Source organism: Mesoplodon densirostris, chromosome 1 (assembly GCF_025265405.1).
Source record: "Mesoplodon densirostris isolate mMesDen1 chromosome 1, mMesDen1 primary haplotype, whole genome shotgun sequence".
Classification (NCBI taxonomy): Eukaryota; Metazoa; Chordata; class Mammalia; order Artiodactyla; family Ziphiidae; genus Mesoplodon; species Mesoplodon densirostris.
The window spans coordinates 157,305,727-157,594,084 of NC_082661.1; the positions used below are offsets into that span (position 1 = coordinate 157,305,727).

The 288,358-nt window shown below is 39.6% G+C and overlaps 1 protein-coding gene across 1 annotated transcript; it reads right to left on the reverse strand.

Annotated features, from left to right (window-relative positions):
• Window positions 1-4,498: 4,498 nt before the first annotated feature.
• On the reverse strand, window positions 4,499-223,829 carry NWD2 (NACHT and WD repeat domain containing 2). Its single transcript, XM_060091553.1, has 7 exons — window positions 223,679-223,829; window positions 145,408-145,496; window positions 108,800-108,916; window positions 19,618-19,821; window positions 17,246-17,390; window positions 11,288-11,877; window positions 4,499-8,431 (listed from the first exon to the last, which is right to left on the reverse strand). The coding sequence occupies exons 1-7, from the start codon at window positions 223,827-223,829 to the stop codon at window positions 4,499-4,501; spliced, it is 5,229 nt and encodes a 1,742-aa protein (XP_059947536.1).
• Window positions 223,830-288,358: the final 64,529 nt, after the last annotated feature.

The window sequence follows — 288,358 nt, forward strand, 5'->3', positions numbered from 1 at the left end:
GCCACGGCCACTGAGCCTGCATGTCCGGGGCCTGTGCTCCGCAACGGGGGAGGCCACAACAGTGAGAGGCCCGCATACCACAAAAAAAAAAAAAAAAAAAAAAAAAAGGAAGAAAAACCTATGGTTTCTTCATGCGTGTGGGAATGAAACACCATGATTCACTTAGTTTTTTAGGTGTGTTTATGTTTTCATTGGCATATAAATTGTTCTCCGCTGATGAGTTACGGAAGCTAAGAAAGCTAATTTGTTTGAGTGGATTTGTCAGTATAGTTCTAAATTTGTCAATATAGTTCTAAAGAAAAGAAGAGACAAACTTTTTTTTTTTTTTTTTGTGGTACGCGGGCCTCTCACTGTTGTGGCTTCTCCCGTGGCCTCTCCCGTTGCGGAGCACAGGCTCCGGACGCGCAGGCTCAGCGGCCATGGCTCACGGGCCTAGCCGCTCCGCGACATGTGGGATTTTCTCGGCCTGGGGCACGAACCCGTGTTCCCTGCATCGGCAGGCGGACTCTCAACCACTGCGCCACCAGGGAAGCCCGAGACAAACTTTTTAAAAGGTTATGGTATTGGCTTACATTATAACCAAACGAGTGCCATATTAGGCATTTTAGACTTTTGAGAAAGAGATTACTGGTGGGATTCTTTATCTTTAGCTCAGGTTTCTCCATTGGATAGATCGCGTATTACCAATTGCCTGCGTGGATGTCTTAACCTTTAAACTCTCTGGGTCCAACGTTATTATTTCCCTCGTTTTCATCTCCTGACCTATTCCTTTTACATTTGTAACTCTACTCTCCACTCAATTTCAGTTGGAACTGGAAATAGAGTTTTCCTTCTCTTTCATCACCCACCTCAATCAGGGACGTCCTGAAGTCACTCTTCTTAGCAATTTCACTGCCACTGCCCTAAGATCAAGTTCTTATACTTTCTATCTCGGGTCTTTGCAACAGTCTCTTTACTGGTCTCCCAACTTATGGTCTCTTTCATCTCGAATCCATCTGACATATTACTGCCCCAGTCATTTTAACATAGCATTTCAACTAGGCCATTCCCCTTCTCAGAAAGTTTTTCATGATTCCCTATTGGCTACCGAATAAAGTTTAAAATCCCCACATAGCATTTGAAGTCATCTAAGTATACTTTGACGCTCCCTGTATACTTTGAAGCTCATGCAGCTTCCTCCACCTGAACTGTCTTTCTGACATTCTGACAGCTAAGTCCTGCTTATCCTTCAAGCCACTGCTCTCTGTCACCTCCTCTTGGCCATCCTGTTTGATTCCCAGTTAGAGTTAATTGCTCCTCTGCAGCGTATCTTCAGTACCTGGCTTTCACTTTTCACTTTTTTTTGTTTTGGCTAACAACTTTTTTTAAAATCACAGTCTGTCTTACATCCAATTTAGTTGCGCCTCCCTTAGATTATAGGATTCTGGAGGGCAGGGGTTGTGCGTGACTAATTTTTAAATCATCCTAGGCATAGCATAATGACTTAGACATAGCAAGCACAGTGTTTGTTATGTTCTTGACCCTAGGAAGGAAGATATTTATTTAAACAGCAAACTCCATGTATATGAAATGCTTTTATGCAAATAATAATGATCCTCTCCTCTACATTTTCTCTGAGAACCAAACTTCATGTACTACACATAGAACTTGTTTCCTGTTTTCCTATTAAGACTGAAGTCCTAGAAGGTATAAACTATTTATTAATCTTTGTATTCCTGGCAAAATGTATGCCGAAGTAAATATTTGTTGGATGAATACTGCAACTATTGCAGTTACGGTTATACCTGAAAATCCTGGGAGTTTGCAAAGACCTCCAGTGATTTTCAGAGCCTAGCCTGGCCTCTAATCTTCAAATTAGAAAATATCTTCTAGGTCGTTAGCAGTAAGTTCCTGCTGGATACTCAATGCTTTGTTTTTACGTGCTTTGAGAAGTTAACAACAAAAAAAATTGATGGTGTATTGAAATCCTGTTCAGCGATTCCCTCTGGACCTCTGTTTTTAGGTTTCTTCATCTGTACATTTGGAATATTAAGAGTACCTACCTCACATGGCTGTTGTGAAGATTACATGGCTTAGCACATGCAAAGCTCGTGTACAGTAAGCACTCAGTAAGCATGAACAATTATTATTATTATTACTATTATTACTGAAGATCTCTAACTACATCTGCCAAAGTTGGGGGAGAAAAACAAACACCACACAAATCTAAGTAGTTTATCTTTTATTCATACAAACAATACATACACAAGACTGTACATTTTTTGAAGACTGCAATAATTTTCTAGTGTAACAACTGTGTAATAAAATTTAACTAAATGTAACATTTATGAAAATATAGATCTCTGATTGGGTAATTCTTCCCAACAATACAAAGTTTACGTAAAAACATTCAATATGAGCTATCAGTTGCAAACAAGTTAGGAAAAATCATTCAAGTCACTTGTTAAACTCTGTTGGCTGTTACACAGAACATTCACACACTACATTTAATCCATCTAGACATTTATTTCTTAGAAATGTGTAGCATGGAGGTCCAACTGATAATGACAGGAATAAGAATGTGTTGCCTCCGAAGAGCTAAAAAAAAAAAAAGCATTGACTCAAACAGTCAACTCCACGTGGTCTGTACGTGGGCTGAGCCTTCTCTGGGCTACCACCTCCCTGGCTGGTAGCTAGACCAGGAGGAGTATACTGAAAAAAAAGTCTATCACTAGGGAGTGGGTGTTTATATTGGAATCACATCTCTGTATGCTTACCTGTCAAGCCGCTTTCCAAATGGACATACAGTTGGCTTGGATTCCCGGTGGGTTAAATCACTTTGTTTCTTGCATTAGCATTAACAATTAAGATGTCACTCTCTTTTTTTCTCACATTTCTCCCCCACATCCCTATGAGAGCAATAGCAGGAGCTATCACTACCCTCATTCTGCAGTTTACAAAAACAATACTTTTGGGCGGTTAAAAGATCTGTCTACGAATACTGGATGAGTTCATGGCAGAGCTGGACTGAAAGCAAGTCAGTTCCTTGTTCATTATTCTGTCTTCTCAAGTCACCACTGTCCCTTTCAAACCAAACCAAACTAAACCAAACCACCACTACTGATGCCCTTTGGAAAGGCATCCAAGGACATGCCATGAGGAGGATAGGGAAGGAAGAAAATCACTTTCCCCTTTTGAGATGTAATATTTTCTTTTAAATAGGAGGAGTAGTTTTTAAAAACATTAAATACCAATTTCACAGCTTCTGCTTTGAAACAGATAAGACTATAAAAGGCTCTAGAGAGTCCTCAGGCAGAAAGGGTGACAGATAAAGAAGGATACATACAGTGTGTAGAAGTAAGAAAGTGATTATAAACAGGGACAGTAAAGAGCCTTTGGACACCCTTAAGATTTACAGAATATTTTAGCACAAAGACAGGCATATTCAGTTTGTCCCAGAGTATTTGGTCAGCTATCTGCGTTTTACACAGGAAAGAGGAGGAATGAGAGTAAGGCAGATGTCATCAGTATTCCATAGATGGCATGTCGAGAAAGCTTTCCTTCTATTAAGATTTACTGCAGGGATTTAGGAAATAATTTATGCTTCGGTACAACTGACTTCCATAGCACAGCCTTTTGTTAGTACAATGATAGAAATGAACAGGTGTTTTGGCCAAATTTGTAATGCCCTTTCTGTAACTCTTTTTACACCCAGCACAAATAGACTTTTCAAAATGACATGAAAAGATTGTGGTTTCTTATTAAATGTGTTCTTCTGTAGCCCAGAAAATAGTTTAAAAATCATGTGTTCCATTATACAGAAACCCTTGCATGCAGTTGTCACAAATGTATTTTAATGAAGACCGACTCTGTGTGTTCTGTAGCCCTATGATAGCAGTAGGTAGCTCTTGCCCCAGTCAGTCTGTGGCCTCACACTTCACATCCTTTCTCCTGGGAAACTGGGAGTGCATCTGGGCATTTTTGTTACATTATTTTGCACCTTTAGACCTTCCATCTGCAGACTGGATTGACACAGTTGTCAGGATCATAAAATGTAAGGAGAGATTAAGGCTGTGTTTACTTATCCACACAATCACTTGAAGTCCAACAGCAATTTGTGTTTACAATTTCAACCAGTTGCTATAGAACTAACTTCAGTCCAAATGGTCTCTATGTAGCTCTAGCCTTTCTCATCTGGACAATGGGATGAGTTAAGCTGCTTCTTCCCATCCAGTTAATTTAAAAACTACCCTCTAACTTCCAGTTGATATAGCCATGTAAATAGGATTTGTAGAAATTCTCTGTTAAGACATCATTCCTGGATACACTTTGTCAAGAAGACCAACCTCACAACCAATTTCACATTTCTGTACATTTCATGAGCATGGCAATAATTAGCATTGGGACTCCAGCATCTTTCCTGTCCTTTAAGAATGAGTGTTTATCATCTGGGATACAGAAGATGCTTTTTTTTTCTTTTACATATTATGCATTTCTGCTGAGCAGGAAAAACATTTTGTCAGTTGTCAGGGGCATAGCTGTGGCCCCTGGATTCCAGGGCAGAGCACACCCGGTCATAGCAAGAGTTGTGTTTCTTGGAGGGCGTCGCCTCGTTGGGTTCCATGGAGTCACTCACTGTGATGGGACTGTCTCTTGCAAAGACCTCAGTGGACTCTCTCCATAAGCAATCCACAGACATTTTAAAACAGTAACTATTACACTTTGGCCTGGATGTCTGTGTCGCATTATTGAAAATTTGTCTGCTATTTGAAGTGGCTATTTTAATTTTCAGTGCAGCATCTACACGGTCCACCACTGTGTATATCCCTATACTGCCGTCATCAAAACCCACAATGATGTTCAGGTGACGCTGGGAGAGGGCAAGAAAAGTTGGAGTTTTGTAAAGGGAGCAAGCACCGATATTTTTGCCATCGGCCAGTCTCATGACAATCAAACTGGATATCGCACCGTTTTCATCCTCTTCCTCCCCATTTCGGAAACAAATATATACCAGGTAGCGACCGTCTCGAGACAACCTGTGCCTCCAGATGACCCCAGAGGCATGAACCACCCGTAACTTACCGCTGTGTAAATCCAGCACGTTGATATTTTCATCTCCCCTGGAAATAATGCCTAGCTTTCCATTGGGGGAAATTTCAAAATCCTCTAGATTTTTCAGGAAGTTGTTTGGAAGTTGCACACGGCGACAGATCACTTCATCTGTCAGACTCCAGATATTCACCGTCTCGGCTGACGTGATAAACACAATGATGTCCGGACAATCGGGGATCAATTTAAAATTCACAATGGTGGTGCCGTCTTCACAGCAGACCTTCTTGGTGATGCTTCCTGTCCAAAGACTGACTGCCAGCACCTTGCTTTTGGTCATGCCCACCACGAAGGTATTTGCAGAGGTTATGAAGGCATTCTGCAGAGTGGTCAGGATGTTGCATACCCTGTGGCCTGTGGCCAGTCTCCAAACCCTGGAGGCATTTTCCTCACAGAGAGAGACCACGAACTGGTCATTGTGCGTAATCAGCAGCTGAGATATTCTCTGCCCATTAATTCGGAAGAGGTTTTCACCGCTGCTGGTATGCCAGACGTATTGGCTGCTCTTGTCATCTGATGTCACCATGACGTCTCCAGAGGATGTCAACACACAGTGTTCAACTATTCCTTCATGCTTAAATACTGCTTCAAGGAACCCACTGCTGAAGTTCCACTTGTGAACACAATCGGAGCCATCGAGGGAGTAAATGATTTCCCCCCTAGCGGGTAACACCAGACTTTGAATGGGTTTTCCAGTCTTATCTATGTTGGACATAGCTGTGATTATATCTATGTCCCAGATAGAAAGAACACCACTGGTGGATAAAGATAGCAGCATGTTGTGATGACTGGATTTCACCAACTTGACTATGGTACCTGAGATTTCCTGTAAGCTCGCCATACACTGTCCCGTGTCCCGCCTCCAGAAAAACACGGCTGAGGTGTTTTCCATGGTCGCAATGATGCAGTCTCCATTCTTGGACAGCACAGCCGATATAAAGCGTTCGTTGTGCTTCGCTCTGAACTTTTCAGCCACCTTCCACATACCGGTATCTAAGAGCTCAATACTGAGGGCTTTACAGATCAGAACTGCACTTTGGTCCTCTGAAAGTTCAATGCTGACCACTTCACTATCTTCTCTTCGGCAGTCAAAGTCATCGGTCAGCTGGGGGTTGGAGATGTCCTCAATGTTCCAAACAGAAAGGCTTCCCTCACTATCTACCATTACCATTTCCTGAGCTGTGTCCAAGATAAGAAGGAACTTCACAAACCCACCTGAAAATTCAGATGTCACTGTACATAACTTTTCTCCACTCCCTAAATGGAAGATGGTAGTGGTGTTCAGGTACTGTCCACAGAAGGCATACACGCCGTCCAGAGAGCACTGGACACAGGTCACTTCGTACCAGCAGTGGAACTGGTAAAGGGGCCATCCGTAGAGCAGATCGATGACAGTGACATCTTTGCTGGCTTCGAGCCAGGCCAGAGCGTGTTTGACGGACAGTGTAAATCCATTGATGTAGGTGGAGCCGCTTCCATGCTTGGTCCCTTTGATTTCCACTTCAGACAGGAGGCAAGAATTTACATTGTCGTAAACCAACAAGGTGTTATTTGTCGTTGCCACCACAAGATACTTTTCGTCACTGGTGAGTTTCATGCCCAGGATGACAGACTGGGCTGTCGTGATTTGCCTGAGTAGTTGACGCGTTTCCACATCCCACGTGCTGATGGAACCGTTTTCTAAAGCTGTGAGCACCGTACTGGGGTTACAGGTGGGCAGAATCTCGGTGACGTGCAGGTGACTAGATGACAAGGGAAGACGCTCCGGGCTATAGGTCACATCCATGGATGAGTGTAATGGCACGATGGAGCAGTATTTGGGCCCATCTTTGTCGCATTCTAAAAGAAGGTGTCTAAGTTTGGGCAGGGAACTCACGACGGGCAGCAGTCTTTGCTGAAGCTCTGCAGAAAGGGAGCCGGGGAACGCAACGACCTTGGTTTTGATGCTGCGGAGGGTGCTCGCCAGGAACTTCAGCTCCTTCTCCTGCGAGCAGTTGTAAGCCAGCTCGATGTCCAAGAGCACTTTGTCAAACTGGCCAATTTTGATCATGGTGTAAAGCCAGCTGAAGTTCATTATGATGCCGTAGAGCAGGTCATCGGTTTTCCCACACCTTGTCAGGTGGTGCAGGAGCTCACACATTTTCCGATGGTTGACGAAAAAGATGTCAGGCTCCAGTGGGTTGCACTGAAAGACCCAGGGCTGGTCCGGGGCCTGCCTGTCAAAGGAAGCCTGCTCTGTGAAGTGCTTTTCCTCCTCAAGCAGGCTTCTGCTCTCCAAGTCAAGGCAGCCATTCAGGTAGGGGTCTTCAAGGCAGAAAGCTTTCCTTCTGCCCCCTGACCAGACCCCCAGGAAATAGTCTGCCAGGATGGTATGCATTTCATGCAGGTCACTGTTATCCTGCAGATATAGCTTCTGGGCTATGAGCTGCAGGTGTCTGTTGGCCCAGACCAGGAGGGTGATGTTCTTCACGTGTCTCTCGATTAAGTATCCACTGAGCCCCTCCTTGAGCCTCGCGATGTACAGGTAAGGTACCCTCAGTGGATTGCTGGGCCTGGCGCTCTCATTGAGCTCATTCATCACGCTATTGTCAAGGGCCAGCACGTCTTCCAGCTCCATTTCACTCAAACCCATTTTGGCCATGGTGATGTAACCTAGAGCCCGGGAGACGAGTTGCTGCCCACACTTCCTCTCCAGGGAGCAGAAGAGCTGCTCTATGCTTTCGTGCACGGTGACACAGAGGGAGGATTCATCGACGTCTCTGTGAGATCGCCAATTTCTCACCTCCCTAAAGGTCAGGTTCACAAACATGGGCAACGTGCACTTGGAGAAGGCGTTGTTCACGTAAATCTGCTGGCCCGATGTGACCTTCCTTTTGACCCGCAGCAGCTGGTGTTTGAGCACCTGGCTGCACATCTTCCTGTCCCGGGGAATCAGCTCGATGTAGTTGTCTTCTTCGTGGATAAGGCACCTTAGTTTCTGTAGGATCCCATGTTTGTTGGGCAGCGTGGAGAGGACAATCCGGACGAATCGGGGAAGGTGAACCGGGAGCCACCAGAGCTTCCTGGCCTCGTGACTCTCTGAGAGCTGCTCCAGGGCATCGAATATGACCACGAGGGGTCTCTGCAATGAAGACTCATTCAAGAGGTTTATAAATAAGTCACGGAGGTCATGGATCTTCTTAGGGTAGCTCTGAACCAGGCACCGGTAGTTCACGGCCAACTGTTCACAAACACTTAGAAGGAGAGTCCTAAGATCAGTACTCATGTCTGTGGTTCCTAGAAACCTCACGACTATGACTGGGTCAGATTCTGGTCCTGTGTCTTCATGTAGCCAGCCATAAGCCTAAAACATAAAGGTGGTGTTTAGAATGGAGACATATATTCACATGGTCACATGCAGCAACACTTCCCCTCTGCAGAGATCAGCCTTCTGGTAACCCTGACCAGGCAGAAAGTACCTTAGAACCAGGAAGTGGAAAAACCTGAGATGGTCAGAGAGCTCTCAGAAAGCTCATGCACTAAAGTCTGTAGGTGAGACCCTCAGGATCCCTCTACTAAGGGTAATAAAATGGTGATCACAGTGTTGGTCAATCACAAGGCAGAATTTAGCTTGTATTCTAAAAGTTACAAAGCATTTCACAAACTGTAAACCTGAATATCTAGTATGCTTAGTTTCTCATCACTGAATTTCCATTTCTTGGCATGGTTGTTGGCACCTGGTTGGTGCTTGGTGAATATTTGTTTAATGAATAGATTAAGTAATGACCTACATATTATACTGAGTCAAATATTTTCCTTAATTGAGATCACGTAAGGCTATATATGTGGCTGACCACATTTCCAGTTAATTAGAATGCAATAAAAATACTCAGCACTAAAATGATACTGAATATAATCTTGTATGATTCAGAGACATTTTACTCTATTGTGATGCTATAGGGTCATCATTATGATTATTTTTTATCATTACCATAAAAATCTATATAATGCTGGTTAAACAAGTTTTGCTGAATTTGTGCTTTATAACAGACAGTTTACTATATAAACAGGCAGTCATCAGGCCTCATATTGTCTCTCTGTAGGGCACATGGGATTACAGTATCATGTAACAGAAGAGGAAACCAAGGCCAAAAATAGCTTGCTTGGAGTTAAATGATTACCAAGAGATGAAAATGGAGTAGAAGTCATATCTGACTTTCATTCTAGTGTTCTCTCTCTCCCACTCTCCCTTTTTAAATTGTATAGTTAAAGAGATAAAGTATATGGAGATAAAGTATATGAGGGGGTGCTAGGTTTAATATTTTTCTGTCTGGAAAGGTAAAGACAAAAAAGGATATGATCAAAGTATAAAACACTCCAAAGTATATTTTTAGGGAGAAAATACTTTTCAGTAATCCTTGGAATTCACCGAGGATACTTCTTAGAAAAGGACATATTATTTAATACATTAAGAAGTAAGTTTAGGGCCTCCCTGGTGGCGCAAGTGGTTGAGAGTCCGCCTGCCGATGCAGGGGATACGGGTTCGTGCCCTGGTCTGGGAGGATCCCATATGCCGCGGAGCGGCTGGGCCCGTGAGCCATGGCCGCTGAGCCTGCGCGTCCGGAGCCTGCGCGTCCGGAGCCTGTGCTCCGCAACGGGGGAGGCCACAACAGTGAGAGGCCCGCATACCGCAAAAAAAAAAAAAAAAAAAGAAGTAAGTTTATGAAACTTGGTTCCCCAATTGGTAGTTCAGGTTAAAGTATGAGTAAGTTTAGAAAAGATTCATGGATGTCAGTTTCAGAATGAACTGTAACAGGAAGTTAAAACTGGTACTAGTGTCACCCAGTTTAGACAATAGATACCGCATTCAGATAGAAGCTCCAGCCCGTCTTGCAAGACTTGAAAGGGAGTTTTGAAAATTAGTTTTGCTACCTTTGATGGACTACCCACCTCCAGCCTGAAAAAGAGATTCAAGAGGCCAAGGAAAAAGTGGGAGATGAGGATGCTGTGGGTTGTATCTCTCACCACCCCACTCCCAAAGGGAAGGGCTGAGAGATGCCCACCCCTCACTTCTAGCCTAGGGAAAGGGGCTGCAATGGACCACTTTCAGGATGTCCCCTAGGGCTTGGGAGACATGGCCATCTGTATCTGATGACATCTGAGGAATATGGAGGTTGAGTGAGTGAGGCCGGCTAGCTGCTCTGACAGAGGAGTGATAGAGAGCTGCCGTATTGGAGCTGGAGTTTCTCAGGGCAAAACAATACCTGAGTGTTTCCCATGTATCATATGTGGGCCACTGGCAAGCGTGAGCTGACGAGAGTTTCTGTCATTTCTGTTTTCCCAGGTCTAAGGGGGTTTGCTGGGTTGTGGAGAGGCTCTTGGGAGAAAGATACTAGAAATGTGTGCTGCTGGACGCATAGGAGCTATGGAGGTGACCAGCTAGATAGAAAACCAATGCAGTTCCCTGTGTCACCCTAGGGAACTGTAGGTGAGAGATGCTCAGTGAGGACAAGGTAGGGGATGGGGGAGGGAAAGGACCTTTGGGAAACCATGAAAAGGCCTCAGAAGAAATGGGAGGAAGTGTAAAACGCCAGGACCAGAGTGCCGAACCCAGGTCAGAACAGTACTGGTCATATAAGAATGTTCTGGCTACCTTACCTTTCCTACATCCCCTAAACCACAACCCCACAGGGGTCAGAAGTGCAGTTGGGGTTAGGGACAGAGGGGAAGAAGTGCTGTGTGCTGAAAGAAAAGAGAAAATGGCCATGTCCCTATTTCCCACTGGAGGTGCCTTGTGTATGGTCGACCACAGCTCGGGCAGGGAGATGAAGTTTTAATTATCATCTTTGACTGGACATAGTAATTGCTGAACTGAGATGGAGTTAATATCCAGAAGCGATTGGAGTGCTTGTCTTTGCTGAGAGTGATGAGAAGAGTTGTGAGATCTGCCCTAGTTTCTGTCTAGGTGAGAACTAGCCCCATAACATGAGTTTGAACAGTAAGAGCCAAAACAAAGCTATTCTAGAATTGGACCCCGTGAGTCTTATTCTTTCAGTATAACTGTTATACCAGCAAAAGAGAAACACTGAAGTATCCATTCCTAAAGGACCGATTATAATTCGGATAGTAAACACAGAAAATGGAAGTGAATTTGATCAGTTGATCTTTTCCCCGAAGTAAAAGTTTTTACAAATATACATGTAAAAGAATAGGCTTTTACCTTCTTTGCTACTTCAGCTAGCAGAAGGGTCTTCCCAGTGCATGGTCCACCGTATATAATAAGAGGGTTGAAGTGCCCGGTTTTGCTTGGAAGAATGTATTTATGCACGATGTTTAGAGATTCACATTTGTACTCGTAGAAGGAGGCATACGTTTTACATAGTGATGAATGCTGAAGGATTTCGTCGTAGAGTGTATCAGTTTCTGTGTCAAAATTCTGTTGTACCGTGGCCTGAATTATGTCAATCATGTCCTCATAAAATTGTTTACCGAGTCCTTCTATGTAATGGTTTTCTATTTCTTGGGAATAGCCTAGTTTCATGTCACAATGAGTAACAGATGTGTACACTCTCAGATTAGATGACGCAACAATGGTAGGAATAAATTCATCCCGGAGTTTTATCAGCTTCTCTTGGGCTTCTGGGTCCCGAATAATCCTTGGTTCTGCTCCAGTTATATCCATGTATTTTCCCATCTCTGGGATTTTCACGAAACGCTCAATGTTAGCAATTTTCCTAATATAGCAAACACATTTCTTCAGGAATGCTGGAGTTTGCTTCCCTAGAGCGAAGTCAAACTCATCCTCTATAGCTGAAAGAAAATACAACAAGGAGTTTATTGTCTAGAACAAAGATGCAACGCACCCACGCTCCGAGCGCATAACTCTCAAGTCACTAGTGGTAGTTTATTTTGCTTACAGTGTGTAGCAGAGTCGTCTCTAGAATAATTTCTCAATTCCTTAATTTCCTATTTGTCTTTTCCTAAACAGCCTGGAGCCCAGAACAATGGGTTCTAAATAAAATGATTTTATTTCCTCCGCAACCTGAGGGAGAGGTTGAACATAAGCATAAGGAAGAAAGCATACCAAGCTTATGGTTGACTCTTTTAAGTTCCTGCTTGGCTTCCCTCCCAGACTTCAGGAGTTCTAAGGGTGGAGAGCAGGCACCGACTGGGGCCAGGAGAGAATGAGGAAGAGGCCAAGTGATGTATCTAGTCTATTTCTTCCTTCTCAGTCTCTCCTTACAACGTGGTTTCACCATTTTGTTTGAGATGCATTGCACCCCAGACAGATACGTGGAAATAAAAATATAAAAACGGGTTCAAAATATAATTATGTGCTGATTTTATTTATCCATTATCCATGTCACTGTTAAATACTGTTATATCCATCAGAGCAGGTACAGAAAAATGACTTAGCATTTAGCTTTATTTCTTGTGAGAGAAACCATGTTAGGGCTTATAATACATATGTTTACATAAAAGTAAATAAGCATTCTAAATCATTTGAGGCCCCATAAGAACATTTAAAATTGGATCAGTAGTAATAAAAATATCATTTACACATGGTTTTAGGGAAGTCAAATAAAAAATAAATAAAATAATTAAACCAATGGAAATGAATTTTAAGGCAAGCAGGCTTTTAAAACGGGCTGCCCTCCCTTCCTCCCCTGCCTTTCTACTTTTCTTCATCCAGTTGGTCTTAATCGAGCATCTACTATGTTCCAGGTACACTGCTAGTTTCTTAGGATACAATGGTAAGAGAAAACTGAGAATGTTAAAAAAAAAACCAAAACGCTTATGAAGCCTACAGTCCAGTGGAGGATGGCAGACATGAATCACAGAGTCCCACAAATAAATGTATTATGATTATTTTTAGGCCCGTGAAGGTGAATAACATGGTGCCATGAGAGCAAACCCACCTGGAGGTCTAACCCACTTGGAGAAGTCAGGGAAGGCTCTCTTAAGGGGGTGACTACTGGGCTGGGATCTGGTGGAAGCATGGGGGGAGGGGTGGGTCTGGCCGTAACTGAGGACATCTCAATGTGCTGGCCACAACGCCGACATTGAGCAAAACCTAGAGCATAGATGTATTCTCTAGAGTAACTATTAAGTAAGGTGGGAATTTTATTTTCAAATGGTGCCTTTTAGCAGAACTTCTGTGATACTGTTTTTTTCCAGTAATGATAGCAATTGATAAAAATTTGTGACTTAAGTAAAAAAAAAACATGTGTATAGCCACCAGTGTTGAATGAGCTGTGCCATTCATATCAGTATGTTTTACAAAGGGTTTTATTCAGGCAAGTTGGTTCAGGAGGTCAGTTAAAGGAGCTTTTATAACATATGTCTGCTCTTCTTTTTATAGAAGATTAAGAACTTGTTATAATGTAGACAGGGGAAGATGTAAGAAATCTGGACATCATGAGCTCCTGCAGAAAGCAGCCTTTGGCCCATCTCTTTTCCAGCCATCCGGGTACAATGCTAGGGGCACACTAGGTTAGCCAGTGCTGTGTACCGAGTAACATGAAGAGAAAGGAGGTGATCCACCTGCAGTATCTATATGTAATGGATGATAATTAGAGAGATGCACTGTCACCCCTGACTCCCAGAAAACAGACCAACTGTAACCTGACTTTGTTATCACCTCCATGGAAACAGAGTTCCAATCAGGCGTGTTGATCATAAATGCAACATGAAAAGAGATACAGACAAATCAAGCTGGTAGAACCCATCCAAGCTTGGCTCAGGGGGATAAAAAGAGGCTGTATGCAAGAATGTCTGGTTGATAAATACACCTGAATAAATGAGTCATGTGAGACAAAATCAACTCTGTAGAGTTATTTTTAGAAGCAAAGTGCATCCTCAACATTTTGGGGGACTTTTATTAATAATTCCTGATATTTATTTGTCAATGAATATTATAAGCTTCCCCCTTACTAGAATAATGTATTTGTTTTCTGTCTTTGCATTTTCCTTAATATCCTAAAGTTTAACCATCACAGAACCTGATGAAGGTAACACTAGGGGGAGATTCCCAGCCCTGGCAACTATCATTCATGAGACATTCAGCTCTCTACTATTCCCAAGACCACTCAGTTGCGGCATTCACAATAGGGCACTGTTTTGGAATCTAATTTACTTCTCTTCCTTTCCTGTTATTTAAAAAGGTTAAACTGGAAGTGTTGTGAAAAAATACATTCAAATATAAATAGTACACATTTCCAGGTTCTATCTGGTATGCTTAAAAATATTAAAGTGATATTGTAGCATAAACCCTGACGTTTTGGGGGGGGTTTGTTTGTTTGTAATATAAGTGTCTGACTTGAGCTTTGATTGCTGATGCATCCACTTCAATGATGGCTATCTTGAATAAACTCATTACCAACCACACATACAGAGCCAGGCCACCTCCATTCACTGAGGTTCCTTTGTTTTAGAGATCTTGGTTTATTTCAGTAATCACTGAAATTTTGGGCCACTTGTTTTTTCTCTTCCTGTGCTTTAAATTCCCGCTCTTATGTTTTAAATTCACCAATAAAGAGTGAACCCAGGAAAAGCAAAACCCGATGTCTGCGCTCTCTCTCTCTCCTTGTGACCTTGCTGTGTGACCCCAGGTGTGCTGTGTAATTGCCAGCTCCTGTAAGTAATAAGGCTTTATTTTTTCAAAGTTTCCTGATGGTGATTGCCGAAGGGTATCTTGCAATCATAGTAAGAAGCACAAGGGTTGGTCTAACCACAACATTGGTTATTGATAGGCTGGAGAGACAGGCACAAAACAAATACACTCTATTCATTTCAAAGAGTTGGCCCTTCTTCAGCAATTTTCATTGTGCAGACATTGTCTTAAAATGAGTTTGGAATGTAAAGTGAATAAAAATTTCATGATTATGCATATCTTTAAGATGTAACCCCAAGTAGAAAATAGTCCTCGTGTAGTAGTTCATATTACGTAGTATGAGATTATTAATCTTCATATGGCTATCCATGTGGACCATGTTCTTTAGTGTGGAGAAAATTAAGAGAATGTGTTTGCCAATGAATATTTGAACACTTGAGCTGTCTGACTCTAAGCGAGAGGATACCCTCCCCTAACTGGTGTCTCTTACATCAAGAATAGGAAAGTTTTTGCTCTTGGTATTTTTTTCCTAATACAGCATATTTTTAAAAACTGGGTAGTTCTGCCCTTGATAAAGGTGAAGAACCAGGGCTTCTAAATGGGTCAAAAAGATCCCAAAGGAATCGGGATATATGTTAACCTGTATATTCTAAAGATAGTACTTATTCCTGCCAATTTTAGTACTTTTAGGGAGAACTAAAATAAGACCTAATTTTTTGACAGCTTCAGGAGAATGAATTTGTCAAAATTATATATAATTTCTCTGAGCCTGAAATACATGTATATCCAAGGAGAATGATATCAAGTGCTTCTTCAGTTTTCACAAACGTTTTGCTACATCATTCACAAAACCAGTCTGAAAATGCAACTACTGTTGCTTTTTCTTCAATAATTCTTTACTATCAACTCTCAAAATAAATGCTACTTAACTGATTCCTTTTACCCAGGTGTGTTTGTCCCCGGAAACTATGACTGACATATTTCTTCAGATATGTGGTTTCCTGGGCAATTCCTCAAAATAAAGCCTCTTTTCCATGGCTGAGAAAGGCCCACAAGTGAGTCTCTGCTCGGTAGCTGGGGAGACATTTACTTTAAGGTTAAATTAGATCCTGCCACTCCCTTACTTCCCAGCCTCCGATGGCTTCCCATCTTACCCAGTGTTGGAAGAAATTGTCACAGGTATGGGAAGTCATTCTGGCTTACACATGGTTTGGCTTGACGTTTATGCTAACTACAACAGCCTGTCTTCTGGCCTGTCAAACATGCATTGTACATCTGATTTAACCACTAAAATCTGATTTAAGCATTTAAAAATCAAGACGGAATAACTGTGGTTCAGGCATTCAAAATGGAGCCGGCTGGCCATCGTGGATGTGCTTTCAGACATGTTCCTGTATCACTGAGAACTTGAATTCTCTGAGCTGTATCAGACTCAAGGATACAAGGATATTGTCCTTCTTAAAACAATATCTGCTAGCATCTGCCTAGGTCTCAAGGTCTCGCCTTGTACCTGTGCAACCACTTCAGACCCCGACCACTCCTTATTTGACAAGCATCCTGACTTCTTGCCAGCTCCAATTATGATTCTTGATAAATGACTCATGTGACTAACTGTAACTTTGTGATTTTTGCCTATATAAGCCTCCCCCATTTTGCAGTCAGGTGGAACACAGTTTAAGTACTTCTTAAATCTGTCTCTTGGGGTATAGTCCTCAGGCTCAGATAAAATTCTTTTCTATTCCTATTATAGATTGTTTATTGATTATTTCTGTTGACAGCAGAATAAAACACAAGGTCCTTATTATGGCCTGTGCCCACCTTCTGACCTCGTCTCTCCTTCTCCAAGCCTGGCTACCTTTACCTTCTTCCTGCTCCTAGAATTTGCTAAGCACATTCCTGTCTCAGGGACCCTGAACCTGGTCATCCCTCTGCCTGGAATTCTCTATTTTAGATATGGCATTGCCGGCTCTGATTCGTTCTGTCATTTGGCTCGAAAGTCATTTCCTTACCGCCTGCCCCATCTAAATCTGGACCCCCGCAGCCTTCATCAGTCCCTATTATCCTGTTACTGTGTTTTGTTTTATTCGTAGCACTTATCCTTTCTGAAATGATATTGTTCATTTATCTGATTACTTGCCCATCACTTATCCCCGCTGCCCCCACTAAAAAAGTAAGTTCCAGGAGAGGAGAGACCTTGCCTTCTTTGTCACTGTTGTAGCCCCAGTGCCTGGCATATAGTATGCACTCAATAAGTGTTTGCTGAGTGAGCCAAGTAAGTGAATGAATGAGCAGCTCAACTGAGAAACACTGGCAGAGTCTGGTCTATTATATCCAGCCTCCTCTGTGCTCTTTTAAAGTCACATTTTTGGAGAATGCCTCAAGTTAAGTAAAGGCTTATCTTTGAATAAAAAGAATACTTGCCTCTCCAGGAGATGGAAACATGTAGAAAAATTAAACTTCATCGGGCAGTAAATGCAACTAAATTTGCAGAACCATAAAAGGGAAGCAGCGAATATATCTATTATTTATCTATTCCTCAGTTTACTGAAGATGCATAAAAATTACCTGAGAACAGGTACCTCTTGGCTTGGCTGTGTTTCATTTTCCTCTTTTCATGTAACAGTTTTACAGCAACCTTAAATACCCTCTTGATCTCATCTGATATCTCTTGCCAGGTCTTCTCATTCTCAGCATTGGCAGAGGGCTGCATCTATGGAAGTGTAAAAGTGAGATACTGGTCTTAAAATCATCATAGAAAACCCAGTATTTAAGAGCAAGAGAACTATTGTTATTTGAAAGTCTACTATATGCCTTATCATGATAGGTGTCTAACAGACAGTATCTCATTTCCTCTCCCCAGTACCCTGAAAGTGATGTGAACTTGCCCAGGTGACACAATGGTGTGAATCCAAACAGGATTTGTTTGTCGGGATTTCTTAATATACCATGTATTTCCTGCTTGAGTTTTGATACAAATGTCATAACAAAATCATATCTTCACTACCCTCTAAAGAGGAGAGACAGTTAAAGGGAAGGTACTCGTGTTACTATTTAATTGTCTTTAGTTGTTTCTTTCTTGTTTATTTTTATAATCCTTTAGGAAATAAAATAGGAGTACCTACCAAGAAAGTAACATTTATAGAGTCTTGCTGATAATCTTATTGAAGCATTCATTTACTTAACAACAATTTATGCAGATATATCATGTGGGGTTTAGAGAAAAATTGAAGTTTCCCTAGACGATCATGGAATCAAATGAAGAAGGAACAACTAAAGCCAATTAAATAGTAATATATGTGTAAGTTTTACAACTTTGTAAAACTGATTTCTTGAGGTACCATGTTTTCTGATATCTACTTTACCAGCTACTACCTTTACTTCTGGCATATTTACCTAAGGGAATGGTTTGGGGTTTACCCCAATATTCATCTCCATAGTCTTGCAGATAATTACTTTGAAAAATGCATGTGAGGAAGAAGAAAAATCGAGGAATCTGACATGATTTCATTTTGCATGGAGAACATGCTGTATGTTAAACGTCAGAATGACAAAGACGCAGGGTTCTTTTTTTTTTTAACTTTTAATTTTATATTGGAGTATGGACACAGGGTCCTTAAATGAAGAGATGTTGCTAACCCAGGGCTCTTCTCCTCTCAGAGCTGCCTGGGTGCTGAATGTATCAAGGATGTTCTCTTTGGAAGAGGGATGATAGCTATGCCTTCTTTTCATCTCTAAAATGTCTGTGCAATGAATAGTCCCACCCATTTTCTCTACCTCCTTCATTCAGTTTCGGGGGACACATGATTGATACATTTGGGAACCAAGTTGGAGAAGAGACAATGCTAATGTTTCCATCATATTCACGCAGACTCAACCTCACTGCAAGATTCGCACAAGAATATAAATTAACAATGTACGAAATGTTAAAGGAACTTACTGAATTAAAACACTAGAGACTATAAAAAACAGCTAGGCAGATTTTTAAAAGACCCCCCCCCCAAAAAAAATCTTTCACAAGTTAAAAATATAACTCTTGAACTTGAAAACTCAAGCATGAACAGAGTGGACACAGCTGAAGAAGAAAATTGATGAACTGGAAGAAAGATCTAAAATAATTTTCTGGACAGCAGCACAGAAAGATAAGGAAATTGACAATGTAAAAGACAATTAAGAGACATGGAGGATACAGGTACAAATTATTATATATAGAATGGATAAACAACAAGGTCCTACTATAAAGCACAGGGAACTATATTCAATATCTTGTGATGAACCATAATGGAAAAGAAAATGAAAAAGAATGTATGTATATGTATAACTGAATCACTTTGCTGTCCAGCAGAAATTAACACATTGTAAATCAGCTATACTTCAATAACATTAAAAAAAATAAAAAGTAAAAAGTAAACAAATTTTAAAAAGAGACGTGAAGAATAGACTGAAGCAATCTATTGTACATCTAATTAAAGAGCACAAAGGAAAGAACAGAAGGAATAGAGGAGGGACATTATTTGATGAGATGATGGCTGAGAAATTTCCAAAACTGATAGAATGCATGAATTCGCAAATGTAGGAAGCACAACACACACCAATCAGAATATATATAGACACGTTATAGTGAAATGAGAAAAATACAAATATTTTCAGATAAACAGAATTTATCACTAATAGACCTCCATTAATGGAACTTCTAAGAGATATACTTCAAGAAGAAGGAAAAGACCCAAGCAGGAAAGTCTGAGATGCCAAAAAAGAAAGGTGGATTAAAAATTAGAAGATTTCTTAGCTTTGGATTTAGTTGTTAAAAGGAAATTTAGGGTCCAGGGTAGAATAATTTTCTGTCTACTGTGCCTTTTCTGTGGCGAAAACCACCCCTGGGTGACGTAAACTGTTTAAGTCATGGAGAGAAACATACTTTGGAGAGAAAGATAACTTACTGCATTTTTATTGCTTTTCAGCATTTCCGATTTGGGTTTGAGGTAATAAGCTGCTGGCACCGAGTTCTCGTCCCGACAGTACCACTCTTCCAGTAACTTGGTCTCCAGCTTCGCCTCTATGGCAGCATCCAAAATCATTTCAAACTCTGACGCTTCAACTTCTCCAGGGATTCGGATGTTCCCATATTTTTCACCTAATAGTCCCTGTGTATCACCGAGAAAGTTCAGTTTAGTGTATCACCAAGAAAGTCCATTTCAGTATTCATAGCATATGGCCACTCAATAAATATTAATAAATAGATAACAAGTTACTTTGTTCTATCCATTGTCTCTTTTAATCACAGTGGATACGTTTTCACATGGATTATTTCATAAGTAAAATTAGACCATTTATATTGTAGTATAATAAATTCACATACTGAGATTGCATATCATATTAGACAAACCAAAAATACAGAATTTTGTCGCAAAGAAATTTTCCCAAAGTTTATGTAACCTAACAAAGGTTGTCTATTTTGAAATTTTGTTTGTTTGTTTGTAACAAAGAAAAATGACATGCTGGACTCTATGAAATATCAAACATGTAAACTCACACACAAAAAAATTGCTTTGTATAGAGTTTATAGTCTAATTCTAAGCCCCAGATTTACACAGCTACAAATGAAAGAAGTATGAGATTGCTGAATGTGATGTCACTATAAATCACATAAAGTTTCCACTGGTAACTGGAAAAAACTTCAAAATATAAACAAGGTATCATTTTCTTCCTATTGAACTAGCAAAGGAAAACACATGCTCAGTGTCATGTGGACATGTGAGAAAATACCTCTATACAGCTGATGGTTGTATAAATCGATCCAATATTTCTCTGAAGGGCAGTCTGGCTATATGTACTAAAAGACTTAACATACATGAGTTTTGGCAATTTTTCTTCTGGAAATCTGTCCTTAGAAAATAATTAAGGATGTACAAAATGACTTAGCATATTTATGCTGAACCTGTTTGAACAGAAAAGGGTTAAACCTAAGTGTCCAGCAAGGGGGAACATTTAAATACATTTATATATATTTCGGTACCTCTATTCAAAGGATATGCCTAATTATGTTTTAGAACTGTATGGATGTAGAAGGATGTTTATAATATACTGTTAAGTGAAAAGGTAAGTTACAAAACAGTACATATAAGATGAATTCAATGTTGTATATATATCTTATATACATATGAGAGAGATCGTATATATTTGTAGACATAAACATAACACATACACATAGAGATTTTATAAGAATACACAGCAAGGTTACTCATGGCTATCTTTCGGTGGATGGTTTTGAATTTACTTTGGTTGTTTTATGAATTTATTGCTTTTTTATTAAAACTGTTTTTTGCCATACATATATATTATTTTGTAATGAGATAAACAACAGGTATTAAAATTTTTTAAAACCGATGATGCTGTCTATCCTCGTTTGTGGAGCAACATTTTCAAGGCTCCTCTAAGTGTTTGCTTAAGCCCATGTTCTAAAAATGTGGTCCTCAGACCAGCAGCATCTGTGTTACCTGGGAATTTGTTAGGCTTGCAAGTTCTCAGGCCCATCCGCAGACCTTCTGAATCAGAAACTCTGGTCATAGGGCTGAGGAATCTGTGTTTTAGTAAGCCCTCCTGGTGCCTGAACCACTGACTTAAGCTAACAAAAATATTAGCTTATATAGCACCTGGTATTTCAATTAATCTTCCATGTCTTATCTAGTAGAAACAAGGAGGGAGCATACAGAACTCTAACAAAGATCTATACTATCCAAGGCAAGTTGGTCTGCTTTATAGTATCAATGGGAAGATTTCTATTTAACTTGTGGGCATCTTCATCCTTTCCTCCTGTTGACTAGCACCTTTACCATAAACTTCCAGCCTTGTGTATCCGTTGGAAGGAGAATTGTGGTTTGGCTTCCTTGTGGGCATGTCTTACTACCTCTGCAACCCACAGTGTTCTTTTCATCTCACATAGTCAGGTGAGGGAATAAAAGTCCTGGGTAGACCCTTTTCCAAAATAAATTCGTGACCTAAACTCTACTACAAGATAGTAAGCCCCGTGAGGGCAGAGGGCAGAACTGTTTATTCCTAGCACATAGAAAATATTAAAAAACATATTTGTTGAATAAATGAATGAACCAAGACAGAGAAAGAAATCCTTAGTATTTGTACTATTCTTATTTGAAACTTCTTCTTTTATTCAAAGATAATATTTCAGATCTCAGCAGATAGAGTAACAATTTGGGAAAGTACCAGTTTTGTCAGCAACCTTCACTTCAGCTCTAAACGCCAATTAAGAGCACTTTTATTTTATTTTTATTTTTTTTTAAACATTTATTTATTTAGTTATTGGCCGCATTGGGTCTTCGTTGCTGTGCGTGGGCTTTCTCTCTAGTTGCGGCGAGCGGGGCCTACTCTTCGTTGCAGTGCACAGGCTTCTCATTGCAGTGGCTTCTCTTGTTGTGGAGCACGGGCTCTAGGCGCACAGGCTTCAGTAGTTGTGGCACATGGGCTCAGTAGTTGTGGCTCGCAGGTTCTAGAGCGCAGGCTCAGTAGTTGTGGCTCACGAGCTTAGTTGCTCCGCGGCATGTGGGATCTTCCCGGACCAGGGCTCAAAGCTGTGCCCCCTGCGTTGGCATGTGGATTCTCAACCACTGCACCACCACGGCAGTCCTAGAGCACTTTTATTTTAATCTGCATTTGTTTTGGGCTATTCTTGACAACAGGCTGTATGCAACAAAAATAATATTATTTAGAGTTGTTTTTCACTTAACAATTCCTTTTCTAAAATCTTTCATGTTAAACTTGGGTAAATGAGCAGACATGCCCTCTTACTCTACTACAGATACAGAGGGAGATGATCTTTTTAAGGGTAGCCAGCTTGGTGACTATCCTATTCATCTTGGCTAATTCTGGATAAGGATAGTCAGCACCCTCAGTCAGAAATATCTCTCATGGGGACTTCCCTGGTGGCACAGTGGTTAAGAATCTGCCTGCCAGTGCAGGGGACTCGGGTTCGATCCCTGGTCCAGGAAGACCCCACATGCCACGGAGCAACTAAGCCCATGTGCCACAACTACTGAGCCTGCACTCTGGAGCCCAAGAGCCACAACTACTGAGCCTGTGTGCCACAACTACTGAAGCCTGCACACTCTAGGGCCCATGCTCCACAACAAGAGAAGCCACCGCAATGAGAAGCCCGCGCACCTCAGCGAAGAGTAGCCCATGCTCACCGCAACTAGAGAGAGCCCGCGTGCAGCAATGAAGACCCAACACAGTCTAAAAATAAAATTAAAAAATAAAATAAAATTAAAATTAAAAAGAAAAATCTGTCAGGAAGAGTGAGGTTTTAGTACTGGGAAGAATTATCCAGCAAACCTACCTGGGCAGGGAAGGGACTAAGTGGACTTCTAAGCAGTAGAAGTTGGACTTTTTGGAGGAATCCCCAAAGGCAAACAGTGGAGTTTGGCCACTGGGTGAAGGACTTGGTGAACAGGCAAAACATTAAATATGGGATTTAGTAATTGACAATTCTTCATCGATAGCCAATGAAGCCCAGGAATATGATGGACCCAGCAACCAAGATCCAGGGCAACACCAGCTGGATTTCAGGGATGAAGTGGGAAAGAGGACAAAATAGTGACTAGTGAAACAAGGTCATGTCCCAGGGAAGGACCATCATCTCTGTATTAGCAATTTACTGTTGGTTCTTCATCTTTGCTCTGCTCTAAATAAGGCTGGTCTCAGAGTCTAGGGCAGGATCAAATTTATGGATCAATTTCTGAAATGTGCTTCATGATGACATGCACCTGGATCAACCAGGGTGTTTGTTAAAATATAAGCTACAAGATCCCTTCTCTGACGGAAGGACTACAGTGCTTGGGGAGCCCAGGAATCTGGGTTTTAAAATGCGGTTACAAATGAATCTAGAATTTGAGGTCCACTTGCTATGGGCAATGCAAATGTGGTCTCATGAGTAATGGTTAGCAAGCACCAAAGGGACAGGACAGAGAACACAGCAGATCATTACAAAAAATCGAAGGCTATTTAAAAATAATTATTTGAGGGGCCTCCCTGGTGGCGCAGTGGTTAAGAGTCCGCCTGCCGATGCAGGGGATACGGGTTCGTGCCCCGGTCTGGGAGGATCCCATATGCCGCGGAGCGGCTGGGCCCGTGAGCCATGGCCGCTGGGCCTGCGCGTCCGGAGCCTGTGCTCCGCAACGGGAGAGGCCACAACAGTGAGAGGCCCACATACCGCAAAAAGAAAAAAAAATAAATAAATAAATAAAATAATTATTTGAGTTGACAGCTGGCACCAAATACTAGAATTATTTGATCAGTATAGTAAGGCAAAATGTTCCTTAGAGTAGAGAGTATTAAAGAAGAAAACATTTCCTCATCCAATTCAAATAACAAATTATATTGAGTGCCTACTGTATAAAAAGTAATACAGAACTTCAGAAAAATAATAATGTGAGATAGGCTTAAAGTTACTTATTGGATTGTTCTCCCCAAGTCTTCTCCTTCTCTCTGTTGATTCTTCCTTTGGGTGGAATGCTCATAAATCACGAAGCAGTTACTTTTCAGGAGTCCAAAATAGGATTCTGTCTCAATCTTACCTCGCTCTTTGAGAAATAACAGAAAGAGTAACAGCAAAAGGGAAATTTGCTACCACATTTTTCAGGAAGACATTTTGGGGTTCTATGTGTCTACAGTTATAAGGTAACACACAAGGCATGGCTGTATCTGCCAGGGCTGGCAACAGTCAATTTAGAGGAAGATACAGTCCAACTCAGTTGCAAAGTCCACCTCCTATGGTCAGTGGCTCAGAGCAGGGGTAGAGATGCAGGACCAAGTCTAAAATGCTAGCAGTAAAAATGGAGGTGGCAAGATGGAAGTCCAGTCTTGGTTTTCTAATCAGACTATTCCTTAGCCCTGTAGCCATGGGGAATATAGGAGCCTAGGGCAGCTACAGAAGCTTTGCATAAGAAAGCATTCTTTTCTGTTCACTGTCGTAGAATATTCACTCCCATAACTGAAGAAGAATCAGATTTTCTACATCCTTCTGACCCCAGTGTTCAAGAAGATCATTTTTTTTTTTTTTTTGCTTGGTTAAAACAGCTTTACCAGTTTCTGGAGAAATTTGATGGAGAGTTGAGGGACTATATTTGGTTTTGCATTGAGGTCCATGTTTATTAGTTATACCATTGATCAGTCTGCTTGTGTGACCCTGTATGGAAGAAATGCGTGTGGCTGAAATAATTTTCAACTTTTCAATGAATTGTTTAAACATGCTGTCAATACACGTATGAACATAAACATATGGGATTTCTCTTGTCTGTAGAAATCTATCATCGGCTCTCCCACCCACCTAAGTAAAAACATATTTAATTTGGCCCATCCTGAAACACTGAAGATATACAATAGTAGTTAGGCAAGAAGCAACAATCCAACTGAGTACTCAAATACAATCTTGGAGTTAAGCCCAAATGGTTGAAAAGTCTAAGAAAAATTTCTACTGTTTTTAACAGTACTGTTCGTGTATAAAATTCTGGCATACGAAATACTTCCAGATGCTTTGGAACTAGGTAGAGGTGGTGGTTGCATAGCATTGTTAATGTACTAATGTCACTGAATTGTTCACTTTATAGAGGTTAATTTTATGCCATATGAATTTCACCTCAATTTTTTAAAAAAGAAATACTTTCTGAACTATTGATTTTCTTATAACTGAGAACTTAAATGTAAAAGGTCTCTGTACTCTTTGTATCACCCTTTCCTTCTTTATAGATACATCTGAGCCACTGATGCAGATACATCTAAGCCACTGCTTTCAAAGGCTTAGAGATAACATTCTGTTTCCCCTCAATTGATTTTTCTTTCTCATTGCACAAACATTGATTCTTTCCCCTGCCCTCCACTGCCCCCACCCCCCAGCTCTTTATGTGCAATTAGTTCTGCCTGGGCTTGCAATTGAGAATCTTTGGGGTCTGAGTCTAATCCTAATGCAGTTTTTCTTGGAGCAAACAGAGCAGAGGGGTTGATGTATTCTCGATGGTGTTGGTGATCTCAGTATGTCTTTGCTTTTACCCTGTTGTGGGATATCAGGAAAGATAGGTGAGGGCAGCCTTTTTGGGGTTATGGAGGCTAGGCTTCATCGGCAGGTGGGCAAGTGCTCCCTGGACTGCTGTTGATGAGCCATCACTCATGGGGAAGCTGGAAGGGAAAGGAGAGATTCTATCACCCTCCCCCACCCACCACTGGTGCTATAAAAAGCTGAAGCACATACTCTGTAAAGGCCCTGTTCCCTCCCACCCAGTCACTAATACAAGGCAGGTGGAACAATTCCTTCCTTTCTATAAGCTTCTCTTTTATTTATTAAAATAATATCCACATTCATATATACAATTTTCTCTTGTACATGATCTCATTTAACGTTCACGAGTCTGTGAAATAGGGAGAGTTGCAGAAGAGAACACCAAAGCTCACAGACCTCACCTGGCTTGCCAAGACCACTTCTCTAAGAAGACATGGAATACTAGCACTTGAATATGGGCCTTTCAAAAACCTCATTCTTTCTACTTCATCAAGTTATTGTGCTGTGCTCCCTCCTGAGGTGCCTGCAGATGGTTTACTTCCTTGTGATGGCTCTGCTAGCCAGTGCCCCTGGCCAGGCCACCATGCATGTCTGTGCAAGCTGTGTGCTGCATGCTTCCGGAAGGCACTGTTCACAAGGACTGTTCAGTGTTATGGCCCTGGGTGTTGGCATTCTTCTTATCTGACATTGGGTGGAGAGACAAAGATGGTTATGATGTATTTATTCCCTGGAGCTCACAGCCAACCTTTACAGTCAGTGCTCTGTTGCAGCGTAGGACCAACTAAACCATTCTGAGAGTCAGCTGAACCTGCTTCACATACTTAGTGTTATTTTCTCAATGTTTTTCCAAAGTCAAGAAACATCTTCACAACTGATTTAAAAATTTGTTAAGTATAAAATATCAGCTTTCACATCTGTAAACGGAGATAATATTTTACCCTTGTGTACTTATCTGGTCACACATCTACTCTGGTTTCTTGTGAGGATCAAATAGTTACTCTAGGTGAAAACACTCTGTGAAATGTAAAGCACTTGGCAATAAAAGCGGTGTAAGGCACCACTACTTTACTTAAACATAGTTTATAGAGAAACATACATACTCGGCACACTCAAGCATACATATAAGTAATAGAAATAAATACTGAGAAGTACAGCTGGATAGATAGACAAAGGGAACATCTCTTGACTGAAGAAAGAGAAACAAGATAGAAAGGAGGAAAGAAAGGGTAAATGGTTGTTTACAGGTGGTAGGAAGGTGAGACTATGTGGTGAGATAAGAACAAACTCCACCACTTTGCAGGGTGGAGAAAAACAGGCTTAAACGAATTAACCTGGGTTCAATGAGTTAGCAGCCTAGCAGAGCAACAGAGGTGTGGAGTTAACCTTTACAGGGAACACAGGCAACGCTTCAGGGGGAGCTGACAACACACACATAAAATAGAAATGTTAAAAAATGAAGCAATTTGTATTCTTATTGGTGTGTTAATAACCAGGTTTGAGTTGTTTAAATTCAACTCTTCTGAAAAAGAAGATCAGCATTTCTATGGACTACAAGTGTCCTCCCAAATTCATATGTTGAAGACCTAATCCCCCATGTGAATGAGATAGGGCCTTTAAGGAGGTGATTAAGGTTAAGTGAAGTCATAAGGGTGGAGCCTTAATCCAGTAGAACTGGTGCCCTTATAAGAGGAGGAAGGGAGAGTAGAGCCCCTTTCACCAAACAAGAACACGGAGAGAAGGTAGCTGTCTTCAAGCCAAGAAGAGTGTTCTCACCACAACCAGACCATGCTGGCACCTTGATCTCGGACTTCCAAACTCCATAACTGTGAGAAAATAAGTTTATGTTGTTTAAGCCACCCATTCTATGGTATTTTGTTATGGCAGCCTGAGCTGACTAGTACAAGCAAAGATGAACAAAATGAAGCGGTTTTTGTTAACATAAGATCTGGCATCTTTGGCAATTCATCCTAAAGTATACTGAGGGGGTGAAGTCATAGATTAAGTGACTTACCAGTTTCGTTTACTGTACAACAGAATAAGTTAATGTTTCTATCTAGCTTCTTTGAGAGTCTCAGCTCATATAAATTATATTTTTACCTTTTTTCTTAAAACTGATATTCATGGTTTAACTGTGGTTGTTAAATTTGCATGCTAAAACCCACTGCTGAATTTAGCTGATATCAATAATATTATATTAATATTTACTTATATCAATAGTAATTCTGCTACCTTTCACTTACTGCAATGTGCTTTTCTCTGTAACAAAGTTTCATTACCTGGAAAATACTAAACAGAATTATTATTCTGTGAAAGAATTTCAATCTCAAATGGAACCAGAGAGTATAAAATGGAAAATCTCACACATGTGCCCTTAGGAAAACAAAACTTAAGGACTGAGAAACTGTTTTCTTGTAAAAGCCTGATTTACAGAAAACTGATAATATTGGAATTTTCTTAAATGATGGGGAATTGGTCAGGGATTGCCTCATATCAACCCTGGGAAATTAGGCTTATGGTTTCCAGAGGCATGAACAAGAAATGACCCACGTGGGGTTGGTCTCGCAAAATAAGCTGAATTGAGCTTTGTTTTTATGACTGGACTGGTTTTTGTTTGCTTAGGGAATTTTCAAAGGCGGTCTCCGTTTGTTTTTTGACTTTAACAGCCTCTCACTGAACTCTGCCCTCTTTATTCCCTGCCCATAAAGACAGCCTCCCTCAAACCCTCAGTGGACTCACCTGTAGCTTGTTACAGTTTGTGTGTCTTGAATTGCAGTTCTGCTATTTTTGAATAAACTCACCTTATTACAATTTTGAGCTTGCCTCATTTTACCCTTTTATTTAGGTTGACAATTCTCTAGAAACACTGGAGCAAAGGAAGCGAGCAAAAGGGTGAAAAGGATTGGGTAACAGAACTGCAGGGAATGGAACCGTACCGGGATTTGCAGTTCATTTAATCAGTTCCAAAGTATCAGTAAAAGTTGCAACCCTAACCTCAAACAGTTGCCTTATGAAACTGAGAACTGAGAAATGTGCAAGGATTCCTTTTAAAGAGCATCTGACTCGCAGGGTGACTGACCATTTCGGTTTGCTCAGGACTGTCCCAGTCTGAGCACTGAAAGCCCCAGGGGCCCCCTCATTCCCAGGCAAGGTAGGACAGTTGGTGATGCTAACAAGACAGTCATGGTCCCTACTCCTCTTGAGATTTCATTCTGGAAGAGTGGTCAGAGTTCTGTATGGATTAGATAGTTCAAGAGGAATAAGAGTGGAAAGAGCACAGGGCTGAGGACCACCAACCTTTGTGTGGGCACAGAAGCAGGAGGAGGAAGTGTGGAATGGTGTCATAGAAGACCAGAAAGGTGAGAATGGTAATATTCCAAACATTTGTACAGAGCTCTGTAAAGCAATGGAAAATGGACAAAGCACATGGACAGATAATTCATAGAAGCAGAAGAACTAATGCCAGTAAGCATGAAAGATAATAATAATGCTCAACTCTATTAATACTCATAGAACTGCAAATGTAAACACATGTGATCAGATATTTTTTGCTTATCAAACTGATAGAGAAAAATAATAACACTTAGTGGTGTCTAGGCAGTAATGAAATGGGCACTCAGACACAGGGTGCCAGTAAAAATGAGTAGAACCTTGCTGAGTATGTAATTTGGCAGGAGGTATAAAATTCCACTTTTAGAAATCCATCCTACTACTTATATAAAGATTTGTGTACAAAGAAGTTCAGCAATTTTTAGCTTATATCTTGGCCTTATTCCATAAGTGACTTTTATCAGTGTTAATATAAACAAAACTGAGAGTAAAATTGCCCACCATAATCACTAATTCACATAATGGGACAGAATTCTGCTCAATTTCTATTTTTCTAATTCTGAGAAATTAAAAAATAGAGAAACATACAAAGTATAAAATAACTGTCCCCACAGCTCAGCTTGAAAACTCAACATTTGGTTATATTTTCAAGTGATTTAAAAAAAATTAACAGATTATTTTTTAGAACATTTTTAGACCTATAGACAAATCGAGCAGAGTACTGGAAGTTCCCATATACCACCACTCTCCCTCAGTTTTCCCTGATTTTAACATCTTCCATTAGTATGGTACATTTGTTACAATTATTGGACTAATATTGGTACATTTTATGAGCTAAAACACATAGTTTATTCAGATTTCCTTAGTTTTTACTTAATGCAATGTTTCTCCTGTTCCAGGATGCCGTATTAAATTTAGTTGTCATTTCTCCTTAGGCTCCTCTTGGGTGTGTAACATTTTCTAAGGTTTTCTTCGTTTTTGATGACCCTGCTCATTTTGAGGAGTATTAGTCACATATTTTGTAGGATGTGCCCTATTGGAATTTGTTTGATATTTTTCTCATTATTAGAGTGGAGTTAGGGGTTTGGGGGAGGAAGATCACAGAAGTGCTATTTTCCTCATATTAATGGTATTTACTCTTAACATAATTTGAATGTTGATATTGACCTCATCACCTGGCTGAAGTAGTATTTGTTGGGTTTCTCTACTGTAAGGTTACCTCCCAAACCCCATTTTCATAGTGTACTCTTTAGAAGGAAGTCACCATGTGTAGCCCACTCTTAAGGGGTGAGAGTTATGCTCCCCTCCTTTAGGGTGGAGTGTCTACAAAATTTACATAATCTACCTCATTTGGTATTGTGCACAGAATTTATTAATTTATCCAATTACATTTTTATATCAGTAGGGAGTCATGTCTATTTTATACTTCGGGTTATATTCCAATGGTATTTTATTTTGTTGCTCAAATTTTCCAGCTTTGGCCTTTTGGAAGCTCTTTCACTTCACTCCTGGGTTCCTTTAACATGCCTCCATCATTGTGGCAATTTTTAGTTTTTAAGAACGACTAACTTTCTGGCATAAGATGCTCGAGGGTTAGCTTGTGTATATTCTGTTCCTCTCTCAGAATCACCCATTTCTCCAAGGAGCCCCTGTTCCTTTTATTGGAGAATGGAATTAGAAACCAAGATCTGGGTGCTCGATGTGCTTGCTGCTACTGTAGTTCATTTCTCTTACGCTCTCTCAGAATTATATGTGTGTGCGCTAACCTGTGTACATACGCATATCAATAAATATTCCCATAGGTAACCATCTGTGCTCCATATCAAGTTGTTAATCATACACTTAAATCTATTTTAAAATTAAATGTGAGTTCTCCATACACTTCATAACTAACATCTCCAACTCTAACCCCTTACCACGTGGATTATTCTAGCCACCTCCCCTTGCTGATCTGTACATTTTGAATCCAGCTGTGAGAAACCTGGATCCCACCATCTGCCATTCATTTACTTTGTTGTTCAATTCCAGTATACCTGATAGCAGTACCAGAATTTTGAGCCTCCATCCCTGTAGGAAATGGTCTTATTGACAAGAGTTCAGTACTTAAGCGTAGTTCCTTTTACCTTTAGTCTTACTGACTCCATTTATTTCCAACAGACATTTTCTAAATAAAAGAAATAAAACATAGCAGATAAAGTTGAATTCCCCTTTGACGTGCAAATCCAGGCTGATTCTCCTCTTCTTTCCCAAGATGCACAAATTATAAGTTTGCACATATTATATACTCTTTCAGTCTATTTTTATATTTTATACATACAAATATATATTTATGGGCGTTCTATTTTAACATTTACATAAATTATACAGGGGGCATATTCAATCCTTCTTTCATTCTTATATTATTTTGTGATTAGTCTATGTTGATAATTTGGATCTAGTCCATTCTTTGTATAACCAAAATATTCCATTGTAAGAATATTCCACATTTTCTTCACTACTTTTTTTTTTACTGACAAGTAATTCGATTCTTCCAGTTTCTTTTTTGCTTTATTAAATAATACCATACTAAATATCCCATCAAGTTAGCAAATAGTGAGGGAATTATGTCAGTAGAAATGGCATTAATTTATGTTAACATATAAAAAGTCCCATGCTCAGACTTGATATGTAGCTCCATACTGAAAAATCCGAATTCCAGTCATGTTTTAGTGCCTATGAAGCCTGGTTCTTTTATTTTTTAAAAATACATCCTTACTCTATCTACAATTTCCCCTCTCTTCTTTGCCTTACTTATTTGTTTGTTTGTTTGTTTATTTATTTATTTATGGCTGTGTTGGGTCTTCGTTTCTGTGCGAGAGCTTTCTCTAGTTGTGGCAAGCAGGGTCCTCTCACTGTCACGGTCTCTCTTGTTGCGGAGCACAAGCTCCAGATGTGCAGGCTCAGCAGTTGTGGATCATGGGCCTAGTTGCTCTGCGGCAAGTGGGATCTTGCCAGACCAGGGCTCGAACCCGTGTTCCCTGCATCGGCAGGCAGATTCTCAACCACTGCACCATCAGGGAAGCCCCTGAAGCCTGGTTCTTTTTTTTTTTTTTTTTTTGCAGTACGCGGGCCTCTCACTGTTGTGGCCTCTCCCGTTGCGGAGCACAGGCTCCGCACGCGCAGGTTCAGCGGCCATGGCTCACGGGCCTAGCCGCTCCGCGGCACATGGGATCTTCCCGGACCGGGGCATGAACCCTGTCCCCTGCATCGGCAGGCGGACTCGCAATATATAAATTATATTTTGAGCCTTCATCACTGTAGGAAATGGTCTTATTGACAAGAGTTCAGTACTTAAGCGTAGTTCCTTTTACCTTTAGTCTTACTGACTCCATTTATTTCCAACAGACATTTTCTCAATATATAATAACTCTCAATATATAATATAAATATATAAATTATAATTTTACCTTTTTTTTAAGCTGATATTCATGGTTTAACTGTGGCTGTTAAATTTGCATGCTAAAACCCACTGCTGAATTTAGCTGATATCAATAATATTGTATCAATATTTACTTATATCAATAGTAATTCTGCTACCTTTCACTTACTGCAATGTGCTTTTCTCTGTAACAAAGTTTCATTACCTGGAAAATACTGAACACAACTATTATTCTGTGAAAGAATTTCAATCTCAAATGGAACCAGAGGATATAAAATGTAAAAGCTCACATATGTGCCCTTAGGGAAACAAATCTTAAGGACTGAGAAACTGTTTTCTTGTAAAAGCCTGATTTACAGAAAACTGATAATATTGGAATTTCCTTAAATGATAGAGAGATGGTCAGGGATTGCCTCATATCAACCCTGGGAAATTAGGCTTATGGTTTCCAGAGGCATGAACAAGAAATGACCCACGTGGGGTTGGTCTCGCAAAATAAGCTGAATTGAGCTTTGTTTATATGACTGGACTGGTTTTTGTCTGCTTAGGGAATTTTCAAAGGTGGTCTCCGTTTGTTTTTGACTTTAACAGCCTCTCACTGAACTCTGCCCTCTTTATTCCCTGCCCATAAAGACAGCCTCCCTCAAACCCTCAGCGGACTCACCTGTAGTTTGTTACACTGTGTGTCTCCAATTGCAGTTCTTCTGCTATTCTCCAATAAACTCACCTTTTTACAATTTTGAGCTTGCCTCATTTTACCCTTTTATTGAGGTCGACAATTCTCTTGAAACACTAGAGCAAAGGAAGCGAGCAAAAGGGTGAAAAGGGTTGGGTAACAGAACTGCAGGGAATGGAACCGTACCGGGATTTGCAGTTCATTTAATCAGTTCCAAAGTATCAGTAAAAGTTGCAACCCTAACCTCAAACAGTTGCCTTATGAAACTGAGAACTGAGAAATGTGCAAGGATTCCTTTTAAAGAGCATCTGACTCGCAGGGTGACTGACCATTTCGGTTTGCTCAGGACTGTCCCAGTCTGAGCACTGAAAGCCCCAGGGGCCCCCTCATTCCCAGGCAAGGTAGGACAGTTGGTGATGCTAACAAGACAGTCATGGTCCCTACTCCTCTTGAGATTTCATTCTGGAAGAGTGGTCAGAGTTCTGTATGGATTAGATAGTTCAAGAGGAATAAGAGTGGAAAGAGCACAGGGCTGAGGACCACCAACCTTTGTGTGGGCACAGAAGCAGGAGGAGGAAGTGTGGAATGGTGTCATAGAAGACCAGAAAGGTGAGAATGGTAATATTCCAAACATTTGTACAGAGCTCTGTAAAGCAATGGAAAATGGACAAAGCACATGGACAGATAATTCATAGAAGCAGAAGAACTAATGCCAGTAAGCATGAAAGATAATAATAATGCTCAACTCTATTAATACTCATAGAACTGCAAATGTAAACACATGTGATCAGATATTTTTTGCTTATCAAACTGATAGAGAAAAATAATAACACTTAGTGGTGTCTAGGCAGTAATGAAATGGGCACTCAGACACAGGGTGCCAGTAAAAATGAGTAGAACCTTGCTGAGTATGTAATTTGGCAGGAGGTATAAAATTCCACTTTTAGAAATCCATCCTACTACTTATATAAAGATTTGTGTACAAAGAAGTTCAGCAATTTTTAGCTTATATCTTGGCCTTATTCCATAAGTGACTTTTATCAGTGTTAATATAAACAAAACTGAGAGTAAAATTGCCCACCATAATCACTAATTCACATAATGGGACAGAATTCTGCTCAATTTCTATTTTTCTAATTCTGAGAAATTAAAAAATAGAGAAACATACAAAGTATAAAATAACTGTCCCCACAGCTCAGCTTGAAAACTCAACATTTGGTTATATTTTCAAGTGATTTAAAAAAAATTAACAGATTATTTTTTAGAACATTTTTAGACCTATAGACAAATCGAGCAGAGTACTGGAAGTTCCCATATACCACCACTCTCCCTCAGTTTTCCCTGATTTTAACATCTTCCATTAGTATGGTACATTTGTTACAATTATTGGACTAATATTGGTACATTTTATGAGCTAAAACACATAGTTTATTCAGATTTCCTTAGTTTTTACTTAATGCAATGTTTCTCCTGTTCCAGGATGCCGTATTAAATTTAGTTGTCATTTCTCCTTAGGCTCCTCTTGGGTGTGTAACATTTTCTAAGGTTTTCTTCGTTTTTGATGACCCTGCTCATTTTGAGGAGTATTAGTCACATATTTTGTAGGATGTGCCCTATTGGAATTTGTTTGATATTTTTCTCATTATTAGAGTGGAGTTAGGGGTTTGGGGGAGGAAGATCACAGAAGTGCTATTTTCCTCATATTAATGGTATTTACTCTTAACATAATTTGAATGTTGATATTGACCTCATCACCTGGCTGAAGTAGTATTTGTTGGGTTTCTCTACTGTAAGGTTACCTCCCAAACCCCATTTTCATAGTGTACTCTTTAGAAGGAAGTCACCATGTGTAGCCCACTCTTAAGGGGTGAGAGTTATGCTCCCCTCCTTTAGGGTGGAGTGTCTACAAAATTTACATAATCTACCTCATTTGGTATTGTGCACAGAATTTATTAATTTATCCAATTACATTTTTATATCAGTAGGGAGTCATGTCTATTTTATACTTCGGGTTATATTCCAATGGTATTTTATTTTGTTGCTCAAATTTTCCAGCTTTGGCCTTTTGGAAGCTCTTTCACTTCACTCCTGGGTTCCTTTAACATGCCTCCATCATTGTGGCAATTTTTAGTTTTTAAGAACGACTAACTTTCTGGCATAAGATGCTCGAGGGTTAGCTTGTGTATATTCTGTTCCTCTCTCAGAATCACCCATTTCTCCAAGGAGCCCCTGTTCCTTTTATTGGAGAATGGAATTAGAAACCAAGATCTGGGTGCTCGATGTGCTTGCTGCTACTGTAGTTCATTTCTCTTACGCTCTCTCAGAATTATATGTGTGTGCGCTAACCTGTGTACATACGCATATCAATAAATATTCCCATAGGTAACCATCTGTGCTCCATATCAAGTTGTTAATCATACACTTAAATCTATTTTAAAATTAAATGTGAGTTCTCCATACACTTCATAACTAACATCTCCAACTCTAACCCCTTACCACGTGGATTATTCTAGCCACCTCCCCTTGCTGATCTGTACATTTTGAATCCAGCTGTGAAAAACCTGGATCCCACCATCTGCCATTCATTTACTTTGTTGTTCAATTCCAGTATACCTGATAGCAGTACCAGAATTTTGAGCCTCCATCCCTGTAGGAAATGGTCTTATTGACAAGAGTTCAGTAGTTAAGCGTAGTTCCTTTTACCTTTAGTCTTACTGACTCCATTTATTTCCAACAGACATTTTCTAAATAAAAGAAATAAAACATAGCAGATAAAGTTGAATTCCCCTTTGACGTGCAAATCCAGGCTGATTCTCCTCTTCTTTCCCAAGATGCACAAATTATAAGTTTGCACATATTATATACTCTTTCAGTCTATTTTTATATTTTATACATACAAATATATATTTATGGGCGTTCTATTTTAACATTTACATAAATTATACAGGGGGCATATTCTACCCTTATTTCATTCTTATAGTTTTTGTGATTAGTCTATGTTGATAAATTTAGATCTAGTCCATTCTTTGTATAACCAAAATATTCCATCGTAAGAATATTCCACATTTTCTTCACTACTTTTTTTTACTGACGAGTATTTAGATTCTTCCAATTTCTTTCTTGCTTTTATAAATAATACCATACTAAATATCCCATCAAGTTAGCAAATATTGAGGGCATTAAGTCAGTAGAAATGGCATTAATTTATGTTAACATATAAAAAATCCCATGCTCAGACTTGATATGTAGCTCCATACTGAAAAATACGAATGCCAGTCATGTTTCAGTGCCTATGAAGCCTGGTTCATTTTTTTTCTTTACTTACTCTATCTACAATTTCCCCTTTCTTCTTTGCCTTTAATATTTATTTATTTACATTTGGCTTTTTTGGGTCTTCGTTTCTGTGTGAGGGCTTTCTCTAGTTGTGGCAAGTGGGGGCCACTCTTCATCGCGGTGCACGGCCCTCTCACTGTCGCGGCCTCTCCTGTTGTGGAGCACAAGCTCCAGACGCGCAGGCTCAGCAGTTGTGGCTCACGGGCCTAGTTGCTCTGCAGCACGTGGGATCTTCCCAGACCAGGGCTCGAACCCGTGTTCCCTGCATCGGCAGGCAGATTCTCAACCACTGCGCCATCAGGGAAGCCCCTGAAGCCTGGTTCTTTCTTTCTTTCTTTCTTTTTTTTTGTGCGGTATGCAGGCTTCTCACTGTTGTGGCCTCTCCCGTTGCGGAGCACAGGCTCCGGATGCGCAGGCTCAGCGGCCATGGCTCACGGGCCCAGCCGCTCCGTGGCACGTGGGATCTTCCCAGACCAGGGCTCGAACCTGTGTCCCCTGCATCGGCAGGCAGACTCTCAACCACTGCGCCATCAGGGAAGCCCATGAAGCCTTGTTCTTACAGCCACTGTCCAGCTGGCTGGGTCCTTATCCTGGCTTGGGCACATCGTCCAGTGCCTGGCCCAGAGCAGGCTCTCACTGCTCCTCCTGCTGCCTTGCAGGGCTCAGCCCTGGTCATAGTGTCTAAGGGATCTTTCAGAACTGCCCGTGTGCGTGTGCAGATACTCCTGAGGCCTTTTAGAGCTGCTTTGAAAGCCTTACCAAAGAAGCTGAATTGCCCATGAATATACTGCTGGTCCATAGTTCCAAGAAAAGTTTCTTTTTTTGAACTGGGGACAGAGCAGACAGGCCTAGGAGGAAGCCTGATATGTGCACCATGGGCCTGAGAACTGGACAGAAGAAAGCTGGGTCATTGAGTGTTAGCTGTCTTAATGCCAAGAGCAGTGTTATTAATGGGTACCCATTACTAAGGCCTGGGCTTATGAAGACCTGCTGCAACTTGCAAGTGTCCCCTTCAGTGTATGCCTAATCTGTAATTGGAATTCCACAACCGAGTCCTTCTAAAAACTGTAATTTGAAAAGATACATGCAACCCAAAGTTCATAGCAACACTATTTACAATAGCCAAGACAAGGAAACAACCTAAGTGCCCATCAACAGATGATTGGCTTAAGAAGCTGTTGTGTGTGTGTATATATATATATATATATATATATATATATATACACTACAATGGAATATTACTTAGTCATAAAAGAGAATGAAATACTTGGTGCAATAAGTCAGAAAGACATATACTATGTGATATCACTTGTATGTGTAATTTAAAAAATTATACAGATACATCTATACACAAAGCTGAAACAGACTCACAGGTATAGAAAAGAAACTTATAGTTACCAAAGGGGAGAGGGACAAATTAGGAGTACAGAATTAATAGATACAAAATATTATACATAAAATAAGCAACAAAGATGTACTGTATAGCCCAGGGGGATTATATCCAATATCTTGTATTAACCTAAAATGGGATATAATCTGCAAAAAACCCTGAATTACTATGCTATACACCTGAAACTAATGCAGTATTGTAAATCACCTATACTTCAATTTAAAAATCCTAATATCTTGTATAATATTCTCTTGTTGTGAGTCCCTCCCCTTCCCACTTCCCAATCTCAGCACACAGGCTCTGCTCGGACCCACCCCTCCCTTCCATGTTGGCTCATTTCCTTGGGACCAAACTCATATGTCTTGATTTTCCTTTCCTGGAGATAAGCCATTATTGTAGGCTTTCATGTAACCTTCTTTTGAAGGGGCCCTCCACCAGTCCTCTCATTTCTGCTAACTTGTCTGAATTCTGGTATAAGGACAGTTTATTTAAGATCATTCTAGGATGCATCTTCTAGTAATTTCAGTGATTGTGCCTATTATAAAGTAACAACTCATTTATCCAGCACCACTAGTTTTTTCATAAGGGGAGAATATGAACTTATACATTGAAATTATAAGCCATTAACTCATTTGATTCCTATGACAATGTGCATTACTGCTTCCACCTTAACACTGAGCAATCTAAGGAGCAGAGAGGTCAAGTAACTTGCTTAAGATCTCACAGCTGATTAAAGATGGAACCCAACTCTGAGCCCAGGTGTCTAACTCCAGAGTCCATGATCTTTCTACCAAATCATACTTTCTTCAGAAAGACTTCCAAATAGACAGTTTATCCATTTAGACATCTTAAAACCTCTTTAAACAAATTTCAATGGAAAAAAATGTCTAAGCTGTCTTTCATACTTTCATTTCACCTACATATGTGTTAAGCTTCACCCATTGTCTTCTGTTTAACTTTCATTGATGAGCAGGCCCTGAAAGTGGTTAAGAGCACAGGCCCTCTGCTGTGTGATCTTAGGCAAGTTACCTAACTTCTCTGTGCTCCAGCTTCTTCATCTGTCAACTGCAGATGACAACAGTGCCAATTTCTGTGTGTTGTCATGTGGATTAACAGCATTAAAATAAGTAAGGGAATTAGAATGGTAACTGATAAATGCTCACACTTTTATTATTGATGAATTAGTCAATGATCTGTCACTGTTGAGGTGTTGATCCAACTCATTTATACATTTCTCTTTGGTCCTATAAATGTCAGGCTGTGAGCTGTGACTTTTCCTGCTGTCTCTATAACTATTTTTGGGAGTCTGCCTTTACTAGACCTAATGTGGAATCAGAAACTAGACCAACCGATTCTTATAGAACTGTATGTTAAATCTGAATGTCATCTGAAGAAGACTTTTCATGGCTTTAGTATAGTTTCCTTACAGCTACCTCTGGAGCAGAAAAGGTAATTTATCTTTATTTCTTAGTGTTAGATTTTTATTTTTGAGGGCACTGGAAGGCTGATCTCCAGATGAGGAAAATGTAATTCTCTATAATGTGGAGAAGTCTAGTGTAGGCAATGGTCATAAAAAAAAAACAACAACTCATGAAAACCTCCAAACAATACCCAAAGTAGAGAGTCTAATATAACAAGTCCCCAGATACCTATTAAGTTCCAACAATTATCAATATTTTGGTAATCTTTTTTCATCTGTCCTTAGGAATCCTATTATTTTATCAAAGAACAAATCACAAACATTTCAGCATGTATCTTTAAAAACTTCAAAAAAGTTTTTAATGTAATCATCGTGGTATTATGCTCAAAATAATTAAGTGTAATTTATTAACTTAATCCCATCTTCAGTCCATATTTAGATTTCGCCAGTTGTTTCAAAATTTCTTTTTGTAGTTACAGCTTTTTTAAAATCAAGGTCCAGATAAAGTCCATGTGTTGCGTTGGATTTGTAGGCCTTTTAAATTTATATTATTCTGTAACATCCCCACACTCTCATGTCACTGGTTAATAGTCGGTTCTTTGTACTGTAGGCCAGTAGTTTTCAAAGTGTGGACCAGCAGCTTTAGCATCTCCTGGGAACGTGTGAGAAATGTAAATTTCTTCTCAGGCCCCATCCAGTCCTACTGAAACAGACTTTGGGAATGCAGCCCAGTAATTTGTGTTTTAATAAGCCGTCCCAGGATCTCACCTGGGTACCACTGTTGTTGACTAGCCCACATCATAGATTTGACTGATGGCTGCCTCCTGTTGCCATTTATCTTCTCTAATTACCTCTATATTTCCTATAAATTGGCAATCAGATTTAGAGCCTTGATTACGTTCAGGTTCACCACTTTTTTTTTTTTTTTTTTTTTTTGCGGTGCGCGGGCCTCTCACTGTTGTGGCCTCTCCCGTTGCGGAGCATAGGCTCCGGACGCGCAGGCTCAGCGGCCATGGCTCACGGGCCCAGCCGCTCCACAGCATGTGGGATCCTCCCAGACCGGGGTGCGAACCCGTGTCCCCTGCATCGGCAGGCGGACTCTCAACCACTGCACCACCAGGGAAGCCCCTACCACTTTTTTTTTTTTAAGGCAAGAATACTTCACAGACGATGCTATGATCTACTACTGCATCAGTCATGAGGTACATAAGCTCTGTCTGACCCAATGTTAGTGATGCTGAGACTGCCAGTGCTTGGGTGGCATCCACCTGATGCCTGCTCTACTGAATGGTTTCATCAACCACTGATTGTTGTTCAGACTTATTTTCTTTGGGATTATGAGATGAAGATTTCTAATATCATCCATTCTGTCGTTATTAATCATTTGCAGCCTTTTATCCTTGTTGCTTATTTGGGAACACGACAACTTCCATGGCATATTTACAGTTTAAAAGCAGTATGAACGTGATTCTTTGTTGACAAAAACAACTTTATAGCATTTTTTCATAACCCTTATGATAAGCACAGACCCTTGTTTTGCATGATTTGCATTTGCTTAGAAAGCACTCATTTAATTAGTGAAGGAATTACAATTTAACTGTTTTGTATCTGGGTTCTGATTTTGAATCAATTACTATCTACCTGGATGCCTGTGTTAAGCCAAATAGGCTGCTCAACCAGGATTTGTTCCTTACATCTCTGTTTAAATGCCTTGGCCCCTTTTACTCTATGATGACAGTAGTTTCATATATTCTTATCTGCCTGATAAGGATTTTAAAATATTCTGAGATAATATATGTAGTAGAATATTTTGGGTGAAATTATGAAGAGGTGTCGCTTAGACCTGACTCTTCTATCTATGAGATAGAGCAATGTTTCTCAAACTTTGACAGTGACCTACAGTAAAAACACATTTTATTACTGTGATCCTGTTCTCTCTCTCTCACACACACATACACACACACTTCTTAGAAATGGAAAATCTCGGTCTCTACCCCAGACCTATAGAATCAGACATTCTGGGAGTGGGTCCGTAAGGTGTTTCACCAATAATTGTTAATTATATTATCTGCAGTCCACCTTGATGCTTTCCATTTTGTTCTCTACAGTTCTACTCCAATAAAAATTGCTGGTGGTAATCTGCTGGGTTAGAAAGATTTCCTGATACACTGTTAGACTGTAACCCACATTTTCAAAAAAACCATCTCCTCCTCCGTGGTTCTAAACTCACTCTCCACAAGATTGCTTCATTCTTTTTCATATTCTTTTCCATTATGGTTTATTACAGGATATTGAATATAGTTCCTTGTACTATGCAATAGGACCTTGTTTATCCATTTTATATATAATAGTTTGCATCTGCTAATCCCAAACTCCCCATCCAACTCTCCCCCACCCCCTCCCCCTTGACAACCACAAGTCTGTTACCTATGTCTGTGAGTCTGTTTCGTAGATAAGTTCGTTTGTGTCCTCTTTTAGATTCCACATATAAGTGATACCATACGGTATTTGTCTTTCTCTGGTCTGACTTCGTTTAGTATGATAATCTCTAGGTCCATCCATGTTGCTGGAAATGGCATTATTTCATTCTTTTTATGGCTGAATAGTATTCCATTGTATATATATACCACATCTTCTTTATTCATTCATCTGTTGATGGACATTTAGGTTGTTTCCATGTCTTGGCTATTGTAAATAGTGCTGCTATGAATATAAGGGGGGAATGTATTTTTTCAAATTATAGTTTTGTCTGGATACATACCCAGGAGTGGAATTGCTGGATCATATGGCAACTCTAGTTTTAGTTTTTTGAAGAACCTCCATACTGTTCTCCATACTGGCTGCACCAATTTACATTCCCACCAGCACTGCAACAGGGTTCCCTTTTCTCCACACCCTCTCCAGCATTTGTTATTTGTAGGCTTTTTAATGATGGCCATTCTGACTGGTGTGAGTTGATACCTCATTGTACTTTTGATTTGCATTTCTCTAATAATTAGCGATGTTGAGCATCTTTCCATGTGCCTCTTGGCCATCTGTATGTCTTCTTTGGAGAAATGTCTATTTAGGTCTTCTGCCCATTTTTGGATTGGGTTGTTTGTTTTTTGTTGTTAAGTTGTATGAGTGATTGCTTCATTCTTATATTTTGGTTGCCTGAATACAAGTGCCCCTGTTCTCACGCACATACAACCAACTGTAATGCAAGGTGGTGCTGTTAAAAAAGTATGAAACGGGTACTCCCCTCGCCCGCGGGGTAGGAGACGCAGCGCTCGCACCACCAGCCATTTGGCATCGGGGACAGGCAGCACAGCCACCACACCGGCACTGCCTACAGCCTGTCCCGTCTCCTAGGAGGGGTTTCTTTCGGACCGCAGATCAGCTTGCCCACAGTGAGTGGGAGGAAGCAAATCGGAGCTGCTTAAACACAGGACACGGTGGAGGTTTCCGTCTGGCTTGGGGACATTTGGTGCTTCTCTCTTCTTACAAGATCCTGTCTTGATTCTTTGAAAAGCCGAAGATAACTCATTTAGCTTGAGTTGCTGTGAAAGAACCTTCTATCCATCTCAGAGCTGCAGGGCTCCAAGCGTCCTGTTGCCGTCTCCCATTACTGGGACAGAGCCAGTGCCAGGGCAGTGATTGTCAGCTTGCTGAGGTGTGCATTTTAGGCCAGATCACTTCAAGGGACCCGCCCTCTTTGCCAATCTCCCAGCTTTCAAAGGCCTCTGTCCAGCAGTGGATCAAACACCTAGTAACTCACCCAGGGGCAGAGGTATTACATGGAGGATCTCGAGACAGGCATGGGAGTGGATGATAAGAACCAATGAGGCGCATTTTCCATCGTGAGGATGTTACATACACATCACCAGTATATGCTTCAGCCACGAATGTATATCCTTTCTACAGGAAAAAAGAATTACACAGAAAGCTTATGGCCACCACCAAGAACCATCTAGAGCCACCACCTTGAGGACTGGATGGACAGAATTAACTTCAGGACCAATCAGACTAGTTAAAGAGGGGCACCATGGTGCAGTCATTGCTTCACGGTTCCCTGCAGAAATTTTGAGGAATGGCCCAGCAGGAATGGCATGAAAATGGGGTGAGAAACTGTTGAAAACAGATGAAACTGACTTGCCACCTTAACACATTTACTTCTTGCTGACCTTCTCCCAACCTTCCCGAAGCCTAGGGAAAGTCTCTTCTTAATGGTGTTTCTACCTGAGATAAAACCATGACAAGAAAACTTGTCTGGTTAAATGGCAGTCTTGAGAATGATCATGTATGGCTCTGAGGATCTTGAGTCTCTCTGTTCTTGGACCAGTCTATATCCCCTTTTGCTTCTTCATTAGAACTGAAGAATACTGGGGACTGGATGTAAGCCCCAGTAATTTTTATAAGATGGAGGAGTTGGTAACGCCAGGGAAATATGCGTTCACAGACTAAAATAACTAAACACCTAGGGAGTTAAATCACCTAAAGAAAGAAACAAACTGCTTCCATGTCTTGGCTGTTGTGAGTGGTGTTGCTATGAACATTGGGGTGCACGTGTCTTTTCACGCCTTTTTGAATAAATGTCCAGGATGTATGTCCAGGGGTGGGATTGCTGGATCATATGGTAGCTCTACTTTTGGTTTTTTGTGGAACCTCTGTACTGTTCTCCGTGGTGGCTGCGCCGGTTTGCGTTCCCACCGACAGTGTAGGAGGGTTCCCTTTTCTCCACACCCTCTCCAGCATTTATTATTTGTAAGCTTTTTGATGATGGCCATTCTGACTGGGGTGAGGTGATGCCTCGTTGTGGTTTTGCCTTCCATTTCTCTAATGATTAGCAGTGTTGAGCATCTTTTTATGTGCCTGTTGGCCGTCTGTGTGTCTTCTTTGGAGAGGTGTCTGTTTGGGTCTTCTGCCCATTTTTTGATTGGGTTGTTTGTTTTTTTGACATTGAGTTGTATGAGCTGGTTGTATATTTTGGAGATTGACCCCTTGGCAGTTGCATCATTTTCAGATATTATCTCCCATTCCATAGGTTGTCTTTTCATTTTGTTGATGGTTTCCTTTGCTGTGCAAAAGCATTTAAGTTTGGTACGTGCACCCCAAGGTTCATAGCAGCACTATTTACCATAGCCAAGACATGGAAGCAACCTAAGTGTCCATCAGCAGATGAATGGATAAAGAAGGTGTGATATAGCTAGTGGGAAGCAGCCACATAGCACAGGGAGATCAACTCAGTGCTTTGTGACCACCTAGATGGGTGAGTTAGGGAGGGTGGGAGGGAGGGAGATGCAAGAGGGAAGAGATATGGGGACATATGTATATGTATAACTGATTCACTTTGTTATAAAGCAGAAACTAACACACCATTGTAAAGCAATTATACTCCAATAAAGATGTAAAAAAAAGTAAAAAAAAAAAAAAAAAGTATGAAACGTGTTCATAGAGGTGGGTGCCATTGATTTGAACTAGAGGCACAAGGGAAGGCTTCACACCGAGGGTAAGAATTCATTTATTCATTCATCACTTAAGTGAAGAGGAAGGCACAAAAAATGAAGAGCAAGATTCTTGCCCTTCCTGAGGTTATAGGCTGGATGGGAAAGAAAACGGGACATGCGACAGGCAAGTAGACATGAAGGGACAAAGAGCCTGGTAGTATCAGTTGGGGCTCATGGATCTCAGAAGATGGAACTAATCAGAAGTTTGACTGTGGATGGGGATGGAAGCAAAACTTGAACTGGCCCTCGATGGTTAAAAAGGATTTAAATGGACAGATTGGGGCGAGGGTGGGAAAGGACCTTCCAGATGGAGTTAGCAGCCTCCTTCTATTGATATAATGCTTGCAGTTATAAATTAGAGGATGCTTTTAAGAGGTAACTAGAAGCCTGGCAATAACAACAAAACTTTTATTTTTATCAATAATAATAGCACTTGCTATGAAGTTATGAGTTAGGTACTATTGTTCCCAAGGTTGAGAATGCAAGTTTATGGCAGAACGAGGATCTGAGCTCAGGTAAACAGAACTTCAAGGTCATAGTCCTATCCATTAAGCTCTGGAGCATGACTGGGACAGAGCTTCCATTAAGAGCCCGCAGGCAATGGTATATAATGGCATTGAAGGATGGGTGGCTCAAATGTGGACTGACTGGGGAACACGGACCTAATTCTTTGGTCTCTGATTACTATGACTCCATCTGCCACTAGATGTCAAATGTTACTGAAAAGGAATCACTACGGTTTGTGAATGGAAAATTATTAGGGCTATTAGCAGTGACATTCTCTGTTTAATTGAAATCAGTTGACTTAAATATTAGTTTCAGGTGTACAACATAGTGATTCTATATATATATATATATATATACTTTTTTTTTTTTTTTTTTTTTTTTGCGGTACGTGGGCCTCTCAGTGTTGTGGCCTCTCCCGTTGCGGAGCACAGGCTCTGGATGTGCAGGCTCAGCGGCCATGGCTCACGGGCCCAGTCGCTCTGCGGCATGTGGGATCTTCCCGGACCGGGGCACGAGCCCGTGTCCCCTGCATCGGCAGGTGGACTCTCAACCACTGCGCCACCAGGGAAGCCCAGTGATTCAATATTTCTGTACCTTATGCAAATCCAAAGTTATTACAGTAATATTTGACTATATTCCTCTTAATCCCCTTCGCCTATTTTGCCCATCCCCCCATCTGTTTCACCTCTAGCAACCACTAGGTCTAACAGTGACATTCTTACTAACTTTCCTTTTGTTATACATTTCTGAATGGGACTAAAAGGGGCAGAGTTCCACAAGTTGCTCATGACCCAAAGCCTATCCCTGTTGCGTCACAGGCCATAAAAAAACTGGGTCTGCCCATAGGCGTGTTTTACAAATGTGAATCCCATCTTGTGTGTGTATTGGAAAAACAAGTGAAAGTAGCTGCTATAGGATATCAAAGATGATCTATGGATTGTAGCTTTGCCTTAGAGAGATTTTGAAGTTTGAATTGGGTCTAAAGTTCCCTCAGCTTTGGAGAAGTCATAGCCACTGGGGAGAATGGCGAAATAACTCCTAGGAGTTATTTCCCCTTGAAATAGTCCCACTAAAATCCTGACTTACATTTGGGTTGCTTTCTTGATGTTCCTAGATTTTGCATGCATGATTCATTCTGTCATTCTAATTTCAGCCATCAGCTCAGATGTCACCTCCTCAGCTAGACCTTCCAGCTAAATTAACCATTGAAGTACCTACTACAACACCTTGTCATATTGTTTCTAATTGTACCTTATCACCAGCTAAAAGGACCTTTTAAAAATTCCTTTATTTTCTTGTTAATTATCTGTTCTCTCCTCTACTATAAGCTCCAAGAAAGCAGGGTCTTTATCTGTCTTGTTCATCACCGTATTCTCATGCCTAGAATAGTGCCTGGCACATAATAAGTGTTCAGTAGATATTGTTGGATAAATAGGTGGCAGCTGGTAAGAGTGGTGTGCTGTGGGTTTAGCAATCTTCCCAGTGCTTTTTCATCCAGTAAACTTTGTTCTTTGTGATTGCATGGAAAGACTAGGAAGAAGTGAACAGCTTAATCTCTCTCAGGGGGTTAATTACTTGGGTTAAGACCTTTCAGCCATCAAGAAATCCTCATAACATTCAACATATAGTTACCTATGCTAGGGAAAATTGTTCATCAAACTGAACTAGTAGACGTTATGTAACAAAAGGTGGTAAAAAGATAATGGTGTTGGCTAAAAATGATAAGATCTTAGACATGATAGACACCTTAGGGAGAATATAGTACCAACTTTTCATTTTAAAGATGAGGAAATTGTCTTCCCCAAAGATTAAGTGACATGCCTGAACCCAGGCAACTAGGTTAGTGGAGAAGGCCAGGGCTAGGAGTTTGAATTTTTTTTTTTTAAGGAATTAAAAAAAATAAATTTATTTATTTTATTTTTGGCTGTGTTGGGTCTTTGTTGCTGTGAGCAGGCTTTCTCTATTTGCGGTGAGCGGGGGCTAATCTTTGTTGCAGTGCACGGGCTTCTCACTGCGGTGGCTTCTCATATTGCGGAGCACGGGCTCCAGGTGCGCGGGCTTTAGTAGTTGAGGTGCATGGGCTCAGTAGTTGTGGCTCACAGGTTCTAGAGTACAGGCTCAGTAGTTGTGGCACACCAGCTCAGTTGCTCTACAGCATGTGGGATCTTCCCGGACCAGGGCTCAAACCCATGTCCCCTGCATTGGGAGGCGGATTCTTAACCACTGCACCACCAGGGAAGCCCAGGACTTTGAATTTCTAATCCCAGCCTTATCTTTCTACTTTACACAAGGGCTTCAGTTATGCTTTCTTCAAATGAGAATTTAATTGGTCAGTAGACACATATTCTAGACATGGGTGAAGGACATTGCATTTAAGTAATACTGCAGAAGAAGGAAATGTCTGATAAAAACGAGTTAACATTCTTTGCTTCCCTGTAATACCTCTGTGATTATCCACTTGGTTAACAGCACACAATCTACAATAACTCAGTGCCTAAACATCTAATTTTGGTAAATTACTGAATTTGTCACTGAGAAAGATAAGCAAATGAAAAGGACATTGTCTCTGATCTCAGGCACGAACAACTGGCCACAATGGAAGGCAGTGTTGTAATAAAAGTGTTAAATGGGTACACAGAGGTGGATAACATTGATTGGAACTGGAAGCGCACTTAGGACAAGCATTTCAACAAGCAGAGAAGAGACATTGCAGATGGGGAAATGGCAAGAGGCCTGAAGCTGGGCAGTGATGCTCAAAGAACAGTAGGCAGCCTTTTGAGCTGCAAAGAGAAGTGTAAAGAAGACAGTCATTCTGAAAAGGAAGGCAGAGGGTCTTGAGGTGGATTGTGGAGGACCTTGAGATTCCTATTAATATTTTTTCAAATTCTTTTTGGATATCACTGAGTTTTTGAGTAGGGGACCAACATAATCACGTATGTCTTTTAACAAGGTAATTCAGTTACTTTGTAAACAGGTGTAAAATGCCAAGAAGAAAAATGCTGCAATTGGAGGGACTAGTTAAGAGTCCAGGCAAGAGAAAGTGAGGGTCTGAAGCTGCTTGGCATCCAAACAGATGTGAGAGACTCTGAGTTAGAACCACGTAGAAATACCATTAGACTGAGAGGGATTGAAGATATGAGAGAGAACTGGCAGAGAAGATCCTGAGGCAGCTGAGGCCGAGGTGGTATCTTTGGACAGCAGCCTTTCTTGTTGAGATACTCTACAGACTGGGCCAAATGGAGGTGAGATTGGAGGAGGAGATGAACAGGGGAGGTCAGGGGGTTTATGGTGGATGTCTTCTGTCCCTCAGTAAAGAGAGAAAGGAGATCTCTTGCCAAGGAAGAGAGAGAGAGCAGATAGGTTTTGTGATTGGCTAAGTGAAAAAGAGCTATTCCACAAAATATACATCATGGACTTTTCCAGAAGATGTGGTCCCTAATTTAATGAGTGATTTATTGATACTTATCTATATATATTTTAAAAATGAGTGTTATTCTCACTTGCTCTGCTTGGCAAATATCAGTGCCTTGAACAAAGTGACTACAACATCAATGAATGATAGCACAGGTCACTGAATCCTTAATGTTCCTTCTTCCCAACTTAATCCTCTTTAAGTCCACTTCTAAGCATAGCTGTAGGAACCATAACAAAACTATATATAACCATTGTTCTTCAGGAAGAGGTTATCTGGCTTTTCCAAGTCTCATTTCAAGAAATGCAAGTTCATTGAGATTAAAACATACGCACTTTACATTTTGTTTATAATGCACTAATAGTCACAATAAAACAAAACTCTCCATCATGGCTTCCATAAAATGCCCATTTGTTAGCCACTTGTCAAGAACAGTACACAAGGCAATTAGTCACAAAGTTGAAATGAAGTCTCTGAGAACTTTTAGTCGGCTTTCTAAAACTTGGCAAGGCTCAAGACTATTTTTATGTTGAAAATGGCCCTTCTAAGCGCAATGATGATGACTAGGAACTCTGTCCCATGAGAAGGGAAATTCACGCCATCACCCCAATTTTCTGATTAAGGCTGGGCAACTCCTCTTTACTGCAGTTTGGTTAACAGCCAGAAGCAAATGGAAAAATATGTGCTGAACAGCAAGCCTGACTCCCCAAAACACAATTGAGGAAGGTAATTTCTCTTTATTTTCCCACTGGAAGGATTGCCAAGGGAAACTAAGCTGTTAGCTCTGTGCTTCTTCATTACTTAAGATCTATAAGACAGATCAGAACATTTGGAGACTAACACGAGGAATATTAGAGTAGATGGAAAACCAAACTAATGAGAAGGGATTTTAAAAGAAGCAATTTACCTACGTGTATCTGTTTAGAGTCGGTTGATTTCTAAGGTTGTTGAAGCTCCCAAGTTTTAAGATGGGGATACAGTCTACAATCAGGCTTAGCTCCAGTTACCTGCTACTTACTGATTTAGAAAACATGGGCGATAGCAAAAAAAAAAAAAAAGCTTGAGAAAGGAAAGCTTGGTGTAGTGGTGCTGAATTTAAGCATGCATCAGAATCACCTGGAGGCTTGTTCAAACAGTAAAGTTGAGCCCCACCCAGAGTTTCTGATTCTGTAGGTCTGGGGTGGGACCAGAGAATCTGTTTCCAAGCCGCTCCCAGGTAATACAGTTGCTGCTGGTATGGGACTGTACTTGAAGGAGAAGTAAAGTTACAATCCTGAGTAAAAGCATGGAGACTGCCCTTTAGTGAAAGGATCAAGGAATTGACTTTATTCTGGAGAAAGAGGATGAAGATGCAAATTACCTTACCCACATGAAGGACTGGATCAGAAATTCACTTCAAATCAACAATTGGCAGAATTTGGAGAAAGTGGTCTTAAGTGGCAAGGAGTTCTATTGTAAGGTTAGGTATAAGGGAAATATTTAGCCACCAAAGTTAAATGATGGATTCTTCAAATGAGTGATCTAAAAGGGAAATCTTTCATCATTTTAGTTCAGAAGAACTAACTTTAAGACTTATAGCTCATAAAATAAGTAAAATTGAAATAAGCAAAAAATAGAAATTGATTTAAAAGCACTTATGTTAACCATGACTTCTGGAATTAAAAAAAAAAAGAATCTGGCATAAGGAGTTCATGTTGGCTGAATTTAGGTCTCTACCTGCTGTATTCCTGGAGCCAGATGACAGCCAGAGAGGCTTAAATAAGTGAGTCCTGGGACCTGAGCCACTCATTTAATGAAAATATGATTGGCCCTGCCTGTGAGAAAAACTTTATCTGAATTTTTCTTGAGGGGGTCAGGTGGGAAAATTACTAAGACATAAACTTCTCATTGACCTTCATACATGGACATCTGCTTTGTCTTGAAAATGCAGTTGAAGACACAAGCTGTCATCACAACAAAATAAAAACATAGGATAGGTTCCTCTCACAATTCAGTATTATAAAGTTTGTACCTTTCTCCATGAACTGCCTTGATTCCTTTTTATCACATGATGAAAGATGTGAAATTTACTATGTTCCTCTTTTGGTCACGGCTGCCAGGAACCCCAGAGCTAAGCTTTCTGTTCAAGTCTGGTAGCTTCCTTTGAAATGATTTTCTGGTATAGTTGTCTCTCCCTAGCCTCTTATTTCTTAGCCAGTAATTTTTTTTGGTGTCATTTAAAATATTCTTTCATGTAATATAAATTCCTGTCAAAAGCTTTTTTGGTGTAGACATTGTTACATATAATGAAATTTAAAAACTATATACAGAATCCTATTTAGCCACAAATAAATATATAAAAGTGTCTCTCTTTATAAAGATAAGGCTGACCCTCAGGCAGGATATTCTTTCTGGGGGCTGGCCATAGCATTGTAGTAAAGAACATGGGCTTTGAACCTGTTCCTGCCCCACTGGCTGTGTGACCCTAGATACATTATTTAACCTCTGTGCACCTCAGGTCTCCCATCTGTAAAATGGCCTAATTACAGTGCCAAACTCCAAAGATTCTTGGGAGGACTAATTAGTGCTTTGAACAGTGCCTGGACCACAGGAAGTATTTAGTAAATGTTAGCTCTGTCAATTAGAAACAGTAGTGATGGAATTTTGTGACCCACTCAATCGTAGAGTTAAGTGGTACCATTTCAACCACAGGTTCACATTTCTGGGCAATGGGAGCTCTGGTTTTAATTTGGACTTAACTGGAAAGATACGCTTCCAACAAATGAGTGTTCATGATGAGAACCTTCTATGGTCACAGTGTGGCCAATGCAGAACCCAGGGGCAGCAGACAGAGAGCAACAGAAAGATGTAGCACCGCAGAGAGAGGGAGAGACCGTTCCCAAGGAAACAGGTTGCCAGGGGCAGGCATTTGGTAAAGTGTGCTGGAGAAATACAATTTCCTTGAACTACATCTAATGAAAATACTGTGTACTGACAGTGAACTTTAAAGCAAGTGTGATGTGAAGCTGAGAATGTTGATGAATTTGAAATAAGGCTTCTGAAATCACCCTTACTCCATCATGGGCTATTTTACGGCAAGAACAATATGGTCACACAAGACTAGACAGGAAGAGCGTGGGTGACACAAGAGGAAATCTGGAGTTGAGCATGATAGGTTTGATTCATATTTTTGGGAAAACAATTTGGAAGCCCAAATTGGATGGGCTTGTATCCATGTATTTCTACATGGTTCTAAGTCATGGATAGTGTATGTGGCTGTATAAAATTATATGCCAGACAATTATAAACTGTTCTCATTTCATCATATGTATTGGATTTTTTGGTGATGATTTCTTCTTAAAGTTCTGAGTTGAAGAACTGTTCCAGGTACTGATAAACAGATGTTTACAGTGGATAGAATCCACTGACTACTGGTGATGAGATCATGGTGTCCAGAGGGAGCAAAACAAGTTATGATTCTTTGTAGAACTGATGTAAAATGTTAAATAGGGTTGTGTTACTCAGGGTTCTCCAGGGAAACTTCTAGAACCAACAGAGTGTGTGTGTGTGTGTGTGTGTGTATCTATCTATCTATATTTTTTGCGGTACGTGGGCCTCTCACTCTTGTGGCCTCTCCCGTTGCGGAGCATAGGCTCCAGACGCGCAGGCTCAGCAGCCATGGCTCACGGGCCCAGCCGCTCCGCAGCACGTGGGATCCTCCCGGACCGGGGCACGAACCCGTGTCCCCTGTGTCGGCAGGCGGACTCTCAACCACTGCGCCACCAGGGAAGCCCCCTATCTCTATATTTTTAAGAGTTGGCTTACATGATTGTGGTGGGGAGCAAGTCTGAAATTGGCAGGGTAGGCTAGTAGGCTGGAGACCCAGGGAAGAGTTGATATTACAGCTTGAGCCTGAAGGCGTCTGTAGTCAGAATTCCTCCTTCCTTGGAGGACCAATCTTTTTTTAAAAAGCTTTCAACTGGTTGAAGCCCACCCACATTATGGAGAGTAATCTGCTTTACTCAGTCTGCTGATTTAAGTGTTAATCTCATCTACAAAAACCCTCACCATATCTTGATTGGTGTTTGGCCAAATATCTGGGTATTGTAGTCTAGTCAGTTTGACACATAAAATTAGCCATCACTGGGACCCTTCCTGAAATCTCAGAATTTTCACTGGAACCAAGCAATAGGCTATTGCAACACCGTAAAGAGGAGTTGCTAGACACGCCTGCTGGGCTGACTAAAAAGTGGTCACCTTGTTCCTGTGACCCTCATCCCCACCACCCTCCTCCAGTCTATGTGACAGAAGACTGAAGACTAGAAAGATTCCCTGGAGAAAACTGGAGGAGCGTCTGCTTCGTTTTTGCCACCTCAGGATGAGCGATGTTTCCCCCAGCCTCACCTCCATGAAAGGAGGGAAGTAGGATGTACTATCCATGGGGACTGAGAGACCACGTTTTACTCCCTGACTACAACCTGCTGAGCTAGAGAAGCCCCCATAGATTCCTGTCCAGTGAACACTGGGGGTGGAACACACTCAGAGATTTCTTGAGAGAACCCAAGATGTGGCCCCAGAAGCTTTGGAAGATTTTTAAATATGGAGACTGGTTCCCACTTCCCTCATAGAGAACTGTGGAAGGAATAACCTGATGAGAGCTGCCCACGAAGGCAGAGTGGGCACAGGGAGGCCTGTGCCTTCAGAGACTGGCAAAGTAAGGGGTAAGGATGTGTGAGTTTCTCAGGGACTCATGGAATCATGACAAATAGCCAGGCTCGAGCCATCTTGATGAGGCTTCACCCGCGAGGGTTACATGCCAATGTGGGGACACCACCAGTAAGAGAAAATGAGGGGGGCTGCAGGGGCAGGAATCAGATAATATTGCTCGTGTCAGGGTGGATGGAGGTCCCACTGAAGTTCTCCTCACAATGAGCTCCATGAGAGAGCCAGCATTTGGACACAGATGTGGAAATGCAAGATGGCAGACAGGGTTGGATAAGTTTGTTAGTTTCTGCTCTTTTCTTCTATCCTCCCTCCCCTTTATTGACTTGAAGGCAGAAGCAGCATTTTGAGGGTCACAAGGCTGGGTATGGGATGAAGGAAGAACAAGGAAACGTGGTGCAGACCTGCCCAGGCCTCTCTACCTCTATTCTGGACCCGAGAACATGGACCAAGGAGAAGCAGGCACTTTAGACTGGGTGTGAAGTGGACACTTTGATTTAGACTCACCTGGACTTTTTAATACTTGAAAGTGAGTCTTGAAAGCATCTGGATGAGAGGGCTTCCAGGGTGGGGAAGGAATCCAGCAAAGCATGTTTGAAGGCAGTGATGCAAGAAAAATAAATTCTCTTTCCTTGTGTCCTCAATTGACTTCAGCTCTCTCAGTACACTGGTCACACAAATTTAAAAAGGCTCAGTCCTGTCTGAGTGAGTTAGTATGTGTCACCACTGCCCTGATTATCATGCTGCCCTGATTTGGAATGCTTTGTGACCCTTCACATGTCTGGGCACTGTATCTCTGTCAATCGAGGGCCAGGAGGAGGATGAGGTCGGGAATTGAGGCAAAGCCTCCCAGGAGAGTAACAGGGGCCAAGGTGTACAGTGTGCCAACTAAAGCAGCCAATCAGGGGCAAAGTTCTCACGTGCATGGTTGTGTCTCCACTGCAAACACTAATTTATAATCTTCCTGTTCCTCTAGAGTGAGATTAGCTTGCAGATAATTAAAATAGAAAAAGGAGTTAGTGATGACTGAAGGACATTAGTGCTATGGCTTATGTGTAGCCCCTATTTGAATTAAATGGAGAGAGTCTGCCCCTGTTTTGTGAGTATTTAAATGCCTATTTCTGGAGACCACTCTCACTTGCTGTGCTAGACATTATACAAGGCAACGGGTTGATTTTTCAGCCTTATGAATCAATAATTCTGTTGTTCATGTTCAGCTTCTGTTCTGGGTCATTCTGGTGTTAACTAATTTTACTGTCTCCCTTGAAAAGTCTTGGTCTCCTTTTCCCACCCGTATTGAGACTTCTTTAATCATGTGAAAATAATACAGACCAATACATAAGGAAAAGACAAACAATGAAAGATCTCAGAATGAAAACTGATGCTATACATTAACAGTGAGGTGAAATTATATATTTATTTCAGTGCTTAGTGCGGTTATGTTGAGGGACGGAAAATATTAGGCAGATGAGAGCTGCAAGGCCTTCCATATTCACCTCAAATGTTTCTCCTCCCCCGCTTCATTTTTCTTCATTCTTAGAAGATATCTGAAAATAATAATACTCATGTTTGGGGGGACATCCTTTGCAATCGGAGGACCATTCTTTTTGCAATTCTTTACCAAAGTGAAGAATTCTCTTTCAAAGGTTAACCTTGTACTCCCAGCCTGGGGACTAAGGGAACCAGACTAACTTATGTGGCCAACGCATGGCTTTGAGCCTTAAGGAGAAGAAAGGTCTGACAGGAGAGAGGGATGTTGGCTAAGAGGAAAACCACAGAAGGAACAGGAACTGATAAAGTCCATGTTACATCAGGAGCTGTGAAGACAGTAGGCAGAAGGGAAGTTAGGAAGCCAGTAGCCCCAAATTCAAGCCAGCAGAGTGCTAGCTGCTGTGCAGAACTCAGTTTTCTAAGCATTTTGGAAAAAAAAGACTAAAATAGTATGCCCTACTAAGAGTCACTAGGATCCATTAAGGTGTCTGTGGTGGTATTTGTGTCCATTTTGCATCTTTAAAAATATGCCTGGACTATTTTCTCTGGAAATTTTCAAGTTGTATTGGATAATGATGAATTTTTTTCACTCTTTATGATGCTCAGGCATTTCTTATGACAACATAGAGACCAGGAAATAATGAAGGGTCTTAATTTAAAAAATCAAAACTACTGAAATTCTTGTAGAACCTCTTCTAAAAACTTGCTTTGAGGATCAATTGCTTCTTTTATGAATTAGGTAATGTACATGGTTCTGACAGAAACGATATGATAAAAAGTCCAACAACACGATGATAATTCATAGCATGAAAGACAGTTTTCTCTGAATCTCATCTTTTATTTGATTAGAATCAAGGTCAGAGTTTTTTCCGGATGTTTCTTGCTAGCCTAAAGTGGATCCTTTGTTTTCTAAGAAAAAGGCCCAACATTCACGGCCGGGCCGCACTGCCCTCTGCTTCTCACTTCCTGAGGCTCAGTGGGTCAGAGCCAATGCATTCCGACAGGAGAACCGAAAGACAGCCTGATCCGGGTCAGCTGCCCACTGGGGTGTTTTGGGGTCAGAATTCTGAAGCAGCCACGACATTCACAGACATCTCAGTGTGAATGAGAATTCCTCCATACTTAGCAATTCTCCGAGAGGGAGACAGTTCCTGTCTTAAGTTTTAAGGAGACTCTAAAAGGGTCAGACAACTCTGGTTGGCGGAGGTGATGTTGAGGGGCGTAAACTGCCAACTGCTGAGTCCGAATTTGCTCCCAGAGGCGTTTATTGAGTACCCCTCTGAGTGCAGAGCTCTGCGGGAGCAATCAGCCAGAGCTGAGCTCGAGCTGTACAAACGGAGATAGCACAGTTCAGGGCAGTACACTGCTGGCGACTCCCTGCCCACTTCTCACCTCGAATCCTAGATCAGCGAACTGAAATCCCAAGACATTCTTACATCATTTCCATCCGTGGTTCTCAATGCGGAGGGGGGCGGTGGTTCAGGGAGGGAAAGGAATTCAGCCTCCAGGAGACATTTTCAGTCATCATAACCTGGGGGTGGTGGAAGGGTCGCTACTGGTATTTGATGGGTAGAGACCAGGAATGCTGCCAAACGTCCTACAATGCACACGATAGACCCTCCACCTAAAATGTCCACAGAGCTGAGGTTCACAAACCCTGATCTAAATGTATGGTTTCAGCTGTTTAATGATAGTGGTTAATTATCTATGCTCTCATCTTTAAGGTTTTTTTAAAAAAATTATTTATTTAATTGGTTGTGCTGGGTCTTAGTTGCGGCAGGTGGGCTCCTTAGTTGCAGCCCCGGGGCTCCTTAGTTGCTGCTCACCAGCTCTTAGTTGCAGCATGTGAACTCTTAGTTGTAGTATGCATGTGGGATACAGTTCCCCAACCAGGCATCAAACCTGGGCCCCCTGCACTGGGAGTGTGGAGTCTTATCCACTGCGCCACCAGGGAAGTCCCTAGCCCCATGTCACCAAACCTAGACTTAACTGTATAATAGTTTTGGCTCTCCTAGAAATGGAATCTTAAACCAGTCAATCAGGAATTGCCTGGTAGGCACTAGTTAGGTAATCTGCCTGATACACACCTGCCTTCCTCTAAAGGAAAGTGACCTTGAAATAACCAAGCTGTTTTTTTGCCTAGTATAACTTCCTTGTTCCTGTTCCCTTCTGCCTATGAATGTCTTTCATTTTGTACAGCTCCTTTATATCTGCTAGATTAGATGCTCCCTGATTCAAATCGTTTTTTGCTCAAATTCTTAAAAATTTTAATATGCCTCAGTTTCTTTTAACCCGTACAGGCATACGGGTTTAAGAGGTTGTTTTTACCTTTGTATGTTCATACTTTAATTCATCAAATGAATATTTTTAAGCTGATGAAGAGTTAAGATATTCTTAATTCTCCTCAAATTCAGTGAGGTGAGGCCACGTGCTACAGCCAAGGAAAACACTGGAGCAGGAGGGAGAACTTGGGGGGATGGTGCCACTGTGTTGGAGTCTCCATGTCTCAGCTCCTTCCTCTGGATGGTGAGGAAGATGGGCTTTATCTGAGTTCTTTTGGGGGCTCTAATTTTCTACCATTCAAAACTCCTTATAATGGAAACCCTACATCCATTTCACCTTTTCGTATGTCTTCACCAGATATTTCTCTTTCTTCCTCTCCTAGCTACCAAAACACCTTCCCTAATTTCTCCTTTTCTATACAAAAAGTTTTTTACTCTAAGCTAAACAAAACGGTTAAATTTACTTCAAGCTTTTATTTAAGTCTAAACCCCTCTTTCTCCCCACTCAAAAATCACCTTCTCAAAGCTTTCCTTGCCTCCCATACTTCCACTGTTCTGGTACATACATATTATCCTGTCAGCTGACTGTGGGCACTTTGACATATAACGAATATGCGTGTGTTATATTCTAATGTTCTGTTTTATATCTCTTTAATCCTAAAATCCATGTGTGTGCCTTCTGTCTCTGTAGACCACAGATTTCTAGAATACGAGCACCTCTGCATTTAATCATACTTTTTAGGGTGTGTCATTTTTGATGGATGGTCACACATGCTTTCCTAGTTCTTAGTAGGAGATGAGACATCACAACACAGAAACAGTTTCTGAGAAAATAACAAGATGGTGAAATTATGTTATATTCAGGGATGTAGGTGCAAAATGCCCTCAAACTGGATGTTGTGAAAACAAAAAAAAATCAGTGATGTAGATTACATTGACACATAGAATCTAATTTGAATTAACTCTGTAAATGAAAATTTAACAGATAAACTCCACAAATTTATTGAAATATAAAAATCAATCTATAACTTGGAAAACAGATTAGAGGTAGACATTGTATATTCTCCAGTTTATCTCCCTCTCCCTTTTAAAAGCATTCCAAAAAATGAAATGAAACATTTCATGAATTTCTGACAGGTTCAAAATAGCCATCAAGGTCCTTCATGAAACTTTTTAACTAATTACCAGTGTGACTTCTGGCAAGTTATTTAAATACTCTGGATCACAGTTCTCTCACATACAAAACTAATTTTTGATGGACCTAAGATGGTAAGTCCCAATCTTGGGAATCACCCGAGTAGCCTTTAAAAAATCCTGATGCCCAGGTAACACCCCAGACCAAATAAATCAGAATCTCAGGAGTTGGGACAAAGCAACAGTATTTTTTAAGCTCCCCTAATAATTCCAATATTCAGCCCAAGTTAAGCCCAATGTTCACTCCTAACTTAAAATAAACCAAGTTCCCTAAACCAGTGACTTGCTGAATGTTTTAAAAATGGCCACTGTCAGAAAAAGCTGTTCATATTGTGGCTAAGTACACACACGGATATGCTTTTACTATTTCAATAAAATAATTTCATGGAATGTATCTGTTAGATTTTATAAAGCATTTCTCATCACTCTGATACTTTATATTCCATTTTACTCCATTAAAAAACATTTTTTTCAAGACCTACAGATTGAAAAATGCAATATCCACAGGCTGTGTCCTACAGTTTGGCCACTAGATGGAACCCTCATATTTAAAGAAAGGAAAGCACAGCTCAGTTTTGAACTCTGCAAAGGAAAAATAAACATGCATATGATTTAATATTAATTTTACATCTGGCCAAAAAATTATTTATTTTATAAGAAAAGGAGTGTGGCTATTGAAAAAATAATAGTTCTATTAATGGTAATTAACACCAAAGGAAAGGTAAGACACTGCATTACTCTGGTTCCTTCACCACCACAAGCACCTGGTAAGGTCTGTATTCTAACCCTTTCCCAGCTGAGGAAACTGAGTACCAGAAAGGTGTAGTAACATGACCTGCCCTTGATAAACCGCGGCCCCCATCACTGTGGAGCCAGCAGAAGGCAGAGAAAGGTTTGAAATCTAGTCACAATGGCACAAAGAGACAGAAGCAGAATTTAAGTCCAAATGTGTTCGCCTTTTGCTTCTAACTATGACAAAATGTAAGAAATTTAAGGTTTGTAACATTAATATCAATACACAGATTAAATTCGTACAAAATAGAAGCACACTGGAATTTTTTCTTTTCTGTAAATCTAGGCTTCAAAGTATACTTTTAAAGAAAAGGGGAATAAACAACACCATAGGGAGAAGCAGAGGGGCCTGAGGCAGAGGCTGTGATGAGAGGCCTCCTGGGACGAGGAACAAATTTTGGTTTTATTCGAACTGCGGCAGGGTAGGCATAGGGGTCCCACTGAAGGGTTTTTGACAAGGGAAGGACTTGGGATTTTTGCACAGCCCACTCCTTCACTTCATTCCCCTCTTTGGGCAACATCATTTTTGCAGAGAGGCCTCTCTTGATCATTGGTGAGAACATTCCTGTCCTCCATCCCCTTATGAGACTTTCTTTTTTCACCAGCATTTAGCATTAGCAGACATGATGATAAATATCTTTCTATTTAATCCGTCTTCCCTCAGCTAGATGTAGACTCCCTAATGGAAGCTGAAAAGTCAGTAACTCATACTGAAGGTTGGGGGAGGGGAGATAGGGAGTTTTTGCTTAATGCGTACAGAGGTTCATTTGGGACGATGAAAGAGCTTTGGAAATAGCTAGTAGTGATGGTTGCACAACGTTGTAAATGTAATTAATGCCACAGAATTGTACAATGGTTAAAATGGCAAATTTTATGATATATATTTTATCAATCAAAAATCATTTAAAAAAAAAGTCAGTAACCCAAAATTGAAGCCTGCAGAATGACTTGGAAAGTATCACTGTCACTTATGAAGTGCTTTCTATGCACCAAGTATGTACTTTATATCTATTAACTAAGTGGATCCTCACGGCAACCCCATAAGGTAGACACTATTATTGTTCCCATTTTACAGATGAGGAAACTGAGGCAAGCAATTTGCTCAAAGTCACTCAGCTCATATGTAAAGGCAGGATTTCTATCTGGATAAGCTGCTCTTAACTCACTATTGCTGTCTGTAACTATTGCTGTCTATAATTGCTCTCTGTGTTACAGACAGAGCCTGGCATGTAATCATTTAACATTTGTTACAAGAATAACTACTTCAAAATGGTCACTTTGGCTGCTGGGTGGAGAACAGACTGGAAGGGTGAGAGGAGCTCTGCAGAGCAGCAGGAAGGCTGCTGTAGGAGGTGAAAGATGTGAAGGTCATGGAGGTACAGACAAGTGGATGGTTTACATATATTTCAAGATAGAGACAACTATCCATTAGCAGGATATGCTAAAGGATCTAATTGTGAAAGACAAAGCTTCAGTCTAAGACTGCACTGTCCAATATGGTAGCCACTAGTCACATGCAGCTACTCAGCACTTGAAATGAGGCTAGTGTAAGACACGAGGTGTACTGTTGAGTGTAAAATGCATTCTGGAATCCAAAGACTTAGCACAAAATAGTAAACTACCTTATGGATAAATTTTATATTGATGTAGAAATGGCAATATTTGATATATTGGATTGAATACAATATATTATTAATAAATACAACATACAGGCATACCTCGAAGATATTGCAGGTTCAGTTCCAGACCACCGTAATAAAGGAATATCACAATAAAGCAAGTCACATGTATTTTTTGGTTTTCCAGAGCATATAAAATTTATGTTTATACTATACTGTAGCCTATTGTGTGCAATAGCATTATGTCTAAGCAATGTACATACCTGAACTAAAAAATACTCTGTTGCTAAAAAATGCTAACCATTATCTGATGTTGTAGGGTTGCCACAAAACTTCAAGTTGTAAAAAATGCAATATCTGCAAAGTGCAACAAAGCAGAGCAGTGTAAGACAAAGTGTGCCTGTAATATTAAATTAATTGATTTTTAATGTGACTACTAGAAAATGTAAACTGTTTGTGGTTCACACTGTATTTCCATTGGAGGTGCTGATCTAGGATAATGTCCTGGTTTCTTGCTTGAACAATGCAAGTAATGGTGGTGCATTTACTGAACTGGAAAAGAAGAGAGGGAGATATAAGGATGAAAATTTAAAAATTATGCTCTGGACCTAGAGGTTTGCAATGTATGTGAGATATCCAGGTGGAGATGGGGAGCCCGAAGCTTGAAGTGGAGGTCAGGGCTGGCACTGCACATGTAGGTCCCATCAGCCTGCAGATGACACTGAAGACCCTTTCTGGACAAGTTATAAATGGGAAAAACCAGTCAGCACCCAGGGTCAAGACCTGAGACACCAACAGTTAGGGGTTGGGTAGGCGACCAGATATTGCAGAAAAGATGCTACATTTCTACATTCAATTTTCTGGCTAAGAAATGACCTCTAAATTCATTATGGTTTCATGTCAAGGTACTTTTGTCTGGGATTCATGTTTTTTGTGAATTGCAGTTTATTTCAATGCACACTTAGGATTGCTTTTATTTTTCAGACTATATTAGTGCAGGTTAGTGGCAGAAATCTCTGGAAATATTCCTTAATGTAGAAATAACAAAACTCAATATGATGAACAAGTGCTGTAGATAAATCTCACAAAAATCCCTAAATATCCAACATCAAGGGAAGAAAAAAATGTCCACTGAGCTCTCAAGTGACAGCTTCTTCGTGGCAACCATCTTGGTAGGGTGATATGCTCTCTGAGAGAGGGACACATTTTTAGCGATTTTAAGAAACTTCATTTAATCCTCCAACTAAGTATTTCTTTAGAAAACTCAGTTTTAGATAACAGTGAACGGTCACACAGTTAAGAGCTCAAACGTTGTGGTCGGGTACATGAGTTAATATTATAAATGCACTTAGTGGAGTTCCTGGCCTGCAGTGAGCACTTGGTAAATATTATTGTTCTTGTCTTATTAATAATACCAGAACCACCCCTCCCCCATTCCCATTCAGTAAAAACTGTACTCCGAATTTTGATCTTTTCCTGGGCTACTGATATGTTGTCTAACAATCTTGCATGATGCTGGGCACGGGCAGCAAGCCGTGGGATCATCTGTACACTTATGACCATTCTTATACCCAGATGACCATTCTGTTTTCACTTTCAGTACAGTATTCAATACTGTATGTGAGATACTCAACACTTCATTATAAAATAGGCTTTGTGTTAGATGATTTTGCCCAACTGTAGATTAAGTGTTTTGAGCACATTAAGGTAGGCTGGGCTAAGTCACGATGTTTGGTAGGTTAGGTGTATTACAGGCTTTTTTTGTGTGTGTGTGTGTGGTATGTGGGCCTCTCACTGTCGTGGCCTCTCCCACTGCGGAGCACAGGCTCCGGACTCACAGGCCCAGTGGCCATGGCTCACGGGCCCAGTTGCTCCACGGCATGTGGGATCTTCCTGGACCAGGGCACAATCCCATGTCCCCTGCATCGGCAGGCGGACTCTCAACCACTGAGCCACCAGGGAAGCCCTTACAGGCATTTTTGACTTAGGATATTTTCAACTTAACAATGGTTTATTGTGATACAACCCCATCCTAAGTTGAGGAAGATCTGTGTGTAACATATCTGTATATAACATATATGTTAGGTATGGCATGTTATATCATATAACATTATGTCAAACCAGTTGATGTGTTTCCCGCCCTTGTTCTGATGATACAGCACGTGCTTTCCTGCTTCACGTGCTCTTCGACTCTGTTGAGGTGGAGCTTTGTGCTCCTGGTGTTTTCATGTGGAGGGAACCCCATTAGAGTAACACTTTCCGTTTCTGCCCTCCTTCAATCACTGCTCTCCAGTTTGGGGGAATGATTCTCTGGAGGCTTTGGGAGATGGAGCTGGGTACCTCTTTCTGGAATCCACCTGTGGGCAGAGAGAACGTGTTCTGCTCTCCCCTTTGAGCAGTTGGTTGTACATGGACAGGTCCCCGTGGGGGAGGCCTGAGACTGTCCAGCTGTGGCTGGTAAGTAGTGATTGTGAAATTTGACAGACACACTTACCTGGGAATTCCCAACAGCTAAATTCACGGAAAGGTGAGTTTTTAAGAAGCTGCTGCCCGACTCCCGTGTTTATCTCAGTGGGTTCAGAATTTAAACACGGGTAAGAGGAGTGCTGTTTACTGATATCCTTAAATTCCCAACATCTGGTGCATTCAGCTGGGAACTTTGAGAAATAGACCAAGAGTAGAGAGGGTTTTAGTGGAGCCAAGGCACATGGCTTTGGGGCCTCTGGGGTCGGTGAGGAGGGTGTGTCATGTGTTTTAATCTTGGTAGTTGAGTGGTGTCTATATTGTGCCCTGCAGCTGGTTTTTACTGCTGGCTTTTAACTAGTACAGCTGAGCAGAAGGCTTCAGGCTATGGCAAGTGTGGGTCTTGCGGGATTCCTACTCTGGCTTAGGATGGCTTTATTTACAGGTGAATGGCTATTTCTGTATGGGTGAGAAGATATTTATATGCAAACAGGATCGCAGGTGCCAACCTTGGAAAGCAGTCATAATGGAGGCCAAGATCGGGAAAGTGTTTGGTACAGGCCTTTTAGATAGTCAGGAGCTGAGTGACCTTTTGCTGCTGTTTCTCAGCTGGGCCTGTTGGCCAGGACTCGAAAGAGCAGACATAGCTGAGCTCCATGTGCACTGCAAACACTGGAAGGTTCTAGCTTTAAATTATTATTGTTATTATTATTATTTTATTAATTTATTTTTGGCAGTGTTGGGTCTTCATTGCTGCACGTGGGCTTTCTCTAGTTGCGGCGAGCAGGGGCTACTCTTCGTTGCAGTGCACGGGCGTCTCATTGCGGTGGCTTCTCTTGTCGTGGAGCACGGAATCTAGGCGCGTGGGCTTCAGTAGTTGTGGCTCGCGGGCTTCAGTAATTGTGGCTCGTGGGCTCTAGAGCTCAGGCTCAATAGTTGTGGTGCATGGGCTTAGTTGCTCCGCGGCACGTGGGATCTTCCCGGACCAGGGCTGGAACCCATGTCCCCTGCATTGGCAGGTGGATTCTTAACCACTGTGCCACCAGGGAAACCTTTAAATTATTTTTATTTTAAGTTTTATTGAAGTATAGTTGATTTACAATGTTAATTCCTTCTGTACAGCAAAGTGACTCAGTTATACATGCATATATATATATATATATTCTTTTCCATTGTGGTTTGTCACAGAATATTGAGTGCAGTTCCCTGTGCTATACAGTATGACCTTGTTGTTTATCCAACCTATATGTAATAGTTTGCCTCTGCTAATCCCAAACTCCCATTCCTTCCCTCCCTTACCACCCCCCCCGACAAACACAAGTCTGTTCTCTGAGTCTGTTTCTGTTTCGTAGATATGTTGATTTGTATAGTATTTTAGATTCCACATATTAAGTGATATCATATGGTATTTGTCTTTCTCTTTCTGACTTACTTCCTAGCTTTAAATTATTAGTTCCTGGTCCAGGAAGGCAGCATTATTCTGGCTGCCTCAGAATCCATGAACTACATTCAGGGCCAAAAGAGGGAATTAAGATGGCTAAACTCTTTTAATTACGTGCTTGCCAAAGGCCCTCAAGAGTCACCCGTGACTCTTGACTTTATTAAATAAACATTAAATATTTATTAAATTATTAATTAATCAAATATTAATTATTAATATTTAATCAATTAAATATTTATTAAATTATTTAAATATTTATTAAATAAATAAATAGAATATGCCATCTTCTTGGGTTGAAGTAGAGAACAACTCAGTAAAATTATCATCCAAAGGCCTGTCACTCAGAATGAGGGAATAAAGGAAGAACTCAAGTGCTTTGAAAACTGTGCTTCAGTGTGATAGTCATATCAAAAGCAGTAGAAGATCGAAAACAAAATAAACTGATTAAATGCTGAAGGAAAGAAAGATTTCCTTGAGGGAGAGGCTGACATCTTAGAAGGCAGGCTAATCTTTGAAGGTCTGAAAAGACAGCTATGAAACATAAGGAGACATGCCTAAGCCTGTCTGCTCCTATTAAGGAGAGAACTTAAGGTTGATATTAGATCAGAAGGAGTGCCTTGAGCCTAAGGAAACCCAGTAAGAGGACAGAAAACTACCTGAAGTTACTCGCTAGAGGGTGCTGAAGTCCAGAGAACATTTGCAAACCCTTAACCAGCAGAGTTCCCAGTAAGAGACATTGAGGACCCATATCTTGATGATTGGGTCTGTATAGAAAGTAGTTACCTATAAGATTTGTTATGGTAGGCTGGGGAAGGCAGCAAAGAATTCCTGGATGAGTTTCAGGTGATAGAGCCATTGTAGAAGGCACGCAGGTGTTTCCTATGCTCTGAGGGACTTGCTTGAGAAATTGATGAGATGAGAAATTGATGAGATGAGAACTTGAAGACAGACAAGGTGAGACATACTACATGCAAACAGGCAGGACAATAATGGAGCAAGTCCAGGTCCTGGTTCCATGCTTATCCCATGGGAGAATATCACCCAGGTGAATTCTCCAACGTAGCAGGGGCAGAGAGGTGTGATTTGAAAAGTAGAAATCTAGGGCATATCAAGAGCTCATAATTTCGTATTTCTCATCATAGGAGACCCAGGGAATGAGATCTAAAGAGATAACTTAGAAAATCAATTGTTTTATTTGTAAATCAAAGGGGAAAGAAGGCCCTCCAATTTAGTAAACAGGGCTAGTCCCATGTGTGTTAGAAAAGGGAAGAGACCAAGTTAAGGATTAAACTCTTAGAAATTCCCCTGAGATTTCCTAAAAGGCTAGATGATGTTACTGCAGAGAAAGATTACACAGAGAAATGCTCCTTAGGCTTCAGTCCAAAACAGAGGGAAGCCAGTGGTTTAATGGGAACTCGGCAGAGGAAATGGTTCTCAACAGGTTCCCAAGATACCAATAGCACTTCCAGTTCAGGAAATTTCCTTGGGCAATTCTCCAGTTGAAACATTTGTGGATTCAGTGAAAATCCTCCCTAGGAACCACATTTAATAGATGTAAGTGATGCCATAGCAAGGGATAGTGACAGACATTTGTCACAGGAGTTTCACAGAAGGCTGTGGTTACATCAATAGAGTCCATACTGTCAGTGCAGACTGGGGTGCCAGAAACATGGGCTGAAAGGGGAAATGGAGAGATGTGGGACAGCCCCATTTTTCCTGTTCATATTTCCATTGGGAGAGGCAGGCAACTCTCAAACAAAGCTTGATGCTTGGGGTTGCCACCATTCCAAAAATTTCAGTTTGCAAGGCAGGAATGTCTCAATGTTATGTCCTGTGAGGGGAGACAATACACGTAAGGAGAAATGTCCTCCTGAATTCATAAACAAAGTGCCAAAATTAATCTCTTGATGGGAATTTTCTCCCAAGTGAATCTAGGTCATAGTCGCTGGAGTGCACGCACAGACCAACTGGCATCCTGGCAAGGTGGAAACCAGGACTTTTCTGCTGACTCTTTCACTTGCCACCACTGAATCTCTGCTATGGTTTTTGGCAGCACGAAGTATGGATTTATGGAACGTAACGGTGCCTGGGCTACCTTCTTTAGGGCGTGGGGTTGGCTTGTTTTCTGAATTTCATGGGAGTGGGATCAGCACCACGGTGGTTAGCAATGTTTTATTCTCTTTTTGGAGACACAGAATGATCATTCTGAGATGCTGAAGTAGTAACACCCATCCAGAGCAGGAGAGCCCAAGCTTGTCCTAGGTATCAAGACTGTCTGTGAATGAGACTGAACAGAATAAGATATTCAAGAAGATCAATTTTGAACTTTAATTTTACAAATTTTATCCCACAAAAGCAAAAGAATTTTCAATTGATTTTGAAACTTAACTACTTTCTACTTTAATTTTTTGGATGTTTATCTTTTAACTTTAATTTCTCCCTGTACAATTAGTAATGGAATGAGATTTATATTCAATAGGACTGTTTATATTATTAGCATTTCAGTATTGGAATAGCTATATGCTGTCTCTTAACCTCATTACAGAACCTCTGAAGGGCTATGTTGGATAATATGGTTGCACATAATTTAGGATGGGAAATAGAATACAGACTGAATTTCAGATTTGCGTACAGAGTAGATTTCATATTTTAATAATTGTATATTTCTGACCTATTTTGGAGCTTTCTGGGGACAAAATGAGCACTGCCTAGCTATGGTCCAGGGAGGAAACCCAAAGAAGCAGTAGCTGGTCTGGGGAGCTGTCCTGCCCTGTCAGATGTTAACCTCACCTGAGGGGGTAGTCACACACCCAGATGCCCCATAGTCTTAAAGGTTGAGCCCAGTGAAGTTGAGAGAACACAAATCAGGAATGTTAAATGGAATCCTATACCCCACGCAGGGTGTTTCTAGTCATTAGAGTAACACCCCTGGCCTTTCTCTACCTTCACTCACTCCATCCAGGAGAGGAGGAATCACTTATCCGATTGGTGATGTGGGAGAGAGGATGGAAGCCAAATGGGTTGGCCCTTCTCTCTTCCTGGGATCTGTCTGCTGAGAACTCACTCAGTTCCAATCCACCAGGGCAGGCTTTGTGGGGTAGGGGTGGGAGCTGAGGCGTTAGGCTAGCCAGTGGGTGGCTCATTCTGCCTCACGAAAGATTTAATAATTTTGCTTGGTATCAAACCTAAGCCATGTTCTTCAATAGCTTTATCATGAGAAAGTAACATTTTAATCTCTATCTACCTGATTCCTGCAACTACCTCTCAACTGGTTCTGAATCTAATCAGGTAAAAGAAATGCACTCTCCTAATCTGCTAAATCTCTGACACTTGGACTCCTCAACCCTGGGGAAAGTCTATCTTAATTAGCTTGTCAGAACTGATGCAGAATGATGATGAGGGCTCAGAATCCCACCTGCCTGGGCTCACATTCCAGCTCTATCACTTACTGGCTATGAACATTTGAGAAAAAAAATTTAAACTCTCAAAGTAGTATTTGTAAAATGGGAATCATGTAGCACCACTTCATAAAAGTTTTGGTGAAAACAAAATGAGATAATGTAGGCTACTTGTAAAATCCACTTTTCTGAGTCTCCTGTCCCTGGTTCCTTGGCATAGGGTTCCAATAATCAAAGTGTTTATTTAACATACACAATGGGTAAGGGTCAAGGCTAAGTAACTCAGTATCTCATTTGATTGTCACAAAAACTGTGGCATAGGTGTAAAATTATTCCAATTTTATGGATGAGGTAATTGAAGCCTAGGGAGATTAAAAAATTTGTCCATGATCACACATTATGTGACTAGTAAAGCAGATATGTGAACCCTGAATTCAGAGTCTAGACTCTTAAATAATATGCTATTTCTCCAAAATAACATCTGCCACTTATTGGCTGCCTAGTATGTGCCTGGCACATATCAGGAGCTTTATCTCATAATTTCCCCAATACTTTGTAGGTTAAGGGCATAGACTTTATAGTCAGACAGATGTGGTTTTGAATTCCACCTCTGCCGTTTTCTAGCCTAGTAGCCTTGGGGAGGTTAGCTCATCTCTCTGAGCCTCAATATTTCATCTATAAACTAGGGATGACAATACCTACACCTCACAGGTTTGCCGTAAGGATTAAATGAAAGAATGCTTAGTAACTTGGCCCACTAGAAGCGCTCAATAAGAGGCATCAATTCTTATTCCCATTTTACAGATGAACAATAGACTGAAGCTCATAGGTGCCAAGTTCAAACCCTGACTTACCCAAATAAAAACTTGTTTTCCTCTATGCTCTTTTTCCTATTTCCAGGAATTTCTGGCCTCTCCATGCTCATTTCCCCTATTACCTCTCAGTCCTTCCAGGGGAGAACAAATCCATTCTGTACCTTTTGAAAGGTAACACGGGATGAGGCAGTGAATTCCCAGTTGTGTTCCACGGAGCCGTCTTGGGTCCTTCGGTGTGGAATGGGAATGGGTAGGGTTGGAGGGATGTGTAAGTGCCCTGCTTCAACTGGGACAGTTCAGCCTTCATCTTTCTGGTCAAGAGATAGCTTAAGTTTTCATTTAATGAGAATGTTCCTTGGCAAAACAAAAACAAAACCCCCTGAGACAGAGGTGTGAGATGGGAGTAGGAGGCTTGCCGTGGGAGCCTGGGGTTGAGATGATGTCACCACTCCCTGGTATACGGCCCTGGTCCACTCTGCCTCAGGCTTCTCCACCTCAGTTTACTCAGTTACCTCAGTTTACTCAAGTGAACAATAATACAACTTTCATATCTCCAGGGGATATTACAAGGATTAAGTGATAAACGTATTATGAAAAGTGCTTTGTGACACACAAAAGCACGGCACCAGAGTGCATGTATCCTGGAGCTAGACTGGTGGCGTCTTCATTCTGGCTCCCTCTCCTACTGTGTGACTCTGGGTGATCTATTCATACTCTCTGTGCCTCAGTTCTGTAAAATGGAGATAACAACAGCACCTTCATCATGCTGTTGGAAACCGTAACTGGTTGAAAACGTGGAAACAGTGTCCCGTAAGTGTTTTGTTATATTTATTCTTACTCTCAGGTTTGAATGACTACATTAGCTTTGTCCATCACAGTTCTTCCTGTGCAAACGTTGCAAAACAGACCAGAAAAGTGCTGCCTTTTTCTGAAACTTAAATACAACAAAAGATTGGACTGTTATGTGGTTTTCCACTGAATCACTGTGACATCCAGAATAAAAGAAGTTTTTGGGGGACTCGTAGGGGACATGGTGGAGCCCAAGTTATCAAGAATTTGCTAAGCTCCAGCTTTCCTTTATATAATTAGTTTGAAAGTTGAGTGATAAAATGTGAATTGAAATTGTAGCCAGTTTTATAAATTCAACAAAATGAAATCAAGCTATTCCATTAGTTTTATAGTTTATAATTGTAAAACTATAAAAACAAATATTGGTTCCCTCAGCAGCTTTAAAGCAACAAATAAGTCCTTGTGAATTTCAGCAAAATGCCCAATTCTTTAAACTTCTCAGTTTTTAAAGAAATCAGTTGTTGAGCTCAGCATTACAGAAAAAGCAGGGTTTTAAAAAATGATTTATAAAATTACACTTAGAGAGGACACATGGAGGGGATATTGAAAGAAACACTTTTACAACAGTCACCAAATTATAAGTCCCTGTGACTTAAAGGTCACTCAAAAAAATGTTTAGGGAAATAAGGCAAAATACAAGAGCCAGAAGAAAGGTAATTACATAACAGGTCAAGGAATTGTCCTAAGATCCAAGCAAAACCAGGTTAGAATCTGGCTGTCATCAGCCATGGCTGCAAGGGGAAATGGAGTTCCCTCCTACCTTTCTTGAAATTGTGGACTGTCACCCAACATGAATGACAACTAACTGAACTAAATGACACCCTGACACCCTATCACACTGCTCACCTCCTTAACCAAGAGCCTTATGATTATTATTTGGCCTATGTTTCACTTTTCTCTTTGAGAAAGCTTAAATAATAAAAGTGAACTTAAACCTGTCCATAAAGACGACTGTTGTATATGCCTTTTATTTCAATTCAGGCATCACTACAAAAGAAGATAATAATAGAACATATAAAATTCTCCAAATCAGTCACTGCAGTTAGCATTTTGTGAAATGATTATTAACAGGGATGTGGAACAGATACAGGCTCATAAGTTGGGGAGGGTGGGCTGGGGACGGATAAAAGGCACAGACAGCCATACAAAGTTTATTTTCTTAATCATCATAACCAAAAGCAGGCCTACAAATATATATTTTTATTATAAAAATGTTCTAACCTAAAATATGGTTTAACCTAAAATATCTACAAATGTTTTTTTCTCCTGAACTTTTGTAATAACTTTGGTCTGATAGTGAAAATAATTTAAAAAAACATGTTAATTTTTGTAGGTCTTTATAAAACTGTATCAGTCAGTATTTTTTGTTTCACTACACCAAACATTGGGAGATAGTTTTGAAAACATTTATCTTTCAGTGAAAGAGAAGGCAGGGGTGAGCACTCCTCCTCTTGCCGAGGTCCACACTTGTGGTTGCTCTATCTTTATTCATCAAATCGACTGTAATTGGGGTGGTCACCACTCTTGCATTTGCCCTTGAGTTTGGCCTAAATGTAGTTGAGTCTGTCCTAAATGAAGTGGTTAGTAAATAGTTAAAACTCTAAACGCTGCCTTTGGGAACTTAAATTTGAGGATTTTTATTTTTTTAATTCTGCAATAGGAAAATGATAAAATGTTTTAGAGGCTAGCTAGATGGAATCTTGACAGCTAATCACAAAATGTCCTTTGGAAGTATTGATAATTTTACATTCAGCCCAACATGGTATGTATATATTCCTAATACATATCAGGCTTTTTGCTAGGTACTGGAATGCTAGGGACAGAGGAAAAAGATAAAAATTCCTCCTGAGAATTCATCTATTGATAAGTACATACAGAACTCTAATATAAGTCTAAATAGAGTCTAAGTCTAAATAAGTGACATGAAAGCATGGAGCAATATTTTTTAAAAGTAACCATTGGAAGGCTGCTATTTGTACATCAAACACTTTTAATATAGTATCTTATTTAATACTGACAATAAACTAATGAAGTATTATTATCATTATCCCTACTTTAAAGATGAAGAAACAGGTTCAGTAAGATTAAAGTTTGTGGGATTAGGATTAACCTAGATTTCTAGGATAACCTAGATTTCTAGATTTCACGTCAGCCTTTGTGTGAGAACAATATAGTATAGGAATGTTCAATTTCTTAAAAGTTGAGAACTCCAGAGCCTCTGACAAAAATGACTGTTCTTAACTGTTAGCTATGCTGTTTTCTCTGAGGTAGGAATTAACAGGCAAACCACAAAACCATATTCCAATGGCTAATAAAATATGAAAAGGTTATTAAACTTTACTAGTAGCCAAAGATGTGAAATAGGATACTCTTTTTCACCTATCAAATTTACAAAAGTTTTAAATAGTGGTACTATTCTGAGCCGATGAGCTTGCTATGAAATGGGCATTCTCATCTTCTGTGGGTAAAAATACAAATTGCAAATTCCTTCCAGGAAACAAGTAGAAAATCAGGATGGTTCACAAATATTCATGATTTTTGACCTAGTAATTCTGCATCTTGGAGTTTATTCTCAAAAAAAAAATTAGTTTGAATTTATATGAAAATGTTAAATGCATTAATATGTATAATAATAATCAGAAATGGCCTAATATGTAAAAATAGGCAACATTTAAATACATAATAGTTCATTTATATGCTAGAATATGATAAATTATTGAAATAATTAAGAACATATATTATCGGGAAATGCTTATGATAAAATATTGGGAAAAAGTTCTCTAAAGAGACGATTTAACACATTGCTTAAAGGTGTGAATTCTAGAGAAACGTTGCTTGAATTTATACCTTGTTTATATGACTGCTTACTCAGCAACCTTGGGCAAGCTACTTAACCTTTCTGTGTGTCAGTCTCCTCATCAGGAAAATGAGGATTACAACAATAATACCTGTGGCAGAATATTCTTAACAAAGTTCAGTTCAGTTGACCCTTAAAACAGGTTTGAACTGCATGCGTTCACTTATACGCAAATTTTTTTTTTTTTTTTTTTGCGGTACACGAGCCTCTCACTGTTGTGGCCTCTCCCGTTGCGGAGCACAGGCTCCGGACGCACAGGCTCAGCGGCCATGGCTCTCAGGCCCAGCCACTCTGCGGCATGTGGGATCTTCCCGGACCGGGGCACGAACCCGTGTTCCCTGCATCGGCAGGCGGACTCTTAACCACTGTGCCACCACGGAAACCCTACACAAATTTTTTTCAATAGTAAATACTACAGTACTACATGATCCGGGTTGGTTGAGTCTGTGGATGCAGAACTGCAGATGTGGAGGAACGGTATATTCGAGGGCAGACCATATATGTGGAGTTTCAACTGTGCAGAGGGTTGGTACCCCTAACTTAGTTAAATGAGTATCTCTGGATGGTGAGATTATGGGTTATTTTATATTTTACTTTATAGTCATCTTCAAATTCCTATCAATAAGCATTAATTTTACAATTATGAGATAGGCCATGGGCATGCCTATAGTAATCACAAAGTTGGTTACTAACATATGGTAGATATTCTTAAAATAAAAGGAAGAATCTGTTGGTTGGTTTACAGAATTCACTGCTTGGTAGGAAAGAGTCTTGAATTTTATTAAGTTCCTTTTCTGACATCAGTTGAAATTAACATATTTTTAGCATTGACTTACTTATTAATGGGCTTTCTAATAATAATCTTTGTTACTTTTCTGGTGTAAACCCTAAGTATGGTGAATACTTTAAAAAACCTACTTCTAAATGTGGTTTAGCAATTATTCTATAAAGGATTTTTCAACCTATATTAAAATTGATAAGGATATTAATTTTTGTGCTCTGTCAGGTTTGGGGTCAGGATTATGCCAGCTTAAAAAGTGAATAGGATGGCTTTACACCACGATGAGGAGTGGCCCCCGCTTGCCACAACTGGAGAAAGCCCCCGCACAGAAACGAAGACCTAACAGAGCAAATAAATAAATAAATAAATAAATAAATAAACAAACCCCCTACTCCCAACATCTAAAAAAAAAAAAAAAAAGCATGGCTTTACACCTTTTTCTGTCTTCACAATGGAACAATTTATTTAGCATGGGAATATGTTTCTTGAAAGCATAGAAGAATACATAGGTAGAACCACTTTTTTTTTTCTTTCTTTCTTTCTTTCTTTTTTTTTTTTTTTACTTCTTGGAAGCAAAAGGAAGCTTATATCTGGAAGTTATGCCTTAATGAATTTTCAATATCTTTTACAACTACCAGTTTATCCAAATCATCTTGAATCTATTTTGGTAATTAACACTTCTCAGAAAAGTATTCATATATTCAGCTTTGAAACTTTCTCAGCATTGAGTTTTACACAGTATTTTCAACTTAAAAGTTTTCTTACTTGTGATGAAAATGTTTAAAATTCTATATATGTAACTCTTAGACTCATGGCACCTAGTCAGTTCTACATATTAGTGTTGTTTCTGGTTATTATTTCTATATTCATGGCTAAATCACTCTTTATTCCTAATTTTACTTCTATGTATTTTCCCTATTTTGTTACATTTGTCAAAGATCTATGTTTTTATTGCTAGTAAAAATCATTTGTCCAGATTTTCTTTCTCCAGTATTGTTGCTGATTATTGCTTCTGACCCTAGTGTTTTCCTTCCTGGAAATGCCTGTAATTTTAGGGTTGGATTCCTTTCTCTGCCCTTGATCTCTCTCTCTTTTTTTTTTCCTTTTGTTTTTCATCTCTTTCTTCTGAATACTGAGAAACCATCTCATGTTTATTCTCTGTATCACTGGACTGACTTGAATTTTACTGGGTTAATTCTAGTCTTCGTTTTCCTTGCAAGTCACCCATCCCTACCATTTTGCTGTTTTTTTCATGTTAGTCTCTTCTCACCACATGATTTTTCAGTCTCAAATGCTACTAAGATGCCAATGTGTTTGCTAAAGTCTTTTGGTTTTTTTGTAGAAAATCATTTTCAGATATATTACCTTCTTCTTAATCCATTTTTATTAATATGTAAAATATTTTTCAAAAGCTTTTTTTCCCAAACCTGATGTTGGTGAATATCCAGGATGTCTGGCTTGCTCTTTTGTCCTGATCTCTATCCATTTGGGTGTTTGTCAACTCTCCTTCTCCATCTGTTTGTTGCTGGAGAACAAATTGATGCCCTTTCTCCTAATTTATAAATCAGTGTCTAATAGGCGTTTAGTAGCTTGAGCTGGATCTTCCATCCACAACTGTTGCTAATTCTCTATGTGTCTTCAGTGATGGGGTATACGGATATTTAGAATTCTTAGAATGGAGTGCTAATAAGGTGTTTCCAAACAGCAACTAGTTTACTGGGAATATCCATGTTAAATTACAGTAAGCTACCAAACCTCTATCATGTTCCTAGTTTGTGGTCATTTGCAGCCCCCTAATTTTTACTGATTGAACGTGGACAATTCTTTTGGAAAGCTGTACATGCACAGCCATGATGACTGCCCAGTGTACTGCATGTAACTGACCTGAATTTTGAGGCAAAGAGTAGGTAGAGTGGTCAAATGAAGCATCTCATATCAAGTGCAGAAGAAATGGTTAGAGTGGTTGAGACCATGAGCCTCAGAGTCAGTCTGCCTGGCTTCAAATCCCAACTCTGTGTGCTTGTTTCCTTATCTGTAACATGGGGGTAAAAATAGTACCTACACCTCATTACTACTGTTATGAGGTTACACAAATTATTGTACGTCCAGTGCAGAACAGTGCCTGGCACATAAATAATGTCAAGTAAATGTTTGCTCTTAACACTATTTATGTCTTGAGTTCATGAATCTGAATTTCACTCTACACATCTTACAGCTAGTTAAATTTCTTCCTTGATTTGGTCTTGGTTTTAGTATTGTAAATTTTTATCTTTGCCTTGTATCTTCACAGTTCAGTGTAAAGCTGGGAGAGTCAGAGGGTATTTACAATATAAGTCTGTATTCTTTCATTCACTTTCTCCTCAAGGATTGGAGGGGCGATGGATTCTATGGGAGACAAAGAAACATGAACTAACTAATCATTCCTAGAAATGAACAGTTTTCTGTGCTGTGGCATGAGTGTGCCTTAAAGAGGAATGAAAAATATGGATTGATATTGGGGGAAGGGTGAAAGTCAGGAATGTTATTCTTAGACCTTGCTATATCTGAGCAGCAAACACACTAAAAAAGGTGAGATACTAATAGCTGTCTGTGTATCAGGGGGAATTCAAGTCCCTTTGATTAAGAGTACTTTGTACATTGAAATGAACAAATCTTAATTCAGAGGGAAAAAAAGCTGAGTGAAGACAAATTGTGAAGCAACACTGACTGTGGAATGGTTAACGTGTAAATCCTAGCACCAGACCACCCGGGTTCATGTTCTGCATTGTTCCTTACTAGCAGTATGTCCTGGCAACAGTCAGGAATCCCCTTTTTCTCCTCAATTACCTTGTCTGTACAATGGTTATAACAAGAGTAACTTCTTCGTAAACTATTGGGAAGAGTGAATGAGTTATCCACATAAAGTACTCCTAGCACAGTCTGTATACGGGTCCCACTAATGTTTTATATGTTTATGTAGAACCTTAAATCTCCAAATATAAGAAACTGGACACTTTTTAAAATGAAGAATATGAGTCAAAGAAACGTGCTTAGTTTTAATAATAGTCTTGGGGTAGAGATAATAAAGATAGTAAAATGAGATACAAATAAAGTTATTCAAATGTACAATTATTATTCAGATAAAATTCTTATTTTAATTTCACCTAACAATGATTTGAAAGAAATCCCTAGTAGCATATTTTCAGTATACTATATATGAGTATGATACTATTAATTACCTTATTTAAATACATGATACTTCAAAAGATAGAAATGACTGTTTGATCCCCTAAAATGTATTGCATTCATTTTTCACACTTTATGAACGTCATTACCATGAATACAGGTCTGCTTCAATTTAGAAGGACAGTGTTAAAATAAAGTTTGCCCTTGTAAGAATTCATTTATTTGCATTAGAAAAACTTTTAAGAAAGGAAAAATTATTCTGCACTAAAGGGCAAAATTAGATAGAACAGGAATACATATTTTAACATTTTCTCCAGGGAATAAAAAGGTAGAACACAAATTCAGTTGTCTGGTTCTTAAGGTCAAAAAAGAAAATTGGGTGAGATACTTGGTACCCTCAAGTAAGTATGAGCCAGTTCGTGTCAACCATAATTATCAGTTATATAAGAAAGTGAGAAAAGGGAGGCCTCTTGTCTCCTTAATTTCCTGAGAAAATTCAACAGATTGAATTAGAATAAACGCAGAAATCATGACATCATTGATAAACACAGGAACAGCTTTCCATCCTAAACTTTATTAAAGAAGCTGTTTAATAGTCTATTTTGGCCACCTATTAAGAGGAAATTAGAAAAGAAAACATAGTAATTATGATTAATAAGAAAGTAAAGGCAAATGTGGTGGTCCATGTGAGAGTACCAAGACCCTTGCTTACACTGTAAAGGGTCCCACAGGAAGAATAAAAAACACCACTTTCATTTAATCTGTAGGTTTGCTTGTGCCAGATTACATAGTTATAAAACTAGTAAAAACTAAGCTAGGCTGAACATTTTATAATCAAGCTTTAGCCTCATTATTCTTCCTGTCTTGAAGAAATGAGGTATAGAGATGGATGCAGTGACTACTCTAGATTCTTTTTATACGTATCTGCTACATTTTGGAACAAGTTGAGCCCAGTACTTCACTGAGACTGCTACAGGCAATTAAAGATATGATCGCTTCCCTGTTGTTGGTTAATCTTGGTTACCTCTATATTTATAATGTATTCAAGTTGGAGACCAATTAATTGCATTTTCACAGGGACAAAATTTAAAGCATCTTCCACATGCTCACTCAGGGGCCTCTTCCAATGCTGGGTAAAAATCCAAAGGCCTGCTCCCATTGGGGCAAGAATAAATTTTATAGTTAAGGGAAAGCACCATGGTGAATCTATTTGCATGACAAGATACACTTTAAATTATGTATAATATTGCTGGTGGTATATGAATATTTGATTCTAGTCCAGAAACACTAATCTTAATGGTGGGTTTGGAAAACCTGGAGCATTTATTAATAACAATACATGTTTTTGTATAATAGACAAAGTATAAATGCTGAACTAAGTAAAAATAAACAGATTTCCTTTCTCCAAGTTAAAATTTAATAGTTTAAACTATTACCTCTTCCATATATCATGTGTACATAAATAAAAATGCTAAAATATTTAATTTGCCTCAGATCATTCAGTTTAGATTTGCAGAATGGCTGGGAAGATAGTTTTGCAACTTGTCATAATAAAGCAGGAAAGGGGTCAGGAGCAATGATAACCTCACAATCAGATCTGTACATCCTCCAGCACCTCAGATGCTAAGGAAGGAAGAGAAAGAACAGGAAGAAGAGCAGCACCTCCCGGCACTTGTGTGGCTGCTATGGACAGCTGAGAATACAGAAGGGGCCATAAAACAGAAGACCTACAAGGCTGTCCTATATCTGTGCATATTTCTAGTTGGGACACCTGCTTTGACCTCCACTCCACAGTTTTCTTTGCATTGGAACAATGACAGTTGTTTACAAAATTGCTCTGTCCCCGATACTTTAAAGAAGAAAAGTAAAAACCAATATGAGGAGTATTCATAGAATATTGATGGTACACCCTGATACTGTGATTCAACTTCCTCCTTACTCACTCTTGGTTACCATTTTCACTCTCTTCCCGTACTAAGACAAAAGAATCAGAAAACACAGAGAATATGAGGAAAAGACTGAAGAATATGATACATTCTTGCTAGTCAGTATAGATTTTATTTTCAGTAAATAATCACCTTTTATAAACGTGGATTGTGAGTTGCTCTATAATGTGATTTGTTGTGTGTATGCATAAGCATATATGATGATGGAAGGGCCAACACCCTGGGTATTGGCATAATCACCTTTGACTCATCCTTTTCCTTTAACCCCCGCATTTAAAGAGTCAACATCAATTTTATTTCTTAAATGTCTCTAATCTATGCCCTCTATTTTACCTCTCACCACACCGATTATCTTTCATCTGGATCATGACATTAGTTGGGCTTCTAGTTAGGTGTCTCACCTCCAGCCTCTTCACAACACTACCTCCAGAGTAACACATCTGAACATGAGAAAGTCCTCCTCACTGCTAAAAATGTAAGCTGAATCTTACTTGTAAGGTCTGGCCTCAAACTATACTTCTTGCCTCATGTTTGCCAATGCCCTGTAATTAAGCCTATATTCTAACTACATGCAGGAACTGCTGGTCTCTGGACATTCAAAGCACCTCATATCCCATGTCTTAGATCTAAAGATGGAAATCACTTAGTCCTTCTAGCTTCACTGCAAAGATTACTTCCTCTGGATGTCTTTTGTGACCCACAGAGTCAGAACAATTTTCTCAACCTGGCTCCCACAGCACTTGTTTAATACAATATTTTCAAATTTGTCAAATTGTATAATATTTAACTGCATGCACATCCCCTTTCCCCTCTCTCTCTGTTTAGGTGGGTAGTTAAGAGTACAGAGATAGTATGTTATTTTTATACCTCTTAGCATCAAGTCTTATACACAACAGGCACTACATAGATTTGCTGATTGTTTTATTGAACAATATTGTGAAATGTGTATATTCAGAATCATATGGAGACTTTAGGTTGGTTTAGTATAGCAGACATGGACCTTGTATTGTGAGTAGATACTGGATAGTGTGAGGGGAAAAAAAAACCCTAAGAAATCTTTGTTGTTTTCACAATTTGCATGTATGACATTTCCAAGTACAGATTTTGGCAGCTTCAAGTTTCTCTGTCCAGGGAAATTAGATTAAAAAAGTCAGAGTTTATTACAGAATTGAATGGTTGGCTTAAACAACCTTAATAAAGCCTTGGGTAACAAAGCTTCATTCCCCAGTGGAGAAAAGTACACTGCATACTAGATGAGTGATGATTTTATCTGACTCATTCAACTGTATGTAGAAGAATTCCACAAAACAAACAGGGCATTATTTTTCCATTTTCTGCACTTTTGTAGTGGAAATAAAAATAGACTGGGAAAAAGGGACTTGGGTTTTAGACCTTACTATGGCTGCTAATTAAACCATTTAGGGTCTTGTTGTAGGAAGAGTATGGGCTTTGGAATTAAAGAGACCTACGTTGGAATCCTGGGTCCATCTCTTACTAGTTGCAGGACTTGAGGCTAACTGCAGAAACTACTTGAGTCTCAGCATCCTCTTTGATAGTGCTGGAAGAATAATGGCCACCATGGGTTGTGTATTGAAAAGTGCTCAGAACAGCAGCTGGTGTATTTTAGGAGCTCAGGATATATTGGATTCCTTCACTTCCTTGGGTCTCAAGTTTTTACCTGTGTAAAATGTAGGATTTTTAGCTACTTAGTTACTTAATGATCTCAGGGCTGTTTCCAGCTCTAAAGTCCTGTCTTCCTTTTATCCTTAGAGGTATACAAATGGTACTGGGAATCTTTGAAAATGTTTTAAAAGCTTTTGCATTCTGATGAATGTTCCTTTTTCTTTGAATCTCTTTAGGTTGAATTTTCTCTTTTTCCAGCCTCTTGACAGTTTTACCTCTTGCCTTCTAATCTGGATACCTTTTATTTCTTTTTCTTATCTGGTTGCTGTGGCTGGGACTTCCAATACTATGTTGAGTAAAAGTGGCAAGAGTGGGCATCCTTGTCTTGTTCCTGATCTTAGTGGAAATGCTCAGCTTTTCCCTGCTGAGTATGATGTTAGCTGTGGGCTTATCATACATGACCTTTATTATGTTGAGATATGTTCCACTGATATCCACATTGTGGAGAGTTTTAATCATAAATGGATGTTGAATTTTGTCAAAACCCTTTTTCTACAGCTGAGTTGACCATATGATTTTTATTCTTCAGTGTGTTAAGGTTTATTGCATTAATTGATTTGTGTATATTGAACCTTCCTTGCATCCTTGGCATAAATCCCACTTGATCACAGTGTATGATCCTTTTACTGTATCACTGAATTCATTCTGCTAATATTTTATTGAGTATTTTTGCATCTATGTTTATCAGTGATGCTGGCCTATAATTTTCTTTTTTGTGATATCTTCCTTTGGATACTAGCTTCATAGAATGAGTTAAGAAGCATTCCTTCCTCTGTAATGTTTTGGAATAGTTTGAGAAGGATAGGTGTTAACTCTTCTCTAAATGTTTGGTAGAATTCACCTGTGAAGCCATTGGATCCTGGACTTTTGTTTGTTAGGAGTTTTTTCATTCCTGATTCCATTTCATTACTGGTAATTTGCCTGTTCATATTTTCTATTTCTTCCTGTTTCAGTTTTGGGGGTTTGTCCATTTCTAGGAATTTGTCCATTTCTTCTAGGTTGTCTATTTAATTGGAGTATGGTTGTTCGTAGTATTCTCTTATGATATTTTGTATTTATATGGTGTCAGTTGTAATTTCTCCTTTTTCATTTCTGATTTTATTGACGGGCACTCTCTTTTTTTCTTAATGAGTCTGGCTAAAGGTTTATCAATTTTGTTTATCTTTTTAAAGAACCAGTTTCCTTGATCTTTTCTATTTCTTTTTAGTCTCCATTTCATTTATTTCTGCTCTGTCCTTTGTGATTTCTTTCCTTCCACTAACTTTGGTTTTGTTTGTTCTTTTTCTAGTTCTTTTAGGTATAAAGTTAGGTTGTTTGAGATTTTTCTTGTTTTCTGAGGTAGGTTTTTTTTTTTTTTTTTGAAGGTTTCATCTGAGTTTAATTCTTGAGAACAGAAGTTTCTAATGTATGTAGTACAAAAGAAAATGACAAAAATCTCAAAATAATTTTCACTGAATATTAACATCCCACACTACCGGAGGAATATAATTTCTTTGGCAAGAAATAAACATTTAGGCTTATTATTACATAGAAGCTAAAATTTACTTATTCTGACCAAATACATAGGTAGCAGTTAGTCAACTATTTATTCCATTTGTGTGGATTTCTATAGCATCAACCTAAAGATGAGTTTTCAACTGAAGTCTGAAGATGAACTGAGGTAAAAGGGAACTTCAGTCCCCCCACCCCTTTTTATGGCTAAGTGGAAAAACTAGGTGCTAAACTCAGATTATTAATTTGCACAGACTGATTCAGGGCATAACACAATCCTCCATCAAGGATGAGGCATGACAGAGAAGAGATATCACAGGAGGCTATTTCATTTTAATTGTTATTTCTTTCTGGAAAAAGAAAAAACAAATTTTTCATATTAATAATGATCTTGAATGTACCTAAATGTTATTATGGGAATGATCTTGTAGGTGGTTTTCTAAAAATTGTGGTGAAAACTCATACAAGGTGGCACAACTCAGTACTGCTAGTCATTGCAGTGGAAGAACTGTGTCTCCCCCTCTCCCTGCTGACACCTTCGTTACACCGAAGCCCTCACTGCCAATACAACTGTATTTGGAGATAGAGCTTTTAGGATGTAATTAAGGCTTATGAGGTCATACGGGTGAGATTCTAATCCAGTAGGATTGGTGGGCTTGTTTGAGGAGGGAGAGAGATTTCTTTCTCTCTCCCCACATTCACGCAGTTAGGAAATGCCACGTGAACATACAGTGAGAAGACAGCCACCTGGAAGCCAGGAAGAGAGCTCTCACTAGAACCTCACCATACTGGTACCTGATCTCGGATTTCCAGCCTCCAGAACTATAAGGAAATACATTTCTGTTGTTTAAGCCACTAAGTCTATGGTATTGGTTGCATTTGTATTCAGGGTTGAGAGGAAAGTGCACCCAGTTGATTCTGTCTCCAACATATATTCCAAATCTGTCTGGCTGAATCTTTCATTTTCACTGCCAGCCCCCAAATGGAGCCCTTGTTATTATTCATCGCGACTGTTGCCTCACCTAACTAGTCACCCTGCTTCCACTCTTGCTTACCCCAAAATCCATCATCTACCAATAGTCAGAAAATTTTGCTAAAAATATAAACCAGATATGGTTACTGTCCTAGTTAAACACCCTTCAGCATAGTATTTCAGCCCCTTACTAAGGCCTGTGGAGACCCTGTGTGGCTGGACCCCTGACTCCAGTATCATATCTAATATCGTGCCCCCCACTTTAGGCTCCAGTCACACTGGCTTTCCCTGAACTCCCTCCAGGGGGCTAAGCTGCATGAGGTAGGTTTTTATTGCTATAAACTTCCCTCTTAGAACTACTTTTGCTGCATGTCCTAGATTTTGGATCATTGAGTTTTCATTTTCATTTGTCTCCAGGTATTTTTTGATTTCTTCTTTGATTTCTTCAGTGATCCACTGGTTATTTAGTAGCATAATGTTTAGCCTCCACATGGTTGTGTTTTTTTCAGTTTTTCCCTTGTGGTTTATTTCTACTCTTATAGTGTTGTGGTCAGGAAAGATGTTAAATATGTTTTCAATTTTCTTAACTTTACTGAGACTTATTTTATGACCTAGCATATGACCTATCCTGGAGAATGCTCCACATGCACTTGAAAAGAATGTATATTCTGCTGCTTTTGGATGGAATTTTCTATACATATCTATTAAGTCCATTTAAGGCCAGTGTTTCCTTATTGATTTTCTTTCTAAATGATCTCTCCATTGATGTAAATGGGGTGTTCAAGTCCCCTACTATTACTGTATTACTGTCAACTTCTCCATTTATGTTTGTTGATATTTGCTTTATGTATTTAGATGCTGCTATGTTGGGTGCTTGTATATTTACAATTCTTATATCTTCTTGGATTGATCCCTTGATCATTATGTAATGTCCTTCTTTGTCTATTTCTATGGAATACCTTTTTCCTCACTTTCAGTCTTGTGTTTTTAAATCTGAAGTGAGTCTCTTGTAGATAGTATATATGTGGGTCTTCTTTTTATATCCATTAAGCCACTCTCTTTGATTGGAGCATTAGTCCATTTACATTTAAAGTAATTATTGATAGGTATGTACTTATTACCATTTTGTTAATTGCTTTGGGGTTGTCTTGTAGTTAGTTTTTTGTTCCTTTCCTCTTGTTTTGCTCTCTTCCCTTGTGATTTGATGACTACCTTTAGTATTATGTTTAGATTCCTTTCTCTTTTTTTGTGTATCTGTTAGAGATTTTTGGTTTGTGGTTACCATGATAATATATAGCAATATATATCATATATATATACACATACATAATTTTAAGTTGCTGATTTCTTACTTTCCAAGCACTTTTTTGTTCTTCTTCTATTCTTTTTTAAAAAAAATTTATTGTAGTTGATTTAAAATGTGTTAGTTTCTGCTGTACAGCAAAGTGAATCAGTTATACATATATCCACTATTTTTTAGATTCTTTTCTCATACAGGTCATGACAGAGTATTGAGAAGAGTTCCCTGTGCTATACAGTAGGTCCTTATTAGTTACCTCCAATGCATTTTAACAACCCTGCATTTTTACTCTTCTTCCCCCATGATTACTGTTTTTGACATCATTATTTTGAATCTTTTTTTTGGTGTGTGTAGCCTTAACTGCTTATTGTGGGAAAAATGATTTTACTACTTTTTTCTTTTAACCTTCCTATTAGCTTTGTTCATGGTTGATTTACTACTACTTTTACTCTTTATTTGCCTTTACCAATGAGATTTTTCCTTTTGTAATTTTCAAGTCTCTAGTTGTGGCCTTTTCTTTTTCACTTAGAGAAATCCCTTTAACATTTCTTGTCAAGCTGGTTTGGTGGTGCTGAACTCTTAGCTTTTGTTTGTCTGTAAAACTTTTCATCTCTCCAACAAACCTGAATGAGAGCCTTGCTGGGTAGAGTATTCTTGGTTGTAGAGTTTCTGGCCTGTAGTTTCTGCTGAAAGGTCAGCTGATAGCCTTATGGGAGTTCTCTTGTATGTAAGTTGCTTTTCCCTTGCGGCTTTTAATATTCCCTCTTTAATTTTTGCCATTTTAATTACAATGTGTCTTGGTTTGGCCCCTTTGGGTTGGTCCTGTCTGGGACTCTCTGTTATTCCTGGACCTGGATATTTGCTTCCTTTCCCAAGTCAGGGAAATTTTCAGCTGTTATGTCTTCAAATACATTCTCTGCTCCTTCCTCTCTCACTTCTCCTCTGGGGACCCCATAATGCAAATGTTAGTACAATTGGTGTTGTCTTAGAGGTCTCTTAACCTGTCTGTATTTCTTTTCATTCTTCTTTCTGTTCAGTGATTTCCATTACTCTATCTTTAGGCTCACTGACCCATTCCTCTGTGTCATTTAATCTACTGTTGATCCCTTCTAATGTATTTTTTATTTCAGTTATTGTATTCTTCATCTGTTTGGTTCTTCTTTATGTTTTCTAACTCTGTTAAAAAACATCTAACTTCTCACTCTGTTCATCCATTCTTTTGAGTTCTTTGATCATCTTTACAATCATTACCTTGAACTCTTTATTTAGTAGACTGACTATCTCCGTTTCACTTAGTTTTTCTTCTGAGGTTTTATCCTGTTCCTTCCTTTGGAAGATGTTACTCTGTCCTCTTGTTTTGCCTAATTTGCCATCTGAATTTATATGTATCTGGTAGGTTGGTTATATTTCCTGACCTGGGAAAAGTGGCCGTTTGTAGGAGACATCCTATGCTTCCTAGCAGCACATGCCTCTCTGGTCACCAGAGCTATAAGGTCTAGGGGTACCCCTATGTGGGCTGTATGGGTCCTTCTGTTGTGGAAGACTGACTACTATGGGAGGTCTGGTAGTTGTGGCTGGCCCCTGGTCTGGTTGATTGCCAGGCCCTGCCTTGTTCAGAGGCTGCCAGTCACTGGTTGGCAGGACTGGGTCATGAGACAGCTGTCTGTGGAACCCTGGGGGTGGGGTCCCTGGGCTAGTGGTGACTCACTGGTGGGCAGAGTCAGGTTTGGGTGTGAGTGGTTACAGGGCAGGGGTTCCCAGATCTACTGTTGGCCTGTTTGTAGGTGGGGCTGGTTCCTGACACATCTGGTTGAAGGTTTCATGGTGTCTCAAAGATTGTACTGGTCTGCTGGTGAGTGTTACTGGATCCCAGGGTGGTCAGCTGTGAAGAGTCCATGGTAACTCAGAGCTGGTGCTGGGCTGCCCAAGGGCAGGGCCAGGGACTGGGCTGGGGGTTCCCAGTGCTGGCCCACTGGTTGGTGGAGCTGTGTACCAGCATCTCTGGTTGTAGGGCCCTGGGGCTCCTGAAGCTGGTGTCATCCCCCTGGTAGGTGGGGCTGGATCCTGAGGACACTTACTGAAGGGCCCAAGGTGTCTCAGAGCTGGAGTTGTGGTCAGAGCCAGGGCCATGGGGGTCCCTGGTATAGTGCCAGCTTGCTGGTATGTTGGTTGGGTCTTGACAAGGCAGGCTGTGGTGGTCCTAGTGATGGCGACCAGCCCCTGGTGGGCAGGTTTGGGATCCAGGGAATCCCAGGGCTATTATTACCTGCCCACTGGTGGGTGAAGTTGGGACTTGGGGCTAGTGACAGCCCACTAGCAGGCAGAGTTGGATCCTGGGGTCTCTGGCTGCAGGGCCCAGGGTTCCCAGAGGTCCCAGAGCTGGTTTGGACTGCTTGTGTGGGGGTCTGAGGACCAGGGTGTTTCAGGGCTACTGCTGGCTCACTCAGCAGAGTGTGCTCTTGGGGTCTCTGGCTGCAAGGCCCTGAGGGTTCTTGAGCTGGTCTGCTAGTGAGTGGGCTGGGTCCTGCCATGGCTCACTGTAGTGGTCCTGGGGCTGGTGGGCACTATCAGATCCCAGGTGTTCCTAGGGTTGGCACCTGCCCAGTGGTGTGTGAGGCTGGTCCCAGGGCTAGTGCATGCACACTGGTGCATCTGGCTGGGTCCTGGGTCCTCTGGTGGAGGACCTGTGTCACAGTGCAGCTGTGGGTTCAGGCATTTTTAAGGCAGCCTGCCTGCTGGTCTGTGTCCCCACTTAGCTAGTTGTTTGGCCTGAGACATCCCAGTTCTGATGCCTAGAGGCTGCCTGGCAGGGTTGAGTCCTGAAGCTAATAAGCTAGAGGGAGGATTACAAAATGGCACTTGCCAGCACCAGTGAACATGAAGTAGAACGAGCTCCTAATAATGGCTGTTGCCAGTGTTTGTGTCCCCAGGGTGAGCTTCAGTTGCCTCCTCCTCTCTGGGAGACTCTGCAAGATCAGCAGGTGGGTCTGACCCAGGCTTTTTTCAAATTACTGCTTCTGCCCAGGTCCTGGAGCATGTGAGCTTTTGTATACAACATTTAAGAGTGGAGTCTCTATTTCCCACAGCCCTCTAGGTCTCCCAAAAGTAAGCCCCACTGTCCTTCAAAGCCAATTGTTCTAGGGGCTCATCTTCTGGTGCAGGACCCCCAGGATGGGGAGCCAATGTGGGGCTCAGACCCATTGCTCCTTTGGGAGAACCTGTGCAATTGTAATTAACCTCCTGTTTGTGGGTTGCCCAACTTGAGGTATGGGTCTTCACTATACTGCACATACCCATCTCATTGTGGTTCCTTCTTTATATCTTTATTTGTAGACGTTCTTTTCTGCTAGATTCTGTCTTTCTCATCAATAGTTGTACCAGTTTTTGGGCTTCCCTGGTGGTGCAGTGGTTGAGAATCTGCCTGCTAATGCAGGGGACACGGGTTCGAGCCCTGGTCTGGGAGGATCCCACATGTCGTGGAGCAACTAGGCCCGTGAGCCACAACTACTGAGCCTGCGCGTCTGGAGCCTGTGCACCGCAATAGTGAGAGGCCCGCACACTGCGATGAAGAGTGGCCCCCACTTGCCACTAGAGAAAGCCCTCGCACAGAAACGAAGACCCGACACAGCAAAAATAAATAAATTAATAAAAACCCCTACCCCCCAACATATTAAAAAAAAGTACCATTTTTTTTTGATTCCACATATAAGTGATATCATATGATATTTGTCTTTCTCTGTCTGACTTACTTTACTAAGTATGACAATCTCTAGGTCCATCCATGTTGCTGTAAATGGCATTGTTTTGTTCTTTATGGCTGAGTAATATTCCACTGTATACATGTACCACGTCTTCTTTATTCATTCATCTATCTGTTGATGGACACTTAGGTTGCTTCCATGTCTTGGCTATTATAAAATAGTGCTGCAATGAACATTGGGGTGCATGTATCTTTTCTAACTATGGTTTTCTCCAGGTATATGCCCAGGAGTGGGATTGCAGGATCATATGGTAGCTCTAATTTTAGTTTTTTAAGGAACCTCCATACTGTTCTCCATAGTGGCTGTACCAATTTACATTCCCACCAACAGTGTAGGAGGGTTCCTTTTTCTTCCACACCCTCTCTAGCATTTATGATTTGCAGACTTTTTGATGATGGCCATTCAGACTGGTGTGAGGTGGTACCTCATTACAGTTTTGATTTGCATTTCCCTAATAATTAGTGACAATGAGCATATTTTCATGTGCCTTTTGGCCATCTGTATGTCTTTGGAGAAATGTCTATTTAGATGTTCTGCCCATTTTTTGATTGGGTTGTTTGGTGTTTTTTTTTATATTGACCTGTATGAGCTGTTTGTATATTTTGGAAATTAATCCCTTGTCAGTCGTATCATTTGCAAATATTTTCTCCCATTCCATAGGCTGTCTTTTCATTTATGGTTTCTTTTGCTGTGTAAAAACTTTTAAGTTTGATTAGGTCCCATTTGTTTATTTTTGCTTTTATTTCCATTACCCTAGGTGATGGATCCAAAAAGATTTTGGTGTAATTTATATCAAAGTGTTCTGCCTATGTTTTCCTCTAGGAGTTTTATAATATTTGGTCTTACATTTAGGTCTTTAATCCATCTTGAGTTTATTTTGTGTATGATGTTAGGGAGTGTTCTAATTTCATTCTTTTACATATAGCTGTCCAGTTTTCCCAGTGCCACTTATGGAAGAGGCTGTCTTTTCTCCATTTTGTATTCTTGCTTCCTTTGTCTCAGATTAATTGACCATAGGTGTGTGGTTTTATTTCTGGGCATTCTACCCTGTCTGTTGATCTATATTTCTTTTTTTGTGCCAGTACCATACTGTTTTAGTGACTACAGCTTTGTAGTATGAAGTCAGGGAGCCTGATTCCTCCAGCTCCATTTTTCTTAAGATTGCTTTGGCTATTCATAGTCTTTTGTGTTTCCATACAAATTAAAAATTTTTTTTGTTCTAGTTCTGTGAAAAATGCCACTGGTAATCTGACAGGAATTGCATTGAATCTGTAGATTGCCTTGAGTAGTACCGTCTTTTGGAGAATATGGATTCTTCCAATTCAAGAACATGGTATATCTTTCCATCTGTTTGTGTCATTTTCAGTTTCTTTCATCAGTGTCTTATAGTTTTTGGAGTACAGGTCTTTTGCCTCCTAGGTAGGTTTATTCCTAGGTATTTTATTCTTTTTCATGTGATTGTAAATGGGATTGTTTCCTTAATTTCTCTTTCTGATCTTTCATTGTTTAGTGAATAGAAATGCAACAGATATCTGTGTATTAATTTTGTATCCTGAAACTTTACTGAATTCATTGATGAGCTCTAATAGTTTTTAGATGCTAGTTTCTGGTAGCATCTTTAGGATTTTCTAAGTATAGTATCATTTCATCTGCAATCAGTTTTACTTCTTCTTTTCCAATATGGTTTACTTTTATTTCTTTTTCTTCTCTGATTGCTGTGGCTAGGACTTCCAAAACTATGTTGAATGATAGTGACATCCTTGTCTTGCTCCTGATCTTAGAAGAAATACTTTCAGCTTTTCACTGTTGAGTACGATGTTAGCTCTGGGTTTGTCATATATGGCCTTTATTATGTTGAGATAGTTTCCCTCTATGCCCACTTTACTGAGTGTTTTTATCAGAAATGTATGTTGAATTTTATCAAAAGCTTTTTTTCTGCATCTATTGAGATGATCATATGCTTTTTATTCTTCAATTTGTTAATGTGGTGTATCAGACTAATTGATTTGCAGACAAATCCTTGCATCCCTGGAATAAATCCCACTTGTTCATGGCGTATGATCCTTTTAATGTATTGTTGGATTTGCTTTGCTAGTATTTTGTTGAGGATTTTTGTGTCTATGTTCATCAGTGATATTGGCCTGTAATTTTCTTTTTTTGTGATATCTTTGTCTGGTTTTGGTATTAGGGTGATGGTGGCCTCGTAGAGTGAGCTTGGGAGTGTTCCTTCCTCTGCCATTTCTTGGAAGAGTTTGAGAAGGATAGGTGTTAGCTCTTCTCTAAATGTTTGATAGAATTTGCCTGTGAAGCCATCAGGTCCTGGACTTTTGTTTGTTGGGAATTTTTAAATCACTGATTTAATTTCAGTTTTTGTAATTGGTCTGTTCATATTTATTTTCTGTTTCTTCCTGGTTCAGTCTTGGAAGGTTGTACTTTTCCGGGAACTTGTCCATTTCCTCTGTTGTCAATTTTATTGGCATATAGTTGCCTGAGTAGTCTTTTATAGTCCTTTGTATTTATGAGGTGTCAGTTGTAACTTCTCCTTTTCCATTTCTAATTTTATTGATTTGAGCACTCTTTTTTTCTTAATGAGTTTGGCTAAAGGTCTGTCAATTTTGCTTATCTTTTTAAAGAACTCCATTTTAGTTCCATTGATCTTTTTAATTGTTTTCTTAGGCTCTATTTCATTTATTTCTGCTCTGATCTTTATGATTTCATTCCTTCTACTAACTTTGAGTTCTGTTTGTTCTTCTTTCTCTAGTTGCCTTAGGTGTTAGGTTGTTTATTTGAGATTTTTCTCATTTCCTGAGGTAAGCCTGTACCACTATAAACTTCCCTTTTAGAACTTCTTTTGCTGCATCCCATAGGTTTTGGATCATTGTGTTTTCATTTTCATTTGTCTGTACCTATTTTCTGATTTCCTCTTTGATTTCTTATGTGATACATTGGTTGATTAGTAGCATATTGTCAGCCTCCATGTGTTTGTGTTTTTTACAGTTTTTTTCCTTATAGTTGATTTCTAATCTCATAGTGTTGAGAAAGATGCTTGATATGATTTCAGTTTTCTTAAATTTACTGAGACTTGCTTTGTGGTCCAGCATGTGATCTATTCTGAAAAATGTTCCATGTGCACTTGAAAAGAATGTGTATTCTACTGCTTTCAGATGGAACATTCTATAAATATCAATTAAGTCCATATGGTCTAATGTGTCATTTAAGCCCTATGTTTCCTTATTGATTTTCTGTCTGGATGTTCTGTCCATTGATATAAGTGGGGTGTTAAAATCCCCCACTATTATTGTTTTACTGTCGGTTTCTCCTTTTATGTCCATTCGCATATGTCTTATATATTGAGTTGCTCCTGTGTTGGGTGCATATAAATTTATAATTGTTATATCCTCTTCTTGAATTGATCCCTTGATCATTATGTAGTGTCCTTCTTTGTCTCTTGAAACAGTACTTTAAAGTTTATTTTGTCTGATATCAGTCTTGCTACTCCAGGTTGCTTTTGATTTCCATTTGCATGGAATACCTTTTTTCCATTTCCTCACTTTCAGTCTGTATGCATCTCTAGATCTGAAGTGGGTCTCTTGTAGACAGCATATATATGGGTCTTGTTTTTGTACCCATTCACCCGGTCTATGTCTTTTGGTTGGAGCATTTAATTCATTTACATTTAAGGTAATTATTGATATGTATGTTCTTTTTGCCATTTGGTTACTTGTTTTGGCTTTGTTTTTTGTAGGTCTTTTTTCTTCCTTTCCTCTTATGTTCTCTTCTCTTGCAATTGATGATTATCTTTAGTGTTGTTTGGATTCCTTTTTCTTCTTTTTGTGTTTATATATATTATAGAGTTTACATTTGTGGTTACCATGAGGTTTTGATATAGCAGTCTATATGTATACATGATTGTTTTAAGTTGCTGATCTCTTAATTTCAAATGCATTTCAAATATCCTGCATTTGTACTCTCCTCCTCTCATGATTACTAGTTTTGATATCAAATTTGTATGTGGATGGTTTCCTACCTTTACTGTATGTTTGCCTTTACTGGTGAGCTTTCCCATCCTCATAATTTTCCTGTTTCCAGTTGTGGCCTTTTCTTTTCCACTTAGAGAAGTTCCTTTAGCATTTGTTGTAAAGCTGGTTTGGTGAATTCTTTCACGTTTGGTGTGTCTGTAAAGCTTTGGATTACTCTGTCAAATCTGAACCAGAGCCTTGCTGGGTAGAGTATTCTTGGTTGTAGGTTTTTCCCTTTCATCACTTTAAATATATCATGCCACTCCCTTCTGGCCTGCAGAGTTTCTGCTGAAAAATCAGCTGATAGTCTTATGGAGATTCCCTTGTATGTTATTTGTTGCTTTTCCCTTGTTGCTTTTAATATTTTCTCTGTCTTTAATTTTTGTCAGTTTCATTACTATGTGTCTCAGTGTGTTCCTCCTGAGTTAATCCTGTATGAGACTCTGTGTTTCCTGGACTTGGGTGACTGTTTCCTTTCTCATGTTAAGGAATTTTTCAGCTATAATCTCTTCAAATATTTTCTCAGGCCCTTTCTCTTCTTCTTCTCTCCTGGGACCCCTATAATGCGAATGTTGGTGCATTTGATGTTGTCTCAGAGGCCTCTTAAATTGTCTTAATTTCTCTTCATTCTTTTTTTATTTTACAAATTTAATCAGTTATACATATACATATGTTCCCATATCCCCTCCCTTTTGCGTCTCCCTCACACCCTCCCTATCCCACCCCTCCAGGCAGTCACAAAGAACCGAGCTGATCTCCCTGTGCTATGCGGCTGCTTCCCACTAGCTATCTACCTTATGTTTGGTAGTGTATATATGTCCATGCCGCTCTTTCACTTTGTCACAGCTTACCCTTCCCCCTCCCCATATCCTCAAGTCCATGCTCTAGTAGGTCTGTGTCTTTATTCCTGTCTTACTCCTAGGTTCTTGATGACATTTTTTTTCTTAAATTCCATATATATGTGTCAGCATACAGTATTTGTCTTTCTCTTTCTGACTTACTTCACTCTGTATGACAGACTCTAGGTCCATCCACCTCATTACAAATAGCTCAATTTCATTTCTTTTTATGGCTGAGTAATATTCCATTGTATATATGTGCCACATCTTCTTTACCCATTCATCCGACGATGGACACTTAGGTTGTTTCCATCTCCGGGCTATTGTAAATAGGGCTGCTATGAACATTTTGGTACATGTCTCTTTTTGAATTATGGTTTTCTCAGGGTATATGCCCAGTAGTGGGATTGCTGGGTCATATGGTAGTTCTATTTGTAGTTTTTTAAGGAACCTCCATACCGTTCTCCATAGTGGCTGTACCAATTCACATTCCCACCAGCAGTGCAAGAGTGTTCCCTTTTTTCCACACCCTCTCCAGCATTTATTGTTTCTAGATTTTTTGATGATGGCCATTCTGACTGGTGTGAGATGATATCTCATTGTAGTTTTGATTTGCATTTCTCTAATGAGTAAAGATGTTGAGCATCCTTTCATGTGTTTGTTGGCTGTCTGTATATCTTCTGTGGAGAAATGTCTATTTAGGTCTTCTGCCCATTTTTGGATTGGGTTGTTTGTTTTTTTGCTATTGAGCTGCATGAGCTGCTTATAAATTTTGGAGATTAATCCTTTGTCAGTTGCTTCATTTGCAAATATTTTCTCCCATTCTGAGGGTTGTCTTTTGGTCTTGTTTATGGTTTCCTTTGCTGTGCAAAAGCTTTGAAGTTTCATTAGGTCCCATGTGTTTATTTTTGTCTTTATTTCCATTTCTCTAGGAGGTGGGTCAAAAAGGATCTTGCTGTGATTTATGTCATAGAGTGTTCTGCCTATGTTTTCCTCTAGGAGTTTGATAGTGTCTGGCCTTACATTTAGGTCTTTAATCCATTTTGAGCTAATTTTTGTGTATGGTGTTAGGGAGTGATCTAATCTCATACTTTTACATGTCCCTGTCCAGTTTTCCCAGCACCACTTATTGAAGAGACTGTCCTTTCTCCACTGTACATTCCTGCCTCCTTTATCAAAGATAAGGTGACCATATGTCCGTGGGTTTATCTCTGGGCTTTCTATCCTGTTCCATTGATCTATCTTTCTGTTTTTGTGCCAGTACCATACTGTCTTGATTACTGTAGCTTTGTAGTATAGTCTGAAGTCAGGGAGCCTGATTCCTCCAGCTCCTTTTTTCGTTCTCAAGATTGCTTTGGCTATTTGGGGTCTTTTGTGTTTCCATAAAAATTGTGAAATTTTTTGTTCTAGCTCTGTGAAAAATGCCATTGGTAGTTTGATAGGGATTGCATTGAATCTGTAGATTGCTTTGGGTAGTAGAGTCATTTTCACAATGTTGATTCTTCCAATCCAAGAACATGGTACATCTCTCCATCTATTTGTATCATCTTTAATTTCTTTCATCAGTCTTATAATTTTCTGCATACAGGTCTTTTGTCTCCTTAGGTAGGTTTATTCCTAGATATTTTATTCTTTTTGTTGCAATGGTAAATGTGGGAGTGTTTCCTTGATTTCACTTTCAGATTTTTCATCATTAGTATATAATAATGCCAGAGATTTCTGTGCATTAATTTTGTATCCTGCTACTTTACCAAATTCATTGATTAGCTCTAGTAGTGTTCTGGTAGCATCTTTAGGATTCTCTATGTATAGTATCATGTCATCTGCAAACAGTGACAGCTTTACTTCTTCTTTTCCCATTTGGATTCCTTTTATTTCCTTTTCTTCTCTGATTGCTGTGGCTAAAACTTCCAAAACTATGTTGAATAAGAGTGGTGAGAGTGGGCAACCTTGTCTTGTTCCTGATCTTAGTGGAAATGGTTTCAGTTTTTCACCATTGAGGACGATGCTGGCTGTGGGTTTGTCATATATGGCCTTTATTATGTTGAGGAAAGTTCCCTCTATGCCTACTTTCTGCAGGGTTTTTATCATAAATGGGTGTTGAATTTTGTCAAAAGCTTTCTCTGCATCTATTGAGATGATCATATGGTTTTTCTCCTTCAGTTTGTTAATATGGTGTATCATGTTGATTGATTTGCGTATATTTAAGAATCCTTGCATTCCTGGAATAAACCCCACTTGATCATGGTGTATGATCCTTTTAATGTGCTGTTGGATTCTGTTTGCTAGTATTTTGTTGAGGATTTTTGCATCTATGTTCATCAGTGATATTGGCCTGTAGTTTTCTTTCTTTGTGACATCCTTGTCTGGTTTTGGTATCAAGGTGATGGTGGCCTCGTAGAATGAGTTTGGGAGTGTTCCTCCCTCTGCTATATTTTGGAAGAGTTTGAGAAGGATAGGTGTTAGCTCTTCTTTAAATGCTTGATAGAATTCACCTGTGAAGCCATCTGGTCCTGGGCTTTTGTTTGTTGGAAGATTTTTAATCACAGTTTCAATTTCAGTGCTTGTGATTGGTCTGTTCATATTTTCTATTTCTTCCTGATTCAGTCTTGGCAGGTTGTGCATTTCTAAGAATTTGTCCATTTCTTCCAGGTTGTCCATTTTATTGGCATAGAGTTGCTTATAGTAATCTCTCATGATCTTTTGTATTTCTGCAGTGTCAGTTGTTACTTCTCCTTTTTCATTTCTAATTCTATTGATTTGAGTCTTCTCCCTTTTTTTCTTGATGAGTCTGGCTAATGGTTTATCAATTTTGTTTATCTTCTCAAAGAACCAGCTTTTAGTTTTATTGATCTTTGCTATCGTTTCCTTCATTTCTTTTTCATTTATTTCTGATCTGATTTTTATGATTTCTTTCCTTCTGCTAACTTTGGGATGTTTTTGTTCTTCTTTCTCTAATTGCTTTAGGTGCAAGGTTAGGTTGTTTATTCGAGATATTTCCTGTTTCTTAAGGTGGGATTGTATTGCCATAAACTTCCCTCTTAGAACTGCTTTTGCTGCATCCCATAGGTTTTGGGTCGTCGTGTCTCCATTGTCATTTGTTTCTAGGTATTTTTTAATTTCCTCTTTGATTTCTTCAGTGATCACTTCGTTATTAAGTAGTGTATTGTTTAGCCTCCATGTGTTTGTATGTTTTACAGCTCTTTTCCTGTAATTGATATCTAGTCTCACAGCATTGTGGTCGGAAAAGATACTTGATACAATTTCAATTTTCTTAAATTTACCAAGGCTTGATTTGTGACCCAAGATATGATCTATCCTGGAGAATGTTCCATGAGCACTTGAGAAAAATGTGTATTCTGTTGTTTTTGGATGGAATGTCCTATAAATATCAATTAAGTCCATCTTGTTTAATGTATCATTTAAAGCTTGTGTTTCCTTATTTATTTTCATTTTGGATGACCTGTCCATTGGTGAAAGTGGGGTGTTAAAGTCCCCTACTATGATTGTGTTACTGTCGATTTCTCCTTTTATGGCTGTTAATATTTCCCTTATGTATTGAGGTGCTCCTATGTTTGGTGCATAAATATTTACAATTGTTATATCTTCTTCTTGGATTGATCCCTTGATCATTATGTAGTGTCCTTCTTTGTCTCTTCTAGTAGTCTTTATTTTAAAGTCTATTTTGTCTGATATGAGAATTGCTACTCCAGCTTTCTTTTGGTTTCCATTTGCATGGAATATCTTTTTCCATCCCCTTACTTTCAGTCTGTATGTGTCTCTAGGTCTGAAGTGGGTCTCTTGTAGACAGCATATATATGGGTCTTGTTTTTGTATCCATTCAGCCAGTCTGTGTCTTTTGGTGGGAGCATTTAGTCCATTTACATTTAAGGTAATTATTGATATGTATGTTCCTATTCCCATTTTCTTAATTGTTTTGGGTTCGTTATTGTAGTTCTTTTCCTTCTGTTGTGTTTCTTGCCTAGAGAAGTTCCTTTAGCATTTGTTGTAAAGCTGGTTTGGTGGTGCTGAACTCTCTCAGCTTTTGCTTGTCTGTAAAGGTTTTAATTTCTCCATCAAATCTGAATGAGATCCTTGCTGGGTAGAGTAATCTTGGTTGCAGGTTTTTCTCCTTCATCACTTTAAGTATGTCCTGCCACTCCCTTCTGGCATGTAGAGTTTCTGCTGAGAGATCAGCTGTTATCCTGATGGGGATTCCCTTGTGTGTTATTTGTTGTTTTTGCCTTGCTGCTTTTAATATGATTTCTTTGTGTTTAATTTTTGACAGTTTGATTAATATGTGTCTTGGTGTATTTCTCCTTGGATTTATTCTGTATGGGACTCTCTGTGCCTCCTGGACTTGATTAACTATTTCCTTTCCCATATTAGGGAAGTTTTCAACTATAATCTCTTCAAATATTTTCTCAGTCCCTTTCTTTTTCTCTTCTTCTTCTGGAACCCCTATAATTTGAATGTTGGTGCGTTTAATGTTGTCCCAGAGGTCTCTGAGATTGTCCTCTGTTCTTTTCATTCTTTTTTCTTTATTTTGCTCTGCATCAGTTATTTCCACTATTTTATCTTCCACCTCACTTATCCGTTCTTCTGCCTCAGTTATTCTGCTATTGATCCCATCTAGAGTATTTTTTATTTCATTTATTGTGTTTTTAATCGATGCTTGATTCATCTTTAGCTCTTCTAGGTCCTTGTTAACTGTTTCTTGCATTTTGTCTATTCTATTTCCAAGATTTTGGATCATCTTTACCATCATTATTCTGAATTCTTTTTCAGATAGACTGCCTATTACCTCTTCATTTGTTAGGTCTGGTGGGTTTTTATCTTGCTCCTTCTCCTGCTGTGTGTTTTTCTGTCTTCTCATTTTGCTTATGTTACTGTGTTTGGGGTCTCCTTTTTGCAGGCTGCAGGTTCGTAGTTCCCGTTGTTTTTGGTGTCTGTCCCCAGTGGCTAAGGTTGGTTTAGTGGGTTGTGTAGGTTTCTTGGTGGAGGGGACTACTGCCTGTGTTCTGGTGGATGAGGCTGGATCTTGTCTTTCTGGTGGGCAGGTCCACGTCTGGTGGTGTGTTTTGGGGTGTCTGCGGACTTTTTATGATTTTAGGCCACCTCTCTGCTAATGGGTGGCGTTGTGTTCCTGTCTTGCTAGTTGTTTGGCATAGGGTGTCCAGCACTATAGCTTGCTGGTCGTTGAGTGAAGCTGGGTGCTGCTGTTGAGATGGAGATCTCTGGAAGATTTTCGCTGTTTGATATTGTGTGGAGCTGGGAGGTGTCTTGTGGACCAGTGTCCTGAAGTTGGCTCTCCCACCTCAGAGGCACAGCACTGACTCCTGGCTCCTCAATTTGGGATGATTTGTTGTCTATTCATGTATTCCACAGATGCAGGGTACATCAAGTTGATTGTGGAGCTTTAATCCGCTGCTTCTGAGGCTGCTGGGAGAGGTTTCCCTTTCTCTTCTTTGTTCTCACAGCTCCTGGGTCTCAGCTTTGGATTTGGCCCCGCCTCTGCGTGTAGGTCGCCGGAGGGCGTCTGTTCTTCGCTCAGACAGGACAGGGTTAAAGGAGCAGCCTCTTCGGGGACTCTGGCTCACTCAGGCCGGGCGGGAGGGAGGGGCACGGAGTGCGGGGCGAGCCTGCAGCGGCAGAGGTCGGCGTGACGTTGCACCAGCCCGAGGCGCGCCGTGCGTTCTCCCAGGGAAGCCGCCCCTGGATCCCGGGACCCCGGCAGTGGCAGGCTGCACAGGCTCCCGGAAGGGCGGTGTGGACAGTGACCTGCGCTCGCACACAGGCTTCTTGGCGGCGGCAGCAGCAGCCCCAGCGTCCCACGCCCGTCTCTGGGCTCCCACTTTCAGCCGCGACTCGCGCCCGTCTCTGGGCTCCGCCCTTTCAGCCGCGACTCGCGCCCGTCTCTGGAGCTCCTTTACGCGGCGCTCTTAATCCCCTCTCCTCGCGCACCAGGAAACCAAGAGGGAAGAAAAAGTCTCCTGCCTCTTCGGCAGCTCCAGAGTTTTCCTGGATTCCCTCCCGGCTAGCTGTGGCACATTAGCCCCCTTCAGGCTGAGTTCTTGCCGCCAGCCCCAGTCCTCTCCCTGCGCTCTGACCGAAGCCCGAGCCTCAGCTCCAGCGCCGCCCGCCCCGGCGGGGGAGCAGACAATCCTCTCAGGCTGGTGAGTGCCGCTCGGCACCGCTCCTCTGTGCGGGAATCTCTCCGCTTTGCCCTACCCAGGTATGTGGGGAGTTTCTTGCCTTTTGGGAGGTCTGGGGTCTTCTGCCAGCGTCCAGTAGGTGTTCTGTAGGAGTTGTTCCACGTGTAGCTGTATTTCTGGTGTATCCGTGGGGAGGAAGGTGATCTCCGCGTCTTACTCTTCCGCCATCTTACCCGGAAGTCTCTCATTCTTTTTTCTTTATCCTGTTCCATGGCAGTGATTTCCACCACTTTGTCTTCCAGCTCACTGATTCGTTCTTCTGCCTCATTTATTCTGCTATTGATTCTCCCTAGTGTATTTTTCATTTCAGTTACTGTATTCTTTAAGTTTGTTTGGTTATTCTTTATATTTTCTAACTCTTTGCTAAAAACTTTTGTAACTTCTTACTACGTGCATCCATTCTTTTCCTGAGTTCTTGGATCATCTTTACGATCCCTACTCTGAACTCTTTTTCAGGTAGATTGTCTATCTCCACTTCACTTAGTTGTTCTTCTGGGGTTTTATCTTATTCTTTCGTCTGGAACATATTCCTTTGCCATGTCATTTTGTTTAAACTTCTATTTGTATCTTTATGTATGTAGTAGCTTAGTTACGTTTCTCAACCTTGGAGAAGTGACCCTCTATAGGGGATGTTGTACGTGTCTCAGCAGTACACTCCTCTCTTGTCACGCTAGGGCCAGACCCCAGGTAGGTTCTGACCTGTGTTTGTGGACTCAGTTCTGCAGGACTGTAGTTTTCTTGCTTCTGGGGTCTGCCCCTGGTGGATGAGGCTGGTCTAGAGGCTTGTGAAGGCTTCCTAGCCAGGGGCAAGGGTGGTGGTGCCTACCCACTGGTGGGTGGAGTGGGGTCTTGGCACTCTGGTGAGTAAGGCTGTGTCAAGGGGCATGTCGAGAGGTGGCTGTGGGCTCAGGAAGTCTTTAGGCAGTCTGTCTGCTGATGGGTGGGCTGTGTTCCTTCCCTGTTGGTTGTTTTGGCCTGAGGCATCCCAGCACTGGAGCTTACAGGCTGTTGAGTGGGGCCAGGTCTCAGTGCCAAGGACCCAAAATGTCTTCCTCCAGCCAGAGTTCACGTAGGTCCCCCCTGTGTCTGTCACCAGCTTTTATGACCCCAGAGAGAGCCATAGCCACACCCCACCTCCCCAGGAGACTCTCCAAGACCAGCAGGTAGGTCTGGCCCAGGTTCCTATGGAGTTACTGCTTTTGTCCTGGGTCCCGATGCATGTGAGACCTTGTGTGCACCTTCTAAGAGTGGTCTCTGTTTCCCCCAGTCCTGTGGAGCTCCTGCAGTCAAGCCCTGCTAGCCTTCAAAGCCAAATGCTCTGGGGGCTCCTCTTCTCAATGCCAGGCCCCTAGGCTTGGGAGCCTGGCCTGGGCCTCGGAGTTCTCACTCTTGTGCGAAAACTTGTGTGATGTAATTATTCTCCAGTTTGTGGGTTGCCCCCCCACAGGGTGGTACGGGACTTGATTATAACATGAGTGCACCCCTCCTACCAGGTCATGGTTTCTTCTTTGTCTTTGGATGTATAATATCTTTTTTGGTAGATTCCAGTCTTTTATTGATAGTTGTTCAGCAGTTAGTTGTGATTTTGGTGTGCTCATGAGAGGAGGTCCTTTTACTCCACCATCTTGTGTCCAATCTTTGGGACTTTCCATTGTGTTTTGATTTCCAGAGCTTCTCTATTAAAAATCAGCTGAAAGTTTGGGTTTTCTGTAGGTAATGATTTTTTTTTCCTTTTGATGGATTTTAATTTTTTTCTTTTTTTTTCAGCAGTTTACTATAATGTACTGAGATGCAATTTTCTTGCTCGCAGTTTACTGAGCTTTTTGAATCTGTGTGGGTTGATGTCTTTAAACAGTTTTGGAAAATTCTCACTTGTTACTTCTTTTCCCATCCTCTTTCTCTATCTCTTTCTAGGACTCCAGTTACATTTATGAGAGACTGAATGTGGCTCACATGTCTCTTCTGCTCCATTCTGTTTTTCCTATTTTTTAAAATCTGTGCTTCAGTTTCGATATTTTCTATTGACTTCTCTTTGAGTTCTCTAATCCAGTCTTATGTTCAGTCTCCTATTAAGCCCACCAAATGAGTTTTTAAAAGAATTTTTATTGGAGTATGGTTGCTTTACAATGTTGTGTTAGTTTCTACTGTACAGTAAAGTGAATCAGCTAAGTGAATCAGCTATACATATACATATATCCCCTCTTTTTTGGATTTCCTTCCCATTTAGGTCACCACAGAGCATTGAGTAGAGTTCCCTGTGCAATACAGTAGGTTCTCATTAGTTATCTATTTTATACATAGTATCAATAGTGTATATATGTTGACCCCAGTCTCCCAATTCATCCCACCCACTCCCTTTCCCCCTTGGTATCCATACGTTTGATTTTCAAGTCTACAAACTAGAGGTTTTTGTGGAAGGAGCAGAGGGTTTCACCTCCACTATCTAGAGATCTGGGATTTAATGAGTCATTCTGAAGAACTCAAGTTTGCTAGACTTTAACTATTTTGATGCAAATCTTTCTCAGTAGAGAACTCTAAAAATCATTTATTCTTTTCTGATGATTTAGGGTCATAACTGATCATTTTTCATGATGTGATGAAGCTCTAGTTTCATCTGAAGCAAAGGGAGGTATAACCTCCTTTCCCCCTTGGCATCCATATATTTGTTCTCTAAGTCTGTGTCTCTATTTTTGCTTTGTAAATAAGATCGTCTATACCAATTTTTTCAGATTCCACATGTATATCAAGTGAGTTTTTAATTTTAGATCTTCTGTCTTTTGGTTCTAAAATCAATTTTTTTATAGATTTCATTTATTTGTTGAAATTATTTTCTCATCCCTTTACCTTTTCTTTTCTTTTTTGTTTTTTAAAATATCTTTATTGGTGTATAATTGCTTTACAATGGTGTGTTAGTTTCTGCTTTAGCCTTTTATTTTCATTGACATATTTTTTAACAGTTTTTGATTGCCCATTCCATCATCTTGTTCATCTAGGGGGTTGACTTCTATTGTCTACTTTTTCTCTTTTATTAATCATATTTTCTTGATTTTTTGCATGTCTTGTAATTTTCATTGTATTCTGGGCATTGTATTTAAAAGAGCTTTTATTTAGTGGTTCATTTTCCTGTGTTAGAAGCTAATCATGTCAGCCCATTCAGTATTTGAACTGGGTGCAACTAGGTTATTATAGTTTGATTCAGTTTTCTTTGCACTAAAATGTTACAATGGCAAGAATTTTGAATACTCCTCTTAGGTTCTAGTGGACTTTGTCTCCTAAATACCAAAAGACTGTGGAAGAACTTACTCTGTTTTTTCATCCCAGCTCTCTATCATCCATGTTGCCCAATGCCCAGCAAATGTCTCATTATGACAACTGCTGATGCTTTTGGGATGCCTCTGTCTGTAAAACCAGCTCACCAAGGAAGGACTCCTCTCTGGAAATTTTAATCATTTTTGTCTCCATAGCTTTACTAGCTCTTTAGGTTGTTACAGTCCTAGTTTTTTTTTTGTTTGTTTCGTTTTGTTTTTGTGGTATGCAGGGCTCTCACTGTTGTGGCCTCTCCAGTTGCGGAGCACAGGCTCCGGACGCGCAGACTCAGTGGCCATGGCTCACGGGCCCAGCCGCTCTGCGGCATGTGGGATCTTCCCAGACTGGGGCACGAACTCACATCCCCTGCATCGGCAGGCAGACTCTCAACCACTGTGCCACCAGGGAAGCCCTACAGTCCTAGTTTTAAGTGAACATTTTTCTTACCAATTAAGTTATAAGGAGGTTAACTGCTCTCCAGTTCACTTTCTTTTCTCCATAATTCTTTTTCCACAAAAAATGTGCTATTTTACATAGGCTGTGAAGTAGTTAAACTATGAAAATAGCTTATGTATTAATACAAATTTATTGTGGAAACATTTTCTATATTAGCAACAATTAACTAAACGGCTCTCTTGGCTGCTACCAGTGAGATAACTAGCTTTTTTTTTTTTAAACAATACTTTTTGTTTGCCCATTCTAACTTTTTTTGGTGGTGATCAAGTGATTTACTATTGGAACATCTATTGGAACCAATTTATTAATGGAATCTATCTTAGAACTATGATGTCTAGCTGATTTAAACTGGACAAGCTTAATTTTAATGTAAAGTATTCTTGATTGTGCAAGCAAAATATATCTAGAAAATCTGAGGTTGTAGATTTTTATTTAAATGTTTTTTTAAAAAAGACTTTAAGGGCTTCCCTGGTGGCGCAGTGGTTGAGAGTCCGCCTGCTGATGCAGGGGACATGGGTTTGTGCCCCACTCCGGGAGGATTCCACATGCTGTGGAGCGGCTGGGCCCGTGAGCCATGGCCGCTGAGCCTGCGTGTCCGGAGCCTGTGCTCCACAATGGGAGAGGCCACAGCGGTGAGAGGCCCGCATATCACACACACAAAAAAAGGACTTTAAAAAATGTCTAGATTCTTTAATTTAGATGATTTTCTAGTTTAAATCTGTTCCCATTTTAGTACTATATTTTAGTAAATCTGTCCTTATAAATTTGAGAATAAAAAAAAACTGTACATGTTGCTAAAGTACAAACTAAGCACTTGTTTTAATTTTTCATGTGTATTTTATTTAGTGTACCTAAAATGGTAAGTCAATCATAAGTTGAAATGTGGATAAAATGAACTATTTTCCAAAGCTAAACTTTTATAAAAACCCTAATTTTCTTCAAATTCAATGATTTAAGAACTCTCACAGTATGATTTTCTTAAAATTATTTAAAGTAAGAAACTAAACTTGAACCGTCAAGTGAGCATAATTTAACTGTGAAGGTGATGATGAGCTGATCTATATCCTGTAGGTTTAGTTCACTACTGTCACTCAGTGATGTACAAATATGGAATGGTTTAATTTTTACCAATAACAGCTGTGGCTTTGTCTTTACTCTTCTGGCTAGTGGAAAAACTTAAACTTGCTGAATAATAGATTTTGCAGTCTAACTCCTTAAGTTTTCACGTTTCTGGTTTAAAAATCTAGCCCTCTGAGCTTCCATCTTTTCCCTTTGTGCATACTGGTTTTAAGAGCTCCTGCCCGGAGCTGCCTGTGGTAGGCAAGAGCATGGCCTGTTCTTTCTTGGTCTCGTGCCACTGATGGCAGTGTGTGTTGTTGGGGGCCGGGTGGGGAGGCTGCTTCAGCATCTATGATGGCAATAGTCCCATTCTTTTGGCCTTGGCTGTTTCTCTCTCCAATGCCATCATATTGTATCTGTGCAATCTGGTAGCCCCAATGAGAATGCTACATGGGCTTTGGATTCTTGAGACTCCTAGCAACTGACAAAGCAATGAACAAAACAGTACCACAGACAGCATTCTCTTTGTCCTGACTCTGAATGTAAAGTCATGGAATCTCCTCTTACCTGTCTCTAACTGGCATTCTTTTTTACTGGATGCATGGGCCTGGCCTGGCTCACTTAGAGTAAGCTGCCGATACCTTTTCCTCAGTAACTCTTCACATCATCCAGACTGTGGATTGAGGGAATGTAATGAGATGCTGTCTGCACCCCCCAGAGCACCCACACATTTGGGGCAGCTTCACTAAAGTTATCTAAGCTTTTCAAACTCTAGTTCTTCAAGCCAGCAGAGCACTTGCTTTTATCAACTTCTGCCAAGAGATGGGCCTTTGCTCAAGGTCCAGAGTCAATGTCCAAACTCCCCAAGCAATTATCCGGGGGTACTCCAAATATGGAGGGATGACAAGAAGAAAATTCCCCTCTCCCCATAAATGCACACTGTGAAGAGAAATGGGGATGGTATAGGTAGCATGTACATGGAATCTGCTCTCTCCAACAGGCAATATTCTTCTCCCCTTTATAAGGATTTTTTATGAACTAAGTGGGGGGGGGGACAAACTGGTGGGGGAAAGATTCTGCTAAAGTTTCCACACTTTGCAAAGGCTGAGGTAATTCTCTGCACTTAAAAGGAGAAACAGATAGTGAGTTTGGACTCAACTCTGAGCTGTCTCCCTGTTTACTGCAATCCTGGTCAAAAACCCTCTTTGGGCGCAGATTAAGGTCTTACTAAGTAAATTTCAGCAAATTAATGTATATGCTCTACATTTGACAATGTTAAGAATGAACCCAGGGCTTCCCTGGTGGTGCAGTGGTTAAGAATCCACCTGCCAATGCAGGGGATATGGGTTCAAGCCCTGGTCCGGGAACATCCCGCATGCCATGCAGCAACTAAGCCCATGCGCCACAACTACTGAAGCTTGCGTGCCTAGAGCCCGTGCTCTGCAACAAGAGAAGCCACTGCAATGAGAAGCCTGCACACCGCAATAAAAGAGTAGACCCTGCTCTCTGTGACTAAAGAAAGCCCGCGCACAGCCACGAAGACCCAACGCAGCCATAAATGAATGAATGAACTCAAAAACCCTTTAATATTTGACTGTCTGAATCAAGACTTAACACTTTCTACATAGAGGCTATCATCAACATTCTCAAAGGGAAAATTTTCCAATGTCACATAAATGCCCAGTATGAATAAAAACATTTTTTTCTCATTTGAAAATAACTGAAATCACAATTTAATAATAACTAATGGTTGCGTGGCCCTTTATAGTTTAAAAAACTCTCACATACATCATCACATTTGGTTTCCACAAGAAACCTTTGATATTTCTTCAACATTTAGTTTCCTGTTATTTTTTTCCCATTTTATGGATGTGAGAATTAAAGCGTGGTGAGGTCAGTGAGCTGCCTTGTCAGAACTAGGGCTCTAACTCCAGTTGTGAACTAAAAATTCTGTGTTTTTCCCACTGTCTGAGGCTTCCTCTAAACACATGTCTACAAATGCTATTCTTCCTCAGTAGAGATGACGTATTTCCGTGTGATACATCTCCCAAGTTAATCCTGAGAGTGAAACTGGACACGTGTCCAGGTACCTTACTCTATCACTCTATCCTTTTGACCAAAAGCATGTGTACAAAGAATTGTCTGGGATTAGCAGGCACAGCCTGCGTGTCTCTAGGACCTCAGGCCATATCTCAAAGGACAACTTTTAGGAAATGAAGTTGAAAAGAGCCATGTGCATACAACGTTTATGTTTCCCTTTGGACTTCAATCCCCTGGGTACTTAAAATGAAAGCTTTGTTTGGTAGTGTATTTGTAACTAACATAAGGGCTAATATCTGTGAAGGCTTTGAAGATATAAAAACATTTTTTTCATTCAGCAATGGTGAATTTTCTTGCCAAACACTTCAGCATTAGGGGAAGTAATATGCCATGCTTTGCAGCCCAGGGGGTCATCATGACTTGTAGAAATGTCACAAGGGAGCAGTGTGCAAGGAAACCAGAGCTCAAAAGCGACACACATATGCCTGCTGTTACCATAGTTACAACAGGAAAGGCCATGAGAGGCGTGCTTTCTCCTATAAGCAGTGAAATAAACCTTCCGTGATTTAGGATCACTGGGGTGAATAATCCTGACTCTGTCCACAGGGTTTTATCATGGTTGCCTTGAGTTTCAACGTGTAACAGGGAAGAGAAGGAGGGATAAATGATTTAAGCTCAGTGAAGTTGTTACTGATGCTCTATCAGTTAACCTTTACTCTCAGAGCCTGCATGAACTTGGAAAGTCTTTATTCATTCCCCTACCAGCAAATTATAGGGATTAATGGCCATGACTAATTTTAGTTTGGGTATGACACACTACAGGGTGATAAAAGGAGACTGTCTCTCTCATTCCTGAATTTCTGAGGCTGGATCAGTATAAAGCTATGGAGATCATAGCAATAGAGATGCCCCAGGGCATACACATAGCTCTTTATGCTTCTTAAATCTGGCTTTCTAAGCATGATGGAATCCGGTCTAACTTGTCTTCCAATGTTTGAATCTCTCCTACAGCACCTCTGCCAGAGTGATTTGTATTCTCTAGTTTGATGACAACTTTGTAATGAGTGCATCACCCATAATATAGACAGTTTTGAGAAATAATGATTACAACAACAAGTAACACTTTTGTGGGTTACTATATGTGAGATACTATAAAAGTGTCCTATAAATTCATTTCATCCCCAGAAAGACCCCAGGAGGCAAGTAACTATTATCTCCATTTTATAGAAGGAAGCCAAGACTTAGAATAGTAAAGAAGTTCCTCCAGTGTCCCACAGCTGTGAAATGTCAGTCAGACCCAGGGATCTGTGACCCCAAAACCTGAGAGGAAGCTATAGCCTCTATCATCTTCACCTGGAGCAAAAATCCGTCTCCTTGTAATTTCTACCCACTGGTCTAGTTCTATCCTCAGACTCAGGGAAAAAGTCTTAATTCCTCTTCCACTACTAGCTCTTTGTATATCTGTATGGCTTTCAGGACTTTCTGCAGTCTGTTTAGACCACAAGATGCGGTTTTTAGATGTCCATCCTTCAACCCGCCTCCAACCATGTATTCTTCTTGTTTTGCATATTGCATTAGCTTTCTAATGGGTTTCTTCATGCTCAGCCCTCTGTCTGACCACCAGCAGTTGTAGGCTTTAAAATGAGTCAGATCTCTTCAGTCCTCTGCTCAACGCACTCCGGCTTCTCATGTCAAAGTGCAAGTAAAATCTTTACAGCCAACTTCAAGATGGCAAACCCCCTGCTGTGGCCTCCACTCCCACACTCTCCCTTTCTGCTCACACTGCTTGAGGCACACCCGCCTGCTTCCCGTTCCCTAAATGTGCCAAGCATGTTCCCCACTCCTCTCCCTGGAAAGCTGAGCTGGACTATTCAGTTGGTTCTTCCCTGTCCCTCCTCCTGTCTCCCTTCCTTAGTCACCTTATCAGTGAGACCTTCTCCATCTACTCTATGGAAAATAAGAAGTCTCTCCCCTCACTGCTCTTCCCTTTCCTCCTTCCTTTTTGTATTTTTCTCCACAGCTCTTGTCACCATCTGATTATTGTTTATTTTACTTATTTCTTTGATCTTTGCCTGCCCTCTCCTCTTAGCCCCACATAATGACACAAGCTCCATGAGGGTAGAAAGTCTTACCTTTTAGTTCAATTCTAACATTAAATCATAAGAAACTGGCCTAAAAAAATGACCACTTCATATGGGTCAACTTGCCCCAGCACTAAGAGCAGCCCCTGGCACAGAACAGCATTCAGTAAGTAGTTGGTTGATAAATGAATAATTTATCCACATACTAAAAATATTTTAGAGACTTTATATCTTATGTGGAGTTGAATATAGATGGACATGCAAATAAAAATTAAAAACTTTTATTAATACACTGAACCTAGCATTTAAATATAAGATATGACATTTTCTTCACTAGTAGTTTTAACAGTCATCCGTCAGCCTCAGAACATCCTGTGTCAAAAGGGCCAACTTCCCTATCAATTGGTAGGAGCTGTTTGGATTCAGGATAAGGTCTTTCTCTTCAGCTAAATTGAGGCAGTGATCTTGCACATCACCTGCCATAGAGTGACCTGCTTCTTACCACCACTGTGTTTACACAGAGGAGTGGATATTCTTTAGAAAATAATGACAAACTAATAATAATGTTCCTGTTCAACATCTCTAGCTGAAAATCACTGCAAAAACAATTTTTTTCCAGAGGGTATCAATTCCTATTGGCGGATCTGAGACCATATGTTTGGTTTACTTTAACAGTGTTTCTGCCACAGTATTTAAAAAAATATGCCAGAAATTCTAATTTTGAGAAACAAATACTAGGATGGAATACTACATGATAAAATATAAGGAAAATTAGGATAATTATTGGAGGACTAACACAGCAAGCCTTACTGCTGATCACAAGGTGTTGTGGAAATTGTTGTCAACCCTTTGATTACCATTTCAAATTATTCACTGTTAATTTGCAGTGCTTCTTATGGAAAGGGGAGGATTTTGTCCTCACACATTGAGGGCAAGGAGACAGTTTAGGAATTTTAAATAAATACAGAAAAGCAAGGGATTTTTCCCCATTCTAAAAGCCCCTTAAGAATCACAAATCAAGAATTCTCACATTCATCTACAAAAGAAAGCATTAAGTTTGTTTATACCCACAACAAAACATGGACCTGCAGAAGTTTTCAAACAATCCTCCAGCAGCTTCATGCGGGTCTTCTGGAGCTCAGGGCTGTCCCATTCATCTTCATCAATTCCCCAGTACAGATCTATGACCTGGGGACCAATGGATGAGGCAGCGTTAATTCACCTGTGCGAAAACTCAATTGATGTGTAGGCTTTATTCTTATTCACAATATTAAGCTAATGTGACTTCTAGCTTTTCTCTTTGCAGCAGGTTTTCCCTTGCAGAGGGAAAATGATTTTTAAGATCAATCTAAAGAGGTATTTTTTTTTAATCCCATGATGGTTTGCGGATGAACACTATAATTTTTTTTTTTGTTCCTGATTATACTGTTGACATGGCCCCAGAGAAAATGAAATGTTAAATATCAGAGGCTTTGCAATTCAGGCTTTCATTATATTGAAATGGTAACAGGATTTCAGAAGTCTGAAAGCAGCTGGGATATAGTTACTACATTATCTGAGACAAATAACAGTGTATAATTTTACTGTTATGTCTCAATATGAGAAGGGAGAACCATAATGGGCATTCACATATACTGACCCAAAGTTAAATAGCTACATTTCTGTAAAAAAATAAAGAGAAAAAAGAAACCTGTTATCCCACAGAGGCATTTTATTTATATCTTCTCTAAGCAGCTTGGCTTTCATTAATACATATCTGAAAAAACATGACGATGAGGAAAGAGTCTGTGAAAAAAACTTTTACAAGTACATTCTTTGAAAAATTTGCTATGGAGAGCAGAATGGGTTTCATTCCTTTTACTCAACTGCTGTCTGCATAAGCTAAATGTTTCTAATTGTAGCTTTGAAGATTTCTTCTTTTCCTTTCTTTATTTCCTGCAAGCAGAAAAAAAACCCTCTCCTCCTTACTGGCTGTTTGCATGGCATTCAGTGAGATGTAGGCGAAGAGCATGTGGTCCCCCACTGTGTTCCAAGTGCTCTGTGTACTTCCCATCTCCTGGCCAATGCCCCACACAAGTGTGTTTGTATCAAATCTTTGTCTATCTGCATTTGAGTTCTTAGATGGCTGATAGAGATATAACAATTTCTTTTAAAAAATATTGCCGTGGCTCAGTCCATGAGTTTTATAACATATGAAACTATCAGCACTGATTTTGGGATTCTTTCTTTTAATCTACTTTACAAGGTTTAATCACAATATTAAGAAAGAGGGACCTCTGAGACTATAACTTGACTGTCCACTATGAGAGCCCTTAGCTGTTGTTATCTAAAACTAAATATAAATTAAAATTAAAAATTCAGTTCAAGTGCTCAAGAGTCACATGTGATTACTGACTCCCATGTTGGAAAATGCAGATATAGAATACTTCACCATCACAGGAAGTTTAATTGGACAGAATTGTAATTTACTGAACTTCATATACTGAAATTACTAGAAGAAGTCCATTTTTGGCCATCTGCCAATAAACTCTCAAACACAAATCTGCAATGTGAATGGTAACTTAGTTGTGTCATGCACAAACTAACAACCATACACAGAACCTGGTCCCCATCCTTGTGGCTGATACTGTTTGATATCTGAGGAAAGGTAGGATTTAGAATAAATGAGAAACAGAAGTGGTAAAAATGAAAGTTAATGTAACAAAAGCTATAAATATACAACTGCTATTCCTCTCACATCTTCTGTGACATAAAATTATATAAAGTAATTATGTCACTGTAACTTATTAGATGTTGCATATATAATAATAATAGCACAAAAGGGAGAAAAGGGAATAGAGCTACATGGGAGTAGTCTTTCTATAGCTCACTAGAATTAACTTATCAGAATCTACCTATGATTTATACTAAGATGTATATGCCTTAAAATAACTACAAAGAAAATAACTCAAAAATTAATGATTTTTTCACTATAAGGAATTAAAATGTTAAACTAGAAAATATTCACATATCACAAAGCAAAGAAGTAGAAGAGGAATAGAGGAACAGAAATGACAGACATGTAGAATAAAAGTAAAATGGCAGAAGTAAATCCAACTATGTCAATAATACCATTAAGTGTGAATGGTTTAAAAAGTCCAAACAGAGAGACTGTCAGACTAGATAAAAACAAGATCCAACTATATAGTTCTACAGGAGTACACTTTAGATTCAAAAAGGTTAAAAGGATGGAAAAAATAGGATGGAAAAAATGACAAAGGAGGCAAGAATATACAATGGAGAAAAGACAGCCTTTTCAATAAGTGGTGCTGGGAAAACTGGACAGCTTCATGTAAATGAATGAAATTAGAACACTCCCTAACACCATACACAAAAATAAACTCAAAATGGCTTAGAGACCTAAATGTAAGGCCAGATCCTATAAAACTATTAGAGGAAAACACAGGAAGAACACTCTTTGGCGGACTTCCCTGGCAGTCCAGTGGTTAAGATTTCGTCTTCCAACATGGGGTGCCAGTTCAATCCCTGGTTGGGGAACTAAGATCCCACATGCCTCACAGCCAAAAAACACCAAAACATAAAACAGAAGCAATATTGTAACAAATTCAATAAAGACTTTAAAAATGGTCCACATCAAAAGAAAATCTTTTAAAAAACCCACTCTGACATAAATCACAGCAAGATCTTTTTTAATCTGCCTCCTAGAGTAATGAAAATAAAAACAAAAATAAATGGGACCTAATTAAAAGCTTTTGTATAGTAAAGGGAACTGTAAAAAAAAAAAAGACAACCCTCAGAATGGGAGAAAATCTTTGCAAATGAAGCAACTGACAAGGGATTAATCTCCAAAATATACAAGCAGCTCATGCAGCTCAATATCAAAAAAGCAAACAACCCAATCAAAAAATGGGCTAAAGATCTAAATAGACATTTCTCCAAAAAGACATACAGATGGCCAATGAACACATGAAAAGATTCTCAATATCACTAATTATTAGAGAAATGCAAATCAAAAGTACAATGATGTATCATCTCACACCAGTCAGAATGGCCATCATCAAAAAATCTACAAACAAATGCTGGAGAGGGTGTGGAGAAAAGGGAAACCTGTTGCACCGTTGGTAGGAATGTAAATTGGTACAGCCACTATGGAGAACAGTATGGAGATTCCTTAAAAAACTAAAAATAGAGCTACCATATGATCTAGCAATCCCACTCCTGGGCGTATATCTAGAGAAAACCATAATTTGAAAAGATACATGCGCCCCCAGTGTTCACTGCAGCACTATTTACAATGGCCAGGACACAGAAGCAACCTAAATATCCATCAACAGAAGAATGGATAAAGAAGATGTGGTACATATATACAATGGAGTATTACTCAGCCATAAAAAAAGAACAAAATAATGTCATTTGCAGCAACATGAATGGACCTAGAGCCTGTCAGACAAATATTATATGGTATCACTCACATGTGGAATCTAAAAACAGGTAAAAATGAATTTATCTACGAAACAGAAATAGTTACAGATGTAGAAAACAAACTTATGGTTACCAGGCAGTAAGGGGAGGGAAGAGATAAATTGGGAGATTGGGATTTACATATACACACTATTATATATGAAATAACTAATAAGGACCTACTGTATAGCACAGGGAACTCTACTCAATACTCTGTAATGGCCTACATGGGAAAAGAATCTAAAAAAGAGTGTATATATGTGTATGTATAACTGATTCACTTTGTAGTACAGCAGAAACTAACACAACATTGTAAGTCAACTATTCTGAAATAAAAATTTTTAAAAATTCACTTAAAAATTGAAAGTGTTATAATAGTGTAGAACAAGCATGACAATAGACAAAATCAATAAAACAATCTATGTATGTAAGAGAATTTGTATTAAAATAAATGTAATATTTCAAAAAAAGGATGGAAAAAGGCTTATCATGCAAACCACAACCATAAAAAAGCTCATGGGGCTATACTAATATCAGACAAATACATACTAATATCAGACAAAAGAAATTTTAAAACAATATAACTAAAGATGAAGAGGGACATTTTATAATGATAAAAGGGTCAATCCTTGGGCCTCCCTGGTGGCATAAGTGGTTGAGAGTCCGCCTGCCGATGCAGGGGATACGGGTTCGTGCCCCGGTCTGGGAGGATCCCATATGCCGCGGAGCGGCTGGGCCCGTGAGCCATGGCCGCTGAGCCTGCGCGTCCGGAGCCTGCGCGTCCGGAGCCTGTGCTCCGCAGCGGGGGAGGCCACAGCAGTGAGAGGCCCGCATACCGCAAAAAAAAAAAAAAAAAGGGTCAATCCATCAGGAGGATGTAACAATTATAAATGTATATGCAATGAACAGAGCCTTAAAATACATGAAAAACAAACTGACAGAAATGAAGGAGAAATAGACAATTCAACTATAATAGTTGGAGACTTGAATATATAATAATGGGAAGAACAAAATCCTGGAAGACTGTACCAATACTATAAATGAACTAGTTCTAACATGTCTTAGGACAATCTACCCAACAACATAATATACATTCTTAAGTTCACATAGAACATTCTCCAGGAGAGAACATATGTTAGATCATTAAACAAGCATCAATAACCTTCAATAGATTTAAATCATATAACGTATGTCCTCTGAACACAATGCAATGATACTAGAAATCAATAATAGAAAGAAACTTGGAAAATTCATAAGTAGATGGAAATTAACACACTCCTAAATAACCAATTAATCAAGAAATCACAAGGGAAATTAAAAATTACTTTGAGATGAGTGAGAATGAAGATACAACATAGCAAATTTATGGGATGTAGGTAAAGCCATACTTAGAGGAAATTTAGAGCTGTAAACACCTATATTAAAAATGATTTCAGTAATTTAACTTGACAATAGAAAAAGCATCAAGCACAAGCCAAAGCAAGCAGAAGGAAGGAAATAATAGATTACAATGGAAATTAATGAAACAGAATAGAAAAATGATAGAGGAAAAGAAATGAATGAAATCCAAATTTGGTTCTTTGAAGAGATCAACAAAATGGATAAAACTGGATTCACCAAAAGAAACAAAAACAACCTCAGATTCCTAAAATCTGGGGTGAAAGAGGCCATTACTACTAACCTTACAGAAATAAAAGGATTATTAGAGAATACTACAGACAACTGTATGCCAATGAATTAGATCACTTAGATGAAATGGACAAATTCCTAGAGAGACACAAATTACATAAATTAACTCAGGACAGAATAGAAAAATGTGAAGACATTTTTAACAAGAGATTTAAATAGTAATTTTAAAAAAGCTGCATAAAAAGCCTAGGTCTAGACGGATGCACTGGTGAATTCTACCAAACATTTACAAAAGAATTAATACCAATTATTCAGTCTTCCAAAACTTACAAGAGAATACTTTCTAACTTATTCTATGAGACCAGTATGATCCTGGTACCAAAGCCAGACAAAAATATCAGAAGAAAAATACAAAGCAACATCTCAAGAAAATAAACATCCTTAGCAAAAATATTAAAAACCCTAACCTGGCAGCATATTAAAAGGGTTATACAACACAATGAGGTGGGACTTATTCCAGGAGTGCAGGGTTGACTCAGCATCAGAAAATCAACTAGTGGAGGATACTATATATTAACAGAATAAAGGACAAAAACGATATGTCTCAACATACACAGGAAAAAAAAAAAAGACAAAATCCAACACCCCTTCATGATAAAAAAAAAAAAAACACTCAACGAACTAGGAACAGAAATTAACTTCTTCAACCTGAATAAAAGGCATGTATGAAAAAACTACATCTAACATTATACTTAATGAAGACTGAAAGCTTTCCCCCTAAGATTAGGAGCAACAGAAAGATATCCACTCTTGCCACTTTTATTCAACAGTATATTGGAGGTTCCAGCTAGGCAATTTGGCAAGAAAAAGAAAATGCGCTCATATAGGAAAGGAAAAAGTAGACCCACCTTTATTCATAGATTAAAAGATCTTGTATATTGAAAACTCTAAGGAAAGCACTAAAACACTGTTGGAACTAATGAGTTGTGCAAGGTTGTAAGATACAAGATCAATATGTAAAACCCACTTGTATTTCTATATAGTAGCAATGAGCAATCTAAGATAAATTTAAAAAATAAGTCCATTTAAAAGAACATCAGAAAGAATAAAAAGCCTAGGAATAAATTTAACAAAAGAAATGCAAAATTTACACTTTGAAAATTACAAAACACCAGTGAAAGACATCCCCTATAAATGGATTGGTAGACTAAATATTATGATGACAATACTCCCCAAATAAATCTATAGATTCAATGCAATCACTATAGAACTCCCAGCTGGCTTACAGAAATTGACAAGCTGACCTTAAAATTCATATGGAAATTCAAGAGACCCAGAACAGCAAAAATAATCTTGCAAAAGGAGAACAAATTTGGAGGACTCACACTTCCAGATTTCAAACTTAGTACAAAGCTACAATAATTAAGACAGTGTGATACTGGCATAAGTATAGGCAATGGAATAAAACTGAAAATCCAAATATAAATTCTCATGCTTACAGTTAACTCATTTCAACAAGGGTGCCAAAACAATCAATGAGGAAATAAATAAACAAATGGTACTGCGACAACTGGACATCTATATGCAAAAGAACAAAGTTTAATCCCTACCTCATGCCAAAGAACAAAGTTTAATCCCTACCTCATGCCATATATAAAAATTAAAACAGATCACAGACATAAATTAAGTTAAAACTACAAAACTATTTTTATAGAAAACATCTTTATGACCTTGGATTTGACAATGGTTTCTTAGATATGATAGCAAAGTACAAGTAACCAAAAAAAAAAAAAAAGAAAAATTGGACTTCCTCAAAATTAAAAAAAATTGTGCTTCAAAAGATCTATCAATAAAGTGAAGAGGGCACCCTCAAAATGGAAGAAAATATTTATAAATCATATTTAATAATAGATTTGTATCTAGAATATATAAGGAACTCCTACAGCTCAATAAGACAAATAACCCAATTAAAAATGGATAAAAGATCTGAGTAGACATTTCTTCACAGAATATACACGGATTGCCAATAAAGATAATCAATGTTATCACATGAAAAGATAACGTCATTAGTCATCAGGGGATTGCAAATCAAAACTTCAAGATAACACTTCATACCCACTAGGATGGCTATAATCAAAAAGACTGATAAACAAGTGTTGATAGGGATGTGGAGCAACTGGAAAACTCATGCACTGCTGGTGGGAATATAAAATGGTACAGTCACTTTAGAAAACAGTCTGGCAGTTCCCCAGATGGTTAAACACAGAGTTACTACGTGATCCAGCAATTCTTCTAGGTATATACCCAAGACAGATGAAAACCTACGTCTAGACAAAAACTTGTACATGAATGTTCACAAGAGCATTATTCATAATAGCTAAGAAGTGGAAACAATCCAAGTGTCCATCAAGTGATCAATGGATAAATAAAATGTAGTATACATCCACACAATGGAATGTTTTCTGGCAATAAAAAGTAATGAAATAGGGACTCCCTGGTGGCGCAGTGATTAAGAATCTGCCTGCCAATGCAGGGGACACAGGTTCGATCCCTGGTCAGGGATGATCCCACATGCTGCAGAGCAACTAAGCCCGCAAGCCACAGTACTGAAGCTTGCGTGCCTAGAGCCCGTGCTCTGCAACGAGAGAAGCCACCACGAGAAGCCCGTGCACCGCAACGAAGAGCAGCCCCCTCTCACTGCAACCAGAGAAAGCCCGCATGCAGCAATGAAGACCCAACACAGCAATCAATCAATCAATATCTAAAAAAAATTAATGAAATACTGATGCATGTTACAACATGGATGAGCCTTGAAAATGCTATCCTAAGTGAAAGAAGCCAGTTACAAAAGATCACCTTTTGTATGATTCCATTTACATGAAATGTCTAGAACAGGCAAACCTACAGTCAAAATGGGCTGGGAGGGAGGGGAATAAGGCAATTAGGGAATGATAGCCAGAGGAGAGAGGATTTCTTCTTTGGGTGATGAAAATGTTCTAAAATTAATTTTGGTAATGCTTACACAACTGGGAATATACTAAAAACATTGAATTGCACACTTTAAATGGGCAAATTTTATGATGTGTGAACCGAATTGTATCTCAATGATAGTCTGCACAGCTAGCTTGGACTGTGATTTTCCACAGGTCTTACATCTCCAACTCAAAGAACTGAGAGCAAGAACAGAATGTTTAAATCAAGCACCTAGTGTATTAAGAGCTAAACAATAAGATCTAACTAAATATATGTGAGCCAAATGACCAGGGTAAAAGTCAAAACAAGGCTTTCAATTACGTTTTTAAATAGAAGCTTAAATATCACATGATTTATTTGACACCTATGGGAGACTATTATAATAGTTTTTGCATCTGTTATTTCCTTAAAGTTTGGCCACCACTGCCTCATCCTGGTCTTTACAACTCCATGTGTCCTTGCTTTAGTAGCTTTGTTTAAAGAAAAAAGCTGGAAGTAAGAGAATATTTAAATTGTTCTTTCTCAAGTGTCTTTATGAGCAGAAAATGATGAAAAATAAAATCAAGCAACCATGAAGACAAGCAGGAAATAAATAGATGAAACATTTAGCTTTCACAACACAAAACACCATTATGGGCAAACAGAAACGCAATATATCCACATGATCAATAACTGGCAAGAAGTGGCTGGAACCCAAAGTGCTCAATAAGACAAGATTTATTACACACTTAAAAAAATTAAGTTTAGCTTTTGGCCTAATGTCCAGGCACTGCAGAGACTGGAATCTAATTTACTATTTATTGGAATACTACCTTGTTGATAGCACATTTTATGTGCCTTTACTTATTTCATCATTAAGTATAAAAGTAAAGTGATTTTATTTTTTTTCACTTGTTTAAAAATATTCTTAGGGAAGCTAATTTATCATGCTCATTATAATGTGCTGAATTGGTCTGCAAACAAAAAGCCAGTGAATAAAAGCCCTAACAAATTTTACCACTTGAAATCAGACATAATGATTTAAATACCAAGATTATTGAACAAACAATAAAGCAACCTGTAAGAAACAAATAATAGCCTTATGCTTTACAAAAATGTAACAAAAAAAGGTCAAATTTCAATTCATAATGGCTTCACATGATCACTTTTTCAGAAAGAACCTCTGAAATTTAAATATTTTCCAAAATATTTTCCTTCTCAATCTTCCCATGTTATATGACACTATCTGAATGCAAAACAATGTAACTACTGAGACAATATAACTGATTTTGTTTCTGAACAGACATGGTACTAAGATGAAGGGTGTTCCTCAAAGTTATTACCATGGGAGGCTACACACTCACTCTAATGATTCTGCCATTGCCCAGGGCATTTCCTCTGTAGGAATTATCTCATTTTGTATTAAAAGACTCTCACCCCTTTATAGTTGGGAGGTTGTTTTTATTAAAACAGTATTTCTCCAGCCTTACTGGCCTTTACATTTATAAGACATGGCTTTGAAAAGAATTTTAGCTCTCTAAAAAAATCAAATCTATTCTTAAAAAGGGTAAGTATCTGTTACTGCTAAAAACATTCAAAAGAACACAGAGCAGGTTCAGAAAATTTTGAACAGGGATAACATTCTTGTGCTATGGATATAACTTTCAAGGTCAGTGCAGAATGCAACCAGTACTCATTTGAATGTAGCTTAGTAGCCGTGTCCTGTTACTAGAATGTTCATCTCACAGGAGAAGGTAAGCAGAGAGTCTTAAACCTCAGACTAGGTTTGTCAGATACTGTTTACGAGAGAAAAGTTATTGTTTATACTTACCAAATTCTTACTCTGGTTAGAATGACTTTCCCCAGTTGCATGGGATACAAGAGAAAAAAAAATCCCAAAACAAAAAAACCCTTGGCCACACTTTTACTAGAACTATTGCAAACACTGACGACTTTAGGTCACCTGCAATTATTCTCTTGGTCATGAGATATCTGACTAGGATATATGGGAGCATGACTAAGACAGACATTTCTGGGAAAATCAGGACCTAAATCAAGCCCAGAAAGAACTGGCTGGCCCCAGTGGTTGTACACGATCACCAGAAAGAAAGAGGATCCAACAGGGTGAGTTAGGATAATGTTTCATCCAAAGCCTCATAAAGGCGACTAACTGCTCAGACCTGATGCCTCTGTGTCTTGGGAGATTCAGCCTCTGGACAGTCCTAACAATTGTAATGTGATGGTAAGAAAGAACTGAACTCTTAACCGAGGCAGAACCTCTGCCTATTAAGGCTTAATGAACTTGGGGACACAGAGAAGGTGTCAGGAGTCATTGGAGACAGAAGCTGCTGCAAGGCAGGAGCTGTGCGCATCTAGGTTGAGTCTGAGCTGGGGACTCACCATATAAAGGAACCTCAGCCCGGCTGCAGCTAGGCACCAAGTGCCTTCCAGGGCAGGACACTTGACCACAAACAAATGATGTGCCTGAGTGAAAAACCCAAAGTTGGCTCTGTTCCTGGCAGCGGGCTTTCAACAACCACTGTATGGGAGTGATCTGCTCTGTGTACCTGGGCCTGCATCACTGCTGCAACTTCCCAAATCATCTCCTTGCTTCTGTTCTTGCTCTTTCTAATCCATTCACTACACCACAGGCAGAGGGTTCTTGTTAAAATGCAAATCTGATCGCCAATGTTAGGATTTCCTTTCATTCCACCAGACACTACATAGAGTAACTTATTTACTCAAACTTATGAGTAGACAGAAATATTATCCCTATTTTATGGATGAAAAAGCTGAGGAACAGAGAAGTAACCTGCTCAAAATCACACAGGTAGCGAGTAGCAGAGGTGGGGTTTGAACCTGGGCTGTTAACATTATTTTATAGCACTTTCCATGCTTAAGCTTACCATCACCCAAAGATAGTATCTAGAATCTATGACCTGATTTCTGAGATCTTCCATGACCTAGTCCCTGCCTAACTCTCCAACCTTACCTTATACCACTTTCTCTCTCATGGGTCACACTCCAGCTGTGTATATACTCCTCACACGCATTTGTACAACATGTGTACATGTGAGCAAGCATATATTTACATATGCACATGTATTTACATATATGCATGTACATTTACATACCAATACACACATATAAATTTTTGTGAATGTATGAATATAAGAGGCTTTTTGATGCAGTAATTAAGAGCACAGACACTGGGGCCAAACTACATTGGTTCAAATTCTGACTCTGCCACTTATTAGCTGTGGGATCTCTAGCAGTTATTTACTTCTATATTTCTAATAAGTGTCCTTATCTAGTAAAATGTAGAAGATAGAATTTACCTCCTAGGCTCATAGTAAAGATTAAACAGGTTAATGTATATACTGCACTTAGAAAAAGTGCTTGGCAGGCAGTGAGTACTACCTAATGCTAAAGTTCCTTCCCAAATTTGCTTATGAAGATATGTTCCTTCTGCCTGAAATACTCTCCTGTTTAACCTGGCCATCTACCCATCGTTCAGCATTCAGCGTAGACATCAGTTCCTCAGCAGGCCTTCCTGATGCCTCTAGGTTCGATGAGCCCCCGCCCCCCATCACGCACGCCCAGAGCTGCCTGTATTTCCTCTGCAGTAAGCACCACCATGGCCACTGTTGTGATGACTGTATTCTCTGAGACTCTAAACTCTGAGGACAGGGACTATGTTTGTTTTCAACACTAAGGTATCCACTGCACCCACAACCTGGCCTATGCAGAGCAGAGGCTCAATAAATGTCTGTGAATAAATGAGTGAAGCCCATGGGACCAAGCACCTTAACCTGCCCTGGGGATTTGGGGTAGACATCAGTGAGGAAGTAAGACAGGAGTCTGGACCTGAAGGATACATGCATAGGAGACTGTTCTTCAGAGAGGGTAAGAGGACAGAACTGCAAAGACAGAAATGTGACACAGCCTGCCCATATAGAGATGAGGTCATAGCATTATCATTTTGGGAGCTGAGAGGAAACAAGATCGGGCTGAAGAAACACTCTGCTTAATAGATAAGAAAACTGGGCTTAAGTTACTTTTCCAATGGTTTATAACTAATTACTGACAAAGCAGACCTCTTAAATGAATGTTCTTTGTGCAAAGACTTGTTATAAGGTCTCCTCTCCATCCTACAAGAAATAGAAAATGAGGATGGAAAGAAATAGCTACCTTGTGTTCAGAATCTGAGAAAGACTTCATGGTGACTGGACCTGACTGGGATACTTAAATGTCACCTGCAAATGGGGATTTCTCATTCTGTTTATTGAGGGACTAATCCTCTTGGGTGATTTCCAGAGTTGGCATAATTGAGAGCCACCATTCAGCGGAATTAAGTGTTCAGTGAAGTATAGCTCCTCCAGTAAATTTTGGAGTTTGCCACAATGCCACTGCTCTATATAAAATTGCCTATGTGCACAAAGTAAAGGAGGAACAAAAATACTGGCTTGGGAAGTCAGGCCTGAGAATTCTAGAAGAGCCATTCCACACTGCAGAAATGTTGAGCCAATATTTATAATTCAACTGGAGCAAGGAAGGTCAACGATGACATAATGATTTCCTTCCCCTTTATCTTCTCTATTAATCTTCCTTTCCCCTTTTTATAAACGGGCTCATGGATGGGAGCAGGATGATGTAACATGCTTTTAAGACTTTTTACAGAATAGGAACTTCGTAAGGCCTGTCCAGGCTTTGATGGACAGAATCAAAATGCAAAGCTAGCTAGACAAATTGAAATGCTGGCCTGAGTGAAATGATGTGATTCAATGAGGGGAGATGCATTTCATTTTAGAAAGAGGCACACATTTGATTAATAGACAATGGAAAAGAAGTAATTAGTTGACAATGTGGAGAAAAGACGAAGGGCATCACAACATGCCCTATCAATTATAAAGCCAATGACGTATTTTGGCAACTCAGGAGGCAAAATGCATTTTGAGACTCCTAGCAGGCAGACAGTCAGGAGGAGAAAATGAATATAGAGAAGGAGACTGGGTTCAGTAGAACAGGAGGGCGGTGGTGAAGATGCAGTGGAAGAAAAGCAGGTGGACACAACTGATGATGGACCTTCAGTGTGAGACTAAGGAATTATTAGTCAGGTCAGGCTAATATAAGACTCACAGAATTTCACCTAACCTACAACTTGGACGTACATAGAGAATGTAGCTTTTTTATTTTGTCTAAAATGGTTTGGGTCTCCTGCCTAAGTCTCTATCCTCTGGTTATCAGGGTAAAATGAGCTTCTGTTCTATCCAGTTTCAACCTTAGTTTGAACTCATGTTTCCAAGGACTCTTTATTAAGTGCTTATTCTCTCTTGAATCAAGATGCCGATCCTTTCAAAAGCCTCCTTCTTTTCCTGACATGATGTCTGGGTGACCTCATATCCTGAAGGGGAAAAACGGATTTCTAGGGCACAGACTCCAGGTGATGCCCACTGCCCACCTGGTTGCTGGCAGCATGGTTGTGCTTGGGGCAGTTGCAACCCACGGACTGGCCTCTCTCTCTCAGCCTGGTCAGAGCCTGGTGTTGCTCTGCAGCAATCAGGGCCACCCTCCCCTCCTGGGGCTGAGAAGTCCCAGGCCTTGGGCCCACATTCCATCCAGTTTTTTCACCCTAGCCCTTTTGTGTGGTCACCTCTCCCTGTCATGGAGACTAACAGTGGCCCTTAATTCAGCATATGTGACACACAGTAATTGAGGGCAGCTTTGGAAGTGAAACTTCATGGTGTCTTGCTGCCATGGCCATGATGTGGCCACACCCAGGTCTGTTGGCAGAGGTAGGGGCAGGGGGATGATTGTTGTAAGGCCATCTCTTTCCAGAGTCCTAAGTAGAGAGCAGAGGTAAGCTGCCCTCAATGTTACGCATGCACCCACCTGTTCTCACTCATCTAACCCACCTCTCCTTTTCTGAAGCAGAACTCAGAGAAGGGGGATGGGGAAGCAGATCTCCCGAACTCTGCCCCTCTCTGTCTCCTTCCACCATTTTCCTAGAGACCACATTGGGTAGGTCCTGGCTCTGCCTTATTGACGAGCTGGGCCCTCTTCTCTCCATATTAGATCTCCAGGGTCAGAGCACTAGTGCTAGTTGATATGCTAAAGATGTGATTTAAGGAATTTAGAGAAATCTTCTCACAAGCTGATAATGTGACCTCCAATGTTTTTGTCTTGCTACATAATCCTTTCTTGTGTGCATGACAATATTTCTTGAATATTCTTCCCATTCACATTCCTTCTGCACCAGACACGAAACACCGCTCAGACAGACAGATGCCTTGATCAAAGGTCTCTTACTGTACTCAAAAACGCAAAAGAAAAATGCATATGAATAATTTCATTACACTAGGTTCTTGTTCAGGAAAAAGACTTAAAGGTGAAAGAGGGCTTCCCTGGTGGCGCAGTGGTTGAGAGCCCGCCTGCCGATGCAGGGGACATGGGTTCGTGCCCCGGTCCGGGAAGATCCCACATGCCACAGAGCGGCTGGGCACGTGAGCCATGGCCGCTGAGCCTGCGCATCTGGAGCCTGTGCTCCGCAACTGGAGAGGCCACAACAGTGAGAGGCCCGTGTATCAAAAAAAAAAAAAAAAAAAAAAAGGTGAAAGAAAGAAATGAACATTGGTTAAGCACCTTCCACATACCAGGCATGTTGCATCATCTCACTGAATTCTTGTAACAATCCTGGAAGATAAGTACTACCCCATTCACTTTACAGAGGGGTCAACTGTGTGTCAGGGAAATCAAGCAATTTGCCCAGAGTCCCAGGACTGGTATTTTGCAGACCCAGAATTTGAATCCCAGTCTTTCTAACACAAAAACTTATGCCGTTTCCACTGTACCCCATAAATTACATAATGTGCTGCATTTTACTGAATTTAAAATTCATCAGTAGTAGGCTGCTCTAATATTGTACATTCCACTAAAAAAGAAATGCACTGCCAATTACACCAAGACACACCATTTGTTTAAGATGAATCCTGATTTCTGAGACATAAAAATGTGAAAAAAAATGCATCTTAGAATGAATGATCTGGTAAATACGGTTTAAAGATTACTTGAGCAGCTGCTGTGTTATGTACAGTCTGGACTGGAGCACAAAAACACCCAGGGTAAGGAAAGATCAAGAAGACGTTGCCATAATCATTTAGCTATCAAGAAACAGAAGGCTTGTAGAATAAAAAAAAAAGAATGAAAAGAACTGAGGACAGTCTCAGAGACCTCTGGGACAACATTAAACACATCAACATTAGAATTATAGGGGTCCCAGAAGAAGAAGAGAAAAAGAAAGGGACTGAGAATATATTTGAAGAGATTATAGTTGAAAACTTCCCTAATATGGGAAAGGAAATAGTTACTCAAGTCGAGGAAGCAAAGAGAGTCCCATACAGGATAAATCCAAGGAGAAACATGCCAAGACACATATTAATCAAACTATCAAAAATTAAATACAAAGAAAACATATTAAAAGCAGCAAGGGAAAAACAACAAATAATACACAAAGGAATCCCCATAAGATTAACAGCTGATCTTTCAGCAGAAACTCTGCAAGCCAGAAAGGAGTGGCAGGACGTATTTAAAGTGATGAAGGAGAAAAACCTGCAACCAAGATTACTCTACCCAGCAAGGATCTTATTCAGATTTGATGGAGAAATTAAAACTGTTACAGATAAGAAGCTGAGAGACTTCAGCACCACCAAACCAGCTTTACAACAAATGCTAAAGGAACTTCTCTAGGCAAGAAACACAAGAGAAGGAAAAGACCTACAATAACAAACCCAAAACAATTAAGAAAATGGGAATAGGAACATACATATCAATAATTACCTTAAATGTAAATGGATTAAATGCTCCCACCAAAAGACACAGACTGGCTGAATGGATACAAAAACAAGACCCATATATACTGTCTACAAGACACCCACTTCGGACCTACAGACACATACAGACTGAAAGGGGATGGAAAAAGATATTCTATGCAAATGGAAATCAAAAGAAAGCTGGAGTAGCAATTCTCATATCAGACAAAATAGACTTTAAAATAAAGACTATTACAAGAGACAAAGAAGGACACTACATAATGATCAAGGGATCAATCCAAGAAGAAGATAAAACAATTGTAAATATTTATGCACCCAACATAGGAGCACCTCAATACATAAGGCAAATACTAACAGCCAGAAAAGGGGAAATCAACAGTAACACATTCATAGTAGGGGACTTTAACACCCACTTTCACCAATGGACAGATCATCCAAAATGAAAATAAATAAGGAAAGACAAGCTTTAAATGATACATTAAACAAGATGGACTTAATTGATATTGATAGGACATTCCATCCAAAAACAACAGAATACAAATTTTTCTCAAGTGTTCACGGAACATTCTCCAGGATAGATCATATCTTGGGTCACAAATCAAGCCTTGGTAAATATAAGAAAACTGAAATTGTATCAAGTATCTTTTCCGACCACAACGCTATGAGATTAGATATCAATTACAGGAAAAGATCTGTAAAAAATACAAACACATGGAGGCTAAACAATACACTACTTAATAACAAAGTGATCACTGAAGAAATCAAAGAGGAAATCAAAAAATACCTAGAAACAAATGACAATGGAGACACGACGACCCAAAACCTATGGGATGCAGAAAAGCAGTTCTAAGAGGGAAGTTTATAGCAATACAATCCTACCTTAAGAAACAGGAACATCTCGAATAAACAACCTAACCTTGCACCAAAAGCAATTAGAGAAAGAAGAACAAAAAACCCCCAAAGTTAGCAGAAGGAAAGAAATCAAAAAGATCAGTTCAGAAATAAATGCAAAAGAAATGAAGGAAATGATAGCAAAGATCAATAAAACTAAAAGCTGGTTCTTTGAGAAGATAAACAAATTTGATAAACCATTAGCCAGACAAATCAAGAAAAAAAGGGAGAAGACTCAAATCAATAGAATTAGAAATGAAAAAGAAGTAGCAACTGACACTGCAGAAATACAAAAGATCATGAGAGATTACTATAAGCAACTCTATGCCAATAAAATGGACAACCTAGAAGAAATGGACAAATTCTTAGAAATGCACAACCTGCCAAGACTGAATCAGGAAGAAACAGAAAATATGAACAGACCAATCATAAGCACTGAAATTGAAACTGTGATAAAAAATCTTCCAACAAACAAAAGCCCAGGACCAGATGGCTTCACAGGTGAATTCTATCAAACATTTAGAGAAGACTAACTCCTATCCTTCTCAAACAGTTCCAAAATATAGCAGAGGGAGGAACACTCCCAAACTCATTCTACGAGGCCACCATCACCCTGGTACCAAAACCAGATAAAGATGTCACAAAGAAAGAAAACTACAGGCCAATATCACTGATGAACATAGAGGCAAGAATCCTCAACAAAATACTAGCAAACAGAATCCAACAGCACATTAAAAGGATCCTACACCATGATCAAGTGGGGTTTATTCCAGGAATGCAAGGATTCTTCAATATACGCAAATCAATCAACACGATACACCATATAAGCAAATTGAAGGAGAAAAACCATATGATCATCTCAATAGATGCAGAGAAAGCTTTCGACAAAATTCAACACCCATTTATGATAAAAACCCTGCAGAAAGTAGGCATAGAGGGAACTTTCCTTAACATAATAAAGGCCATATATGACAAACCCACAGCCAACATTGTCCTCAATGGTGAAAAACAGAAACCGTTTCCACTAAGATCAGGAACAAGACAAGGTTGCCCACTCTCACCACTCTTATTCAACATAGTTTTTGCAAGTTTCAGCCACAGCAATCAGAGAAGAAAAGGAAATAAAAGGAATCCAAATCGGAAAAGAAGAAGTAAAGCTGTCACTGTTTGCAGATGACATGATACTATACATAGAGTATCCTAAAGATGCTACCAGAAAACTACTAGAGCTTAACAATCAATTTGGTAAAGTAGCAGGATACAAAATTAATGCACAGAAATCTCTGGCATTCCTATATACTAATGATGAAAAATCTGAAAGTGAAATTAGGAAAACACTCCCATTTACCATTGCAAGAAAAATAATAAAATATCTAGGAATAAACCTACCTAAGGAGACAAAAGACCTGTATGCAAAAAATTATAAGACACTGATGAAAGAAATTAAAGATGATACCAATAGATGGAGAGATATACCATGTTCTTGGATTGGAAGAATCAACATTGTGAAAAAGACTCTACTACCCAAAGCAATCTGCAGATTCAGTGCAATCTCTCTCAAACTACCAGTGGCATTTTTCACAGAGGTAGAACAAAAAATTTCACAATTTGTATGGAAACACAAAAGACCCCGAATAGCCAAAGCAATCTTGAGAACGAAAAACGGAGCTGGAGGAATCAGGCTCCCTGACTTCAGACTATACTACAAAGCTACAGTAATCAAGACAGTATGGTACTGGCACAAAAACAGAAATATAGATCAATGGAACAGGATAGAAAGCCCAGAGATAAACCCACGCACATATGGTCAACTTATCTTTGATAAAGGAGGCAGGAATGTACAGTGGAGAAAGGACAGCCTCTTCAATAAGTGGTGCTGGGAAAACTGGACAGCTACATGTAAAAGTATGAGATTAGAACACTCCCTAACACCATACACAAAAATAAGCTCAAAATGGATTAAAGACCTAAATGTAAGGCCAGAAACTATCAAACTCTTAGAGGAAAACATAGGCAGAAAACTCTATGACATAAATCACAGCAAGATCCTTTTTGACCCACCTCCTAGAGAAATGGAAATAAAAACAAAAATAAACAAATGGGACCCAATGAAACTTCAAAGCTTTTTCACAGCAAAGGAAACCATAAACAAGACCAAAATACAACCCTCAGAATGGGAGAAAATATTTGCAAATGAAGCAACTGACAAAGGATTAATCTCCAAAATTTACAAGCGGCTCATGCAGCTCAATAACAAAAAAACAACCCATTCCAAACATGGGCAGAAGACCTAAATAGACTTTTCTCCAAAGAAGATATACAGATTGCCAACAGTCACATGAAAGAATGCTCAACATCATTAGAGAAATGCAAATCAAAACTACAATGAGATATCATCTCATACTGGTCAGAATGGCAACATCAAAAAAATCTAGAAACAATAAATACTGGGGAGGGTGTGGAGAAAAGGGAACCCTCTTGCACTGCTGGTGGGAATGTGAATTGGTACAGCCACTATGGAGAACAGTATGGAGGTTCCTTAAAAAACTAAATATAGAACTACCATATGACCCAGCAATGTCACTACTGGGCATATACCCTGAGAAAACCATAATTCAAAAAGAGTCACGGGGACCCGGAGGAAGATGGCGGAAGAGTAAGACGCGGAAATCACCTTCCTCCCCACAGATACATCAGAAATTCATCTACACGTGGAACAACTCCTACAGAACACCTACTGAACGCTGACAGAAGACCTCAGACCCCCTAAAAGGCAAGAAACTCCCCACATACCTGGGTAGGGCAAAAGAAAAAAAGAATAAACAGAGACAATAGGATAGGGACGGGACCTGCACCAGTGGGAGGGAGCCGTGAAGGAGGGAAGGTTTCTACACACTACAAGCCCCTTCGCGGGCGGAGACTGCAGGTGGCGGAGGGGGAAAGCTTCGGAGTAGCGGAGGAGAGCACAGCAACAGGGGTGTGGAGGGCAAAGTGGAGAGATTCCGGCACAGAGGATCGGTGCCCTCAGGCACACACCAGCCCAGAGAGGCTTGTCTGCTTGGCCGCCGTGGCGGGCGGGGCTGGGAGCTGAGGCTTGGGTATCGGCTTTCAGTCGGAGCGCAGGGAGAGGACTGGGGCTGGCGGCAGGAAGAGAGCCTGAAGGGGTTAGTGCACCACGGCTAGCCCGGAGGGAGTCCTGGGAAAGGGTCTGGAGCTGCTGAAGAGGCAAGAGACTTTTTTCACTTTTGTTTCCTGGTGTGCTAGGAGAGGGCATTAAGAGGGCTGCTTAGGGAAGCGCCGGAGACAGGCGCGAGCCGCGGGTAAGGCGTGGACCTCGGAGACAGGCGTGGGCCGCCGCCGCCCCCGCGGCCCGCCACCGCCGCCGCCTGCCGCCGCCCACCGCCGCCGCAGCCGCGGGGCCTGTGTGCGAGCGCGGGTCACTGTCCGCCCCGCCTTCCGGGGGACCTGTGCACCCCACCACTGCCGGGGTCCCGAGACCCGGGGACGGCTTTCCCGGGAAAGCGCACGGAGCGCCACGGGCTGCTGCAACGTCACGCCGGCCTCTGCCGCCGCAGTCCCGCCCCACACTGCGCGCCCCTCCCTCCCCTCTGCATGAGTGAGCCAGAGCCCCCGAATCAGCGGCTCCCTTAAACCCGTCCTGTCTGAGCGAAGAACGGACGCCCTCCGGCGACCTACGCACAGAGACGGGGCCAGGTCCAAGGCTGAGACCCGGGAGCTGTGAGAGCAGAGTCAGGGAAATCTCTCTGTGCAGCCTCGGAGGCAGCGGATTAAAGCTCCACGGTCCATTTGATGTGCCCTGCGTCTGTGGAGGGCATGAATGGACAGCGAATCATCCCAAATTGAGGAAGTGGACTTTGAGGACAAGATTTAAGACTTTCCCCCCTTTTCCTCTTTTTACAACGAATTATTCCAAAGTAAGGAGGTGGACTTAGAGAGCAAGATTTCAGACTTCTTGCCCTTTTCCTCTTTTTACAACGAATTATCCCAAATTGAGGAGGTGGACTTGGAGAGCAAGATTTTTGATTTTTCCCCCTGCTCTCTTTTTGTGAATGTGTATGTGTAATCTTCTGTGTAAGATTCTCTCTGTATAGCTTTGCTTCCACCATATGTCCCAGGGTTCTATCGGTCCGTTTTTTTTTTTTTTCAATAATTACTTTCTAATTTTAATAACGCTACTATATTTCATACTTTATTCTATTTTACTTTACCTGCTCTTTCTTTTTTTCCTACCTTCCCTTCCTCCCTCCCTCCCTGTGCTCTTCCTTTCCTTCTTTCTTTTTCTTTCCTCCCTCCCTCCCACCCTTCTTTTTTCCACTTTCTTTTTCTTTCCTTCCTCCCTCCCTCCCTCCTGTCTTTCTTTCTTTCCTTCCTCCCTCCCTCCCTCCCTTCTTCCATTCACTCTTCCTTTTGCTTTCATTGCTCCCTCCCTCCCTCCCTCCTTTCTTTCTTTCTTCCTTCCTTCCTTCCTTTCTTCCCTTCTTCCTTTCTTTCCCTCTCTCTTTCTTTCTTCTACTAATTCTTTCTTTCTGCTTTTTCTCCCTGTTATTCTGAGCCGGGTGGATGAAAGGCTCTTGGTGCTGCAGCCAGGAGCCAGTGCTGTGCCTCGGAAGTGGGAGAGCCAACTTCAGGACACGGGTCCACAAGAGACCTCCCAGCTCCACATAATATCAAGCAGCGAAAATCTCCCAGAGATCTCCATCCCAACACCAGCACCCAGCTTCAGTCAACGACCAGCAAGCTACAGTGCTGGTCACCCTATGCCAAGCAACTAGCAAGGCAGGAACACAACCCCACCCATTAGCAGAGAAGCTACCTAAAAACATAATAAGGCCATAGGCACCCCAAAACACACCACCAGACGTGGACCTGTCCACCAAAAAGACAAGATCGAGCCTCAACCACCAGAACACAGGCATTAGTCCCCCCCACCAGGAAGCCTACACAACCTACTGAAACAACATTAGCCACTGGGGTCAGACACGAAAAACAACGGGAACTACGAATCGGCAGCCTGCAAAAAGGAGACCCCAAACACAGTAACATAAGCAAAATGAGAAGACAGAAAAACACAGAGCAGGTGAAGGAGCAAGATAAAAACCTACCAGACCTAACAAATGAAGAGGCAATAGGCAGTCTACCTGAAAAAGAATTCAGAATAATGATGGTAAAGATGATCCAAAATCTTGGAAATAGAATAGACAAAATGCAAGAAACAGTTAACAAGGACCTAGAAGAACTAAAGATGAATCAAGCATCGATTAAAAACACAATAAATGAAATAAAAAATACTCTAGATGGGATCAATAGCAGAATAACTGAGGGAGAAAAACGGATAAGTGAGGTGGAAGATAAAATAGTGGAAATAACTGATGCAGAGCAAAATAAAGAAAAAAGAATGAAAAGAACAGAGGACAGTCTCAGAGACCTCTGGGACAACATTAAACACACCAACATTCGAATTATAGGGGTTCCAGAAGAAGAAGAGAAAAAGAAAGGGACTGAGAAAATATTTGAAGAGATTATAGTTGAAAACTTCCCTAATATGGGAAAGGAAATAGTTAATCAAGTCCAGGAGGCACAGAGAGTCCCATACAGAATAAATCCAAGGAGAAATACACCAAGACACATATTAATCAAACTGTCAAAAATTAAACACAAAGAAATCATATTAAAAGCAGCAAGGGAAAAACAACAAATAACACACAAGGGAATCCCCATCAGGTTAACAGCTGATCTCTCAGCAGAAACTCTACAAGCCAGAAGGGAGTGGCAGGACATAATTAAAGTGATGAAGGAGAGAAACCTGCAGCCAAGATTACTCTACCCAGCAAGGATCTCATTCAGATTTGATGGAGAAATTAAAACCTTTACAGACAAGCAAAAGCTGAGAGAGTTCAGCACCACCAAACCAGCTTTACAACAAATGCTAAAGGAACTTCTGTAGGCAAGAAACACAACAGAAGGAATATACCTACAATAACGAACCCAAAGCAAATAAGGAAATGGGAATAGGAACATACATATCAATAATTACCTTAAATGTAAATGGACTAAATGCTCCCACCAAAAGACACAGAGTGGCTGAATGGATACAAAAACAAGACCCATATATATGCTGTCTACAAGAGACCCACTTCAGACCTAAAGACACATACAGATTGAAAGTAAGGGGATGGAAAAAGATATTCCATGCAAATGGAAATCAAAAGAAAGCTGGAGTAGCAATTCTTATATCAGACAAAATAGACTTTAAAATAAAGACTATTAGAAGAGACAAAGAAGGACACTACATAATGATCAAGGGATCAATCCAAGAAGAAGATATAACAATTGTAAATATTTATGCACCCAACATAGGAGCACCTCAATACATAAGGCAAATACTAACAGCCATAAAAGGGGAAATCGACAGTAACACAATCATAGTAGGGGACTTTAACACCCCACTTTCACCAATGGACAGATCGTCCAAAATGAAAATAAATAAGGAAACACAAGCTTTAAATGATACATTAAACAAGATGGACTTAGTTGATATTTATAGGACATTCCATCCAAAAACAACAGAATACACATTTTTCTCAAGTGCTCATGGAACATTCTCCAGGATAGATCATATCTTGGGTCACAAATCAAGCCTTGGTAAATTTAAGAAAATTGAAACTGTATCAAGTATCTTTTCCGACCACAATGCTATGAGACTAGACATCAATTACAGGAAAAGATCTGTAAAAAATACAAACACATGGAGGCTAAACAATACACTACTCAATAACGAAGTGATCACTGAAGAAATCAAAGAGGAAATTAAAAAATACCTAGAAACAAATGACAATGGAGACACGACAACCCAAAACCTATGGGATGCAGCAAAAGCAGTTCTAAGGGGGAAGTTTATAGCAATACAATCCCACCTTAAGAAACAGGAAACATTTCGAGTAAACAACCTGACCCTGCACCTAAAGCAATTAGAGAAAGAAGAACAAAAAAACCCCAAAGCTAGCAGAAGGAAAGAAATCATAAAGATCAGATCAGAAATAAATGAAAAGGAAATGAAGGAAACGATAGCAAACATCCACCAAACTAAAAGCTGGTTCTTTGAGAAGATAAACAAAATTGACAAACCATTAGCCAGACTCATCAAGAAAAGAAGGGAGAAGACTCAAATCAGTAGAATTAGAAATGAAAAAGGAGAAGTAACAACTGACACTGCAGAAATACAAAAGATCATGAGAGATTACTACAAGCAACTCTATGCCAATAAAATGGACAACCTGGAAGAAATAGACAAATTCTTAGAAATGCACAACCTGCCAAGACTGACTCAGGAAGAAATAGAAAATATGAATAGACCAATCACAAGCCCTGAAATTGAAACTGTGATTAAAAATCTTCCATCAAACAAAAGCCCAGGACCAGATGGCTTCACAGGCGAATTCTATCAAACATTTAGAGAAGAGCTAACACCCATCCTTCTCAAACTCTTCCAAACAATTTCAGAGGAAGGAACACTCCCAAACTCATTCTACGAGGCCACCATCACCTTGATACCAAAACCAGACAAGGATGTCACAAAGAAAGAAAACTACAGGCCAATATCACTGATGAACATAGATGCAAAAATCCTCAACAAAATACTAGCAAACAGAATCCAACAGCACATTAAAAGGATCATACACCATGATCAAGTGGGGTTTATTCCAGGAATGCAAGGATTCTTCAATATACGCAAATCAATCAATGTGATACACCATATTAACAAACTGAAGGAGAAAAACCATATGATCATCTCAATAGATGCAGAGAAAGCTTTCGACAAAATTCAACACCCATTTATGATAAAAACCCTGCAGAAAGTAGGCATAGAGGTATCTTTCCTCAACATAATAAAGGCCATATATGACAAACCCACAGCCAACATTGTCCTCAATTGTGAAAAACTGAAACCATTTCCACTAAGATCAGGAACAAGACAAGGCTGCCCACTCTCACCACTCTTATTCAACCTAGTTTTGGAAGTTTTAGCCACAGCAATCAGAGAAGAAAAGGAAATAAAAGGAATCCAAATTGGAAAAGAAGAAGTAAAGCTGTCACTGTTTGCAGATGACATGATACTATACATAGAGAATCCTAAAGATGCTACCGAAAAACTACTAGAGCTAATCAATGAATTTGGTAAAGTAGCAGGTTACAAAATTAATGTACAGAAATCTCTGGCATTCCTGTACACTAATGATGAAAAATCTGAAAGTGAAATCAAGAAAACACTCCCATTTACCATTGCAACAAAAAGAATAAAATATCTAGGAATAAACCTACCTAAGGAGACAAAAGACCTGTATGCAGAAAATTATAAGACACTGATGAAAGAAATTAAAGATGATACAAATAGATGGAGAGATATACCATGCTCCTGGATTGGAAGAATCAATATTGTGAAAATGACTCTACTACGCAAAGCAATCTACAGATTCAATGCAATCCCTATCAAACTACCACTGGCATTTTTCACAGAACTAGAACAAAAAATTTCAAAATTTGTTTGGAAAAACAAAAGACCCCGAATAGCCAAAGCAATCTTGAGAACGAAAAAAGGAGCTGGAGGAATCAGGCTCCCTGACTTCAGACTATACTACAAAGCTACAGTAATTAAGACTGTGTGGTACTGGCATAAAAACAGAAAGATAGATCAGTGGATCAGGATAGAAAGCCCAGAGATAAACCCACGCACATATGACCAACTTATCTTTGATAAAGGAGGCAGGAATGTACAGTGGAGAAAGGACAGCCTCTTCAATAAGTGGTGCTGGGAAAACTGGACAGGGACATGTAAAAGTATGAGAATAGATCATTCCCTAACACCATACACAAAAATAAGCTCAAAATGGATTAAAGACCTAAATGTAAGGCCAGAAACTATCAAACTCTTAGAGGAAAACATAGGTAGAACACTCTATGACATAAATCACAGCAAGATCCTTTTGGACCCACCTCCTAGAGAAATGGAAATAAAAACAAAGATAAACACATGGGACCTAATGAAACTTCAAAGCTTTTGCACAGCAAAGGAAACCATAAACAAGACCAAAAGACAACCCTCTGAATGGGAGAAAATATTTGCAAATGAAGCAACTGACAAAGGATTAATCTCCAAAATTTATAAACAGCTCATGCAGCTCAATAGCAAAAAAACAAACAACCCAATCCAAAAATGGGCAGAAGACTTAAATAGGCATTTCTCCAAAGAAGATATACAGACTGCCAACAAACACATGAAAGAATGCTCAACATCATTAATCATTAGAGAAATGCAAATCAAAACTACAATGAGATATCATCTCACACCAGTCAGAATGGCCATCATCAAGAAATCTAGAAACAATAAATGCTGGAGAGGGTGTGGAGAAAAGGGAACACTCTTGCACTGCTGGTGGGAATGTGAATTGGTACAGCCACTATGGAGAACAGTATGGAGGTTCCTTAAAAAACTAAAAATAGAACTACCATATGACCCAGCAATCCCACTACTGGCCATATACCCTGAGAAAACCATAATTCAAAAAGAGACATGTACCAAAATGTTCATTGCAGCTCTATTCACAATAGCCCGGAGCTGGAAACAACCTAAGTGTCCATCATCGGATGAATGGATAAAGAAGATGTGGCACATATATACAATGGAATATTACTCAGCCATAAAAAGAAATGAAACTGAGCTATTTGTAATGAGGTGGATAGACCTAGAGTCTGTCATACAGAGTGAAGTAAGTCAGAAAGAGAAAGACAAATACCGTATGCTAACACATATATATGGAATATAAGAAAAAAAATGTCATGAAGAACCTAGGGGTAAAACGGGAATAAAGACACAGACCTACTTGAGAATGGACTTGAGGATATGGGGAGGGGGAAGGGTAAGCTGTGACAAAGCGAAAGAGAGGCATGGACATATATACACTACCAAACGTAGGGTAGATAGCTAGTGGGAAGCAGCCGCAGAGCACAGGGAGATCAGCTCGGTGCTTTGTGACCGCCTGGAGGGGAGGGATGGGGAGGGTGGGAGGGAGGGAGATGCATGAGGGAGGGGATGTGGGAACAGATGTATATGTATGACTGATTCTCTTTGTTATAAAGCAGAAACTAATAAAAAAAATAGAAAAAAAAAAAAACAAAACTACTTGCTCCTCTCCTGGCATACCCTAAAGGGAAAATTTCTCTGCTAGTTCCTAAGATATATGAACTTAATTCTAGAAAAGAGTCAGTGAAAATTTCAATATAACTAAATTTATAGATACTAAATGTCATAGCTCCAAAATGACAACATAAGAAAAAATAAATTTTCTTTATAATTACTAAAAAAAAAAGAGTCATGTACCAAAATGTTCATTGCAGCTCTATTTACAATATGCAGCAGATGGAAGCAACCTAAGTGTCCATCATCGGAAGAATGGATAAAGAAGATGCGGCACATATATACAATGGAATATTACTCAGCCATAAAAGGAAACGAAATTGAGTTATTTGTAGTGAGGTGGATGGACCTAGAGTCTGTCATACAGAGCGAAGTAAGTCAGAAAGAGAAAGACAAATACCGTATGCTAACACATATATATGGAATTTAAGAAAAAAGAAAAAATGTCATGAAGAACCTAGGGATAAGATGGGAATAAAGACACAGACCTACTAGAGTGGACTTGAGGATATGGGGAGGGGGAGGTGTAGGCTGTGACGAGCTGAGGGAGTGGCATGGACTTATATACACTACCAAACATGGAGTGGATAGCTACTGGGAAGCAGCCACATGGCACAGGGGGATCAGCTTGGTGCTTTGTGACCACCTAGAGGGGTGGGATAGGGAGGGTGGGAGGGAGGGAGATGCAAGAGGGAGGAGATATGGGAACGTATGTATGTGTATGGTTGGTTCACTTTGTTATAAAGCAGAAGCTAACACACCATTGTAAAGCAATTATACTCCAATAAAGATGTAAAAAAGAAAAGAAAAGAAAAGAAAAGAAACAGAAGTCTGAGTAAAGACAGAGCCTTGTGAAACTGGAAGACCAGGCCAATTTCCAGGAAACACTGTGGCAGGTGAATCAACGGGGAACAGTGCAGTTTGGATCTAGGTTGTAAAGGATGAAGAATGAACTATGAGCCACAATTTTAAAGTCTGGAAGACTGGGGAATAGTAGCAACTGAGAAATTGGGAAAGGGAGAGGAATGGGTTCCATTTTAGATATTTTAACATTCAAAAAACAACTATCTTCATGTAACTCTGGTGAGGGCTGGAGATGCTGATATGGGGCTCACTGACACACAGGCACCAGCTTCAGAAGATGACACCTACTTGGGGGTCTAGGGATGAAAAAAACAGGTGGACAGGTCTGGACCTGTGCTGCCAAAGGAAACATGAAGAGATGGAATGTCAAGCAAAGAAGAGGAGGACAAACTCTAGACCAAAGGGGCCTCAGGATGCACCTTCACCAAGGATGAGCATCTTCCTCTCTGGTGCCTTCAGGTGGCACCACAATGGCATTGTGAGGCAGAGAGAAGGTTTGGCAAGATCTTCCTGCTGGCTGGAGCTGCAGGTTTCACTCACACTTCCCTACACACCTAGGGACTCAACACTTGCCTGCCGGAGAGAAGGAAAAGGGCTGCGTCGGCATCGGAGTTCCTGCTTTGAGACCAAGTTGTTATACTTAATTGCAAGGGCTTATGGGGGAATTTTTTTTAAAGCTATCTTTAGCAAAGCTGCAAAAGGTAACAAATGGCACCCACCAAGACAAGGACTGTTCATCTAATATTGGGAAATAAGGTTTCCATCACCTTCCTCTTTTAGATTTCAAATAAAGTTTAAGTCTTAACACAGCAGGCAAATGAACTGCTTGACTGTAAGTTTTAGTCTACTGCCTCTTATCGTTACTCAGCCCCGATTCCACAGTGCTTTTTTTTTTTTTTTTTTTTTTTTGCGGTACGCAGGCCTCTCCTGTTGTGGCCTCTCCTGCTGCGGAGCACAGGCTCTGGACGCACAGGCTCAGCGGCCATGGCTCACGGGCCCAGCTGCTCCGTGGCATGTGGGATCTTCCCGGACTGGGGCACGAACCCGTGTCCGCTGCACCAGCAGGTGGACTCTCAACCACTGTGCCACCAGGGAAGCCCCCACAGTGCTTTTGAACACTGCATTAACTATTTCATATTATGCACCTGCCAACTAAAGAACGTTGCTCACCACCTGGCTCTACAAGAATTAAGTCACTAGCCACTGCAGCCATGTTGCAGTATGACCTTCAGCACTACCCTGAAAGGAGTTCAGGGCCAAGATCAGGAAGGAGGCACTCTGTGCTCTGGGAAACCTGGCAGAACAGGCCTTCAGATAGTTAGATATTTTCAGGAGAATATTTTTATAAACCTGGATTCTTGCATCTTCCCATACTTAGAAAAGCACTAAAACCATTAACTAACATACCAGTTCCTTGTGACTAGTAGCAACCTTCTACTGAGATATGTGCTCTGTTGCACGTTCCCTTTTTGCCAAAATCACATATGTACTGACCTCCCCCTTAACTCTCGGAACAGTTTCTCAGAGCTCTCTGAGAGGCTGTCTCCCAGGCTATAGTACTCAGTAAGACACCAAAAAACTTGACTCATAGTTTCTACATTGTGTGTGTGTGTGTGTGTGTGTGTGTGTTTAGTTGACACACCCTATGAATGCAACGTCCAAAAATGATCAAATAAAAGGAAAAGTTACTAATTTGACTAGTGAAAAATTATTTTCTTAATCATTATCTGGATTTTTTTTTTAACATGTACAAATGAATTTCCATTCCCTACAGAAGCTTCTCTAACTAAGTCTCTCCATCACTTGCATCAGGACACCTGTTACCAGGCAGTCAGGCTCTCATGGCCTCACCCTGACCACTCCCATCTGGAACTTCACAGTCCAGCATGGGAGCATTTGACTACTGAGCACCCAAAATATGGCCAGTCTAAATTGGGATGTGTTGTGAGTGTAAAATATACACTGGACTTGGAAGACTTCGTATGAAAAAAAGAATATAAAATAACTAATAATTTTTATGTTGATTATGTGTTGAAATGATATTTTGGATATAAAATTATTTAAATATGTTCTTAAATTTTTTTTCTGCTTCCTTTTACGTTTCTTTTTTTTTTTTTTTTGTGGTACACGGGCCTCTCACTGCTGTGGCCTCTCCCGTTGCGGAGCACAGGCTCCGGACGTGCAGGCTCAGTGGCCATGGCTCACGGGCCCAGCTGCTCTGCGGCATGTGGGATCTTCCCAGACCAGGTCAGGAACCCGTGTCCCCTGCATCGGCAGGCAGACTCTCAACCACTGTGCCACCAGGGAAGCCCTAACTTTTCAAAACGTAGTTAGAAAATCTAATTGCATTTGTGGCTTGCATCTGTGATTCCCATTATACTTCTTTTGCACAGCAGTGGTCTAGACTCAGCTTCTGGGTCTTATTCATTTAATAAATTCACTTTAATCAACATTTATTATGTATATAATATGAACCAGGTACTCTAAAAAGGACTGGTGATAAAAAGATATAAATAACATGACTTCTGACCTTGATGAGCTTCCAGTTAGGGGGAAAGGCATTTTAAAAGTAATTAAAACAATATGAAAGATGCTATTAAAGACTAGAAATAAAGCACTATGGAATCTTGAAGAAGGAAATTCACTGTTTCTTAAAGGATGAGTAGAAAATTTTCTAGTCATTGGCATGGGGGACAATTTAAGAGCAACCCAAACAGAGGGCACAATGGGTATGAAGACTCAGGGGGAAAAAAAAGAACTTGTTTGGGGAACTGAACGCAGATTAGAAAGGCTAAAACAGGCTACCTGTGTGGGAGGGGACAGACAAGACCTCAGTGGATGGGGTGGGAAAGAGAAACTCGTATGCCAGGCTAAGACGTGCAGAATGTATCTTGTGGATGAAAGAGTCAGATGTGTATTTCAGAGATACCACTGCAGAAATATGGTGGAGGGTGGACGAGGTGGTCCAGGTGGGTGGAAGGGTCGAGGCTGGCAAGGAGAAGGACGAGATGAAGGTAAACAGGCCTGCAGCATATCTACTGCAATAGTCAAGATGACAGTAATAGGGACTTGAACAGCTGGGATACACTGGAGAAATATTTAGGAGGTAGAATCCACAGGTCTTTGGGATTTATTGGATGTTAAAGGTGAAGAAAAAGGAACAGGGTTATTTACTTTGGTGACTAAGTGATGTGAGATGAATACTAGATGCCCACTAAAAATGTTTGCTATCAGAAGGTATTCTTAAGGAACGAAACTAAGTTGAGTGGCTGGACTGAAATGAAACTGTTTTCAAAAAGGAGCAGTGGCTAAGTGCCCAGATCAATCAAGTACCCCCGTTAGAGGTCCCTGCCCCAATCAAGTTTACTCCTGCTCAGGGCACCTGTGGGGGCAGGGCGGGGCAGATTATAAGAGTTCAGGGAGTAGAGGGGGAATATTTGGGAATCAGAAAAGACTTCTTAGAAAGCAAGAACTTGGGCTGGAGTTTGAAGGGTAGGGGATAGAGGAGAAAGGGTATTTCTGATAAGAGGGGAGAACTGCAATAGGTACAGAGAATGAGATTTTCAAGTCAAGAATGAGTGATCAGCAAGATGTGCTCCAAGGATAGGCTGAGGATGGCCAAACTGGCATGGAGTGTTTATGTTGGGAAAAATGGCAGATGAAGTTGGGGAGACAGCTGGGATCACATTAAAGAGGGCCCCATGGGCAGCAGGGAGCCATTATAAGGTTTTAAGCAAAGGAAATGACAACCTGACATTTAAGTAAGGTTACTCTGGTGATGTATAGAAGAACTCAAGTAGGATGATGGTGTAGGCAGCTCTGCTTGCTACTTTTACTAAACCCAGTAAATGTCAAGCACTCTTCCAGGCCCCAGAGACTTAAAAATAAGCGAGGAGGGGCTTCCCTGGTGGCTCAGTGGTTAAGAATCCGCCTGACAATGCAGGGGACATGGGTTCGAGCCCTGGTCTGGGAGGATCCTGCATGCTGCGGAGCAACTGGGCCCGTGTGCCACAACTGCTGAGCCTGCACTCTAGAGCCCGTGCTCCGCAACAAGGGAAGCCACCGCGATGAGAAGCCCACGCACCGCAACGAATAGTGGCCCCTGTTCGCCACAACTAGAGAAAGCCCGCGCGCAGCACCGAAGACCCAACACAGCCAAAAATAAAATAAATTAAAAAAAAAAAGCGAGGACTAGTCTCTTCCTCCAGGACTTGCAACCTACTGTGGGTAAGCAGAGAACAAGATCAGTTAAGATCCTCTTTGTTCTTCTTTTTTTTAAAATAGCTTTAAAAAAATGTATTTATTTTTGGCTGCCTTGGGTTTTCGTTGCTCTACGTGGGCTTTCTCTAGTTGCGGTGAGTGGGGGCTACTCTTTGTTGCGGTGTGCAGGCTTCTCATTGCGGTGGCTTCTCTTGCTGGGGAGCATGGGCTTTAGGTGTGCGGGCTTCAGTAGTTGTGACACACGGGCTCAGTAGTTGTGGCACGTGGGCTCTAGAGCGCAGGCTCAGTAGTTGTGGCGCGTGGGCTTAGTTGCTCTGCGGCATGTGGGGTCTTCCCGGACCAGGGCTCGAACCTGTGTCCCCTGAATTGGCAGGTGGATTCTTAACCACTGCACCACCAGGGAAATCCCTTCATCTAATTTTTTGAAGTAATTAAGGTTAGATCAGGGTCTCAGCAATAAGAATGGAGAGGAAACATCTGAAAGCAGGGCTTGCAGATAATTACAAACCCTTTATTTATTGGGTCCTGCACCACCTGCTTTTACCCCAATCTGTCTTTATTTTTCCCAATTTATTCCCCTGTTCTTCCTTTTGATCCTCTTCTCCATAGTCAAGGGCACTCACTGAACACTGGCAAATCAAATAACATCTTATTTAAACCCCTTGTCTTTCTCTGAGCCATGTGAGTTTTCTGCTCTGAGTAGGCTTGACATTCTTTCCATTTAATGTTCCCATCTCCAAGCAGTCAACTATGTATATTACACATGGAATTAGCTGAAGTTCACATAATCAGAGAGGCTGGTGCATTTTCATTAAAACTCTTAGTTTAAATGAAAAAATAAAGGAAATACTAGAAAACAGTCTGCCAAACAGGCATAGAGAAAAAAGTATATGGCCTTGCTTGAAGTGTAACTCTGCAGTCTATCAACTTAGTTCAATAGAGATTTAACTAAATAGTCAAGTACCTGGCACATAGTAGGCCAATTACTGGGATAAATTGAATAAGACATAGTTCCAGTCCTGAGAATTTTTAGACGTTATAGACAGGTGATGAAAAACATACCTAGTCAGATGTCTCCTTATCTTTGCCGCTCATTCTAGTCTGCACCATGATCATTTCTTACTTGCGCTGCCTTACTGCTTCTGCCATCTCTCCCTACCCCCACTCCAGTCCCCTCACAAAGCTTGCGTGAACCTCTTAAACATAAATCCTGTCACTCTTTCTCTTCTTACTCAGTAACATTCTAAGTCCTTACTCTTAGTCCATAACATATGATCTTCCTTTGATGTCCTCTCCTACAATCATTTATCTTACTCATTACTCCATTCTACTCCATTCCCACTTGGCTTCTTTACTGTGCCTAGAATATTCTAAACACATTCCCACCCCAGACCCTTTTCCTGGTTGCCTCTGTCTGGAATTCTCCTCCCAAAACATCTGCATGATTTGCTCCATTACCTCTGCAGGTCTCTGCTCAAAGGCTGTCTTATTACTCAGTCCTTCTCTGACTACCTGGCATTCCCTACCTCGCTTTATTGTGTTTTACTTTTCTTAAAAGCATTTACTCAGTAAAATGCATCTATTACCACTGGAATTTACTGTTTATTGTCTGCCTCTCTCAACAATATTGGAAGCTCCACAAGAAGAGGGTCTGATGTTTTTTTCCCTATATTTCCAGCACGTGGAATGTTAACTGGTATGTTGTCAATGGTCAATAAACACTTCTTAAATGAACTGGATCAATGATTGGGAGTTATGCACAGGACTTTAGGGGAACAGGGTATGTGGTATAACCTGGGAGGAATGAGGGGATCAGAGAACAATTCTTTAAGCAAGTAATGTTTGGGCTGAGACTTCATTCATTCAACATTCTTACGGAGTTTTACCATGTGCCAGGCACTATTCTAGGATGTAGCTGTCATAAAGGCAGACAAGTCTCTGTTCCTGTGGAACTTACAATCTTGGAAGAAAGACAAGAAACAATCCAATACATGAGTAAACAAGAAAAATATCCAACACTGACACATGCCATGCAAATAACTAAAATAGGATGATGTAAAAGACAGCACACCTAGGGGTTTACTTTAGATTGGGTCATTAGGGAAGCAACTCTAGGAAGTGACATTTCAGAGGAGACTTGAAGGACAGTGAGTAAGCACCCATGAAAAGATGAGGGGGTGAGCATTCCTATAGAGAGACAGCCAGGGGAAAATCCTTAAATGGAAAAGGCTTTAAGTGTTCAAGGGACCAAATGGAGGACACACAGCTGCAGAGAAGTGGGCAAGGAGAAGAGGGGCATGACTTAATATCAGACAGGAAGAGTCCTAGGAATGAGTAGGACTTAGGAGGTGAAGCAGGGGAAGAAGAAGCAGATGGAAAAGCATTGTAGGTGGTAAGAACAGCAAAGGCAAGAAAGCAGGAAATAGACTGGTATGTTTGAATAACTAGGAAATGCATTTCTCCTGAATCCAATGCACAAAGATGGAATCCAGAACACTGTACGGCTAAATTCATTTTTTTTTGTGAAGCTTCTGGCACATTTTGCTGCAGCTGAGAAAAGAGGATCATCTCTCTAGTAAACACAGCCTCAGGGAGCTCTATAACCAACCTACTTTGGAAGGTGGGAAGCAAATGCAACCTTGCATATTGTATTCTAAACACAACCTCAGATGTGTAAGCTGTCACCACCCCCATTTTAGACACTAAAGGACCAGCATGTGGGCTAAGTCACTCGCAGTCAAGAGCTGGGGCTCAATTCCATGTCATGCTCTACCCAGTGCTGTTTCCTCTGCTATCCAGTATCTCATTGACTGATTCAATACACCTGCCAGGAATGATCCTTGCCATCAATTTCTTCTATGGACCTTGCCTTCTACAGTTTTCCTTTGGCTTTATCTGTCTTCTCCTGTACCTACTTAAAATTTAGAAAATATATTTTTCCTTTTTTCCCCTCAGCTAATCCTAATCAATTCCATGTTTTATGGAGGCTGTTCTGTAGCTCAACCTTCTTCTACTGACAAAAGTGATGCAAACCCAAATAAACTCAAAGATGGGATTAATAGGCTTGGATACATTTCTTTACAGTAACTGAGTCCCCAAGGAATGTCTAAGTCTTTGGGAATCTTGACATATCCGAATTTTTTAACAGTTGAGACTTTGTTATCAGTAGAACGAGATTCCTCAGAGAAGGTAGTGCTGACTTCACAAGAAATTTAGGTTGATGATTTTTCAAGTAAACAGTGACTTATGAGTATTCAATATGTGTGTCACAATGGCTTGCTGCCAACAGACACTATGCATTGAGATCAAAGCCATTCTGAAACTCTTATTTTATACATCCTATTAGAAGGCACTAGGAAGTATCCCAAGACAAAATATTTACAGTCAACCCTTGAATAACACAGGTTTGAACCGTGTGGATCCACTCGTGTGGATTTTTTCAGTAGTAAATACTACAGTATGAAATGATCCATGGTTGGTTGAATCCTCGGATATGGAGGGACCGTGGATACAGAGGGCTGACTGTAAAATTATACATGTATTTTCAACTACGCAGAGGGTCAGCACCCCTAACCCCTGCATTGTTTGAGGGTCAACTGTATTCAGAAGGAAACAAATGAGGGGTGAAATTTTCTTCCATGAACAATGACACATTTTCGGCGGGGGGGGAGGGGTGGTGGTGTGATGAATTGGGAGATTGGGATTGACATATATACACTAATATGGATAACTAATAAGAACCTGCTGTACAAAAAATAAAATAAAATTCAAAAATTCAAAAAACTCTCTCTCAACCCAAAGAGTAAAAAAATAAAAGACACATTTTGTACTCTTACATCACAAACCTCTAGTCCATAGTCCTTACTTAACAATGTAAACATGTAGTTAGGATAGCACTGTAGAGTTAAGATGTCCATTGCAAATGAAGGTGACGAATTCTGACTAAATAATGCTATCTATAGTTGCAGGAGCCATTCACTTAAAAAATTTTTTTGGATGTCTAAGATATGCCCAATGTCTTCTAGTACTTTTCTATTAGGTGGCCTCATCAATAGTGTCTACAAATGCCAGGATGTTTATGAATTTTAGCAATGACATGCACAGTTACTGTTTCTTGAAAGGCTGATGGTTTTGGGTTTTTTTTGGTAAATGGTAAATTCCCAAAATGCTTGGGAAAAAGGACATTCTTCAATGCAAATAAAAACTAAAAGGACAGAAGGCAAGGACTGACCAAGCTGCTAAAAAGAAATATTCGGGAGAGAGTTGGTCCCAATTTTTTGATGCAAAACATTTCTAGAGATGCCAGCTTAAAGGCAGGTGCTCAGCAACCTTGCCCTTTTTGACATTAGTGGAGGTTAGCAAAAAAAGCAAATAAACATAATACGAAGAAAAAGATGAGCCAATACCAGGTAGGGTCTAAGAAGCAGAGCATAAAAGTGCAAAACATCAAAAATGACTAAGTATTTTACTTCCATTTTCCAGTGTTTCTTTTCACCCACGCTTAAAGAAATGAAATATTTCAGGGCTTAAAACATATTTTTAACACCCAAACTGTGACAAGAAACAAACATTAGTTATTTAGCTGACATAATTAAAAATGAAATTAATATCAGCGTTACCTGAAATTCTAATCCATAGTTTTCTCTGCAGAATTCTCTTAACTTAGGATACACGTTTTCTCTTAGTGCCTGTCTTTCTGCTCCCGTGTCTGTGGTAGGAAAGCAAACACACAGAAAGTGAGTTATGTCCACATAGTACACATTTCTGGAAAAAAAGAAAGCTTACAAATAAATATTAACGTTAATATAATCAAGCTGGGGTGCTGCATCGTGAAATGATGGGATATTTGCCTGCTGGAAAAGACTTGCTCTTAACAGAGCAGGGGAGCTGAGATGTTTACCATGCACACAGGGAGAATGGGAGCCCTGGGTAAGTTCTGTGGGTGCTGGCAGAGCTGGGAATTCACAGCTCATTCTTTATACCCATGTAGACCCTCACATGGAGCTCTTAAATAGCCACAACCACATTGTCTTTTAAAGAGGCAGAAGGAAAAATTGTAAGGCTATCAGGTGTAGCTCCATTGAATGTAAATATTTCAAAACACACACACACACAAACACTGATTACTGATTTCCACAAACATCCAGACTCTATCATTCCCTACGGTATTTAGAAACAATGCTACTTTTACAAGATTCAGTACAGCATCTGTGCAATGAGTACCATAGTCAGGAGTGATAAATTGTCGGAGTCAACGTCTAAAACTAGCAGGTTCCACTGGCCAATGGTTCAAAATTAGCGTCTCCCGCCCTGGGCTTAGGGACCTGTTATATCAGAGAGGGGATCGTTTTACATGTGCCACAGTGTGTAAAAGCTTCAAAATAAAATATTTAAAAATTATCCGTGTCATTAAAAAATATGAGAAGAAACAGAGAACCTGAAACCAGAAGAACCATAACATATGTATGTATTTAATGCTGAATGTTCTGCACAGAAAGGGATTCTACAACCACTTGTGCTGCATGGTGCTCCACATCAGTGATGACGCTGTAAGATGCTTACAGCAAAGAGAATGGTCCTCGCCCAGCTAACTTCAGAGAAAGATAAGAATCAGAGCTTAAAAAATTAGGTTAATGTGTTATCTCATGAAAAGGACCATTTGCTAAATGTACCTCAATCCCAGCCATAACCATGAAACATCTGCATACCACATTTATAACTCAGGAACCAATTTAAAAGACTGTCCTTGTTATCCTCAAGCACATCTGTCCACGCAAACTCAACCATATGCTGTGTTGACCTACTCTACTTTCCTACTGTTCTCAAGCTTGTTTTGAGAGGCAAACAACCAATCCCAAGAGTCTGAGATGCAGCGGCAGCTTGACAGAGTGACAGGAACCAGCGTTTACATGGGAACCAAAGATTCAATACAAGGTCTTTGAGATTACCCTGTGATCCAAACAAGTAGAGTCTTTTCCCCCCATAGATCCAACATGGGCCTAAGTCCAAAGGGAAAGCAGGAGGACTGCGTTGAAGAGGGTACATCTGAGCAGTGCCCATGTGCCATTATGGCACTGGTGGAAGCAGCAGATTAAGCTTCCACATGATTTATATAATCTTGGGATCAGGCGCCCATCCTCCCTCACCCCACTGTAAGGGCTGAAAACACTAACTTCGAAGTAAAGCTGATGATATTCAATCTCTCTAAAAGGCTACCGATTTTTAAGACCTAAATAACAAAAAGTCACTTTAAAAATGAAGAGATACTACCAGATGTGGAATTTGGGAAAATATATATATATATATATATATATATATATATATATATATATATATATATATATATATATATATATTTTTTTTTTTTTTTTTTTTTTTTTTTTATTTTTTTCTGTACGCGGGCCTCTCACTGCTGTGGCCTCTCCCGTTGCGGAGCACAGGCTCCGGACACACAGGCTCCGCGGCCATGGCTCGCGGGCCCAGCCGCTCCGCGGCATGTGGGATCTTCCGGGATCAGGGCACGAACCCGTGTCCCCTGCATCGGCAGGCAGACTCTCAACCACTGCGCCACCAGGGAAGCCCTTGGGAATATATTAAACAAGGATTATTGGTAAGATACTCTAAAAAAATAGTATTCAAATAATACATGAAAAAAATTATGAAATGAGCAGAAATTTGCTTCTTAAAAATGTTATTATAACTCTTATTACTGGGTCCCGAGACATGAATGTGTCATAGTAAGGAGGCTAAGACAGAAATGCAATATCTAATTACTAACGTTTATTGAGTTCTTACTGTAGACTAGTAATGTGCTAAGTTTTTCTATGTGTATTTTCTTAGTCACTTCTGTCAAAAACCCTATGAAAATTATCAGTCCATTTTTAAAATAAGAGGAAACAAATATAAAGGGGTTAAGAGACATGCCTGAGGTCATGTGACCACTAAGTTGGAGAACCTGGATTTGAATTTAGAGAGCCGAATGCCATAGTCTGCTCTAACCATGGAAAATATGCAACTGTGCAAAGAATCACTCTTTGAAACTGACAAATGCAAGAGCTTCCCAGAATGGTTAAGGGGTGCTGAAGTCCTAATATTTATGAAACAAACAAATAAAAATCTCAGTTATCCGTGACAGATTTTTCCCTTTCTATAATACACCCTTCAACAGCCGACCCATCAATAAGTTCTCTTGCTCCATCCATCTCTAAATAAATCCTGAATGAATCTACTTCTCTGCACCTCTGGTACAAGCCAAACTCACCTCTCACCTGGACCCTATCTCGCTGTTTCCATACTTGCCTCTGTCAATCCGTCCTCCACAGAGCAGCCAGATTTATGTAAAAACATAAATCCGATCACATCACTCTCTTGTTTAAAATCCTCCAGCAGCTCTTCATGGAACTTGGAATGAAATCCCCACTCCTTACCTTGAATGTTCTCTCCTTCTCTAAGCTCATTTCTTACTACTTGCCCTGTTCATGTCACTCAAGCAGCGCTGGTGTTCATTTGGTTCCTGGGTTATATTCTCACTGGTGACCTCTGCTCTAGCCATGACTTCCTCCTGGAATGCTGAGTCCCATGATCATTTCATGTCATCTCCTGTCATTCAAGTGTCACCTTTAATGCCACCTCCTCAGAGATGCCTTCTCTGAGCCCTCCAGCTACAGACCTCTCTCTATCACACCATCTTCTTCAAATTCTTTGCACGTTACTCATCACTATTGGTGATGATTATCTGTTTACTATGTGTCTCCCCCACTGCCACGTGAGCTCAATGGGACTCAGGACCTTCTTCTGTCTCTTTCACTGCTGCATCCCCAGTGACTAGAGTCATGCTCAATTTAGGAAGGAGTACATGAAAAAACCCACACAGGCACCAGGGATAAAAATGAGCTGACAGGCAATGCGTCTCTGCAATTATCTCCAAAAACAGAAAGCCTTCCTACATTACAATATGCCATTGGTTGGACATGGAATCAAGACTGTGAAATTCTGGGAAATACATGATCGGGTTTAGAAAGTAAGTGAAGTAAGTGAATGAACTGAAATACTGATGTCTTTCCTGGTTTCTGTGTTTCTGGCAAAATACTAATATTTTATCAAATTATGTTAAATGTTTCTAAAAATGTGAGGGAAGTGTATGACAGGCATTCTGTATTATTACTTATATTACAAAAGTGACTCAGATTTTCCTATATTTGTATTAATATAGAATGATTGGCTCTGGAAATGGAAAAGTAATTAAAATAGAATGGATTAATTATGCTGGGTGACAGATAAGCTGGCTTAATTATACAAAAAACCTGATTCATACTGACAGCACATCCGGATGGTTGGCAATTAAAAAACACTAGAATGTCATGGATAGGAAAAATTAAGTCACAGAATGTCACACATAAAAAGGGACCTCTTACAAAAGTGTAGATCAAGACGAAGTATGTCATCATTTATTCTTTATAGTCACTGCATCCATTTGTATCTGTCCAGCTCCTGAATGCTTTGAAAAGATGCATTAGCACTTTGGCAGCACTAGAGAGGCTTTTAAAGAGTTGCTTTCTAAATAATTCCTCTATGATTTCAGAATTAATGACGGTCTCTGTGTAGTATCTGAGTTACCTGCAGGAAGAACATTAGCTGGTGCAGAATTATCACTCAATATCATTATCCTACTTCAAGCAGGGTTTAGATTAATTCCAAGCTTTTATTAAAAATAAGAGTGCCAAAATGACCATGTTGGACTGGAATTTCTTACTGCCCCACCTCACCCAACCTTAAGAGCATGGATGTTAGATTAAGTCATTTCCCTCTTGGCAGCTCACAAAACTTATTTAGGATCCACCTACAGCTGTCATTCCAGCCTGGGTTCCCGTCTCTGTAGGTTTGCTCTTGCCTGGATTTTCCCTCTTTACCTGGCCCCTTAGCCAATGATTCATCTGGACATCTTATCTGACTTTTGTTTTTGTTTGGGTTGATTTCCTGTCTGGCAGCTTCCCAGAGGCTACCTCCTCTCCATGCCCTCCAAGTCCTCTGTGCCCAACCATCACCCTCACCATTCATTATTTCCATATCACCACATCCTGTCAATTTTATCATAATCTTCTTTTGAATTTGGCTATGCTTTTTTGTCTACTCTCTATTTTTGTACTCACCATCTCTCAGCCCTTAGAGTCCAAAAGTCTCCTATTTGATTGACCTGTTACCTGTCCCTTCTTACTGCAGTCTTAAGCTCCACATAGCTGCTGGAGATAAATTCTAAGGCAAAACAAAAGTGAAAACTAATTTGATCATTAAAGACCTTGGCTGGCATCTGGTGGCCCAGAGGATGAAAGCCAGAATATTCAGCAGGTGTAAATGTATCTTCTACTGCTCTTTATCATGCACCCTCCAGGGTATTTTTCAGATATTACTTGAACCCGAGCCTTGTCTTTACACATACTGCTTTCCATGCCCAGAATCCCCTATCTACTGCATCTCCTTTACTTGGCAGACTCCGACCCTCCTGAGTCCCAATCAAAGGCAGCACGGTTTTGAATGCTTACTAGACAGAGACAGGCATGCCCTGGTCACCCCATAGCACTTTGTTCACCCCTATATAACATCATGTATTTTACTTTATTATAAATATAATATTTTTAATTTATTTATTTTTAGTCTGTCTCCCCCATTAGACTTGTGAATTCATGGGAGGCAAAGACTTCCTCATACATAATTATTATAATTAGGAATGAAATGCCATGTAGCATACTGATGCTACAGAAGTTAAAAAAATTTATAAGGATATACTGTGAACAATAACTTTATTTCTAACAAATTAGAAAATGTGGGTGAAATGAACAAATTCTAGAAACAGAAATTATTGAAACTGACTCAAGGAAAAGAAAATCTGAAGAGATCTACAACAAGTTAAAAATTTTTAATTAGTTATTAAAAATTTTCCCAAAGAAAATCACCACCCCAGAGTATTTAACTGATATATCAATAGTTAAAGAAACAATCCCTTACACTTTCAGAAAAGAGTAGAAGGAACACTTCAACTCATTCTTTAAGTCTATATTATCCTAAACCCCAATGAGACAATAACATCGAAAGAAAAAACACAAACCGAAAACTGCAGACCAATATATATCCCTCATGAACACTGAGGCAAAAACTCTTAGCAAGATACTAGCAAACTGACCCCAGCAATATATACACTGTCACCAAAGGGGATATAGTACAAGAATGATAGGTTAGTTTAACGTGGAATATGACACATTAATACAGGGCTTGACCATATGATCACTCCAAAGATGCAGAAAAACTTTTGCCAAAATCTAATACCCATTCAGCCATGGGGAACAGAAAGTAATTTCTTTGCCCTGATAAAGGGCACTTACACAAAACCCTACAATTAGCACCACGTTTCATGGCTTAAGACTGAATATTTTCCACCTATGATCAGGAACACATTATCACTTATAGTCAACATTTTACTGGAGGTTGTAGTCAGTGCAGTGAAGAAAAAATTAAAAATAAAGGCATCTAGACTGAAAAGGAAAAAAATATTTTCAGTTGACAAGGTCTTGTATGTAGAAAACCCTGAGGAATCCAGAGGAAAAATACAGTGACTATAAACGATTTCAACAAGATGGCTGGATAGACTATACAAATCAACAGTATTTCTCTATACTCACAACAATCCAAAAATGAAATAGAAAAACTGCATTTACAATAGCATTAAAATAACAAAACACTGAAAAACAAATTTAACAGAAGCAACGCAATACATGCATTGTAAACCATAAGACCTTGCTGAGAGAAAGATCTAAAAGGAGATCTTTCATCTTCATGGATGGGAAGACTCAATATTGTTAGCATGGCAATCCTTACCAATTACAGGCTTGGGATTCTCCAAACTGATCTACAGATCCAACACAGTCCCTATCAAAACCCCAGCATATTTTGCAATTATTTTTTCTGTGCCATTATTGAAATAAAGTTTTAAAGCACACTTTGGTCAATCTTGCTCATTATCTGATCTGTTAAGTACACCAACTGATATCAAACAGAAAAGACAGTAGAGGGACTAACTGTGGTTCTAGAACCAAACTCCCCGTGTCTGAATCCCAGCTCTTCACCTGCTAGCTGTGTGATTTCAGGCAAATTAAAAGATGTCTTTTTTTTTTTCATTTGTCGTGTGGAATCAAAATTACTAGTATCAAGCTTATGAGGTTGTTGTGAAGATTAGATGGAGTCTTTCAACACCACCTGGCATGTGGTAAATACTCAATAAATGTTGCAATTATTCTAACAAACAATTTGGGGAATCAAAGACTAAAGCATCTTTTATTACTTATGAGAATTTTTAGCACTGAAAGATTTATAGTAAAGTAGCTACAACAATCATGATCTTGATCATGATCATTGTAGTTCTTAAAATGATTAAATTTTCAAGATAGTTTTCAAAGGTTTAGGGAAAAACCATAGTTAAAATGTAATTTAAAAAATACCACCAGGGGCCTCCCTGGTGGCGCAGTGGTTGAGAGTCCGCCTGCCGATGCAGGGGATACGGGTTCGTGCCCCGGTGTGGGAGGATCCCATATGCCGCGGAGCGGCTGGGCCCGTGAGCCATGGCCGCTGGGCCTGCGCATCCGGAGCCTGTGCTCCGCAACGGGAGAGGCCACAACAGTGAGAGGCCCACATACCGCAAAAAAAAAAAAAAAAAAAAAAATACCACCAGTTTAGGGTTTCCCTGGTGGTGCAGGGGTTAAGAATCCACCTGCCAATGCAAGGGACACAGGTTCGAGCACTGGTCCGGGAAGATCCCACATGCCACGGATCAACTAAGCCTGTGCCCCACAACTACGGAGCCTATGCACTAGAGTCTGCATGCCACAACTACTGAGCCTGTGCACCTAGAGCCTGTGCTCTACAACAAGAGAAGCCACTGCAATGAGAAGCCCGTGAATCGCAATGAAGAGGAGCCCCTGCTCGCAGCAACCAGAGAAAGCCCGTGTGGAGCAATGAAGACCCAACTCAGCCAAAAATAAAGAAATAAAGGCTTAAGTTAAAAAAAATATATCACCAGTTTATCCAAATACTCTTAAAAGTTCCCAGTAGGAATTCACTAACTGTATTATTGCTACACCTCAATACACTTTAGGAAAAAGGAGTAAACTATAAAAGATAACAATGCTGGGCTTATTTCTGGTAATATTGAGGAAAAGAACGCTCACAAATATGACACTAAAACAACCGAAATATAGCATAAAAATATTTTAAAATATATATTTAAAATTGTGTCACATAGTTTGAGTGAAACTAAGCAATGCACAGAGGCCCAAGGCACAGTGAAAGCAGTAATCTCAGAAAATAAGGGATCTCTGAGGCCAGCTTTTGGTTATTTTCCACTAAGCCCTGGTGACCTCTAGTGTTGATTTTTGTCTTCTGTGGGTGCAGGGTAGATTGGACACAAAGCACAGAGTCCCAAAGTAATAAGTCTAACAGGAAATCCTTGCAAAAGGCCATGACACCAAAGAGCTAAGACCTTCAGTGTGAGGGTGAATCAGAAATCAATCTTCATCACCAAGAAAACCTGCTGCTATACCATTCGCACTAGGTGGAAGAAAAAACAACCTCCTTGATATTCGTAATCACAAGCTTGGCCTCTTGTAGGTTAGCCATGCAAATTCATTTTATTTAAAGTCTGACAAGGAATTCCCTGGTGGTCCAGTGGTTAGGACTCCATGCTTCCACTACAGGGAGCACGGGTTCCATCCCTGCTCGGGGGACTGTGAATAAGATACTGCATGCCATGCCGTGACCCCTAGTGCTTGAGAAGCATAATTTTAACAAGGCCTAATGAATTTCAGCAAGTTAAAAGTTTCAAAGACTATTAAGCCACATGCACTCACACACACAAATTCCTGGGGTTTATCCCAGGAATGCAAGGATTCTTCAATATATGCAAATCAATCAATGTGATAAACCATATTAACAAACTGAAGAATAAAAACCATACAATCTCTCAATAGATGCAGAAAAAGCTCTTGACAAAATTCAACACCCATTTATGATAAAAACTCTCCAGAGAGTGGGCATAAAGAGAACCTACCTCAACATAATAAAGGCCATATATGACAAACCCACAGCAAACATCATACTCAATGGTGAAAAACTGAAAGCATTTCCTCTATGATCAGGAACAAGAGAAGGATGTCTACTCTTGCCACTATTATTCAACATAGTTTTGGAAGTTCCAGCTATGGCAATCAAAGAAAAAGAAATAAAAGGAATACAAATTGGAAAAGAAGTAGTAAAACTGTCACTGTTTGCAGATGACATGATACTATACATAGAGAATCCTAAAGATGCCACCAGAAAACTACTAGAACTAATCATTGAATTTGGTAAGGTTGTAGGATTCAAAATTAATGCACAGAAATCTCTGGCATTCCTATACACCAGCAACGAAAAATCAGAAAGAGAAATTAAGGCATCAATCCCATTTACCATCACAACAAAAAGAATAAAATACCTAGGAATAAGCCTGCCCAAGGAGGCAAAAGACTTGTTCTCAGAAAACTATAAAACACTGATGAAAGAAATCAAAGATGACATAAAAAGAGGGAGAAATATACCATATTCTTAGATTGGAAAAATCAATATTGTGAAAATGACTATACTACCCAAAGCAATCTACAGATTCAATGCAGTCCCTATCAAACTACCAATGGCATTCTTCACAGAATTAGAACAAAAAATTTTACAATCCGAACGGAAACACAAAAGACCCCAAATAGCCCAAGCAATCTTGAGAAAGAAAAACGGAGCTGGAGGAATCAGGCTCCCAGACTGCAGACTATACTACAAAGCTACAGTAATCAAGACAGTATAGTACTGGCAGAGAAACAGGAATATAGATCAGTGGTACAGGATAGAATGCCCAGAGATAAACCCACGCACATATAGTCACCTAATTTATGACAAAGGAGGCAAGAACATACAATGGAGAAAAGACAGTCTCTTCAATAAGTGGTGCTGGGAAAACTGGACAGCTACATGTAAAAGAATGATATCAGAACACTTCCTAACACCATACACAAAAATAAACTCCAAATGGATTAAAGACCAAAATGTAAGATCAGACACCATAAAACTCTTAGAGGAAGACATAGGAAAAACACTCTTTGATATAAACTTGAGCAAGATCTTTTTTGACCCACCTCCTAGAGTAACGAAAATAAAAACAAACAAATGGGACTTAATTTAACTTAAAAGCTTTTGCAAAGCAAAGGAAACCATAAATAAGACAAAAAGACAACCCTCAGAATGGGAGAAACTATTTGCAAATGAAACAACAGACAAAGGATTAATCTCCAAAATATACAAACAGCTCATGGAGCTCAGTATCAAAAAAACAATCCAATTAAAAAATGGGCAGAAGACCTAAATAGATATTTTACCAAGGAAGACATACAGATGGCCAAGAGGCACATGAAAAGATGCTCAACATCACCAATTGTTAGAGAAATGCAAATCAAAACTACAATGAGGTTATCACCTCACACCAGTCAGAATGGCCATTATCAAAAAATCTAGAAACAAATGCTGGAGAGGGTGTGGAGAAAAGGGAACTCTCCTGTACTGTTGGTGGGAATGTAAATTGATACAACCACTATGGAAAACGGTATGGAGGTTCCTTAAAAAACTACAAATAGAACTACCATATGACCCAGCAATCCCACTACTGGGCATATACCCTGAGAAAACCATAATTCAAACAGAGACATGTACCACATGTTCATTGCAGCACTATTTACAACAGCCAGGACATGGAAGCAACCTAAGTGTCCATCAACAGATGAATGGATAAAGAAGTTGTGGCTCACAGATATAATGGAATATTGCTCAGCCATAAAAAGAAACAAAATTGAGTTATTTGTAGTGAGATGGATGGACCTAGAGTCTATCATACAGAGTGAAGTATGTCAGAAAGAGAAAAACAAATACTGTATGCTAACACACATATATGGAATCTAAAAAAAAAATGGTACTGATGAACCTATTGGCAGGGCAGGAATAAAGATGTAGACATAGAGAATGGATCTGAGGACACGGGGTGGGAGGGGGAAGCTGGGGCTAAGTGAGAGTAGCATCGACATATATACACTACTAAATGTAAAATAGTTAGCTAGTGGGAAGCAGCAGCATTAGCACAGGGAGATCAGCTTGGTGCTTTGCAATGACTTAAAGGGGTGGGACAGGGAGGATGAGAGGCAGGCTCAAGAGGGAGGGGATACGGGGACATATGTATACGTATGGCTGATTCACTTTGGTGTACAACAGAAACTAACACAGTATTGTGAAGCAATTATACTCCAATAAAGATTAAAAAAAATATCTAGACTGTCAGCCTAGAATTAAATAAGCAACGAAGTAATCTTTCAGCAAAAGAGGATATTTTTAGAAAAACAAAAAGTGAGTTTCCTGCCTTCTTTGTTTCATATCAATTATTTTATTTTTTCCAGTTTCACTGAGACATAATTGACATATAGCAATATATAGGTTTAAGGTGTACAAAATAATAATTTGACTTATATACATCATGCTTACCACAAGTTTAATGAACACCCATCATCTCATATAGATACAAAATTGAAGAAATAGAAAAAAAATTTGTGTGTGATGAGAACTCTTTGGATTTACTCTCTTAACTTTCATATATAAAAGTGTTAATTATATTTACCATGTTGTACATTACATCTCTAGTACTTATTTATCTTAGAAGTTTGAACATTTTGACTGTCTTTATCCATTGCTTGCCCCTCCCTCTGACCACAAATCTGGTCTCTTTTTCTATGAGTGAGTTTGTTTCTGGACCTACAACTAACCCATGTTAGTTCCTGTTACACAATATAGTGATTTTTTTCTATACATTTCAGAATGATCACCATGATAACTCTAGTTAAGATACATCACCATAAAAAGATATTACATACTTTCTGACTATATTCCCCGTGCTGTACATTTCATACCTGTGACTCACTTATTTTGCAACTGGAAGTTAGTACCTCAATCTCCCTCACCTATTTCTTTCCTCTCCCTACACCCCTCCTCTCTAGCAAACACCTGTTTGGTCTCTGTATCTATACTCTGCTTTGTTATGTTTGTTCATTTGTTTTGTTTCCCAGATGCCACATTGTAAGTGAAATCACACAGTATTTGTCTTTCTCTATCTGACTTATTTTGATTAGTGTGTGTGTGTGTGTGTGTATACACACACACACACACACCATATCTTCTTTATCCATTCATCTGATGGGTGCTTGGGTCGCTTCCATATCTTGGTTATTGTAAATAATGCTGCAGTGGGCATAGGGGTGCATATATCTTTTTTAATTAGTGCTTTCATTTTCTTTGGATAAAATAGCCAGGAGTGAAATTGCTGGGTAAGGTTGTTGTATTTTTAATTTTTTGTGGAGCCTCCATACATTTTCCATAGTGGCTGTACCAGTTTACATTCCCACCAACACTGCACAAGGGTTCCCTTTTCTTCACATCCTCACCAACACTTGTTGTCTTTTTGATATAGCCATTCTGACAGGTGTGAAGTGATATCTCATTGTGGTTTTGATTTGCATTTTCATTAAGATTAGCGATGGTGAACATCTTTTCATGTGCCTGCTGGCCATCTGTATTTCTTCTTTGGAAAAATGTCTATTCAGATCCTCTTCCCTTTTTTTTTTTTTTTTGCGGTACGTGGGCCTCTCACTGTTGTGGCCTCTCCCGTTGTGGAGCACAGGCTCCGGATGCACAGGCTCAGCGGCCATGGCTCACGGGCCTAGCCGCTCTGCGGCATGTGGGATCTTCCCAGGCCAGGGCACGAACCCATGTCCCCTGCATCAGCAGGCGGATTCTCAACCACTGCGCCACCAGGGAAGCCCCTCTTCCCATTTTTAATCAGGTTTGTTTTTTGATGTTGAGTTGTACAAGTTCTTTATATAGTTTGGATATTAACCCCCATTGGATATATTGTCAGTAAATATCTTCTCCCATTCAGTAGGTGGCCTTTTCATTTTGTTGATAGTTTCCTTCACTGTGCAAAAGATTTTTAGTTTGATGTAGTCTCATTTGCTTATTTTTGCTTTTGTTTCACTTGCCCGAGGCAACATATTCAAAAAAATATTACTAAGACTGATGTCAAAGAGTTATTGCCTATGTTTTCTTCTATATGCTTTATGGTTTCAGGTCTTACATTTAAGTCTTTAATCGATTTTGAATTTATTTTTGTGCATGGTGTGAGAGAGTAGTCCAGTTTGATTCTTTTGCATGTAGCTGTCCAGTTTTCCCAACACCATTTACTGAAAAGGATGTCTTTTTCCCCACTGTATATTCTTCCCTCCTTTGTTGTAGATTAATTGCCCATATAAATGTTGGTTCATTTCTGAGCTCTCTATTCTGTGGCTTATTTATTTAGAAGGAAATTCTAAAGGATTTATTTCAGGTAGAAGAAAATTTGAGATGCAAAAAGTTATACAGCTAAGCCTAAAAATAAATTAGTTGCCACGTCAAACTAAAAGGCTTCTGTACACCAATGAAACCAACAAGAAAGCAAAAAGAGAGAGGATATTTGCAAATCATATATCGAATAAGGGGTTAATATCCAAACTATACAAAGAACTCATATAGCTCAACAACAAAAGAACAAACAATCCAATTAAAAAATGGGCAGAGAATCTGAATAGACATTTTTCCAAAGAAGACATACAGATGGCCAATAGGTAGATGAAAAGATGCTTAGCATCACTAATCATCAGGGAAATGTAAACCAAAACCATAGTGAGTTATCATCTCACACCTGTCAGAATGGCTTTTGTCAAAATGACAAGAAATTACAAGTGTTGGTGAGGATCTGTAGAAAAAAAGAACCCTCATGTACTGCTGGTGGGAATGTAAATTGGTGCAGCTGTGGAAAACAATATGAAGGTTCCTCAAAAAATTAAAAATAGAAATACCATATGACCCAGCAATTCCACTTCTGGGTATGTAAACAAAGAAAATAATAGTATGTTGTATCTATGAAACTAATAATGTTGTATATCAATTATACTTTAAAAACTAGTAACATAAAATAATAACATTTAATATTGGGGCTTAAAAAGATAGAATTAAAAAGTCTTAGATAGGGATTTCCCTGGTGATGCAGTGGTTAAGACACAGCGCTCCCAATGCAGGGGGCCCGGGTTTGATCCCTGGTCAGGGAACTAGATCCCACAGGCATGCCGCAACTAAGAGTTCACATGACACAACAAAGGAGCTGGTGAGCCTCAACTAAGGAGCCCACGTGCTGCAACTAAGACCCAGGGCAACCAAATAAATAAATAAATAAAAATCTTAGAAAAAATAGCATGATGAGAATAAAACCCTAGATCCTGGGCTTCCCTGGTGGTGCAGTGGTTAAGAATCCGCCTGCCAATGCAGGGGACATGGGTTCGGGAAGATCCCACATGCCGCAGAGCAACTAAGCCCATGCACCACAACTACTGAGCCTGTGCTCTAGAGCCCGTGAGCCACAACTACTGAGCCCATGTGCCACAACTACTGCCCTCAGCATTCACAATATATTGGGGCCAGACAGCAGTCAGCTAAGAGTGGGGTTCCCAGTAATGCATAGCAAGTTCTAGAATAGAAGGATAAGCAAAACGCTACTAAAGCAGGAAGAGAGGAATGATTAATTTTGTCTAATGATCAGGGAGAGTTTATCAGAGATGACAATTAAGTTAGGACTAGAAATATAGACAAGATTTTCTCAGGTAGAAAGGAACAAATATCTTCTAGAAGAGTAGTAGCATGAGGAAAATGAGGAGGGCTTAAGAAGTTCAGGATGTGTTAGAGGAACACCAAGTAGTGTAGTTTGTTGTATGATGTATGGGGTTATATTATAATTAGTCTATAAATTATCAGTCTTTTGCTGTTCCTCTGTGTTCTGGAAATTTGGGGGTCAACAGTATTTATTTCTCATAATCAAATGGAAGAGGAAAGAATACATACAGAGGAACATACAGAACAAAAGCAATTCATCATCCACTTCAGTTGACTCCAAGAAAAACATTTTCATACCATGTCCAAAATGCAGCCGTCGCTTACTTACAGGGGTCTCCCTGCACTTGCCTGACCTGTCTGTTTAGAGTAATTCATCAGTCAGCCAGTTCTCCGTTTGTTCGGACTCTACCATGTACCCAACACTCAGCTGGCTGTTGGGGGAACAAAACACTGCATGGTCCCCAACACAAACGAACTTGCTTTAGACAGAGTCAAAACTAAGGCACCTGTAGAAAACAGAAGACGATTCCATATTAAACTGAAAGGAACACGTTCTAGACACCAGACTGATTTTGAGGCCCTAGCTGGGGAAAGATGTTGGAGAAGCTATGACTTGAAAATGAGTAGAATTCAGAAAAAGAATAGGGTAGAAAAGAGAGCTTTCCTGATGGACAAGAAGACCTGGAGCTTAGGGGGTAGGGGTCTGTGAACGAAATTCCTAATGGGATAGGGAATCAAATTATGGTAATGGGACCAAATTACTGAAGGTCTTGAAAATGAGGGATGTGGATTTGATGAAGTAGGCATGGTGATGACATGATAAATGTGATCTTATGGAAAGATACAAAGGGAAACACTCCATATGGCAGATTTGACAAAGAAGAAACAGGAATAGGGTGGATCACTTGGAAACTGCGGCCGTAATCCATACACAAGGTAAAGAGAGCTTATACCCTGATTACAGCGGGAAAAGAAAGAGACTTTTAACGGGAAATTGAGTGACAGGTTTTATATATACAAGAAAGAGCTGGCATAGTACGGCTGTTAAGAGGAATCCTGGGTTTGAATACTGGCTTGGTTAAACATCAAGGGCATATCCAGGGATAGATCATAAGCCTTTAAAAACCTCAGAATGTCCATACTATCTACCTCATTGGGATTAAATCAATATAAAGTATTTCTCACACAGTAACTTTTCAGTAAAAGTTGGCTTGTATCACCACCACCATCACACCAGAGTGATTACAATTTTTCTGTTTTATATAAAATAGCTATTTTTCTTTTGTAATTGATAGGTATCTTGTATGGAAATACTTTGAGACTATAAAGTGTCCTGTTGTTCCTCAACCTTTCATCTACTAGTTACAGCATCTATTGAAGATCCTTGCCTCAAATGATTATGGTTGGCAAGTAATGATTTTCTACTTCTATCATTTTTTACATTTTTCAATTAACTTTCTATTGTGGGGGAGTGCTCTCTCCCTTCCCATCCATCTGTACTTTCATCCACCCAGCCACCCACCCATCTGTCTACCCACCTACCTACTTCAGTAGGGATGCTTACCTTAATTTACAAAGGGTGAAAATAGTAATAAACCAGAAAAAAATCAGTCCCTGACTATTACCAAACAGGAGCAGATCTGGCTCTCACACCTAGGTGATGGTGTTCCCTTGCTGAATGTAAATAATTTCATAGAACGCCAATATTAGACACTTTATGACCATGCTGGAATGAAACAAAAACAGAACCACTCCATAATCACATGTGGATACAGATAAAAAAAAACAAGAATACTGTCCAAACCACAAAAAATGACCAATATCCTCCTCTCCCCACCGATGTGAGTGAGTGTTGCTTCTTTAAATCACAGGTTTAGCTTTGCTCCATTCCTCTTGCATCCAATATACAAATTATTAATATAACCAACAGTGAAACCACCCATTTTGATAGCACCCACTCTAGAGTAAAACCACATTTCCTTGAAACCTCCCCCTAATAATTGATCGTATAAGTACAAATCTGATAATAAGCACCTTTTAATACACTCTTACTGAGATGCCCCACGGTTCTTCATGGTGTGCACTCTCCCTTGTTGTCCTGAGCCAACAAACCCAACTTTGTTTAACCAGAGGTGTATTCCTGGGGGGTCTCTGACTGGAGGACATCAACAATAATTTTGCAATGGAGAAACCTGGCAGACACCACCTTAAATAAGTGATCAACTAACATTACGAGAAATGGAACAAATCAATAATCTATTCCTCCTGATACCATGTCCTGAGGAGGACACATCATTTTTGTAATATTCTTGCCCAAAAAAGCGTAATATAAATTTAACCATGAAGAGGGCTTCTCTGGTGGTGCAGTGGTTAAGAATCCACCTGACAATGCAGGGGACATGGGTTCAAGCCCTGGTCCTGGAAGTTCCCACATGCCGCAGAGCAACTAAGCCCATGCACCACAACTACTGAGCCTGTGCTCTAGAGCCTGTGAGCCACAGCTACTGAGCCCATGTGCCCTAGAACCTGTGCTCCACTACAAGACAAGCCATCGCAATGAGAAGCCCACACATTACAACAAAGAGTAGCTCCCTGTTACAGTGGAGGATTACTGGACTGAATGTCAATATTATGACATAGTATGAGTGTGTTTCACGTTTGGTAATTGCAACCATTGTTGCTTTTGTTGTGGTCATCCATTTACAATGCTTGGTGTCAGTTTATTTATCTCTTGTAAAAATAAAATACAGTGTGTGTGTGTGGAAAAAAAAAAAAAAGAGTAGCTCCCGCTCACTGCAGCTAAAGAAAGCCCATGCACAGCAACAAAGACCTAACACAACCAAAAATAAATAATAAAATAAATATTTAAAAAATCTTAAAAATAATTTAATCATGAAAAAACATTATTCTACAAAATAACTGATGTATGCTCTTCAAGAATATTAATGTCAAGGACTAAGGAACTGTACTAAATTACAGATGGCTCTAGAGACATGACATCTGAATGCAACCCATGATCCAGTATTATTGCAGCAAGGGGTAAACTAGGATCTACAGGTTAGGGAATACTGAATTCATGTTAGTTTCCTAATTGATAACTGTATTGTTATATAAGGAAATGTCCTTATTTTTAGGAAATACACATTGAAGCATTTAAGTGCAAATGATACAGATATATGTTAGAATTATAGGTATGTGTATACACACATACACACACGTAAACATAGAGAGGGTGGGAGGGGGGATAAAGCAAATGTGGTAAAACACTAACATTTGGGGACTCCTGATGAAGGGTATATGTAAATTCACTTTACTCTTCTTGCAACTTTTCTGTAAGTCTGAAATGACAGTCCTTTCTCATTATCTGCAGTAATGTTCTATGAAGTTTCTGTCAACACAGAATTAGGGAACATTGAAGCCTTGCTCCTAAGAGAGATAAAAGGTTAGGTTCCTGCAAGCCTCTGGTCACAGTATTTTTTTTTCAACCGATCAATACAAAACCTGTTTTATGTGTGTTCTGTTTAAATACCTTATTTAATATATATTGCTGATTCACTCACATTGGCCCACAGCACTATGACTCATGACTCATGCCTGAGTGAAGCTCGTTAGCGCATAGGTTTTCTCTCTGATGCACTTTGCAGCTCTCTTACACTCAGGAACACTATGCTCATGTGCTTTGGCACTGTACTTTGGAGCCATTTTGCATAGCAAAATTCCCAAGAAAAGACCCCAGAAAAATGTGGAAAATGTGGCACTGAATAGACCATGAAAAGAGCACTTGTTTGCAGTATTAAGCTGAGGCAAAAAGGCACAGTGTTCCCCTGTTCGACCTCGGCAGGGAACTGGGCACACTGGGCGACTCAAATGTCTCACCCATCTGCATGTGTCCATGATGACTGCAAAAGCACCGCGAGTATTGATTTGGGGGGGGCATTAAAAATTTTATCCAGTGGACGAATTCACTAACATGCAATCTGTGAATAATGAGGATTGACTGTATGTCAAAATTAAAAGTTAATGAAATATACTTTCAACCTGGAAGACTAGAAACATAGTAGTACAATAAAATAAGTTAGTCTTTGGGCAGGAGAGTTGTTCTGGAAGGGAAGATGCTGTTTGGAAGGTTGTCCCAGAAATGCATCAGATACATTTGGAAATCCAGGAGCTGATGAAAGGCAAATTAGAGTAGCAGATGAAATTTATGGGAATTATTGGTTGCACAGTAGAGATAATTGAAGCCAAAATCAGAGCAAAGGAAGACTCAGATTTTGTGCCTAACCTGTAAGACAAGTGAAGATTAAATAATTACAGTGAAGAAATTCAGAATCAAGGCTATTGAATCAGGAAAGGGGCACACAGTAAAACCTGCCTTTGCTTTGGCAAAGCTATTAAAATACATGCACTGAGTAAGGAGCAGCAGACAGTTTCAGTGAGACAGATTATACACATATATATGAGATTTGACTAGATAGAGCTTTCCAGATGCAATGGGCTGCTTAAAGAGACAGATTTGCTGCTCTTCAAACACAGGGTGTAGGTCATTTACTGGGATGGGAGCATTATGGAATACTCTGGATGATCTTTTAAGGCCTGTATGATTCTAATATTCTAATATTTTGCTAACTCTTTTCTCTTTGGAGTCTTAAATGATTACCATATATTTCATCAATCATGAAGCAGGTCTCAGATCCTTAAAAATAATCAAACCTATCAAAGCAAAATTTTTCTGTCATAGGCAAAAAATTGTTGTCATGGACAAAACCATAGTCCATTTCATTGGAATATCTAGAACATGGAGATAAAGGCAGAAGCCACATCTTCACCAGCGTTGTCCACACTCTCCCTTAGTTTGCTGCTGTCTTACAAATAAGCAACAGGTGAGATGGACATTTAGGGCCTAGGACACATACTTCTTAGTTGCTCCTTATGGAAAGTCAGCATGAGATAAGTTCTACAGAGCAGGAAATGGGTACTTCGGGCTTGAGGGAAGCTTATTTAAAAAAAAAAAGAAAAGCAGACAGTCCTGGGAATTCTGTACTAGGTTGTGGTCTTTAGTACCAAGGATTTCTCTGAAATAGCATGGCATCAACTGCTAGTTAGTAGTATACTAAAGTTAAAACTATCAAGAGCATTAATACTCATTCCCGAACTGCTGTATACCTACTCTTTCACTGGTGTTGTGGGCGCCCTGGGGACATTAGCAATTGTTACAGCAACAAAATTGGAAGCTCTCACACCTGTCTTACTGTGTCAGCTCTGTGGTTCCCTGCTCATTACTTTCTCACCTGACAACACAGAAAACCTCCCCTCCATGAGGGTGCTGGTGGCAGAGGTGGGGGGAGACTTCCTGTGACTTGCGGAACACTCTTGACTCGACTTGTCTTCTGACGTTTACCTATAAACTTTTTACTGTGCTTTTGATTAGTTCAGAATGTTTACTGACAGGACTCCTTTGGTTTTCTGAAGTCTGAATATATATATATATTTTTAAATGCACAGTGTCCCAGGCTTAACATTTGTTAAGTACTAATCAATAATACATGGTTTGCAAGAACTAGTAGGAATAACAATAGATGAAGGTTCCTTCCACATAAATAAGAAAGCACTTTAAATTCTTACTATCATTAGTAAAAGCAAATATTCATTCTTCATATAAATTGCTCGTTACACACTATCAACACCATCCTCCACCATCTGGTTACAAAATAGACTAAATGTACAAACGTATAAGAGAAATAATACTTTAAAGGGAGTTAATATAATGTACTATACACAGCTATTAGAAAAGGAAGGTAATTAATCCATTTTGGCAACATATGAAATGCAAAAGTGATAAACATTCACGTCACAGTTGATGTTTGTCAAAAATTGGCAAATTGGAAGATCATATTTAAATTGACATTTTTGTTCTAAAAAAAACTTCCTCCTGAAGACATCAAATAGGGATCAAAAGAGCTCCCATAATGACTGCTTTTAGGGACAAACATGGATTCGTTAGATACTGCTAATGAATTATTAGCAAATATGTATTGCTCCCTTGCCATGAGCACATATACATATGTGACGAAGTGAAAGAGAGGCATGGACATATATACAGTACCAAACGTAAGGTAGATAGATAGTGGGAAGCAGCCACATAGCACAGGGAGATCAGCTCGGTGCTTTGTGACCGCCTGGAGGGGTGGGATAGGGAGGGTGGGAGACGCAAGAGGGAAGGGATGGGGGAACAGATGTATATGTACGACTGATTCACTTTGTTATAAAGCAGAAACTAATTAAAAAAAATCTAATGCTATGTGATCCTGTTAATATAATTAACCCCAAATGATCTTCAGTTAGAGGGTCTAAGGAGTCAGCACACATTCAGACAATTTTTCCATTTTTTCAAGAACTGAGAATTCTAGCAAAATGTTTAACGTGCTACCTATACCAAAGGTATAGGTAAGATGGTGCCTTAATTTTGTTTTGAAATACGTTAAATATCTTGATCCTTATAAATTTATGGATGTGTTCATCTGGTCTTGTCACTAAATGGGTGAGCTGTCTTAGTCTTGTCACACCATATGAAGAACATTAATATAATTTTACACAGAAAAAAAATCAGCCAAAGTGTTAGCAGAGTTATCCCTTACTCTAATGCATTTATCAATAATATATTATTATTAGTGTGAAATTCTAAATACTCCTCATAGCTGAAGGCTGTAAAAGTTTACTTTTAATCCTTTAAAGGATATTTTTACTTTACTTTTTCCCAAAGTCTCAATATTGAATGTTATAAAAATATTTTTAGGGCTTCTCTGGTGGCACAGTGGTTGGGAATCTGCCTGCCAATGCAGGGGACACAGTATGAGCCCTGGTCCAGGAAGATCCCACATGCTGCAGAGCAACTAAGCCCATGCGCCACAACTACTGAGCCTGTTCTCTAGAGCCTGCGAGCCACAACTACTGAGCCCACGTTGCTGCAACTACCGAAGCCTCTGCGCCTAGAGCCCATGCTCTGCAACAAGAGAAGCCACCGCAATGAGAAGTCCGAGCACTGCAACGAAGAGTAGCCTCCGCTTGCCGCAACTAGAGAAAGCCCGTGTGCAGCAACGGAGACCCAATGCAGCCAAAAATAAATAAAAATTAAAAAAATAAACTTTTAGCATTTCCTTTCAAATGAAATAGTCAATGCTCAATGCTTTCATGGAACATTTTCCCTTAAAAATCCATTACACTAAAAATAAATGTCTGCATGGAGCCCACTAGACTGATGTAATTAAATTTACAAAAAGGTAATGGAGATTTTATCAGCAATAGCATGCAGTTCAACGCAACAGCTGAGTCATTGTGGTTTTTTCCCTATATAATCTGGGATGAACAAAATGTTGCATTTAAGGTTTTTTTTTAAATATCTCACATCAATCTTTAGATTGGACTATTATTTTTGTTATGGCATCTCAAGTTTATTACAAGGTATTAAAAATGCAAGAAAATCAAAGTGATATGAAAGTAAGAACTTGGCCACATTTAGTTATTTTTAAATTGCTGCACTAACTACTCAGGGAAGGCCTGCTCGTGAGAATGGTTACCCCTGCAGCACTCCCTGGGCTGATCTCGGGCCTCTGAAGTAGATGGCTAAATTCAGACCTTTGGTCAAAGAATCCCTGTGATCCCTTTCAGGTTTGGTCTCAGGGTTCCAGACTAGACAGAGCTGCATATTTTAAGAAGTCGATTAAACCAAAACTTTGTCATATCATTTTTTTTTCTTCACCTCCTTAGTGAAATACATTCCCAAGTATTTAATTCCTTTAGTCATATCATTTCTTAACTCTAGGACTCTTTAACTAGTCCTCTTAGAATTGCTTCTTTCTGAAACAACAATGCAGCCAATTCTAGATGACACAAAAGATAATCCAATAAACCAATAATTTTGTCTAGGGAGTGAAGAGTGAAGATGATGATGACTTAGAATGTCAAATACCTTCACCTTCTCCTGATAAATGTTGCAAGAATCCAAGATGGATTTACTCCATCTCCTTTTCCAGCTTTCACTTTCTGGCACCTTCCTCCTTGCTCTCTATACCTTATTTCCATTTTCCAACATGCCATTTGTTTTCTCGTGCTGTTTCCACATGCCTGTAATCTAACTCCTGCAGGTAATCCGCTTTACCTAGTTTATTCCTGCTTGTCCTCTAGATTATCAGTTTAAGGCAATTTCTTCCAGGAAGCCTTTTCTGACTACCTACAACCTCCCAGAAGGCTTAAGTTCCTTCTGCCTGCTATACACTCCCGTAACACACTGTACTTCTGATTTGGGATACTTGGCACACTTAAAATCACTAAGGATTGCCTTCAACTCTAGGTTGAAGCTCTTGAGGGCAGGAACAATGTTTGTCTTGTTATATCCCAACTAAATCCCCACTGCCTGGCACACAGGAGAGGCTCAATAACTATTTTTTGAACATAGTAAACAAATGGCTAATAGTTACTGGCTTTTGTGTCAATCTCCTGTGCTGTTACATCTACATGTTTTATTCATCTTGGCATCCTCAATGTCTACCCCAGTACCTGCTACAAAGTATGCTGCTAATAAATGCTGGCTGATATTATTTCTGAAATGGTGTGCTTATCTAACTTTCTAAGGACAGCTTCTTCTTCCCTTAGCTTACCTGTAACTGTGAGAAAGGAATTAGAAGATGGTTAAATTATTATAGCCTCAGAAAATTGCATGGATGTGAAAATGGAAAATGGATTGCTCATTCAACCTTCACGCAGGGCACCTATGCATGTGACCAAATCCAACCAATGTTTTTTTTTTTTTTTTAATGAGGAAAAAAGCATTTGCCAATAGTCAGTTGCTTGAAACTAATCTGTGGTAGAAAAAAATCAGAACAGTGATTGCCTCTGGGGGTGGGGACGGGCAAATGACTGGGAAGGGACATAAGGGAAATTTCAGGGGATGAAAACATTCTATATTTAGTTTAAGGTTTATTCAAAACATATCAAATGGTGCACTTGGGACTTACACATTTCACTGCATGTAAATTTTACCTCAAAAAGCAAATGAAAGATCTGTCAAGTACTGAACTCTATTTAATGATACTCATGATGTGATATGTTAAGGGTGAAGTGTACTGATGATTGCAATTTACTTTGAAATGCATATAATAAAAAAGGGGTGGAGAAACATATGATAAATATGTAAAATATTAATTGTAGAATCCAGGTGGTAGGTATATGATCGTTTACTATACAATTCTCTCAACATGCCTGTATGTTCGAAAATTTTCACTAAAAAATGTTGGAGAAAATGGTTGCTTGGCCCCTATTTAGATGCAGGTACACTAGCACCGAAAACTTAAGTACAGAGCTGCCTCCAAGGAGTCCTTTGGCTATGCAAAGTCAGAAATTAAGGCCGTGGTTGAAAGGTTAGGATGGAGTAATGAAGAAATTCTAAAGATCTCAGGAAAATGGAAAAAGTTCTCCTTATATGTGACTCATTCATTTAATCAATAAATATTTATGGAATTCCTGGTACATACCAGAAACTGTTTTAGACACAGTAAAGAAAGATAGATAAAAGTCTAGGTCTTCTTGGAATTTCAGATTTTCATCATGATTTCAAGGGGAATCCTCCAAAGGTGGGAAGAAAGGTGGGGGAGGGGGAGTTAGCAGTAGACCAAGTGGCAGTTCTATTCCTGTTTCAGGCCTAAGACCATCTTTTGACAGGAATAACACATGTGGGCACACAATGGATCAAGGCATTGAGAACTGGAATGGAATGGTAATCCATTTAGGACAAGAGCACCTTCAGCTGAGATCATTTTTAGTTCATGGTTGGAGCATCAGCATGCCTTCCAAAGTAGAAAAAAAAATCGGTGCCTTTGATTTTCTTAACTCATGTTACAATCTGCTCTGGCAGAATGTATCATGTACAGTATACAGAACACCTATATCTTGCAACCTTTTAAGACATACTACACCATATACACACTCATGCTCTGAAGGGGGCAGAGAGCAGTGGTAAGGATTTTCACCACATGAATAAAATTTCTTTTAAAAAGTATCTGAAACCTATATGGCAAAACATCGGTTAAACCTCGATGGTGCATTTTCAGCATGTCTAAAATTCTTCAGAATTAAAAATTTTATAATTAAAGGGAAAAATTTGACAAACCGTAATTTAAGTACCAGTGACATCAGTCGCAGACTATATGGTGTTTTCTGGAATGCACTTAAGGAGGGGAGAGAGGAAACATGAAAAAAAATGCAACTATCAAAATAATAACCTCTCTCCTGAGTAAAACTATTTATCTTAATAGATTCATTTACAGAAGTACTCTTTCATACAAAACAATGTACTGGAAAAAAATGGATGAAATGACCCTATTTATTCAGGAAACAATACTCAGTAGTATTGGAATTTCTGACATAAATGAATTAAATCAAAGCATTAATTTCTTAGTAAATTGCTTATTTTTGAAAAATGGTGCTTCTGTGCCAGTATGTGGTATAAGCATATTTCAAATGAGAGCTGCTGATGACTCATAAAAAAATTTAGAAGTTATGTGGAAATTTCCGATTTACAGCATCCAAAGCTAGATTATATTAATTGAGGTAGTAAAATGAATAATGAAACCATGTTGGAGGTATCTATCCAAATATACATCAATATTTAGGCACCAGCCTGAATTCTAGGTTAAGAGATTCATCATGAAAAGTCATTGGAAACCTCAGGGATTAAAAAGAAAATAAGCCAAAGCTAAAATACTGATGTAAACCATATGTGGAATTCACATAAAATATAAAAACCAACTACTAATAATTCATCACAAATTTATAAACATGTTTTTTTTAGGGCTCAGTTTTATTTAAATAGCTAACAAGTGATTCATCTAATATAATCATGCCCATTCCTTTATGCTCCTACAATAACTGGGCTCAGTTAATCCCATGAAAACCAACCACAAATTTAGTTCTATTGCTTAGCACTGCGTAACAAATGCAAATGGGCAGCTTAGAGCACTTTCTACAAACCCTCCTGCTGTGCACATGGATCCCCAGAGGAGGCAGAAGAGACTGATGCTTGAATTCTTGTCCAGGATACAACCTTAAGCCTCTGTGGAAAGAATGGGCTGCCGATTAAATTCTTCACATGATAGCCTGAAAAATATGCCAATTAGGCTGACAATTAGAAACACTATAAATAACATGTTTAATTTGATGGCTTGGCTATTGTAATAAATTGAACAACTGTTTCTCCTCTTGCTATATTCATTTTCACCTCAAGGTTAAGTGATACTGGCCAAAGAAATCCTGGAACAGGAGGCATTTGCAGAAGGCTAATGTGTGAAATTAATTTTCCTTGCACTGGCTTTATTCCTGTTGACATAAAGGATCCACATAAAACACTGTACACTAGAAAATCTCCGTCTTCTTTACACTGATTTTTTTTCTTTTAGTGTCATTAAACCAAGTTAAGCTTTGTGAGAATACAAGGAGTAAAGATTCATACTCAACTAACACTTAAGACCTTCTCAGTAACTGCTCAGCTACTGTGACATACATTGTTTCACTAAACCTCACAATAATCACCTGAAGTTGGTATCATGATCTCTATTTCACACACAAGGAAACTCAAAGTTGCTAAGGAACTTGCCCAAGTGCACAGAAGTCGTACTGGCCAATGCATAGTTTAATCCAGGCTACACACTCCAGAGTCCACATTCTTTCTATTGCCACACAACGCTGATTCTAATTCTTACCCTTTCTACCCCATGTAATTACCCCCCATTAATTCTTACCCTTTCTACCCCTTTCTTTGCACATGCACAGCTCAATGCCAACTGGAATTCAATAATATCTAAGTAAGCATCTTATGAAGCTACTTCCATGTTCCAGAATGCAAGGGCCTGTTCACAGTAATGTAACAAGACAGGAAAAAGTTAATGTACTTCTCCAACTCTGACAGTGGGGGAAACCTGACCCAATAAGCACATGCGTGATTTGGATGATATTTCAACACTAGGGTATCTTGGGGATTTCATCATCACTGCTGTTCTCATTAACAAAAGTGTTAAGTAAAGGAGTCTCTAAAGCTGATGCTAGAGAAAACACACTACATAAAAATGATGAACTTATCAATCACACTTGAAAGTTAAGAATTTTTCTTATAGATGGCAATAAAAGTTTTATTTGAAAGTAATCTTTATGTATTAAATGATACTCTGATGCTATTTCCTATTGTTCAGTCAACTAAAACAGAAAATTGTTCTCTGCAGATTTCTATGGGCAATACCTTTAATTGACTCTCCTCCACACATATAGCCTAAGGCCAATTGATGTCATGATTCTAAGAGGCTGCTTCAAAATCCTTATGTATACCTGATGAGTCTTCAAAAAATTGGAGTGAAATTCTGTTCGGTATAGGTTTGATAAAGTAATTTTTAAATTGCTATCACTTGATTGGTATAAACAGTAACACTACTAAAGAGAATGCCCTATATTCTGAGCATTAAAGAGGAGAGAATTTTCTGCATATAAAATTTTTGATGGAAAAAAATCAGCTTACTATAAACTTCTGCATAAAACTTTCAACAGAATAATATGATGATAAAATACATAGATATATATTAGAATCCCAAATAAAGTAAAAATATGGTTAACTAAAGATAATTTAGAAAATATTATCCAGTCCAAATGAAACCAAAACATACAGGCTTTCTCACAAAAATAAACAAATGGGACCTAATGAAACTTACAAGCTTTTGCACAGCAAAGGAAACCATAAAATGAAAAGACAACCTACAGAATGGGAGAAAATATTTGCAGATGATGTGACCGACAAGGGCTTAATTTCCAAAATATACAAACAGCTCATACAACTCAACAACAAAAAAACAAACAACTTGGTTAAAAAATGGGCAGAGGGGGCTTCCCTGGTGGCGCAGTGGTTGAAAGTCCACCTGCCGATGCAGGGAACATGGGTTCGTGCCCCGGTCCGGGAAGATCCCACATGCCACGGAGCGGCTGGGCCCATGAACCATGGTCACTGAGCCTGCATGTCCGGAGCCTGTGCTCTGCAATGGGAGAGGCCACAACAGTGACAGGCCCACGTACCGCAAAAAAAAAAAAAAAAAAGGCAGAGGATCTGAATAAACATTTCTCCAGAGAAGACACACAGATGGCCCACAGGCACATGAAAAGATGCTCAACATCACTAATTATTAGAGAAATGCAAATCAAAACCATAATGAGATACCAGTCACACCTCACACAAGTCAGAATGGCCATCATTAAAAAGTCTACAAATAACAAATGCTGGAGAGGGTGTTGGAGAAAAGGAAACCCTGCTACACTGTTGGCGGGAATATAAGTTGGTGTAGCCACTATGGAAAACAGTATGGAGGTTCCTCAAAAATACTAAAACTAGAGTTGTCATATGATCCAGCAATCCCACTCCCAGGCACATATCCTGACAAAACTATAATTCAAAAAGATACATGCACCTCTATGTTCAAAGCAGCAATATTTACAATAGCCAAGACATGTAAATAACCTAAATGTCCATCAACAGATGAATGGATAAAGAAGATGTGGTAAATATATACAATGGAATATTACTCAGCCATAAAAAGAAATGAAATAATGCCATTTGCAGCAACATGGATGGACCTAGAGATTATCATACTAAGTGAAGTAAGTCAGAAAGAGAAAGACAAATACCATATGATATCACTTACATGTGGAATCTAAACTATGACACAAATGAACTTATCTACAAAACAGAAACAGACTCACAGACATAGAGAACAGACTTGTGGGTGCCAAGGGGGAGGGGAGATGGGGGAGGAATGGAGTTGGAGTTTGGGATTAGCAGATGGAAACTATTATATATAGAATGGATAAACAAAAAGGTCCTACGCTTTAGCACAGGGAACTATACTTAATATCCTGTGATAAACCATAATAGAAAAGGACATAAAAAAGAATGTGTGTGTATGTGTGTGTGTATATATATACGTATATATATATACATGTATATATATGTATATGTATAACTGAATTGCTTTGCTGTACAGCAGAAATTAACAACAGCATTGCAAATCAACTATACTTCAATTTTAAAAAAAAGTTAATAAGTGAACAAAAATAAAAGGTGAAAATTGGGGAAAAAAACCTAAATATCAATCAACACAGTATTGATCCATACTACTGGAATACTCCGCAGTCATTAAAAAAACTATATGTAACTTTGATAAAAGTACCATGACATATTGTTAGTTGAAAAAAAGTTGCAGAATCATGTTACACTATACTATGACCTCATTTTTATAAAAAAGTTAAAAACTATATATTACTTACTTTTGTTTGTATGAAAAGTAAGAAAGTCTAGAAGAATACATACCTAACTATTAACAGTAGATATTCCTTGAAGGGAGTGGCGAAGATGGAGAGAAGAAACTTACATTTTACCTTGTGTATTTCTGTAGTGTCTTAAAATGTTTTAAGCAAGCATGTATTACTTTTGTAATCAAATGAAACAAATTTGAGGGTTAAAAAATTTTAAAAACCATATATGTTTTCTCAAAGAAAATTAAATGTTAGGAAATAGCATCCATCATGAGGATAGCAAATCAGTAAATATAATAAAAATGAATTTGTGAAAATGCCAAAGTATATTTTTGATTTGATTCTTGGGTACTTATAAAAATTACAAATCAGAATGCCCTTATTAATCTCTTCTATAATACTACAAATACATCATTATATTGTACATTGCAGAAGGTCTTAGAGATTAGCCAATTAATTAATTAAATCATGTTTGAAAATAAAGGAGAAACTTTTAGGATAATTATTTATAAATTTGTTTTAGCACCCCTTTTTTTCCCCAGTGATTTCAAGCTTTGGAAAAATAACCAAATGTTACTGAATTACAGGGAACACATATCAGAGATCACCAAAAGAAACCCCACAAAATAAAATGTCTACTTCCTTAAAAGATACATAGTGTGCTGTAAAGTTGGCTAGAAAGGGAGACCCATGAACTAAATTCAAGTTTTGCCAATAATGACTAGTTTAAATAGGCTTCTGTTCCTTACTGATAACGTGAGTGTATTGTGGGGTGGGGGTGGTATGTGAAGGAGTATTAAATTAATGGGGTATCCAAGATGGTACCCAAGGTCATATATAGTTCCAAGATTTTTTTTTTTAAATCAGTCCTGTCCATCATTAGACATGGAAGAATATCTCTAACAGTGGAGTTGACAGAGAGAGGCACCTCACAAGTCAAACAACTACTAAGAGTGTCATCCCTGAAGGCAAACAAGCTCCCAGTATTTCTGTCTACAACCCTCTCTGATACCCCCAACCACAGGTCTCTAGTCGTTGAAGGGCCACAAAGAGAGTGCATGGCTGCAAAGACAAATGTACAAGCTTGGTTCTGGGTGACAACCAACCACAAGGGCTATCACAGCATCCTGAGCACCAGATAGTCACTGGTGTTGGGCAGAGAGGTATGTGCACCTCATCTGCCTTCTACCCTTCCAACGGAACTGTCTTCCTTCACTCCCTACTTTTATATGATTCATCACAAGAGGAAGTTTCCTGTAAATGAGCTGTAGAGATAGGGCCATCAGATGCATGGGGTCACTCTAGCTAAAGGAGAACCTGGAGGTCTGGAGCCCTAGAAAGAAGTCCAACAGGCACTGGTAGAGCCAAGGAATTGAGGAAAGTCCCCCAAGATGGACTGTGAGGTCCTGAGGCTGGTGGAACATTCTGGGCTATGGATTAGAGGGGCTATATTGATTTAGAATAAAGCAATGCCAATGACCTCCCAGAGGATGTTGCCAAAATATATTTTAAAGGAACTTAAATAAAACATTTGCAGTGATCCTTCAATCTCATAGAATGTGTATAGTAAACTGATTAAGAGCCAACCTCTTAGTTTAAATGAGAAAACGTAAGCCCCAAGAGCTCTGAGGACATTCCCCAGAATCTTCATCTCCTAACCCCATTCAAGAGCACATAGAAGTTTTGATTTGCATTTCTCTAATGATTAGTGATATTGAGCAGTCTTTCATGTGTTTGTTGGCAATCTGTATGTCTTCTTTGGAGAAATGTCTATTTAGGTCTTCTGCCCATTTTTGGATTGGGTTGCTTGTTTTTTTTTTTTGCTATTGAGCTGCATGAGCTGCTTGTAAATTTTGGAGATTAATCCTTTGTCAGTTTCTTCATTTGCAAATATTTTCTCCCATTCTGAGGGCTGTCTTTTTGTCTTGTTTTTGGTTTCCTTTATCATCTCACACCAGTCAGAACAGCCATCATCAAAAAATCTACAAACAGTAAATGCTGGAGAGGGTGTGGAGAAAAGGGAACACTCTTGCACTGTTGGTGGGAATGTAAATTGATACAGCCACTATGGAGAACAGTATGGAGGTTCCTTAAAAAACTAAAAATAGAACTACCATACCACCCAGCAATCCCACTACTGGGCATATACCCTGAGAAAACCATAATTCAAAAAGAGTCATGTACCAAAATGTTCATTGCAGCTCTATTTACAATAGCCAGGACATGGAAGCAACCTAAGTGTCCATCGACAGATGAATGGATAAAGAAGATGTGGCACATATATACAATGCAATATTACTCAGCCATAAAAAGAAACGAAACTGAGTTATTTGTAGTGAGGTGGATGGACCTAGAGTCCGTCCTACAGGGTGAAGTAAGCCAGAAAAAGAAAAACAAATACCGTATGCTAACACATATATGGAATCTAAAAAAAAAAAAAGGTCATGAAGAACCTAGGGGCAATACAGGAATAAAGACACAGACCTACTAGAGAATGGACTTGAGGACATGGGGACGGGGAAGGGTAAGCTGGGACAAAGTGAGAGAGTGGCATGGACACATATACATTACCAAATGTAAAACAGATAGCTAGTGGGAAGCAGCCGCATAGCACAGGGAGGTCAGCTCGGTGCTTTGTGACCACCTAGAGAGGTGGGATAAGGAGGGTAGGAGGGTGGGAGACGCAAGAGGGAAGAGATGTGGGGGTATATGTATATGTATAACTGATTCACTTTGTTATAAAGCAGAAACTAACACACCATTGTAAAGCAATCATGCTCCAATAAAGATGTTAAAAAAAAAAAAGAGCACATAGAAGGATTCTAAATACCCTTCCCAGAGATGACAGTTTTCTCGATCATTTTATACTCCTCAGATACTATCGAGGTATCAATAAAACTCTTTGTCAAATTATCTGATTCCCCCACTACATGTAAATTTCCATATGATACCCCCTAATAAAATTTAAGTTCCAATTCTTTAGGAATACTACAGAAATCTTAATACTTATACACTGTTGAGTCTTATCCTGTTGAGTGTCAAATCACTCGAATACACCAGGCTTCTGAAAAGATGTAATGCCCCTAAACAGGAAGATTAGGATTTCAATAAACTGTGGCAACAATACAGTCCTACATTTGTAATTGATTATAACATCGGCTACTATGATTATCATAATATAGAACTAAAATCTTCCAGTGTCATTAAGAACTCTTAGGTGACATATACAAGCACATAGAATTAAAAAATTAAACACACACATTAAAGAGAACATAAGTGCTATCTTTTAGAAATTATTTCGTCTGTCAAAAAAGCTGATTGGTCCTCATAGAGAATTTTCCCTAGAGCCACGTGTATTGAGCCTAATATTCTTCCATAGTTGGATAAAACAGATTTTTCTACATTAAAATATTACCAGTATAAGTTCTGATCGTTTATACATTTTGGGTGGGAGAAGGCTTTTCACTGATCACAGAAGGCTGGATTTGAGGCAATTAGGTGAGTCTATAATGACTGCAGTGCAGCAAAGCAGTGGCTTGGAGCTTCGGAGTCAGGCAGATGCGGATGTGAGTTCTGCCTCCAGTACATGCCAGCTGTGTGATGCTGGGCAAGTTACTAACCCTCTCTGAGCTTAGGCTTCCTTATCAGTAAAAGAGAAATAATAGTAATGCCTTCCTAATAATCTGAAAATAACTTAGTAATCACTCAAGGTCCTGTGTGTTAATTAGAGGGTACCTATTATTATTACATTATTGACATTTGTCAATTTCTCACAATTCTAACAGAAGGAACTCTGAAACAACTTTTACAGTTATGGAAATGGGAGTCTTGAGAGGTAAAGTAATTTTCCAAGGATACTCATGGTGCAACTTTACCTACAATATCAGTAAGTGCCATACAAGCAGAACCCAGGAAAGGAGAAACCAGTGCCTCAAAACCTAAAACAGAGAGATATTTTGCGAACGTGCCTAGTATAATAGCTGGAGCCAAATACAAATCCAATAAATGTTGAGTATCAATGATGGTACTGCACCTGCATATTTCCACAATTCAAATTGTGCAAGGAATCAGACTGACTGGAAAGGTCAATGGGTCTGACTTAAAGAATTACTGATGCTTCAGGGAGATCAGCTCAGTGCTTTGTGACCACCTAGAGGGGTGAGATAGGGAGGGTGGGAGGGAGATGCAAGAGGGAGGGGATATGGGGATATACGTATGCATATAGCTGATTCACTTTGTTATATAGCAGAAACTAATACACCATTGTAAAGCAACTATACTCCAATAAAGATGTTTAAAAAAACAAACAAACAAAAAAAAAGAATTACTGATGCTTAAGAGAGAGAGAGGCTCCACTATTTTTACAGCCCAAACTGCATTCAGTGTGCAAGAAATACTATCTGAGTAGAATAAAGTTCTCAACAGGCTTTCCTAAGCACCTAAATTACTTCAAAGTCAGGAAATAAAGCAAGGCTCGGGGGGAAAAATCACTGTTATTCTGCAATTTTTTCCTACCTCAGAAACGAAATATGGCTATAATGTAATCATTTTATAAGTAATCTATTTTTTTTCCAGTCCGAGCAATAAATTACATACCCTATGCTTAAGGTCATGGGATGCCTTTTTTTGTTTTTCATTTTTAACAGCCTTCCATTAAAAGAACTGTGGCTTCTGCAAGAAATAGGCTGGCGATTTTAAATTGAGAGACTATTAACTTAAGTTATTGAACACTAAAAGCCTATGCATAACTGCTCTAAAATATTGCCTGAGATAAGCAACGTTATACTCAATGCACTGAAGAGAAATTGTATGGAAAAGACAGACCTTTCTATTTCTCCCTAGGGAATTAACAACGTTGCAGACACTTCAGAAATCTATGTTTAGTCAGACCACTTTGATTTAGCTACAAGAATGTTACTGTCTTTGTGTAAAGGAGAGAGTTTTAGTTAGGATTCTTATACCCGTTAAGTTAGCTTAAAATAAAAGTATTTTATATCATGATGATTAAAATGTAAGATAATAGGATAGAGTAAATACATAGTATAATGAAAGTTTTTATATTGATATTAATATTCTATTACTATAATTTCTTCTATTTTTAGACAGTGACAAATCTCATTGTATCATCATGTATGATGGACAGAAGGTACCCAGTGCAAAGATGGGAGACTTCAGAGAATCATTACTCCATGCTTTTAACCTGCTTATAGTACAGGTGTGGTTTGAGAAGATTAAATAAACATTAACTAATTATTTAGTACTGGTTAAAAAAATAAAGTGGTTAACAATGCTGGGACACAGTACTGGCAGATCTCATTTTATTGTGCTTTGCTTTGTTGTGCTTCACAGATACTGCATGCTTTTATAAATTGAAGGTTTGTGGCAACCCTACATTGATCAAATCTATCTGTACCATTCTTCCAACAGCATTTGCAAACTTCATGTGTCTGTGTCACATTTTGGCAATTCTCACAATATTTCAAACTTTTTCATTATTATTATACTTGAGATCTGTGATCTCTGATGTTAACTACTGTCATTGTTTTGGGGAAGCCACAAATCCCACCCATATGACAATGAACTTATTAATAAATGTGTGTGTTCTGACTGCTCTGTCAACCAGCCACTCCCCTGTCTCTCTCCCTTTTCTTGGGCCTCCTTATTCCCTGAGACACAAAAATATTGAAGTCAGGCCAATTAATAAACCTAAAATGGCCTCTAAGCGTTCAAGTGAAAGGAAGAGTCACACTTTAAATCAAAACCCAGAAATGATTATCTTAGTGAGGAAGGCATGTTAAAATCTAGGCCTCTTGTGCCAAACAGTTAGCTAAGTTGTGGATGCAAAGGAAACGTTCTTGAACGAAATTAAAAGTGCTACTGCGGTGAACACACAAATGATAAGAAAGAGAAAAAGCTTTATTGCTGATACGGAGAAAGCTTTAGTGGTCTGGGTAGAAGATCAAATCAGACACAACATTCTCTTAAGCCAAAGCCCAAACCAGAGCAAGGCCCTAACTCTTCAATTCTACGAAGGCTGAGAGAGGTGTGGAAGCTGCAGAAGAAAAGTTTGAAGCTGGCAGAGGCTGGTTCATGAGGTTTAGGAAAGAAGCCGTCTCCATAACATAAAAGTGCAAGGAGAAGCAGCAAGTGCTGATGTAGAAGCTGCAGCAAGTTATCCAGAAGATCTAGCTAAGATAATTAATGAAAGTGGCTATACTAAACATCAGATTTTCAACGTAGATGAAAAAGCCTTACATTGGAAGAAGCTGCCATCTAGGACTTTCATAGCTAAAGAGGAGAAGTCAACGCCTGGCTCTAAAGCTTCAAAGGACAAGCTGACTGTCTCACTAGGGGTTAATGCAGCTCGTGACTTTAAGCTGAAGCCAATGCTCATTTACCACTGTCAGAAACCTAGGATCCTTAAGAATTAGGCTCAGTCTACTCTGTGTGTGCTCTATAAATGGACCAAAGCCTGGATGAGAGCATATCTGTTTGTAACATGGTTTACTGAATATTTTCAGCCCTCTATTGAGACTTACTCACCAGAAAAAAAGATTCCTTTCAAAATATTCCTGCTCATTGATAAGGTACTTGGTCACCCAAGAGCTATGATGGAGATATACAATGAGATTAATGATGTTTTCACACCTACTAATACACATATATTCTGCAGCCCATTGATCAAGGAGTAATTTTTATTTTCAAATCTTATTATTTAAGAAATACATTTTGTAAGGCTATAGCTGCCATAGATAGTGATTCCTCTAATGGATAAGGCTTGGTAAGAGAAAAGTAATCCCCAAATTCGTATGGAAACACAAAAAAACCCCAATAGCCAAAACAATCTAAAGAGAGAACAAAACTGGAGGTATCATGCTCCCTGATTTCCAATTATACTACAAAGCTACAGTAATCAAAACAGTAGGTACTGGCACAAAAACAGACACACAGATCAATGGAACAGAAGAGACAGCCCAGAAATGAACCCACACTTATATGGGCAATTAATCTATGACAACAGAGGGAAGGATACACAATGGGGAAAAGAAATCCTTTTCAATAAATGGTGTTGGGAAAACTTGACAGCTATATGCAAAAGAATCAAACTAGACTACTCTCTCACACCATGCACAAAAATAAATTCAAAATGGATTAAAAACTTGAATAAGACCTAAAACCATAATACTTCTAAAAGAAAACAGAGGCAATAAGCTCTTTGACATCAGTCTTAGTAATACTTTTGGGGATATGTCTCCTCAGGCCAGGGAAACAAAAGCAAAAATAAACAAATTGGACCTAATAAAACTAAAAAGGTTTTGCACAGCAAAGGAAACTATTAACAAAATGAAAAGGCCACCTATTGAATGCGAGAAGAAACCTGCAAACAATATATTTGATAAAGGTTAATATCCAAAATATACACAAAATACACATATAACTCATACAACTCAACATCAAAAAATGCAAATCACCTGATTAAAAAATGGGCAGAGGATCTGAATAGACATCTTTCCAAAGAAGACATACAAAAGGCCAATAGGTATATAAAAAGATGCTCAACATCACTAATTATCAGGGAAATGCAAATCAAAACCACAATGAGATACCACTTCACACCTGTTAGAATGGCTATTATCAAAAAGACAAAAACATAATAAGTATTGGCAAGGATGTGGCAAAAAGGGAACACTTGAGCACTGCTGGTGGGAATGTAAATTGAAGAAACCCCTATGGAGAGTCCTCAGAAAAACGAAAAACAGAACTACCATATGACCCAGCAATTCCACTTTTGGGTTTATATCCAAAGAAAATGAAAATGCTAGTTAGAAAAGATATATGCATCCTTATGTTCATTGCAGCATTATTGACAATAGGCAAGACATGGGAGCAACCCAAGCATCCATCAACAGATGAATGGATAAAGAAGATGTGGTACACGTATATACAAGAGGATATTACTCAGCCATGAAAAATAATGAAATAATGCCATTTCAACAACATGGACGGACCTAGAGGGTATTGTGCTAATTGAAATAAGTCAAACAGAGAAAGATAAATACTGTATGATTCTACTTATATATGACATCTAAAAAACAAAAGAACAAACATAAGAAAACAAAAATAGTCATAGATACAGAGAACAAACAGGTGTTTGCCAGAATGGAGGGGGTTAGGGGAAGGAAAGAAATAGGTGAGGGAGGTTAAGAGGTACAAACTTCCAGTTACAAAATAAATGAGTCAAGGATATGAATTGTACAGTGTGAGGAATACAGTTAGTCAATACCTGTGTAATATCTTTGTATGGTGACGCATTGTGACTAGACTTGTCATGGTGATCAGTTTGAAATGTACAGAAGTGAATCACTATGTTGTGTAACAGAAACTAACATAGTGTGGTAGGTCAGTTACACTTCAAAAACAAACAAACTTAGAAAAAGAGAAGAGATTTTTGGTTACTAGAGGTGGGGGTTGCGGGGGGAAGAATTGGATGAAGGTGGTCAAAGGGTAGAAACTTCAAGTTATAAGATAAATAAGAACTAGGGATGTACTGTACAACATGATAAATATAATTAACACTGCTGTATTTATATATGAAAGTTTGGCTGAAAGTAAATCCTAAGCATTCTCATCGCAAGAAAAAATTTTTTCTATTTCTTTACTTTTGTATGTATCTGAGATAATGGATGCTCACTAAACTTATTGTGATAATCATTTCATGAGGTAAGTCAAATCATTATGCTGTACACCTTAAACTTACAGTGCTGTTTGTCAATTATATCTCAATAAAAATGGAAGGAAAAAAAGAACAAATACTTGCCACCCACCCCCCCCAGAAAAAAAAAAGAGATACATTTTGTGAGGCTACAGATGCCATAGATAGTGATTCCTCCATGGATCTGGGCAAAGTCAATTGAAAATATTTATCATTCTAGATGCCATGAAGAACATTCGAGATTCATGGGAAGAGGTCAAAATAGCAACATTAACAGGAGTTTAAAACAACTTGATTCCAATCCTCATGGATGACTTTGAGGGGTCCAAGACTTCAGCAGAGGAAGGAACTGCAGATATGGTGGAACTAATAAGAGAAGTAGAATTAGATGTGGAGCCTGAAGATGTGACTGAATTGCTGCAATCTCATGATAAAACTTTAACGGATGAGGAATTGCTTTTACAGATGAGCAAAGAAAGTGGTTTCTTGAGATAGAATCTACTCCTGGTGAAGATGCTGTGAAGATTGTTGAAATGGCAAGAAATGATTTAGAATATTACAGAAACTTAGTTCATAAAGCAGTGGCAGGGTTTGAGAGGACTCAAAGTTTGGAAAGAAGTTCTACTATGGATAAAATGCTATCAAACAGCATTGCATGCTACAGAGAAATCATTCATGAAAGGAACAGTCAACGGAGGCAGCAAACTTCACTGTTGTTTTACGTGAAGAAATTGCCACAGCTACCTCTGCCTTCGGCAAACACCACCCTAATCAGTCAGCAGCCATCAACATGGAGGCAAGACCCTCCACCAGCAAAAAGATTATGACTCGCTGAAGGCGCAGATGACAGCATTTTTCAGCCATAAAGTATTTTTAAATTAACGTATGTACATTGTTTTAGACATAATGCTACTGCAGATTTAACAGAATACAGTATAGTGTAAACATAACATACACACTGGGAAACCAAAATTCATATTGACTTTACTGCAATATTCCTGTTATTATGGAGGTCTGCAACCAAACCCACAGGAGCTCCAAGGTATGCCTGTAGTTCCTCCTTAAATGACAGCTATCATTATCATTAAAAACACTTCCCTCCTCCCATTCTTCCTCTTTTTGTTACCTTTCAGAGTTGGGAAGTGGCTGGGAGGGCAGTGTAAGGCTTAGAATTGGGCTAGAGCCACAGTACCTAGCTCAAATCCCACCTCCAAGGCTTACTTACTGTGTGACCTTGGGCTTTTAACTTTTTGTGCCTCAGTTTTCTCATATGTAAGATGAGGATGACGAAAAGAACGAATCCTCTCGGGTTAGTGAGGGGAAAAATGAATTGATACATACAAAGCGTTTAAGAGGAGCAATGAGTCCCACTCTTCCTTCCCCCGCTTCAGGTCTCCCTTGATAGGTCCATCCAGACACTGTTTGAACGTGCCTTTCTTCTCTTCCTACCAGGCCCTTGAGGGTTGGAATTGAGTCTTTACCAACTTTATATTACCAATTTTAAACTATATGCCTGGCACATAGTAGCTTTTCAAAAAAACATATAATTCTACTGAACTCAACTGGTCCCAGGAACACTTATTGTGTTTCAAAAGAGAGGGGACCACAGACTGCCCCATGGAGATACCCTTTGGGTAGTTCATCTGAGATAGGAGGAAGGTCCTTGTAAAAAGTTTGGATTAGGGTACTGCATTTATGCTTTTCTCTCTGGTGTTCATATTTAATTTTGTTGTGGTTGTTTTTAACCATGTCTCCCACTGGACTATAAGTTCCATAAGAGCAGCATTCTAAAATAACACAGGGGTCAGCTTTCTTCCATTTGCCCCTCGAGCTCCGCTCCCTGCCCTTCTCTACCTTTTCTCTCCTCAGCCAGGAGGCTGATGCGTAGAAACTCTATCAATGAGTCCCCTTGCCCTCCAGCTTCCTGTGATGTGTGGCCACTGGGCGCCAAAGCACAAGGCCAGAGACAGAAAGGAAAGAGATGTTAGTGTCTCTATTCCCCAGGGTTCTGCCCTGTAGGGTCCCCTTAAGAGATGCTTCTCTCTAGTACTCTGTAAATATGCTTTCTTCTGGGTCCTTTGGACCTGAGGTGGTAACAGCTCTATTCTTACTGGTCCCAGAGTGCTGCAATTTCTCTCCACTTTCCCCACAGCTTTGCTGAAAGTCCCCCTCTTAAACCCTCTAGAAATAATCTAGTTTGAGTGTGCCATCTCTTTCCTGCTGAAACCCGGGTCAATGCAGTACTATAGATACACAAGGGGAGAATGATAAAACAACTATGCAGCCAGATAGCAGCTACTCTTCCTCTTTTATGCCCAGTTGGGACCCAGATGCTTTGCCTCACTGCTCCTAAATGATTCCTACATAAATCTCTCCCTGAATTCTGAAATGATAAACCTGTCTCTCTTCATTCTTTTCCTTAAGGAAATTCTTTCAAGAGAAAAGATCTCTGCCACAACTTAGGGATAATTTTGTTTCTTGTTTTTATTTTTGGTTTGGTTTTGTACTTTTCAGAGGCATCATTTCACTTGATTTTATTCTGCTGTCCATATTTAACATTAGCTACAGGTGATAATATAATCTGAGTATAAAGTAGCAAATTTTTTGAAAGAGATTTTGCCCCTGATTTTTTTTCAGTGAATAAGTAAATAAGAGTTTAAAATAGACTTACAAACATACCATTAACAATTATTTTACATTAAGTATAATGTAAAATAATTTTTGAGATAATACAGATATAATAGAAATGCTTCTGCTTTTCACTGTGTATTTCCAGCAATTCAGATGTTATACTAATTCAGATGTTACAGTAACTTTAAAAGACATTTGGGAATAAGCAACTGATATTCATTTACAATGAATTTCTATTTCTACATATTATTTCTAGAGATACCACTATGCAATTATGAAAGTATACAGCAAATTACTATGTTAATTTTTTTCTTCTGCAGGTGCAGTCTTATTGTTACACAACTTCTTGTTGCTGTTCATAAATCAATATTTCCATTTGGTGAGGAGGATTTTCCACCAAAGGCTTTGTCCTATTCCTGTGTACTTCTGGCTTCCAAAGGGACTGATATTCAGTAAGAAAGTAAGCAATAGAAATAGGGAGCTGGAAACCTATAAAACAAAGTGATAATAAAGGTCCTTGCCACAAATAGACTTAAACCCAGAAAAGCTTAGCAGTGAATTCTGTATCTTCTCTATTTAAAAATATGGTTTGATATTAACCATGTATATTTTGCCATCTTATTTTCATCTTCCTTTACATTCTATCTTTGTTGTGTCCATTATTCTGGATGTTACACAAAACAGCGAAATGCAAGAGGGGTAAATACCTATGTCGGTCAGTTTTATTCTGCCCTGTCCCAATGTTTTGACAGAATTGACAACAACAGTCAGAAGATCTATTTCTGGGGGCTGAATAAACTGCATTTAACAAAACGGATTGACTGTGTCCCCTGCTCTTTTCAGGGAGGGGGCTGTACAGCCAGTTGCACATAATGGGATGGGTGAAGATGGTAATAAAGTCAGAAAATGGACTAAATGTTTACCTTGCAGATGTATGTGTTTTGGGAAATAGCCTATTTCTCTGTTGTCATGGCTGGGTCCATTTAACTACATTGAAATGGTCAAGGAAGTGGGTGCTCATTTCCATGAAGGTTCAGGGGATGGCTGAATGATCAAAACCCTCACAAGGGCAGCAATGCATTTCAGGATTCATGTAAGTGCTGCTTTGTTGCTTTTCCAACCTATATAACCATGTTTCATCAATTTCTAGTTGCATATTTGAAGAAATGTCACTTAAAATTATTAGTGTCTCACAATTGGTGTTGGCCAGCAAGACTAACATGGAGGTTCTGCCAGGGCAGGCCAGGCCAGGCCATGGGGTTGGCATTTTATCTGCTGCAGGTAAAGGGGCTCACTCAATTTGAAGTGGTGGGGAATGCCCATTCCCAGTGGCTTGTTTGATAGAAATGATGATCTCAGTAGTGGGTAAGTGAGAAGGGCCATGTAGTTCTACTGGCCTGAGGATACTGTCATGTTGGAGAAAGCATAATTTTGGCTGAGCTTACATGCATATGCAGAGAAAACCAGAGAGGATCCAAGCTATTCATACTCCTAACCACACCTAAGGCTATGCATATACACATGAAAGACCTCAAAGTGCCCAGATAAAGACCAGAGCAAAATTTAAAATAACCTGAGGTTTAAATGCATTACCCGCCCCATATAGAGATTCATAAGTTGTGAACAGAGGTCATACTGGCAAAGTGGTTGAGCACAACCTCTCATGACCAACCTACATGGACATATGTGATGACTCCCAGAATACCAGACCTAAAAACTAAAACAAACAAACAAAAACCTATGTATATGTCTACATACAAACTGAGCAGAGATATCAGTGGAAGCATACTACAGGGGAGACAGATTTCACAGAATTTGCTCAGGCAAATTACTAAAGACTGAAACAAACAAAAAACAGCAACAACAATAATCTTCAGGGAAAATATCAGAATCCAGAGTTGCTACATTATCAAGTTTTCAAAAAAAAACCTGTGAGACATGTGAAGAAACAGTTAAGTGTGACACATATTCATGGAAAAAAGTAGTCATTAGAAACCAACTCTAATGTTCCCTGATTATATAGTAGACAAAGGCTTCAAAGAAGCTATTATAAATGTGTTCAAAGTAGTAAAGGAAACCATATTTGATGAATTACAGAAAAGTATGACAACAGTGAATGAATAAAGAGAGATCATCAAGAAGGACAGATAAATTATAAAAAGAATTCTGGAGTTGAAAAGTATAGTTAACTGAAATAAAAATTTACTAGAAAGTAATAATAGTTTTTAAATGGCAGAAGAATCAGTGCAATTCAAGGTTGATCAACAGAAATAATCCAATCTGAAGATTTGAGAATAAAGATAAATGAACAGACCCTTGGAGACCTGTAGGATGTCAAGCATACAAAGATATGTGAGAGCCCCAGCAGGAAAGGAGAGAAAAAGGCAAAGGCAGGAAAATTCTTGAAGAAATAATAGTTGAAACTTCCCAAATTTGATGAAGACTATTTTTTTTCCTCAAAGAACCAGCTTTCAGTTTTATTGATCTTTTTTATTGTTTTCTTTGTTTCTATTTCATTTATTTCTGCTCTGATCTTTATGATTTCTTTCCTTCTGCTAACTTCAGGTTTTGTTTGTTCTTCTTTCTCTAGTTCCTTTAGGTGTAAGGTTAGATTGTTTATTTGACATTTTTCTTGTTTCTTGAGGTAGGCTTGTATAGCTATAAACTTCCCTCTTAGAACTGCTTTTGCTGCATCCCATAGGTTTTGGATCACCGTGTTTTCATTGTCATTTGTCTCTAGGTATTTTTTGATTTCCTCTTTGATTTCTTCAGTGATTTCTTGGTTATTTAGTAACGTATTGTTTAGCCTCCATGTGTTTGTGTTTTTTACATTATTTTCCCTGTAATTCATTTCTAATCTCATAGCATTGTGTTCAGAAAAGATGCTGATATGATTTCAATTTTCTTAAATTTACTGAGGCTTGATTTGTGACCCAAGATGCGATCTATCCTGGAGAATGTTCCATGTGTACTCGAGAAGAAAGTGTAATCTGCTGTTTCTGGATGGAATGTCCTATAAATATCAATTAAATCTATCTGATCTATTGTGTCATTCAAAGCTTCTGTTTCCTTATTTATTTTCATTTTGGATGATCTGTCCATTGGTGTAAGTGAGGTGTTAAAGTCCCCCACTATTATTGTGTTACTGTCAATTTCCTCTTTTATAGCTGTTAGCAGTTGCCTTATGTATTGAGGTGCTCCTATGTTGGGTGCATATATATTTATAATTGTTATATTTTCTTCTTGGATTGATCCCTTGATCATTATGTAGTGTCCTTCCTTGTCACTTGTAACATTCTTTAGCTTAAAGTCTATTTTATCAGATATGAGTATTGCTACTCCAGCTTTCTTTTGATTTCCATTTGCATGGAATATATTTTTCCATCTCCTCAGTTTCAGTCTGTATGTGTCCCTAGGTCTGAAGTGAGTCTCTTGTAGACAGCATATATATGGGTCTTGTTTTTGTATCCATTCAGCAAGCCTGTGTCTTTTGGTTGGAGCATTTAATCCATTCATGTTTAAGGTAATTATCGATATGTATATTCCTATGACCATGTTCTTAATTGTTTAGCATTTGTTTTTGTAGGTCCTTTTCTTCTCTTGTGTTTCCCACTTAGAGAAGTTCCTTTAGCATTTGTTGTAGAGCTGGTTTGGTGGTGCTGAATTCTCTTAGCTTTTGCTTGTCTGTAAAGCTTTTGATTCCTCCGTCGAATCTGATGAAGACTATTAATTTACATATCCAAGAAGTTCAACAAGATGCAAGTAAAATAAATACAAAGAGATTCACACCTGAACACATCATAGTAAAAGTGTGGAAAGCAAAAGACAGACAATTCTAAACATGGAAAGAGAAAAATAAGTAATTCCATACAGCAGAGGATCAATAAAAAATAATGGCAGACTTCTTCTCACCAGAAACAATGGAGGCCAGAAGGCAGTGGAATGACAAAATCAAAATGATGAAAGGAATTTTTTAAAACCCTAGAAACCAAGAATTCTATATGCAGAAAAGCTATCCCTCAAAAATGAGAGTCAAATTCATAAATAAAGACTGAGGGAATTTGTTGCTAGTAGTCTTGGCTTTATAAAAATACTGAAGAGCCCATCAGGCTAAAAGGGACTGAACTCTAGACAATGACTTGAATCCAGTGGGTAAAATGAAAAGCACTAGAAATGGTAAATATGTGTATTAATATAAAATACTCTATAGAAATATGATTATTGCTTTATGTAACTTGTGTCTTAGATGGGAAATGAGACAGCATAGGACTGTTTTATTGGGCTTATTACTTATATAGCTATAACTATATATGACAATATTAACATGGGGGAGGGAAGGGAGTAATTTTGAAACAAATTTCTGTATTTTACTGAACTAAGTCAGTGTTAATGTGAAGGAGACTGTGAAAAATGTTATAATCCCTAAATCAACTACTAGGAAAATAATTTTAAAATATAGTTGAGGGTGGACATTATGGGTGAGGGTGATTAAAAGGTATAAATTTCCAATTATAAAACAAGTCATACATGTATACACTGATGTGTATAAAATTGATGACTAATAAGAACCTGCAGTATAAAACAAACAAACAAACAAAAACAACTAATACTAAACTTTCTTTGGGTTATTTGTATGGAAATATGTTAATATAAATGTTTCAGACATTACATGAAACTTCTAAAAATCTTATATGTTCTGGTATAATGTTATAAGTCATAATTCTAGTTATTACTTTAAAATGTATATCTCAGAAATAACTAAATTTCCTTGTCAACTACATTGTTATGAACTTTCATCAAATCTTTAACAGTGGTCATTTTTAAGTCTTTTGTCATTTACAGTTTTGGGTGTACTCTGATGCTTTTTCAAAAATGTTCCTATAAAAGGGTTTCATCTTCAAGGAATTCATGGGAAAGACTCTGACAAGTACAGGTTTCTGGTAACTGACTATACTGCTGAACTGAATGAATAAGCATTTTCAGAATTCTAATGGAAAACTGATGAATTCATAAAAGTGCTAACAAAAGATCAAGATAAAAAAATTAATTACATGGGACTGAGTGAACTGATGAGGATGATTATAATTTTTGTGACTTTCTGTTTGAATAAAAAAAAAATCCCACAAGGACTCAGAGGCAAAAAATATACAAATCAATTTTCACTGTAAAGTAAAGGAGCTGTTACAGAGGAGGATTACTGGACTGAATGTCAATATTATGACATAGTATGAGTGTGTTTCATGTTTGGTAATTGCAATCATTGTTGCTTTTGTTGTGGTCGTCCATTTACAATGCTTGGTGTCAGTTTATTTATCTCTTGTAAAAATAAAATACAATGTGTTTGTGTGTGTGTGTGTGTGAAGAAAAAAAATTCTACTGCCAAAAAAACAAACAAACAAAAAAAACAAGTCATAGGGATGTAATGTACAGCATGGTGACTATAGCTAATAATACTGCATTGTATATTTGAAAGTTGGTAAGAGAATAAATCTTACACGTTCTCATCACAAGAAAAAATTTGTAACTATATAGGCTGACCAATGTTAACTAGATTTATTATGGTGATCTATTCACAGTATATACAAATATTGAATTGTTGTGTTGCATGCATGAAACTAACATATGTTATATGTTAATTATATCTCAATAAAAATATAGCTTAAAAATCAACAGAGGAATTAAAATGGTATACTAAGAATATGACAAAAGGCAGTCAAGGAGGGACAGAGGAACAAAAAAGAAGGCACACAGAAAAATAGTGAAATGGGAAATCTGAACTATATTAAATCCAACTATATTACTATTACATTATATATGAATGGTTAAAAACTAATCAAAAGATAGCAGTTGTCAGACTTGATTTCAAAAAGATCCAACTACATGCTCTCTGTAAGAGACACACTCTAGATTCAAGGACGCAACTGAATTGAATGTGGAAGCATGAAAACAGATATGAACTCAAACAGTAAGCACGAGAGAGCTGGAGAGGCTACATTAACATCAGGCAAAATAGACTCCAGGTCAAGAACTATTAGCGAAGACAAAGAGAGATGTTTTAAGTAATAACAGGATCAAAACATCAGAGGAATTTAACAATGATAAATATGTGTACCTAACAACAGAGCAAAAACAGAATTAAAAGGAAAAATAGATATTATTTGGAGATTTCAATAATTGATAGAACAATTGGGCAGAACAGCAGCAATGATATAAAACATTATCAACCAACTCAATCTAACTGACATTTATAGAACACTTTCCCCAATGTATGCAGAATACACACTGCTTTAAGCTTACATGAAGCATTCTCCAGGACAGACCATATGCTATGCCATAAATGCTTGTATCACAAGAGTGGTTTAAAATCAATAATTTAAGTTCCACTGTAAGAAAATAGGAAAGGTGTAAATTGATCCTAAATAAGTAGAGTATAGGAAATAAGAGCAGAAAGCAATGAAAAAGAAAGCAAGCAAAGGAAATTAACATAGTTAAAAGATGGCTATCTGAGAGACGAATAAGATTAATAAATACTAAGATGATTAATGTTAGCAAAATTGATTAAGCAAAAAAGGCAGAAGACTCAAATTATCAGTTTCAGGAACAGAGGGGATACCACTAGGCATCATACAGATATCAATAAAATAACAGATTATGCACAATTTTATGCTAATAAATTCAACTTCAATGAAATACACAAATTCCTTGAAAACCTCAATCTACTAGAGCTGATGTAAGATAAAATAGATAAAATAGAAACTCTTAATTGTCCTGTATCTATTAAAGAAACTTGAATTATAAAATGTTCCTTCAAAGGAAACACTGGCCCACATGGCTTCAATGGTATACTCTGTCAACCATTTAGTGAAGAAAGACTATCAATCCTACACAAACGATTTTTAAAAATAGAGGTGATGGGAACAATTCTCAACTAATTTTATGAGGCTAGTAGTACCATTATTCAAATCAGACAAATACATTAAAAGAAAACTACAGATCAAGAACCTTCATGAGTACAGAATAAAGATCCTTAAAATATTAGCAAATCAAATTCAGCAATATATAAAAAGGTAATACAATACAAGCAAGTTAGGTTTATCCCAGGAAGTAAAGATTGGTTTAACGTTTGAAAATGAAACAATATAATTCACCACAATAACAGAATTAAGGAGAAAAATCCCCTTATGATTATTTCACAAATGATGCAGAAAAAACCTTTGATGAAATTCAAATGTAGTCATAATAAAAGTCCTCAGAAAATCAGGAATAGATTTGAACATTCTCAATCTGATAAAAGGCAACCACAAAAAATACCTAGAGCTAATATCTAATAGTGAAATATTGAATATTTTCTCCCTAAGATTGGGAACATTCAGTTTTCCCCTAAGATCAGGAACAAGGAAAACATCTCCTCTTATCACCTTTGTTCGACAACTTATTCTGGAGTATAATAAGCTTGTACAATAAGGTAAGAAATAGAAATAAAATGTAATGACCTAAAGGCAGAAATATAACTTTTATTTCCAAAAGACATGATTGTCTATCTAGAAAATGCTAAGGGATTTACAAAAGAATTATTTGAACTCACAAGTGATCTTAGTAAAATCACAGGGCATAAAGTCAATAGAAAATAACAACTGTATTTCTATATACTAGCAGCAAACAATTAGAAAATTATATAAAATAATTCCACTTAAAATGGCATACAAAGTTTAAAATACTTAGAAAATAATTTAACAAAACATGTGTAAGACCTCCTCATTGAAATCTACTATACATTGTTGAGATATCCATGTTCATGGACTGGAAGACTCAATATTGTTAGGATGTCAAATTATCTCCAAATTCATCTACAGATTCCATGGAATCCCAACCAAAATCCTAGAAGACTGTTTTATAGCAATGGACTGATTTTAATATTTACATGGAAATTAGAAAGATCTGAAATAGCCAAAGGAATCTTGCAAAAGAAAAACATAGTTGAAGGACTTAAACTACCCGATTTCCAGGCTTACTGTACAGCTACAGTAATCAGAGCAGTGTGGTACTGGAGTAGGGATTGACAAAGTAACCAATAAAACAGAACACAGTCCAAAGACAGATCCACGTATATGGTTAATTGATTTTCAACAAGGCTGTCAAAGCAATTCAACGCGAGAAAAGAAAGTCTTGTAAACAAATGGCACAAGGTCAACCGGATAATGCGTAGAAAATGAATCCCAACCCGTCTCATAGCATATATAAAAATCAACTCAAACTGCAGCAGAGACCTAAACTTAAATGCTAAAATTACATCGTCTCGTGAAGAAAACAAGAGAGAATAATTGCTATCTTGGAAAAGGAAAAGATTTCTTTGGACACAAAAAGCACTAAATATAAAAAAATTGATAAATAGACCTCACCAAAATTGAAAACTTCTGCTCATCCAAAGACAGTTTAGGAAATAAAACGGGCATGTTACAGACTGTGAATATTTGTAGTATGTATATTTGACAAAAGACTTGCATGCAGAATATATAATTCTACCAATCAATAATAAAAGACAACCCAATGAAAAATCAGTTAAAAACCTGAAAAACACCTCACAAAAAGATATATGAACATCCAATAAGCACATGAAAAGATGCTCAATATCAATTTTACTCAGAAAGATGCAAATTAAAGCCTCAGTGAGGTACTACTTCACATGCAACAGAAGACTGACAACACCAAATTATGTAAAGCATATTAATTGCTCATCTATTGCTGACTGGAGTGTAAAATGGCACAACTATTTTCTGTCAGTTTATAAGGTTAAGCATCCAGCCAGCCTTTGAGTCAGCAATTCTACTCCTAGGTATTTAATCAACAATGAAAAAATATAGAGACACTCTTAAAAACTTTCTTAGCAGCTTAATTCTTAAGAGCAAAAAACTGGACATGACCTAAATGTCCATCAAAAGGATAATGTACAAACAAGTTGTATGTTTATAAAACAGAATAAGACTCAACAATAAAAAAAAAAAAAAGAATGAACTACTGATACAAACCCAACAATGATGAATCTCCAAAACCTTATGCTGAGTGACAGGATCCGGATCAAGTACCTACTGTATGATTCCACTGGAATAAAATTCAAAAATAAAACTAACCTATGGTGATGGAAATCAGAAGAATGATGCTTATGTAGGGTGGAGACTGACAGGTGGGAGCACATGGGTAGTTTTGGGGGTGATGGAAGTGTTCTATATCTGTTATGGTGTGGATACACAAGTGAATCCATTGTCAAAATTCAAATTGTACACTTAAGATATGTGTGTTTCATTATATATGTCCTTCATGAAAGATCATTGTTCAGAAGACTGTGGATAAACCTTCCAATTTTTACTTTAATATTCTAGACATCAATTTTGCACAGCTCATATTCTCCCTAATTAAAAAGTACAGCCAATCATTGAGAGCAGCATGAAAAGAGACAAGCATCGGCTGTCTTGAATCAAATCAAATTATGACTGGCATCCCCACTATCAGTATGTTCAATTTTTATTCTAAAAATCTTATTTGTGATTGTAATACAAGTATGTGTTCTTTTTTCTAGCGAACGATGCAGGCTATTTAATTCCTATAAAACCATCAACGTACACATCGATGTGATACTAATAAAAATAAATCTCACAATGGCAAAGGAATTCTTTGAAGATTAGGCTTAAAAATCACTGCTGTGAGAAATCTGGAATTCACTCTGATCTTACTTGCCTAAAAATGGATCTTTTTTGATCAATTAATGGAATAAAGCCTGATAACTTATTTCCATTTGTCAAATAAGCTTTAGCAACATTTAAATAATGGATGTTAATAGGCTATGATAGGTGTTTGGGAAACTCCTTCCAGATACTCACTCACCTCTTATGCTTGATTTACTGCATCTGCCTTACAGCTTGTCTACCTGCCTCCAGTTTCCCTCACCTCTTCAACCCCTCATGAATATGGCTGCCAGAATAATTTTCTTAAAAACTAACTTTTTAAATAATTTTCTTAAAAACTAACTCCTCATGCCAATGGTCTGCTTTTTCCCCTAAGTATTATTAAATAGCCTTTTAAAAGCTCTTAATAATTACAGGACATCACTAATGCCGGTGAGTGATCTTACTGTATAAAAGGACCATATGTCAATCTACATTTGTAATTGTCTTATCAACAGTCAAGCTATGTATTGTAATACTGCACATTCATTCACTAGGCGCCTGTCTGGCAAGGCACTGTCCAAGGTGCTCATAACTGATAGATGACTGTAACAGAGTCCTAGTCCTTAATTAGTTGACAATGAATTGGGAAACAAGGCATAGACATTAGATAAGATGAAGCAATAATGGGATCTATATGATTTTTTAAAACATTGATATTAAATAATTCCCCTAGGAGGTCGACCTTAAAACTGAAACACAAAGGCTTCATTTGGGAGGATATGGTGAGGGTACGGTACAGAAAGAAATTAGCTGGCTGATAGGATAATGCCAAATTATTGAAGGCTTGGCAAATCAGGCTCTTGGAGATAAGACTTTATCCCACAGGTGGTAAGGGGTAGTGTAGATGCTTCCGGGTTGATGAGGAGCACATGGATAATTTCTGACTACAAAGCTATCTTCTTTGCACAGAGGGCTCCTATTGGAAATAAGACAGGTCACAGGAGCAGGTAAGGGAGAAGCAGATTAAGAAGAGTAGACAGGGCTTCCCTGGTGGCGCAGTGGTTGAGAGTCCGCCTGATGATGCAGGGGACACGGGTTCGTGCCCCGGTCCAGGAAGATCCCACATGCTGCGGAGCAGCTGGGCCCGTGAGCCATGGCCGCTGAGCCTGTGTTTCCGGAGCCTGTGCTCCGCAATGGGAGAGGCCGCAACAGTGAGAGGCCCGCATACCGCAAAAAGACAAAAAAAAAAAAAAAAAGAAGAGTAGACAATGGTTGAGGAATCAGAACTGGAGTGAGGCATGTGGTGGTCCCATAACACTAGGGTCAAGCACATAATTCTCATTACATCCAATTATTATTTTCTATTTCTGTGTTTCTCTCCCTTTATCAGACATGAAGTCCTTGGGGCCAGAGCCCACTTATCATTAATTGTTGTAATTGTTATCAGTTATTATTTTACTTATATTGTAATAATAATAATAATTCCTGGTACAAGGTAAACACGCAAATCTGTTTTCAAAAAACACACTAAGACCAGAGTGAGAGGTCAGAGGGAGAGGAGGAAATGTAACTATGAAAGCTGAATCAGAGGAGACATGACAATGGAAACAGAGGTCATAGAGAGAAATGTGGACAATGCTACACTACTGGCTTTGAAGATGCAGAGGGGGCCATGACCCAAGAAGTACAGGCAGACTCTAGAAGCTGGATAAAGCAAGGAAACAGATTCTCCCCTAGAACCTCCAGAAAGAATGCAAGCCTGTCTATGCCTTGACTTCAGCCCAGTGAAACTAATTCAGACTTCTGACCTCTAGGACTATAAGGCAGTCAATTTGTGTTGTATTAAGCCACTAAATTTGTGATAACTTGTTATGGAAGCAATATGAAACTAATACAAATGTTTTACATTTGTTAGATGCTTCCTAACTTTTCAGATGTCAATGCCAGTAGCTATTTTGCAAGTTCATGGGTGTAGATCCCATGTCTCAAACTTCCGTGTGACTTTACAGAGACTGTGCAGAGTAGGCTCAATTATATCTTACTTGTTCGTGTAATTTACCACAGGTCGCCCTCTTGGAAGTACGCCTGTCCCCTGAGCAATGGGGGTTTAATCCATGTATAACAGTCTGCCCTTCATGTCTGCAGGTCAACCACATCCACAGACTTAACCAACCATGGACTGCCCAGTACTGTAGTTTTTACTACCGAAAAGTATCTGTGTGTAGGTGGACCCGCACAGTTCAAACCTGTGTTGTTTAAGGAGCAGCTGTAATCATTTTATATCTGGATCTTGAGCTCTTATCCACCCCCCCTTTTTACTTATTCATTATTGTCACTACTATGAAACAGAACTTTTTCTTCTGTCTCCCCCTTGTTTTGGAGGGGTAGAAAAGTTTACAATCAAGTCATGGAATGGTCTGGACTTGGGCTTGACAGAATGTTTTGATCTGTTTTTAATATTGCTGAAATTTGTGTTAATTTAAGTACTTCATGGCTGGCAGACCTATTCTGAGATTCATTCTACCCTATAGATTTTGCAGTAAACACCATCAGTGTGTTTTGATAGTATAGCTGTTATGGTAGAAAAGTTATTCCAGAAACAAATGTTCTAAATTTTATTTTTATCTTGCAGATGTCATTTTGATTAGAAAATGATATTAAGTGGCTAAAATGTTTAGGAACATATTACATACATCTAAATATGATCAGTCTTTTATAGAACTTAAATGGGAAACTACTTACATATGTACACAGAATATAATGGCATTGATGAAAAAGGGCGAGATCCTGTATTTATTTCTGATTTTACTTCTTACAGAATAAAGCCTCATTTTTACATGTTTTGAACTTTTGAAAATGTCTTGTTACAGGATAAGGGCATTTGTTTTCATTTTATTTTGCAGAACAGGAAATTTCATAGTGCTATATAACCTTAGCAGCTTTCAAATACATATTGAAATATATGGACACATTCAGATATAAATATCTGAATGTATCTGAATATTCAACCAGATATTCAGATATAAATATCTGAATATCTGAATATTCAACCTCCTTGGGCAAAATCTCCAGAACACAAAGTTTACTGGTTGTACAACCAAATGACCTATTTAGGAAAAAGGTCAGCAAGTTGTAAAAAACCAAAATGATAAAACAACTCCAGGATGAGGGGGGATAGAAAAACATCATTTTACCTAATGGGGAGAAACTACCCAAATCATATCCAGAATAAAGCAAGATCTTCTGAAATGCTATTGACATGTGGGGTTTATGCCAGCTATGTAACTTTCAGCAAACCACTCAAACTCTCCATGTCCTCCTATTATATAGGAAGGGACTGGTAAAAAATAATCACCTATCACATTTGAATTCGGCCAGGCACTGAATTTTAAGCTGACAGTTACCTCTTAGAATTGGAAGTAGACAGATAGATTGAAGGAGTTTGAGTCCAAAATTTCCTTTGGTTTGGAATGGCTTGGTTAGTTCAATCTGAAATGAATGGAATGGCTATTAACTGTACTCTGGAATCTCCATCTTAATAACCATCAGATATAACTCTAGCATTCTCTTTAATTACTATCTTGTTTCAGGGATGCTCAGAAAGTATTACTCATCTCACTGTTTACAGGAACTCAGCAAACAGTCAGTAATAAAAACAATCATTTGATTCCAATGACCATCTAAAACCCTACTGTTAAAATCATTTCTTCTTCATGTAAAAAAATAATTCTTCTCCTTTAAAAAACACATCATTTAGGGCCCCTTCCAGTCTATCAGCCTCTGGTTCTTAAATAATTTCTGACTCTCTTAAAATTTATAGGGAGCTTGAATATTTTGTCTTCACATAGCTTGGCACAATTGTTTGATTTTTTTTCTTGGCTATTTTTTTCCCTGCATGTTCTCCTCCCTAACTCCTTTCTTCCCCCTCTGCTCGACCTTCTTCCTTTTCTTTTCTCTTCCTCTTCTTCTCTTCATTCTCCTCCTCTTCCCCCACACTCCCCAGTCTATAATTCTATTCCCATTTTGAATCATCAGAACTAGCTTTAATGTGTCTATTATGCCAGGCACAGAGCTAAGTGCTTTTCATATATTATCCCAATAATTCTCATAGGAAGCTTACAAGTCCGATTACTAGCCCCATTTAAAAGGCTCACAGAAAGAAGACACTGCTATAAAGTAGTGAAATCCAGAAACACCTGGCACTTTCAGATTCCAGAGCCAAAAGCCACACAATCCTTTGTGATTGTTAACATCTTGAAAGCTTGTGTAACCCATGCTCCCTCAGCTTCCAAACCAGACTGGGGGAGGGGAAGCAGTGGACAGCTCCAACCATACACTTACTGGTCCTGTGAGTGAATGGACACATGCATGAATGAAAAAGTAATAGCCAGTATGAAACCCTTGATTACCTTGGGGATCTGCTATGAAACACGTGGCTTATGTGTTCTCCTTGTGTGCCATTATATTTTGCTACAGAAATTATAGGTTTTATTACGTATAAACTGTCCTGGGATCTTAGCAGCTGTGAAACCCGTACCATGCATCCCCACTGTCCCTGACAGCAGTCATATCACAGCTGCTGCTGGGCTGTAAGGTGCCCCAGGTGAATTCACTTAAGCTTCCGCTACTGATAACCATCAATCTCATTGCTGCTGCTACTGCCCTCACTGATGCAGACACGATAGTGCTGGTGGTCCTTGCCCCATCAACTTCAGAATTGCTGTCTTAGTTTTCCCTCTTAAAGAATTTTAAACAGGAGCAGAGGTGGGAGTGTGTCAGCATCAGACACACTGGCTGGAGGCCAGACTCACCACACATACTGCTCTCTTTAGAAAGCCGTGTGGCTGATAGGGTCTTGGTGCTCCAGCCAGGTGTCAGGCCTGAACCTCTGAGGTGGGAGAGCCAAGTTCAGGACATTGGTCCACCAGAGACCTCCTGGCCCCACATAAAATCAATTGGCGAGAGCTCTCCCAGAGATCTCCATCTCAATGCTAAGACCCAGCTCCACTCAACGACCAGGAAGCTCCAGTGCTGGAAGCCCTATGCCAAACAACTAGCAAGACAGGAACACAACCCTACCCATTAGGAGAGAGGCTGCCTAAAAACATAAGGTCACAGACATCCCAAAACACACCACTGGACACGGTCCTGCCCACCAGAAAGACAAGATCCAGCCTCATCCACCAGAACACAGGCACTAGTCCCCTCCACCAGGAAGCCAACACAACCCACTGAACAAACCTTAGCCACTGGGGGCAGACACCAAAAACAACAGGAACTACAAACAAGCAGCATGCAAAAGGAGACCCCAAACTCAGTAAGTTAAGTAAAATGAGAAGACAGAGACACATGCAGCAGATGAAGGAGCAAACCAAACCAATGAAGAGGAAATAGGCAGTCTACCTGAAAAGAATTCAGAGTAATGATAGTAAAGATGATCCAAAATCTTGGAAATAGAATGCAGAAAATACAAGAAACATTTCATTTAACAAGGACCTAGAAGAACTAAAGAGCAAACAAACAATGATGAACAATGCAAAAATTGAAATTAAAAATTCTCTAGAAGGAATCAATAGCAGAATAACTGAGGCAGAAGAACGGATAAGTGACCTGGAAGATAAAATAGGGGAAATAACTACTGAGAGCAGAATAAAGAAAAAAGAACGAAAAGAATAGAAGACAGTCTCAGAGACCTCTGAGACAACATTAAATGCACCAACATTCGATTATAGGGGTCCCAGAAGAAGATGAGAAAAAGAAAGGGACTGAGAAAATATTTGAAGAGATTATAGCTGAAAACTTCCCTAATATGGGAAAGGAAATAGTCAATCAAGTCCAAGAAGCGCAGAGAGTCCCATAGGAAAAACTGAAGGAGAAACATGCCAAGACACATATTAATCAAACTATCAAAAATTAAATACAAAGAAAAAATATTAAAAGCAGCAAGGGAAAAGCAACAAATAACATACAAGGGAATTCCCATAAGGTTAACAGCTGATCCTTCGGCAGAAACTCTGCAAGCCAGAAAGGAGTGGCAGGACATATTTAAAGTGACGAAAGGGAAAAACTTACCACCAAGATTACTCTACCCAGCAAGGATCTCATTCAGGTTTGACATAGAAATTAAAATCTTTACAGACAAGCAAAAGCTAAGAGAATTCAGCACCACCACACCAGCTTTACAACAAATGCTAAAGGAACTTCTCTTGGCAGGAAACACAAGAGAAGGAAAAGACCTACAAAAACAAACCCAAAACAATTAAGAAAATGGTACTAGGAACATACATATCAATAATTACCTTAAATGTAAATGGATTAAGTGCTCCAACCAAAAGACATAGACTGGCTGAATGGATACAAAAACAAGACCCGTCTATATGCTGTCTACAAGAGATCTACTTCAGACCTAGGGACACATACAGACTGAAAGTGAGGGATGGAAAAAGATATTCCAAGCAAATTGAAATGGAAAGGAAGCTGGAGTAGCAATTCTCATATCAGACAAAATAGACTTTAAAATAAAGACTATTACAAGAGACAAAGAAGGACACTACATAATGATCAAGGGATCAATCCAAGAAGAAGATATAACAATTGTAAATATTTATGCACCCAAAATAGGAGCACCTAAATACATAAAGCAAATGCTAACAACCATAAAAAGGGAAACTGACAGTAACACAATCATAGTAGGGGACTTTAACACCTGCCTTTCACCAATGGACAAATCAGATCATCCAAAATGAAAATAAATAAGGAAACACAAGCTTTAAATGACACATTAAATAAGATGGACTTAATTGATTATTTATAGGACATTCCATCCAAAAACAAGAGAATACACTTCTCAAGTGCTCATGGAACATTCTCCAGGATAGATCATATCTTGGGTCAAAAATCAAGCCCTGGTAAATTTAAGAAAATTAAAATAATATCAAGTATCTTTTCCAACCACAATGCTATGACACTAGATATCAATCACAGGAAAAAATCTGTAAAAAATACAAACACATGGAGGCTAAACAATACACTATTAAATAACCAAGAGATCTCTGAAGAAATCAAAGAGGAACTTTAAAAAGTACCTAAAAACAAATGACAATGAAAAGAAGATGACCTAAAACCTATGGGATGTAACAAAAGAAGTTCTAAGAGGGAAGTTCATAGCAATACAATCCTACCATAAGAAACATCTCAAATAAACAACCTAACCTTACACCTAAAGCAATGAGAGAAAGAAGAACAAAAACAACCCAAAGTTAACAAGAGGAAAGAAATCATAAAAATCAAATCAGAAATAAATGAAAAAGAAATCAAGGACACAACAGCAAAGATCAATAGAACCAAAAGCTGCTTCTTTGAGAAGATAAACAAATTTGATAAACCGTTAGACAGACTCATCAAGAAAAAAAGGGAAAAGGCTCAAATCAACAGAATTAGAAATGAAAAAGGAGAAGTAACAACTGACACTGCAGAAATACAAAGGATTATGAGATATTACTACAAACAACTATATGCCAATAAAATGGACAACCTGGAAGAAATGGACAGATTCTTAGAAAAGCACATACCTACTGAGAATGAACCAAGAAGAAACAGAAAATATAAGCAGACCAATCACAAGCACTGAAACTGAAACTGTGATGAAAAATCTTCCAACAAACAAAAGCCCAGGACCAGATGGCTTCACAGGTGAATTCTATCAAACATTTAGAGAAGAGCTAACACCTATCCTTCTCAAACTCTTCCAAAATATAGCAGGGGAAAAACACTCCCAAACTCATTTTACAAGGCCACCATCACCCTGATACCAAAACCAGACCAAGATGTCACAAAAAAAGAAAACTACAGGCCAATATCACTGGTGAACATAGATGCAAAAATCCTCAGCAAAATACTAGCAAACAGAATCCAACAGCACATGAAAAGGATCATACAACATGATCAAGTGGGGTTTATCCCAGGAATGCAAGGACTCTTCAATATATGCAAATCAATCAATGTGATATACCATATTAACAAATTGAAGAATAAAAACCATTTGATTAACTCAATAGATGCACAAAAAGCTTTTGAAAAAATTCAAGACCATTTATGATAAAAACCCTCCAGAAAGTAGGCACAGAGGGAAATTACCTCAACATAATAAAAGCCATATATGACAAACCCACAGCCAACATCATTCTCAATGGACAAAAACTGAAACCATTTCCACTAAGATCAGGAACACGACAAGGTTGCCCATTCTCACCACTACTATTCAACATAATTTTGGAAGTTTTAGCCACAGCAATCAGAGAAGAAAGAGAAATAAAAGGAATCCAAATCAGAAAAGAAAAAGTAATACTGTTACTGTTTGCAAATGACATGATACTATAGAGAACCCTAAAGATGCCACCAGAAAACTACTAGAGCTAATCAATGAATTTGGTGAAGTAGCAAGATACAAAATTAATGCACAGAAATCTCTTGCATTCCAATACACTAAAAACTAAAAATCTGAAAGAGAAATTAAGGACACACTCCCATTTACCACTGCAACAAAAAGAATCAAATACCTAGGAATAGGGGCTTCCCTGGTGGCTCAGTGGTTGAGAGTCCGCCTGCCGATGCAGGGGACATGGGTTCGTGCCCACATGCCGTGGAGTGGCTGGGCCTGTGAGCCATGGCCACTGAGCCTGCGCGTCCGGAGCCTGTGCTCCACAACAGGAGAGGCTGCAACGGTGAGAGGCCCACGTACTGAAAAAAACAAAAAACAAAAAACAAAAAACCTAGGAATAAACCTACCTAAGGAAACAAGAGACCTGTATGCAGAAAACTACAAGACACTGATGAAAGACATTAAAGATGATACAAACAGATGGAGAGATATACCATGTTCTTGGATTGGAAGAATCAACACTGTGAAAATGTCTGTACTACCCAAAGCAATCTACAGATTCAATGCAATCCCTATCAAACTATCAATGGCATTTTTCACAGAACTAGAACAAAAAATTTCACAATTTGTATGGAAGCACAAAAGATCCCAAATGGCCAAAGCAATCTTGAGAACGAAAAATGGAGCTGGAAGAATCAGGCTCCCTGACTTCAGACTATACTACTAAGCTATGGTAATCAAGACAGTATGGTACTGGCACAAAAACAGAAATATAGATCAATGGAACAGGATAGAAAGCCCAGAGAAAAACCCACGCACATATGGTCACCTTATCTTTGATAAAGGAGGCAAGAACATACAATGGAGAAAAGACAGCCTCTTCAATAAGTGGTGCTGGGATAAGTGGACAGCTACATGTAGAAGAATGAAATTAGAACACTCCCTAATACCATACACAAAAATAAACTCCAAATGGATTAAAGATATAAATGTAAGGCCAGACACTATAAAACACTTAGAGGAAAACATAGGCAGAACACTCTATGAAATACATCACAGCAAGGTCTTTTTTTGACCCACCTCCTAGAGAAATGGAAATAAAAACAAAAATAAACAAATGGGACCTAATGAAACTTAAAACCTTTTGCACAGCAAAGGAAACCATAAACAAGATGAAAAGCCAGCCCTCAGAATGGGAGAAAATATTTGCAAATGAAGCAACTGACAAAGGATTAATCTCCAAAATTTACAAGCAGCTCATGCAGCTCAATATCAAAAAAATAAACAACCCAATCCGAAAATGGGCAGGAGACCTAGATACTTCTCCAAAGAAGATATACAGATTGCCAACAAACACATGAAAGGATGCTCAACATCACTAATCATTAGAGAAATGCAAATCAAAAGCACAATAAGATATCACCTCACACCAGTTAGAAGGGCCATCATCAAAACGTCTAAAAACAATAAATGCTGGAGAAGGTGTGGAGAAAAGGGAATCCTCTTGCACTGTTGGTGGGAATGTAAATTGATACAGCCACTATGGAGAACAGTATGGAGGTTCCTTAAAAAACTACAAATAGAACTACCATATGACCCAGCAATCCCACTACTGGGCATATACCCTGAGAAAACCATAATTCAACAAGAGTCATGTGCCACAATGCTCAGTGCAGCACTATTTACAATAGCCAGGACATGGAAGCAACCTAAGTTTCCATCGACAGATGAATGGATAAAGAAGATGTGGTACACATATACAATGGAATATTACTCAGCCATAAAAAGAAACGAAATTGAGTTATTTGTAGTGAGGTGGATGGACCTAGAGTCTGTCATACAAAGTGAAGTAAGTCAGCAAGAGAAAAACAAATACCGTATGCTAACACATATATATGGAATTAAAAAAAAAAAGGTCTGATAAACCTAGGGGCAGGACAGGAATAAAGATGCAGCTCTAGATAATGGACTTGAGGACATGGGGAGGGGAAAGGGTATGCTGGGACAAAGTGAGAGAGTGGCATTTACATATATACACTACCAAATGTCAAATAGACAGCTACTGGGAAGCAGCTGCATAGCACAGGGAGTTTAGCTTGGTGCTTTGTGACCACCTAGAGGGATGGGATAGGGAGGGTAGGAGGGAGGGAGACGCAAGAGGGAAGAGATATGGTGATATATGTATATGTATAGCTGATTCCCTTTGTTATAAAGCAGAAACTAACACACCATTGTAAAGCAATTAAACTCCAATAAAGATTAAAAAAATTAAAAAAGAAAAAATAAGATATGCTCTACATGAAGATATTTTATAAATACCAAGTAATAACATTATGTTACTCAGAAATGTGTAACAAAGAAACTTTCCAGTATCTGGATGGATAAAAAGTCAAGGATGATATAAAATCTAGTTTTTAAGTTTAAATTTTTTGTTCTAATGTTTATTACAGCCTAATATTTTAAAGTTCAAGAAATTTGACTCTTTTTCCTCATTTGATCTGAAAGACCTTCTCATCCATTCAGTGGAAATAAACTTTGAACTCATTAAAAAATATATAAAATAAAAAGAATTTGTAAAAGATTTCCTAGGAGCCTTGGTTATGGGATCCACCTGGAGCTACACCAAGCAGAGCCCATGCAACTTTCCAGCACCCAGAGACCAAGGCTGGCCCCATCCTCTCTGCCACCTCACAGAGGCTTTCCTGTCTACCCAGGTCACATATGTTTAAATGTGTGTTTTTCCTCTCTTGTATGGGTATTATTTCCAAGGTTTGGGGCCATTTGCCACCTACTTCCTCTAAATATCTGATTATTATGTCTCTCATCCCTTCCTATTCTAGTTCCCAGGGACCCAGGCAGCCAGTAGAGGCAGGTTAGGCTGCACACCTTTCTACATCATTAGGACACTGGACAACTGCTGAATTTAAAACAAAACAAAACAAAACACTGATCAGGTTCGTTTTTAACAAACCTACATATACATCCAAGTGAATATTGACACACCCTCTTTTTCAACAATGTTGGAAATACTTTTGGAAACTTCTCTTAGAATCACTTTAAAAAATAAATGGAATCAATGAATGGGATACTACTCAAATAAATAGTGAAAAATCATTATCTTTTGTGGGTAAAGTTGGTTTATGGAGCTAAGTCTAGATAACATGCTGGCTGCACATGATCTTGGCCCCCAAATATTCCCTGATCTCATTGTCTACCAAGGCTGATGCTCAGCAGAGACACACAGGTGCAGCTTACTGGCTGCTGATAGACAGTATCTGTTCTGGTTGGTTGGTGCCTGCTATACTTGGGTGTTACGTTTTATGAAAATTGCCCTGTCTCCATCTGTTCTCCACCACACTGACCTTGTTGCTCCTTGGGCACCTAAGGCATGCTCTGCCTCAGGACCTTTGCACTTACTGCTTCTTCTTTGCATGCACTTCTTGGCAGAAATGCTTGTCCTCCATGTTATCTCGCTGGCTCCCTTCTTCCCTTCCGTGCATGGCTCTGTTCAAATATCTCATCAGGCAGACCTTCTCTGACCACTCATTGATGGGAAAGTAATTCTGCCCATTACTCTTTCTCCTTACCTTGCTTCATTTTTCTTCATGGTATGCGTCATCCCAAGGAGTTTACAAAGTTTACAAAGATATTTTAGTTTATTTGCTTTTTTCACATGATTCCTCCATTAGAACATGAAACCCATGACAGTAGGGGTGATGTGTATGTTAAATAAACACAGTTATTTAACATAGTTAAATTCTATATCGTCTGGGCTTAGAACAGTGTCTTGTGTGTAGAAAGCCCTCAATAAATATCTGTAAAATGACTGTTGTGAATTTCTGATTAAAAACAGGGTCTGACTGTAAAGCAAGAAGGCATGCCTGTCCTCCTAGCTCATAAACTTATTTCTGATGATAATTCTACAAAAGTACTTTTTAAAATGTTTGCAACAACCATGGCCTCTTAAGATGTCAACCTTGACAGCTGGAAATAAACATTCTGGCTTAATATAAGCAAATAGAATATAAATGTTTCCCAACTGTATCATCATGTCACATATCTTTCCCTCTTCTAATCGAGTGGGCAACAAGATACCACTGGCAGATGAGGTTTTTGTTTGTTTGTTTTTTTGTTTTTAATGACTGCCAGCTAATTGAGCCAGGCTTGATGTCACCTCTTTAACTAGCTGAGTTGTCAGCATCTGCTAGGTAAGGAGATAATGGAGCTAATAAATAACAACAATGATAAAAATAAACCTAGTTAACACTTAATGAGGACTTATTATGTGCCAGTCAGGTGATAAGCATTTCACAAGCTTTATCTTATTTAAGCCTCATAAGAATCCTATGATACGTTCAATTTTAGAGGAAATTTCTCTAATTGTAGATTTGCTAAAATAACTTGCTTAAGGTCACCGAGTCAGAAAATGGCACAGAGCAAGGTCTCAAACTCAAGTGTTTCCAGCTCCAGACCGTGAGCCTTTAAGCTCGATTACTCACTAGTCCCCGTGTGTATCCTGTGTTGGAGGTACACACATGATGAATCCCATCACACAATTCAGGGTGGAGATGCAACTCCTTCTATCCAGGACTTTATATTCAACCACCTCACCCAAAGGCCCAACAAGTTTGTCAACCTAAAAGTCTCATCTGTAGGCCTGAAGAAGAGGACGTTTATGCTTATTTCATCCTACTCACACTCTCCAGTTTTAATACCGAACAGGTGGGAAGGGTTTCTAAATCCTGGTGAGGTTTCCCACTGACTTGGTTGTCCTCTGCGTACTTTCGACATTCAAATAATCAACAGTGTTCACTTCTGCAGTACACTGCAGTTTCAGAAGTGCTTCTCCATCCATTATCATGACAAACATCTGAGTCAAGGAGGTCAGGGGATATTATCATCATTTTTCCGACTATAGAGTAATTGTTCACAAAGGTAGGAGGCAGAGCTAGAGCCCACACTTCCTCTTCTTAAAAACAAATCAAACAAAATGGAACTGCTGTGGAGTTTCAAAGAAATGGAGTAATGTAATACTGAAGCTGGAAGCGGTCCCAGAAGTCCTGTTTTTCATCTACCTCATTCTACAGATGAGGAAAAGAGTCCCAGGGAGAACTGCCCAAGGTAGCAGAGGTACTGTCCAAACCAAAAGTAGAAGGCAAAACGTTTCAGTCCATTTCATGCCTCCTAACTACAGGTTGCCTCTAGGACACAAACATTATACTACATGCACACACAAGGCTATTAGAAAACGAGAAAGTTCTCTAGTGAAAACGCTCAAATCTCTCCAACTTCTAAATGGCTGATACGCAAGCCTGACTGCACATGATTTATATGGAACACAAAATGAAACTTGCCATAAAGATAATGTTGCAGAAAGTGGCAAGGTTCCTAACTGGTCCCCAAAGTCACAGTGCAGCTAGACCATAACATTAGCAGTATTTGATTTCTCATTGTTTTTGTGAGAATTGCACGGGAACTTAAAACTGCACTGCTGTTGTCTGGTTTCATGGCAGAAATCTCTTCTCATCTCATCATTCTTCAGTCCCTGCTTTCCTGAGAGGAAGACGCCCTTCTCCACCAATTTTCCTCTCCCTTGGGTGGCTACAGCAAAAAATCAGGAGCTGTATTCATGGAATGTGGCTTCATGGAAGCTCTAGCCTGGGGGATGGGGTCTGCATGGTTGGGTCTCTACAACCATCCCTGTAGGGACCTAGTCTCACCCAGAAGAGCAGGGGAGCCATACAGGTATGAGGAGTTTGGGTATATTGCTAGAGAGAGGGTTGGCTCTGCTGGAGGTGAGGATGGGAGGCGACAGGGACTGGAACTTAGGGAGATGGGTTCTGTGCACTAGAGCTGGTCCAGCAGGAACGCCTGGGAAGGCTGGATCTGTGGGTAGACTGCCCCCACCTCCTCTCCACTTTCATTTCTCTTAGTATGACTTTGAATCAACAAGTCTTTCTTGAGCACCTACTCTGTGTGAGTACTCAATATTAATTATTTTACTGGAACCTAATTACTTAAGATTGGCTTAGAGTCAGTTTAAGATTCATGTATTTGGAAGAGTTTTAAGAAAAGAAGAAAGCTTTGTAGTAGGGCTCACTGTGTGTATATGACATTAGAATTTAGTCCTCAGAACTCCCTCAGAACTCCGTAAGATATACTGATACAATATAGATGTTTTTTGTTCTGACAGAAAAGGAAGATTGACATTCTAGAACCTGCCCCAGGTCACACAACAGGTAAACATTTGGCAGTACTGAATCTAGGATGCTAGTGTTGTGATTCTTGGATGCCGTGGTATCAAATGAAACTCGTGGCCTAGAAACCTGTACTGCCCTGCCCCCATGAGCAGGTGCTGGCAGAGAGGCAACTTACTTACGCATTTTGAGGTCAGCAGAGTGTAAAAAGGGACCCCTCCCTCCCGCTTATACACCCACTTGAGCCGCCTGCAGAGCATGGGTCTGCTCTGATCCTATTCACGATTATCAGCAAAAGTGAAACTTTTTTTTTCTTTTTGACACAGTTGAGATAGATTGTAAGTTTCCAAAAGGAAAATGGTAAGGAACGACAAAAAGAGATTAGAAAATAAGTACTGAATCCAAAGAGTGAGTTTCAAATATTTAAAAATCTTGGTAGAAGTACCAAAGCATTTGGCTAAACCCTTGATTTCCTATTTTTAAAAAATAATCATACAGGGGCTTCCCTGGTGGCGCAGTGGTTGAGAGTCCGCCTGCCGATGCAGGGGACACGGGTTCGTGCCCCGGTCCGGGAAGATCCCACATGCCATGGAGCGGCTGGGCCCGTGAGCCATGGCTGCTGATCCTGTGCGTCCGGAGCCTGTGCTCTGCAATGGGAGAGGCCACAACAGTGAGAGGCCCGCGTACCGCAAAATAAAAAAATAAAAATAAAAATAAAATAATCATACAAGGTACATCCAGGATGGCAGGCTCCTGGCTTTCCTCCGCCCTGCTGATGCTCAGCATTCTGGCTTTCCTGCCCCAAGAGGGACCAGACTGCCGAAGTACCTAGCTCTTTCCATGGGGTACCAAACTCAAAGTTCAAAAGCAAAAGTTGTTTCTGTTTCAAAATTCTTAGATGCCAGGGCCTTCTCTCTCAATTCCATGCTACTCTGAGATTTATAGGGCAGAATTAGTGAACAGATGAATTAACCCTTTCCAGAGTCAAGTTATCATCCATCTTCCCCTGGCTATATTTATGCACTGATTCACCCAAGAGCTCCATCTCCTCCCTTCTCTTCATGCCTCCTCTCTACTCTCCTCCACCCCAAACCGTCAACAGGAATGCCCATGTTATTTCCTCAATATAATGCAGGCTTACAGTAACAGTTACAGGCACACAAGAATGATCAACTTACATAAGGATTGGGGCATGCTACCATAGTAGCCACTTGGAATGAGTCAGTTTTCAATCATACATGAGATTTGTATTGAAATCCTTCCTAGATAAAGATGGCTGCTCAATTTTTTTTTAACAAGAGTGGTCCTTCCCACATAAATGTGGCCACAACATGCTCTTTGGAACATCTGTGGCAAAGCAAACTGTGCATCAAGGCCTAAAAGATTAACAGGAGTTAAAAAAATGACCTATGAACCTTCATGTAGATTTAAAGCAACATTAAAGGGACTCTATGTGTGAAAGAAATGATTTTTAGTGTAAGATTTTAGTACGTCTTACATTAAAAGGAGAAAGTGCTAACTTTTTATTCTCTTTGAATGTCATTTTATTGACATCTGCTTGCTACGTATGGTTTCAAAAGAGGTTTTTTTTTCCAGATAACTTTTTTGAAAGTTATAAGGTGTGGCTGCTCTATTATTTAAAGATGCAACTTATTAACTTAACGCCTCATAATTTGGGATGAATTTATGTGTTAAACCAACATTTTAGAAATACACTGTTTTACATTGCCCCCTCTAGCTACAAGCTTACATGATTATATAGGTGGCATAATTTAGGAACAATGACCCATTTCATGCCACAATTTACAAAAGAGCAGTTATTCAAGTACTTCTTATTCCCTTGTAACCTTATACCTCTTCTTTTCTGTATCGCCTAGGGCTTTTAGCAAATTCTGATCTAGAATGTTTAAGCCCTCCCTATCTTTCAGGAATTGTCTTAGGTGCTTATTTATTTATTTCTCATGCTGGCCCTGTAAGGTAGTTACCATTGTTATTATTCCGTGAGATGTTACGGAAAAAGCCAAATGAACTTTTTGGTCAACCCAATATTATGCTCAACATTCAGCAGTCTGAGGGGCAATGAAGCTTGAGGAAATTAAATGCTTTACCAAGATTATAACAAATCTCTGGATGCAAATCCAGATCTGCCCCCCAAATTTTTTCACCTTAGCCAGTCCGCACTATAGTGCATTTGTTTCATTTTATGCCTTTTACTTATCTATTACTGCATAACAAATTAAAACAATCCTCACTCATTTTTCTCTTGGATCTGCAATTTGGGCGGGGCTTGGTGGGGAGGGCTTTCTGCTCCATACACCACGGGTCTTCTGGGAGGACTCTGCTGGGGGTGGGGGGGAGACTCCTTCCAAGATAGCTCCTCCTCTTCGCTGGCAACGTGGTGCTACCGCTCACTTCTCTTAAGGGATCTTTTCAAGCGTGGCTGGGGTCTAAGGAACAAGTATTTCAAACACAGAAAATGAAGTGACCAATTTCTAAAAGCCTGGGCCCAGCCATTTCTTCTGTATCCTATCGGCCAAAACCAGTCAGAGAGCCCAGATTCAAGGAAAGACGTCATAGATTCCACCTGTCAAAGGGAGGAGTGCCAAAAAATTTGGGGGCCACGTGACAACAGCCTCCCACTTTATAAGATTTACTAGTTTGGAGTGATTTCATTAAATTGTGAAATTCCTATTTTGTGAATGCAATCATCCCCCACAAGTTTGCATATACATACCTACCAATGGTAGCTTCTCAGAGGTGGGAAGGTCTGGATCTTTTTACACTTTTCCTGCATATTCCTTTTACTGTTATTACAGTGGATTCTCTACATAGATTATTTGGGCTTCCGAAGAGAGTGACCCTGGGCTTAAGAGGGAGCTTTTATTTTCATGTCTTCTTTTCAGTGGTCTCAGCAGAGAGACTGGTTCTCATCACCTGCAGCTGGACCAGTTTCCCCACTGGCCACTCCACTACAGTAGAGAGGGCTCTTTCTTAGATTCGATACATCTTGGTCTTTCCCTTTTAACAAAACTTGACCAGTTCATGCCTGACTGGGATATCAGATATGACAGTTTGATTCCAATTATTCCAATTGACCTTTGCACACAAACATCCCTCTCACAGCCAGTGTTTGCATTGATATTTTTGGCAGTTGTGTTGGTCCTGCCTCCTAGATGGATGAGTCTAAAAAATAAAGGCAGCAGCATGTGTCTCTTACTTCCTTTGTAACTCTCCACACCAATCAGTTAGGAGTTTGGTGTGTACAATGCCTATCTAACCAATAGCGCAGCTGATCCTTAGAATAAAATCTGAAGAAAATATATTCAGGGGCAAGAATCTCTCTGAATGACACTATACATAATGGATCAGATTCAGCATTATGAAGGATACTCTTTCAATTTTGTGATTTCATTTCTGAGTTAGATTCTGTAATCACTCTTGGAATAAGACACCTGACATCTGGGCTTTGCCCTCTGTTTTGAGTGTACCCCCATGTCAAAGTCTTTGAAATATTCTGGATTGCAAATGAGATTTCAAGGAAGTATTTAATTGGAAGTGGGTATTATTCCCTTTGAATTGCATCCAAAGCTGCAGTTTTTTAACCTTTCAGTAACTTAGTATCAAACAAATCTTTTTCTAATTATACAACAGCCAACATATATTAATTTGTAGAATGAATTCTGTTTAATTACAGTAAAAAATATGATGGAAACTAAAGCTCTGAAGAAGTTATACAAAGGAATCTTTAAGTTAATATCATTTTCTTTTAGATTGTACATAACTCAGCACCTATGAATCCTGTGAGCCATCTACTACAAGTTTTACTTTTATTTAAATCAAACGACCATTAAGAACGAGACTTAAAAGAATTTCCTGAGTTGAAAAGAACTGTCTGCTTACTTTATCAAACTCGACTGCTTTGTAGATGAGTGCCCGTTACTCTGTAGGAATTCTATCATTTGTCATCTTAAAAGGTGTTTGTGAGTTTGTACTTTTTGGTTGTCTACTGTGGCATATCAATGTAACCCAAAACTTAGTGGTTTAAAACAAATTATTTCTAGAGAGGTAAAGTGACTTTTCCCAAAGCCATGCTAAGCACTTATCTTACAAAAGTATTCTGATACGGATATTTGCATGTAATTTCTGCTTTTATATATAAGGTATGTAACACCCTATAGCTCACTGTCTCCTCTTCTTTGTATTAAGATATTTCACTGGGAGGGCTTCCCTGGTGGCGCAGTGGTTGAGCGTCCGCCTGCCGATGCAGGGGACACGGGTTCGTGCCCCGGTCCGGGAAGATCCCACATGCCGCATAGTGGCTGGGCCCGTGAGCCACGGCCGCTGAGCCTGTGCGTCTGGAGCCTGTGCTCCGCAAAGGGAGAGGCCACAACAGTGAGAAGCCCACGTACCGCAAAAAAAAAAAAAAAAAAAAAGATATTTCACTGGGATATAATTTGGGGTATGTCAAACTAGATGATCTGATTTAAATGATCCTGGGTAACTGAAGGCTTCCACCGTGTACGAATGTTAAAATCGAAATAAGTGAATACTCGTGCTAGGGGAGAGAAGCCCTTCTGGAGCGGAAGACTCCTGGACTCTCTTTGCTGCCCCGCTTACCCTCTCCAGAATCAGGTGGGAAGTTAAAGCGTGACTTGTTTGACTGGAAAATGTGGGAAGAATAAACCAGGCAAGCTCCACTCACCTGCTCAGCCCTCTCCCTGGGGAAGTGACCCGTCTGTCCACGGAGAGCGTGGCTGTGCTCTCCGCTCCAGACTCCTGTTCTGTGGAGCAGACCCTCCGTCCCTCACCCTCCCCAGCCCCACTGCCAGCGTGGGGGCAGAAGCCTGTCTCATTCTGATGTTTAGTGCTAGGAAGCACAAAAGCATCCTCCGGTGTTACCTTTATCAGCAAAGGGGTGATAATTTGATCTCTTATCTGCAAACTCTCTGGTCTTTTTCCCCTCAGTTCAGAATTTGGGAGGATCTAGAAGGGTACAGTTTACACAGTCACTGTCAAGCCTCAACAACTCATCATCATCACAACAGCAACTATTATGATTAGTAACGCTTGTTGAGCACTTGCTATGTGTCAGGCTATCAGTTTACTACATTTTCATGTGTTATCTCATTTAATCTAATTATGACAAAGCCAAGCCAAAGAAACCACACAATAGAACTGGGACTTTCAGTAGCTTTCATAGTTGGCCACCATGAAATCCTCCCCTCCCTGCGTGCACATGCCTCACCCCACATCACCAGATGGGGTCTACTTCCCCTCCCTTTGACTCTAGGCTCACCTTAATGACTCACATAGATAGGACGCAGGGGCAGGGAAAGTGACATTTTGGGACTTCGGAGCCCAGGCCTGAAGAGGCCCAGCAGTTTCCACTTCCTTTCTCTGGGGAAGTCAATCCCCTATAATGAATCCTGAATGATGAGAATAAGCTGGAGCGAAGGAGCCCTCATGCAGGAGCACAGAGGAGCCAGACACAGGAGTGAGAAATGTGTAAACCAGTAAATCACTGGTTTAAGTCACCGCGTTTTGGGGCAAGTTGATACACAGCAACAGACAACTGAAACAAAATACAAACTTGCAGACGCCCTTTAAAATGGCAAATGCACCATTGCTATGGTGTAACAAGAATTTGTAAAGATCAGTAGATGATTTATTAAACCATAAAGTCACGATCCATTTGGACACAGAGTACCTATATGGGCCAAGTCACGCTTTCTTAAATGTCATTCTAAATGAGCCACTTTCAAGGGACAAACGATACCATCACCTCAAGACATCAGCGCCACTCTTATTCAAAAGGATAAAAGCTCTTCGTTGAATAATCGAGATTATCCCTCTCTGTTCCCTGTAGAGATCTCGCCGTCTCTTCGCCTCATATTCAATTACCATAGAGAACAGTTTCTGCACCCTGGCTCTCCACTCCTTCCTCTGGGGGGCCCTCCCAACCCTGCAACCTCAGCCCCAAGCTGGCGTACTCACCCTCATTGTCTCTTTAATGCTCTGCTCATATTTTAGCTCAGTGCCCATCACATATAATTTATGATTCATGTAAACTCTATGAGAGCAGAGACCTGGCCTGTTTTGTTACTGTTGTATTGTAAGCACCAGAACAGCACCCATGTGGAGTGGGTGCTTCACTCATTCGCTTATTAGTGGTTGAATAAGCGAATGAGTGAATATGCCTTCCCTCCCACCCCGGGCCAGATACTGTTTCTTGGGGTTGAACATCCGATAGCACTTCTTTCACTCTCTCCCTTGTGGTGGAGGGGCTGGAGGCCTGGAGGGTCCTAGTCGTACTTGTGGCCAGGGTCCGAATGCAATCCCGTTCTGCCAGATGGACAATCTGTGTGAGATCTGGAGGGCAAGGGGAGCCAGGGAGCTTCTTCTGCCACCAGCTGTGGTTGACACTCGGGTTCAGCGCGTGCTTGTAGAAGCCAGCCAACTACCCAGTCCCCAGCGGCAACTGTGATCCTGGCAGTGGCTTCTACATTTTCCTGCCCTCTGGGTGACAGTTTTGGCAATGTGACCTAAATGCCTAATGGTGCCCCTGACTTTCACTCCTTCAACCCTTACAATGTTTGTTTCCTACAGTATCTGGAACGGCTTTTGTTTTTTACTACTGAGTTCTGATAGCTTCTCAGACGGCATTCCCTTGAGGGCACGAAATGCCTTGTTCCTCTCCGCATATCCATAGCTGCAGTGTCTGGATCACAGTGGAAACTAATAAAGATAATAAGGATAATAATAGCAAACAATGTTTAATAAGTGTCCAGCACTGTTCTAAGTGCTTTACGTCTATTAGCTTATTTAATCTACTCAATAACCCTGTGAGGCAGGGACTACTGTCTTCTTTTAGAGATTATGAAACTGAGAACAAATAAGTTAAACAACTTGCTTAAGAAATCACTGCATTACACGGTGGACTGAGGAGTCGTCAAACCTCGCTAGTTTGGCTCTCAAGTCTGTACTTGTATCTAGTATTCTCTCCTGCCTGAATAATGTTTGCTGAAGGACTTGAAGACTCAACTACTAAAATTTATAAATCATTTATTATAAATGTCCTGTGTGCATTTATCATAAAATAGCCGTTCATGATATTTTCCTTTAAGACTCTCAACTTTGAAAGATGTTTTTGTAGCATCAGAAGAGTATATATATATGCTTCTTGTGCTTAACTATTTTTTCCAATGACTCATAAAAACAATGAAAAAATAAGGAGCCTGGATATTAGCATTGTAGGAAAGGTAAGTAGAACCATGGTAAAGAATATTCATAGGTTTCTTGTGAATTTCTTGACGCACATCGTTCTGCCTCTTGTCTGGGAGCACAAGCTAAAGACAATGGCCATTGGATGCAGCAACTGTAGGGATTATCTCTCTCTTGTTACTGCGGCTTCTGCCAATTGGAGAATAAGCTTTTCCTACCAAGACTCCAAAGGAATGGAGAAGAGAGTCAGGGAAGATGCAAAGACAAGTAAAGTAAAAAGTCTAAGTGGGGGCTTCCCTGGTGGCGCAGTGGTTGAGAGTCCGCCTGCCAATGCAGGGCAGATGGGTTCGTGCCCCGGTCCAGGAAGATCCCACATGCCGCGGAGCGGCTGGGCCTGTGAGCCACGGCCGCTGAGCCTGTGTGTCCGGAGCCTGTGCTCCACAACGGGAGAGGCCACAACAGTGAGAGGCCCGCATACCGCAAAAAAAAACAAAAATAAAAAAAAATGTCTAAGTGGGAATGGACTCAGCATCCAATCATTAACATTGTAGACAAAAGTGCACAATCTTCAAAGATGACCAGTGCATAAATCTGTGGGGGGGGGGGTGGGAAACAAACAAAAGAGACATTGGAGGTATCTTTCTCTCCACTCCAGATGTCTCCTGACACACAGAGGGATCTACTAGTAGCCATGGACAGGGCCGGCACTTATTCCTGAGGGGACAAGTGTCTTTATCTGATGGATGCATTTGGAAGGAAAATCTGAGCACACATAGCCCAGCCCCTTCTTTCTCTCTTGTAAGTAAACCTGTCATTCTTCTCAGCTCCTCTGTATCTTAAATTTTAGAGGGCTCAACTCTGTCCATGGGGAGGGGTCTGGACTTTGTCCACTGCTGATAGTGATGGGGAGGGTAAGTCTGTGCAATTCTGAGATTCAGTACTGGGAAACCCACTTGCCTCAAGTTAAATTCCCCAGTAAAGAGCCACAGCCCTTACCTGCAATTACAAAATCCCCCAGTGTTGAAAACAAATTTTTCCCCAATTCATCTGGCAGCAAAACCTGAAGTGACCTGAGTCGATGGTGGCAAAATCTGATCTTGATGGACATGATGCCATTTACAGTCCTTATTACCCCACTTACAGCTATGTGTCCAATACAACAGCCAATGGTCACATGAGTCTCTTTAAATTTAAGTCAATTACTATGAAATATTAAAAATTCAAATTCTTAGTCATACTAGCCACATTTCAAAAGCTCAACAGCCCTATGTAAATAGTGCTCTCCCATAGAATAATGCAGATAAAGACCCTCAGCATTGCAGAAAGTTCTACAGTACAGCACTTAGTCATGTTTTCTTATAAACATACTCATATCTGGTTATCAGATATTAATAATAATAAACAGCACATGCACCATTTTCCCCCTAAATCTAAAAAAATGTGAAATTGCAAAATCACATCTGGCCCACAGGATCACAGATAAGGAGTACTGGCCTGCTTCAGCTTTTATTAGTTATAAAGGCAATATTTGGTCTTTTTTCAGGTTTAGACTTTACCTATTATGGACTGAAGGACTATATCCCCCCAAATTCACATGTTGAAGTCCTAACCCCCCAATGTGATGGTATTTTGGGGTGAAGCCTTTGGGAGATAATGGTTTAGATGAGGTCATGAGGGTAGGGTCCCATGATGGGACTACTGTCCTTAGAAGAAGAGACACAAGAGTTCTCTCTCCCCCATACGAGGATGAGGCAGAGGCTGGAGGGATAAAGCCACAAGCCCACAGACATCAAGGATTGGCATCAAAGTAGGAAGAGGCAGAGAAAGTTTCTTCCCTAGAGCCTTCAGTGGGAGCACAGCCCTGCTAACACCTTGATTTCAGGTTCTAGAATCAGAATCATAAGACTATAGTTTCTGTTGTTTAAAGCCCAATTCGTGGTAATTTGTTATGGCAATCCTAGGAAATTAAGACAGATTTTGGTACCAAGAAGTGGGGTGCTGCTCTAACAAATATCTAAGAATGTAGAAACGGCTCTGGAACTGGGTAGAGGCTAGAAGAGTTTTGAGGTGCGTGCTTGAAAAAGCCAAGAATGCCATGAAGGGACTGTTAAAGGAGACTCTGGTAAGAGCACAGAAAAGAGGAGAGCTGGAGAGATGGCTTCTCAGAGAATACGTAAACAATCATGACCAGACTATCAACTACAAAGGCCTTCTGGTGACTCTCAGAAATGAGAAACATGTTATTGGACAATGGAGAAAAAGTGACTTATAAAGTAGTAAAGAACTGGCTGAACAGTGTTTTGTGGAAGGTAGAATTTAGAACCAATGAAACTGGATGTTCAGCTGAGGAGATTTCTAAGAAAGTACTGCAGGATTGGCTTGGTTTCTCCAACTGTTTATAGTAAAATGAGAAAGAGAGATGAAGTAATAACTGTTAAGCAAAAAGGAACCAGAACTTCATGATCTTGAAAGCTCTCTGCCTATCCATATTGCAAAAAACATGTGGAGGTTTGTTCTGAAAAGAACAGTAAGGGTGTGGTCACACAAACATTTGGTAAAGAAATGAGGATATGTGTGAAGCATGGACCGTCCCCCACTACCCCCCCACCCCCGGCCCAGCAGAAACACGGCCAGTGTGAACTGGAGGAGACAGGTTGACAGAAAGGAAGGCTGTCAGACCTCTTAGGCCCTACAGGACTGGAAACACAGGGCTACTGCCTGTGAACATGTGTTCTTGAAGACAAAGGAAGAATGACCCCAAAGATTCAGAGGTCATCAGGGCTGCCTCCTTGGTTTCAAAGTTGGGGGAGGCATCATCTGGGCTTCAACAGGGGAGGTGGCCTCTGCCTAAAGACTTGGGGTCAGGGCCTCCTTGAGCCTGGGTGGGTGATTCCCTCCTGGCAGAGCCATAAAGGTGAGAATGCCGCCCCAGCAGGTCCAGAAGGCAAAGCATCAAATCAAAAAGGATTATTCTAGAGCCTTAAAACCTAATGGCATTTGCCTTGTCAGGTTTTGGATTTGCTTGGAACCCTTCATCCTTTTCTTCCTTCCAATTTTCCCAGTTTTCTCATTCCTTTCAGAATGAAAAACTTTATCCTATGCCTGTCCCCTCACTGTATTTTGGAAGCCTATAACTTATCTAACAGCTTCACAGCTAGAGGGGAATTTTGCTTCAGGATGAGTCCTATCTGGCGTCTCACCCACATATTATTTAGTTGAGACTTTGGGCTTTAGACTTTAGAGTTGATACTACCACAAGACAAGGCTTTTGCAGTTGTTGGGATGCAATAAATGTATCTGGCATGCCAGGAGGTCATGAATTTTGCGGGAGAGTCAGGGGCAGAATGTTATGGATTGAGTGGTTCCCCCCCACCCAGTTCATATGTTGAAGCCCTAACTCCCAATGTGATATTTGGAGGTGGGGCCTTTGGGAGGTAATCAGGTTTAGATGAGATGATGAAAGTAGAGTCCCCAATATGAGATGTGTCCTTATAAGAAAAGGAGCCTTGGGTAAGAAATGAAGCACAGAAGAGGAATACTATTTAACAGGCCCCTCCAATTTCAGTCACAGGGAGAGAACTGTGCAGGCTCCTCTCCTCTGCATATTCACGGACAATTCAATTCAGGCTAATTACAGTGGAGAAATTTATACGTGCTTTAGAACCACTGTTTCAAGGAGGCATAAGTACCATTCTGGCAGAGAGACAGTGGTTAAATGACTGGAAAAATTCCAAGGATTAATAAAGATGCCACAGATGGGACTGCTACGTTGGTGGGAGGTGGGACTAGATGAAGTCCAAGGTCCGTCCACGCAAGAGAACGGGGGACAGTTACTCCTCTCCCACACTGGTTCTTCTCGAGTGTCTATCACACAGTGGGGACAGGTCTGATGCAGATATACTTTTGAATAGAAATGTGTCCTTTAGAGTTCAGAAAATCCTGCCATTTCCTTGAATGCTCCTATGGCTACCTTTTCATGGGGGTAAAGTGGGTCAGGGCAGCTATGGTTCCTTCCTGCTACTCAGCTTCTTGTGGCTGTCAGACTTCAAGAGGAAGGCCAGCATTGTTGACTACAGCCAGCTGATTTTCTTGACCATATTGGTGTAAGACATTTACAGAAATCAGGCATGAACCTAAGTACCAAGAGAGATGTTTTAAGGCCCCTGCAGGCTCCAGCTTGTTTCATTCTGCTAGATGAGTTCAGGCAACTAGCTTAACCTGGTGCCTCAGTTTTCTCCTCTGTAAAATAGGGCGAACACCCTCTGGTCCACCATCCTCACAGGGTTTGAGAACGAAAACCGAACTACTGACTGAGCTAATCTATGTTCTAAAAACAGGTATTATCTTAATTACTGATAGGGAAATTTTATACAAGCTTTGTAAAGCAATCTAAGGGAGATCCTTCCTGGATTCTTAAAAGTACTGCTATGAATTCAACACAGAGAAGCTTTTATTTAGAGCATAAACTGGATCCCCGCTTGTAAAGAAAAGCATGAGATAATATTCTTTGTCTTAATTTGACAGTGGAGAGGCTCTTGAGTATTGGCCAACAATCTAATATGGGATCACACCAAAACACAACCATTTGCTTCCTGAGTCATATCCATAAAGATCTGGTGGTAAAGTGCTGTCTCTGACAGAGCATTTACGGAGATCGCAAAGCTTCATGTTCAGGCTCTTAAAAAAAAATACCTATCTCTGTCTTTTCTATTTAACATACCCTCGGCTCTCCATTTGGCATAAAAGTTGAAGTCCTGCTCCTATTGCAATTTCTCAGGTAAGATTCACATTTCTGGTCTTTTAAGATCAATGTGCAAGCTGCCCAGCTCAGTGACCAAAAGGCATGATCCACCCCCTCTCTTGCCTTCTGTCCTAATGTTAATACACGCTGAAGCTTCTACTGTATTTCAAGAAATGGGAAAATTTATAGAATCACATGTACTGGCTTAAGAAAAATGACATTAATCTTGAATATTAATTCAATATTAAGTTAACTTGATATAAATCCATTATCACTGATTTTTATCCTAGAAATTACAAATGTAAAGAAAAATAAACTACTAATGATATTAGCAGACTTTTCACTGTATTTAAAAACAACTTGTTTAAAGAAAAGTGTTACTTAACTGGTTTTACATCCGCACACTTAACACTTCTTACGAGGTTTTCTTTTTTAAGCTCAGGAAAATTAAATTCTCTCAAATACTGCTGTTTTATCAATATTTTTAAAAACAACACCGAAAACTTAAGTTGCAAACTTCCTTAGGTCCTTCAATATGCTGCACAGCCCCACAGTTTCTTTTATTCAGATTTAAGTAAAAAAATCCTGTAAGAGATAGTTCAGATGAAAGGAATTTTAAAGAATGTACTGCAGCTTTCAAAAAGCCTCCTTAATTACTAACTGCTGTGAAACTGAGTTGTAAACTGATAAAAGGACAGTCATACTCTCCCTCAAAAGTGTACAGCCTTGGGCCTCCCTGGTGGCGCAGTGGTTGAGAGTCCGCCTGCTGATGCAGGGGATACGGGTTCGTGCCCCAGTCTGGGAGGATCCCATATGCCGCGGAGCGGCTGGGCCCGTGAGCCATGGCCGCTGGGCCTGCGCATCCGGAGCCTGTGCTCCGCAACGGGAGAGGCCACAACAGTGAGAGGCCCGCATACCGCAAAAAAAAAAAAAAAAAAAAAAAAAAAGTGTACAGCCTTTCTAATACTAATCACTGTGGGTTATCTATTTGATTCTTTTCCCAATCCCCTTGTCATAAGGTGAACTGTACCTGAAATTTCTGCTAGCGTTTTATGAAACAGTAATTTTTTTAGAAAGCTATTTTTTATAGGTCCTCTGAATGCTTTTTACAAGCAACCAGAACCTTGGGTTTTGCAATGATGATTCTATCCATATGACTGTTAACTTTCTTTTTTCCTTTACTTCTTTGTCAGAAACAAGGCTTGTTAGAGTGTAGCAAGTTTCCCATCTCACACGCCTATTTCAGTCTCCTATAAACTCATCTTAGGGCCAAACATTTATTTTTCTGGGAAAGAGCAACTCTTACAGTTTTATCCAAGCCAAGTCAAATGCATCCCACTTTTTCTTCACTTACTGGGAATGAAAGTTAACGTTCAGGACTGGGAATTGATAGGCAGTGATGAGAGAGAAACTGACCACCCGGAGCTCAGCCGCTGTGGTTTGTGAATGCAATAAATCAACAAGTTTTCATTTAGCAGCTACCAGGTCCCCAGCCTTTAGCTGGAACACGACTGAGAAGGCCAAGTTCTAGACCGGGGCGATCTAGCCCAAGACCCAACTGTAAGGGTGAACTCATTCTGAACGCTCCACCTGGAAACCAGCGTCAGCCTGTTTCGGGACCGCACAGCGCTTTTCCCCTCGATCTCTGCGGATCTTGGGTTCACAAGGGTCTCCTTAGCTCCCCAAGACAAAGTGCCCCACTAGCACACCGGCAAGAGGCAAGCCTCGGGGAACCCCATGCTCTCACTTCGCCCCGGGCTGAACAAGTGGCAGAGGAGGGAGCCCCCATTCAGGAATCTGCCGCGGAGCCGAGAGAGCTAGAGGACGTATTATTTGCGTTTCACGATAACCTCGGAGAAAAAACCGCTAAAGGAAAGAAAAACGGGGTGGGGGTGGGGAGTGGCAGGATGAAGCTTCCAGAAGCGTCTGTTAATACCTCGGACATTTCTTAGACCAAGGGAAAAGAACCCAGGGGGCGAGAAATGGGTGTCCCAGGGGAAGTCATCAGGCAGAAGCAATGAGCGAGGGAAGAAGAAAAGTGATTCAAATTAAAGTCCCAAGCGCTCAGGACAGCCTCGGTATTAGCTAGAGAAAGGGAGCGCTGGGGACGCCCGGCGCGCCCGGCTATGCCATGGCACTCTCTCTGGCTCCCGCCGCGCAGACGGATAGAAGGACAGACGGACAAGCGCAAGCGAGGGACTTACCTTCAGGGTTGGCGCTGATGAAGACCCGGACGCTGCGGCCGGCTGGCATCAGGTGAGAAGGCAGGGCGGTGAGGTTCCCAGAGAAAGCCGCCCGCCGGAGCGCAGAGTCCCGGGGACAGGGCAGCTTGGTGCCCGCGCCGGCCGGCCACATTGCCTTCAGGGAGGAAGAGCCGCCGACTCCTGCTTCTCGGGTTCCTGCCTGCGGCTCCGCGGAACGGCTAGGTCGATCCCCGCAGGCGGCGCGTCTCAGAGCCGCTCCGAGCCCGAGGCGACGCGGGCGAGCTCCGTGGCGCACACCAACGGCTGGCGGAGAGCGGCCATACGGACCCTCGGGCCCCTCTCACCACCGCCTCCTGCCCCTCTGGGCGTCAGCCTTCGCTTGTTGCCAGGGCTCAGCGCAGTAGCGAGCGAGAGCGGGAGGTCAGCGTGGCGGCGGCTACGCGCGCTGCGCCTCTTTGCGCCGGGAAGCCGAGCCCGTGGCCATGTCCCCGCCCGCGCCCGCCGCTAGAGGAGGGGGCGGTCAACGGGGCCCGGACAGAGCGGGCAAATGGAGCGGACCAAACTTTATCTACAAAAGGCGTCCGGAGTTTATCGCCAGCCGCCTCCCGCGGGGCACAGGAATATCCCTCGACTTAATTAAATTAAGGGCGGCTCTGGCGCGGGGGGCCTCGGGCTGCAAGGGGTCTCTCGGGCTTCTCTGAGGGCGAGCCCGGGCGCTTCTGGCTGCCTCTTCGGTAGACGACCAGAAAGAAATTAGCCCGAGATTTCTGCTACTCCTCCTCCAACTCTACTAAAGGTCAAACAAGCCCTGAGCATTTTCAAAAACGCTCGCATCCCGGCGTCTGCGCGTTTTTTGCCTAAGTGCTGGGAATTCCGCCTCAAAGTTAGACGCACCACGGAGCCCGGACTCCCAGGGATCGAAGCACCAAAACTCGGGACCGTCTCGGGCGTCCTGGAGGGAATATCACCGTCGCCGTTTCTCTTGGCGCAGGTGGCGAGTCCTGCCGCTCCGTTCGCTCCCCACGCCCAGCAGAGCCGGGGGTTTTTATAGCGAAGCAGCGCCGCTCACGTGCTCCTCGCCGCGTTGTCACGGAACCTTTCCTAGAGCCGATCTCCGCAGCGAGCCCTCCCGTGGTCTCTAAGTCTCCAGGGGTTACTTCCTGCTCCCGCCCGGGTGCATTCCCGGGCCATTCCGCCAGCCCGGAGGCTCCGGGACCCCGCCGCACGGGAGGATGCCGGGAGCCCCGCGCGCCCTGGCGCACGCCTGGGCTCCGCAGGCCAGTGTGGACTCGGGGGAGCGCCGCCCCGCGCAACGTCCCGCAAAGTGCAGGTGGCTACAGATTGGAGCCAGGTGCGAGAGATCAGAGTTGGCGTGGAGCAGCTTTTCCAAGTTCGTGCAGAGCGTGAATTGGCTCCACCTGACGCTGATCCAACGTGGCCAGAGCGCATGGGGGACTGTTGCCTGGGGTCGGGGCGTGAGGTGGACAGTGCAAGAGGTCTGATCCACGTCCGGGGTGACGTGAGATGTAAAGCGTCCGAGCCATAAAATTGCCATCTCCGGGCCGCACTTCATTGCACCTCCAAAATTCTGCAAATCCCGGGGCACGAAGGAAGTGTGATAGTGCTGTGGGGTGGCGGAAGTGAGGAGGGCGTGCTTAGAGCTTTAACTGGACTTTGGTCTCCAAACCCCTTATGTTGAGCTTTAGGGCAGGAACTCCTGTCTTTTAGAGAGGAAGAATAATAGCTTTTCCAAATCTTTGAGATTGGGGAGGGGCGGGTGGGCACAGGGTGAAGGTAGCTCAGCTGCTAGTTTTGGCCTCTCACCTGGGGCTTTGCTGTAGGCAGCGCCTGGCCTCCTCCTGGCCTGCACTTCTTCTGGGCCCTGCTGGTGGCAGTGAAGTCCTATGCACTGCTGTTTATTTTGTCACCCCGCCGCATCACCAACACACACTTTCTGGGGTAACCCTTTCGGAGAATTGGGTCTCTGGGTTTTTAAGGCTGCCTCTTCAGTACTGAGAACCAGGCGGGCAGACAGCAGTCCTTACTTTGTAATAATTTGATGCAACCAATAAAGAAAACCTTGAACGTGCCCATGTATTAGTTCAACTGATCCCATTTAGCAAATTATCTCCTTCCTCTCTCCCACCTCATTACTCCCAGGTGGGAACTTTCTTCAGCAGTAAGGACAACTCTCTGAAAGCTCTCCTGATGTCCCAGGAGGTTCGGACTGGGCTCTCTGGAAGAGGTTAGGAATATACAGTGTCTATTACAGTATCATCCTTCATGAATATACAGTATTTGTTACTGGAGAAAGGAGAGCCAGGACCACTTTATGCCTGATCTCAGTGTTGTTTATGAGACTGATGAGGAGTTGCCAGATTGTCAAGGGCCTGCCAGCCTTCCCCTCCTTCTCGTCCATCCCCCCGCCCACCCACCCCCACCCCGCCTCCTTATCTGGTGGTTTCTCTCTTAAAAATCAAACTAGTGTTTGTGTCTTCTGACCTTTGTTTCAGATCTCAAAGTGTTTCACTTTCTTAGGATGACTTTGGGATTTTTGGCAGCCTCTATAACCTAATTAAGTGTTCTAGACGGGCCGAAGTTTAGCATCTGCCAGTGTCACTGCAGACCAAGGATGCAGAGGAGAGAGAATTGCACGGTATCTGTGGGACCAAGCTTCCAAAGGCTCCCAGCACAGCCAGCTTTGCGTCAGGTAGAGCAGGCTGCTGTCTTTGGGTTATCAGGGCGGTTTCTACCTAAGGATACCCAACCTCCCCCTGCCCGCCCTCAAACACACACTTCTACCTTCTTCCATTCTGTCTCTTGTTAACATTGGATAGCATAAAAACAGAGATTCATTCATTAGCATGCAGATGGCATAAGGGAAGAGTCACTCATGGTGCAAACATTTTGTTATGAATTAACTAGATCTGTTTCCCACCCTGAGGAACTGTAGGCTGTACAAGTGGAGGGTGGGGAGGGAGAGAAACTGGAAAGGGAAGGGAAAGAGTGGGCATGAATGTGGAAGGCAGGCCCTGACTTACAGTATGGAGACTGCTCTGTTTTTATCTGTTTAAAACACTTTACAAACATGTTATTATTACTCCCATTTTACACACACACACAAAAACAAGGCTCAAAAAAGAGAAATGACTTACCCAAAGTCATATAACTAGTTAATGCTTGAGCCAGGATCCAGGTACTGGGGCCCCTGTCTCAGTAGTCTTTCTAACACACCACCTTTGTTTTCTAACTTTGCCCAGGTCTGACCCTGGCTGGCATCTTTAGTAACCTGAAAAATAGGTGTTCAGGCCTGTGTTCACAGGTGTGGAAGGCTGGTTATCACAGACCAAATAGGAAAGAAGTTCTGCCACAAGATCACACAAGACTAGACTCTTCCAACTTGTAGGATGTTGATCTGATGACAAAGACTTCCAAATTCCTTGTTTTCCTTGGGTCCTGTCTTTTCCTCATAAGACCACAGGTAAACCCATACCATCCCTGAAGTTGGCTGGAGCATCTAGAAAAGCACCTAGAAATAGAAATAGGAAAATAAAAGTACATGAAAAATGGGCTTGGGACCAAGCTTGTGATCAGGAACAGGTATTCCCCTCTCCATCCTCTCACTCACCCCACTTTGCAGGCCAGAGGACCACAGAGAGGTTACTATCTTTATAAACAGTGATGCCAGCCCTTGATAAAACAGGGCTGCTCAAAGGTTAAATTACTGCCAGGTTCATTCTACTCATAAAGCTAGAAGGATTCCTTGCAGTCAAGGAATCCAACTCCCCTTAGTATATAGATAATGCCCCTCCCACAAAGTAATTTTATAAAACAGGAGGAAAGAAAACTAATGTCTAATAATATTGATATGTTAAACGTCTGTAAGCTAGACACTGTATAAAGCCTTTAATAGGTTTCTCATTTAATCCCACTGTATCTGGGATCTGGGCCAAATACCTCTCATCTTCCCACTTGAGGCCCCTTCTTGGACACCATTGTCCCTTGTATACCTCTTGTGATGTATGTGCAGGTTGCTTGTTCCAAAGTCCATGGTATGCAAATGTACCTCACCTACTTCCCTTTCCTGTGAAAGCTGGTGATTTTTCACCCAGCTGCATGGCTGTATCACATGTTCAGTTCATTCTGCTTAGATAATGGGTGTGGTGATCATAAAGAACATTGACTCTGACCCAGCAGAAGGAAGATACATCATCCAAACTGTATTTATCTGCGTGTACATTTGCATTTCTGTACATCAAATATTCTGGCCTGGATGTCTCTGGACCGGTGTTCTGCATTTTTCCTATTGTGGATAGAAGTGGAAATAGAGCCCCTAGTGTTATAAAGATGACCAAATTAACACACCATACTACTCTATTACATAAAATCTAGCCAGTGAAGCCAACCATGTGTTTTGTGTTTCCCAAACTTGTAGAAGTGTTTTAAACTTAATGTTACATTAAAGTTCACAGTTGCTCCCTGATATGGGTGATAAATATTTGAATCTCTTTGCTAAGATGAGAAATGGATTATGCAGGGTCACTCAAGCAAGGAATCTGTTTTCCAGAGTTCCAGCTCAGGATATAATCCAGACCATCAGGAACCCACTTACTTGTTTACAAAATGGAAATTTTCAGTTTATGTGAGATTTGTCAGCATAACAATTTGCCAACAGAGATTGTTGATTCAGAGGTGTCTGCAGCATGATAGAATTCACAGCAGCTTGGTTTTAAATAAAGTTACACCTTTCTGAAATTGCTATCTGATGTTTTCATGACTCAGAAATTCTAACTTTATATCCACCCCCTTCCAATTCTGTGCAATGTATTTTCTGAGCAGTCTGCCTCTTACAACCTTCTATACAATTACATTGTTATGAGAGCACTATGTGTGTCATACAAAGTAGAAGAAAGTATGGTAAGTTTCTTAATTAAAAATCTATAGATTGTTTTATATCTCTAAATTAAATATTTTATTTTCATTTTATGATCGTCAAATTTTTTTCCACCTCATGACATTAGTCACAAATACAGTACCTTTAGACAGCCTCCTCTCTTCTTCCATCATCTGATACTTATTTGGAGAATCACTCTTTACAAAGCACTTTCACACCTGTTAACTCATTTTGATTCTAACCCTGTGAAGTAGGTTCTGGATGAACTATACTCCACCCTGCTCCCTATTTTTCTAATATGAAAAAGCGGATCAAGCAATTTTAATGGCATGTCCAAGTTCACTCAGTTGGTGGATGGTAGAAGCAGTCTAAAAACTGGATCTCTGAACACCAAACTATAGGTTAATTATAATATACCACATGGCTACCAATATATAACATGATCCATTTGGCCAAATTGATAAACATCATTTGCATTTTCTATACATTTTATACTAGTTGTTAGGAAAACCAAATAATATAGTGTATAAAACATTCTGCTTGGATGGCAATGTTAGGTACATTTACATTGGTTTTTATATTTTTACTGAGCAAAAGCTAAATCCATATCATTTAATTCTATTAACAGCTCAGTTTTAAAGATGAGTACAAGAGGCTTAGAGAGCTTAAATGAGTTTGTTTGAATATATACCCAGGAGTGGGATTGCTGGGTCATATGATAGTTCTATTTTTAATCTTTTGAGGACCCTTTATACTGGTTTCCATAAAAGCTGTACCAATATACCTTCCTACCAACAGTGTACAAGGATTCTCTTTTCTCCACATCCTTGCCAACCCTTGTCTTTCATTTTTTAAATAGCAAGCTTCCTAACAGGTGTGAGGTGATATCTCATTGTAGTTTTGATTCACATCTCCCTGACCATGATTTTTTCATTGTCATCATTTTTTCATTGGTATCTTTTCATATATCTGTTGGCCATTTGTATGTCTTCTTTGGAGAAATATTGATTTAGTTACTTTGCCCATGTTTTAATTGAGTTATTTTATTTTACTTTATTTTTTTGCTATTAAGTTGTATGAGTTCATTTGGGGTATTTATCCCTTATAAGATATATGGTCTACAAATATTTTCTCCCATTCTGTTGGTTTGTTGATTTCCTTTGCTGTGCAGAAGTTTTTAGTTTGATATAATGTCACCTGTTTATTTTTGCTTTTGTTGCCTGTGTTTTTGGTGTCATATCCAAAAAAATCATTGCTAAGATCAATAGATAAAACAATCCTAAAATTCATATAGAAGCACAAGATACTCTGAAGAGCCAAAGCAATCTTGAGCAAGAAAAACAAAGCGCATTTGTTTTTCAAATCACATTTCCTGATTTCAAATTACAGTACAAAGCCATAGTAATCAAAACAGTACAGTCTGGCATAAAAACAGACACATCAACCAATGGAACAAAATAGAGAGCCCAGAAATAAACCCATGCATACACAGTCAACTAATCTTCAGTAAGGGTGCCAGGAATACAAAATGAGGAAAGGATAGTCTCTTCAATAAGCGTTGTCAGGAAAATTAGATATCCATAAGCAAGAGAATGAAAATGTCCCCTTTTCTTACAACATGAAGAAAAATCAACTCAAAATGGATTAAACCTAAGACCTGAAATTGTAAAAGTCCTAGAAGAAAACAGAGGGGGAAAGTGATTTTTAAAAATGATTTGAACACTACTTGCTGGGTTATAAGATACTCAGGGGAGTAAAACTATAATAAATAGGAAGTGGTAAGTCAAAATAGAATTTTGTCACCTTTTCTGAATAATTGTGCTAATAAGGATATGACAATAAAATTTACTAACCATAATCCAACATGTGGTCCAATTCAATTCAAAGAATAAACTATCATTTGAAATCAAGTGTTTGCTTTATATATGGTTTAGATAGAAAATAATAAATCAGCCATCTGTCCAACACAGGATTTTTGGTGGAAAACAACAGAACTGGTGCTGATTGGCTTAAGCATATAAGCAATTTTCTGGAAAATTATTGGATAGTAGTAACATTGCTGGGAGGGATGAAAAACCAGGCTTGGAAAATGGGAGGGGACCAGAAGAGGTCAGCTCATTGGATTCACAACATAGTGTCACAAGAACAGACACTTAGCACTGACACTGCTGCTGCTGCAGCCTGAATGCTGCAGTACACCCCTGCCACCACCAGTACCATTCACTGGATACCACCACTGGCACCACTGCCACTGGGCACTAGATGTTGCCATCACTATTGCCCTGTAAACTTCACTCTGGATTCTGAGGCCAGGAAGCCAGGGAGAGGGACTATCTGTCCTGCATCTAGACTCAGGCAGTACAGAGTTTTCTAAACACTAGAAGGAGGTTCAGAGGTCAGATGGTTAAAACCTTTACACACCTCCCCGAGCAAGTGTACAGTGTCTGTTCTTATATGGCCCAGAACATCTGGATGCTGTGGACAAGGGACGAATTGAATGCTTTTTGCATTTCTAGAATAAAATTAGGATAATGATGCTCTACCTCTTTACGACTCAGATACCTGAAAAAGCTCACCTCTCTTGGACCACAACCAAGAATAAGAAAGTGAGCTGAGCTAAGAAGAATCCTCTAAGCAACCACACTATATGTTACAATGTCCACACACTGTTGCTCGCTCCCTTGACTCACGGGAGATCCCAGAGGCTCTCTGTCAGGGTCTCTTCACATCTACTATATTCACAATTCAAACAAGCTGGGTTTTCCTGGTTGGCAGAACAACAGCAGATTCGAGACAATAAATTGGAAGAGGAAGGGCTGCTATCTGGAAATGAGAAATGACTGTTCACAGCAGAGTCAGAAACCATATGACAGCAGAGGTAATATGTACACAAACACACACACACAGCAGTCAGTGATCCAGGGACCACTTAATTTTGGAACAGTAGAACTCTATATATCTCAAAATGGGACAAAGAATGACTAGACCCTGAAACTGAGACAGACTAATTTCAGGATATTGCAAGTACTTGGGGATAATTTTCAGCAGCAAAAAACTTAAGAGAGTTTAGACAGAAAGGCAATTGGCACTTGTGATATCCAGTAGTAAACATCAGTAGTTGGAGATCAATAGCAAATGAAGAAGGCAGAGATTCAGTTCTCTTATCTCCAAGAAGAACATTGTAGGGCACTTTTACTTAAGTGCCTGAAGCAGTGGTGGTGGTAGTAGTAGTAGTAGTAGTAGTAGTTGTTGTAGTAGTAGTAGTAGTAGTTGTAGTAGTAGTAGTAGTAGTAGTAGTTGTAGTAGTAGTAGTAGTAGTAGTAATAATGCCAATGACAATAATGGTAATAAAGTAAACACTTAAATGCCTTTCACTGGGCTAGATATGGCTCTATGAGTTTATAGACATTAACTTATTTAATTCTAAGCTGTCATCCCTGGGAAGAAGGCACTATTATTATTCCCATTTTCCATATGAGGAAACTGGGGCGAGGTAATGTCAAGAAGCTTGCCTAGATCACACAGGATGTGGTGGGGTATGTACTTTAATGCAGGCAGTCTGGTTCCAGAATCTGAGTTTCAAACATTATGATATACTCCATCTCTAGATGCTAGGTAGCATATACCAATGCAATTATCCAGGCAAAGGAGAACTAGCTCAAGACAAGGAAAGTAGGAGGAAAGTCAGGTTGCAAAATCTGTCTTAAAGGTAAGGGAATGGAGGTAATAGTCAATGAATGTTTACTCTGTGTCGCATTCATTACCTTCATTATCTCATATGGCCTTCAATATGCCGTATGATACTGTTACTTGTTTTACAAAGGAACAATCTGAGGCTTGGAGAGGTTAAGTAATGATCCATCCTCACAGAGCTTGTTAAGCAATGAAGCTGGGATTCAATCTCCATTCACTTTCTGCTACAGGGTGGCACTGCCTTTAAACAGTGCAAAAGCCAGTTGCAAGAATGAGGTATTAAACTTGTCCATTCATATATTCATCCATTTTATTTATTTGCTTGTTTTATTTGTTCATTTATTCATTAAACACTTCCTGTTAAGCATTTCTTTGTTCCAAGGACAAACCCTGTTCTCAGGCAGTCCAATCTAGTATGGGACTCCAAAAAGATGTTATCTGTGTAGAGGAAGACTCTAATGAAATGACCATCAATCAGTTTAGAGGTTTCTTAAACATTATTAAACCCAGTAAGACAAATACATACTTGAAAAGACATCAGTTGACACTCTAGAAAAAAAGGGCTGCATGGAAGCAAAGAGTCACAATGCCCAACAATGCAAGAGCAAGAATCTAAAAGGGGTTTCATGGGCTCTACTCAAAAAGGTAGTAGGCTATAATAGCAGGATGTGGGTTTTGGAAACAAATTGATAAATGCGGGTTCCAATACTGGCTTCGACATTTAGAAATTGTGGCTATAGCTTAATAAATTTTCTTCTCTAAGCCTCAGTGCCCTTCTCTGTGAAATGGACATGAGTTGACTACTTTTAAGTGGTGAACAGTAAACGTGTTAAAGGACTTAGCACAGTGCCTGGTACTCAGGGATGGTGATTATTATTAGAAGAGAAGCCCAGCTAGACATAGTTATTAATTTAAAAGGGGATCATGACAGCAAAACTATGTCAGATTTTTAGAACTTTGTAGTTTAAAAAATTTTTAATTTATATTGATAAGGTCTAGTAAAAACAAACAAACAAAATCAAACAAGCCAGTTAATGACTACAATTCCATTTGAGGAATTTTGGCTGTTTGTGTCTTGTTTTGTGTGTTTGGGGATGAGGGTTGCAGGTCTACCAAAAGGAGCTGAGGACGTTGGATTTTACTCTACAGGCAGTCTAGCTGAGATGAGAAAATCTAGGTAAGACATGAGCTAGAGCAACATGAAAAAAGGCAAGAGAAGTACATTGATTCCTGGGCCTATGGCAAAGCAGAAAAGGAGATCACAGAATGTCAAAAGCTATCTTGCAATTTAAAAGTGGAAAACTCATACTGTTCCTGATATTGAGGTCCAAGATCAAAATAGAGCCAGGAACAAGGCTCATAATAGATTCATGCTCAGTAGCTAGTAAATATCCTTTAGCTAGGAGTTGGGGGACTCTAGGAGCCTGGGTCGATGCAGTGTAGGTACTGCTGAAGCTCTAAATGTGAGCAGAGGAGGGATCTGGGAAAAGGCAGCATTAATTACTTCTTAACTTTGGCACTTGCTATTTCCTCTCTAGGCTTTAGCAGTAGCCAGTAGCCTCTGGATTGATCTTTCTATCTTCATTCTCAACTCTCCAGTACAGCTCTTCACAAATATTCTGTTCTTAACTTTTATTTCCTGTCTTCTCTCTACTCTTCATTTACCGATTAACTTTGACTAAATCAAGGTGTAAAACTCAGTATTGTAGTTTTTGGTACTGAATGGCTTCACTTCCATCCTTCAAGGCTTATCCTTTCCAAATCACTCTCACAAAAGCCTTCCCTGATTTTGCCAACTAAATGGAATCCATCTCTATTTTGTTCCATCTAATGTTTGCATTACTGATATAAAGGCAAGGTTATGTTGCAATAACAACCAACCTCAAAATCTCAGGGATTCTTTTCTTCAGTATCATACCAGAGGTTCTAGAGAGGGCAATTAAGAAAGTAAAATAAATAAAAGACATTAAATTAGAAACAAAGAATAAAACTTTACATTTGCAGACAACATGATCTTCTATGCAGAAAATCCCAAGAAAGCTATTTAAAAATACTAGAATAAATGAATTCAGCAAGGTTACAAAAAACAATTGCACTTCTCTACACTAACAATGAATAATACAAGAAAGAAATTAAGAAAGCAATTTCACTCACAATAGCATCCAAAAGAGTAAAAGCTCATTAAAAATAAACTTAGCAAAAGAGGTGCAAGACCAAAAGCAACAAGACATTGTTGAAAAAAATAAAGGAAGATCTAAATAAATGAAGATACTCTATGTTCATGGATCAGAGGATTCAGTATTAAGATGGCAATACTCCCCAAATTTATCTACAGATTTAATGCAATTCCCTGAAATTCCAGCTGGTCTAATTCCTTCCCTCCTTCCCCCTTCCTTCCTTCCTCCCTCCTTCCCTCCCTCCCTCTTTCTTTCTCTTTCTTTCTTTCTTCTTTCATTTTCTTTCTTTCTTTCTTTTTCTTTCTTTCTTTCCTTCTGCAGAAATTGACAAGATTACTTTAAAATTCATGGAAATGCAAAACCTACACTAGTCAAATCAATCCTTAAAAAGGAATGACAAGATTGAAGGACTTACACTACCAGATTTTAAAACCTATTACAAAGCTACAGTAACTATGTGTGGTCCTGGCATAGAATAGATACGTGTGTGGTACATATATACAATGGAATATTACATATCCATAAAAAGGAATGAAATTGGGTCATTTGTAGAGATGAGGATAGACCTAGAGTCTGTCATACAGAGTGAAATAAGTCAGAAAGAGAAAAACAAATATCATATATTAACACATATATGTGGAATCTGGAAAAATGGTACAGATGAACCTATTTGCAGGGCCGGAATAGAGACACAGATGTAGAGAATGGACATGTGGACATGGCAGGGGAAGAGGAGGTTGGGATGAATGGGGAGATTAGGATTGACATATATACATTACCATGTGTAAAATAGATAGCTAGTGGGAACCTGCTGTATAGCACAGGGAGCTCAGCTTGGTGCTCTGTAATGACCTAGATGGGTGGGATTGGGGTGGGAATGGGAGGGAGGTCCAAAGGAGGGGATATATGTATACATATAGCTGATTCACTTTGTTGTACAGCAGAAACCAACACAACATTGTAAAGCAATTATACTCCAACTAAAAAAAGAGTAGAATTAGAAGAATAGAATTAAGAGACCAGAAAGAAATTCTTGTGTTTATGATCAATTCTTTTTGATGAAGGTGCCAAGACAATTCAATAGGACAAATAAGAATCTTTTCAACAAATGGTTCTGGGGCAACTGGATATCAACATGCAAAAGAATGAATTTAGACCCCTACCTCACACCACACATAAAAATGTACTTGAAATGGATCATAGATCTAAAGGTAAGAGCTAATGCTATAAAACTTCTACAAGAAGTCATAGGAGTAAATCTTTGTGACCTTGGCTTAGGCAAAGTTTTCTTAGATATAACACCTAAAGCACAAGTGATAAAAGAAAAAATCAAAACATTGTACATTGTCAAAATTAAAATCCTTTGTCTTGCAAACATATCATCAAGAAAGTGAAAAGGCAACCCACAGAATGGGAAACAATATTTGCACATCAAATATTTGATAAGGGGCTTGTGTATAGTTTATATAATAGACTTTTCTAACTCAATAATAAGAAATATACCAGTTATAAAATGATCAAAGAATTTACTAGACATTTCTCCAAAAAAGATTTACAAATGATGAATAAGTACATGAAAGAATGAACAACATCATTACTCATTAGGGAAATGCATATCAAAAGTACAGTAAGATACCATTTCATACCCACTTAAATGACTATAATAAAAAAGCCAGACAATAGCAATTGTTGGTAAGGATGTGAAGGAATTGGAATCTTTAAGCATTGCTGATGTGAATGTAAAATGATGCAGTCACTTTGTTTTTGTTGTTTTTTAATTAATTAATTAATTAATTAATTTTTAAAACTGCGTTGAGTCTTCGTTGCTGCACATGGGTTTCCTCTAGTTGTGGCGAGCAGGAGCTACTCTTTGTAGCAGTGTGCGGCTTCTCATTGCAGTGGTTTCTCTTGTTGCAGAGCACGGGGTCTAAGCTTGCAGGCTTCAGTAGTTGTGGCTCGCAGGCTCTAGAGCACAGGCTCAGTAGTTGTGGCGCATGCGCTTAGTTGCTCCGCAGCATGTAGGATCTTCTAGGACCAGGGCTCGAACCCGTGTCCCCTGCATTGGCAGGCAGATTCTCAACCACTGTGCCACCAGGGAAGTCCCTGATGCAGTCACTTTGGAAAGTAGTTTGGAAGTTCTTCAAAATGTTAAACATAGGGCTTCCCTGGTGGCGCAGTGGTTGAGAGTCTGCCTGCCGATGCAGGGGACACGGGTTCGTGCCCTGGTCCGGGAAGATCCCACATGCCGTGGAGTGGCTGGGCCCGTGAGCCATGGCCACTGGGCCTACACGTCTGGAGCCTGTGCTCCGCAACGGGCGAGGCCACAGCAGTGAGAGGCCCGCGTACCACACACACACAAAAAAAGTTAAACATGATTATCGTATGATCCAGCAATTTCACCTAGAGCTATTCCAAGATAAACAAAAATATATAACAACACAAACTTTTACAAAAAATGTTTGTAACAGCATTATTCATAAATGCCAAAAAGTGGAAACAACGCAAATGTGCAACACATGGTGAATGGATAAACAAAATGGATACATACATACAATGTATTCAGCAGTAAAAAGGAATACATTACTGAGAGATGCTACAACATGGATGAATCTCCAAAATAATCTGCCTGGTGAAAGAAAACAGTCACAAAAGACCACATATTGTACACGGCAATTTATGTGAAATGCCCAGAATAGGTAAATTTATAGAGACAGAAGTAGATTAGTGATTGCCTAGGGCTGGGAAGATGAAGCAGAAATGAAGAGTGAGTGTTCATGGGTATGAGAGTTCTTGTTGATTAAATCTTCTAAATGATGTTGTTCTGATGAAAGTGTTCTAACATTAGATTATGGTGATGGTTATACAACTTTGTAGATGTACTAAAAACTACTGAATTGTATACTTTAAACAGGAGAATTTTGTGGTATATAAATTATACCTCAATAAAACTGTTTAAAAATCACAGTGTTTTAATACAATAAAGGTTTCTCATTCATGCTGCACATCCAGTGAAGGCTGGGAGAGGAGCTTTGCTCACAGTGGACACTTTAAAACCCTGGCTGATGGAAGCACTACTTTCTCATATACTTCTATGATCACTAAGGTAGAATAAAAGGAATGTGGTGAATTGCCTTATTGGCCCTTAAGACCTCCACCTGGAAGTTATACACATCACTTCAACTCATGTTTCATTAGCCAAAAGAAGTCACATGATCACACCCAACTTTAGAGAGGGTAATTTCAACTCAACTATATACCTAGGAGAAAAGAACTGGAATATTTGTGGAGTGTCTTAATGAACACATTGGTCTTATCTTCTTTCCTAGGTTTTAGTTCCTGAGCACAGTGATACCATATTTCCTCACTGTCATAGTTTCCTTAAGTTCTTTTTTTTCTTTTTGAATAAGATGGAGGTATTTACATGAGTAAGATTAAAAAGCACACACACACACACACACACACACACACACACCAGTCTAGAATAGTACTTTCTTCACAGTAAATGTTTCATAATTATGTGTCAGTAGAATAAATGAACATGAAATTATTAAGCAACAGTGCAGAGCCATGCGTGATTAATATAGTCCAATGTGTGGATTAAGGATGAGTACAGTAGGAATGCGGATAAGAGGAGATCAAAGTGAGTGGTGGTGGCAGATGCACAGTAATGGGTGTTCCCAATCTCTATCTCTGGTATCAGTACAGATGGATCACTAAGAACTGCTGCAGTGACCCAGATGGATGGTGTTATCTGTGTCACAGTTTGTTTTCTTCCCAGATATGGGTTGGGCAGAGCCCTGTGAGCTTAATTAGGGCAGTAAAGAATAGGATCCAAATCACTTAACCTTTCTGAATCTCATTTTACAAATCAAGATTGTCAAACCGTAGCTGTGTAACGCCTTAAAGCCCTGTGATTAAATATGCTATTAGTATTGTACACAAAATCTATCAGAGAGTAAAACAGTACTTCATGGGTATGGAGTTGTTGAATATGTCAAAGCTTTAATAGCCGTCTGGAGTTAAACCTGTGTTCCGCTGAATTTAGAGTTTTCACAGACATGCTTTAATGAAGAACCCCTTCTTTCCAGAAATTCATTAGGCCGTTACACATACACTTGAGTCATTTTTACATCAGGAACAGGTTACTAAATTAAAAGGATTGCTGAGAGTACTTTCAAGGCATTGCTAATTCTTTCAATGTATATGGACTTCCAAGCAAAAATTTAATGCTGTGTTGGCTGGAAGAAATCAAAATCTCTACTTCCTTCACATTCTTATTAGATATATATCTTAATTAATTTCAATCCTTAAGGAAAGGACCTTTTCCCTCAAGAAAGCTTTTTACATGTCCATTGTCAGTACTGGGTTTTTTTTAAAAATACATTTATTTATTTTATTTATTTATTTTTGGTTGTGTTGGGTCTTCATTGCTGCGCATGGGCTCTCTCTAGTTGAGGTGAGCGGGGGCTACTCTTCATTGTGGTGCACGAGCTTCTCATTGTCGTGGCTTCTCTTGTTGTGGAGCACGAGCTCTAGGCATGCAGGCTTCAGTAGTTGTGGCACGTGGGCTCAGTAGTTGTGGCTCGTGGGCTATAGAGCACAGGCTCAGTAGTTGTGTCTCTGTGGCTTCCCGGACCAGGGCTCGAACCTGTGTCCCCTGCACTGGCAGGTGGATTCTTAACCACCATGCCACCAGGGAAGCCCCCTGTATTGGTTGTTACAGTGACCAAAATCACCTAATAGTAGCCATGCTACACTACCTGGTTTGCAGACAACTCTAAACACAGAGAGAACAGTTAACTTATTCCTAGAAAATGGTCTCTATTTTTTAAATATTCAGTTACAAGGGTTTTTTTTTCTGTTAAAAATATTTCTTTCCTTCTACCACCAGAAGGGAACAGTAAAAATTTGAGTTAAAAAGTCAGGAAAACAACAACAACAACAACAAAACCACTTACCACTAGCATATGTAAGTCTTAGTTTAATCTATTTTAAAATGAGAAAAAATAACTAAGAGATATGGGAACAGATTTCAATTTTTGAAAACTTATGATTATGGAAAGAATAGGGAAATATGAATCATTTGGAAATAGGAATAGTGAAGAAGCTATAAATTAAAATTTACACAGTCTACCTTAATAGTTACGTTTTTGGAAAGATGTAGAATGTCTACTAGGAGTGAAAAGCAAAAACATTTTCTTACCATAACCATTTATTTGAGCTTTTTATTTGGAATTACACAGCACTTAGCACAGAGGAAGTTCTTAATACATGCTTCCAGAATGAATTGCCCATACCATTTCAAATGATCTTGGAATATGTTCAAAATAAAAGACAAGTAGTTTCATCTAGCAACGGCACATATTAACACCAAGAAAGCCATATGTGGAACAGAATATTTTTAGTATTTCGCTAAGGGAACCACATTACAGTTAATTCTGCAAAAAGTAAATACCTTCACAGCCTGAAGTTGCAAGGACAATCATGAATAATACCACAGAAATATCCATAAAGAACTTCTCATGTAAACTGATAAATACGTTAACATCTAGCTCTTGCCTATTTGCTTGTTGCATCAGTGGAGAAGTGGCAAAATCCGTCATGTGACACTTTGAACGTATTAGTTAAACACAGTTTATTTCAGCAAGAATTTATTGAGCACCTACTACATTTTTGTACTGTGATGTCACCAAGGATATAGACTTGAAGAAGAAGATTGATTGAAGAAGAACCTTGAGGAAAGACAGATAGAGGGAGGGAAAAAATGGCATTAAAATTTTACTCAAAAAAAAGAAGGATCAGCAATTGGTATTTACTTTATGCACCGTTATTTTCTAATCCCCTTACTCCATCTGACTCAAGACATGAGAATTATAGTAAGTGAAGAAAGCTCTCCATCTGTTAAAAATGTAGATTAAGCACTTAATCTTGTGGGCATCCACACAGAGCACCAAGAAATTTCTCACAATTGAAATAATAAAAGCAGGATCCCACCTTTAGTTAAGTGTAGCTGATACAGATTTCGGAATGATCTCTACTGTATTAATAGATAGGTTTGCAAATATTTCCAAGGGTCTAGTGCTTCTCTTTGTTTTCAAGTGAGATGAAATACACTATGCAACTGGCATGACACTCACAAATTAGGAAGACAATTTGCCATGCATTATAAGTAAATTATATGGTAGATATTTGCTGTGTGTGCCACTCATCTTTGGTTCCTTGCTCTCCCACTCTGTGACCTACTTTCACATGGATGCAGTGCTAGCTCTGGCTGCCGTGTTCATGTAACACTAAAGCAGTACCTCCCCTTTTGATCAGTTCAAGGGTGGGCTTGTCAAAGTTCTTTCCCTGGGAATTTGGGTGTCTGGACCTGTAACAGGTAAATCCAGGAGGCATCAGTGGTTATGTTTCTTACACGTGCACTAGAGAAGCAATGGAAACTGGGTAAGACAGAGTCAAAGCAGGTCGAGGACTACAGTAAGCACCAGAAGGAGAGAAAGAGCTGGAAAGCAAGAGAGAAGAGTGAGAGTGAGAGAGAGGGAAAGGCATGCAATGGACACATAGACAAGAGGCAAGATGTAGAAAATGGGTCCAGACAGAGTTTGAATCTCTAAGGCACAGTTGAAGTCTGCCTGCATCCCAGCCTTTCCCTGCCATAGAAAGAGGAGAGAAACACTTCCTCTATAATGAAGTCCCCCTTGTTTGTCTAAATGCCTCAAGTGGTTTCTGTTGTTTGCAACCTTGTAAATGTTATATATCCAAGCAATAATGTGGTTGTTTCTGGGCATTTATCTCCCCTTCTCTCTCTTGACCCAGGAGGGACTTTCCCCCTCTACTGCCTCACATCAAAGTAGAAACAATGATTCAAACAAGTCTTCTACATAAGTGACAAGTAAGAAGCTTGCCTGAAGGTCCTTTTCTCTCCAAGTGGGGAATGATTAGATATTACTGTCCTTGGGGAGAGGGAGAGAGGAGCCAGAAACTTATCTAACACTCAATGGGAGAGGAAGGATGGTTTGGAGGGACAAGGGTGAAAACTTTCAGTCAAGAGTAGAGTGGAAGACCTAAGAGGTTGAACACTTCCCTGCCTGCTCACTCATCACCTGCCATTCAATAGTTCTGGGCCCTGGTCAGTTCTTTGATTAGAGAGTAAGAGACTTGGACTTCTTTATGGGGTTGGGTTAACACAACTGCAAATCATAAACCACAAACCACAATTTATAACAGCATGGCTAGTTCTCCATTAGCAAGTGATTATCTAGAAATTTCAAATAATTAAAAAGAAAGTAGTTAAGACTGAAGACTATTGCCTAACTCATCACTCATCACAACATTCAGGTCAAGTTCTAAGATATAGGGATCTCAGTAGATGCCTGTCTGAGGACACACGTCTGTTTGAGGACATATTCGTTTGCAGGTATACTTAAAGTGGAGTCAGTTTAGCTAAATGTTAAAAGGAGACAATTAAAATAGAGGTTTACTTGAAGGGGAAAATATGCCATCCTTCTTTTAAAGCTAAGAAAACTCAGAGAGCTCAGATGTCACTAGGATAATTCAAGCCCATATGGACCCTCTTCCATTTGGATTACACTGGCTCTTGGGACTCGGTATTAATAAGCATTACCAAGCGTATGGATGTTTCAGTTAATTCTGCTGTCTTTGTGTCTCTAAGAAACAGACCTTTGGTGAGATATATATGGTTTGTATGCCTGGCCCTGTTTGCTTCTCTCTGTTGTGCTAATCCAGGAAGAAATGACAGCTGAGGTCAGGCTCTTGCTAGACAGCAAGTCACCTGACTCTTTTTTTTTTTTTTTTTTTTTGCGGTATGCGGGCCTCTCACTGTTGTGGCCTCCCCCGTTGCGGAGCACAGGCTCCGGACGCGCAGGCTCAGCGGCCATGGCTCACGGGCCCAGCCGCTCCGCGGCATATGGGATCCTCCCAGACCGGGGCACGAACCCGTATCCCCTGCATCGGCAGGCGGACTCCCAACCACTTGCGCCACCAGGGAGGCCCCACCTGACTCTTGATTCTTGTTATCAACCCTGTGTCCATAGCCACATTTGTCACATCTTTGCCCAGCTGACTTCTGGCCTGCCTGACATCTCTTTCTTACCCATTCCCCCACTCAGTTTCTTCCGAACTTCACAGCCCTGTACACTCTGATCATGTGCTCAACTCCCAGACTACTGATACCCTGCCTACACTAGCCATGAAGGACGCCATCTGCTTCAGGAGAAGTGGGAGTTCCCATCTGCTCAAACACATGACAGGGAACTCAATTAGGGTGCAAGGAAGTAGGGTGAAGAGAAGTCTGGAATGAGAAGAGTGTAGAAGGAATTAAGCCAGAAGCTTAGGGATTTGGCACAGTTCTAATCACTGGGGATACCAAGATGAACATGAACCTCATTTTTCAGTAGTGCAAACAGAAAATAGACAGTTTGATGAATAGATAAATAAGATAATCTAGGTATTGATAATAACTATGATTTTGAAAAGAGGGTATGGTATAAAGAGTTTGGGAAGGGTGTCCAATTTAAATAAGGTGGTCAGGAAAGTCCCTCTGAGGATGTGGCATTTGAGCTGAGACCTGAATGATAAGAAGAATCCACCCAAGCAGTGATTTGGAGATAGAACATTACAGGTAGGGAAAACCACGGGGCAAGGGCTCTGAGTCAAAACGAACTTGCCTGTGTTAGAGAATCAGTTGGGTTGAGTAAGAGCTAATGAGGGGAAGGATGATCTCCTAGATGCCTTGAAGGGAATCTAGGCAGAGACCACGTTCTATAGGGTCTTGCAGGCTGCCATAAGGTGTTTAGGCAGTTTTGGAGTGTCTTTAGCCTAGGAATAACATTGTCAGATTTCTGTTGTTAAAGCTCAACTGGGCATGGAAATGAGCTGTTGGAGGGCATGTGTGCAATCAGAGGGACTTCAGTCGGGCGGGTGGCTTGGACTAGAAACATTGAGTAATTTGCTCAAAGACACTCAGCTAATAAGTCAAGAATAAGTGGCAAGGGTTCCGTGGGAATGGAGGAGTTGAACAGAAACACATCATTCCCTCCCGAGCCTCTTGTTCCCCCTGACCTAGAATGTTGGCTGATATTCCAGCTCTGCTGAGAAATCAAGGAAGGGTGGACTTTTGTCATTCTTTTTTGCAGTCTGGTGCCTTTGGACATACCTAATTTGGGGAGTTCTCTATTTTAAGAGTCCCTATGGAAGATATCAGAAACTAATTTTTCCAGCTTTCTCTGCAGTTGTGGCATAAGCATGGGATCTATGTGCTGCTAACTGGACATTTATGTATAAGTTATAGATTTGGAAGCTGGTGATGAGGAGAAGTAGGCACCGAAAAGAACCCATTGTGTGAAGGCAGCCCCAGAGATGTGTGGCTACCAGAACCAGGAGAGGAGGAGGCTCTGAAGGTGCATCCAGGGCTCATACCAGTGCTGTCAATGCCGGGTGTACTGGGAGTCTGTTGGGACCATGCTCCTGAGTAAAGTGGACATTATATTTGGCCACAAAGCCTCCAAGCCTGGTTCTCCATCCGCCAGGCAATGTCAAAAGCTACCTAGAGTCCTTAATACATCCCTTTCCTGCTTAAATCAGTTGGTTCTTTTGGTTGACTACTTAAGAATCATGACTGATACCTCTGTTTTCTTTTTTTTTTTTTGGCTGTACGTGGGCCTCTCACTGTTGTGGCCTCTCCCGTTGCAGAGCACAGGCTCCGGACGCGCAGGCTCAGCGGCCACGGCTCACAGGCCCAGCCGCTCCGCGGCATGTGGGATCTTCCCGGACCAGGGCACGAACCCGCGTCCCCTGCATCGGCAGGCGGAGTCTCAACCACTGTGCCACCAGGGAAGCCCGATACCTCTGTTTTCTGATGAAATGCAATTGTGGGGTTGAAGGAGTTAGAGGAGGGAGACTCCTCATCAAGGTTAAAGGCTATGATCTCAAAAGACCCTCTCCCATCCCAGCCTGCCTGCAGATTCTGCAAACTTTCCCATTTCCTATTATAGAATAGAACCTGAGATCTACTTAGCATGCCTATTGCATTAATTGTAAGAAAAAGCAAAGTGAAGTTTGTCAGTAGGCTACAAGCTGGGCAGACAACCCGCCTGTTATAAAAGAAATTTCTCATCAAACAGGGCAAAGTGAAAAGCAGTAACCATAGCTTTGGGCTCTTTCACAGAAATCAATTTGCAAATAGTAGTGTTCACTCAGTACTTGGCTTCTCACCAATGTTACCAGAGAATGCCATTTTTCACCCATCAGTAATATTTGTAGGCACTTTTCCCACTACAGTTGTAGATCACACTAAAAAAATGAGTAAAGAAAACCCTACCAACTACCCCTTGTGAAGAATTCTAGTGGAAAATAAGAGCTTGAAGTATGCCATGGGCTCCCAATTCCCAGTGCCCAGAATATATTGCTCATTATAAATTATAAGGAAATAAAAAAGAAAAAAATGGAGGAAGACTTTCAACAAGATTTTAACATATGCTTTTTAATATTAATTTTAATTATTCATTAGTTCTAAATAGATTTCTCTCAAGAGAACATTGAAAAGGTGTAATAAATCTGAATCTCAAAAGCCAGTTATATCCTTTTAATGGGCTGCTTTCTCCTTGGGGTCCAAGTTCACTTTGATGATTAGCTAAGGCCTTAGGACATGATCTCCCTTAGGCACAAAATGAAAAAGGAAACACATTTACCTCACTGATTATCACTGACTGAGGTCTTCCTCTTGGTGCCATTTTTAAGAAGTAGTATACACTGTAGTAAAATTGCCATGTGCAAAGTTTTTCAGGAATTATGTCCATTTATCAGTGAGAACTATCAGTGAGACCCAGAAGTTTGTGTTTGTTATGGTCTCCCTAGTACCTGGCCCAGAGTGGTTTTCCATAACTACTTTGCCAATGAATTGTGCTTTGTGTTAGGGGTTTGAGCTTTATTGTGAAGGCAAAGAGGAGTCCTTGAAAGTTATGAAAAACAATTTGGGAACTTTATTTGATGTGACAATATTCTAAGTGTTGTCTTTCTTCTTCTTCACAAACTTTATCTTCCCCATCACCATATCCCTTAACCTACCTTTTAAAATATTGCTATTACTTCTGAATTTGTAATCTGTATTTCAGTGATGTTTGACTTCGCACCTGTTGTGACCTTAGAAGTGTGCACTGCCATTTACTTTGGTTGATGTGCTGATCTTCCAAAGTATTCTTTATCAGAAGATTGTAAACTCCTTGAAGATGAGCTCTGGAAAAACTCTTGAGGATACCTTTATGCAGTAAAGGCACTCCAATGTTTTTGACAAATGTCTGGGCTCACTTATGGTGACAACCTGGGGCCAGATACTTTTAGCTCAGAAAGATAGGACAGCAGGAAGTAGAAGATAATTTCTCTTTCTGCTCTAGCCAATCAGATAAGACACACAAAGATAAGAATACCTGAGGTGGCTTGGAGTGCTGATGAGATGGTGTAACCAAGAATGCTATAAATTTTAGTTGAAGTTTAGATAGGTTTTGATGGTAGATAAACTTTATAAATGCAATTTACACTTGGGCCCCATCTTCACTTCAATTCTGCAAGCAGATCTTCTTTCCAGACTAACGGCAGCTCTGTGTCAAACCAATCAGCAGAGATGTGAATTGAGTTACATGCTACAGTGATTTATTTCATTAATTTTTGGCTTAGGGATCAAATGATAAAATCATTTCTCAAGTTACTATGGCCAGAATTTCCTATCTCAAGTTATATTGTTGGCAAAAACTTGAATATAAAAATCTTATAATGCAATCTATAGCAATAGTCGTTGATTTTTACCTTGCATATGAAACAAGATTAGAAACTAAAATCTCATACTATTAAAAATAACATTTATATAGAACTTAATTTAGTAAGCACTGTCATATATAGTCCCTTTTTTGTATCTTGCAATTACTCTGGTTGATGATATCAATTTTACAAGTGAAGAAATAGGTTCAGAGAGGTTAAGTGACTTACCCAAAGTAACCCAGCTTCTTCTTATTTGGGGCAGAATTAGGACTCAAACCCAGATCCATGTATCCTATATTCCCATGCTTGTCAGTCTGTGGTTCATTTCATCAATGGGAAGTTATTCGTTAGGGCAATGTAACAGTTAATTTATAGACAAAATCGATTTTGATTTCTCTGTTTTGTGAAAGACAATACTGTGTACAGGAAAAGAAAAATCATAAAAGATGAAACATGAAAGGAAGTGTGGATGAAAGACAGAAAAAAGGAAGAAAACAACTTGCAAAACAGATGGTGCCTTTTAAATAACGGGTGGTTGTCTCTTCTTTTCCACTTGACTTTGCTGTATGACACAGTGGGCGGGGGCTGACCTCTCTCAAGCCATTCTCACTATGCATATCAACTGAATTGATTAGCTGATGTTTTTCATCCACAGGCCAGTATGTTGAAAACCATGTGTTGTTTGTGTTTACTATATCATTTTGTAGAGGTGAAAGATGCTATGGATGAAACTAAAAGTTAATTGGAGTGATTCTAGAACCATCTTTCTACTAAGCATACACCCCCAGAATGACTCCCAGAGACCTCCAGGGAGACCACTGGCAGGACATCTGGGAGAATAATCCAAGTGGTGCGTTCAGACTCACACGTTGCCAGTGCCCTTTCAGCCCTTAAGTTATACCTGTATAAAGACAAACACAGCCATTTCTACAGATACACTAAAAAAGAAACACATATATATTTTTTCTGAATAAAAGAAGAGAAATGGAGCTGAATATCAGGCACCTGATAATAGTAATACTGCTCACTTTTGGTTGTTAGATGCCAGGCAGCCTGGATACTGATCCCCTCTCTGCCTAACTCTGACTGACTAGTCTGCCTCTAACTAATTAGCTCAAGTTTTCTAACTCTGCCTTCTCAACTGAAAAATGGGATGACAATCTTTCATTATACTCAAACTATAGTAGAGGAAGGTTTGAACGGATGATCAGGGAGCACTGAACATCTCTTGTCCTTGCTTGAGACTTCACATTAAGCCAGAATGGGAGCATGGATGAACACAGGGTTAGGAAAAAAATCCTAGCTGGGAACGTGGGTCAGCAAGGACTTCCAGCCTCTTGAATAATAATTTTCTGAACTTCAACCTCCTCATTTATAAAATGAAGACATGGGACTTATGGATCTTAACAGTGATTCCATCTTTTAAAAATGTTAGACTTTATGATATTATTATGTTGGATTTGTGTGCAATGACAATCTTCTAGAAATCTAGAAATCTTTGAAAGCTGTGATCCAGCATGATAGGTTTTGCAAACAAATGTAGGGAGATAAAAATGTTTTTGTATGCACTCAAACACATACACACATGAATGAGTCTTCTTCACGTATATAAATAATAAAAACCTAAATGTCAGCCTTCATTCATCAAATATTTATTGCTTAAAAAATTCAGTGTTCCATGACTCGGAAATTATTAGCATAGCTAAGAGTTTATTTTTGCATAGCTATTTTTAAAAGTACTTATTTTAATTTGGTATCTATTTACATTTTCAGTATTGTATGCTTATGATATGTAGATACACAGCACCAATATTATATGCTTCTTCTCAAAACAATTGAAGATGGAATTACCCGTGACAAGATAACATATTCATTATAGAGTTTTCTCCCATTTATCAGAGAGAGAAGGCATTCTATTTTTGGTAGTGAGCATCACTCCCTTCCCCATATGTGTATATGTTTGACTGATTCATTTTGCCAGAATACAATGACAAGAAAATGATTAATGAGTGTGCCTCACATTACTGTCAGCAGGAATCCAGTCCAGGCATGGAGGAAGCCTGAATAATTGAAGGGAAGAGGTAATGGTGGTAACATTAGTTATAACAGGTCAGAGAAGCTTCATTCCTGGGCTTTGCACCCAGTTTAAAGAATCGTTTACACATATCAGAGTGTGTTTTTTTGGGTTTTGGGGTTTTTTTTTGTTAATTGGTGAGCAACCCTTATGGCTCAGAATCATAGCACAGGGCTCCCAGTAAGTTTAGAAAGAGAGGCTGGACAGAATTGCACGTTCTCCTCATTACTGAAACCTTTCGTGGTAACAGTTGCAGTAGAGGTTTTACCTAATGGGTGATAAATGACCACCTTCCAGACGGGCGCCTTATCTCATTTATCACTGGCTTGGAAGTGAAGCGCCACTGGAATAGGAACCAAAACTGTTGAATGGGTCTATACTTTGAATTTCCTTGGGATTTCTTCACATTATTTTATTTATTTATTACTTCATAACAGATAAGGAGATATTGCGTGGCTAATAAATTGGGGGCAGTGGTGAAGGGAATGTGAGGAAAATTGTTCACAGTAACTGACTAAAGCACTTTAACAGAAGCTATCTATGCTACTGTAGGAAACCAAAAACAAATTGAAATGTAGTCTCAGAGGAGTGGGGGCAGATCAATCTGTGCAAAGGCAGCCTGAGAGGAATGACAATGGGAAGTGGGCATTAGGCAGCCTGAAATGAAGGGTCCACTTCACAACAGCCTGCGTGCATCCCTGCTTGCACATTTTGGGCCTTGTTAGCTACTTGGACCTGTGAGTAATGACCTTGTCTTCAACAGTAACTTGAATCTGAAAGAGATGGCTTATACCCATTCATCCACACACACTTTCACACACACAAGAACTCTAAGAGTATAAGGAGGTGTGATGGGGCTATAAAACTTGTTGATGCTGGGTTAAAATGAGATGAAACCAAATGATGTCATTTAAAGCAAAACAAATGTAACCTTGGACTAAACAATATGTTACTGGCTGAATATGAAGGGAATGTGATCCCATAAAGGTCAGCAAAATTACAGATGCTTCTTTTGAAATAGATAATAGATGTTTAAATAGTAGCCTTCAGCCTGATATTATTTATTTTTTTATTTTTTATTTTTGCGGTACGTGGGCCTCTCACTGTTGTGGCCTCTCCCATTGAGGAGCACAGGCTCCGGATGCGCAGGCTCAGTGGCCATGGCTCAAGGGCTCAGCCGCTCCGCGGCATGTGGGATCCTCCCAGACCAGGGCACGAACCCGTGTCCCCTGCATCGGCAGGCACACTCCCAACCACTGCGCCACCAGGGAAGCCCTGATATTACCTTTTAAGGAGAAATTATTAAGCGAATTTTGTTATTTTTGTAATCTAAAAACTTATATTCAGTGTTTAATAATTTTAGGGAAAAATAGTCATCCTATTTATAATAAATAAAAGTAGAAGCTATGCAAGAGGTTAGAATTTTAGAATATTTCATAAAAATCAAATCTAATGTAAAGTTTAATTTCATCATAGATAAAAAAATTGAAATGGAAGAAATTCAGTGAGATAACAGATTTTAAAAAGTTGCAAGGTTTTTGCACAGCAAAGGAAACCATAAACAAGACAAAAAGACAACCCTCAGAACAGGAGAAAATATCTGCAAATGAAGCAACTGACAAAGGATTAATCTCTAGAATATACAAGCAGCTCATGCAGCTCAATATCAAAAAAACAAACAACCCAATCCAAAAATGGGCAGAAGACCTAAATAAACATTTCTCCAAAGAAGATATACAGATTGCCAGCAAACACATGAAAGGATGCTCAAAATCACTAATCATTAGAGGAATGCAAATCAAAACTGCAATGAGGTATTACCTCAAACCAGTCAGAATGGTCACCATCAAAAAGTCTACAAACAATAAATGCTGGAGAGGGTGTGGAGAAAAGGGAACCCTCTTGCACTGTTGGTGGGAATGTAAATTGATACAGCCACTATGGAGAACAGTATGGAGGTATTCCATCCCTAGAGGGGTGGGATAGGGAAGGTGGGAGGGAAACGCAAGAGGGAGGGGATATGGGGATATGTGTATATGTTTGACTGATTCATTTTGTTAGACATCAGAAGCTAACACAACATTGTAGAGCAATCATACTCCAATAAAGATGTTGAAAAAAAAAGTTGCTTTAGGGTTTCCCTCTTGGCGCAGTGGTTAAGAATCCGCTTGCCAGTGCAGGGGACACAGGTTTGAGCCCTGGTAAGGGAAGATCCCACACGCTGCAGAGCCACTAAGCCCGTGCACCACAACTACTGAGCCTGTGCTCTTGAGTCCGCAAGCCACAACTACTGAGCTTCCGTGCCACAGCTACTGAAGCCCGTGCACCTAGAGCCCATGCTGCGCAACAAGAGAAGCCACCGCAATGAGAAGCCCGCGCACCGCAATGAAGAGTAACCCTCACTCATCGCAACTAGAGAAAGCCCATGTGCAGCAACAAAGACCCAATGCAGCCAAAAATAAATATAAATAAAATAGATAAATTAAAAATATATATTTTTTAAAAAGGTTGCCTTAAGGTTGAGATTAAGAAAGAGTTTGGCAATTTCATTTCAAAACCTAGGACTCATTTTAAATTTGAGGTTCAAGTGATATGTTTGAGAAGTGAACATACCTTAGGTCTGTTTTGAATTCTTTAAGCTTTATATCCTATATTACAATATTAAAAAATCAAACAAACACAAAATGAGCAACTTATAAAAGGTTGAGTGTTCTGTGTGGCTTGGAAAAAGTTTGCTTTTATTTTTCTCCCAAAGCCAAGAGATTTTAAAGTCTTAATTCAGTTTAAATACATAGAGGTTGGTATTTATAAATATAAGGTATAGGGCCTCCCTGGTGGCGCAGTGGTTAAGAGTCCGCCTGCCGATGCAGGGGATACGGGTTCGTGCCCCGGTCTGGGAGGATCCCATATGCCGCGGAGCGGCTGGGCCCGTGAGCCATGGCCGCTGGGCCTGCGCGTCCGGAGCCTGTGCTCCGCAACGGGAGAGGCCACAACAGTGAGAGGCCCGCATACCGCAAAAAAAAAAGAAAAAAAAAAAAAATAAGGTATAAATGAGATGCAATTAATTTAACCTACCACCTTCCCATTTTTTTGTCTGTTATTAATATATTTCAAGTTAAAACATTTTTGGATGTTCTCACCTCACCTGCTTACTGCAGACATAGCTGAAAAACATTTCTAATATATCTTAAAAGATGTCGTTCATCACTACACCCAAGCCAACCAGTATATCCCCAAATGGAGGAAACTCTCTACCCATGGATAAGAAATGTCCACCTAGAATAGAACTTGGAAATATGCTTTACCTTTCCCTTCTGAGGACTATTTAACTTCAACCTACTCAGAAAATACTGAAGCGTGTGAAGTTCCCTTTATAATCTTTAAGGTGGAAACTGGTAGTTAATGTGCAGAGTGTAGAATTCGTTCTCTGAAGCTGGACTCATTCAGCTCTAACTGGATGCCAAACTCAATGTTATCTCTCAATCTAGAATTCTTGTTCTTTATGTGATAAGCTCCAAACAGAAACCTCAATTTTGGTCAAAATCGTTCTGTCTCTTGCCACTAGAACTTTACTTGGAGTTCTGTCATATGTTGAATTTTATCCCCAACCCCCTTCTTTTCCTTGGGTCTTGTGAGCACACCATGTATCCCTCGGCAGTTAATGCCATTGTAAACAGAAAATTTTCTGGAGACAATATGCCTGTATCCAAATCTGCCTCCATCACTTATAGCTATGGGACTTCGGGAAAATTTCTCCACGTTGGAGAGTCCCCATTGTTAGAGGAAGTGTGAACCAGTATAGCTACTTTGAAGAGCAATTTTTTATTATCTTGTGAAGTTGAATATTTGCATTTTCTACAAACTAGTGGTAGCTCACTGATGTATATACTAAGAGACATGCACAAGAATGTTCACACATTTCATTCATGTTCCACAAACATGCCCTGAGATTTAAGATGGACAAATATTTAGCATGCTTTCTACCACCCTTCCCCCAACCCTAAACATCCACGGTAGACACCACTAATAGGTTCTGGCAGTCTTTCCTGTTGAGTCCTGGTTTACCCTCACAATTCTTTTTCAACCCAGCTCCACAGGCAATCATCACCAATCAATCAAATTTTGAAAAGACACTTTCTACCTTCTTGGTCTTAGGACAGGTTGGGGCATTGAAGCTGAGTGTACTTTATAAAATATTTTGAATATATGTAACGATAAACAGATTTCCAAAGGCTGATTTCCTGCCTCTTTGTATATTATCCTATCCTATATTATCCTGTAAGACAGGCTAATTTCATTAACACTTGTTAGTTGTATTTTCCCTTACAGTTTAAGGAGTGAGTTATATAATGGTTTTAGGGTGAAAAATTATGCTCCCATCTCTGATGTTTTTAACTTCTTGTCCAAATGCTCAGATTTATTTTGCTTTTGTAATTCATACTGATCCATTACACAATGTAGCTAATTTTCAGCTGCCATTTAATTCTTCTATGACATTTTCTTTTTAGATTATTGATACCACCTTTCTGCAAATTGCTTTGGCCTCATTTCTATATAGCAATCAATAGAAAACAAAAGTCTAATAGGATACAGGGATAGGTTATAGTAACATTCCATAGATCTACACATGGATTCCCAAAATGGGAGGAGAATTTGCCAAATCTGTAATTTCCTTCTCAAATGTTGATATATTATTCTGAGCCACAGCATATATTGAAGTTCTTTCCAACAAACACATTTAGAAGGAGAAGCACTGAGTCACTGAGCAATTGCTTTAAATTACTAAGGCAAGGAAACAAGAAAAAATATGGCTTCACATATAATAAGAGAATTTTCAATGTTTCCTAGGCTGATAGTCTAGGCTTCTTATTTTTTGGATTTAGGAGACCCTGGTTAATAAGGGATTACTATAGAAACAGTGTAGGTGGCTGAGTGTAAGTTTAGTTAAAAGACACGTTCCTAAAGAAGGAAAAGAAATCCTTACACCCTTTGATTAACTTTGTCACTGACACAAAGTTCCTCAACAAAATTTTCTTTCAATGAAACAAAGCAAGATTAATGCTTGGGAGACAAATTGAATTAAATTGACACCATTGGAGGCAGAGGTCATCTACATTTCGTCCCCAGAATAATTCATTGGCAGCATTTTTGTTTTCAGTAAGGTCCAGACCCAAGTCTTAAACTGGATGAACTAAGGTGGCAGATAAAGATGCCAGTTAGAAAGATCATCTCTTGAAGATGTCTGCTCCTGTTTTTAGGAACCTGTACTATACTCCCCAAAGCTGCTTTTTAAGATGGATAGAGTATTTGACAATGAGGTTCACAAGCTTTGAGAAGTTCTTCAGTGGGTCTAAAAGCTGGGGGAAGAAGGAAAGCAGACTCAAGACCTGAATGACATTGCATAAGATTCTAAGAATTGCGGAGCTCAAGGGCTCTGGAAACTAAGCTTCCTCCACCCATTTTGAAATGGAGCAATATTTGAAATGTTTGTAGAGATGATGAGTTTCTCTTATCCCTTGATACGCATGCTAGTGGTTCTGATAACACTTCATTTTAGTAATACTCTTAAGGTGTAGTATTTTTGACTGGTGAGAGACTAGAAGAGAAAGTGCAAAGAACTCAATTTTTTCAGATGCTGAAACTGAGACGCTTAAATATTAATCACCCTTCCAAAGTGAACACAATAAGGTAGGGTCATTACCCAGGATTCCTGACTGGAACTAATGGCTTACCTAACCAGGATACCCAATGTCATATCTTTGTCAATCTTCAATCTCTAAAGCTCTCTTTCTCCCTCTCCCCACCCCATAGCCCCTCTACCCCCAAAGAGGCAATTTTGCATAATGGTTAAGAACATGGACCTGGGGATTAGTGTGTCTGGCTCTTCCATTCCCTAGCACTGTGACTGAAGGCATATTCTTTGCTATCCTGTTGCTGGAGTTCCTCATCTACAAGATGGGGTTAATAACAGTACCTACTTCAACGCATTGCTGTGAAGACTAAATGGGTAATTATAGGTAAAATGCCTGGCAGAGTCAGGCTCTCAATACACGTTCGATACTAGAATCTATCTCCATAGCTTCTTCTGGGAAGAATTCCTTGCTTTTCTTCCTTTTGACTTTTTGTTCACAGTTACCATCAACTCCTTCTCCTTTTTGACCCCCTCATCTCAGTCTTGGTTAGGTACCCCTCTCTCTGAACCATCTCTGCATGACTTCATTGTAACTCCTGGTCTGTAATTGTTTATTGGTCTGCTGATAAACAGATAACTTTGGACAGGGAAGCTGTAGACTGTTGATAATGAGATCACCCGGAGCTGTTGGAAGGGATGAGAACGAAAGCAAGAAGACTGGTAAGGAGGCAATTGCAGCTGTCCAGATGAAGGCAGAGGGAGAGGAGCTAAATTAGAGGCAGAATCCATTGAATCTGGTTGTCAAGGATGTGAAGGAGGAAGGACTCAAGGATGATCTCTGCATTTTTGACATAGACAGTTGGGTCTGGAGATAGAGATGTGGAGGTCAAAGCCATGCTGGGAGTAACTGAAGTAACGGGTGTAGGTAAGACTGCCCAGGGAGCAGTAATATGCACAGGAAAAAGAGAAGAGGGTCAGGGCAGATCTCTGAGAAGTACCAACATTTAGGGGTTGGGCAGAGTATAAAGAAACTTCGGAGAAGAGCCTAAGGCAGAAAGTGATAAGACCTGAGAGAGACCGGCATCACTGAACTGTGAGCTGTACTAGATCAAGGAGATAGATTTTAAAATTATACTTTACAAGATTTTGAAGAAAACAGAAAGGAATATTTATTAAACCTCTACAGAGGGCCTAAATTTCTAAGTTTAGAAATGCCCATGCCCCGCCCTGCACTAAAAAAAAAAAGAAAGAAAATATCACATTGGAATAAAGAGATTTACATAAACGTAGAACTAAAATATTAAACATTAAAGCAATCAAAACCAAAAGGCAAGCATGAAAATGAGGAAAACGTTAGTAAGTGTATATGGTGAGGAAAATACCATGTTTAGAAAAAGAGCTTGTATAAATTGTTAAGGAAATATCACTAAGAATGGGATGGATCAATGGGTAAAGGATTTCATGGGAATATTCACAAAATATTCTCACCACAAAGAAAGAATGATAATTGTTAAACATGATTTGAGGTGTTAGTTAAGGCTAATGTGGTAGTCATATTGCAATATGTAAGTGTATCAAATTAGCATGTTGTACACTTTAAACTTACACAATATTGTCAATTATATCTCAATTTTAAAAAAGGAGCAAATACAACTAATAAGCATACAGAAAAATGTTTACTTTCACTAATAGCAAATAAATGTATTTTAGAATAAAGAGGCATTATTTTTCCTCTTATTAATTAGTAAAAAAAAGTTTAAATAATAATACAACAATTGTAAAAAATGTTTGTTGAAACCAGCATTCCTAATGATTGTTGGTGACACTGTATACTAATACAGACTTTTGGCAAAAATATCTGTTGGGATGCATCTGGAACCACAAATTGCTCTTGTACAAAGTTTTGCTAGTGTCTCCTAAAAATATCAAAAAGATAGAATATATACATAAAGTAATTTTGTTAAATCATAGAATCATAAGTAATTATGAAAAGTTAGAATTTACCAATAAGGTTTGTTAAATAATCTGTGTGGCCTATAATGAAGCTGCTATAAATAAAGGTTATAAAGATCATGTAACAACCCCTTAAAATGATTATGATATGTTTGTGAATTAAAAACAGGATCTATATTTATACATACACTGAATATAGTTATATAGAATATGAATATTAGAAAACTAGAAAGCACTTACACTAAAATGTTGACAGTGGTTGTCTTAGTGTGGTTGTGTTAAGCATATTTCTTCTTCTGTTTCTCACTGTTCTTGCTTTCTTGTTAGATTGCTTATATAACTAAAGTGAATATAAATATAAATTGAATAGTTATTGGATCTTTATTTTTCTCTTTTTTTCAGGCTAAATTAAATCATATTGTTCAGTCTCTGATGAGATATGCTTTTTTTATTATAAAAACTATCTTGATGAAAGTTATCTGGAGACTGTCATACGGAGTGAAGTAAGTCAGAAAGAAAAAAACAAATACCGTATATTAATGCATATATGTGGAGCCTAGAAAAATGGTATAGATGAACCAGTTCGCATCTCAGAAATAGAGACACAGATGTAGAGAACAAACGTATGGACATCAAGGGGGGAAAGTGGCAGGGGGAGTGGTGGTGGTGTGATGAATTGGGAGATTGGGATTGACATGTATACACTAATATGTATAAAATGGATAACGAATAAGACCTGCTCTATAAAAAAATAAATAAAATAAATTTCAAAAATTCAAAAAAAAGTTTATCTGCAAGTCAAGTAAAATAATTTTGATGCTAATATTCATTATCAAATGACAGTTTCATTAATGACTCTAAAAAAGTGATGCATTGTTGATGGCATCTTATGGTGATGTTGATGATCAGTATGATTACAGTGATGATGATACAGTAAACTTAGGTGAAAATTTAAAATTTTCAAAGTTCTTTTTTTCTGTTATCTCATTTAATCCTTAAGGTGATTCTATGAGATCAGCAAAACTGCTATCATCATGTAAAGAGGATTGTGTGTGACTGTGTGTGGCTTTGGACTCTGGAGATATCACTTTCTTCATCTAAAAATGAAGATAAAAATATGTCCTTCAGCATTTTGTATATGTAAGGTAAAGCACCTGGTATTGAACCTACAGGTAATTGTCATTCAATATACCTCAAGTCCACTTCCCTAAATCAAAGTATGTCCCTAAAAGGGTCACTGATCAACCAAATTGAAATATAAACTGTGTTGTTACAGCCTTGCAGATGAATAAGCATCATTCATCTGGAGGTTTAATTTGGGTCAGAATTCCTGGACCACCTCCTTGAAGGCTCTCAGCACTCCCCTTGGGAGTTCCATGTAGTGAATCAAGATAATCCACCATTGAGAAAGATGCTTTTACATTGTTTGCAGAAATGTCAACCAAAAGCATTGGAAGATCCATTCTCAATGTTAAGCTTCTCCGCTGCCTCTAACACATTCTCCTTAAACTTTTGGCCCTGGCTATCACTCATTTATACCAGCATAATATGCTATTCAACGTATCACACTATTTTATTTTCAGTATTTTAGATTTATGGAACAATATCTCATAGCCCTCCCGAAGAGGTCTACGTCTCTTGGGTGCTCTGCCTCCCGAACTTATGTGGGAACTAATGGTCTAGGCCAGTGTTTTCAGAATGTACAATATATTTTAGTAAAGATTAAATTTTTGCAAGGGTGAGGATAACTTCCACTTTCTTTCAAATACCAAATCCTAAGCAAAGACATGGGAATACGCCTTGCTTGAAATATATGTCAGGAGCTTTTTGATGATGAAGAAAACATAAATGAATGCATCTTGGAAACTATAAAGCCTATATATGTGCAAGGCATTATTGCACTATTTTGCTGATGTGTTCTATTATTTTGTTCTTTAGTTTCTGTATCTATGTGTTTCATCTCCTTAACAGAACTATAAATCCATCAAAGGTAGGGATTATAGCTGCATCCACTGGAAACCCTCATGGTGCTGAGTAGTTTTATGCAGAAGTGTAAGCACCTGAAAAACTAAGACTTGCTTTCCTATCTTGGTTTCACTACCTTTTTGAATGTGTGGCCAAGGGCAAGTTACTCAAGTTACCTTACTGCTCTAGGTCTCAGTTTCCTTATCTACAAAGTGATTAGAATACTGTCAAACTCAGGATTTCTGTACAGATTAAAAGTGAGAAGGTACCTGTCAGATGGGTGTCATTTAGTAAACGTTAGATTTCTTCCCCTTCTTACTTTTTCAAAACTTATTGGAAAAAAAAACACCTAACAACTTCTATTTAGTTGGATTTACTACACCTGAACTTACTGCATTGCATATTCACTCTATTCAAATGACAATAACTTCTCAGCTGATGGATGTTGCATAACTGAATTGCTGCTGTTACTTCAAGCCCATGTTTAATGAATCACAGGAGACTATTGCCTTTGGTTTCATAGAAATTAAAGAGCCTTTATCTTCCAGGTCTAAAATCAGGGAAATGTGTCCCTTGAGATTAATAACATGTGGCTATTAGCAAACCCGTACCCCAACCTGAGGCCTGGTTCGTAGGTGTTACAGGTGAGCACTCCTGGGCTTGTTACGAATTCCATGAGTCATTTGGTTAATTCCTTCAATGATAACGCTAAATTACCCTGCACAATAAGGCATCTGTTCAGAATCAGAATAAGATTCTGACAGGATCTGGACATTTGACCAGCTCTCCATATCTAGACAGAGGCTGTCAGGGAGCATGAACAGACAGTGAGCTCAAACTTCCCTGAAATCTAATTCATCAAATGTTATTTTTACATGATGTAATTCAACAATCTGATTTCTTTTCCATGGGATCTCTGACTCTTCTGACTCTGATCTCTTTCTCCTCTAAAACACTTCAGGTCTGACTTGCTGCCTTTGGACTATTTTAACCTAATTCTTGAGTTGGTATAGTGTTAACTGAAAAGCCTACACCTGTCCAATTTGTCCTTCACCTAAGTGTGAAATTCCTGACATTCAAGGCATACCTTCACAACAGCATTTATGATGCAATGTTTCTGTTCTCTTCGAATACTATTAGGGTACTGGTGGTGGTGAGTTTGTGGGTGGGGAGAGTCCTGTTTATGACATTTAGAGACTGAAGACTCATTCTTGACCATTTGAAAAAACTTAATAAAGCATTTCAATTATTTTCTGTGCTCCAGCCAGTTTTCTTGAATATTACTGGAACAGAAAGTCCACTAGAACATAGGTTGCACAGGGGCAGACATCTGTGTGTGTATTTTGTTCACTGTGCAGAACAGGACCTGTCACATGTTAGGCATGTGATGGATAATTATTGAAGGAACAGGGTCTAAAAATAATGAGGCTTCTTTAACATGCTGTTTATTCCATTTTCATTTATTCTTGTCCTGCTGCACTTTACCTGGAAATAGAATTTTAAAAGGTGTATTAAAGAAGAGGAGACTGGAAATTTGTATCTCTTAATCCCCTTCACCTAATCTGCTCATCCTTCCACTGCCTACCTTCTGGTAACCACCCATTTGTTCTCTGTATCTATGAGTCTGTTTGTTTTGTTTTTTATATTCCACATATAAGTGAGGTCATATGGTATTTGTCTTTCTCTGTCTGATTTATTTCACTTTGTATAATACCCTCTAGACCCATCCATGTTGTCACAAATGGCATGATTTCAAATTTTTATGGCTGAGTAATATTCCATTATATATACATATACTACATCTTTTTAATTTATTCATCTATTTATGGGTGCTTGAGTTGCTTCCATATCTTGGCTATTGTAAATAATGCTGCAGTGAACATTGGGGTGCATGTATCTTTTCAAATTTGTGTTTTTTGTTTTCTTTGGTTAAAAACCTAGAAGTGGAATTGTTGGATCAAATAGTAGTTCTTTTTTTAAGTTTTTGAGGAACCTCCATACAGTGTTCCATAGCAGTTGCACAAATTTATAATCCTACCAGCAGTGTACAAAGGTTCCCTTTTCTCCACATCCTTGCCAACACTTGTTATTTGTTGTCTTTTAAATAAGCCACAGGGAAGTAATATACAGCATAAGAAATATGCTCAATAATATTGTAATAACTTTGTGTGGGGCAGATGATTACTGGCTTATCATGGTGATCATTTCATATTATGTGTAAAAGTCAAATCACTGGGTAGTATACCTGAAACTAACATAACATTGTACATCAACTACATTTCAATTTAAAAAAAAAAGAAGAGGAGAGAGAAGGCATAGAACCTCTTCTTTGTGCTCTTGGCTTGAAGCTTGGACCCTCCTCTGCAGATGGTATGGTAAGTTGAAAGAGCACATAGGGGTTCACAGGAAGGGCTGCTTTGCATGGGATGTTAAGAGGAAGTCTGTCTGTGAAGTTGCTTCATTTTGGGGGAAGACTTTGGGAGGTTCTTACCACCTAAGCTGAATGTAGCCCAATATATGAACCAATTATGACTCCCTAGTTGTGGTGAACTTTCCCTAATAATATCTTTCACAAATATCAGTCCCACATTTGTACACATTATGTCCTGCACACCTCTGAGCTGAAAGTGGATCACTTCAAAGTATTGCATGGAGAAAAGATGAAGCTTCCAGCATATAGAAGAATTTCTTCTAAAAGCCTCTTAGTAAACTTAGTAAGATACGTCTTTGGGACATAGCTTCTGCATCCATGTCAAGAAAGAAATAATATGGGCTTCCCTGGTGGCGCAGTGGTTGAGAGTCCGCCTGCCGATGCAGGGGACATGAGTTCGTGCCCCGGTCCGGGAAGATCCCACATGCCGCGGAGCGGTTGGGCCCATGAGCCATGGCCGCTGAGCCTGTGTGTCCGGAGCCTGTGCTCTGCAGGGGGAGAGGCCACAACAGTGAGAGGCCCGCGTAACAAAAAAAAAAAAAAAAAAAAGGAAGAAATAATAATCCTGCTCAGTAAATGTTAGTTGAATGAATGAAATATTTATTGTATGAATGAGAAAAACATGAATGTATTAGTGACTCATCATATATGTTTTTGTTCTGGGGGCTGTATTGTAGGGCATTGTGAGGGCTTATTAGTCTGAAACAGAAGATGTGGGCTTAGTCTTGGTGATGTTATTCATTCTGTGAGTGTTGTAGGCACTTTTTGGCTTCCACCCAATCATCTATTATTCAGAGCCCTAATTTTCCTTTGGGGAATTCAAAGCTCCCTTGTTCTCAGACATGTGATTTGGGTTGATTGACCTCAGTCATCATCAAGGATACTCCCATGGGGGTGTTGGGAAGACTAAATGAGTTAGTATATGCAAAGCACTTAATAAGTATTGCTGTTGTTACATAGAGCTATTTTTCCTTTGTTTATGAGTAATTTCTATAAGATTTTGCAACAATACAAATCAGTGGAATAAATGACATTCTGCTATTTTATCTTAAACTCCACAGCTTCTCTTCTCACTTATGAACTCATTCAACCAACCAGCCAATCAATTTTTATGATGCAGCTGGTACGTGCACGACATTAGTTACAGAAGAGAACAAAGGCAAAGAGAACATGGTTTACATTTTTGTGGAACTTACTAGACACTTGTCTTATTCAGAACTTTCCCTCATCTAAAGGGACTGAAGCCAAGACTATCATACTTGGTACAAATGAATAAAATGTACAGTTACAGTGAGGAAAAGGCCCATTTTTACCCATTCATGATTTAATTGGATGTAACTAGAAGATCTGGTAAGTTGTATTCTGTAGTTTTTTTCCCCTGTATTCCAGTGTCTAGTATCCAGAGTGATAAGAGGGAATAGAAGTGAGGTCTGATATACAAGTTCAGCTGCTTGAGGGATCTTTTTAAATTGAGGCACAAAAGGACTACCAAATCCCACTGTTTTCAATAATATCATATGCTCTCACAAAAGCCTCCCTCAGCCCCAGTGAAAAAAGTCAGTAATTTTAAATTCTATTTTATGGGATCACATATAAAAGAAATAGAACATTTGGCTTTCCTAATCATAGCTGCAGGCCTGAGAGGGCAGACTTTTGAACTCAGTGTACCTTACAAGTGAAGGTTGACTCTCTTCTTACCCTCTAGTTATCTCTCTTTTCTCCTATTTCTTTGTGTAATTTTTTTTTTTTTTGGCTGCATTGGGTCTTCATTGCTGTGCGTGGGCTTTCTCTAGTTGTGGCAAGCAGGGGCTACTCTTCATTGTGGTGTGCGGGCTTCTCATTGCAGTGGAGTCTCTTGTTACGGAGCACAGGCTCTAGGCACGTGGGCTTCAGTAATTGCAGCATGCGGGATCTTCCCGGACCAGGGATTGAACCCGTGTCCCCTGCATTGGCAGGCGGATTCTTAACCACTGCACCACCAGGGAAGTCCCTCTTTGTGTAATTTATTGGGGGAAAAAATCTAGTGGTAACAGGCATATATAGTTGTGCCATGATATTGCTGCAATATTTTTTAAAAATTTATAAAATGAGGGTTGACAAAATGCATAAAGCTTGGAGAATCTTCAAGTTCTGTGATTCTGGGACTAAATACTATGGATGTTTCTTTCCTCTCATTGTGGAATCATCTCTTTCCCAACTCTTTTTCCTGGAAAGTTCCTATTCAAACCTTCAATACACAGTTCAAATACCACATCCTCCAATCTTCTCCCATTCTCTCTGTACTCTGAGTATTTCCCCCTTAGAGGTATAACTATATAAGTATTACTGTCATTGCTCTCCTTGCACTGTAGATACTTGTTGATTCATCTAGATTTTTCCAGGTCATGAGTTCCTGGAAAGTGGAGTTGGTGCCTCACTTATCATAATTGTAGATATCATGCATAGTAAGTTGCCTATTCCAGAGCAGATCTCAGTAAATGTCTGTGGAATGAATAAACAAGTATTCCCCATTTTGTGACCTGACCAGGCTTTGGGCTTACATGGAAATTAGGTGATGTGTGTCTGAAGGCTCAGGGATATTAAAGAGTTAGCTTATGAAGACTGGGATTAATGGTTTGGTAGACAGGCTCAATTTTTCTGCTAATCTTTTTTGGGGAAATCTGTGATTCTGTGATATTGTCCCAGATACAGGGACAGAGTGAGCCATACAAAAGTGAAAGATACGTATATATTTTGCTATAACATAAAATGTATTATTATATAAATGTTCTTCTTAATGCTGTATTTGAAATTTGGTTTTGTGAGTTAATAGGTCTTTAAAAACAATTTGCATGTTTGTAATCCCATGTTTATTGCAGCAATATTCACAATAGCCAAGACATGGAAACAACTTAAGTGTCTGTCAACAGATGAGTGGTATATATACAATGGAATATTCAGCCACGAGAAAGAAGAAAACCTGCAATTTGGGACAACGTGGATGGACATTGAGGGAATTATGCTTAGTGACATAAGTCAGACAAAGAAAGACAAATATTGTATGATCTCACTTTTTTAAAAAAAATTATTTTTTAACATGATCTCACTTTTATGTGGACTATAAAAAAGCCAAACTCGTAGAAACAGTAGAATGGTGGTTACCAGATGCTGTGGGTTGGGAAACTGGGGAGATGTTGCTTAAGGGTAAAAACTTGCAACTGGTAGGTAAGTAGGTTCTGGAGATCCAATGCACAGCACAGTGATTATAGTCAGCAATACTGTATTATAAACTTCAAAGCTGCTAAGAGACAAGATCTTAATTGTTTTCCCTGTACACACACAAAAAATGAGAATTATGTGATTTAATAGAGGGGTTAGCTAATGCTATGGTGGTAATCATATTGCAGTACAAATGTATTAAATCAACACATTGAACACTTTAAATGTACCCAATGTTATATGTCAATTATTTTTCAATTTAAAAAAGGGGAAAAAAAAAAAGAGAATGGGGAATTCCCTGGTGGTCCAGTGGCTAGGACTCTGTGCTTTCACTGCTGAGGGCACAGGTTCAGTCCCTGGCCAGGGAACTAAGATCCCACAAGCTGCACGGCACAGCAACCCCCTCCCCCCAAAAAAAAGAGAGAATGGATGTGGTAGTCATTCTATAATGCATACAAAACAAAACAAAACAAACAAACAAAGAAACTGTATTTAAGTACTACTTGAAAAGGTCCTATCTTCTTCATAATCACATAGTAACAGAAACTATGGACTGGCTACCTCCTAAACCCCCTTTCCCTTATCTTCCTCCACTTTGGAGAGTCAAAAGCTGAAACATCTTCCCATATCTCCCTGTGCTAGTGTTGGCCTTAGCATGCATTTCTAGCCAATGAGACAATGGCAAAACTCTCCAAGGAGGACTTTCTTTCCCAAAGTGAAAGACAAAGCCGTGCCTCTTCTTCCTGCTCTCAACATGGACATGATGCAGGAACCATATGATACCATGAGGACTAATGCCACAACCAGAGATGGAAGAGTAAGAAGATGGAAGGAGACTGGATCATGGAAGATATCACTGAGCCATCCTACCAGTCCTGCATTGCCTCCTTGGGTCTCCTTATGATCTGAGCTAAATAGACTTATTTGTTTAAGCCACTGCAGTGTAGTTTTCTGCTACTCTCAGCCCAAGACAAACACAACGGATACATGTTGCAATAGGCAGTAAATGAGCAACCTGGAAATCTCAGTGGTTATGCACAAAAGGAGTTTATTTCTTGCTCACAGTATGCCTGCTGTAGTTTAAGTGACTCTCTACAGGGCTGTTTTCCATGTCTTAGCTCAGCATTCCGGCTCTTATGGCAACTTTATGTCAACACATGCCCCCTGATCACTGCAGATAGGGAAAGAAGCAGAGTTGGAGATTCTATCAAGTGCTGTTAAAAACCCTGGCAGGAAGTGACACACTTCACATCTGATGCACACATTTCATTGGCCACGCCAAATCACCTGGCCAGGACTAACCACAAGAGTACAGAGAAGAACAGTATCCTTACAGCCTGGAAAGAAGAGACTGGAAATATTGGTGAGCAGCACTAATGTCTACCCCACACATCAGAGATCTTCACTGTCAGTTGAAAACTAAAGGAGTGATGTTATTGAAAAAAAACACAGGGCAAAAATGTTAAGATGGGTTGATAAAATAAGTGTGTTAAAAGCAAAATTTTCTGGTGCTAGTAAATAATACAACCCTCTTATCTTTCCTACATGGTATTGGTTCAGAGTGGAGTTTTGCTAGTAATTGGCATGGAGGCAGGTGTGATGCTCACCAGAGCTACACAACACAGTAGAACTTGGAGACATTCTCACTTACTCACTGGTGATTTTCCATGAGTTCTCTTATTTTTCTCCTCCAAACGTTGAATCTGCTGTGATTCTGAAGATGAAATAGGAAGAAAAGCTGATGATCTGTAATTGCTCAGAACACTTTCCAGCTGCCCTCTCAGCAGGTCCTTCTGTGTAACTTGTTTTCTCACTATTGAAACTCCAGTAAAGTGATTTCTGAAAGTCTCTGGGAGTTTGGTAAACAGAATTGGGTTGACCCGTGACTCTGAACACCAGGCTTTCATGGGGATTCAGTGAAGTTGTCAGCACACTAGAGGGTAGTTGGCTCAAACTGAGGAAGTATCAGCCAATAAAACATGCCTTTCTATAAATAGTGCACTAATGTGTTATCACAGACATTCAGTGAGAGTAGCAAGGAAGTGTGTAGGGAAAAAAAAAAACTGTCACAGCGTTAGGTCTGCTGCTGAGTATGATGTTTAGTACTGTAATAATCTTTGAAGTCAGACATGAGGCTTTTAGTTCAGCTTTTTTTATTTTATTTTATTTTATTTTTTTATTTTATTTTTTTTGCGGTATGCGGGCCTCTCACTGTTGTGGCCTCCCCCATTGCGGAGCACAGGCTCCGGACGCGCAGGCTCCGGACGCGCAGGCTCAGCGGCCATGGCTCACGGGCCCAGCCGCTCCGCGGCATATGGGATCCTCCCAGACCGGGGCACGAACCCGTATCCCCTGCATCGGCAGGCGGACTCTCAACCACTTGCGCCACCAGGGAGGCCCTCAGCTTTGACGCTTTCTAGTTGGGTGGCTTAAATCTGTTTCCTCATCTATGTAATGGAGATGACACTACCTATCTCACAAGATTGCTGGGAGGATAGACAATCATAAAATTTGAGATTTATTTGCTCCATTTTAAAATTGTTTTCTCCTGTCCCCTATGGGTTTCTTTCTTCTCAATAGAGGAAAAATAATTGTGGGTAAGTTGGTTTAGATTTTTCAGGACCAGAATAATTCCTTTAAAGTTTTTCTCTAAAAGTTCTCCATTAAAATTTTTATACTTCATTGAAATGTTTCAGACTTAAAAGGAAAAATCCAACTCCTTTCTTCTCAGACATCCTTAGAAAATTATCTCGTAAAAGTTAACATTTGAATTAGTTCTTATTTTTGGGGGTGGGGGCTCCAAAAACGGTTATGATGCAGGGGAAAATGTTTTGATTAAACGCTGGACTTGTTGTGTCTATTGGAGGCTAGACTTACTGGTGTCAGGGAAGAGCTGTGAGTTCAGCCCACACAGGGAGATGAAGGTGAGAAAATGCTGGTTGGGCAGGATGGATACCAGCAGGGAGTCCAGGAAAGCTTTTAATCTTGAAAGCCTTGGATGGAAGTTGTGATGGATTCTGACCACACCCAAATACAGTAGCACCTTAAGTGGGTCAGGCAAATTAGGTTCAGAATATGACCTTGGAAGAAGGCAAGGGTGCGGAGATAAAGAGGAGTTGGAGGGTGATATAGAATGGCAATAATAATAATAATTGCAGCTAATGAATACATAGCCATAATGAATACACAGCCATAATGTGTTAATGATAATAAAAATGGCTAGCATTTATTTGGGACTTACTATGGGTTGGGTGTCATGCTAAGTGCTATCTCATTTAATCTTCAATATAACCCTATGTGACAGTTTCTATCATTATCCCTATTTTACAGACAAGGAAAGTACAGCTTCTTAATTTCAAGTAACTTCCCCAAGGAAGTAAAGGGTGAAGTAACAATTTGAACTCATCTCTGCTTGGTTATGAATGGTATTTCTGCTCCCCTGCTTTGCTATACTGTCTCCATATTAGTGAGGTTGCCAGAGCCCTTTGGCTTCTCAAAAGAGCTTCAGAGATCAGAGATCAGACATCAAACAGCAAAGGAATGAAGGTGGAGCAGTTAAGAGAGGGCATAGTTATTAAATAATTTAACTAGATTACATGAGGAAGGTGAAATTGCCCTGTGGCTCTCTCTGGTTTAACCCATCACCATGCAGGCATCCCAAGCTCTTTTCTGGTCCTATCTACACCCAACATAACCAATGGGGACTCTGTTCTCTCAGTTGCCTATAAATGTGATTTTAAAAAGTGATGAAAGCTGAGGTTGGCATTGAGTTGCCAATATTTGAGAAACATAATGTCAAAGTTGGCCCCTTCCTTTCTTCTTAGAATATAGAGTGCAGAGGGAAAATAGGTGTAATGCCAAAAAGCTAGTATCCACTAGATTTAATGTCAGATCAATCTCATAATCAATGGACAAAATTTCAGCAAATATAAGTAATTTCAAAGCAATTCAAGTCTTTTATATGTATTCTTTAAAAAAATTTTTTTAATTTATTTAAATTAATTTATTTTTTAAACATCTTTATTGGAGTATAATTGCTTTACAATGGTGTGTCAGTCTCTGCTTTATAACAAAGTGAATGAGTTATACATATACATATGTTCCCATATCTCTTCCCTCTTGCGTCTCCCTCACTCCCACCCTCCCTATCCCACCCCTCTAGGTGGTCACAAAGCACCGAGCTGATCTCCCTGTGCTATGCGGCTGCTTCCCACTAGCTATCTACCTTATGTTTGGTAGTGTATATATGTCCATGCCACTCTCTCACTTTGTCCCAGATTACCCTTCCCCCTCCCCATATCCTCAAGTCCATTCTCTAGTAGGTCTGTGTCTTTATTCCCGTCTTAACCCTAGATTCTTCATGACCTTTTTTTTTTCTTAGATTCCATATATATGTGTTAGCATACAGTATTTGTTTTTCTCTTTCTGACTTACTTCACTCTGTATGACAGACTCTAGGTCCATCTACTGCACTACAAATATCTCAATTTCATTTCTTTTTATGGCTGAGTAATATTCCATTGTATATATGTGCCACATCTTCTTTATCCATTCATCTGATGATGGACACTTAGGTTGCTTCCATGTCCTGTCGATTGTAAATAGAGCTGCAATGAACATTTTGGTACATTACTCTTTTTGAATTATGGTTTTCTCAGGGTATATGCCCAGTAGTGGGATTGCTGGGTTGTATGGTAGTTCTATTTTAGTTTTTTAAGGAACCTCCATACTGTTCTCCATAGTGGCTGTATCAATTTACATTCCCACCAACAGTGCAAGAGGGTTCCCTTTTCTCCACACCCTCTCCAACATTTATTGTTTGTAGATTTTTTGATGATGGCCATTCTGACCGATGTGAGATGATAAAGGAAACCATAAACAAGACGAAAAGGCAACCCTCAGAATGGGAGAAAATATTTGCAAATGAAGCAACTGACAAAGGATTAATCTCCAAAATTTACAAGCAGCTCATGCAGCTCAATATCGAAAAAACAAGCAACCCAATCCAAAAATGGGCAGAAGACCTAAATAGACATTTCTCCAAAGAAGATATACAGATTGCCAACAAACAAATGAAAGAATGCTCAACATCATTAATCATTAGAGAAATGCAAATCAAAACTACAATGAGATATCATCTCACATCAGTCAGAATGGCCATCATGAAAAAATCTAGAAACAATAAATGCTGGAGAGGATGTGGAGAAAAGGGAACCCTCTTGCACTGTTGGTGGGAATGTAAATTGATATATGTATTCTTATATTTTCCAAGCATCACGATTCTTAGAATCCCCATTCAATTCTAAGTATCTCTAATTTCCTGTCCCATCCCCTGCCTTCATGTACAGTGGCTGGTCCCATATCTCTTACTTCAAAACTCCCTCTGTGACTTTTCTTCTAGCCTAAGTCTGCATACTCTTGTCTTTTCCCTCTGTATCACAGAGCTTCTCCTCTCATGGTGGAGGACACGAAGAAGAGAGTGAGAGGGTCAAGGTCGAATCCTCATTAGTGGACTGTAGAGGAGGAAACCTGGAAAATCCTTACCTTAATAACTTGTCTTCTAATACAAGTACGGTTGAGTGCCAACTCTTGAAACAGGGAGCAAGGGTGTGTAGGGCAGCTGCTTTCACATATGTCATGGAAAGCATTGTGGTGGCACTCATAGACCAGTTTGCCATCTCTGACATGCAGGCCCTCAGTTTCTGATTATCCAGAGAATCATGAAAGGCTATTACTTTAATTTTGCACTGGAGAATTCTCTTAATGTAGGCAGGCTCACTGAGGCAGCTCTCAATCATGCTCAAATATTCACTTCGGGACATGTTTGGCCTCTAGAAGTAATTCATACTCAGTGGTCCAGAAAGAAGAACCCCCAGTAGGAAAAATGAGAGTATCTTTCTCTCATACAAAACAAACTGTATTATTGCTTCAAGCCAAACTCCTACAGTCCATAATTGTATCTCATTAAGGTTCCTTAACCCTAGTGTTACTGCAGTCTTGCTCAGTACAGAAGGCAAACATTTATTAATTTGAGGCCAGATGGAAAGCTTGATAGATTTTACTACTATGCCCAAGAAAGCACTTTTAAAAAATATAATTGGTGCTTAGTAAATTGAATGCATACTTTGATTGCAATACTTTCCTACTCAGGTTTAGTGCATCATTTATGGAACTGAAGCCACATTGCAAATGTTTTGAGTCAGCTAAACGTTTTAAGGTAAGAACTTGTGGATAATTCCAGATCTATGCATACAGTTTTAAAAAGGGATGTGATAAGTGTATTTTTGGAAGATGGCTTACTTGTAAGAAACAAGATTTATACTATTGGAGTGGAAAATAAAAAAATAAGGTTGATTTAATTTACTTTTCTGTCTATATAAATAAGGGATACACACAAGCTGACCCAGAGTTTAGTGGTCTCATAAAATAGCAGGATTTATATGTGGGCTGAGAGACTGTGATCATATATATGCTTGGTTTTATAGAATAAGCTGCAACAATAACAGTAATAAAAGAGACCATAAATGACTAAAATACCACAGTAACCAGAAACCTCACTGGGACCAACAATCCAACAGACAGTTTCCCCACAAAACCTTTTTTTTTTTTTTTTTTTTTTTTTTTTTGCTGTACGCAGGCCTCTCCCGTTGCGGAGCACAGGCTCCAGACACACAGGCTCCGCGGCCATGGCTCGCGGGCCCAGCCGCTCCGCGGCATGTGGGATCTTCCGGGATCAGGGCACGAACCCGTGTCCCCTGCATCGGCAGGCGGACTCTCAACCACTGCGCCACCAGGGAAGCCCCCCCACAAAACCTTTTATCTGAATGCCTAATATGTAGGTAAAATGGAAATTTGTGTTTCATGTTTGAGGCACCAACTGATAATTTATATCTACTGTCCATTTTTCTCCATTTTCCTTTAGTAATAGAACCTTTCAGATTTTGACTGGGCACATTGCTAACCAGGTAATGACTAAGTTCCTGAGGCTCTTTTGTAATTAGATAGAGTCATCTGACTAAGTTCTAGACAATGGGACTTGAGAATATGTGATTTGTGCAACTTCTACCAAATACCCTGTAGATGAAGAAGCGTGCTTATTCTTCTGCCTCTCTCCTACTTGCTGGATGCAGACATGAGAGTGAGTGTGGAGCAGCCACTTTGGAAGCAGAGATGGACACTGCACATTGAGAATGGTGGACCTTCTCTCTCCTAGACCTTGTTCACCATTCCTGGGCTATTGCATGAGAAAGACACTTCTATCTTGAAACTATGTGTTTATATTCTCTTTATTATAAGAACATAGAGTGTGCCATAATTAATATAGAATTCTAATATTTTGTGCCCATTCATTGGGAGATGGTTGCCAATGAGAAATCGAGTCCTTTCAACAGAGGCCATTGGAAGGAGAAGGACCCTCTTCCAGTCAGCACCGTGCCTTCCAAATGGTGATGCTATAAAAGCTCATCAGAATCAAAGGGAAGATGCCATTCATTGTGTAAAATGTTAGGGAAAGCCTCCCAGAATAAGTGACATTTGTACTGAGGTTTGAATGATAAGTTGGCTTTTGCCAGCTGGGGAATATCTGAACCAAGACATGGAAGGATGTGGCTAAAAATGTAGAGGTTCTGGTGAGATTGTAAAAGTCATTCTTTGAGGCAGCACTTGTAAGACCACTGTATGTCTTGTTAGGGAGCTTGCACTTTATTCCATAAGCAATGGAGAAGTGTCAAACAATTTAAATTATGGAATTAAAGTATCAAATCTGTGTTTAGAAAAAATACTCTGGCAGCACTGAAGGAGAAAAGTTGGAATGGGAAGAAAGTGGAGGCAGGGCACCATGGTTTCCAAAGTCCTCTCATTCACCTCATTTTTGCCAAGGATACTTTCTGTCTGCCTATCATCTATCTATCTATATATCTACCTATGTATGTATCTATCTAATTTACACTAAGTGTATTTCAAAATTTGGCCTCAGTGTATTATATTTTTTAACATGTAATAGAAACACATATTTTATTTTTAAAAAGTTTGTATATGTACCTCTTTAAACTATCCTGTGTACCTCCATGGTACACACAGCATACTCAGGACAAATACTCAGCTGGTACACATTGGTATACATTTTATGTTGTTAAAATATTGAAATAACATCCTTCCAGCCTGTTAAATTGCTTTCCTGAGCTCCTGAGTGTCCCACTCCCACAGCTCTGGCTACCTGATGTACCCCTAGGAACACAGGATCTTCTCTTGATCTAGCAACCAGTGTGTCTGCAGGGTCCTGTCCTGTACTCGAGCTAAATTCTGCTCTGATTGGTCAAGCCTAGTTATAATTATTTTTTTATTTTTATTTTTAAAAGCATCTATTTATTTATTTATATGGCTGAGCTGGGTTTTAGTTGCAGCACACAGGATCTTCGTTGATGCGTGTGGGATCTTCCTTGCAGTGTGTGGGATCTTTAGTTGTGGCATGTGGGCTCTTAGTTGTGGCATGTGGGATCTAGTTCCCTGACCAGGGATCCACCCTGGTCCCCTTCATTGGGAGCATGGCGTCTTAAGCACTGGACCACCAGGGAAATCCCCAAGCCTAGTTATAATTAGTTTTAAAATATTTTGAATAGCAACGCTGGAAGCACATATACAGATCATAAAGTATTTTTGCTAAAAAGCAGCAGGAGAAAAGGAGAAAAGGGAACAAATTTGAGACAAGTTTTGAACATAAAATGTAGAGCACTTGGTGACTGATTAAATGTGGGAGTGAAGAAGAGGAAGTGCTAAAAAATCTGGGGTTTTAGTTTGTGTAAGTAGATAGTTGGTGATGACATTAGAAAATTGATGCAGGTTGCACAGACTTGTAGAGCAGAGATGATAAGTTTGGTTTAAGATTTATGGAAATTGAGATGCCTTTACAGCATCCATGTGGAGACAGTTCAGAACTGATTGGATACATTGGTGTGCTGATAAATGTTTAACAAGTGACTCTCAAACAATAAAGAAAGCTGTTTTCAGAGGTAGCATTTGTTCATTTCTATGGTGTAAATACCCGCACCATGTTGTGCTCAACTGTAAGCTACCAATGTAATATCACTAATGCCGAGTTGGTAAGAGATGGGCAAAATCTGCTCTCACAAGCCCTCTTCAGCAGTCATGGGTTGGATATAAAGCTTTGGATCTCAGCATGAGGTCTGAAGATGGTACATAGATTTGGCAGTCAACAAATTGTGTGTGTTTTAAAATCTTTAAAATGTTTTGAGTTTTGCTTTTTGCCCCAGCATTCGGTATGTTAAAAATATATATTCTGGTGTGCTCTTGAAAAAAATATATTCTGCAGATGTTGGTTTGTCAGATCAGGTTTGTCAATTCAGTATTTAAGTCTTTATATCCTTATTGAATTCTTTGTTTCTTTTATTAGGTCCTGAGAGAGGTTTATTAAAACTTCCTACTATTATCATGTTTTAGTTTTATATATATTTAAAGCCATGTTATTAAGTGGATAGAAAGTGTAATATTTCAGGGGAATTGCAGTTTTGATTATTGTGACGTGTCCTTTCAATCTGTAGAAATATTTTTTATCTTAAGGTCTGTTTTATCTGATACTGATATGAATAGTCCACCTTTCTTTTACATGGGATATCTTTGCCCCTTCTGTGTCCTTTCATCCTTTCTGTATCCGTAAGCTTTAGATATTTCTTTTATAAACAGCACATTAAAAAAATTAAGTGTGGGATTCCCTGGTGGTGCAGTGATTGAGAGTCCACCGATGCAGGGGACACGGGTTCGTGCCCCAGTCCGGGGGGATCCCACATGCCACGGAGTGGCTAGGCCCATGAGCCATGGCCATTGAGCCTGCGCGCCCGGAGCCTGTGCTCCACAACGGGAGAGGCCACAACAGTGAGAGGCCCGTGTACGGCAAAAAAAAAAAAAAAAAAAAAAAAAAAAAATTAAGTGTGACTCTCTTTTAATTGGAACATTCATCCCATTTGCTTTAAAAATTTTTTCTTGCTATATATTTTTATTATTTTTTAAAAGTATAGTTGATTTATGATGCTGTGTTAGCTTCAGGTGTACAGCAAAGTGATTCCATTATATATTTTTTCTTTTTTTTCTTTTAGATTATCCCATTTGCTTTTGTCTCAACCCGGATCCAATCAGGAGACAGAAACTACACAATAGTTTGAATAGTTATGATTTAACATCAAGCATTATGAACTATTTACAGGAGATTAGCTATGAAGAGGCAAGAAAGGAGAACTCTAAAGAATACCCCAGGGCTGAGGGAGAGAATCCAAGGAAGGACACACTTGGACCCCCTCCTCTGACCCACACGAGGCTAGGATTCAGACATTGTTGAAGAGGATATGGCTGCTGCTCATCATGGCTGGTGGTGAAAGTCTTTGGGTTATTTTGGGCCAAAGTTGGTCCACATTTGATGGGCCAAGTTAGTTAGCAGGGAAACGTGGGCTGAGACTTGCAAGAAGAAAATTGTTAACATACACAAATAAACTCATTCATATCATGAGCAAGGAGAAAATATGTAAAACTACTATAGTTCTCATTTCTGTAATAATTTATGAGGTTCCTTCTACTACCCATTATATTTTTTTCTTTCCCCTCAGCCAGAACCTCAGTTGGTTGGGGTTCTTTCCTTGGTGGAGTGACCCAAACCTTCGTTCCTGAGGAATCCAAATTCACAATTGTCCTGCCTTTTTTGGTTGCTGTAGTTTTCCATTATTTTTTACTAGTATTGGGCACAGAACTATTATGAGGGGCCCTGGAAACCCCTGGCTTCCAGACACAGGCTTCCTTGCCTTTGTTGTGTGGAAACAACTTGATTTCCCCTTGGAAATAAGAATCAGTCTCTCTAGGAGTAGAGTTACTACCTTTTGTACCTGCTGGGCCAGTGAAATAAAGAGCATCAAATGGCCAGGTGGCAGTCTCATTTTCCAATTAATTCTGTGACTCCATGGATGGTAGTTATGGTGGTAGCATTATAGGGAGGGATGGCAAATCCATATCGAGAGTATATGTCTATTCCAGTGAGAATGAATCTCTGTCCTCTCCATGATAGAAGCAGTGTAGTATAATCAACCTGCTGAGAGTTTACTGGCTGGTCCCTCCATGGAATGCTGCCATACTGGGGACTCAGTGTTAAACTCAGCAGTAGTTTTGGCAAGATCAGCTTCAGTAAGGGGAAGTCCATTTTGTTGAGCCCAGGCTCAACCTCCATCTCTGTCACCATGGCCACTTTGTTCATGGGCCTAAAGAGAAAGCACTGTGTCTTGGGAAAGAAGCTGACTGACATCCACATACCACATCATTTTGTGCACCTGGTTAACGGCCCACTCTGCAGTGGAAAACCATGGGTGGGTATTCAAATAGGGTACAAATATCTTCACAGTCTGTCCATTCTAAGGGGTCTATCTACAATAGCTCTTCCCCAGAATTCCTTGTCACCAATTTTCCAATCTTGTTCTTTCTAAGTCCCTGACCAGAAAAAACATCATTTCCCACAGCTCTCTCTCTCTCTACGTTCTATAACTACTTCCTTTCTCCACGCTTTTAGGGCTAGGGCTGAAAATGGAAACCCAACAACCTATTGTTCATCCTGTGGTACTGCCTCATCTCTCACTGGTTTCCCTTTATGCTACCCAGGCCTTTATAAATTGTACCCTCACTGATCACGCCTCAATCATGCCACTTGAATGAGCCATGTGTTACTTTCTTGTCCCTTATTGACATAAACCCGGAGTGCTGAGCTCCTCTGTCTGGATTTCCATCTTCTCATAGTAATACTTATGTAACTTGCTAGTGTGCCAATGTTTTCAAACTGAACTTTAATATATTTTGTTCAGTTCCTCTAGTTATCCTTATCAGAGGGGTAATTAATATGCCATTATTTAATATACTGTTATTAGAAGCAAAATTTGCCTCACTCTATTTTTATTTTTTATTTTTTTAAACATTTTTATTGGAGTATAATTGCTTTACAATGGTATGTTAGTTTCTGCTTTATAACAAAGTGAATCAGCTATACATATACATATATCCCCATATCTCTTCCATCTTGTGTCTCCCTCCCTCCCACCCTCCCTATCCCACCCCTCTAGGTGGACACAAATCACTGAGCTGATCTCCCTGTGCTATGTGGCTGCTTCCCACTAGCTATCGGTTTTACATTTGGTAGTGTATATATGTACATGCCACTCTCTCACTTCATCCCAGCTTACCCTTCCCCCTCCCCGTGTCCTCAAGTCCATGCCTTTATTAAAGTTTTATCATACATGATTTTGCCTCTAAACAATCCATTCTTGATTTTGTATATTTTGAATGTATCATTGAGCCATACTGCATATAGGTTTCTGAGATGTGCTTTTCTCTTTCATCATTATGTTTTGAGATCCCCCCATTTTGATTTGCATAGCTGTAGTTTATTCATTGCACTGTTTGACTAATCCAAAATACGCTTCTCTGTCTTCCTATTGTTTATCACTCTTCATCTTCATTTTTCCTAGTTTCTTGGTCTCAGTGTCACGTTGGCTCTATACTTTATCTTCTACCCTTCCCCGAGGTCTCTTGTTTGACATGTGTGATATCTGATTTGGAATAGTCTCCACAGCTGTGCCTTTGTTACCATTTCAAGATTTGTTATCTTTGTCTCATGCATTACTTAGGTGAGATGTTTCACACCAACCCTCATCTCCTTGCTCCTCCCCTCAAGACCTTACCTTCTGGATTCTTTTTCTTTCATGTATTTAAGTTGATATCCACTTTATTCCTCTCTTGATGGTCAATAACTTATTTAGCCAAGAGAAGACTTAAGGATGCAATGCAATTGTTTCTTCCTTTTGTTCAGAGGAATCACCATGCTTTTAATTTATAAAATGAAACATATTATAAAAGAGGAAGACATAGTGGTTTGGAAATAAGCTACCTGGCTATTGCAAAGTTCATATACTTAAAAGAGGTTACTAAGGAATTGATGATAGTTTTATTAAAGGATTCGTCATGTGATAAGTTTAAAATAGCAAACTTCTTCAATGCATTTAATATATAACTTGATTTATAAAAAATCAATTTACCTGCACTTCCTGCCATGTACCTGAAGCCACAGAGCGCACCCTGTGGGCTCCAACTGTGTGCTATTATCTTCCTGGGAAACCCTGAACTCAATCCAGCAGACTAGGCCGTGGCTTGCCGGGTCCTCCTTAATAAAAAGATGTCTTATCACAGTCTATAAAGATTCAGCTGGAACAAGACACAGATGATCCCTGACTTCTCAGAGCAAGGACACCTTGTCTATAAGATACACCAGAAATACATCTACACGTGGAACAACTCCTACAGAACATCTACTGAATGCTGGCAGAAGACCTCAGACCTCCCAAAAGGCAAGAAACTCCCCACGTACCTGGGTAGGGCAAAAGAAAAAAGGAAAAACAGAGACAAAAGAATAGGGACGGAACCTGCACCAGTGGGAGGGAGCTGTGAAGAGGGAGAAGTTTCCACATACTAGGAAGCCCCTTCGCGGGCGGAGACTGTGGGTGGCGGAGGGGGGAAGCTTCGGAGCCATGGAGGAGAGCACAGCAACAGGGGTGCGGAGGGCAAAGCGGAGAGATGCCCGCACAGAGGATTGGTGCCGACCGGCACTCACCAGCCCGAGAGGCTTGTCTGCTCACCCGCCAGGGCAGGCGGGGCTGGGAGCTGAGGCTCAGGCTTCCGTCGGATCCCACGGAGAGGACTGGGGTTGGCGGCGTGAACACAGCCTGGAGGGGCTACTGCACCACGGCTAGCCGGGAGGCAGTCCGGGAAAAAGTCTGGACCTGCCGAAGAAGCAAGAGACATTTTCTTCCCTCTTTGCTTCCTGGTGAGCAAGGAGAGCTGCTTAAAGGAGCTCCAGAGACGGGCGCGAGCCGTGGCTAACAGCGCGGACAACTGAGATGGGCATGAGACGCTAAGGCTGCTGCTGCCGCCACAAAGAAGCCTGTGAGCGAGCACAGGTCACTCTCCACACCTCCCTTCCGGGGAGCCTGTGCAGCCCGCCACTGCCAGGGTCCCGGGATCCAGGGACAACTTCACCGGATGATGCACGGTGCGCCTCAGGCTGGTGCAACGTCACAATGGCCTCTGCCGCCGCAGGCTCACCCTGCATCTGCACCCCTCCCAAGCCCCGGCCTGAGTGACCTAGAGCCCCCAAATCAGCTGCTCCTTTAAGCCCGTCCTGTCTGAGCGAAGAACAGATGCCCTCCGGTGACCTAAACGCAGAGGCAGGTCCAAATCCAAAGCTGAGCCCCGGGAGCTGTGCGAACAAAGAAGAGAAAGGGAAATCTCTCCCAGCAGCCTCAGAAGCAGCGGATTAAAGGTCCACAATCAACTTGATGTACCCTGCATCTGTGGAATACATGAATAGACAACGAATCATCCCAAATTGAGGAGGTGGACTTAGAGAGCAACATTTATTATTTTTAATCCTTTTCCTCTTTTGTGAGTGTGTATGTGTATGCTTCTGTGTGAGATGTTGTCTGTATAGCTTTCCTTTCACCATTTGTCCTAGTGTTCAATCCATCCATTTTTTGTTGTTGTTGTTGTTTTTCTTAATAATTATTTTTTATTTTAATAATTTTATTTTATCTTACTTTATTTTATCTCCTTTCTTTCTTTCTTTCTCTTTCTTTCTTTCTTTCTTTCTTTCTTCCTTCCTTCCTTCCTTCCTTCCTTCCTTTCTTCATTTCTACCTTTTATTCTGAGCCGTGTGGATAAAAGGCTCTTGGTGCTGCAGCCAGGAGTCAGGGCTGTGCCTCTGAGGTGGGAGAGCCAACTTCAGGACACTGCTCCACAAGAGACCTCCCAGCTCCACATAATATCAAATGGCGAAAATCTCCCAGAGATCTCCATCTCAACACCAGCACCCAGCTTCACTCAACGACCAGCAAGCTACAGTGGTGGACACCCTAAGCCAAACAACTAGCAAGACAGGAACACAACACCACCCATTAGCAGAGAGGTTGCCTAAAATCATAATAAGTCCAAAGACACCCCAAAACACACCACCAGACGTTGACATGCCCACCAGAAAGACAAGATCCAGCCTCATCCACCAGAACACAGGCACTAGTCCCCTCCACCAGGAAGCCTACACAACCCACTGAACCAACTTTAGCCACTGGGGACAGACACCAAAAACAACGGGAACTATGAACCTGCAGCCTGCAAAAAGGAGACGCCAAACACAGTAAGTTAAGCAAAATGAGAAGACAGAAAAACACACAGCAGATGAAGGAACAAGATAAAAACCCACCAGACCTAACAAATGAAGAGGAAGTAGGCAGTCTACCTGAAAAAGAATTCAGAATAATGATAGTAAAGATGACCCAAAATCTTGGAAATAGAATAGACAAAATGCAAGAAACATTTAACAAGGACCTAGAGGAACTGAAGATGAAACAAGCAACGATGAACAACACAATAAATGAAATTAAAAATACACTAGATGGGATCAATAGCAGAATAACTGAGGCAGAAGAATGGATAAGTGACCAGGAAGATAAAATAGTGGAAATAACTACTGCAGAGCAGAATAAAGAAAAAAGAATGAAAAGAACTGAGGACAGTCTCAGAGACCTCTGGGACAACATTAAATGCACCAACTTCAAATTATAGGGGTTCCAGAAGAAGAAGAGAAAAAGAAAGGGACTGAGAAAATATTTGAAGAGATTACAGTTGAAAACTTCCCTAATATGGGAAAGGAAATAGTTAATCAAGTCCAGGAAGCACAGAGAGTCCCATACGGCATAAATCCAAGGAGAAACGTGCCAAGGCACATATAAATCAAACTGTCAAAAATTAAATACAAAGAAAACATGTTAAAAGCAGCAAGAGAAAAACAACAAATAACACACAAGGGAATCCCCATAAGGTTAACAGCTGATCTTTCAGCAGAAACTCTGCAAGCCAGAAGGAACTGGCAGGACATATTTAAAGTGATGAAGGAGACAAACCTACAAACAAGGTTACTCTACCCAGCAAGGATCTCATTCAGATTTGATGGAGAAATTAAAACCTTTACAGACAAGCAAAAGCCGAGAGAGTTCAGCACCACCAAACCAGATTAACAACAAATGCTAAAGGAACTTCTCTTGGGAAGAAACACAAGAGAAGGAAAAGAACTACAATAACAAAACAATAAAGAAAATGGGAATAGGAACATACATATTGATAATTACTTTAAATGTAAATGTATTAAATGTTCCCACCAAAAGACACAGACTGGCTGAATGGATACAAAAACAAGACCCATATATATGGTGTCTACAAGAGACTCACTTCAGACCTAGAGACACATACAGATTGAAAGTAAGGGGGTGGAAAAAGATATTACATGCAAATGGAAACCAAAAGAAAGTTGGAGTAGCAATTCTCATATTAGACAAAATAGACTTTAAAATAAAGACTTAGAAGAGACAAAGAAGGACACTACATAATGATCAAGGGATCAATCCAAGAAGAAGATACAACAATTGTAAATATTTATGCACCCAATATGGGAGCACCTCAATATATAAGGCAAATACTAACAGCCATAAAGGGGAAATCAGCAGTAACACATTCATAGTAGGGGACTTTAACACCCCACTTTCACCAATGGACAGATCATCCAAAATGAAAATAAATAAGGAAACACAAGCTTTAAATGATACATTAAACAAGATGGACTTAATTGATATTTATAGGACATTCCATCCAAAAACAACAGAATACACATTTTTCTCAAGTGCTCATGGAACATTCTCCAGGATAGATCATATCTTGGGTCACAAATCAAGCCTTGGTAAATTCAAGAAAATTGAAATTGTATCAAGTATCTTTTCCGACCACAATGCTATGAGACTAGATATCAATTATAGGAAAAGATCTGTAAAAAATAAAAATACATGGAGGCTAAACAATACACTACTCAATAACGAAGTGATCACTGAAGAAATCAAAGAGGAAATCAAAAAATACCTAGAAACAAATGACAATGGAGACATGACGACCCAAAACCTATGGGATGCAGCAAAAGCAGTTCTAAGAGGCAATTTTAGAGCAATACAATCCTACCTTAAGAAACAGGAAACATCTCAAGTAAACAACCTACCCTTGCACCTAAAGCAATTAGAGGAAGAAGAACAAAAAAAACCCAAAGTTAGCAGAAAGAAAGAAATCACAAACATCAGATCACAAATAAATGAAAAAGAAATGAAGAAAACGATAGCAAGGATCAATAAACTTAAAAGCTGGTTCTTTGCGAAGATAAACAAAATTGATAAACCATTAGCCAGGCTCATCAAGAAAAAAAAGGAGAAGACTCAAATCAATAGAATTGGAAATGAAAAAGGAGAAGTGAGAACTGACACTGCAGAAATACAAAAGATCATGAGAGATTACTACAAGCAACTATATGCCAATAAAATGGACAACCTGGAAGAAATGAACAAATTCTTTGAAATGCACAAACTGCCAAGGCTGAATCAGGAAGAAATAGAAAATATGAACAGACCAATCACAAGCACTGAAATTGAAACTGTGATAAAAAATCTTCCAACAAACAAAAGCCCAGGACCAGATGGCTTCACAGGTGAATTCTATCAAACATTTAGAGAAGAGATAACACCTATCCTTCTCAAACTCTTCCAAAATATAGCAGAGGGAGGAACACTCCCAAACTCATTCTACGAGGCCACCATCACCCTGATACCAAAGCCAGACAAGGATGTCACAAAGAAAGAAAGCTACAGGCCAATACCACTGATGAACATAGATGCAAAAATCCTCAACATAATACTAGCAAACAGAATCCAATAGCACATTAAAAGGATCATACACCATGATCAAGTGGGGTTTATTCCAGGAATGCAAGGATTCTTCAATATATGCAAATCAATCAACGTGATACACCATATAAGCAAATTGAAGGAGAAAAACCATATGATCATCTCAATACATGCAGAGAAAGCTTTCGACAAAATTCAACACCCATTTATGATAAAAACCCCGCAGAAAGTAGGCATAGAGGGAACTTTCCTCAACATAATAAAGGCCATATATGACAAACCCACAGCCAACATTGTCCTCAATTGTGAAACTCTGAAAGCATTTCCACTAAGATCAGAACAAGACAAGGTTGCTCACTCTCACTACTCTTATTCCACATAGTTTTGGAAGTTTTAGCCACAGCAATCAGAGATGAAAAGGAAATAAAAGGAATCCAAATAGGAAAAGAAGAAGTAAAGCTGTTACTGTCTGCAGATGACATGATACTATACATAGAGAATCCTAAAGATGCTACCAGAAAACTACTAGAGCTAATCAATTAATTTGGTAAAGTAGCAGGATACAAAATTAATGCACAGAAATCTCTGGCATTCCTGTACACTAATGATGAAAAACCTGAAAGTGAAATCAAGAAAACATTCCAATTTACCGTTGCAACAAAAAGAATAAAATATCTAGGAATAAACCTACCTAAGGAGACAAAAGACCTGTATGCAGAAAATTATAAGACACTGATGAAAGAAATTAAAGATGATACCAACAGATGGAGAGATATACCATGTTCTTGCACTGGAAGAATCAACATTGTGCAAATGACTCTACTACCCAAAGCAATCTACAGATTCAATGCAATCCCTGTCAAACTACCACTGGCATTTTTCATAGAACTAGAACAAAAAATTTCACAATTTGTATGGAAACACAAAAGACCCCGAATAGCCAAAGCAATCTTGAGAACAAAAAACGGAGCTGGAGGAATCAGACTCCCTGACTTCAGACTATACTACAAAGCTACAGTAATCAAGACAGTATGGTACTGGCACAAAAACAGAAAGATAGATCAATGGAACAGGATAGAAAGCCCAGAGATAAACCCACGCACATATGGTCACCTTATCTTTGATAGAGGAGGCAGGAATGTACAGTGGAGAAAGGACAGCCTCTTCAATAAGTGGTGCTGGGAAAACTGGACAGCTACATGTAAAAGTATGAGATTAGAACACTCCCTAACACCATACACAAAAATAAGCTCAAAATGGATTAAAGACCTAAATGTAAGGCCAGAAACTATCAAACTCCTAGAGGAAAATATAGGCAGAACACTGTATGACATAAATCACAGCAAGATCCTTTTTGACCCATCTCCTAGAGAAATGGAAATAAAAACAAAAATAAACAAATGGGACCTAATGAAACTTCAAAGCTTTTGCACAGCAAAGGAAACCATAAACAAGACCAAAAGCTACCCTCAGAATGGGAGAAAACATTTGCAAATGAAGCAACTGACAGAGGATTAATCTGAAAAACTTACAAGCAGCTTATGCAGCTCAATATCAAAAAAACAAACAACCCAATCCAAAAATGGGCAGAAGACCTAAATAGACATTTTTCCATAGAAGATATATAGACCCAACAAACAAATGAAAGAATGCTCAACATCATTAATCATTAGAGAAATGCAAATCAAAACTACAATGAGATATCATCTCACACCATTCAGAATGGCCATCATCAAAAAATCTACAAACAATAAATGCTGGAGAGGGTGTGGAGAAAAGGGAACACTCTTGCACTGCTGGTGGGAATGTGAATTGGTACAGCCACTATGGAGAACAGTATGGAGGTTCCTTAAAAAACTAAAAATAGAACTACCATATGACCCAGCAATCCCACTACTGGGCATATACCCTGAGAATACCATCATTCAAAAATAGTCATGTACGAAAATTTTCATTGCAGCTCTATTTACAATAGCCAGGAAATGGAAACAACCTAAGTGTCCATTATTGGATGAATGGATAAAAAAGATGTGGCACATATATACAATGGAATATTACTCAGCCATAAAAAGTAATGAAATTGAGCTATTTGTAATGAGGTGGATGGACCTAGAGTCTGTCATACAGAGTGAAGTAAGTCAGAAAGAGAAAGACAAATACCATATGCTAACACATATATATGCAATTTAAGAAAAAAAAATGTCATGAAGAACCTAGGAGTAAGGCAGGAATAAAGACACTGACCTACTAGCGAATGGACTTGAGGATATGGGGAGGGGGAAGTTAAGCTGTGACAAAGCGAGAGAGTGGCATGGACATATATACACTACTAAATGTAAAATAGATAGCTAGTGGCAAGCAGACGCATAGCATAGGGAGATTAGCTCAGTTCTTTGTGACCACCTAGAGGGGTTGGATAGGAAGGGTGGGTGGGAGGCAGGGAGACGCAAGAGGGAAGAGATATGGGAACATATGTATATGTATAACTCATTCACTTTGTTATAAAGCAGAAACTAACACACCATTGTAAAGCAATTATACTCCAATAAAGATGTTAAAAAAATCAATTTACACTGCCACCCAGAATTAAATCTATCAAGTATAGCAAGGTACACCTGAAATCACATTTAGAAATACAATCACTCTTTCCATAGTCTGCCTTTTATTTAATATACAAAACTGTCTTCTCCCTTGAGGGAAAAATGAAATAAATTTTATGACTTTTGACCGCTAGCATCTTTTACTGAGAAGCAAAGATATACAGAGCTAAGAGAATTCAGAAAAAGCACAATGAAAACATAACTTTAAATAATTTCTAAAAATGGCAGGTGATAAGTCTTAGGAAAGGATTATGTTGTTGTGGGTGTTGAGAGTTTTAAATTCTTGAATGGAGAGACATATAATATTCTGACTCTTCTGTGTTGGTCCTGAGCTTTTCCTCTTCATATCTCACATTCAGATGGCACAAGGAATGTATCCTAAACCATCAGTAGCATAGCATGCCCTCTAAGCTTGGTTGCTAGCTGAAAATTGCTTGTGAGTCAATGAGACAAAACTGATTAAAAATTAGATTTAGATGAATGGATAAAGAAGATGTGGCATATATATTTATACAATGGAATATTACTCAGCCATAAAAAGAAATGAAATTGAGTTATTTGTAGTGAGGTGGGTGGACCTACAGTCTGTCACACAGAGTGAAGTAAGTCAGAAAGAGAAAAACAAATACCATATGCTAACGCATATATATGGAATCTAAAAAAAAAAAAGGTTTTGAAGAACCTAGGGGCAGGACAGGAATAAAGACGCAGATGTAGAGAATGGATCTGAGGACACGGGGTGGGGGGAAGGGTAAACTGGGACGAAGTGAGAGAGTGGCATTGACATATATACACTATCAAATGTAAAATAGATAGCTACTGGGAAGCAACTGCATAGCACAGGGAGATTAGCTCCGTGCTTTGCGACCACCTAGAGGGGTGGGATAGGGAGGGTGGGAGGGAGATGCAAGAGGGAGGGGATATGGGGATATATGTATACGTATAGCTGATTCACTTTGTTATACAGCAGAAACTAATACAACATTGTAAAGCAATTATACTCCAATAAAGATGTTAAAAAAATAAAATATGGAATATCTAATCAATATATTTTCCCTAATCTGTGTAACTTCTTGACATAATAATTCAATGAATCTCTTATTATAGGTAAGGTTGCAAAACTGAAGGCAAATACATTCTTGAAACAGAAGTTATATAATATTAAAAAAAATTCAACTCCAAAACAAATCCAACAATTTTTTTAAAGTATACTGGAAATTGAGATGGAGTGGGGAGGGAAGTTAAAGTAGGCTAAAGTCCCTCATTTATATAGTGGGTAGTAAAAAATGCTATTTAATTCTTGATGGCGTTTATCTTGGAATATTTGCTAAAGAAAGTACGGAAATACCTTAATGGTAAAAATCTGTAGGCAGACAATAACTACAATTATTAAATTTCAAATGACTAGTGTAGAAAAAAATCCTATAGAAACAAAAGAACAGTGAGGAAGCATAGAAAATAAAAGCATAAAACAAAATATTATAAGACCAAATATTTAAATTGTGACATTAATGGGAATGTATTAAAATTCAATTAAATGGCCAAGATACTCAGCCTCACTAGATCAAAGAGTTAAATGTAAAAAACCGTCACCTATTTTTTTCCCTAATTTTTTAGCGTGATTTTCAAGATAGGGAAAGAGTTTCCATTCATAAACATATTGGGAAATTTGATTTAAAAAGTCAACATATTTGATTATTTATATAAAATTATCCTGTACATCACATTTCATAACAACCAAAATTAAAGACAAACTACAAACTGAGATATCTATAACAAATATGAATGTTAAAATTCCTAATATATAAAATTCTTACAAATCAACAATTAACATACAAAAACCTAAAAAAATGGGGAAAAGACATGATTGAAATAATAATGGTGAATAACTATAAGAAAGTGTTTAATTCACTATTAATCATTGGCAAGGCATATGAAAACAAATTATAAATTTTCATTTATCAAATTGGCAAAGAATAAAAATACGGTATTATTCAATGCTGATCAGGGTTTGCAGAGACTGATACTATTTTACTCTGGTTGAAGCATTAACTGAGACATGCTTTTTTTTTTTTTTTTTTTTTTTGTGGTACACGGGCTTCTCACTGTTGTGGCCTCTCCCGTTGCGGAGCATAGGCTCTGGACGCGCAGGCTCAGTGGCCATGGCTCACGGGCCCAGCCGCTCCGCGGCATGTGGGATCTTCCCAGACCGGGACACGAACCCGTGTCCCCTGCATCGGCAGGCGGACTCTCAACCACTGCGCCACCAGGGAAGCCCCTGATACATGCTTTTTGAAAAGCAGTTTGTCCATATGTATCAAGTAGAGTAGTTTTCTATTGTTTACTCAGTAATTTCACTTCCAGGCATCTATCACAAAGAAATAAGCAGAGATACGGACAAAGGTCAATATATAGGTTACAATTAAGGCATTCATTTTAGCATAACTTACAGGAAAAAAATGAAAATAATCTTAATTTTTTACATTAGGAGAATATTAATATAGATTAAGGAATATCACATAAAAGACTATGATTAAGTCATTGAAATTATGTTGCCAAGTAATATTTCCCCTTCAATAAGAGGGGGAAAAAAATAGGAGACCAGTCTTTCTGCAGGGTTTCCTCCAGTGTCTCTGGATGTTTGTTTTTCCTCATTTCCTTTTACATGTTTTTCAAAATTTCTTCAATGATCATATACTATTTCATAATACCAACATTTTAATGTAAATAATTAATATACAGTAGTTCCTGTGAGGGCTCTTGTTTCTGTTTACTCAAGTAATAACCCAAGAAATGGAAATGTGAATGCTACCATTCTGGACATCCTCCCCATTCAACCATGTCCAGATAGAGATGCTAAGTAGGTCACTGTCTGACTGATTTTTCTATTCTTCTACTCACTGATGTCAGGAGAAATAACTGAGACAGTGGCGTAACCAGGCATGATGAAAAGACAAACTGGTCCATACTGAAAAGACAAACTGGTTCTTTTTTTTATTTTATCCTTTGACATTCTTCTTTCCAGCCATGTAGATATCAAAGTTTTGAGATTCTGTGCTATGCTGGTCACTTAAGGTTGATTATGATTGCCATAATTACCAGAATGATAAAGTAGTTGGGTTATGAGTCTTCAAGGTATTTTTGAGGTAATAAATAAATATCAAAGCTTGAATTATTTTGATAATATGAATCAGAGAAATCATCAGAGAATCATCAGAGGCAGAACCTCTGGGTTGGGGAGAGCACCTTTAGCCATCATCTTGTCTCCTTGGGACCACTAACTTTGTGACATCATTGGAATACCTTGTCAGATCATTCTGAAAAGGAAGTTTTATCAAAAATACATCAAACGTCTGGTTGATTGCATTCAGTTGAAATTTAAAAAGACTTCATTTAAAATGTTTTTTTCTACAGCATCATTTTCTGTTGATTAGCTGATCCCAAATGACCAGTCCGACAGAATATTTCCCAAATTCCAATCATGTGATTTTATCATGTAAACATCAGCATTCAATGAGTACGTAACTTGGATAAAATAAAAATTCTTTCTTTCTTTCCTTTCTTTTTCCCCTTCCTCCATTCCTCTTTCTCTTCATCCATGCCTTCTTAACTTCTTTTACTTTTGGATTTGGGTTTGAGAAGGGCTGTCCTACTTCTTGGAAAAATTATACTCATTTCCAAGGCAAAAAGCTTCACTGCTTCCTTGTCTCTCAACCCTCTGAGAAGACTAAGAGCTTCTCCTTTTCTGCAACTCCAGGACTTTGGAAATGATGCAGGCATATGCCTCACATGTGTCAGAGCTGAGTTGTGTCTTTTTCACTAGACACGAGCAGGGTGGTTGTGCTCAGTTTATGTTCCCAGAGCTCAACCAATGTCTGGCACAAAGCTGGTCCTTCATGAATGGTGAAGGAGTTTTGTTTTATGGTGATGACATGCTTTTGAAAATATGTAGACCCTCCTTGTTATTTCATTTGTAGGAAAACTTTGAGACTGGAGGAAGAAAAATATCCAAGACCTTTGCATTCTATTTCCTCTAGATATTTAAATATAAACTGGAAATAGTCAATGTCCCTTAGAAAAGAAAAGCAGCAACGATAAAGTTGAACAAAACAGATACTAAGGTTTCAAAGTGTGTGGGAGTTTCTTTGTTAGATTTATTCCCCACTTTTATCAATAGGTTCAAAAAATAATGTGAGATCTTTGGTGAATCTTAAAATATAGCTGAACTTCTGATACAAAATTTATCTTCTTGCAGAAAAATTTTTTCCTTGCTTGGGCATCACATTTCCCTTAGGGAGGGTAAAGGGCATCAATGTAGTTTTTTCTTCCCTTTAAGAACAGGAACAAATAAATACGAAAATATTCTGACAGGTATTTATTACTTTCCTGTAAAGGACGTGCATTGTTGGGGAATTATATACATACAATCGGTTATGATTTTTAACATTTTGCACTTTCATATTTCTATAAAGTTCTATAACATA

Coding starts and splice junctions, on each gene's coding strand:
- NWD2 (XM_060091553.1), bottom strand. CDS start 223,829: ATGTGGCCGGCCGGCGCGGGCACCAAGCTGCCCTGTCCCCGGGACTCT. Junction 17,391..19,617: donor TGAAAAGCAATAAAAATGCA/GTAAGTTATCTT, acceptor ACACTTCCATAG/ATGCAGCCCTCTGCCAATGC. Junction 11,878..17,245: donor CAAGAGGTACCTGTTCTCAG/GTAATTTTTATG, acceptor ATTTTCTTTCAG/CTATAGAGGATGAGTTTGAC.